General features: G+C 37.5%; 6 protein-coding genes and 1 long non-coding RNA gene across 25 annotated transcripts; 4 read left to right on the top strand and 3 right to left on the bottom strand.

Moving 5' to 3' along the window:
- Positions 1–9192: 9192 nt before the first annotated feature.
- Positions 9193–27343, bottom strand: LOC139979617 (calcium-activated chloride channel regulator 4A-like). Its single transcript, XM_071990594.1, has 10 exons — positions 27231–27343; positions 26523–26746; positions 25554–25740; positions 23991–24094; positions 17645–17774; positions 16761–16879; positions 13676–13955; positions 11722–11922; positions 11059–11307; positions 9193–10294 (listed from the first exon to the last, which is right to left on the bottom strand). Exons 2-10 carry the CDS (start codon positions 26619–26621, stop codon positions 9900–9902), a joined length of 1764 nt encoding a protein of 587 aa, XP_071846695.1. The 5' UTR covers positions 26622–26746; positions 27231–27343; the 3' UTR covers positions 9193–9899.
- A 112-nt stretch (positions 27344–27455) lies between these two features.
- On the bottom strand, positions 27456–32044 carry LOC139980057 (calcium-activated chloride channel regulator family member 3-like). The gene is made up of 5 exons (XM_071991426.1): positions 31683–32044; positions 29045–29357; positions 28475–28607; positions 28021–28201; positions 27456–27686 (listed from the first exon to the last, which is right to left on the bottom strand). The coding sequence occupies exons 1-5, from the start codon at positions 31860–31862 to the stop codon at positions 27456–27458; spliced, it is 1038 nt and encodes a 345-aa protein (XP_071847527.1). The 5' UTR covers positions 31863–32044.
- A 61429-nt stretch (positions 32045–93473) lies between these two features.
- On the top strand, positions 93474–120617 carry LOC139979569 (medium-chain acyl-CoA ligase ACSF2, mitochondrial-like). Of its 18 annotated transcripts, XR_011797229.1 has the most exons (15): positions 93474–93666; positions 96001–96178; positions 97422–97604; positions 98402–98520; positions 102945–103110; positions 105392–105487; positions 108512–108660; positions 109519–109687; positions 111186–111293; positions 111968–112119; positions 115518–115659; positions 116670–116780; positions 117651–117923; positions 117971–118015; positions 118061–120617. XR_011797229.1 is itself a non-coding variant. In XM_071990506.1 (13 exons), the coding sequence occupies exons 1-13, from the start codon at positions 93578–93580 to the stop codon at positions 117774–117776; spliced, it is 1788 nt and encodes a 595-aa protein (XP_071846607.1). In that variant the 5' UTR covers positions 93474–93577; the 3' UTR covers positions 117777–120617. The 18 variants fall into 18 exon arrangements, 1 of the variants encoding a protein (XP_071846607.1); XR_011797232.1 differs by lacking the exon at positions 117971–118015 and having other exon boundaries at positions 118155–120617; XR_011797230.1 differs by lacking the exon at positions 117971–118015 and having other exon boundaries at positions 118108–120617.
- LOC139979572 (uncharacterized) lies at positions 112140–114396 on the top strand. The gene is made up of 2 exons (XR_011797234.1): positions 112140–112566; positions 112629–114396. It is a non-coding gene; the product is annotated as an uncharacterized lncRNA (long non-coding RNA).
- LOC139979571 (sodium/bile acid cotransporter 7-like) lies at positions 120254–144176 on the bottom strand. 2 transcript variants are annotated; one of them, XR_011797233.1, is made up of 12 exons: positions 143908–144175; positions 139938–140020; positions 139024–139160; positions 138283–138358; positions 135895–135933; positions 134866–134901; positions 133998–134081; positions 133264–133429; positions 131961–132086; positions 130579–130729; positions 124009–124088; positions 120254–123024 (listed from the first exon to the last, which is right to left on the bottom strand). XR_011797233.1 is itself a non-coding variant. In XM_071990507.1 (11 exons), exons 1-11 carry the CDS (start codon positions 144020–144022, stop codon positions 122946–122948), a joined length of 1092 nt encoding a protein of 363 aa, XP_071846608.1. In that variant the 5' UTR covers positions 144023–144176; the 3' UTR covers positions 120254–122945. The 2 variants fall into 2 exon arrangements, 1 of the variants encoding a protein (XP_071846608.1); XM_071990507.1 differs by lacking the exon at positions 124009–124088 and having other exon boundaries at positions 143908–144176.
- Positions 144177–144551: 375 nt separating this feature from the next.
- LOC139979858 (ORC ubiquitin ligase 1-like) lies at positions 144552–170551 on the top strand. The gene is made up of 6 exons (XM_071991019.1): positions 144552–145027; positions 145935–146070; positions 156370–156461; positions 157446–157673; positions 159663–159751; positions 168541–170551. Exons 1-6 carry the CDS (start codon positions 144950–144952, stop codon positions 169292–169294), a joined length of 1377 nt encoding a protein of 458 aa, XP_071847120.1. The 5' UTR covers positions 144552–144949; the 3' UTR covers positions 169295–170551.
- A 19053-nt stretch (positions 170552–189604) lies between these two features.
- Positions 189605–209652, top strand: LOC139979884 (POU domain, class 4, transcription factor 3-like). The gene is made up of 3 exons (XM_071991071.1): positions 189605–190732; positions 197319–198271; positions 208921–209652. The coding sequence occupies exons 1-3, from the start codon at positions 190574–190576 to the stop codon at positions 209072–209074; spliced, it is 1266 nt and encodes a 421-aa protein (XP_071847172.1). The 5' UTR covers positions 189605–190573; the 3' UTR covers positions 209075–209652.
- The last annotated feature ends 16961 nt before the right edge of the window (positions 209653–226613 follow it).

Genomic DNA, 226613 nt, shown 5'->3' with positions numbered 1-226613 from the left:
ATCTGAGTTTATAGCTTATTTTTGGCTTTATCTAAATCATCTCCGGGCAGGATTTTAAGCTGATTATTTAATTTTCCTATCTTTAAAAAAAACTAATTTCACTCATCGTCCGCAAACGAAGATCTCTACATCATCCACAATGTCCATCTTTGGCGTTACACGCTTGTGGGGTCGGGGTAGGGGGCTGATAAACGTTCCTTGTGGAGGACCTTCCTCACTGAATTTCATTTGGCAAATTAAAGAAGAGCTGGTATATCAGTTATGCCGATCCCCTCTGGCCACTGATATTGACTAAAATCACTTCTCTCGTAAAATGCTCTCTCCCTTGAACTTCCGTCCGTCCGCCCGTCCCCCCCCCCCCCCATTCTGCACTGGACACCCCACGTTTGTCTGTTATTATGTTTTGACATCGTCATATATGCGCCGTCACAATGTTTATATAACAATATGCTAACCTTTATTGGGAGGCCATTTTTGATAACATCATGCCGGTTTCCTTTTGTTTGAACTGCACCCCTATAACGCAAAAGAAAATGTCAATCATGTTTATGTGACAAGTTCATTAAAATTTGCTGAGAATGTATATTTAACATCGAATGACGATATCCGATTCAAGTTTATTTATTATTTTCTGTCGTGAATTTGAAGTTTTGCTCCGTAGACTTGTTTTCGACATAGATTTCAATCCTTTCTTGTTTTCATTCTCTTTGACTCAGTTTCTAGTGGTCGTAAACATTGACCTATGTTGATGTCTATAGAAATTTCCTTATATGAGCCGAAGAAGACTGCATTATATAAGCTAGCCCATACGTAGCACTGTACTTGACAATCACACACCTTACGGGTATACAAATTCTCGACAAGCTGTATAAAAGTTGTAAACGGCTTCAGATCGGTTTATGTGCAGCTAGATACTCATGAACAATACGTAAATAATGTACATAAGACAGTGCTATATATATATATATATATATATATATATATATATATATATATATGCATATAGTATAGTATGCTCTTTTCGCACCCATTTTGGATATTGAGGTGGAGATGGGATGAGGTGGATTAATTGGGGCGTCCTTCGTGTAGGGTTCGGGGCTGCCATATATATATATATATATATATATATATATATATATATATATATATATATATATATATATATATATATATATATATATATATATATATATATATATATATATATATATATATATATATATATATATATATATATATATATATATATATATATATATATATATATATATATATATATATATATATATATATATATATATATATATATATATATATATATATATATATATATATATATATATACCCTGTAGTATCCTGTTAAAACCAAGAAAAGATCTTAGTTGAGGTTTTGTCTTCGGTTTAGGCGCTTCTTGAATAGCTGCAAGCTTTTCAGGTTTTGGTCTAGTTTTGCCTTGAGAGACTATATATGTCCTAAAACCTCAACAGTGTTATGAGCTATAAAACATTTTGTTGGCTTTGCTGTGAGATTACATAATCTTAGGCGCTTCAAGACGGGATTAAGGGCTTGTATATGTTCCTCAAAAGTCACAGTATAAACCAATATGTCTTTAATAGTTTTCGCATTGCACGACTGAATGTAGCTGCAGAGTTGCATAAACCAAAGGGCATAGTTTTAAACTGAAAAAGTCCGTGATGAGTTATAAACGTTGTTAATGGCTTTACTTCTTCTTTCATCGGAAGTCCAGTTTTGTAAAATAGTTACTATGCACCAACATTTTCCAAAATCTCGGATATGTCAGGTGTTGGCTCAGCATCAAATTGTGTTTCTGCATTTTAAGCCATATAGTCCACACAACGCCGGTTTGTACCATCTAACTTTTTCATGATCACCAAGGGACTCGCATATGGACTATCACTTGGTTCTATGATATCCATATGTATCATATCTTCTAATTCGGATTGAATTTCTTGTCTTAACTTATGGGGGGTCGGGTAAGCCCTTTTTCTATTATATTCAACAACTCAGATGCATCAACAATTTGTTTTTGTCGGTAGGGAGGAGGAGGAGTAACATCACTTCATCACACGCTCAGGGTCCTAGGTTTAGCTCGTTTGTCATAGTAATGCTTGTACTTTGTCTGTGATTTCTCTAATTCATTTTTTTTCTCGCAAGTTTACACGTTCCCTGGAGACGCTCCTTTAAGTCAATTACATATTGATAATTATTTTGGGTTTCGATTTCGTTTATCTCATCTGTCCACAATTCTCGCAATATTTGCATGGGACCCTTGACAGTTCGCCCGTAGAGAAGCTCAAAAGGGGAAAATCTTGTACTACCCTGTGGCGCTTCTCGATATGCGAAGAGAAGTGGCTCAATATACCTATCCCAATCTCTTGGCCTTTCAGCACACAATTTTTTAAGCATTGCTTTGAGGTTTGCATTAAATCGCTCAACATGGCCGTTACATTTAGGGTTGTAAGGAGTAGTAGTTATTTGTTTCATTGATAATAATCTGCTTACTTCTTTCATGACTTGCGCTGTGAATTGGGTTCCTTGATCTGTCAGAATTTTTTTTGGGAAACACTAATCTCGAAAATATGTTGAGTAGTTGTTCCACCACGCTTTCTGACTCTATTGTTTTCATTGGGACTGCTTCTGGTTAACGTGTCGCATAGTCCACGACAACTAGAATGTATCTGTGGCCACGTTCTGAAGCGGGATAAATCGGACCCTACAATATCGGCTGCGATTCTTTGAAAAGGTACTTCAATGATAGAAGTGACACCTAATGGGACTCTAGTAACTCTTCCTTTAGGCATTGTACGCTGACAGATATCGCAAGACTGACAAAATCTTTTCACATCGGATTGTAATCCAGGCCAAAAGAAACTTGACATGATACGCTCTGCAGTTTTTTTGCGACCCTAAATGTCCAGCTAAAATTGACTCGTGAGCAATAAATTTAGTGGGTACAACAACTTGGGAAGTTACATTGCCCGTGGCTCCTGCCTTTCGCAATTCTCTAAAAATTATTTCATTCTTTACTATGGAAGAGCATGGAGCTAGCTCCATGGGAAGAGCTACCATTTTTTATAGTCTAATGTCATACCTAACTTTGTACAGATTTTTGCCAATGTTGGATCGGTCTGCTGTTGTTTTTTTAGAACATCTTGAGTTACGATTCCAGGCAGAGGATCCAGAACTGGTATCAAAATTGTACGTAGAACGTTATTAGGTACACACGATAAGAGCACGTGGCGTCTGTCATAGGGGAAGCAGTAAAAACTTTTAACATTATACCGCAACCTTGGTAATTAACCATATAATATATGTACGTATTTAAAACTTGGATGACGCATCTTTCTAGGAAAGCAGTCCAACGCCTGTGTCCTGGACACCGTTAGCCATCTTGTATGAAAAGATTTCATTAGTGGTGGAGCTAGGGGTAAAGGTCTGGGGGCGAAAATGTTCTGTAGGGGCGCTTTCGACACTATGTAAAGTGTAAAGGGAGCGCCACCATAGGTTGGCGCGGAGCGTGTAGAATTGAGTATATATATATATATATATATATATATATATATATATATATATATATATATATATATATATATATATATATATATATATATATATATATATATATATATATATATATATATATATATATATATATATATATATATATATATATATATATATATATATATATGTATATATATATGTATATATATATGTATATATGGTTACTGGTTGCTATAGCCCTGTTTTCCTTTTTTTATCGGCAAACCAAATTTCATTACGGATGCGGTCCGTCTAGCTAATTCATTTCGAAAATAAGTAAAAACTACTTTCGGTCTGTGACGTTTTTTGGTGATATTTAGTAACAAAATGTGACACGGTTAGACAGGCGTGTAGCGAGGAATTCGCCAAGGGAGGGGCGAAGCGTGTAGGCAAGCTATCTAAGCGTAGAGCCACTATATGAGTTGACGCGAAGCGTAAAGGAAATGTTGGCCGAAAATGCCTCCCACATTTCTGGAAATGGCACTTCCCAAGCCTTGTAAGTTGCATCTAAGCATTCTCTATTTTGAAATAACTAGCGATATCATAAAAAAAATATGCTCTCAATAGGGGGGGGGGGGGCGGTCGCCATAGGCGTAGGAAGCAGGGGCTGCAGCCCAAAAATGTTTGTGAAAATTCGGGCAATATGCTGAGAATTTTCTCAGGTAGACACAGGTAATACACACGACTTCGGTGTTGTTGTTTACAGACGTCAAGAGGACTGCTTGTACTTTTTTCAACATCTTATGGATGTTGCAACCCTTACCATGGCATCGACCTGGCGTTGTAAAAGTTTAGTCTTTCTTCGAACAACCTCGCTTTTCAAACAAACTCTTCGTCCTGTGTCAGGTAGTTGGTAAGTAGGTCTATGTACAGGCCGGGCCTAGCTGGGGAATTGTCCGTAGTCCTAGTATTGTTACTGTAGTATTGTTACTGTACTGTTATTAAGAAAATAAGAAAATTTTGGGATTTACAAACCCTCTAGATGGCCGGAAACGGCACTTCCCGAGGTTTCCAAGCGGCATATACCCAACTTTAAAATAGGGATATCATGTCCGAAATATCTCATAATCAGGATCCAAAATACCTTTTTATTTTTTTATTTCGGGTGTTATTTTGGGAAAATTGTCCCTGTCAATCTTGTTTCAGGCGCTACGTTAGAATGTTCGAGAGCTCTTTTATGTTATTCGATGAAGAAAATGGCCTCATGCAGGCTAATATAGGCCTATACACATGCAATACACAATTACACATAGTAACATTCCTAGGTACCGATTGCTAGGGCATCCAGATGAAACGTGTATTAAGCATTACCCTGGTAACATATGAGATTCTCAGCTGTTCGAGAAAACATGTACGTGTGTAGGCCTACTATAGGGCCTGTATAAATACTATGAGAGTGCATATATGTACTATATCAATACCGTGGGCGCAATAATACATGTTGTTGTTATAGGGCCAATGAAGCCTACATTCAACTATTCTTGCTTTATAAAGACGGTTTATTTGAAAAGATCGCACCGCGTTTATGGTAGGCGAGAAATGAAACTAAAAAAGAGCCGTTCATTCACGATGATGCATAAATGTAGGCATGAAAATATTCTTATCCCTGCCATATGTGGTGTATTACATCCCCTCCACCCATTTTCATGGGGGATATATGCCCCCTTCCCCCCCCCCCCAGGATCGCCGCCCATGAATACATGTGTTTTAATTAATTCAAATTTACTTTCCTGTATGTACACAAAAGTCAACACAGGTGTTGGTAACAAAACTTTAGTTTATTTTTTTTATTTTTTTTATTTTTTTTTTTATCGCCAATTGTGTACAAAGGGAAAGGAAGTCTCCTAAAAAGTCATAAAAGACTTAACAAGGTAGGAGACTCCCTGGGAGAAAAGAAAAGAAAAGTGAACAAATATTTATAATACAGAATATACGTAATGATTAAATATACAGTAATAATATCCTAGTGACGCTGAGATGGATACGTGAAAAGATTAAATATTACTAGTACGAGTTAATGAACTCCTTTTTCAAATGCCTGGTGAATGTGGGTTTTGAAGTAATGAGCTTCAAATTTTTTGATAGATCATTCCAAATTTGTATTGCTCTGTTTCGAAGACCGAATTTCCCTATGTTACTATGGTAAAAATTGCAATGAGCGTTGTCGGCTTGTCTTGTGTGATGGTTATGTAAGACTCTGTTACTACAAATAAAGTCATTAAAAGTGACTGGCAGTAATCCATTCCATGCTTTGTAAGCAAAGGTAGCAACCTTGACTGTTATAATATCACCGAGTTTTAATAAATTTAGGGACTTGAATATTCCACTAGTATGTTCAAGCGGTGGGGCATTAGCAATGTGACGTATAGCCCTCTTTTGAAGAATATTTAGGCGGTCAATGTTAACATTGTATGTACCAGACCAAATAGTTGTACAATAGGATAGGTGTGGCAGAACTAGTGTTTGATAAAGCATTCTAAGGACATGCTGTGGGAGGAAGTTTAAACATGATGAAGGCCTAAAATGTGTAATATCTCGGTCTGATTACCAAGTTCTGACCTTATGTGAAGTATGAAATTGAGCCCTGAGGTATAAATACTCGAAAAAATGTAAACAAGAAGTATTTTGAATACATCACTGGATTCCATTTGGGGGGGGGGGGGTCAAGACTGTAGCACAAAGCAAATTTGGGGGGCATTGCCCCTGGCCCCCCTCTGGCTAGGCCACTGCTCCACAGCCACTTCTTTTGTCATATTCATGAGTAAAATTAATATACACTCATATAGAGTAGTTGATTTCCTCGGAGAAATGAGAGTTTTGTCGTTTCTGCCCTTGCTTCTAAAATCTACTAAAATCGCTGCACTGTCGATGTAATGATGGCCGATCCAACACACCCTGGCAAAGTCTAGCTAGACCTCATTCCCATTTATGCCAGCCTTCAGTAAATGAAAACATAAAATTTTATTTAACCTTAGCAATGGAAAGTCAAGCAGTTTTGTCTAGCATTGTGTCGCAAACGATGATGTAAATTGGCAAAGCCTGTCCAAATCATCACTATCAAAGTAACATCTTATGTGTGAACTTACTCAAATCACTTACTACTATTTGTTTGTGTCAACCAAACAACTGAAAGAAATATCCCCAAATGATTCTTTCTAGAACTTCCTTATTGTACTTGTTAATATATAAACATATTACAAAGGATATTATATGAACTCATACACTTGAATTCCAGAAGCAATCCACTTTTCCTTGTAAACTGTGTCATAATAGGTCCAGGTTGGAGTGCTTTTCTTTGTGTGAAGATATTGCCACGGCAGTTGCCCCAGTTGTCAAAATACAAAAATGTAGTTCCTAGTGCATGTTGGTAACATATAAAAAGTATATTACAAGCAATATGTAGAAATTAGAGTACTTTATTTAACAATGAGTAAGCTTTGCCTGTTCAAAGCCATTAGTGCATTATAATTGGATCTGGCCACCATGCTACAGGAATTACCTTAAAACTAAAGCCACACAACTAGGATTACTATATTTTATATGCTCAGATGGGAGGACTATATTAAGTGACTTCATATGTTCTAAATATGTGACCCCAACACCAACTGTTGATTATTAAAAACCTTGATCAAATTATGTCAACACCTTACAAGATGTCAAGGGTGGGGAGGGGGCTAAGCTGCCCATAATAATGTATTGCTAGGATAGACAGGCCTTATAATATCCTACATTACATTGCCAGGCTAGACTTTATAGTAAATTACAGTTACTTAAGATTGTGTCATTTTGCGATATTTTAGAATTTACTTCAGTTATATTTGATTAAACTTACACAATTTTAATTAGTATTTATTTACGTTTCAATGGTCTTTCCTTACCAAACGGCATTGCTGGCAAAATCCTTGCTTAAATATCCCAATCCTCTTTCATGAGTGAGTGAGCTCTATATATCAGAGGACTTACACATGGAAAGCTACAATGCTGGCAAGAACCTTGCTTAATAAACGCAATCATCTTTCATGAGTGAGCTATAACATCAGAGGCCTTACACACGCAAAGCTCTAATGCCCCTTCATCAACAGATATTTGTCACCAAATTTATCTGGATGAAATTAAAACCCTTGAAGGAAAGATTGTAATAAATGATTGTTTGGACTTTCCTTTGACCTCAAATAACATCATTTTGTGTGAACCCAATGCAATCACAGACATGAGTGCACAAACTTGGACAAATTTTATAAACATTTATCAACTGTTCTTGGAGCAATAACATATATTCCAACTGAATTCAAAAGATGGATCTTACATGCATTGTTATGGAACAAGTACTCTTAGAATAATAACTCTTGAAGATGTATTTCTTTCTTATTTTCTATATTTGCTCTGATGTTTCCGGTCAAATTTATCAAATATATATTTTTTTTGTTTGTTTCTGAATCAGTTCCTTAGAACTCTGAGGATATTGGGACCCTGATAAAGGATATCATGCAATTTTTAAGTGCTCTTAAATCGAAAATTCAGGTCCATAATTAGTTTTCTTTACCCATGAGATAACTGTTTAATACAGTTTTGTTGTTCTGGTTTTGGAATGATTAATTTTTTTCTGTTTTGTGCACTCAGTATACTATGGAGGGAAAAGCTGACACAGAGCTATGTTCATCAGCCATCCACAATGCAGTTTTTAGGGAAAGCATGCACACATACACCGATAGGGTTAACTGGCTCAAAATACAAAATTGACTATACCACACGGCTCAGTGATAGCTAGTTATAGGTCCTAAACTCTGGAATTCTCTTCCCCATCACTTAAGAAATATCACACATATTGACATTTTTAAGAAGCACTTGAAAACGTATCTTTTTAGGCTCGAGTATGGGCATTAATCTTATTCACATTTCTTTGTTTTATCCACTTTACTGTGCCCATTTTTTTTGTATATTTATATTTTTTATTTTCTTTATTGTGGTTTATTACCCTGTCTTATATCAGGTTTTACTTTTACTGCTATTGTTATTACTTTTAGGTTTTCTTAGTTTGGTATTTTTATATACCAGGATTTGGTTCTTTTGTACAGTGCTCTTGAGCATGTTTTATTTCATGATAACAGCACTTTAATATACGGTATTTATTTATTATTTATTATAATATGGATTTCGTATGTTAAATCCTAAGCCTAATGACACGGTAAAAATTGACCTGAATGTTAATGTTTGGAGAGAATATGAGAATTCACTGGTTGAACGTATCACATGTTATTGAAATCTGGGATCAAGTTTCTTAATATCGTGTTGTAAATGTTTTATATATGATTATGCACAACAATTAGCGAACGTTTAAAATCTCCAAGGTAAATTTTGACGTCCGCTTGAACATGGCTTCGAGTTCTCAACTCAATATGATCTTAGAAGTTAGGCTAGTTTATTGATTTGTGTACAGTTAACAATTCTAGGATAATTATATGGTGAGTTTGCACAACGAATTTAATGGGTGAACATTGGATAACTTCATCCGTTCCATCGAGATCTATTCTGATATTTATTACAATATGTTCAAATATTAAATTACAGCTGTATACTTCAGCTTAACAAGACTGTGCCAATACACAACATATCAAAAATGGCACAAATAAAATTGAATGCAAATTTATGATTCGTCCGAAATTAAGCAATATACAGAATGATAACAAAATTAATTAAAGGTCATAATTATTTCACCAAACAAGTTAAAATTGTTTGACAGATAGGGAATGGTCGTATTTTCTTAGTTTTAAACCCCTATCCTTACCTTCAAGAATATAGAACTCCTGGCTCGGAGTGATTTCATAATCCCATGTTGCACCTTACGCAATGTCTGTGGCTCGTTTCAAGTTATATACTGAATATATACTGGTTAATACTGAGAAAAGTACTATAGAAACCATTAACGTGGTAAAATAGCGAAAATTCGACAGCAATTGTTAGAGCCTATATAGCTCGAGTAGCCAACTTACTTTTATTTCTTTTTTTCTAAGCCACGCAGACCGTCATAAATGTAACATTACTAAAGGGACAACAACGTTATAACTGGTGAACGTGTTTCGCTTATTAACAGTACCTGATTTAGAACAGGATACCCCTCCCCCCTCCTTGTTAGTCCCAGTCGCCCACATATTTCGACATTAAAAATCGCCGTCTTACAAAGATACGCTATGAACACACCGTAACATAATAATAGCCTGCTGACACTACATTTATTCCCATAGCAAATACCCCCACCCCACCCACCGCAATTTTAATTGTTCAGCGAGAGTCCGGAATAGATATAAAATGTTCTTTTCAGTTCAGATATTATTTATCAATCTTCGCAGTCACCTGATAAAAAGACCCCAAGGAACGGATGATACAAATATTTACAACTTTGGTCTTCAGTCTCCGTTGTTGGTGTCCGTGTGGTAGTTTGAATTGGTTCTGGGGTTGGTATCACCTTTCTAAAGGTCGCTTTGGCAGTATTTGACATGTCTCCCTCGTTATCCGATTCATCGACAGCATATAGACCTAACACCACCGAATACGTTTCTAAGTGTTGCGGGACAGTTGCTACCTGAATTATCATAATTTCTTCGTCTCCGTAAGGTGCAGGAGAATTAAGATTTCCATGTAAAACATCGGTTTGGTAAATTTCATTGGTGGTCGATGCTTTATTACGTAGTTCCTGTGAAGAGTCTGCCCATCTGATTACGTAATGGTGAGCTGGGGAGGAAATTGGACCAACATGTCTACTAGTACGTGTATGTTTATGGTGATCGTTCTGTTGTGTTAAAGGCCTATGTTGTGTTTGCAGGCCTACAAGAAAAACGCCATTTTGAAAATTTGCCGCCACTGTAAATAGAGCAGTTTAATGTCACTGATTGTTGGTAAACAACCACTTTGACTATTTGCCTCCTTGGTTTATACAGATCTTGGTGACTGGTAGTTTATAATAGATGAAACGAATAGGGTCGGAGTTATGTGGGTCGGTTGGGGTGGGAAAAGGTAGTTGAAACTGAATATGTTCTCACAATAAAGTTTGGAACTTGCTATATTTCTTCTATCTTCATAAGATTTCTGCATTAATATTTTCTTTCTTACCATTTGTGGGGTGTGTTTCATTACGACTCTTAATATTATCACAGGCCACACCTCCGTCTACTTATTTTCTCTCCATCATCATAACCACCATGTACGTATTCTCTATGTAGTCATTTTTATTTTGATATATAACATTTAGTAAATGCTTATAGATGCTTGCAATATGAAATAATGATAATAGTATTTCCAATGGTTCTGATAAAGAGAATGAAAACTGTCAGGGTCTACTATTACGGTCTCTTTTTAATGGTCATTAAGACACTGGAAATCAGATTTCCTCCCATCCACGTTCTGCCCAGCTACCCCCCCCCCCCCCCACACACACACCCGAATCTTATTTTCCAATACACGAACAGCGCAAATGGTACTCCAAGAGCAGCACTCACCATTCCCAAAATCAAAATCGTCCCCTGAAGCAGTGAAAGTGATCGCCACGGTACCCATACTGAATGAGGTATTGAAAACGGCGAGATCTGTGATCTTGTTGGGTGCAAATGTGTCAATGGAAGGGTTCCATTCTGGTGGTAATTCAGAGACACTACTAGCTCCACCTGACACCCCTCTGGTAAAGTTCGGTGCGGGAACCCCGGCAATCTCTGGTATTGGAGCACCTGGTAACTCTATGGATATATTTCCTTCAGATAAAAAGATAAGATAAATTGGCGGTAAAAACATTACAACTACACTGGATTGTTTGTACGTTTTGTCGATAGACTCGCTCATGGTATTACTAACCTTCGAGACAAGAATATCTCTCCCGCCCCCACCCCCTCGCCGCAACCTCACCATTGTTATGACACTTCACACATCCACTGCGCAAGCGTAATCAAAAGGAGGAGAGGATGAACAGGACATAATCCCTCTTTCCCTATACTCACTAATCAGACGCAACAGATCTAATTCGTGTTTTCTGGTCAATGATCCCACATGACAATTAAGATCTTTTAGTAGTTCTTCATAAAATAATACCAAACGGTCCTTCTGTATGTATTTGTCATAAGGTCAATCTCCCAACTTATATGAGAATAAAGTATGTTAAATATACATACCTAAATATTCGGTTATGTTTCCGGATAAGAGAAGCTCTGGTTCCAAATAAATCCCAGTTCCTGAATGCAGTGACGATCTGTATGGCAATATCTTGGCTCCTCCATTGTTTTCAATACGTATTTTAATCCCATATAACCCGACACCGAGAACCTGACTGAAACTTTTTGAGTATATACCGTCGTTCTTTGTTAAATCGGCACCTGTACATTGAAAACAAAATAACAACACATCGGTGGAGCTTGTTACTCTGGCCCGTTTCCCTCCCCTACAAAACAGAACAAACAAACAAACAACCAAAATGCAAATGCATTGAGGTTTCGATGACTTCAATGCACTAGACCTCTGCTTGTTAGTATAACCAGAACTAGCTGTTACAATAACACTATGGCATGCTAACACAGGTCAGTCTACTGTACGTGTTTATACACACCTCCATCAAAAGCAATAGGGTTCTTGTACTCAATGTTATGAATCCACACACCAAGAATTACAAAACCAAACCAAATCTCTAATAACTTCGCACATTAAGGTTGTAGAGGAGTCCACTTATGGACAAGTTAGATTGGCATACGCCCACGAAACTTCAAAGAATCAACTTGAAAGAAGCTAATATAGATCACTGGAGGTCAACCTGCGGTCAAAGGTCACCCAAATGCAGTTCGACTATTGTATTACAATAGCGTAACTCCCAACCCTGTCAGTGGTAGTTTCACAAGTAATTAAAAAAACTTGAAACATTTTGACCCATAAATGACCTCTGGTGACCTTGGATCACATCACGGTTATGTTGGAAAATATGTCCCTACTTCATTCACAACTTGTCCTAATATACCAGCGATGCCAGACTTCGTGACAAGAAGTTGTTGCAAAAAATTAGCATAAGTTGGGAGTTTTTGGCACATAATCAACCTTGAATAACCTTGAATGACCTAATGAATTTTATCAAAAATGTTTCCCTTGCTGATGTGCACTCTGTCTTAAAATCCCAACCTTTTTAGACATTTGGTTCTCAAGTTATTGCAAAAATACTAGTTTTTGACCCCTAATTGACCTTGGATCATATTACCGCTATGTTTTGAAACGATCCCTTACTTCATTCACAACTAGGCCAATAACTTAAACTTAAAACTTAAACATAAATGACCTTAGGTGACCCTGGAGCCCAATACATAAACATACCAGCCCCGTTGTTACACGCACCAGCGATACACGATATTCATGCCAACCCTTTTGTCATATTAACTACACGGCGGTGTGCACACGAGCCTGATTGGCCCACATATCAATATGGTATACACGTATCATTTCAGTTGCCACATCAACCATACGGAAGTGCATACGTGCGCTGTTGTCATGTAGAGGACTTCACTTTTCTTAAATCGGAAGTGCGCCCTCATTTTTATAAGATTAATTACGATCGATAATCACTCCATCAATGTCATGACTAATTCTAGGTCAAGAGACATTGGTTTCGATAGAACAATGGATGGTTTTATTCCGACGAGCGATAAGCGAAATCTTTCACACAACGAAAGATTATATAAAGCTTTTTACGACTAACAACTACGACTTGGATTACAATATTCAACGGATCGACAACGCTTATACTTACGACGAAATTACGCTTAAACGGAAAACTTTTATTGTTTTTCCCTACTTTTATTCCATATCAAATCGGATATGTGTTGCCCCCGCTTCCGGGCGAATTGTTTTTATGGATTAGGATTTTGATAGCGGAATTTGTGTTTGGATTTTTAATTCGAGCCTGTCTGTAGGATTCGTACGAGACGGCGACCTAGCGCAAATAGGACTGTAGTGTTTGAGGTGAGTGACGTACTTTTATATTTCATATAATTTACCGCCTAATAACCCTAGCGTCCAAAGTCATACCATCCACATCGGGTGTGTATTTACGAGCCCTGTTGTCATAAAAACCAAACGGGCTATACATACCAGCTCCGTTGTCGAGAAGTATTAGTCGGACCGGATCGGCATTTGGTCTTTCTACCGTGGCAATAACCTTTACACCTATTACCGGATCAAACCGCTTTTTTACTTCAGCGTAGATAACCAACGGTTTATTGTCAACGACTCCGATTAGTGAACCGCATACAAACGACGATACTGTAATCGGATCAACTCCTTCTTCAGATGGATATGAGGCAACGGAAACAATGACGTCATGTTTTACAGTGGTATCTTGGTTATATATGTGATACGTCCATTCACCTGGCTGTGTAAGGAATGTATGAAAACAATAGATTGTACAAATCTAACAATGGCAGGTTATTGCTTTCAGAACAATCACACTTGTAACTTATATTACAAAGTTTATCGATACAATAAAAACACAACATGTAAGAATAATGACAGATTATTGCATCAAACCAATATTTCCAAGTTGTAAGTACAGTGGTAGGTTATTGTATCAAAACAATATATGTAATTGGTCACAACATTATAGTGTAACGGAAATGTATCCCTTTAAGTAATTTGTTATTGTAATATTCGTTTTAGAATGAGCGTCCCCTCGGTTCTACCCGTCGATGGCCTCTCTCCCAAAACATGTGTAGAGCTTTTGCGAGTTGCAGGTGGGGACAGCCAATGAAAATCGTACCCCTGTTTGTTTATAAACCTTGCTGAATCAGCACCCGAATTGAGATGTGTCCCATGTTAGTGGTAGCGCAGATTGTTTTATTAGTTTGAGCTCACCACGCTCACGAGGATTCCAAGATTAGCCTCTGACGGAGAGAGAACCGAGAGAACGCCTATTTTCTGTAAGTTGCTACCACTTCACTGGTATATTTTTGTTCTATCACACGATTATGTGCTTGGCATGACTCCTAGGTTTAATTGTTTGTCTTAAGAAAGATTAAATCGGGTACCTTTGGGGTGACGGGGGTTATTTTTCGTACACCTAGGGAATTGTAAGAAAACTATCGTTGCGCTAAGTGCATTGAAGTAGCAAGAAACTAGGGTGTATTTTTAGGACGTCATATTTGTTGTCACATTCTATAGGGGGTTCGATAATTGTAATTTCGACTTCACTAGGAGGCTCACAAACGCTATACCGTGTGTTTCATGTGGGCGTTTGTTTTATCTATATCTTTTGTGTTTTCTTAAGCAAAGCAAGTAGTGAGAACGACAAGTGTCAACACACGCTAGTATTATCCTTCATCTGTAAATACATTCACCCACGTACTGGTTCGGTTGTGATCTCGAAAAGAGATATTTTATTTAGTAATATAAACTGGTTAAGTCTTTAAGCCTGTTGTTGAGTAAGTCCCAATAAAATATCTTGTATGCCTCCACGAGTTAGCGTAACTGCGTAAGTGCGTAACTGCGTAAGTGCGTAACTGCGTAAGTGCGTAACTGCGTAAGTGCGCAACTGCGTAACTGCGTAAGTGCGTAACTGCGTAAGTGCGTAAATGCGTAAGTGCGTAGTTGTGTAACTGTGTAACTACCTAACTGCGTAACTTCCTAAGTGCGTAACTGTGTTACTGCTTAAGTGTACAGACAGTTCCTGTACCATTTCTATTAACTGCTTATCTGTAAAGTCTGTCAATGCCATAATCTGCGGTAAATTCATGTGCCAGTGAATCAAAGATCAACGTAATAAATCAATAAATAAGCGATCAACCAGTCATCAACCTCTTCCCCGATTTTTGTCTTGATATGTGTTGAAGATTTTTATTAGTTCAAGCAGCTGGACTTCGGGGACACTGGTCAACGTTACAATATATACGAAGTATAGGTTAGATGTCACTTGTAAGAACAGTTCAATTGACAATGGCAGCTTATTGTATTAACACAAAAGATGTAAGGGTCTTAATGTTACATGGAGGCAGTATAGGCTAGAAGTCACTTGTAAGCATAGTTCTAAGGACAATGACAGTTAATTGTATTAAAACCAAACATGTGATAGGTGTCATTGTTACATGGACGCAGTATAGGCTAGATCTCACTTGTAAGAACTGTTCTAAGGACAATTACAGCATATTGTATTGAAACAATAGATGTATAGTAGGTCTCAACATTATATTAGCGCAATATAGGATAAATTACACTTGTAAGAACAGTTCTAAGGACAATGACAGCTTATTGTATTGAAACAATAAATGTGATAGGTCACAACAATAAAATTATATGGACGCCGTATAGGCTAGATCTCATTTGTAAGAACAGTTTTAAGGATAAATGGCAGCTTATTGTATTAAAACAATATAAACGATATGTATAAAGTATGAAGGCTGCTGCATCAAAACAATTGATATCAGATGTAAGAATAATGATAGTTGGTACCGTCAAAACTGTGTATATCACATGCATGATTCAACATTAGCTATTATGTAAGAGTGCAACGATGATATTAGTTTAAATCAAAAACAAAAAACAAATATATAAACATAAATAAACTAATATAAATCGATGTTATTAGGATATAAAGTTCAATATTTTTTTCACTTTCATAAATTCCGGGACATTATTTAGACTGTTACTCGCAAGTATTTGTAAATATCCTTCATTTTGTAAAACATACTGTAACGCTAAATCGGTCTTATATTCCGGTGAGCTCAATTATTCCCTTCCAAGGACTAAATCAGTCACGGTACAGACAATACTTTGACATAAAGCCCTCAATAATAAATAGATAAACATGCACGTACACCACAATGGTTGCAAGCAATTAAAATCATGGTCTCAATATCGAAGTAAAGTCCTATAACACGAAACGTATAAACATGTATAGAAGACAAGTACAAGACGGATACACATACGGCCACAATGGTGGGTGTCTGGGCTACTACCAGACCAAACGATCCAGAACTGGAGCGAACACTGACTCGCAAGTTCCGGGATTTGATTCAGTTGTGCTGATGAGCAGACGATATGGACCAGTAATACTTACGTGACTGTCAACATGAAAAGCACATGGTTAAAAACAAAGACATGTAGCCAAGAAAAATAGAGGGCGATAGATATGATGACCAACGGTATCACAATACATTCCTTGATCACTAATCTTCAGCGGCCTTACCTCGGCGATGCCGGGTATTCTTATTTTGACTTTCTTGAACGCTAAATCATTCTCGTAAGATGCCTGAAACCGGTCAAAGGTTCGTTCCCCAGGTGACATTATTGTAATAAATACTGCAGCTGCAACAACAAAAACCAGAAGAAAATTACGACCGTAAGTTAATGTTGATCAATGAAAGCAATCTACCGCTAATTACAATATTTGACATTCGAACATTTCCTCAAAACAACAGTTCCATCGAATGATCCAAACCTATGCTCGCAATTATCCAAAGGAAATGTTCTTGATTGCGAAGGATAAATGCAAATCAAACGTATTAGGTTTCTTCTTGGAAGTGGATTTACCTTCCGTTTACCTATTATAATAAGATCACAGCGCCGTTTTAATCACGATTGAGCCTTCAACTGTCAATTTCTGAAGGTTTTCCTCCCCAACTGTTTCAAATTAACTGTTCGTGTCTAGAATGCTAATGAAGTTTCTGGAAAAGTTTTTGGAATCATCATTCAAATTAAACTTTTGGATGGAAAGATATATATATATAGCTATAAGGATGTTTGAATCGTCACTGACCTTATTGACCTCAGCTGACATATTTGACCTCATTTCGTACTTAAATCCGGAAATAAAACATTTACAACTGACATATCGATAGGATCGTTGTGATAAAAAACAACGTCGGATAGACACACAGACAACCAGTCACACAAACACACAAACCACACGAACACATATAGTGATCGATAAATGTATTTATTATCCCAAAGCTATAAAAGCGCCATTCGCCATTAACACTGATCACCAAAGTCGTTCCTTGTATATAAACAATGATAATATTTGAACTATTTTTTTTTTCAAATATTCAATTAATCTTCTATTTTTTTTACCTTCTCCAGATGGATTTGTGTGAAAGTAGGTGAAGTCAAATGTTGTTAATCTCCCAATGGTTTCATCGATGTAAACACTTCCCTCAAAAAAAAGATCATCCTTGTCAAAGACTACAACAGATGATTCAATCTTCAAAAGAACAAACAAAAGATGAGATGCTCCTACTGTCTTGTAGCGTGTGGTGTAGCTAAGAGAGGTGGGAGGGGGATTAAGGGGGTGGGGTGGAGAATGGACTGAAGGGACGAAAGACACTTCCTGTAACTTGTATCTCTAAAAACAAAAGAGTGGGAGTGAAAAAAATCACTACAAAGGAGCTGAAATTCACTCCATTAGACAACATTAATCTTCGTATTGCAAAGCAAAAGTACTAAATATTCACTCTTTACAAAGGAGTGAACAAATGAGCCAATCAAATGCTAAGAATGCTCACTCTTTCATTGGCTAGTTGTTTGGAGGTAAGGCCTATGCCTAATGTTAGGCCTGTGAGTAATGGGTCAGAAGTAAATGGTCCAGGAATTGTTTTTTTTTTTTCTTCATGAACGTTTTTCTTTATGATTTTTTGTTATTTCACGTATCAAGATGTAACATCACAAACTGAAACAGAGACAGCAAAATTACCAGGTTTTGTGAATACATATTTATTCACAGGTGGGAAATTCGGAATAAGGAATTTCCTGAAAACAAGAGCCCAAGGGCACTGTGGTTCCTTGCGTATGGGTATATGACAATACACATAATATTATCAAGCAAGATTGGGTTCAAATAGTCAAGTAATTGTGGTCCTATAGCTACCTGTACCCATAAAGTAACCAACACTATAGCCAACACTTCTGTGATCACAAATTGTGATCGGATTATGATCAAAATGCACTTTTGAGATCTGAACATGGCGTCGAAATGTAAGAGATATAAGGTCACCTACAAGGAGGTCAACAGATATGATAACATTTGTGACCACAGATGACATGACCGTGAAATTTGAAAATGTTCCACCACCCATTCACAACTTGTCCCAAAATATCACCTGTGGCATTGGGATTTAATTGCATTAAATGTCTAAAAATTAACTTTGAACTTGTATACATAACTACACACAAAGGTCACCCGGAGGTCAACCAATTGACCTTTTTGATCGGTGAGAAAATAGAGCATCAAAACTGTAAAAGTTCAAACATTTTTTCTTTGCCCATTCCCCCCCCCCCCAAAAAAAATACTAGTTTTTTAACATTAAATAATTTGAAACATTAATAACTTTGCACACGAAAGTCCCACGGGGGTCAACCCATTGACATTAATGATCAGAAGGTACCTTGACATCTGAAAATAGCATCGAAATTGTAACTAGAGCACCAATGGTGCAGAAGCTCATACCTTTTCGAGCTTAAAAATGTATGGCCCACAAAACCAATTTTGGGCCCATGAGGGATACCCCCCCCCCTCCGTTAGCAGAACCCTGGCCACACCACTGGCTATAATTCCTTTTTTCCCCTTTAAATCCTATTTTACCCACTCTCTCAGACAATACCACTGACCTACCCTATTAAACTTTCTCCCCTCTACCTTAGCAGAAATAACTTCACAAGCACTCACTACAAGACATAACTTCACAAGCTGCCTACATACCTCAGGCTCAAAGACTTCTAAGGATCGGCAAGTGCTGATTGGCTATAGGGCTCTCATGCTTACAGTTCAACAGTTAATAACAACTCCCAGTCCTGCTTTAATTCCACTAACAGCCTCTGCAGAGCTTAACCACAAATGTAAACAAACACTGCAGAGACTGGGAGACAAATTAAAGGAGCTTTGGCAAAAAGTGAAGGCTCAGATTTTTTTTAAGCAATGGGGATTAATTGTAATTAATTAACTTTTGACCAAAAATTTTTAGGCATCACCTTATTCATACACAATCCAACAATCATCAGTTCAACTTTGAATATGATCCATCAAAATCTTGAGGAGATTGAGATATTTGAAAATATTACAAAGAATGACCCCCGATGACCCCCTAAATGACATTTGACCTCAATTTTCCGAACACCCCTCGTAACTCTCATCCCGAGGAACATTGTGACCAAGTTTCATTATAATTGGCCGTACACTGTACGAACAGGAGCAATTTGAAAATATAGGGCCGCGGCCCGGGCCACAAAAGACCCTTAGTTGATCTTTGATCTCAAATTCATGAACACCCTGAAGGTAAGCTACCATAGTACTATCGTGACAAACCCTCAACATTGTACCATGGAATCTGTAGGAGAAGAAGCATTTTGCGTATTTCCACAAAATGGCCCATTACGGCCCACAGGTGACCTTTGACCCCAAATTTTGGACCATCTCTGATGGCCCTATACCCAATGGTCCTTGTGTCCAAGTTTCATGAAATTCCATCAAACACTGTGCGAGTGGCAGCGGTTTCACCAATTGTTGACGGATAGAGTGATAGACGCTGCACTGTAACAATAGCTCACACCAGCATGCTGGTATGAGCTAAAAATCCCCAAAACAAGTAAAAGTCACCAGAGGTCAAATTGAGGTCAAAGGTCACCCAGATGCGGGTTGGCAATTAGATTACATTGAAGCAATTTCCAACCCTAACGGTCAATTCGTTCTCAAGTTATTGCAAAAATACTAGTTTTTTATCATTAATTGACCTTTGGTGACCTCGGATCACATGACCGTTAGTTTGAAAATGTTCCCCTAACCAGTTCACAACTTGTCCTAAAAAAATCAACCTTGTCGCACATTGGCACTGGGAGTTATTGCAGTTTTAGTATTTTCGAATTTTGGACCATAACTGACCTTTGGTGACCTTTGTGGGCACAAAAAACAATAGGGCACACCTTCTTCATATGGCGGATCTATAGTCCAAGTTTGGGCTCAATCCAACATTCCCTTATTGAGATAGAGCGTACCCAAGCAAGTGTCACAGACGCACACACACACGCACGCACGCCAACCTGACTGCATAGGTTCCTTTTGCTAAAGCAAGGAATCAAAAAATACAAAATAATAATAGAAACAGTCAACTTCCGACGACAAACAATTGCAATATTCAATCATAACTCTCATGAATAGCAATAGCAGATATGATATGTATGTCACTTTAAACCAAGTTCAATATATAAATTTAACTTCAATATATGGGAGAACAATACTATACGGCATTAACAATACAGACAGCAATGGATAATACTGTAGAACACCAGTCAGAGCCTTAAAAGAATACCAATAATAAACAACCTTGCCTTTTATCAGTTACTACAACAAAGTTCAAACACTTTTACTATTTTATTCTCAAGGAAATGCAAATATGGACAGAAAATACAATTACACGTTGAACTTTGTTGGAAAATCCGAATGATTGATTACAATTCTGGCATGTTGATGGTCCTACGCAGCAGAGAAAGAAACTTACGCCAAAGATTGCATGACCTTCTAACACCTTAAAAGAGAATATCCTGAGAGAGTTACAAATGCCTACTACACAGTGTATGGACATAGCAAATGAAACACCCTCCTAAGCAAACACAAGATTCATCTAATTTAAGATGGGTACTATCTGTGACGTTGAGAAACTACTTCATTCACAGTACAGACAGCAATGGATAATAATGAAGAAACCAGTCAGGGTCTTAAAGGAATATCAATAATTAACGTTTCCTTTCACCAGTTAATAATACAACAAAGATGTAACCCCTTTCACTATTTAATTCACAAGGTAATACAAAATTAATATGGACAGAAAATAGAATTAATCTATCAACTGTGTTGGAAAATCTGAATGATTGCTTACAACAGGTATGTTAATGGTCCTATGCAGCAGAGAGAGAAACTTGTGCCAAAAGATTGATTGAACTTCTAACCCCTTAAAGGGAATATCATAAGAACGTTACAAATGCCTTCACACAGTGTATGGTCCTGTGCAATACAAAGGTAAGGACCATTTGTTGTGTTTGGTGTTAAGGTTATTACCCTTCCTGCTTCAACTGTTGGATAATGTTTCATAGACAAAACTGATAGTGAGGTCAACTAAAGTGCACCACAGAATTAAAAACCGCAAAAATTTGTCCATTTTATCCATAACCAAACTGGGTAATAATGTTTGGAAATAACTTTGTCGTTTCAGGTAGGCTGTGCGCACCAACGTTGGCCACTTTGTTAAGGAGAAGCCCCTGAAGTGTACCCAACCTTTTCTATTGCTCTTATGTCCAGACAGGAGGCCAACCCAATTCTTTTTCATTTTTTGATTCAACAAGCTCACCAGTTTGGGACTCCATCACAGTTATATTTGGCAGGATTTTTAAGTTTAATTTGTTTTAATCTTCATTTTGCCCTTCCGTTTACAAAATTTTACAATATTTGTGAAGGGCTAATATTTGAGGTGCATGGTAAGATACGGTAGGTCCAAAAGTTAGGTCTCCGAATGTTTCGCTGGCAAATGTGTGAGCATTCATCGATTTCAAAGATTAAAGGTATGTAGACAGGTAGCTATTACTTTAGTTGAAATATCATACCCCCTCCCCCCAAATATATATAAATATATATATATATATATATATATATATATATATATGTATATATATATATATATGTATATATTTATATATATATATATATATATATATATATATATATATATATATATATATATATATATATATATATATATATATATATATATATATATATATACACAGTTATATAGATATATACACACATACACTCTCCGCCTGCATGAATGCATAGGTTACGATTATCCTTGAAACCAAATATTGGACACTCTTAGACTGTTTTCAGACGCCACCATTATTTTGAACTTCGAAACTCTGTTATGGGTACCCTGTAATATGAAATTCTATTAGGAGGGTATTGTTTGCTAAAAACATGAATAGCTGTGATCCAATTTCCATAGTTAAAAATATATATATATATTTTTTTAAATATATTTACTAGTGCCTTAATATGGATTAATAATACGTATGTTACAGAGTTAATTTCCTTTAAATGTTTGCATAAATTGCTATGCTAAACCTAAAAGTTTTGCCAACCCAGGGGGTTGACGGGTTTAGATGTACTTTAGGGTGGAGTTTTTAATTTCTTTCTGTCAGGAATTTACCATTGTGCTGTAACATATCCGTTTCAACAGTCATAGACAGTAGTATCCCAGTGTGATTTTCACAGATTCATAAAGGCGCAAAAACGAGTTCGAAAATGATAAACGTTTGCATATAGCAAATTGAAATTGTAAGATTGCGTTATATGCAAAAACATTTGTTAAGCTATTGCCAGCACACTCTACACTTATTTTTATAAGAAAATCACATTTGCATGAGGGGAACATACAAGTGGGGTGAGTGAATCATTCATTGCATATTTGTGTGCCTTTCTATGTTTGTAACTTTGCTTCAATCTGTGCTTGTATATGAAACTTAGTATCATTTTTACTGTGTAATATATATTTAATACCATATATTGTTGTCTTTGTCCTTTTTCAATTTGTTCTAACAGAGTCCAAATATAGAAAATCGTCTTATCATCAGTGTAGTAGCCCATTCCATTGTCTTGATATTTGGACGCATCTTTGTACAGTAGCCATATTTCAGTGCATAGATCGGGCCTTTCCATTGAGTCACAAACTCATTCTATTAATCCCGTTCCTCAAAATCAGCTGTAAAATATCATTAACTCTTTAAACAGTGAAATTCACTCTTTTAAAAGAGCGATTCTCACTCTTTCTAGAGCAGGAAATTCCCACTCTTTAAGAGTGAACAGCTCACTCTTTGGAAGAGTGAACATTCTCAGTCTTTTAAAAAAAAGTGAATTTCACTCTTCATGGAGTGATCACTCACTACACTCTCAGAAAGAGTGAGTATTCACTCCAAACGAGTGAAAATTCACTCTTTTGGTTTTAGAGTGTAACAATACATATAGGACTGAAGCACTGAACATTTTGGTAACCTCGAAGTGAAGGTTCAATGGTGGTGACGTTACTTCTCTGACCGATCATGAGCGATTATTTACAAATAATTGCAAACCTGTTTGGGGCAAAATTCGGATCCCGGTACCACTCCCCTTCCCTTCCCGATCCAATCCCGTTCTTGCTAACACCATAGATACTATATAAGTTCGACTATCTCGGGGAGATGATTAAGCAGAACATCGGATAGGTACAAATTATCTTATGAACAGATGGAACAAGCAAGAACTGTATATATTTTGATTCCTTGTTCAATGAAATCCTCTCGAATCACACCAATATACTCCACGACAATCTTGAACTATCGGAGAATATGAAAATCCCGTGAAACCGTCTAACTTATCAATTACATCGAAATCCGAACTTACCTCTACGCGTGTTTCGAAAACACTTGGCATTCCTGCGTTGGCATTGGCAGCTTCCCGTGCACCGGTAGAGGTGCTATCATCGGTTTGTAAATACAATTGGCCACCTTAAAGACAATTGATAAACTGATCTCAATAACGCTGACTTTGATTCTTTGCCTTATTGTAGGTTCTCAGCCTTTCACCTCTGGTGACGTATAAATCCACAAAGACAATAAGATTTCTTGCCATCCCTAAAAATGAATCCATTTAACAAGTAAAAAGCTTTATGAAAGCTTTACATTGTAGTTATCATGCTTAACTTGGTATCATAATTTGGCCTCTATGGCCTCATGTGACCTTTGACCTCTCCAATTACCAAGCATCTAAGAATTTACTAAAGGAACCCCATTTGAGATTCATCAAACGTAGCATAATTGAGTTGACTTCATTCTACGAAGTACAAGACATGATTTATTTTTAATTTTTATAGATGTTCCCTTCTAATTATCGATCATATAAAACAATTTTCGATTACTTCACGTTTTGGTGAAGAGAAGGAGGCTTCTTTAATCCACATATAAGGTATTGCCTTGTTTGTTTATATCAGACTGATAGTTTTGCCAGGATTGTTTTTTTTTCGGTCCTGGGGACGGAGTATCAATTCCACGAAAATCACGCTGATTGTCTTCAAGTCGTGTCCAGGTTTTATCTTCGTGTCCAGGATTTATCTTGAACGGCAGTTCTCAAGACGAGAAGAATTTTCATTATCAAGAAAAGAGTCAATATTTTAAATTCAAAACTTTTCACTTTCACCTTTTCACAGGATTGTGAGGAAGAAGCGAATACTGTAAGAAAAGTTAAATATACTGTCTTATTAACTCACCGTTTAGTTCTCAAACGTTAACAAGCTATAACTGGACAGGCAGGTACGAAGTAACTGTCCTTTTAACGTCTCGTCATAATTAAGAAACTAACCTTTCCTTTCCTTAAGGAATCTTTACTTAGACCCCGCCCACATAACATTTTTATATCCCCCAATATATATATATATATATATATACATATATATATATATATATATATATATATATATATATATATATATATATATATATATATATATATATATATATTATTGAAAACGTAATGAGAAGGAAAATATATATATATAACAACATAACTAGTATCATTCGATATAGGCGACAAACGCCATACAGTGGAATTATGACCTTCTTTACCGGTTTCGAACCTATGGACATACAATCAGCGTCCATAGCCTAGTGGTTAGGGTGTCCGCATTTAAAGCGGGAGGCCTGGGTTCGTATCCCGGTGGAGGCTGGAACTTTTTTTACTTGTCTGGATTTTCTAACTCACTAAAACTTCAATTATATATATATATATGTATAATAACAAAAATAATTATTAACTGATTCACTTCCATCATCATAACCATTAAAGGCATGTGTGCTATACAAAACAAATTTCCATTTTCCTTGTTTACTTTTGATTGCATTTGAAACTGACCAATGGTACAAAACATGAAAACTTATTGAAATCAACAAGCTATGTGATATCTTTTCTTACCGGTTTTTGTGGCCAAATTTTCAATGTTTTGAGATATCTCTGCATCAGTGATTGCTACAATATCAATGGTAACCTTTTTCTCGATAACTTTCTTCAGAGCTTTTTGCGTGCTTTCACCGTCTCCGTCCATACAGTCAGTCATAAGTAATATCTTACCACCTTCCGGATCTCCGTGTGCCTTCAGTACCTGAGACAGATCAGAACGAATCATATCACAGGGAAATGCACGAAAACAACGGCGGTTCATCTTGATGTAGGTGGGGTGGAGTTAGAAGGGGGAGGGGGTTGGAAGGGAGTCGGGGTATCTAGTGAAGTGAGAGGATGACAGTATGCTTTACGCGGGTAGTTGTTTGGTTTGGAAATTGGTAGTTGTTTGGTCTGGAGTTGGTTTTGAAGTATGCTAACACATGCAACCCAAGTATAACTATATTAGTGTGGGACATACCATCACACGTTCAAGATTATGAACCGATGGGAGAAGACCGAATACGAACTTCATGTAAATGGTATCAGCTAAATGGTATAAATGTGGTGAGTTTTCATTACGCAGTTTTCACCTACAACAAGCTCTGAACATAGGGCAATCGGATTTAGGACTTCCGTTAGATATGCTACAACTTGAGTAACATTAAGTGTTCCCCAAAAATATTTCAATAACTAATATAACGTCCGTAACGGTATTTATGGACTATTCGAGGGCAATGAACAGGAACCAATCGATAAATACGTATAGGGGAATATTCCCACTATACCGACATGGGTAAGGTGAACTATTGCGTAATTCAATGGTTAACCATTGTACGTCTCTATCGCACGGGACTGAGCAGCCTCCGATCAAGCTGTAGACTTCCACGTAAACAATGACAGATGTATTGTGATTGGGTTTGATCGAACGTAATGAACGATGATCATACAGTGGCGTCTATCATTGTACAGTGGCTGACAAATTCCTCAGGTATTAGTACTTACCTTTATTGCTTTATCCAAACCGCAACCAATACATGTGTTACCGTTAGCATCCTCAGGGACAAGGTTGGCAAGATTGTTTCTGCGACGGTCTGACGTCATTTTCCGTAAGTGGCTGACGATTGTCGCACCGCTATTAAAGTCCACAATGCCGATGAAGGTCCCTGGAGCTTTGTTAAGATATAGGTCCTAGCAGTATCGGCAATTTTCTTGTGCCTTTCACTTGTCTATACATATATAAAATGATACTTTTTGCGATCATTATACTTAAAAATATTTATGTATGGTTGAGGAGAGGTCATCTTGGGCACCCGTAGGCTTCCAGCCTGCCTTGTTCTGGGACAATTTCCCTGCAGTAAGTGCTAATCCCAACCTTTTTTACTTTGCTGTCAACCATCGTTTTTCTTCTTCTCTCTATTTCTGCCAATCGTGTTAAACGTTTTTATTGAACCGTGTTACTGTCCCAAACTATTCCCATACATAAGAAGCTGGGTAGGTCGAAAGAGATTTTACCTTCTATCACAAAATAAGGGTCTTCCGATTCCAGGTGTTGTTACTTAGAGGGTGTGATAAACAGTTGCTTCACAAAGGGTGAGCTTTTCATTATATCTAGGAAAGGGATGGGATGCGAGGGAGGGGAAAGGGACAGAGGGGGAAGTTTAGGGGATCTAGTTGTAGGTCACGTAGTACGCAAGACGTCCTTCCACTTACACTCATACTGCCCGAGGTGTCCATGACCAAAACGATTCGCATAACCTTTGATCTCACCACGAAGAATGTCGGTGTGACGTCACGCACAACTCTCAGACGATTATTCTTTTTACCTTCAAAGGAAACAAGACGGTTTACCGGTGGAATACCTTCTACAATTATGTCATTCATCATTTCACCGAACGCAAGTATGACCGTTAGTTCAAAACTGGGGAACGAGAGCAGTCACAATTGTAGAATGCATAACAATGGCATTTTATAAATTGATCCTACTTCCAAATCGTCAGCACACAAAATTAATTTCTTACAATAAGATGACGCACCATCAAAATCTGGATGCTCTCGCATCACCTCCAAAGAGCTTTTGCCGTCGCACCGTTGATTTTGTTTGGTTGGCGCTTCACTGTTATGGAGATTACCAGGATCACCCTTCTTGTTATCACAGAAATTCACGATCTGCATAAGATGTACAAGATATAAGTCATTTGAAATAAAGTATACTTCATAGCATGTTCACAGTATATTTATTTGTTGGCTTCATGTAAATCACACACAAAATGCAAAAATAAAACGCAATTTGATGAACTTGCTGTTGCCCGATTTACGTGCTGCGAGAAACGATAGCTTAAGTTAAATCTCTCCAAAAACAGTTAGTCCCAAGGTTGGACATCTATATACTGACAGACAATAAACAGAGGAAGAAGTGGGGAAAAGAAACCGTCCATTCACAAACGTAAGAAACATTTTTTAACTTAAACTAATAGATATAACGAACGTAGCGTCAGTTTACCTTCTGGAAGTTCAAGTGAGAATGCATAACAGATCCAGTGACGTGCGGAGGTTGGGATTCTTTTGGTATCATTATACAGCCATTCTCGTAGCCTTCTGTTTGATCTCCTTTACAAGGTCTGTAAGGGTTGGGTGATCGGCCTGTATACTTCAGAGGCGTGAATTTCCAATCACGTGAGCACCTACACGTAATATTATATACTATATTAGGTAACGTATTTTATCAATTATATCACTTTGGTATACATCTATCTCTCTCTATACCACCCCCCCCCTCCCCTCTCTCTATATAAACACCCACATACATACAATGAGGGAATTACAATGATAGTTACTAGCAATAGCGGGAACACATGTCACATTTGATATCACCATAACCATTGTATAAAGGTACACTTCCATCGTAATCATGAAAAATGGACTATTGAACACCATGATTATAATCTAATACTCACGAGACTGGTTCCCATGTTTGTCTTGTCTCTGAATGGTAAAAGTCCTGCGCTTGATCTTCATCCGTTATATGATCCGGGTATTCGTTGAAGAGACCCCAGCGGTAATGGCCCCACTCATGTACCAACACCCTTCCTATCAATTATAGAGAAAGTTATGTTTTTAGTGATTTTTTTGTTTGGTCTTTTTTGTGATGATCAGAATTAAGCTTCTCATTTTTATTAAAGCTGCTGTCTGTTTACAGTGTTTCGGTGGAAGTTAAATTGAAACATTCGATTTTATTAGGTAGTAATTTACCACGGGGTTTTCTTATTGATACTTCTCTATAATTCCGAAAATTTCGCGGCTTTATTTTACTCAGAGAAATGAATAATAAATCATTGATTTAGACGTCATAATTGGTTTAGACGTCATCATTGGTTTAGACGTCATCATTGGTTTAGACGCCATCATTGGTTAAAAACGTCATCATTGGTTTAGCCTAAAGGAGCTTATCATATAGTCTGTGACCGGAATAGACACAGAAATATTTCTTGCCCTCAAACTTCCACAACAAATCTCTACTTTCTCACCGTAATCGCCCACAAAGGGGGACCACTGATCTGCGTTCAACAAGAATGATGACGTGAAATGGATATAGAGTGACTGCTCCCCACAACCAGCAAATTGCTTTGTATACGGAAATGCGTTGCTGGGGCCACCGGGCGAATATCTGGAATTATAATCTGCAACAATAATGTCAGCCCATTCGTAACGTGCATCTCCCGGGGCAGTGTAGTCTGATCTGTCAGGCCAGGACAGCGGAATGAGAATCGTGACCTCTTTGAAATATGCCCTCTTTTTGGTTGCAGTGTAGAGGTATTCCGATCCGCTAGTGAACATTTCCTGGTAAGAAAAGTTTATGTAATGTCTGTTTCATCATCCTTGATGAAAAATCAAACTTAATTTCAATACGACACAAATACTAATGGTAGTAATACTACCAGTTTGCGTTCGGCAGAAAATTTTTGAGTACTTTCACATATGAAAATACCCAAAGTTTCCGCTCAGCGCATTTTAAGGCTATGCAACTCTCTATATAGAGTTGGATAGCCTAAGCGAATTGACCCAAAGCCATCATGTCGATATTTGACCATGATAATGATCAATACAAAGAATAATGGGTTAAAGAAGGTTGGTTAGTTAATGTGATCCATTTTTGCCCGCCGAGTCAATGGTTGTCACGAAATATTCACTTTACTGTGGGACCTTCCGTAAGATGAGTCATCTAAAGGTTCTGTTGCCCATGCATATAAGATATAAGGGATTGGACATATTGAATTTGACTGCTCGTCTAAAAGCGGCAAAGGCAGCTAAACTGGAAACTAAACATTTCCGATGTTATTCTTGATTTTTTTCAATCTAGTTTTCTTTATACAATCATCCTAACACTTTGACAGTGAATACTCCTAGCGACTCTCCTCAATCCCCCCCCCCCCCGCCCGACCGGCCTTAAACAAATCAGTCACAAACCCTATTGCAAATCTTATCATAGCTTATGTTCTGATTAGTTGGGAGAAATGCCAGCTAGAAAATATTGATTTTTTATTCAAATTTTCGAGGTAACAGAGTCATTTCAGGTTTAATGGGAATTTTTTTATTGACATCTACCATAAATAATTATACATTTATCCACTTGGGTTTACTTCCAGAGAGTAATGGTTTTAACATTGATTGAATTAGCAATATTCATGTTCGAGAAGAACTGGATCATCATTAAAATGACTAAACAAAGACCACACGTAAAGAGTCAGTATTTAACGTTTGAGGTATACATTCTTATTCACTCCATGAAAAATGCATTCTCCACTTCATGAAAAAAGCATATCTCAAAGTCATATAGGGTATTTACTAATAACTCAAACTAATCCTGTTTTACCATGAAAATGAACAAGGCTACTATGCAAACTAATGTTGTATACCAGATAAAAGATAAGTGCTGATTTTTACCAAAAAGTGCCTCATGTCTATTGATAAATGGCTTTTGTTATAACATTACAAGGTTAATTCTCTATCAAACATACAACGACAAATTGCAGAATACCTCCATCTCATATGGGAAGCCTTACTGCAATAGGTGCTGCCAAAATGCGAATTTCTCTCAAATCTACAGCAAAACCAATATTCTTTATAAATTATTTTGGCCCCTACCAGATAAAGTAGTAAGGCCCTGACTGTTGACTGACCAAAAAATGCAAAGTCAACTTGTGCTTTCAGGGATCACATGAAAAGAAATAAACCGGCCAACTGGGTAACCACGTTGGGATGATAATAACTGGGAAATACAAACAGACTACAAGCTAACATTAGGTACAAAAAATTATACCAAACTGCTCTCCCACTTCATAAGTTGTTCACGTCTCTTTATAAATACTGTATGTGATGATATACTTTTGGGGGAGGAGAACATATTATTCAGAATTCTTGCCCAAATTTTACACACACACCAAGATGATCAGAACATGAACCATGTATTTTGAAAGTAAGTTTATTGAAATAATATGGAGGAGGGGACAGGGTGGCAGGGCCACCTGCTGGCAGAGTCAAGGCAAGGGGATAAAACATTTAAGCGGCAGTTCTCCAATATTTACCTCAGACATATCCAAATTAATGTGGTGTTCACAAAGACAATAGGCGTTGGTATTTTCAGGATAGAAATTTACAAGTAAGGACTGCATAATTATATGCAGTAATTGTATAGATATAGTAGGTTTGACTAATTTCCTTTCTAATTAAGGCATGTGCACCAGTAATGTATAACATGCCTTGATGGCCTAAATAGATTAATTTGATACACAGTGTCAGCCGAGTATAAATTTAACACTTTTGATTCCAGATAACTTAATTCCTTCAAGAACCTAAACATTTGCCAAAGCTTTCCCAAAATCTTTGAGTCATCGAAACAATTTTTGTTAAGGAGTCCAAATACTGCCATCCTTATATGCCTATGCTTCCCTTGTTTGAGAAGAAGCCTTTATGGGCAAAGCAAATTGTTAAATTGGTTGGAACATATATTTTAGCATGTAATAAATTCTATAAACTATTCTAGTTCTATGGGGCTTTACTCACTGTCAAATATAGCTCGGCTGGGAAACCATGTAATAAAACAACTACATGTATGGAATAGAATGAATAATAAATAGACAAGTAGACCTACAAACTAATATTTACCTTAATAACTTCGATTAGTTCCGGGTTTTCTGGCTCGTCTTCGTGGATTGCGACCACAATTCCCGTGTATCCGTTTTTTTTAAGTTTAACACGAGACGTCTTGCACGACCCTGTTACAGGAGACGTGACTAAAGAAAGGATCACAGAAACCAAACACAGTGATAAAGATAGCAGTGCCATTTTATAATGACTGGTAGCTAAGTGTGCTCATCCAACCAATTTCCAAATAGGAACCGACTAACGCCAAATATGCTTTCTGTCAGTTCAGTAAATTGTGTTTACTGTGACGACATCAAACAACAACAACTTCTTCTTCGGTTCGTGGACTGATTGTCTGTGCAAAGTGATCACAGTCTGTTATGACCCTAGTATATGAACAGTCTAGTGCACCTTTCTTTTTCACATGCTAGCTTATGTTTTCCTTTGATTTTGGCAGATTTGCTTCTGAAAAGCAAAGAAGCCAATCAGGCGGGTTTGCCAATCCCCAAAATGTTTATTCATGTCCTCCCTCCCACAGCGAACAATCACTTTGCCTTAGATTGGTTGGTACACAGCCAGACGGTCGCTTATTGATGTGCAAGAACCATGATCTCACATGACATGCACTTTCGTAATTTAGTTTAAAAAAAGATTAGCCTTGGCCTATCTAAGTACAAAGCCGTCGTAACTTCAAAATACTTCAAAACAATGGCGGGAAAACCCCCTTTACGGCACTAAACTTACGACTGTTGACAATTTTAGAGTTTATATGATCGATTATCTGAACCGTGATTGTCTTTTCTTTTTTTAGGTGAGGACATTTTATGTTACCTCAAAGTTCAAGTTAAGGAATTTTAACGCCCTCGGAAGTAACGGTGGAGAAATACACTAGTTTTAGCTGAATAGTCCGTTCCTTTTCGTCTATAAAATTAACATAGATTGTTTCCTATAACTTCACAAGGAATATATATCAAGCGAGAACCCTTAAAACAAGTAACCTCGATAGTTTAAAACTGAATTTAAGTGCCCACGACCCAAATCTTTAAGCATGTGTCGAGCACGCTGATGATACACACAATGTCAATACGTGTTTGCTGATCAATTTCGGAAAACAAACTTTCGAAGCAGATTCAATGCATCTTATTCTAAATGCACTCTGGCCAGGCGGTTTAAATGCATTGAAGACTCGCCCTAAACAGTGTTCAGCGCTCTGAAAAAGTTAACTTTCCGTTGCTTGCAAATGACGTTTTCTTGTCTTGTCGCTACAAAATGCAGACAGTAATGTAACGTGATACCTTGCTATATTTTATGTAGACCTGAGATGTCCACACTGCTATACACACTGTGTAGTGGGTATTGACCGTAGCTGTATTGACTGGACACTAGTGTCTAAATACCGACGGTACTGTTTGTGTATTTTCTGGGATCGATCTGGTGGAGTCTAACACTTTTGTTACACCTCATTCGAAACTAGGTCAGATTACCGGCATGAGACGTTTCTTTGTGCGTGAGTCTTCACACCCTTTAATGGAGTAAAGCTGTCGCAATCGAAAGAAAGTAATTTATTTTCTGTTGCCCAAATGGTGCAAAAGATTTACCGTAAAATCACTGTGACCGCCGATATCAGCATGTTCATTTCACAAAATTGTAATCTATAAATACTCGTATCGTCCACTCGTAAGTCCTATGCCTAACGGTCGTAAACAAAACAGAGCGATTTGATTGGTGCATGATATGTTGGGCGGGGCTTGCCAATTTTGAGTGAAGTTTTGTAAAATCTACGGACTCTTTAAAAACTGGCCAGTGGCGTAGCTACGGGGGGGGGGGGCACGTGGCATAGCGCATAGGCCGAGAAGTATACAGTAGTCGCACTGTACTGAAAACGCATGTTAACGACCGTCGAATAATATAATTCCTGCTCTACAAGACTACAACACACATAATGTTTACTACTGAATCAGTGTGTTCGACGCAAGCTTTGATGTCAGTTTGACATATAGTTCGGTCATTTCAGTATGTTACTTGGCTGAAAGCCCAGTCAATCTTTCTTTTATTTTCCACGCGCAAAGTTTGCAGATTTGTCAAAAAATGTCAATGCCGGTGTCAAACTCACAAAAGATATGTCATGATATTTCAAAGTAACTTACAAGATTGTTTTTTTTTTCTATTTCACTAAACTATTTGATGACCATATCAAAACATGGGATCTCAAAATAAAGGATGTTGAGAAAACTTTAGAGCAGCCTAGAGCACCTAAATGGATGGCCAAATACAATTGATGCTGACAAATAGAAAGCATATTTCAATAGGCGAACGTAACAGTCAGTAGAACAGGATTGTTTCTTGTGGGGATGAAGAGAAATATATAATTCCAAGTAGTCTACGTCATGGCGTTTTGCCAACATTGCATGAAGAGTATTTAGGAATGTGCAAAATTAAAGAGTTAGATAGAAGTTTGTTTTGGTGGCTAGGACGAGACAAAGACATTGAATTAACTGTAATTATCATGTCAAATTTGTTAATCTGTTAGGAATCAGTTACCAGAAGCACCAATATGAAGTCATGGCCTTCAAGACCATGACAACGTATATTCATATAGAGTTTGCAGAGAAGCCTCAAGGTAAATATTTCCTTGCAATTGTTAATGCACATTCTAAATAGCCAGAAATATACCCAAATGTCAAGAATTACAACATCTAAGTTAATTGAGATTGTTCGTTTTTAAATTGTCACCATATGGTTGACCGGTAAAAGTTGTTTCCGAAAATGGACCACAGCTTATATCAAGTGAGTTTACTGAATTCACGAAGCTAAATGGAGTTAGACATATTAACATTTCTCGATATCAGAGCGGAGATATTTTTTACAGGTTTTGTAGTAAGTTCTTAAGAGAAGCAATCAAACCAAAGGGTAAAATGACACTACATCATCATCTTAATGCCAACTTTCAAATTCCTTATCATTGTCAGTACACAAAACACTGTTAACTATAGTGGTTCACCCGCACAATTATTCATAAAACGTCAAATTCTTAATACCTTTAGTTTCAATTTGTTGAGACCAAATTTAAAATCCAAAGTTCACGCAAAACAGGATTCAAAGGAAGCATGACAAATTACCTTTTCAAACTTCGCATAAACTTGAAAAGAAGATCATAATGATCGCACGATACAATATCTATAGCCTAACTAACGAAACATCCCAAGTACGTGCAAGTAAGGTTTCGAGTTGACATCTGTTTAAACTGTGAGTCTTAGTGATAAAAATAAAACGACTTTAAAAGAACAAGTAAACAAGAAGAAGACAACACAGAGAGCACGAAAAGCATTCACTTTCCTATAACAAGTTAAATACTGTAAACACGTCAAAAGCATAACAAATTATATAAATATTGAACAAATTAATCATTTGTGAAGTTTCGTCACTATAGGCTGTTACAAATAAATTTACGTATTGCGATTCGTGGTACACACTCGCTATATTTCGAATTACTGTAACGAGCTGTAGTATCAATTCCTCGACATAATACTTAAACATAATACACAAGTAAATAAACATGTCAGTTATTTTTTTCTCCGGTCCCACATACAATTTTTGATTGCAATAGAAGTAATAATTTACTAAAGTCTTAATGAAATAAGTAATAAACACGATATTTCTTGTAATGTTCATCTCCTCTTAACTATCGTGAGCGTGGCCCAGCAAGGATCAAACTATCGATCGGGGTGCAGCAATAGATATGGTCCCCCTCTCCTCATCCACCCGGCCAAGGATAGTCCACATTCACCCTAGCCCAACCATAGTTTCAGCTAAGGTGACAGTTCTTTGATGACCGGAATATGGCACTGTTAGGCTTTCTCTGTTGAGGAAAGCTTTTCGTTTGAATTCGCCATATTGGTGGGTTTCGGGAGATAACTTTTAAGAACTGCACTGAACAAAATATCAGACCTAAACAAATGAATAAAATCATATTACCTATAATACTTGTCTTAGGTCGATTGGTGGTGATATTTTTCGGTCCTTAACATCAGGCCCATGGGCCCCGGGAGCCCGCACCGGCTGCTAGTTATGCCACTGTCTCTTAAACCCTTCATGATGAACAACATGAAGTTATACTTTCGAGATTACTACACCATTCACATCCTTTGGAACCACTTTCAAAGAACGATCACGCCTTTCTGTATTTCGGCTATGACCAAAACACGCCAGAAGAATAAGCCCCAAAAGTAGCATTGATATAACTATAAGACTCAATACAACAACCACATTATAAAAAATATTTCCTGTTTTGGCATTTTCATTTTCGTAAGGTGTTGTAGCAACTTTCTGTGTCTTCAATGCTATGGTCGCCGCCATTTTGGATGTTGTCATCTTCTGTTCAGTCTTCGTTGTTGGTGTCAATGCGACGTTCGTTGTGGTATAGGGTACCTTATCAACGGACGTAGTTGTTTCAAGACTAACAGTAGATTGAACCGGTTCTGGGGTTGGTATCTCCTGTCTAGAGGTCATTTTGGCAGTATTTGACATGTCTCCCTTATTATCCGATTCATCGACAACATATAGACCTAACACCACCGAATACGTTTCTAAGTGTTGCGGGACAGTTGCTACCTGAATTATCATAATTTCTTCGTCTCCGTAAGGTGCAGGAGAAGAAAGATTTCCATGTAAAACATCAGTTTGGTAAATTTCATTGGTGATCGATGATTTATTACGTAGTTCCTTTCAAGAGTTTGCCCATCTGATTACGTAATGATGAGCTGAGGAAGGAAATTGGACCAACATGTCTACTAGTACGTGTATGTATATGTGATCGTTCTACAGAAACCAGTGTAGTATAGGCCTATGTTGTGTTTGTATGCCTGTCAGGAAAAACTCCATTTTGAACATTTGACGCCACTGTAAATAGAACAGTCTATTGTCACTGATTGTTGGTAAACAACCACTTTGACTAATTGCCTCCTCGGTTGATACAGATATCGGTGACTGGTAGCTTATAGATGAAACGAAATGGGGTCAAAGTTATGTGGGTGGGTGGGTTGGGGTGGGACAAGGTAGTTGAAACTGAATATGTTCTCACAATCAAGTTTGGAACTTGCTATATTTTCTTTTCTTTCATAAACTTTCTGCATTCCAATTTTCTTTTTACTGTTTTCATTACGACTCCTTAATATTGTTGCACGCCACACTTCCGTCTCCTTTTTATCACTCTATCATGATAACCACTCATGTGGGTCTATCTATGCACTCTCTAGTACAGTATGAAACCGCGTTTTATTTTGATATATCATTTAGTACTACTAAGGCGCGATCCAGGGGGGCGTTGGGGGCGCGCCCCCCCCCCCGGGTAAGAAAAAGAGGAGAGAAAAAAAGAGAAGAAAAGAGGAAAAAAGATGGGGAAAAAAAGAAAAAGAGGAGGATGTGAGGAAGGAAGGGAAAAGAAAAAGAAGGAGAGAAAAAGGAGTAAAGGAGGGAGTAGACGATAAACGCCAAGACACCGGGAAGAGAAAGAGGAACAGTGACATCATTACAGCGCTGAACCATATTATATACACATGGCCGGGTAGCCAGTGACGGATCGAGGATTTCGGAAGGGATGTGCGCCTCACCCAACCCCTTTCACAGACAAATCCATTTTTGACGTTTCCATTTTTCCTCTCTCACTAATGTATCTATATATGTATATATACTATATATGGTCTTTGATAACGCGTGTGCGTGTGTATGGACGCCTTAAACAATTGTGCTATGAAACCAACTGTGGCTGGTCTCGAACTCGACCGAGTCGTCGGGGAACATGACGCATTTCGGGAATGGGGCGACCGCCGCCCCCCCGAGCATATTTTTTTTTAATGATATCGCTAGTAAATTCGAAAAAGAAAATGCTTAGATGCAACTTACAAGGCATGGGAAGTGTCATTTCCAGCGATCTGGGAGGCATTTTCGGCCAAAAGTTTCTTGTACACTTCGCGCCAACTCGTAGTGGCGCTACGCTCAGATAGTTTGCCTACGGGCTTCGGCCCTCCCTTGGCAAATTATTCGCTACGCGCCTGTTCGAATTTGTAAAGCAAAGAGCAGATATCACATCATATCAGTGAGCATGACAATGGCGTTCCAGGATGAACAGCCTCAAAACTGTCTTAGTCAAAGGCGAAGGAGCCCAATTTGATTTGGGGAGCTGTAACGACTTGCCACAAAAATAAAACCAGCATTTTCGCGCGCTCCGCGCGCGTTCAACATGTTTATGTCAATATCATATAAGCAAGCATCGGTTACTACATCATATGCGCCATCATGTACCGTACGGTCACTGAAAGTTGCGCAGTATACCGCGGAATGCTTATATAAACAAGGAATTGTCCTACGTAGATGGAGAAAAAGCATGGAGGTCCAATTATGTCAAAACTCTCTTTTATATTAGTAATGGCGAATTAATCGGTCAAGCTTAGAACTTTATTTTAATTACCAAGGAGATAATTTTTAAACTATTCATTTCCTTAAGCTACATCATTGCAATGTATTTTTCTTCCAGTATAGGTGCCCGAAAAATATTGCCCGAATTTTCAGAAAGAAATATTTTGTTAGCCCGCCCCCCCCCAACCCCACCTCCTTGACCTATGTGTGTAGTGTTCGGTTGCGGAAATATCTGGTATTTTTTTCATTGCCTTCAACGAAGTTTTATAATAGCCGTTATAGGAGGTTTCAATATTTGAACACCAATAAATTAACTGTGTTTGAATTTTCGAAAATTTCCTGACCAACATTTTTCATCATACTTCCCTCTACTCGTACAATTTGACCAGTCTGTTAGGGGTTCAAGGAGGTTTTTCTATATTGGTTGTCCATAGATGAAATTTTTTGCAACATTATGGGTTTGTTTTGAAGTGATTTTAATCACGAGAAATGTGAATTTTGAAATTCTGAACAAAAAATGGGCTTCAAACCTTTAAAAGTGGGGCTGTCGGGTACTGTGGGCCGCGACGTAGAATCACCTACAAAAAGCAATGATCCACAGGAGATGCGATGAGGTCGAACATGATGTGTGACTGGTGATTATCTTCAAAAAGGTTATGGATGGGGAAAAAACTATTTCGAAATACTTGGTTCTCAGGCAAAAGTTTACATCTGGTTGGTCATTTTCAAGCCCGAGAAGGGTCATTTCCGGTGATCTGGGGGGTATCAAAACCAGAAATTTTCTTGTACGCTGCGCGCCAACCGATGGTGGCGCTCCGCTTAGATAGTAATTCGCCCCCCCCCCCCCGGGTTAGAAAATCCTGGATACGCCCCTGTGTAAATGCTCACAGATGCTTGACAATTTTAAATAAATATAATATTATGCCCAATGGTTCTGAAAATTAAAATTAAATCTGTCAGGGTTTACTATTATCTTCTCTTTTTAATGGACATTGAGACACTGGATATCAAATTTCCTTCCCTAACTCGAATCTCTTTTGCCAGAGCAGCACTCACCATTCAAAAAATCAAAATCGTCCCCTGGAGCGGTGAAAGTGATCGTCACGGTACCCCGACTGAATGAGGTATTCAACAAGGCGAGATCTGTGATCTTGCTGGGTGCAAATGTGTCAATGGAAGGGTTCCATTCTGGTGGTAATTCAGAGACACTACTAGCTCCACCTGAAACTCATCTGGTAAAGTTTGGTGCGGGAACCCCGACAATCTCTGGTATTGGAGTACCTGGTAACCCTATGGATATATTTCCTTCAGATCAAACGATAAGATAAATGGCGGTAACAATATTAAAGATACTCTGGATTGTTTACACATTGTCTATAGACCCGTTCATGTCAAAACTAGTTTAGTTCAGTTTAGTCTATTTATTTCTACCATTTCACAACATATCAAAGTTTCATTACTATTTTACATACGTGCATAGATATCAAGCATGGTCTCGATCGTTTGCTCAGACTGACGCTGATGTAGGATTAACTAACCTTCAAGACAAAAATATTTCTCCCGCCCCCACCCCCTCGCCGCAACCTCGCCATGGTTATGACACTTCACACATCCACTGCGCATGCGTAATCAAAAGGAGGAGAGGATGAACAGGACAGAATCCCTCTTTCCCTATATACTCACTAATCAGACAAAACAGATCTAATTCGTGTTTTCCGGTCAATGATTAGGGGCCTACACATGACAATTTAGATCTTTTAGAGGTTTTTCATAAGATAAAACGAAACGGTCCTTCCATGATTTGATTTGTCATTAGGTGTACACCCCAATTCACAATAGAATTAAGTATGTAATACATGTATATATATATATATATATATATATATATATATATATATATATATATATATATATATATATATATAAATATATATATATACCTAAAGATTCGGTTATGTTCCCGGATAAGAGAAGCTCTGGGTCGACATAAATCCCAGTGGCTGAAAACCGTCACGATGTCCTCGGTCCCAATACCGTGGCTTCTCCATTGTTTTCAACACGTATTTTAAACCCATAGAAGCCAACACCGCTTCACTGAGTGAAATACCGTGAGTAAATACCGTCGTTATTTTTTATATCGGCACCTACATTGAAATTGAAAAATATTAAAAATAAAGTTGTAACCCTGCCCAGTTTGCCCTCCCCCACAAAACAGAACAAACAAACAAACACTGGAGACTGAAAGGAATAGTACAAGGTTGACAAAACATCATTGTCGTGATAATGATTGATTAATTTTAAAAGATTGGGGGGGGGGTTGGTTGGGGCCTGGGGTACGTATTAATTATTGGTAACATATATGTAGTGTGTGAAGATAAGAAACAAGAACTCACACGTATTGCGTATACTTTCGGTGGTCGTACATCAGTCAGCATACCACATCAATAAGTTGTAATATATACACATACCAGCCCCGTTGTTACACGAACCAGCGATACATGTTATCCATGCCAACCCCTTTGTCTTATGAACTACACAGGGGGTGAACATATACGAGCCTGATTGGCCCACACACCATACGGCATACACGTATCGTCCCCGTTGACACATCAACCATACGAAAGGGCATACGAGCCCTGTTGAAATGCCAACCACATCAGCTGGCATTTACCAGCCCTGTTGTCATAACAACCAAAGGGCTATACATACCAGCTCCGTTGTCGTAAAGTTGCAGTTCGACCGGCACTCCAGACGGTGTTTCTACCGTGGCAATAACCGTTGCACCTACTACCGGATAAAACCGTTGTCGTACTTCAGCGTAGGCAACCAGCGGTTTACTGTTAACGATCCCACTCAGTGAACCGCTTAAATAAGAAGATACTATAATCGGATCAACTCCTTCTTGAGATGGAAATGAGGCAACATTATTTTTACCTTTACGTTGCGTTACCTTACGTTTCACTGTCATAATGGTCACAAAGCCCTTTTCAATCACGACTGGAGCCTTCAACGGTCAATTTCTTAAAGTTTTCCTCCCCCACCCCTTTCAAATTACATGTTCGTGCCAGAGTGCTAACAAAGTCTCGTCAAAAGTTTTTGGAATGATCATACAAATTAAACTTTGAATGGAAAGGTACAGATAAAAAGCCTGCATCTTTGAATCGTCAGTGACCTTATTGACCTCAGATGACATTTTACCTCATTTCTCACTTACATGTTTATTCAACTCTGACTGATCAACTTCGACCAAGTGATAACTAGAATCTGGAAATTAAACATTTACAACTGACATATTGATAGGACCCCTGTGATCAAAAACACGTCGGATGGACATACAGACGGCCAGTCACACAAACACACAAACCACACAAACACATAGTGATCGATACATATGTATTTAATATCGCATAGCTATAAGAGCGCCTTTCGTCATTCACACTGATCATCAGTCGTTCCTTGTATACAAACAATAATACTTGAACGTCTAAGGGCTCAGTTTTAAATTTGCTAATATTTTTATTTCATATCTTCAATAAATCTCTCAGTTTCACCTGCTCCGGATGGATTTGGGTGAAAGTAGGTAAAGTCAAATGTTGTTAATCTCCCAACGGTTTCTGACTTACCACTAGCAATAAATTCGAACAGAATGACACTCAGGAAAGCCGCTAAATTAGAGGTGATATTTAGGACACGGCTGCAAAAGCTGCAGCGACCGATTATGAAATCGACCCCAAAAAAGATTTAAAATACCGGAACACACGCCAAATTTTCGCAAACAGTTAGATAATTTCAATCCACACACAGAAACAACCGTCAATTATCACAGTATGCTTGAAAACGGTTGATCACAATTCATTTCACATGCCTCCGACCTTCGCGAGTGATGTTGGACTGCCATCTTTGAAATTGAACAAGTAAGCATAACATGTACAGCTCTACATTTAACACCGCGTATGCGCTAGAATGCAACAACTCAGAGGCCAGTGTACATACTTCGATCGCTTTTATCAGAACTGAAAGGTTTATATACGTTTAGATAATTCCATACCAAGAATGAATCCTCTATGAATTCAGTCCACACGGCAACGAAGTTTGCAAGTGATATTAGTCTATATATAACCATCATTGAAATTGTAACGAAGTTAGCATCATATCCAGCTCTACATTCGAGACGTTCCCACGGTTCGTAGGGATACGCGAAAGTACTACGTGCAGCCAATGTACAAACACCTGGTTCGGTTTCAATTGCCGTTTCAATGATGGTGTGTATGTGTTTGTTTTGGTGGGGGGGGTGGGGGAGGGGCGGGTCTCAGACAAGTGATGTGCTTGGTATACTACACTATTATGCAAAATTTAGCATGCAATTCAAGGAGTTGTTACCGTTGCGAATTAATTTCCTTGCATGTGTTCAGCCTTATCATAGTAATCTTGTGCTGCAGATTTCTTAACATCCCAAGAGGTGGAGTCAAAATGCAGTGATAGGAATAACCCTTCCCCCCTGTAAATATTAGTAGTCTTATAGACATGTGGTCTGAGGTACAAGATCCAATTTCTGACACATGTAACAAACAAAGAATTGAAAAGAAAACCATATTCATAGGAATTTCTCTTTTATTGGAAAAAAAATTCTTAAACCTGAAAGACATTGCCATAAAAAAAAATTAAAAGGAACAGTAAAAGACTTATATGTCATGATTAAGATACAGCTATATGATACAAGAGAAATGCCTGTCTTTACAAGAGAAATAGGAAGTGTAACATATGCTAGAAGCTAAGAAGTAGGTGGTTAGTTTGACTTGATAAAACTGTTATATGCACACAGAATAAAGCACATGCTGTGTTTTATTACTGGGTAATACCCACCGTAGTTACTGCACTCTAGATGCCGTCTGAAACATATTGGAACTCTTTACAGAACATACACAAAACACCATATGCGCTTGAATCCTTAGAAATAGTACAAACATTGAAAGATCATATATAGAAAGATAAATTACAGCAAATGAAAGTTGAGAGATGTGACATAATTTGTGCTTAAAGGATGTCAGCTTTGAAGTAAGCTCTGCAAATTATGGTCAAGGCAAAGTTAACATTGCATATCCAAGGACATGAATTAGGCACACAGATATATAATCTCTTTTAACATGAGGATAAGTGAATACAAGGGTACAGTGCGACACCAAATGAACCAGCACTGACTTGGCAAGATGAAAGAAAATGATAAACATATAGTATATAAAGTCATATTAACAAGTGATTTGAAAGTGGCAAGTGAAAGATGAAAACATAACTGAGCAGAAAAAAAAAGACGTAGAAATTTGGTAAAAAATATTCAAGGCAGAGGCTGCATTTTTATATTTTATGACATAAATTAAGCACACTTGAGGCAGATATATAATCTCTTTGGTAAAAAAAATATTCAAGGCAGCGGCTGCATTTGTGTATCTTATGACATAAATTAAGCACATTTTAGGCATATATATAATCTCTTTTAAGATGAGGATAAGTGAATACAGGTGTACAGTACAAAACCTAATGGACCAGCACTGATTTGGCAAGATAAAAGAAATAAAAAAAACTTACAGTTTATAACAGTCATATTTACAAGTGGTTTGAAAGTGGTAAGTGAAAGATGGAAACATAACTGAGCAGAAAAGAAGACGTTAACTTTTGGTACAGAATGTTCAAGGCAGCGGCTGCATTTGTGTATCTTATGACATAAATTTAGCACACTTAAGGCAGATATATTATCTCCTTTAACATGAGGATAAGTGAATACAAGTGGTACAGTACAACACAGAATGTTCAAGGCAGAAACGGCATTTGTATAGTATTCCATAAAATGAATTAAGTAACTCCCCCCCCCCCCTTCCCACCCCAAGGTTGAAATGCACAACCTCTTTTAATGAAAAGCAAAGCAAATACAAATGGAACAAGTAATACTGGCATGGGCATTACTTACTCGGCAACTAAAGGAAGATAAAGATATGATACAAGATGTTTAGAAGCTGGCAATTTGACATGGCAAAATTTAATATTCATGCGATATATGAACACATAGACTTTTTGATAGCTGCTCATTGGAAACCTCAATTTAAAACTTAGATGAAACACACAGTAATCCATGTTACCCTTAAAAATCATTTGAAACACTACAAATCAATACGACAGATACAGTATGAAGACACATTTCCTATAAATGTAAGTTAAAAGTGAAACAAAATTGATAGTATTGGATGATTATGAATTTGAACAACTTTATGGTATGGCCAAAGCAAAGGCAACATTCCATGCTCAATGAACAAACACTCATCAGCCAACAACTGCACTGTCTCAATGCAATTAGACTGGTTGCTTGGACGTACTATATTTTTGAAGCTTTAACTATAAATCATGTGACCTCATAAGTATTGATAATGAATACCAAAAGCAATAGGGTTATTTACTCCCTTTAATATGTACGTATTATCACCAAACAACATCACACCAAGTTCCAGTACACTGGGACTTGTAATTATTTCAAACTGTCATGTTTGACCCTGTGACCAAGCACCACGAACAACAGATTATCAATTATCAAAGGTAGGTGTCACAAATTCACAAACATCAAAAAGAGCCTTATTTAATACTTAGGTTCCTGTACTTTCTGCAAGGAAGAAAAAATGCACAATTTACTCTCCAGTCCACCATAAACATAATTTCAAGCTAGACTAACAAAAAAAAAACACATAGAATTGCATCAATATTTGTCACAGTGAATTGCCACATGATGTATGACAATGAAGATAATATGGTTGGGATTTATTTTACAGTTTGCATTTTTGTTGGTAATGGGAATATTGTATAAACAAACACGTTTAGGACGTAATGGACGGGTAAACTGCTCTCAAATATTGATGCAAATACTATATGTCAAGTGCCTACATAGGAGAATTCATGCCCTGGATGCAGAAAGAAGCAGAGTCCTGAAAATAGAAGAAAAGAAAAATAGATGATAAGAGAATGTTGGATAATAGGAGACAATATGTAAAGTCACATGACTAATGACTTCACATTGTTTTTAAAGCAACTGGCAGAGATTACTTCAACAAGCCCATATTACATAGCACATTATTGTGAAACTTGTTACAGCATTTTCCCATTGAGAATAACAGCAACGTAAAGCAGTACAGGGTGAAGAACTGCATTACAAAGTGAAATGCACTAGCATGGCAGTGTAAATAATTTTTCACTGGAGAAATATTTTTGTGTTCAGCACATGGACTTGGAGTAGCAATACGTACTACAGTGATGCAGATGCACAATCATTCAGAATAATTGACTTAGGGCAGTTTCAATGACTGCTGCTGTGAACTTCTTTAGTAACTACTGCATCAATATCATCGTAAATATCAGCATCGCTATCACATTCAATATCACTTTCACCCTGTTCTTTAAAGTCACTCAAATTGTTGTCACCGTCACTGTCAGTGTCACCCTCACTCTCTTCATCAGAAAGTGATTGCAACTCATCATCTTCCCTCTCTACACTTGTAGTCAAATCTCCTAAAGTTTGGTCTCAGTCAGATCTATTCTGACACTGAACACAAGAGCAGCCTGGCCCACACAGAATTTCTCTTATAACACTCTTGCAACGACGATTTTGACACCCTGTCCTACATTAACAACCCTCTTTCAGAAACTTGATGTTATCTGTAAAATGTGAAGAATTTTCTTTTGTATCCCAGATTACAGACAATTTACTAGTGTCATAAATTTCCCAACCATAGTCTAAAATGACTGGCACAGAAACAGTATGTAATAATGGTTGCTCCCAAACAGAGCAGTCCAGCAACAGCATTGCCAATGTAGACGAAGGGCCTCGGCAGAAAGCATCTACAGGGCCTCACCATTGATTCTGTGGAAATGACCATCCCTTATTGCACCAATAAAAGCAATATGATGATCTAGTTGTGTCATACCCTCTGTGAAAACAGATGCAAAAACTTCTGATGGAGTATCCTGTGTGAGTCCCCCTGCATGGGTAACAAAATAAACTGAACCGATAAGCCTGTAAAATGCAAGAAGTCCACTTTCCCAGTTGGTTGGATAAACCTTATGGAGATATCCTTCACACATCCCACCAGTAATAAACTTACAAAACTGCTGAAAGGCTTTCAAAAATACTCGATTGGTTTGTCCTTTAAAATAAGACACATAGTCGGATCCACTACAAATGAAAATCACCTGCATTAATTTGCCAATATTAGGCAGCTTATCTGCAAGCCACTGGACGGAAAGTTCGGAATGGAAGCAACTGACTAACTTATTCATATCTACAAATAAATTATCATGTACCTTCCATGACAGCTAGACTGTAATAGACTTATTAGTAAGAACTGTGGATATGAAAGGAAGGCCAACGTGAAGAATGTCTCGGTCAGGGCTGTAAATGATAATAGTTGCACAGGAGGTTTTGAAAGCATGGAACCAAACTCTTGAGTCTGCCTCCTCATGATTGGAGTTGAAATCCGGTGCCTCTTCACAGATTCCATGCACAATTTGAAAGGCTTTGTCTTCATCTTCACCTTCAAAACCACCAGCTGCAACTAGCCTAGCAGTACACACACTCCCGGTAGCAGCCAAAGACAAAATCTCATGACAGAGATACTTTACTAGCATCCTTTCATGACCTCTGTTTTGTGAGAATTTTGTCCAGTTAGAAGGTGTTGGCGTGTTAGAGTCAACTTCGGCTGCTGTTTCATAACTGTCCTTCCCTTTGTCTCGTCTTGATCTTTCTACATCTTTCGCCGTTGTACCATGTCTACCAGGATGATCAAACACTAAATGAATTTCTGCAGCCTTCAGAAAAGAAACCGTATCTGCAACCCAATGCCTATACAGAAATTGTGCATAATCCCTGAATGTTTTATGACAGTCCAATGGGCGGGTGTTATTGATGAGGAACATGCTATCAATGATGAAACAGCGAGAAGTTGACTCTAACAAATTACTTGTAAAGGCTGCTGGATAGCATTTCTGAAGGAGGGATGAAGATGATGCCTTGTTACCTTTGTATGGTACTCCATCTGGAAGACAAATTACACTTGGCAGAGGAACAAACTGACTGAGATCAGACAAAGCTTCATCATCACATTTAGAAGAGGCAATTTGTCTGCGGAGGCACGCTATCTGGAGTTTATGATCTTTAAGCTCCTGTTGCTGTTTTCGCTGTCCTTTGACTTTCAGGGTAAAGGTAGCAAGGTTTCATCGTCGTCGTTTCGGAGCCTCTGATGAAGTGCGCAGTAAGAAACACTTAATGTATGCAAAAAGACTTTGTTCACTTTCATCATAGAAGGACAAAAGGTCACTAGAAACAGTGTCAGAAGCTTGTTTATCTGAGAACAACTGCCTCAACAATGGTGACTCACTTTGAACCCTTACTCAAAATCTATATATGGCCCATATATGGCAATTTGTATCTAGCCCATGTCTGTGCCATATATGGAATTTATATCTGGCCGTATCAAGAATTGGGCAGATATAACTTGATATAAGATAAAGGCTATATCTGCCTCAGATGAAACTTTATATGGGTCACTTTTTATCTGGACCAGATATGGTCCATATATGGCAAATCCATATCTGGCCCATATATGGCAAATCAATATCTGGCCCATATATGGCAAATCCATATCTGGCCCATATATAGCAGATCCATATATGCCTTATATATGGCAAATCCATATATGGCCCATATATGGCAATTTGTATCTGGCCCATATCAGTGCCATATATGGAATTTATCAAGAATTGGGCAGAAATAACTTGATATAAGATAAAGGCCATATCTGCCTCAGGTAAAACTTTATATGGGTCACTTTTTATCTGGACCAGATATGGTCCATATATGGCAAATCCATATCTGGCCCATATATGGCAAATCAATGTCTGGCCCATATATGGCAAATCCATATCTGGCCATATATAGCAGATCCATATATGGCTTACATATTGCAAATCCATATATGGCCCATATATGGCAAATCCATATCTGGCCCATATATGGCAAATCCATATCTGGCTCATATATGCCACATACATATATACTGCCCTTGGCAAATCCATTACTGTCCCATATTATGATAAATCCAGATTGAACTAGTTATAAAAAAAATGGCTTCATCTGTGCCAGAACTTCATCTGGCGATTGTAAAGAAATATAATTTGAAACCAAATAAGGGCAATATATGGCGCATATAAAGCAACTCTTTATTTACTGCTTAATTATCTGGCCATTAATTACATTTCCTGTTTGATCCATCAGCAGGTATTTTTCTTTTTCTTGTTTCACTTTACCCACAGTATGTCCAAGCCTTTACAAATAATAAACTAATATTAAAAAAGGGTCTTCTGTTCAGACGATTATTGAGGCAATATGACCTTCAGAACAAAAACACATGGTTAAGAGAATAAAATATCCTGGCATAATAAAATGCTCCACGAATAAATTGGCACTTGAAAGCCTGCTTCATGACAAAATGCCCATCACTCTGCCGTCTCTATGCTGTCTTCAGTCTCTGCAAGGTCTGCGAGTCCTTTTCATCGACACAATTTTAAAAACAATGACGAAGACATAAAGTCGGGATTACTTTACCCCAGCACATTCCAAACCCAATTGTGTACATAACTTTTTTGTGACACATAGTTTTATTTATGACTCACAATGCTTCCAACTAGAAAGAGATTTCAAAATCATTTCATATTGTGTCTGAAAAAAACCCATCTCCAGACATTTAGACCAAAAAAAAGCAGGGCTTAATTGGAGGTAAAGATCAACTTATCTTGGACTTAAGAATCTGCAGTTTTGGCCTCAAACATATCGCTCAAAAAGCTCCTTGCTGTTACCCAATCCGACTGCTATGGTCATAAAATGACCGCTGTCCAATAAAATACTTGAGTTCTTTATTCTTCTGTGGTCCTTCAGAGGTTGATACTAAATTGCAATGTGCTATTCCCGTATTTGATATATTTGCTTTAGTAAATAAGTTCCAGGAGGGTGATATATGTTCCATTTCAGTATTGAAGATCAGTCCAATATGTTGTTTCCATCCGTTCCAAAAATATTCTTCCTTACTTCTGACTGTTCAGTTCACTGTAGAATCCTTTGCCAATGTCCTAACTCAATAGGTTATTTTTTACGAATCTTCATCACCCTTCCAATTCTTTCTATTAAATTTCCTTCTGTTCTCTACCCTTACCATGTGTAAACTGTTTTCCTATCTCACTCGATCCCAGAGTATCAATACACATATGTCCTTTGTTCCAAAGAAGGTTTTCACACCATGGAGGTCTGTTTTTACCGCCATGTTCACGCTTAATTACCCTCTGAGTCATCCTTTTTCCATTATCCTGTGGTTGCCTAGCAACCCAGATAGATCAAGTAGCCAATTTATACCCCCTCTGACTTAGTGTGCACTGTAGGTGCTTTACCATTAATATATGTGCAGTACTAAACATAGGGCATGGTATATCTCTGTGAAAATACACTATGTAAAAGCACACAATCTTAAATGTATATTCAGTTATATCTCGCTATATATGGCTAGATAAAACTTTATCTGCATATCTGGATAGACTCTATATCCAGTTATATCTGGCTTTATATCTTTATTAGGCCAGATAAAATTGTATATGCCTATCTGGATTGTCTCTATATCCAGTTATATCTGGCTTTATATAGCCATATCAAACTTGTTATGGATATCTGGATTACAAATATATCCAGATATATCTGGCTTCATATGGCCATATCAAACTATATATGCATATCTGGCTTACAATTATATCAAGTTATATCTGGCTTTATATGGCCATATCAAACTTGATATGGATATCTAGCTAACAATTATATCAAGATATATCTGGCTTTATTTGGCCAGTTAAACTTAATATGTGTATCTGGATTGACTCTATATCCAGTTATATCTGGCTTTATATAGCCATATCAAACTTTTTATGGATATCTGGATTACAAATATATCCAGATATATCTGGCTTCATATGCATGGCCATATCAAACTATATATGCACATCTGGCGTACAATTATATCAATTTATATCTGGCTTTATATGGCCATATCAAACTTGATATGGATATCTAGCTAAAAATTATATCAAGATATATCTGGCTTTATATGGCCAGATAAACTTAATATGTGTATCTGGATTGACTCTATATCCAGTTATATCTGGCTTTATATGGCCATATCAAACTTGATATGGATATCTGGATTACAATTATACCAAGATATATTTGGCTTTATATGGCCATATCAAACTTTATATGCGTATCTGGATTGACTCTATATCCAGTTATGTCTGGCTTTATATGGCCATATCAAAATGTATATGTTTATCTGGATTACAAGTAATTTAAGATATATCTGGCTTTAAAAGGCCATATCAAACTTGATATTTGGATATCTGAATTACAATTATACCAATATATATCTGGCTTTATATGGCCATATCAAACTTGATATGGATATCTGGATTTAATTTACAATTATATCAAGATATATCTGGCTTTATATGGCCATATCAAACTGTATCTATCCAGATATAGCCAGATATAAAACCAGATATGGAATTTGAGTAAGGGTAGGAATAGCAATGCATACAATAAGTTTAGCCAGGTATGTGCGAATGTTTGTTTCTGTGCTCTTAAATATGGATGTTTGTACAGGGGTTTTGGAAGAGGGGTGATGCTGTTGCTTGATAACATTTTTATGAACTTGAGTTCTATAGAAAAGGTAGTGCACAAGTCGAGAGAGACCTTCTGGTTTTGCTTTTGTCATGGCTATCTTAACATCTTTATTAATGAGCATTTCGTGGGCTTCATCTAGAGCAACATATGACATAGATTGACCTGAAATACTAAAAGCAAAGCACCGGCTTGCAGAACAGACAATATTTCAGGGGGGAACAACTTCAAACCTGCTAGATGTTCAGGTACAATCCGTTAATACATGGGCCTATCCAAAGCATGAAAAACAGGGGCCAGCAGTCTAACAGACGCATTACGTAGGGAAAAGTCTCTGCTCCTGATAGAATAAAAAAGACTTAAATAATGTAGCAAATCACGGCTAACAAAATTGTACCCGAAACGCACCGTTGCATTTCTTTCCACAAGAGCGGACAAATATGTGGAAAATACTGTATTAAAACAATAGATGACATCGGACAGCTCGGATGTCCAAATAGCAGGAAACAAAAGCTCTCAGTTCCTGCAGTACTTAATGAAAATCGCCATCCATATCCATACTTTCCTTAAAGGAAATAAGAAAATAACGATATAGAGCTTCCCAGACCTGAAGTAGAAACTGATGTGGTTTTTTGAAAACCAGATGCTTTGCTGACTGCCTTCAGGGTGGAACCTTTGTGGGACACTGACAGTAAATCATGAAGGCCTGCATCTAGGTAAACCTTAAAGAGGTCATGACACGGTCATTTGTCACTCATTGAAATGAAATATTTGGACAATTTGATAGACAAATATATATAACTTATTTGTTAAATACGTTATTTTCGTGTAGAAAATATCAAATGAAATAACGAACTATGACGCTTTCTGAAACCGGAAGTGAGAAAAACAAATTTGCAGCGATAGGCCTCGTGACGTCATTGCATGAACGACGCTACGCTGATATTATAGAGTAATGTGTGTTTCACTGTGTAGTGTGTGTAAACGCGTTTTCATCAACTTGAAATCAATTACATAATGAAGCACAAAATTGATCAGAAATGTCTCAAAGTGCCGACGATAGTTCAGAGGAAATACACTTGCGCCTGTCTTGCTGTTCGTCGAATTTTTTTATGAAAGCGAAAATAGCGATGATGAAGGAGAAGAAGCATTTGGTTTGTAACCATACCAATTCGAGCCAGTGGCAGTTGCAAGAGGTGGTGCAGAAAGAGATTTGGGAGACGAAGCTCCGGCAGTTCCTGACGTTGATAGGCTCCAAATTGACGTAAATGAATGGTCAGTACATGATTAATGTATTTTGTTTAAATTTTCCACATTTATATGTTTCTTATGAAAAAAGATTACCTCTTATCGAGTCGTTCCGTTCATTTCGCGCAACTACTAGAGGCTACTACTAGTACTAGTACTAGTACTACATCTAGCAATGCAGCTACCGTACAACGTACAAGTTCTGTTTGATGTAGCTTAGGGCATATTCAATGAAATCATCATAGGACAAAGCAGCATCACTTTGATAGGAAATAAACGGATACGAAAATTATTTCAGGTAAAATATAACAAGTAATTTGACAATGCAAAATTATTTAATCTAACAGTAGGCCTAGGCTAGGCTCATACTGGGAATTCCTGCACTCAATATTATATACATCATCTATTTACTGAATTTATTACGTCTTTTTGAAAAAGTGACTTTCAGTTCTTTCCCAATCTAAGGCCTACATTTTGTATGGGATTGTGGTACAAAACAATAAACATATTACTGTCTATGTCTATCCCTAATCAGTCTTTCAAAACTTGTTGATGCAGTTAAAATATGGTCTCATATTTGGTGTCGTGTGAACTACATGAAAGCCATTTTTTCTATGCCATTTAGGTTAACAACTTAAATTTGCAGATGCACCTGTGAGAATTGTACTGCAATGCCAACGGCAATATAATGCAAAGTTTGCAGGGAAATTGAAGAAGTGAAAAACAAAGTAGACAGCCTAGAGGATGATAGTGTGCGGTGCATAATCCAACACCCAGACTTTCAAAGTGTATGTCTGGACATTTATGTTATTGAAACAGCATATTATGACTACCAGCAACAATATGGAAAGCTGCAAGAAAAAGATTTACACATGTAAGTATAAGGTAGTGTAATGGGTGAACTATTTAGTAGACCCCACAAAATTTTGATTGTCGTAATAGAGGGCGCAAGGACAGTTTCTGTTACAACTCGTTGCTGTCCGATCAATCAAACGATCAGCTTTCTTGTTTCTCTTCCCCTCCTTTATAGCTGTGAGTAGATGCATAAATTAGACTTATATTACCTGCTAAACTGATTCAAATGTGTATTATATATTAGTCTAAATGGGTTTCAGTAGTTTGGTAGCAGGATGTCAGATTTCACTGAGTTATCGGGCTAAAATGTGATAAAATAATAACATTAGCCTAAGGTTATCTATGTATGTTAGGATGGCACACAAGGTAGTCGTCAAGGTAGTGCCAAAAGCGACACATTCGTCACCGTAATTCATTCATTTTTAGTATGTCGTGTGCATTGAGATGTCATTTCTAGTGCTTTATGAAGCATCAAGCATTTTTACGGTGCCATTATTAGCCATTTATAACTCGGATGAGTCCACTTAGTGTGAATTTGGTAAATGCATTCCTAAGCTTTTGAGTGTCACGCAACTAGGAAAGGCTGGGCGTGTACACGTTGTTCGTATATATAGACCTGGGCATGGGAATTACTCCAGGGACCGACTCAAAAGCTGGGGAGCTTTGTGTATGTACAGTACACACATTATTCGGGATCAGGGACCATCTCAACAGCTGTTTATAATCAGTTTCATATTCACTCATCAATGATTGTTCAGGGATCAGCTGAACAACTAGTCATATTTTTGTGTGGAGGCAGTGTACACATGGATAATTCAGGGATCATCTTGACAATTATATCATCAGTCATTTATTCATTTTCGTATATAGTTGCATATTATAAATCATAAGTTAAATTCAATTAATTTGAGAGTTACGAGCATGTGGCTTGTAAAGCAGTTTAATACAACTCTTTGCTGTCCGATCAATCAAAACGATCAGCTTTCTTGTTTCTCTTCCCCTACTTTATAGCCGGATGAGCCGCCTGGCCCCCCATTACCCCAGCCCCACCTAACACCTCTGGGCATGTAACAGTAGTGTACCTACATAATTATAAAACCTTTCAGTAAAGTATAGGGTACTAAATGATTTGGTGAAAGAAATAAAAAGAAGACAACATTTTAGCAGGATTTACAGAATCTACAGTTGCCAGATATGTCTGTAAATCAGATTGGAAATAATTTGTTTCATATTTATTTCAAATTTGTAATGTAATCTAAAACCAAACTATTAGGCCCATAAAGCCGGTGCTATTCCCTGGTTTCAATGACGGAACACAGATGACTCAGACAATGAAGTAAACTCAGAGCCTCTTGCTTGCAAGACCGACTCATCAACTGAAAACAGTACCTACCTGTACCTAAAAAAGGGAATAGCATTTGCATACATGTAAGTGCAGAGAAAATGGGTCATTTCCCCACTCTTCAGTGTCTGCACCTTTGTGGGGGAGCGTTTGAAAAACTCTACATGTATCTTATGTATAATAAGTCTTCTAAGGAGATCAAAAGTCCAATCTGGACTACCAATTAAGTCAAAAGAAGAGAGTCAGGAATCATACCAGCTAGGGTAATTGAAATTCAACAAAGCTTTCTTATGTGTGAAACCTCCATGGATTTGATGGATTAAAAACTGTTGCATGCTACAACTGTGGACTTACAGGCATACAACCATTACAATAAGGGTTAAGGCATATAGCCAAATTATGACACAGTACACTGATGGGTGAAATTCAAAGAAATTTATGGTGTACATGCTGATTGAAATTAGGACAAAATCATGCACAGTGTGAGGTAAAACTGTACGTCCTACAATTAGTGTAAAATCATGGTAAACTGAGGTAAAACTAAGGTAAAAGCATGGTAAATCTATGGTAAAACCATGGTAAAATTATGGTAAAAGTATGGTAAATTGATGTTAAACTAAGGAAAAAGCGTGGTAAATATATGGTAAAATTGGGGTAAAACTGTGGTAAATTTAGGGTAAAAGTGTAGTAAAAGCGTGGTAAATCTAGGGTAAATCATTGGGGTAAAAGAACGGTAAACTGTAGTAAAAGCGTGGTAAAATAATGGTAAATTGAGGTAAAACAAAGGAAAAAGCGTGGTAAATATACGGTAAAATTGGGGTAAAACTGTGGTAAATTTGGCGTAAAAGTGTAGTAAAAGCGCGGTAAAAGTATGGTAACACTGTGGTAAATTGCAGTAAAATTGGGATAGAAGCGAGGTAAAACCATGGTAAAGTTGTGGTAATTTACTGCTGTAAACCGCGGTTAACCGCGTCCATAGGGCCAAAACACCGCGGTAATGTACAACAAATTTACCACGTTTTTATCCCGGTTTTACCGTGGTAAAAGTGTGGTATGTTACCGCGGTAAATTTGAGGTAAATTTTGTCCAGTGTAACTAGGCTTTGCTATGGTTACACAGGCAGTATCTTGCTTGTAAAGTATTGTGACCTCAGTTATCAAAACTTGTATGCAACTTAATACTTAAATTTTACTTGGAAGTAGTATCAACAACCCTTCCCTACTGTTGACTGGTTTTCTTGAACCTGAACTTCTGCCTCTCTAGAGCATTTTGCTTGGTTGATTTGCTGATATCAACTTGACTTGCTGTAGGGATGTGCATTACGTTATGTTTAGGCCTAGTAATACCTCTAATAGAATTTTGGAGAAAATAACTGTAGCTTCGTATTTTCTCGTGAAACTGGCTCTTGCCGTAGGTTGTCATGGTGAAATCGTGTATTTCTTATTGGTGTCTGAACTTCGCAGTGTTCCGAACTTCGCAATACTGACTGTAGTACTTGTACTTGTAGTGCTTACGGAGGCTCCCCGAGATCGGTCGTTTGTTTCCGTTTGATTGTGGGGTACTTTCCGGGCAGGAATACCCTTCCCCTCCACCCGTCAAGTCCAAATCGTGACTTTAATTCATCCGTTGACTCGAAACAATCTTACTTGTTAGTGGTTAAAAACGGTCACTACATATATAGCTATAGTCTGAACACGCAAAATCAGACCGAGTGTTGTGCACACACTGAGTCCATATTCTACTGATTTTCGTATCTTTCGGATATCTACGAAGACTGATTCCTGCCCATTTGCAATTGCTGCAACCACCAACAACACACCGAACCCGCAGTTTTGCTCGAAGAATTGGAATAACTTTAACAAAATTCAGTTTCGTAAAGACTAGCACTTGTTTAGCTCGGAACGTACAGTATAGGCTTATGTACAGCGTCCCGAAGGTGTACAGACAGTGCATGTCATACTAAACATCGTTCATGCAATGACATCATTGAGTCTGAAGGTTAAACTGCTTATTTCTCGAGCAACGGTGGGACGTTATTTTTTTTATTTGATATTTTCTACACGAAAATAAACGTTTTTTTGACAAAAAATTTACATTTTTGTCTGTCAAATTGTCCAAATATTTCATTTCAATGAGTGATATATGACCGTGTCATGACCTCTCTTAAAGTAAAGGTGCTTGGCTGTTTTTCAGCAAATGCCAATCTCCGATGAAGGGTAGCATCCACCCCAATTCCTCATCATACATCTTTTTTAATCTCAGAGGAAGCTGGTACGTTTTACCATCACCTGCAACTACAAGATAGTTGATCTTTTCTCCAACTTGGTGCTTACTGTGAAGAAGGTGAAGCAAATCAAGAAGAGTGTGTTGACTGTCTGCGGGAGCATGCTAGACAGAGGTAAAATGGGCGCTAGATTGCTCAGGAGAAGGAATTAAACCAGCAAATGAATTCTTCAAGTCAGGAAGAACTAGCTCAGGAAACTCATCCTGATAGACCGATTTGACAAGCATATACAAAAATACTTTTTCGCCCAACTTAGTCACATCCCTTTTGTCATATCCATCAAGTTCAAAGTCTGAAAGACTTAATGAAATATAGGGGTTTCTAGAAGTTGACGGTCTGGAAGTATCCCTATCTTGAAAAATGTTGCTAGCCTGGTGAAATTGTTCCAGAACAGAAGCTGGTACATTCTGAGGAGCGGAAACGTTTGCTTAATTTGCAGGTTCAGTAGTAGAACCATTAACCTGCATAGCCACTGGGATACTTGTGGAGAGAAGAAGCTCAACTGCCTGAACAGAAGTGCCATGAAAGCCACGATTATACTCTTACTGCATGAAACAGACAAGTATGTGAAATTCCGTCAATGTTGTCAATGCAAAAGCTGTTGTTGAGAACGTTGACTTTTGAATTCATTTCACGCACTGACACCTTTGTCCGGTGTTTGAGAAAATTGCTCTTGGAGACAGACACACCAAATTTTGAAAGAATTGCAAAAAAATTAGAAGAAAACCTAGAATATCTGTCTTACACATCAGCAATAAACATATGAAGATGGGAGTAACACTGTTCATTCGAAGTGAAAGAGGCCATGACACGAAAAATCCAATTAATCGAGAGTAACTTCCTCTGAATCTATAAGAAAATCTATGTTCAAAACTATCCTCATCATCTTGAAAACCTCAAAGGACTAATTATTAAGTAACGTTTTAAAAATAGATATCTGAGAATGCGATTTCACAACAACACAATGATGGCGTCATGTTAGGAAGTGCCAAGCCCAGGCATGTACCGGATGCGCGACGATCATACCGTTCCATATACACGCACATTTACACTGAGAGAACGACCACTGTATTACGCTTTATCATTAGAAATTTCAAGTTTGTTTTACAACTGTTGTAAACTATCCGAGAGAAATGCCGGTCCGTTGTGTTGTTGGGAGCTGCATAAATATCATAACCCATGCTATCCTTCATCCATATGCTGAAGGACGAAAAAAAATACGGCGATTATGACCAAGTTAGTGCACAACACCAGCGCCGATTTCACTAGGCCTAGCCAGTATGAAGCGACCTTCACGGAAGCAAACTACGATCCCTCCTTTTTTATGAAATAAAAACAAATGGACTTTAACGGTTCGACATAAAAGAGTCGTTCTTCTGTCAAGTAATCCACACAAAAAAACTACTCTGAAGACCAGATCGGGGAACAGGAAACCTTCAATAGGGGAAGTGGCGATCCATTGGAGGTAGCGCGGCCGAGTACTAGCAGTACTAGTATTAGCAATGGACGAAGAGATTTTACTGTATCATCTAAATTAAAACCCCCTTCGTTGCTCTATTGTATACTAGAAAGCTATGAGGTTAGCTTCAGAAGTGATGGGTTACATCTTCTTGTGAACAAATCTCAGTGCCCCAATATATTTCTGGAATATGCTGGATCAGTTAGCTATAGCAATAATTTCTTATCCCTATTCCAGGAAAATCATTTTTTTTTTATGTTGGGGAGGGAGTGGGGGTAATGGGGATGGGTCAAAATATGTAGGTAAAAAGATTTTATTCCAATGGGTGTTTAAATCTCAAATCGATTTATTTTAAAGTGTCAGAGCGAAAAATTCACACAATGTAGTTCAAGTCTTATATCATTACACAAAGTTTATTCAATATCAGTTCTAGACAGTCATTCTGGACAATCTGAACAAGCATGTGACTAAACTAACATTAACAACAATCATTGTATTATATGACATAAAAGTAAAACTGTACTTTCCATAAACAGTATCATTCTTACATGACACTAATGTAATTTGTAACATCAAAGGAGGTTTAAAGAAAAACAACCTACAGGATTTTTTTTTGTTTTAAGCCTATAAAGCAGTTGCATGTCCATAACTATCAATTGTTGTTGTGACAAATTAATTAGAATAATCCAGTAGCAAATACAATAAAGGGTCATTTAAACCAAGAAACACTGCACGACGCAACTCACATGCAAAAATGTTACCCCCGCACGACGACACGTACACCACTGACGGGCAACGTGAAACACAGCATCACACACATTAAAGCAATCGAAGACCATTAACAGGGTGTACTGCTGAGTTTCTGAAGACAGATTGTAAATCAAACCAACTGCTGCTGAAGAAACAAAGTCTAAACATTCAAGAGTTCTGCTGCCTCCATTGGTCTTTATCATTACTTTTCTGTCAAATATCATTGGTGATATTGATATTTTGGCTTCCAGATTAAAGTTACGAAGCAAACGTCTGGGAGGTAAATGCTCCTAAAAAGGTCAATGCCATTTCCCTTATGCACATATTATATGACATCTTGTGTCCAAATGCTTCAAAAATGCCTTTTCTTTCATTGTTGATGTTGGGTCTGGAAAATAACCTTTTCATCCTGAATTAAAAGTCTTGAATTTTAATATATCAACACTGAGGGAACCCTGACGGATTGATTATCCAACACAATCGTAGAATAGCAAAGGTGTTCATGGAGGAATTTCTCAACCAAGGCTTCCTATACAATGAGTTTTCTCCTGACAACTTGAATGCAGTGTAATGACCATTGGCTGGAAACTCACTTCTGATCCTTTGGACTGCACATGATGGTAGCACAACCCTGACGTGTCTTGCTAGGAACCCCCAGTACCATTGAACCTGTTGACCGTAGAGTATGTATCTGTACTGCCTGGGGAAAAAAATATGAAAGTTCAAAATGTATTAATGTTGGCCCATGATGTCCACAATAACAAGCAGGCATACAATGTACAGTTATGGTTACATTTGTTGTGATTTTATACCTTTCATGTATCATGAAACATTCTTTTTTTTCAGAAAATTGATTTGCAAAACTCCAGGCTAAAGTTCTAGCCTAGTAATAAAGAGTATGAAATAACACATATGCCTACCTAGCGTGGCTGCATAATGCAACTTACATCCCCGAGCCAAACTTTCAGCATGCAACCATCCCTACTACTATGTACATGTATGAATACATAGCAACATACTGTACATATGGGTTGTAAGGTACCGTAAGACAACGCACAATACGGTTTAGGGAGTTCCGCGAATTCCAACAACACATGCACACAATGGTGGGTTTTGTTTTTAAATGCTTCGTTAATAAATTATTACCACGTTGTATGTTCCTTGCAATCGTTTCGAACGGGTTTCTTCTTCGATATTTTGTGGAGCTTCAATTTCGGCTCGTTTAACAGGCTCGAACTGATACGGTTCTAACACCTCAGGTCCACCCTCAACGTTCGGTTCAATATTGGCATGAACATCGCCTTCACTCTCTGCTTCGAATATGAGAAAGGGCACTCTAATTATAGCCCAATTTCACTGCCTGGTGAAGAACCACTATCACTTTGAACTTCGGTTGCCGCAATTGCTTCTGGATCCGCCATTTCACAGGAAATTTTGATTTGATATCGCACTTGTGATCGGTGTTTTGTTTAGTAAAAACTACTAGTGGTATGTGTACTTGTCTAACGTGTAAGTGAATGGTATGTTCGGAGGATCGTAAACAGCGACAACAAACGTGTTCATAACATGACGTCACATGACGTCATGCGAATCGGAAAATTTTCGAGTAAACAAAGTTTCAAACGCCGAAGAGGGTAAATTCATTCTCAATTTTCGACTTGAAAAAGCAACTTTTAAACTTGCAGATTGGTTGATACATGTTCTAGAGAACATTATTTGATAGATCCCAAAAAGGACTTTGAAATTTTTGTGTCATGGCCCCTTTAAAAATTTGCTATAGCTGACAGCTTCTGAAGTGTGGGTGTTGCATGCATAATGTTGATCCCACTAAAAGGTTGAATTAAACAGCTTCTTGCCCTTCTCATGTGGACCTTGGGTAATAGTTGTTAGAAAGTTGAAAACAACAGGATCAATCCTTAAAGCTTCTTTTCTGAAAATAAAGGTGTCTAATTTGATGCCTTCAGCTCTATCTTTGTTTATGATTTCCTTTGCTAAAGAAATTATCCTTTTGTTTAAATCCTCAGCCACATTTGTGAGCTGATGAAATAATCTTTTACGATTAGTAGGCTTTAAAGATTGATCCTGTTCTTTGGAACAATCATCAACAGACAATATCTCTTGGTCTTGATGTTGTGTAACAACAATATATGGAGCATATTAGCAACACGGCTACCTGTCCTGACCAGGTATCTGGGAAAAAGTTAGGCACTCCCCAAAAGCAACTTTGATAGATGTATAAAAATGTCGTTGGGATTTTGGAGGAGATTGCTCTGGATCGATGGATCTAAAGGGTAGAGAAACGAATGAAAGTTGTGAACTATAAATGACTTTTTACTTGGCATACACGTCAGAAAGAAGAACTGGCCTATCACTCAAAAGTTCATCACCCAAGTAAACAAGAGAATCTGCAAATGCAAAGGATTCGTAGCTGTCACAATTATCAATGGAGCAGTTTCTATAACTGGAAACCAATGATAAAAGAAATCCTTATTGGAGTTCAAAGAATGAAAGCAAGTAGGAGATTTTGAGTATCTCTGAAAACCAAGAAAACAAGCATTGCAAACGTTGCTATTGGAGTCTAAAGTTAAATCTTCTAACTGAAGAAATAACGTTGCAAATTTACTGGCCATCTTCAAATCCCCAGGGTGTCGCAGTTATTTGGTACCATAACAAATGCAGCACTTAACCCTCTTTGTGAAGTTGTACAGTGATGAATAATGGATGCTACAAATTGTTAATTGTGATGTTGTCTCTTCATGTTCGTGAACTTCAAACATATCTAAGATATAGGTGGGGGGGGGGGGGGGTTGTCAATATTTGTTTTAATATTCCTGACGTTGACATGTTTAAAGCCATCTACAGCACTTGCCTCATCTACCTCTCGTTTCTCAGTCGATGAAGGATTTGGATTTTCTTGTTTCCTTTGACAGGCTTGGTATATGCAGTCACAATCCTCAATACCAAGTGACCGTTGATTAATAGACAGTTGAGCATGTTGTGGTCCTGCTTAACCAATATGCCAATACCGACTAGTATTACCCTTGCACAATTTGCAAGGCCCAAATCCATTCCCTGGGTGACGATTACTAGTAGAACTGACTGTCGACATGCCTGCAAAATATGTACCATCTAATACTGAGAGATCTCAATAGTTAGCATCACAAAACTGGTAAGAAAACAAAAGGAATAAAAACCCCAAAAGGGATACTTTCATCTCAGTATTGAACCGTACAGAAAGCATCTGCTATGCAATGAAATGTGAATAGGCACATGCACAAGCAAAACAAAAAGCATCAACTGCAATATGAATTCACACAAAAAAAAAATCCTAGCAAAAATTGTAGCAAACAATGTACGAAAGTTCATTGCAGACTTATCCGTATCCTTGTGTGTAAAACAACAGATAATCATGGTACAAATGCTTTCAAAAAATCTCTTCAGCTCAGAAATAGGGCCCTGCTCTTGCCGCAAAGCAAAGAATCAATGTTGACTTGTCACTGACTTGACCTAGGCCTACTGTACCGTACCTAGCCTATAGACTACATTGACTTGATCTAGAATTAGCAGGTGGGATGTTTCTAGGTACACCGGATGGAATCATACAAGGCTAAAACTATATAGTAGTACTAACTATAGCCTACAGACCAAGACAATACCTTGTATTATAAGCTGTGTTTATCTTAAAGTACTCAATATACTGGAGCCATGGGGAGTAGGGATATTGTCATTGCCAGTTGACAATCATCAGTCAGTAGCAGGCCTAAATGTATAATTTTATCAGCATAGGCATAGACGTTTTGTTGTACTATCATACTTTTAACTAATTGAGTCCTGCAAAATACAAGGAAACGACAGTGTAATTGTATTCGTTAACAATTTCTACATGTGGAAATTATAACTCACGGTATTGTAATCCACTGCATGGTATTATACTTAAAATTATAACCCTAGGCTGCACGCTATGGCAATGGGCATACACAAGTACACATATAATTAACTACGATAGGATACGTTGATGACGTTGACCAAGAGCACCCTCAAAAATACCACTTTAATTCGGCCCAGAATGCCGAAACTAATCCGAATTTTGCCCTAAATCATTGTTCAACTTCTTTTACACCATCGACCGGGCGATGCAGGTAGTACCTTTTTGAAAACGGAAAATGCAATTCGAAAATTTCGGTTGTACTCACGTTTCGTTCAAATTTTTCAGGCCGTGGTAAAGAATTTTCCGAATTTCATTCACATCGTGAGTCCGACATCATCGCAAGCAGATATTAAATTAAATCCTGCTCATTGACAGTGCAGAAACCGTATCTTGTGCACTAGATATGTGGGAGCCAGCTACAAAGGATGAACTGAAGCGGATCATAATGGCCTCCCCGTCTAAGAGCTGTGGCATTGATCTGCTGCCTCCTTAATTAAGCAGTGTGTGACACCTCTCTTGCCATTTATCAGCACTGTTTCGAGTGAAACGGGAAATGTAAACGTTCCAAATTAGGGGGCGCTCGTCAAACAGGCGAGAACAAAATGGCGCTATACAAAGCGCTGCTGGAGAGAACGACGGCAACAAATTAGGCCAAGTTCTGCTATTTCTTCAGAAAGTTACCGTCGTAAATGTTAATGATATGTTGGGTGAGTGTTGTACAATTGTCTTCTTGTATTGGTTTTCCGATATGTTCACTGGGTTTACGATACGAGTTGTAGTTTATTGAGCCGTGTAGATAAGTTTTAATGTAATTATAGTTTATGTATGCCTCGAGCTATTCACGGCAGATAGGCCCATGTGTTTCATGATAAGCTTGCTTGTAATGGCTGTCATTCTGCGCTGTTTATCGGTTTCTGGTTCTCTGTCCAGCCTAAAACTGTGGAATAACTGTTAATTTGACCTCAATATATTACTGATTATATGTGATTGTAAAGGTGTTTTCAGTAATGAGTGTTAAGACCAATCTACGATGATTTGTAGCTTGTGAGGGACTTACAATTTGTTGTTATAGACCTGTAGTCAAGACACGTTACGCACCTCGATGTTGAGGGTCATGAATATTCATGAGTTCGAATCGAAGCTAGCTGAGATTTCGGTAGTAAACTGAATTTAGACTGTTTATGGCGTTGCAGGTTGAATTTAGCCCTGATCGTTGAATTAGCCTATTGATTGCAATGTTAATTTAAGAAACCTGTTCATTAAAAGCTTATTATGTTTACATGAGTTGCTGTTGCATGTAATTATGTTACTGTAGATTTGTATTACACGTTTACCGAAACTATACCTTACTGAACCTTTGTGTGACTGTGAACCACATCGGTATTCTGAAACTGTCGTTATTCGCATCCGGTCACAGTAGTAAGTTAATTGTATACAGGTCTTTAACATGGATTTGCGCTTAATTATGCAAATGTATGAAAGTCAGGTAATTTTGGTAAGCCCAGTAAGGGCGCCATACAGATTACTGGAAGAAGTTGTATGTTTACTGGTTTGATATCACTGTTCAATATTATGAGGGTTCTATGCTAAATTCAGGTGGGTTAAAGCAATATGCTGATTCAATGTTGATTAAAAAAAAATCGACTGAAGTCTTGAAGAGTTTTGTTGGACACAATTCATTTAGATTATTTACTTAAATATGTTCCTTTTTTTCAATTTTCTTTTCAGAATTGAATAAACAGCGATCATTATATGATCCAAACTATATCTACATACGACCGGCTGTGACTACTTCATTTTGTTCTTTTCTTCGACCCTTCCACAAAATTCAATTTACTGTTGTTCGAACCTGAAGGGTGATGGAAGAGAAGAAACTAAAGAGACGGACCAGCAAGACGCGGTTCACAAGGCAGAAACGGGCCTTGGAAATCCTGCTGGAAGAGGGGTCACTGGAAGAACTAATTTCTGAATTCAACAAACTGGAGTTGGCTCTTGGTGAGCTGAAAGAGCGCCATGATGAGTACTGCGAGACGATTGAAGACTCGGCGGCCTACGATAAGGAAGAAGAATACATACAAGGTTGCATTGACGAGTATGCGGCCGTCAAAGCTCGTTTCAAATCTGTTATTAAAGGCTTTTCTCAACTCCAGATGCCAGTACTAGACTTGTTACCAGAGCAGTCGAATCATAAACCACCAGGATCCACTGACAAAGCATCACCATTGCCGTTGACTCCGACGAGTGAACAACGAAAGGAACTGAAAGAAACATGTAACGAGTAACACGTTTCGTCCAAACGGAGACCGAGGGTGGAGAAGCCAAAGCTGCCAGTATTTTCCGGAGACGTCATAGATTATCATACCTTTGAAGACATTTTCCACAAATGGTTGACCCAATGTATGATGCTAGGGATGCTGTCTCCATTCTTCGTGGGAGCTTGTCAGGTAAGCCACTGGAACTGCTGAAAGGAATCGGAACCGACTATCGTGCCTGCTGGGGGTATCTTGATATGTATTATGGAGACCCAAGAGTTGTCTCAGATACTGTGACTCAAGACCTGATCAAGTTCAGAGGAATGCAACATGTAGAAGATGTTCGTTTTTGTGAACTGGCACATCAGACGATGTTATAACATATTGAAGCTAGTTGGAAAAGAGGCAGATATGAACAACAACCATATGCTGGCCATAATAGAGAAAAAGCTGACACACGATGACAGAAAAGTGTTTGCCCGCAGTCTGCAAAGGAATGGACAAGAAGCCTCTGTGGAAGGTCTTCTGAGCTTCTTCAATGAAGAAATGAAAGCTAGAATGAGAGCTACCGCGTCCATCCGAAGTAGCTCAATATGTCAACAGAACAAGGTGAGCCTGACACAGCGCCAAACAGGCAACCTCTCCACCTCGCGACCTCATCAAAGATGGAAAAAGTGTTGGGTTTGCGAGTCCGATGACCACTGGCCTGACCAGTGTGCAGGCTTCAAGGAGCTCGCTGTAACAGAAAGGTACCAAATAGTAAAGGAAAAGCATGCCTGCTTTAGTTGCCTTAAACGTGCTGGCAAATAGCACAATATGCGAACGTGCAGACGAAAGACACGATGCCCTGAAGGCAACTGTGAGTCATTCCACCACGTGCTACTTAATAAGACTACTGGCGGCAACATCGTCGGATTTGCTTCGAATAACAACGAGGTGGCTTTACCTATAATCAGTGCGAGAATGGGCACTTCCGTCAACTATACAACGGGTAGCGTTCTGCTTGACTCTGGAACGAATGTGACCTTAATACGGGTAAAAGTAGCAGAGCAGCTAGGACTTGAAGGCAAGCCAATCAGCGTCGATCTCGACATATTAGGAGGAGATGTACAGACCTACCAGACTAAGGTTTACAGACTCAAGTTGTATTCGGCCAACCAGAGGGAGTACACCATATCAGCTGTTGGTGTACCAGAAATTTCCAATGTCCCCAGAGTTAGTTCGGTAATTCTGAGAAATATGGAGTCTGCTCTAGGTCAAACACTCTGCAGACCTTCTTAATGATCTGTTTCGAGTTTTGTTGCGTTTCAGGCAACACCCAGTTGCCATATCAGGTGATATATCCAAAATGTACAACCAAGTCCGTATGCCAGAAACAGACGTGCATGTTCATCGGTTCTTGTGGGGGAGTTATGAGTCAAGGGAGCCCGGTGTCTATGTGAAGGAAGTGGTGACATTTGGCGATAAGCCGGCCCCAGCTATGGCACTGACTGCCTTGAGGAGAACTGCAGCAGATGGAGCAAGCCAGTATCCAGAGGCTGCAAATATCTTGACCAAATATACTTATATGGATGACATTTGTACGTCAGTTCATACGATAGAAGAAGCCAGAAAAGTCACCAGTGATATGGTTGCTGTCCTAGACACTGGAGGATTTAAAACAAAGGGATGGTTCTCCAATGGCCTATTGAAAGATGACGAGAAAACCCAAGGTGAACAATTTGTCATCGGGGATTCAGAAGAACAAAAGGTATTAGGTGTAGTTTGGGATCCAGAGTTGGACATCCTGAAGTACAAGGTGAAACCTGTGGCCACAAAGGAAAAGGACTTAATGACAAAACGAATGGTGTTAAGTGAATTGGCCAAAGTCTTTGATCCAATTGGGTTCACTGGTGCATTACTGATCAAAGGCAAAATTCTGATGCAAAAAGTGTGGCAGACCGGTACTGGCTTGGACGAACCCTTGTCTACTGACGATAAGACTGAGTGGAGGCGGTTCTTTACTGAACTGGAGCGACTAGATGGCGTATCCTTTGAGAGATGTCTAATGCAAGAACCAATGAAATATCTGTCTATTCCTCGGTTAGAGCTGCAAGCCGCTGTTGTAGCATCTATACTTTATGCAATAATAAAGGAAGAGATGTCAGCTCAATTTGAAAGAGTTATATTCTTGTCGGACAGTATCATTGCCCTGTCCTAGATTAGAGGCCAGTCCAGCCAGTATAAGTCATTTGTTGCCAACAGAGTCGCAGATATACAGAGTCAAACCGAACCATCAGATTGGCGCCACATACCCGGAGAGCACAAAGTTGCAGACAAAGTGTCTCGAGGGGCTAGCGTCAAAGATTTGAAATGTGCCTGGAAGGATGGTCCGGCCTTTCTACGGTTGCCAGAAGAAGAATGGCCAAAATGCATCCCTAAAGCTGATGTTATTGAAATTGACAAGGAAAATAAGGAGAGTACTGTACTGTTGACAAGGGAAGTAGAAGCTGCCATCGACTGTAAGAAGTTCTCCACTTGGAGAAACTTAATCCGTGTGACAGCGTACGTGTTTAGATTCCTAAGAAATCTGAAAGCCAAGTGCCTAGAGAAAGGTGGTCCGCTGTCAGTGGAAGAGCTGTCAATGGCAGAAAACTACTGGATTCGAGAAACATAGAAAAAGTTACGCGATGACATGGAGAAAGGTACATACAAGTCCCTGAGTCCTTTCGTAAAAGATGATATCATTTATGTGGGAGGGAGAGTGGGGAATGGTCTGTTCTCTTATGACATGAGACACCCCGCATTACTGCCAAGAGAGGGCCACATTTCCTACCTGATCACGCAAAATGTACATGAACGAGGTCACTATGGTGTTGCTACGACTGCTGCCAAAATCAGGAACAAATACTGGATAGTTGGAGTGACGAGTCTGGCGAAGAAGGTGAAATTCAGATGTGTAAACTGTAGAGCCTTCAATCACAAGGCCGAGACACAATTGATGGCAAGCCTTCCGGTGGAGAGATTGGCTCCGTTCACACCGCCATTCCATTTCTCAGCGTACGATTACTTTGGCCCAAAAGTTGTTAAGGTTGGACGAATCAAAACGACAAAGCACTATGGTGTCATATTCACAAGTCTTAACACCAGAGCCGTCCATCTGGAAGTAGCTGTTGACTGTTCTACGATGGAGTTTCTACAAGTACTGAGACGGTTCTTTGCCATCAGAGGACACCCACAGCTAATTCAGAGTGATAATGGTACACAGTTTGTCGGTGCTCAGAGGCAGCTAAGAGAAATGGTGAAAGGCTGGGAGAAAGATGAATTGAAAGAGTTCTGTGCAGAGCGACAAGTGATATGGAAATTCATTACACCTTTGGCTCCACATCAAAATGGATGTGCAGAATCACTTGTGAAAAGCTGCAAACATGCTCTAAAGAAAGCAATCGGAGAACAAAGTCTTACTCCATTTGAACTGCATACCTATCTACAAGAGGTGGCAAATCTTGTTAACGAACGACCGATTGGAAGACTAACGAATGATCCAGACGATGGGACGTATATTTGCGCAAACGACATCTTGTTGGATCGAGCATCCAGTAGGATTCCACAATGACCCTTTCGCCCATCCAAGTATCCTAAGGAGAGAGTGGAATTCGTTCAGCGTATAGTCGACGCTTTCTGAAAGTCATGGTTTCGAGATGTATTCCCTCTGTTGGTGCCTAGACGGAAATGGAACGCTGACCGACGAAATGTAAGAGTAGATGATGTCGTTCTGATAGCTGACCCGAACCTGGTTCGCGGACAATGGAAGCTTGGTCGAATTACAGAAGTGTATCCAGGAAAAGATAACCGAGTACGAAACGTTCAAGTCAAGACTGCAAATGGACTGCTCAGTAGACCTGTTACTAAGATAGTTGTCATATGTCCTGTAGAAGGATTTGAAAAATGTACACTGTTATGAATTATATTAATAAGTGTTTAGTTGCGAGTGTTACTTTGGGTGGGGGGAGGATGTTTCGAGTGAAACAGGAAATGTAAACGTTCCAAATTAGGGGGCTCTCGTCAAGCAGGCGAGAACAAAATGGCGCTATACAAAGCGCTGCTGGAGAGAACGACGGCAGCAAATTAGGCTAAGTTCTGCTATTTCTTCAGAAAGTTACCGTCGTAAATGTTAATGATTTGTTGCGTGAGTGTTGTACAATTGTCTTCTTGTATTGGTTTTCCGATATGTACACTGGGTTGTAGTTTATTGAGCCGTGTAGACCCTCTTTAATCTAATTATAGTTTATGTATGCCTCGGGCTATTCACGGCAGATAGGCCCATGTGTTTTATGACTAGCTTGCTTGTAATGGCTGTCATTCTGCGCTGTTTATCGGTTTCTGGTTCTCTGTCCAGCCTAAAACTGGGGAATTACTGTTAATTTGACCTCAATATGTTACTGATTTTTTTTGTGATTGTAAAGGTGTTTCAGAAATGAGTGTTAAGACCAATCTACGATGATTTGTAACTTGTGAGGGACTTACAATTTGTTGTTATAGACCTGTTGTCAAGACACGTTACGCACCTCGATGTTGAGGGTCATGAATATTCATGAGTTCGAATCGAAGCTAGCTGCGATTTCGGTAGCAAACTGAATTTAGACTGTTTATGGCGTTGCAGGTTGAATTTAGCCCTGATCGCTGAATTAGCCTATTGATTGTAGTGTTAATTTAAGAAACCTGTTCATTAAAAGCTTATTATGTTTACATGAGTTGCTGTTGCATGTATTTATGTTACTGCACATTTGTATTACAGGTTTACCGAAACTATACCTTACTGAACCTTTGTGTGACTGTGAACCACATCACATCGGTATTCTGAAACTGTCGTTAACTGTCGAAACTGTCGTCAGAATGATGTGGTGGTAGCTCGTGGAGGTCAGAAAGAGTGCCTGGTGGTTCTGTTAGATCTTTCGGCCGCTTTTGATACTGTCGACCACCTGCAGCTTCTTTGTACACTCAGTGACCTTGGTGTTAAAAGTAGCGCCTTAAAGTTGATGACATCATACCTCAGTGATCGCCAACAGATTGTGTGCCTGGGAAAGGATTCTTCTGACCCTCAGACGTTAGAATGTTGCGTGCCCCAGGGTTCGGTCCAGGGGCCTGTGCTCTTCACAGTATACACGTCTTCACTGGGTCAGCTCCTTCGCTCGCAGGACATGGACTATCACTTCTATGCAGACCTCTTGAATCTCTATCTTATGTTCCACCCCAATGATATTACTATCACAGTGCATCGTCTAGAGAAGTGCATAACCCCAGTTCGGCAATTGATGTCACAGAAATGCCTGAAAATGAATGACTCAAAGACTGAGGTGCTTCTAATATCATCAAAGCATCTGGTCAGAAAGATAGAGTGTCCAAGCATCATTATTGGTGAACATCAGGTGGAGCCTAGTGATGTGGCAAGGAGCATCGGTGTCATAATGGACAAACACGCCTCTATGGAAGACCATATAACATATGTGTGTCGGTCTGCTCAGTACCATCTCTACAACATCGGAAGAACACGAAAATACCTCACCAGAGAAGCCACAGAGCAGTTAATCCATGCTTTCATAACATCTAAACTGGATTACTGCAATGCACTTTTCTGTGGACTACTAGTTAAACAAATAAAACGACTGCAAAGGCTCCAAAACATAGCAGCAATGATTGTTACACTAACAAGAACATCTAGTCATATTACCCCAGTATGGCATGAACTTCATTGGCTGCCAGTATCTCAGCGGATTAGGTTCAAAGTCCTTCTTCTTGTGTTCAAGTGCCAGAAAAACATGGCACCTCCATACCTGCAAGATCTGATCCGTCCTTATCAGCCAACAAGAGCCCTACGTTCTGCTGGTCATAGACGTCTGGAGGTGCCGATCACCAAGACAAACATATATGGGAACAGAGCTTTTTGCGTGGCTGGGCCACGCCTCTGGAATGAGCTGCCAGCTGAACTCAGAACTGTTTCTAATCTTACGGCATTCAAATCTAAGCTGAAAACCTTCCTTTTTAGACAGCATAACTGCTATATTTAAAATGTGTATTAAATGTGCAATACTCAAACGTGCATGCTTTTTACTTTTCATACTCATTTATATTGATTTTTGTCTGCATGTTTACTTAGTCTACATATTTTGTGTCACATTTATATATTTCTTTAGTTGCTGTTACATAGCGTTTTAGAACACTTTCCTGGATTTTACGCTTTACAGAACAAATTATTATTTAATATTAAATGATTATTCAACTTCTTTTCTCCAAGGTTTTGCTAAGAGCAAATCGATTGCTGCTTTATGAATATGTATTATAACGGGTTTTTAGACGGTATCTGCAGTGTACTGAAATGTGGTGATGGGCTCAGCCCCCATGCATTTCACCGCTTTTGCGAAGCGTTTAATGATTACGAAATAACGGTCAAAACTCGCAGTCTGATTTCTGACTGTATCACCAACGCCAAAGACTGCAACAGCTGGTCGAAGTTCAAAAGAAAAAAACGGAGAATGAGAGACTCCTACTATCTTGTAGCGTGTGGTGTAGCCAAGAGAGGTGGGAGTGGGGATTGGGGGATGGGGCAGGAGAATGGACTGAAGGGACGAAAGACACAACCTGTAACTTTTATTGTAATTGGTGATAAAAGTTTAATTCCAGTGACCGGACAGATAAGCGGCTTTTATAGCTATCCCGGTAGCGATTTATTTTCCCCAAACAGGTTTGCAATTACGGAGTTTTCAGCCGATTAGATTGCTCGTGACCTCAGCAAAAATAATGACCAAATGGAAGTTGGAAGACATACACAGAATCAGAAGAATGATAAGGTCCATAGCTCGTAAACATGTCAAACATGAATGAGTTCATTAGTCACTGAAAGCTGATTTAAGCTGAACTGATTAATTTTTCATTGGGTTTCGTGTTTACGCTTTCCTAGATTCATGAGCCGTTCCATTGAAATAGGAATTCGTTTCGTGGAATGGGTACACTTAAAGCAACTTCATGACGCGAGTTTATGAGTCTTGAATGAAAAACACAACAATACATGACAATAGGGTTATGTTAATTCCATAACATTTTGAGTTGTTTAATTGAATACCACCAGACTATTTTGTTGTCTTGTCATCATGTTTTTCACTAATTCGGTTCACAAGTAAAGAAAGATTATCGTTAAACCCATCAATCTCAGATGAATGTTGTTTATAGCCGTTGATTGCTGAGACTTGACGAGGGAGGTAAACGGTGCATATAAACATAATGGTATCATGCTGTATAGTGCTGTGGTTTAATTTGTATGCCATTTTGCTTGCATCATCTAATTCAACAAAAGCAGTCGTCAACAGTATAACAATCCTGAAAGTAGTTACAGTCTTTATTTAACATTCTTTGTTTTATGCCATCTAAATTCCTGCTTTCAAATCTTCCCACCCCATCTACCCCTTTCCAACTCAGTATGAATTTGTATATATTGAAATATTTAATATACAACTCATTTGTTGGCCGGCGTCACATTATCTTGTCTACAAAATATGTTTTCTTGCTTTGGAATCAGATCCATATAATTTTAAGTTTTATGATGGTATAATTATTTGTACTCTCAATTGCTATTTGGGTCTTAATGTGGAACCCCCTATCTTCTACATATCAAATAGATATCAATATTTGTAATTCTGTTATTGGGATGAAGACTGTAGTTGGTATGAAGTATGAAGACTCTGAGCAAGGGGAAATTGCTCCTGAATCCCAGTTAGTCTTATTTTTGTGATGAAGCACCCCACTCAACACTCCACACACTAGCCTCCCTGCATCAACTGCTCCCTCATCACCCCCTCCATAACCCCTCCCCCACCTCCTCCCCTCATCTCATCCCCTTCACAATGTTGAAAATGCATTTTCTAGTTCACCACCCCCTCCTTTTTCTCATCACCACTCACCTCTCCATCCCTTTCCTCATCAATTGTCACCTCACCTTTGACCCCCCCCCCCCTTCTTAACCTCTGCCTGTGGAGATGTATTTCCCTGGAGTCTCAATCATTTTATTAGATGTGTATCATGTTATTACCTTTATCTTGTAATGGACAGAGTAGAATTGAGTGAAAATAACCTCTTCTTTTTTTTTGCTCTTACATGCGACACGATTCTCACCTCTCCATCCCTTTCCTCATCAATTGTCACCTCACCTTTGACCCCCCCCCCCTTCTTAACCTCTGCCTGTGGAGATGTTTTTCCCTGGAGTCTCAATCATTTTATTAGATGTGTATCATGTTATTACCTTTATCTTGTAATGGACAGAGTAGAATTGAGTGAAAATAACCTCTTCTTTTTTTTTGCTCTTACATGCGACACGATTCTCTAAGCCATTAATTGTTTTTTAGTTTTCAAGTAAATATCATTAGAACTTGGTCAATAATGTGGTGTTGGCATCTGCACAATTGTTTTTCTAGTTTCTGATGGTCCAACCAGGTTCATTTATCAATTATCCCATTTTATATTGCCATCTTGAAAATGCAGTGAAAGCATGAAACTTTTGGTTTTCATGATTTTGATGAAATGTTTGTCCTTCTTATCAGAGATTTACACAAAACAGGAGCAGTTGTCTCTGGTCTTACTGTCGGAACCTTTGATGCAAATTCAAGAGTAAGTAGTTTTATTTTACTACAGCCCAGCGTTTCTACCAAGATACTGCTCCCTCGCTTACCAAGTTCTTCTGTCTATTATACGTATTAGTTATATTGAAAGGATTCATAGATGATTGTTTGAAGGATTTGAAGATCCTTCCCTCACCCTTCAGGTTTCACGCTAAAATCTTGATCACATTTGTGGGGTCAGGATCCTTCCAGAGAGAGAGATTACGATTGTGGAGACTAATCCTAGGTACCCAAGCGATAATACTACCTCTGTCTAGGTTTCATTGTAGCTCATCTCAACCTTCTTGAGAGATAGATTACGATTGTGAGGACTGATCCCAAGTACGCAATCGTTTACACTAACTATGTCAAGGTTTCGTTGTAGCTCGTCCATACATTTTGTCAACAGTGTTTTGTTTAATTCCCTTTTGACGTAATGTTATCCTCCGCAGCTTTTACGAACATGTTCGTTACCAGATCTCAGCAAACTCTTTCGTACTACATTGGCTTTTAATCAATTCTTTGAGGAAGAGCAGCAAGCCGCCCAGACTCTAAGTATCGTGAACACTCAGGAGGATGAAGAGACCCTCAGTGATGGCGAATATGAAGCAGGCAGCGGGTGAGTCCCAACTCATGCTTTATAAAAAAATAATAGTTTGAAAATACTGCCATTTAAAAGGTTCCCCCAAGATACTATTTTCACTCGAATTTATTGATTTTGCAATATGAGTCCAAACTCAAAATGAATTGAGAAGTAGCAAAAAAAATTGTGAGAGTATAATCACTTTTCAAATATAGTTTCGCTCAAATGTTCGTTCCTAAGTGAGGGTGGTTTTGTCGTCGTTATTTACTTTGTTGGATTGGGAGGAAGAGGGCTAAATTGGCACTGGAGGGTGATCTATGTTAAAGACAAAACCCGACTGTTATTTTCCAATTTTCTGTACTACAGATGATAGTGAACTTTTTCTTATTAAACAATCCAGAATACATTTGTTCCGTTTCGGAAAAGTTCAAAGGTCGTGTCAGAGGGCTGCTGTCTTGTCCAACGTGTGGTATCTTACTATCTCCATCGTGGGAAGTTTGCCTCCTCGCCACACTTTCAAATTAAATTGTTAAGTTAGTAAGTAAGTAAGGATCTTGTCACCAGCATTATATAATGATAAAATAGTTTGACTTTTTTTAAAAATCTCAAATACCTCCTTATATAGAGAAATGGAGTACTCGTGTCATGATATTAAATATACCCTCTTGAAAGCCTCCCATCTCCTCATTTTGAATTAAAGGCAAAGACTCGATTAACATCAGATCTCTTTTGTTTTCATTCTAGGGAGACGGAGCAAGAAGAGGATTAGGATGAGGATGATGATGATGGTAATGATGGTGATGATGATGACGAGGATGACGAGGAAGAAGCCAATCAGAGTATGGTGGAATCTAGGAAACATCTTCTGGGAGCTGTCGGTAATGATCAGCTCTCTCCTCAGTCAAGCCTATTCCTATTTTAATCTGACACTTTACGAGTAGTTCAGGAAGTTACGGTAGTTTGGCCATCGTGTTACCATATATTTAAGTGAAGGACAAATTTCTTCTGAAGCTGATATAGTTAGCTGCACAGAATTGGAAAGCTCAATTCTTTTTGCATTCGACATCAGAACATTCCTTCTGTGCTCAAGTTAGGGGTAGCTAGATGACAACTCACCAAAGAGAAACATATTTTCAATTATAACAAGATTTCAGGAGTTACCTATTGTAAACAATCTGTGTAGCTTTAAAATGTGTTCATACCTCTCGGAAGCTGACATAAGTTAGAGGTCAACACATGTGGTAAAATATGGTATAAGTCAGCTTTCCGGGTGCGTGGAAACCAAATCAGTTAATGAATTTCCTCCCTAGATGCAGATGGAACTAAAGATGCAGAAGGTCAAGCTAGCCCAAAGGCAGTGGCGAACTGGCCACACGGGCATTTGGGAAGTGCCCGGTGGGCCGGTGCGGCACGGTGGGCCGTTGGGTTTGGGTGCCTGGTAAAAATACAGCCCATTTTCACAGTAGTTAATAGAATACAGACGGGCTGTGTTAAATATATTTTAACTGTGGGAACCAGCTCATTTAATCACCATGTTAGGCTGTTAGTTCGTAATAACGTGCTATTGGCAACCTGTCCGTGCTAATATGTTTACGTCAAGATATTCAACTACGGTGACAAATGTATTCTGACATATACAAAGCATTGGTAGAGAATACAGATTTTATAAATCTGCACCTCGTCCATCAGAAAGCGAAGTAAAAAGAGGTAAAATATTATTAGATTATTTGGATTTCACTCAGTAGCTAAGTCCTGAGAGATTATGTATGAATTAAAAAGGACCCACAATCAGTAGGGTGTTTGTACAATGACACAAAACATACTGAGGCGTTCATGTTGATCTCTTTGGAAAAAGAGATCTTGGCCAAACTTGTAACCTACAAAATTTAAATATATAGCACTATTTTGCATCTACGCATTCTTCAGCTTAACAAAATCTCAACGGGGAGTGGGACGCCACCTCCCCTTACCCCCCCCCCCCCAATCAGGACGGCGATCACTATGTAAGTTACATACCAATGAATAAATGGCCGGTCTATGTGACAAATGCCCGGGTCGGTTTTAAGACCCATTCCGCCCCTGCCCAGAGGATCTACTCCAAGATCCACCGTCGTTGGGGATATATCTCAGGCTGGAGAGGAGAATGAGAGGCGGATGAGGCAGCCGGGAGAGTAAACCAATCAACGAAGACTGGGACTCTGGTAAGGAGAAAGAAATCATGTCAGTTTTCTGTGTGTTTGTCAGTCTGTGTGTCTGTCCTATGGCATCTGTCTTTGTCTACATAGTTACACTGCTAAATCCTTTGCATAACCAAACCTGGTAGAGTTAGAAAAAAATGTCTAGATGTCTGTGTGTTTGTGAACATTAAGTCAGTGTGCATCCGTGTCTAAGTTTATGTTGATTTGCAGGGCATTTATGTTCGGAAATCATCGGGAATTAAATGATTTTGTTCTGCCGGCGACAAAGTTTAATACAGCATTGCTCTTGTTATATCCGAGATGCAGTTTTCCACAAATCTCTCACTCCTCAGAAGAGAGTAGTTACGACGACGACGGAGAGAAGGATGATTTTGATCAGCGGAGGTACTCTGAGGTGGATGACGAGGTTTCCGAAGCGTCTTTTCCGGCTCGGAGAATCAAGGATGAAGTTGGAGCGTCAGTTAGGCTGCCTGAACTTATGACTTATCTTTGAACCTGCCATTGTTTTTTAAGTAATTTATTGTATCTCATCATTAGAAAACCTGTCAGTCAAAGATTGATACCGATGTTGATCTGCATGTGATCACTCGAACATGTGAAAGCTTCTCTTTCCTCTCAGGAAAGGGAATCACATCAAATTCCCTGATAATAGGTTTTAAATCGATCATTTCCGTCTATAGAAAATAGTATATTCCTTTATACTCTATTTTGAGGAAACAATAGACACAGTTGACTTATCTTTGAACCTTTGATGGACTGGACTGCCAGCGGTTTTTAAGTAATTGATTGTGTTTCACCATAAGAAAATAGTATAGTACTTTAAACTCTATTTTAAGGAAACAATAAACACAGTTGACTTATCTTTGAACCTTCGATGGACTGCCAGCGGTTTTTAAGTAATTTGTTTGTTTCATCATTTGAAGACCTATCAGTCAAAGATTGATACCGATGTTGACCTGCATGTGATCACCCGACATATCGACAGTTGACTTAACTTAACTTTCGATTTCCTGCCAGTTTTCTGACCACAGCCTCGTACGAATTATCAGTTGCGGAATATTGGATTTTAATTATCAGCTTTTGTATATCAAAAATGCATAAATTTTTTGATGACATAGTTTATGGAACAATTCTTTAAAGAATAGGGAATGATTTATTAGCTACAACATTGTGATCAGTTTTGAGATTTTGTGAGATTTTATTTAAAAAAAACTTGATTATATTTGTGTAAGAAAACTACTACACACTCATACAGGTATTCAATTATTATCCAGTTTTTCAAATTATGGTTTATCAACAGAATGGCCCAGTTTTTGCATAGCATTTCTCAGTATATAACACCTTAATTTGATTGCCTGGAGATATCAAAATATCTATGGAGCAAACCCTGTCATTGTCCTTGTATATTCAAGTTTTGTGACCCCAGTTAAGATTTCAAATGTCTGAAAAATTTTGACATGTTACACTGATAGTGCTTTAGATATAAAGATTGCTTTAGACTCTGTTTAGAAAGAAACAATTCCCAACTCACTCAGCATATGTATTTACTGCAGCTTGACGTATAAAGCATCCATTCTAGAATTGACCTTTCATGACCTTAATCAGAGAGTAATACGAAATATATAACTATTCTTCCTTGTTTTGTTGTTTTTCCGTCTAATCTGATTACTTCAGGCCATTCACGAGGATGTATGTGAGAATATTAAGGAAGTAACGATGATAGTACGAGACATCCTCGGCCGGAGAAAGCAGCACCTATGTACAAATATTCTACAGATAGTCATTGCCGATGGTGCCTAAACAGAAGGTGGGGAGTTGTGTGTAGTTATGATCCTGATTCCTGAGGTCGTTGCCAGTTGATGCCCTTTCCAGCATTTACTTCCAAGTTTAGCTCTTAAATTAAATAGTAAGTTCAGGGACAGTTTTGGTAACCTCATTTATCATATTCAAAGGTAATGTTATCTGTGACGTAGAATGTCGTCTACTTGTCATCTTTATTCTTTGTTCATCTACTTGGATGTAATTAAGGAAACGAGAGCAAACTAGCCATTATAGTAAGGTCGTATTGTCTATTTAGCTTCTGTTATATTGGAAGAGGATCTCTGGACCGTTAATTTACATAATATCATATTAAAAAATTCAATATACATAAAAACTATCAACATTACTAAGTAATTATTCCTTTTAGAAATATCCACTCCAACTATCATCAGTTAACAATCCAAACTTTTCTGAACGAATCCGCTAAATTTATCAGCATTCAGTTCTGTCTAGCTCAATTCCGGTTTTGTTATGCATGTAACTTCTTTTGTAAACATCCTTTTTTTCAGGAGGTGTAAACTTCACTTGCACATATTTTATAAATTGTATAAAGTTTGTCAAAGTGTCTTTCCCCGTTTCATATTTTCTTTACGGTTACTTCTAACATTTTTGTTGTTTTGTAACCACTATGCATTAATGCTTGCGAGCGTGTATGCATGCGTGTGTTTTTGATGCCAAGCTTGTAAACACGATATCTCAAAAGGGAAGCTTGGACTGATATCTCATTTTGTATGTAGGTGACTCTTATAAAAGAGAAGAATGGGGAAGTCAAAGGTTATTTGGGGTCAGCAGGGGTCAAATTCTGAAAAATTTGTAAACACAATATCTCAAGAAGGGAAGCTTGGACAGATCTCATATTTTGTGTGTAGAAATACCTTATTAAGTACAAGAAGCCGATTGTTTTTGGTGGAGGTCAAATGGGTAATTTGAAGTCAACAAATGCCAAACAGTAACATCACTCCCCTCTTACTTGTCTCTCTACACTAAAGCACCTTCCTAAACATAATATCGCAAGAGAAGCTTGGACAGATCGGTGGTATATAATTGTACCACATTTAGTACAAGAAACCTAATGTTATGGGCAGAGGTCAATGGTCGTTTGAATTCACCAGAGGTCAAATTGTGAAACCATGTTTTACACAATATTTCAAAAAAAGGACAGATGTCATATTTAGTATGTTGATGTAACACATTTAGTACAAGAAGCCTGTTGTTGAGGGCAATGGTTATTCAGGACAGCCTGCGTCATTGTGAATTTTATTGTTTGTCCCACCACACTCCTCCTCGCTGTATTACTAAGATGAAGTATGTTGTAAACCCTCACTATACATTACATCATAGAAAAAACAATGCATTTTTGCATTCTGGTTTTCTCTTCATTTAAGATAATGAGTAGATGAAGAAAAACCAGCCTTTCGACAGCTGATCGTAGAGATTAAAATAAAATAGTTAAATATTAAATTCTGTTTCTAATATCTGCAATTAAACTTTAAACATACATGTATATTCAGTATTTTACATATATGTTAGTTAAAATAACTGTGTTAATTTTATGTAAGTGGAAATAAGTTGTCTATCAAGTTAGGTTCATTCTTATATAAAGTAAACATCAACGTATACTTATGTCTTGCTGAAAATAATAGTCATTTACACTTTATATTAGCATTTTAGCATCAGTTTTTTAGAATCTTAATAGAATTCGATGCAACCATAATCTGGAATCTTTATATATACCAGCTATTTGACTTTGAATTCTTAAATTTGACCAATACTCAGTACGTTGGAAACATTTTGGCAAAGTAGTATTTTAAAAAACCCAACATTCTGCCGTTAGTGACTAGTAACATACAGCTAACCTTTTCAGAAGTAGTTAAAAAAAAACTCTATAATTTCGTCTCCGTTATTTGTTCGCACGATTCCATAAGTTTTATTCTTTAGAATTCAAACAAGTCTGCATGCCCCATCTCGGGATCTGTAATCGAGAGTTATTTCTAAAAGATATTCCTGTGGCCTGAAAATCTGATAAAAGTCAATGAAAAGGAAGACTTAATACCATATAAATTTGGATTTTTATATTAAGATTCACTGGTCTAAGTCATTCAGTCTGTTAACAGAAAATTGCAATACAATGTAATATAATCACCTTTTTGTCACCTTAGTTTGCGTACATATAACATTATGAGTATCAATTTATTATAAACAAGTGCCTGTCATTTCTGTTGTCGCCTAAGACCATTTCGATTTTATAGCATGTAGTTTCGAGCATATTAGTTGGAACTTAAACATCAACTTAGAAAATGAAAGCCTTGTTTTATTTCTTGCTTTATTATGAATGTATGTTTGCATTTGAATTAATATCCAGTGTGTGATAACATGTTCATAGTTTACTGCTAATAGCATGTCTGTAGAATCAGTACCAAATCTTTGTTTTGTTAACATCTAAAGTCTTCTTTTTCCCATTTGGAAATACTTTGACAGTATTCATAGTGATTAAACATCAATTCTTTTCTTTCTATATGTAAATTGGGCAATTTTCCATTATAAATTATGGTTGTTGTTTTCCATAAAACAAATTTGAGTGGTTTGTAATAAGTCAAGTGAACTATTCCTTTTGATAGCCAAACATTGGCATAAGTGAATCTTAGTTAACTTAAAGTTTAAGGTCACTGCTACAAATATTATTATCTGCGATAGTGGGAGTAAAACAGATTGTCTAATCGGAGTGAAAATAGGTAAAAGTCATACAAACCTGGTAAACACTCAGAAAGTTTATCTTGGTTGAAGTTCATATTGCAGCAGTTTATGATATCATCACATAAAGGATTTAATCATAGACTTCATGGAGACTTTGCAAGACCCTTCAACTGACCACTTCCGGAGATGTTCACGCGAGGGAAAGTCCCTCAAAATTCCTTTTCTTGATGGGTTCAACTTGTATTATCTGTATCACGTTAATTGCTTTTGTGGCGGAAACAGTTTTCAAACACTAAGTCTTAAACAGTCTGGTTGGTCGTTAGAATAGTAAAGAACCAGAAAGCCAGTTGACCCTGAAACTGTTCCTTGCTATACAATGTGCTAGTAACTATCTGACTTATGCAGAGCAAGTGATTCATATTTGTCGAAGAAGTAAGCGATAAACAGTAAAGATCAGATATTTCTAGCTGTTATTTGCAGCACTCCCTTGTGGGCATCAGCCATGGCATTAACTGATAAGGATTTTACAATTAGTATAGAATTTTACTCCAGAAAGAACTGTCTTACCTTGTGAAATATATAGACAAATAAATGTTTTAATGAAAATATAATATTTTCTTTTACCAATTTCATGCTAGCATGCTCCTTAATAATTGTCATAAAGGACTAAGAACTCTACGTGACAATGTTTGTACACTGAAATATTTTCACAACCTGCCAGAGCAAAAGTCATCTATATCAATCACACAAAAAATGACCAATTTGGAGTTCATTTGAGCTAACTGTTGACCCATTCAGCCAAGTGTTGCCCCATTTTATTTAAGCTTAAGTGAACTTTTAATATGTGTCATGAGCGGGTTCCTGTTTTTGTTAGCAATAGATTGGATGATAAAGAGAGTACTTGCAGTAGAAAGAAGAGGCATCAGAAGGAGATTTAACACGCAGCTTGAGGATCTGGATTTTGCGGACGATATTGCCTTGGTATCGGCAAAGCATGACCACATCCAGAAAAAGACAGAGAAAGTAGAAGAGATAGCAGGAAGAATCGGTTTGAATATGAATTTGAAGATATGTAAGCACATGAGAATGAATAACAGGGTAGATGCGCCACTGAAAATCAACAACATAGAAGTGGAAGACGTAGAAGAGTTCGTATATGTGGGGGCAAAAGTCAGTAAAGATGGAGGAGGTACAGAAGACATCAAAAACATATTAGGAAAGGCACGTGGTGCTATTAGAAACCTAAGAAGAATATGGACAAATGGTGCAATAGGCAGAAAGACAAAACTAACACTATTCAAAACGCTAGTAAGATCAGTGCTGTTATATGGAAGTGAAGCATGTATGAGAGTGACAAAGAGAGAGGAGCAAAAGTTGAATGCTTTTCAGTTCAAGTGCATACGAAGAATACTGAAGATACCATGGACAGAACTAGTTAACAATAACATAAATATGCAGCAAACAGGCATAAATAGGATAAGTGTAGAGATAATGAGACGCAGATGGATTGGATTGGTCACATTATGAGGAAGGAGACAGGAAATCCTGCAAGAGTAGCAATGGACTGGGCACCAAAAAGAAGGAGGAAGGTCGGCAGACCCAAGACGACTTGGAGAAGGACAGCAACTAAAGAGAGATAGACAAGAATGGCTGCAGAAGCTGGTCCGATGTGAGAAGAGGTGCAGAAGATCGACAGGGGTGGAAAGAGAGCATCTTGACCTTGTGTAACAGACGTTACGGAGAAGATTAAGATTAAGATAAGAACTTTTAATATTCTTAAAAGGAGTGAAAACTCGGGCACAAAGAAACGTAGGATGCCGGTAATCTGACCTTGTTTCGAATGAGGTGTAACTGAAGTGTTAGACACCCCATTGATCCCAATAAATGCACACACAGCTTGCTACCGTCGGTAACTAGACACTAGTGTACAGTCAATACATGCAGCTACGGTCAATACCCACAACACAGTGTACATAGCAGCGCTCGACATCCCAGGTCTAGATAAAGTTAACAAGGTATCACGTTTCCTTACTGTTTGCATTTTGTAGCGGCAAGAAGAAAACTTTACTTGCAAGCAAAGGAAAGTGAACATTTTCAGAGGGCGACACGCGGTTTGGGCGAGTCTTCAATGCCTTGGAGGTGGATGAATGTATCAGAAAATTGCAGTCAAGGTTGATCCGTGCAGGCCTGAAGTTCAACAAATTCAGTTTATAAATCAACCAGAATGCGAAAAATGCATTGAGGTTTCGATGGCTTCATTGCACTAGACCTCTGCTTGTAAACCAGAAATCGCTGTTACAATATAAATGGCCCGAACCACTATGTTGATGTACAACTACACTACGGCATGGTTAACACAAGTCAGTGTATTGTACGCTGTAGTACACACCTCCTCCAAAAACAGCAGGGTCTTGCACTCAATATTCTGCATACCCATACCTAGTATGAGAACAATCCACTGTTCCATCGTAAGATATCATGTAAAAGGTTTTTCATAGTTTGACCTCTGTTGACCTCAAATGAGATTTGATCTCACAAGCAACAGGATTCGTGTACTCAATATGGTAAATACATATACCATCATGTAGCCTATGAAAAGTATCCATGACTTCTACCGTGAGAAATCAAGTTTTAAAGGTTTTCAGGCTTTGAAAAATGTTTTTAAATATACTCGCTATTTGGCGAACGTGACCAAAAGTTTACTTGCCGAAACGCAAATTCACTCACCACCATGACTGCTGTTCAAATCTCCATAGTACATATCTACAACATAATAACACATTGGAAAGTATGTTTCTGTGCAGTATGAAATATGCGAACATATCTACGAAGATAGCTTGGCTTCTGTTTCATTAGGGCTCCACTAGTATACACTAGGCATATATTATACAGTATGCTATAGGCGAGCGCGAGTCCTAATTACAGTAGTTCACTGCTAATTTAAACCGCTACTCGATTAGCGCGATTCGTACGTTTTCCCAATTATTTATTTTGTCCTTTAGCTGCAGATTGGTGTGCGAAAAATATCTCTATTGCTCCATTACACTGCCTAAATAAAGCGATCTTTCACGCAATTCAAATAAAAGGTTGAAAGAGCAAAAGAACCACAGGTTTGATGCAGTAACGTTGGGGTAATGGCAAGGCGCCTGTCGCCTAGTTAGATTTTTATCAATGACCAATCTCGGGAAGTTCTCATGTGCGGAGATTGTTCACAAACTACATGTAGCATTTACAAACAAACAGCAAATGCATCAATTTAAGGAGTTTTGAGAGTTGAGACACGTTTGCTGCTAGGGTTTTGCAAAGATTTTTAGTCAACATCAGTTGCGAGTGGAAGATAGATGCTCTTGTAACCTTAGATTTTCATTGCGTAAAAGGTCGCTTTGTGTTAGGCAGTGTTAAGGAGTAATATCGATATTTGTCGTGAACAATCTGCAGCTAAAAGACAAGGTAAATAATTGGGAAAATGTACCAAGTCACGCTGATCGACCGAGTAGCATAGCGGTTGGCAAAGTAGCAGTGAGTTAATGTATAGGCCTAGGACTCGCGCACACCTAGCTACTGTATAGTACAAGGCTAGTAATAGAGGATCCATAATGTAACAGAAGCTAAGCTACTATCTTCATAGGTAATTTTTGCAGATATTCTATTTATAATTGTTTGAGACACTACAATAGGCTTAGCTGCTTATTTATGATTCTGCGACATGTTTTACTTTGTTTGACACTTGCTTTTTATGGAAAAAGTTTAAATTTCATACTGCAAAGAAACATAATTTTCCAATGTGCAATTACGTAGCACCATGTAGCTGCCCAAGTGCCTAACCTTTGTTCATAGAAAGTATTTATGTTGCAGTGGACTGTTCTATGGATACTTGAACAACAATCATAGTGCCGAGTGTATTTTGCGTTCTGATCACGGTCCCCATATGGCGAATACTTAAACAACTGTTGTCTTCGGTAGTGATCAATCTGTATGCTGAATACAAGAAAAGTGTCCATTTTGGTTATCAGCTGCAAAAGTGCATAACGTTTGTCATGTCTCAACGATTTTCACTGGACTTGAGTGAAGTACGTTTTCATCCTGGCTATACGCTACAGCCTAGTGTGTGACATGTATCGAACAATATATATCAGCGGCGTAACGCCTATGGGCTCGGACGGGGCAAACACAGGGGCCCCGACCAAAGGGGCCCCCGCTGCACTGATGTACAGAACTTAGAAGAGGGGTACCCTTTTTTTTTAAACGGCACGTTTTCGTTGGAAAAGAAACTATAAACGAGACAATGGACATATTTTTTCTGTGCGTGAATACGTTCGTCATAAATCATATGCCCCTGCAACTGCAAATCTCGTATCCGTCTTTCCGCACGACTGACTCAAGAGCCTGAGGTACACATTGGAACTTGATAGGCTACGCTGGTACATATTATAGCGAAAAGGGGCCTCTAACTTCAATGTATTCGCTCCCGGTAAGGGTTGCCACATGACATTGGCCGATTTCTGGCCAAATGACACAAATTTGGCATATTTTGAACCCCTTTGGCTGATGCTTTCCTCAGCAATCGGCCAAATCGCCGATGCCTAAGATTTGTGTGTGGATTTGTATGTTTCCGTATCAGACAGTAAATTGAATTTGGCATATTTTCCACCGTTTTGATGATATTTTGCCATGGGTGGAAATATACATGTTAATATGAATTGGTCATTTGGTCTTATTGTTCTTTCAATCTCTTAATGTATTCTAGCTTTGCAACACATTTTTTCATGTTCCCAGTATGACAGACAAGGCGGACCAAATATGTGTCTATGAACGCAGATTTTCCCCAAAATCTCAGTCAATGAAATCACCACGAAATGTTCCATATACGGTTTAGATTGCACCAGAGAGCTTGTAGAACCCCAGAGCTTCCAGGGCCCTAAGGCGGGCCCTGGACCTACGCCTTGGGACTTCGCGCTCTTTGGACTGCGCGCACAACGGTTGATTCTCTGCAGCAGCCAGGGGGCCCTACCTTCCCTGGACCCAGGGGCCACCAAACTCATCGTTACGCCGCTGATATATATATATATATATATATATATATATATATGTATATATATATATGTATATATATATATATATATAAACTATATATATATAGTGGCGGAGAAACAGGGGGTTGGGGGTTTATACCCCCCACTTTTTGAAAAGGGGGGGTTGGCCAACACAATCAACCCCCCTAGTTATTGCCAGTAATGTTCTGTTATAGCCTATGTTATGTGCTCCAAATGGCATAATAAATCAATTTATTAAATTTGAAATTGTTAAAGTCATTTCAACCTTTTACCTGTTAGGCTACATCAACAATTAATGACCGAAAACCGAGTTAGAATTGACCCACACATTATTTCTAGCCCCTTTCCCCCACCTTGCGCATTGGAACTTGTAGCTCATAGCGCTAACTTCACCCCACAACAGACATACACAAAATAACATTTTGTTGCTGTTGAATAGCTTTGGAACTGTATACACTTGCCAACTTCAACGAGGTGAAGGAATGAAAAGAAAAAGAAGAAAGAGAGAAAAGGAGAAAAGGATGGAGTAGAAAATACGGCAAGAAAACGGGAAGAGAAAGAGGAACAGTGACAAATTATTCCAATTTGTAAAGCAAACAGCAGATATCACATCATATCAGTGAGCATGAAAAGGCGTTCCACGATAAACAGTCTCCAAACCATGGGCGCAGATCCTGGTGAGGACAGCCGGACGCGTCACCACCAACTTTTTCAGTAGTGGGGACATGATATACCGTGTCCCCACCAATTTGTCTTGACCAAAAGCTGCATTTCAAGTTCCCCTGTATTGAACTTCGGCGCAGTTTGATCCAGCATTGTGCAAATGACATGCAGCAGTTCTCATTTTATTGTATTTTATCCACAGTTGTTAAATATAGGACGGAAATCGCATTTGCGGCAGTCTATATTTGTTTTCTGGGAGAGGACCCCAGACCCATCGTATATACAAAAGTCTACTTGGATTATTTGTCCCCTGATTTTCTTTCTGCAGACGCGCATGTATTTCTCTAAACTAAATTTCTAAGCCATGAGATCTAAAACTTAAGGAGGTTTAGGAGCATCATTAGGTCTGGGAAGTGTTATTTCCGGCGACCTGGGAGGTATATTTGCCCAAAAAAAATCGTACGCTACGCGCGAACCCATGGTCGCGCTCCGCTTATAACAGACACGCGTCCGCACCATTATCCAAGACTAATCTGCGCCCATGCTCAAAACTGTCGATGTGTGTAGTGTTCGGTTTCGGAAATATCTGGTAAATTTTTATTTCCTTCAACGAAATTTTTTAGTAGCCGTCTGAATTTTCGAAAATTCCCTAACCAACATTCTTCATCATACTTCATCATGCTCGTGCAATTTTGACCCGTCTGTTAGGGTTTGAAGGAGGTTTTTCTATAACGGTTGTCCAAAGATGATATTTTGTGCAACATTATGGGTATATTTTGAAGTGAATTTATTCACGAGAATTGTGAATTTTCAAATTCTGAACAGTGGGGCTGACGGATGTTGTGGGCCGCGATGAAGAATCACCTACAAAAGCAATGATCCACAGGATCTGTGATGAAGTCGAACATGATGTGTGACTGGTGACAATCTTCAAAAAGGTTATAGATGAGAAAAAAAAAGTATTTGGAAAAAAAACTTGGTTCTCAGGCAAAAGTGTACATATGGTTTGTCAGTTTCAAGCCCGAAGTGCCATTTCCGGTGATCTGGGGGTACCAATACCAAAACCAGAAATTTGTTTGTACGCTGCGCGCCAACCAATGGTGGCGCTCCGCTTAGAGAGTAATACGCGCCCCCAGTGTTAGAAAATCCTGCATACGCCCCTGGTTAAATGCAGCTTTTCAAGGCCTGGGCAGTGCCATTTACTGCAATCTGGGAGGCAATATTTGCCAAAAAATTCTTGTGCACTTCGTGCCAACCTTTGGTAGCGCTCCACTTAGATAGTGAGCCAGCAGTTATGACTTTTTATTTCATCAATGGCCTGCAACCCCCCCCCCCCCCCACTTCTGACAAGAAATCTCCGCCACTGTATATATATAAACTGAAACCACACACGTGGTTACGTTTCATTGACGATATCTTCATGATATGGACCCATGGCGAGCCAAATCTAAAACTCTTCATTGATGACATAAACTCGTTTCATCACACTATCATATTTACTGCTGATTTTTCTGGACATAGCGTTCACTTCCTGGACACCACTGTGACCCTACAAAATGGTTCACTCAAAACAGACTTGTTCAATAAACTCACGAACAAGCACAACTACCTCTCACCAAGCAGTTGCCATCCACGTCACTGTACCAGAAATATTCCGTACAGTCAAGCGTTGCGCATTCGACGCATTTGCTCCTTCGGCACAAAATTAACTGCCTATCCAAAAATGTCATTTACCTCATCTACTGCAAAATTTGTAACTTACAATACGTTGGAGAGTAAAAAAACACTCTTAGAATGAGAATGACACAACATAGATCGGCGATCAAAACAAAAAAGATCAATCAACCTGCTGCAAATCACTTCAATCTCCAAAATCATTCAATTCAGAATTTGCGTGTTATTGCAAATTGACCAGAACGATTCTTGGACAGATAAATCTAGGAAAGGAAAAGAAAATTTCAGGGAACCAAGCCTAAAGACCACGGCACCATTCGGTTTAAACATCAGAAACGATTTGCCGTCCCAGATAAACCAAAACAACTCCTTTGCAATTACGACGGAATCGGATTAAAATAATCCGAAGCGGATTAAAATAATCCGAATTTCTTAAAGTTCTGCTCAATTCAGCAGAAATCAGTAAGTCGCTTTGACTTCACAACCATGCCGACAATCTTCGCTATAAAATAGTTTCATTCCTGCTACTCCTTGTCAGTTTCGGTGATCATGCACTAAAGAGGAGCTAGTTTTGCTCGAAAGCTCTGCAAAAACCAAACATTGGCTGTTTTACTTCCAATCACTCACCTAAATTAATTATTGTATGTCTCACTCGAGATCCAGCCTTTCTCTAAATGCAGCATAGTTGTTTAACAGTTTTTCCGTTATTCCTATATATATATATATGTATATATATATATATATATATATATATATATATATATATATATATATATATATATATATATATATATATATATATATATATATGTATATATATATATATATATATATATGTATATATATATATATATATATATATATATTTATACATATATATATATACATATATATATATATATATGTATGTATATATATATATATATATATATATATATATTAATGAGGTGGAGAGAGAAGAGAATATCACATTGTGGGTATAGCATATTTCTGTAACATATTTTTATACCGGAGCTTTAAGTCATGAAAATGCCTATATTATATATACATGTGTGTATACATGGGTGTTTGGCTGTATTTATGCGTGTAGGTTTTTTCTTTTTGTATGTTGGTATAATTTGTGCCCCCCCCCCAGGGGCGTCGGAAGCTATTTTTGATAGGTACGGCAGATCAGAGTGTGGCCATCTATCATAATTATCGCGGGAACGTACTTTGGTAGGTCAAACTACGCTACGCGCCACCGTGGTTGGCGCGTAGCGTAATGGAGAAAATTTTGAAAAATATGCCTCCCAGATTGCAGAAAACAGGGGCGGATGCAGGATTTGTGACAGGGGGGGGGTCTGACTGGTCCAGCCGCGCCGTAAGACTATCTAAGCGGAGCGCCACCATCGGTTGGCGCGAAGTGTACGATAAAATTTTTGTCTTTACAAACCCTCCAGAGGGCCGGAAACGGCACTTCCCGAGTATTCTAAGCTGCATGTACCTAGCCTGAAAATATGGATCTCATGTCTGCAATTTCTCAATTGATGAGAAAAAAACAATCTATGAAATATGGTAATACATATTAGATGAGTTGAGATGATACAAAAATCATAATGCCTTTAGCCCCCAATCCCCCCCCGGCCCCCCCCCCCCGTTCCGTCACCACTGTTTGATGCAGGGCCGGATCCAGGATTCTGGCAGGGTGGGGGTTTGGCCTCCAGTGATCCTAGGGTCTAAGGGGAGTGGGTTTTCCTCTGTCCATTGTGAAATTCTTGGATATTTAAGTACAACAGGGAACCCCCTTCAATTTAGCCATTCAAAGCACCTACAAAAACTCACTCGAAATGTATCTGCATCAGTACGAGTTAGCTAGCTTTATTGATGATCTATTCATGGTAGATTGGAGTCTTGGAGAGAACAAACGCCGTGGATGTTTCTGAATGAACTTTCGGACCACTTCGTCAGTGTCGATAGGAGTGTTATAATATGTGTTCATGAGAACAAGAGCTGTGAGATGTTCCCCCCCCCCCCCCCCCCCCATTGTTGATCGGAGAACAGTTTTATGCCTTCTCACCGCAGAAAACGATCTCTCAAGAATTCGTTGGCGCATCCTATGCAGCCTACCGCTCTGCCACCTCACCGCCCAAAAAAATTCGAACACCACCTCAATTTTGAAACTTTTCGGTCTGAAAATTGAGACTTTTAGGCATTTTTGGCACGTGTAGCACGCGTGCACACTATAGTTCATTTGACGGAAAAGACCCACCTGGCTGACTTGTAAGGATAACCGCCCTTCTGACGTCCTACATGTTTAAAATTGGCGTTTAATTTAATTATTTTTTCTCTCTCTCTTATTTTCTCTCTCTTTTTTTCTCTCCTTTTTTTTCTCTTTTTTTTTCTCTTTTTTTCTCTTTTTTTTCTCTTTTTTTTGGCCAAGAGCAGGGGGGGTCCGGACCCCCTGGACCCCCTCTGGATCCGCGCCTGGGATATGGCACTTCCCGAGCTTGAAAACAAGACCCCTGCCATGCCAGAGTAGTCACATTTAGCCTACTTGCCGTCATCATTATTGGAAATTATTGAAAAATATACCTCCCAGATTGCATGAAATAGCAGTTCACATGTGTCATATGAAAAAAAAACCAAGATTTCAAGGGTAATGCTGGTCAATGGGGAAACCTGTAGTCGCATCGCGATCTGAGGGAAAAACGGAAAGCCTCATAAGTCGGCCACCCATGGAAGCAGTGACGTAGTCAGGATTTTTTTCAGTGTTGGGCACTGGGGTTAACCATTTCATGGGAGGGCCTCTTGTTACTACCTAAGCGGAGCGTCACCATGAGTTGGCGCGCAGCGTACCAGAATTTTTACCTAAAAAGGCCTCCTAGATCGTCGGAAATGACACTTCCCAAGCCTTGTAAGCATGGGAGTCAATCCGATTTGAAACGTGAGGTAGGGGGGGGGGGCGTAATCGATTCGAGTATTCCGGCCGCAAGTACTATCTAAGCAGAGCGCCACCAACGGTTGGCGCGCAGCGTACCAAGAAAATTTCAGATTTCAATATCTGCCAGATCGCTGGAGATGGCACTTTCCAGGCTGGATAGCAGCCATCTAGTTGCGTGATTTCGGGAGAAAATTACAAATTCGTCACTCAGGAAATCTGCAATAAAGTTCATGCGACCTTCATTTTTGGTGGATTATTTCTGTTATCAGTGATTCCAATTGACATCAACATTAGAACCCAGTGCAAATTGACAAATGATGCGGCGAACTGGAAACCCAAGCCCCATATTTTGCCCTATGTTTCAGGATAGAATACCCCTCATAATTTGTTCAAACCCATGGCAACTAACAACTGTGAATACATTTACTTCGAAATCATGGGCACATTATATTGCACCAAGACTGCATGTGAGTTTCTCGACTTGCCGTCCTGGGTGTCATACCACAAAATTGTGAGTTTGACACCGGCATTGACATTTTTCGACAAATCTGCAAATTGCGCGTGGAAAATAAGGAAAGACTGACTGGGATTAAGTTCAGCCAGGTAACATACTGAATGACCGAACTATATGTCAAACTGACATGATCAAAGATTGCGTCTGAAACATTGTTAGGGTGATAGACTGATTCTCAGAGATAGCATTGTCTCCTTTCTTGATTTTTTTTTTTTTTTTAGCGGTTTCAAGAGCATCAGGGACGTCCGAGACGTGAAAACCCGGCCTATATGCGCTATGTCACTTCTGGTTATTCAGCAACTATAGCCTACTGCCGGTCCGCGGTCAAATAAGGGTCGTTCATGAGTGGTCATCATGGAGATTCGAAATCATTCAGATCAATGATATATTTTTCGCACATATATTTTTTTTCGACACCCAAAATCCCAGTGTTGGGGGGGGGCGACTGGGGGCGACAAGCTTTCATGGGGGCTGTCGCCCCCCACGCCCCCCCCCCCCCCTTGGCTACGCCACTGCATGGAAGGAATGCCTTCGTAATTCTTTTCATGATGGTTAGAATATACAAATCAGTGAAAAACACTAACAACTTTGGTCCTCGTAAACAGATAAAACAGATTCACGAATTGCGCGTAAAAGCACTGCCTTACCGCATATTTACAGTATGCATTGCGAACTGGTGTTATACACTGATCTATATATACTAGATCAAGGACGCGCTATACCGTAATTATCAATAGAGGTGTCCGGTAGATCAATCAGCGAATGCGATGCTGGTGTAGGCTTTTCTTCTGTGCGTTCTCCCTTGTCTGTGTTAATACCCGATTAATTTTCTGAAACACATTTTTGGGGTGTTACTAAAACGAATGACAATTGCGTTACACATAACGAATGACAATATGTTGTACACACTAAAAAATTGCGTTGACTAAAACGAATGACAGTAATGACAGCACAGACATTTGCTTCAACCGGATATCACAGTTCAGATTTCGTGGGTATCTAGATCTAGTAAAGTACGGACAAGATAAAAACGCACCTTATACTAGCGAAATTGTAAGTCTGATTTAAAAAAAATTAACGTCATTTTTCCGATATTAATTGTTAGAAACTAACAATAATATAATCTTGAAACGGCTTCAGATATATTTCTATAAATCTACAGAGGTAAAAAGCACAGCACTCAAGCGCATTATCACACACAGACTTTCCCTGTGGTTTCTATCCGTAAATTACACCAAAACCCTGCAACCACGTAACATGCGATTTTCCTCAAATCATTTTTGCGCAGAAAAACAATAACCGCATTTACTCCACTCCGTTAATCATTCTATCTCTTCTCAACACTGTCCTTCGTTGTCCTTCGTTGTCATTCGTTGTCATTCGCTGTCATTCGCTGTCATTCGCAAATGATAATTAACCCTGTACAAAGTCAATTGTCATTCGGTCATTCGCTGTCATTCGTTTTAGTTTGTCCCCATTTTTGAAGTGTTTCATTTCGGTTCCTTTTTTTTTTGCCGTTTTTTTTTTCTTAGTCCTACTTTTCTTTTCTTTTTGCGAAGTGAATATTGGTCCGACGCCCCTGCCCCCCCTCCCTACCCGTGACTGTGGATTGACACCCCTGGCTGTCAGTAATCTTTGTAGTAACCCGGGGTGGGCGCACTTCTCTGTCACAAGCCCGGAAGTCTACGTGGTCCATAGAGCAGAATGACGTTAGCTTATACTTTATAAGTACCTGGGAAGAGTATTGAGGGCAGTCGGTTCCAACCACTGAAATTTAGTTCATTGGTTCCAACCTTCCGGTAATACACACGACTTCGGTGTTGTTGTTTACAGACGTCAAGAGGACTGCTTGTACTTTTTTCAACACCTTGTGGATGTTGCAACCCTTACCATGGCATCGACCTGGCGTTGTAAAAGTTTGGTCTTTCTTCGAACAACCTCGCTTTTCAAACAAACTCTCCGTCCTGTGTCAGGTAGTTGGTAAGTAGGTCTATGTACAGGCCGGGCTTAGCTGGGGAATTATCCGTAGTCCTATGGTATTGTTACTGTAGTATTGTTACTGTACTGTGTCCATTCCATACGGGGTGCTATCATGTCAAAATGGTTCTAGGCATGTACTGTACGTGCTAGCACACTGATACACTAAATGTGGCTTCGTTAGGCCTCAAGGAGATACATTGAATACATGTGTTTTAATTAATTCAAATTCACTTTCCTGTATGTACACAAAAGTCAACACAGGTGTTGGTAACAAAACTTTAAACTAGTTTAAACATATAATGTACAATAACGTTAGCAAAAAACGAAACAATCCTGTTCATCAAATTAGGATAGTTACCACAAGTAAAGACAAAAAGTCTCTATGCTGCAATATATTTCCAGAATAAGATTTCAGGTTATTTGGAAGCTCAGGCAGAGATTAGCTGAGTGAATACTTTGAAGAGAGATGTGCCAAATATAGTAGCAATTTAGTTGTTTGGTAATTAATTATGCCAATAAGTATGTGTAATTTGGTAGACGGATATATAATTGATGAGACAAAGCTTACACAATTGGAAGGAGAGTATACTGCCATACAGTAGGCCTATGCCTGCCAAGGCATATCTATGAATATCTTTTTACTTTCAAAATATTACAGTCCATGCAAATCATGAGGTATTGAGTTTGCAAGATTGGAAGTGGTTTAAGATTAGAAATGTTGGCTGAACCATGTTAGTTGTGTGCTCCCAAGCAGTAGCGTAGACAGCATTCTATTGTTAGGGGCCTGGGCAAGATTTTTCTTAAGGGGGGCAACCCGGTGATGGTTGATGGTAGGAATTACCAAGAAATATATTTATTAATGGGCACCCCGGCTGCACAAAGTGGCATCATTTGTCGCTGAAAATGCACATGCCAGCACTAGTTTGTAATGGTTATAAAACCAGCCAAATTATTGCCGCTTATTCTGTGGGACGATATTGATCAACGGTCTCCGTATGTGGGTATGATGAAGGCCCAAAATGTGTCATATCTCAGGCTGATTACCAAGTTCTGACCTTATATGAAGTATATGAACATGGTCCCTAAGGTATGAATACTTGTGATTAGGAATCACAGAAATGTAAAAAAAAAGTATTTTGAATACATCACTGGATTTCATGGGGGGGGGGGGGGGTGTTCGAAGACTGTAGCATAAAGCAAATTTTGGGGGGTATTCCCCCTGGCCCCCCTCTGGCTACGCCACTGCTCCCAAGCCACTTGTTTTGTCATATGAGAAACATTACTATACACACATAGAGTAGTTGATTTCCTTGGAGAAATGTGAGTTTTGTCGTTTCTGTCCTTGCTTCTAAAATCTACTAAAATCGCTGCACTGTCGATGTAACAATGGCCGATCCAACACACCCCAGTGGCAAAATCTAGCTAGACCTCATTCCCATTTATGCCAGCCTTCCGTAAATGAAAACTTAATAAATCTGTATACAGTATCAGTAGGAAAGATGTCCTGAATGTCTTAGAAAATGCCAATAAACTTGAGTAAGTAGTTACTGTAAAACATTCACATGCTGTTTCCAATACAAATTCTTTTCAATAGTAAAATTTAGGCCTTTGAAGAGTTTATTTGAATTTCTGTACCCTGAAAACATAGTTTGATGATAGGGGTGATTCCTAGGATTTAGCCTTATTGGCAAAGTTATTATGCTGGCAAGACCCTTGCTTAATAAACGCAATCATCTTTCATGAGTGAGCTATAACATCAGAGGCCACACATGCAAAGTTCTAACGCTCCTTCATCAACAGACATTTGTTACCAAATTTATCTGGAAGAAATTGAAACCCTTGAAGGAAAAATTGTAATAAATTATTGTTTGGACTTTCCTTTGACCTCAAATAACATAATTTTGTGTGAACTCAATGCAATCACAGACATAAGTGCACAAACTTGGACAAATTTTACAAACATGTATCAACTAATCTTGGGGCAATAACATATATTCCAACTGAATTCAAAAGATGGATCTTAGATGCATTATTATGGAACAAGCACCATTAGAATAAAAACTTGTAAGATGTTTTTATTTCTTATATTCTATCTTTGCTCTGATGTTTCTGGTCAAATTTATCAAGTTTATTTTAATTTTTTTGGTTTCTGAATCAGTTCCTTAGAATTTGAGGATATTGGGACCCTGATATAGGATATTATGCAATTTTTAAGTGCTTTGAAATCGAAAATGTCCATAATTAGTTTCATTTACCCATGAGATAAAGTTCGGTTTAATACAGTTTTGATGTTCTGGTTTTGGTATAATTAATTTTTCTGTTTTGTGCACTCAGTATACTATGGAAGGAAAAGCTGACACAGAGCTATGTTCATCAGCCATCCACAATGCAGTTTTTAGGGAAAACAATCGGTCAGGCATTGGAGGATATGTCAGCCAAACAACCGCACAGAGAAGCATTTGTATTCTGCAGTGAGAATATCAGAAAGACATATGAAGAGGTTCTACATGATGTAAGGAAAATGAGGAAATATGTATTTAAATTGTCATTCTAGTGTGGATCAACCATACTATGTGTACATACACAAGTATAAGTATGGACTTGAATACATTAAGTCAGGAAGAAGCTATTCAATCTTAATATCTTAATGAAAATGTCGCTTTTTGATGTGTGCTGGTAAATAAGTGCCTGATGTAGTGTATCGTGAAGGCACAGGACAACTGTACAGTTACTACAGTACAGATTTATTGTTATTGAGCATGTGTGTGTGTCTATCCATAAACAAGAATTTATATGGTCTGACAGGATTCCTGAATACAGTTTTATGGCTGACGTCTGAATGCAGTTTTATGGCTGATGTGAACCATGAATAGTGCAGTACAGTATAATTTATTAACACCTATAATATTGCTTGTATTCCTTTTAACCATGTTGGAAAGTTCCCTTGATGTGTCTTTAATCTACCAATCAGGTTTATTATAAACTAAAACATTCTTTTTTCTTTCAGGGAGTTCATAGATTATTTCTTGTTATGTTGCTATGTGTTTTATTGGTCTTTCTGTTCACATTTTGGACATTTACACACACACATACATGCGCAACCACACCCCCCCCCCCCCCCACACACACACATATAATTAAAAAGATCAAACACACCAGTAAAATTCTACTTCACGCACTGTTTGGTCCTTTTTGAAATCATCAGGCGACGGTAGGAATTGAACCCAGGACCTTTGTGTCAAAGACCAAGGTCCATACCACTCAACCACAGTGATTCTACTGGTGTGAGAATGCGTATAAACTGGCCGTGTATATCTGTCAATGAGGGTGTATTACCCAAGTGTTATGATTATACAGCGTGCACCCCTGGTGCTTTGAATCTGACAATTTACACAGAATTACCACTCTTTATAGCCAAGCCAAGAAATGAATGTGTAGCAGTATGACAGATTTATAATAAATTAATAAAGATCAACACATCAGAAAAATTCCACTTCACAAAGGGTTTCGTCCTTTTGGGACTCATCAGGGGTTCGATGGTTACCTTTACCTTAGTAGACGTTTAATTGGAAAATAAGTCAGTGTTTGAAGGAAACATCACTAATAAAAACAAAACTTGTATAAAAGTGATCGCCTTAAGAAAATAGATCACTAACATAATCAAGTTTATGCTGAAAACAGCCCCTAACCTGCCCCCCCCCCAATTGGTTATGTTATGTTTTGGTATGCTGGTACTGATATGTATCCTTTCTCAGGTACGCAATGCAGCAGCTGGATTTTTGTCTGTAGGAATCGGCAGGGGTGATCGATTGGGTATATGGGGACCAAATTCCTATGATTGGGTTGTGACTCAGTTGGGAGCTTCCATGATTGGTGCAATTCTGGTAAACATTAACCCGGGATACAGATCAGCAGAACTCAACTACTGTCTTAACAAGGTTGGTATGTATGTTTATTTATTTACAGACTTGATATTAAAATCAATTAGATCAGAAATAGAATACTTAAATTTGTCTGCAAACATACAATGTTTGTTGTGGAGATTAAGATTATTTTAGTACATGAGTCAATATGGTAAAGTCTCAAGATCCTAAGTTAGTAGTTTTTACAGATCAAAGACCATTTTCATAAGCTATACAGACCTGTATTAATCAGTATTGGCCCAATATTAATGCTTCTAAGTGTATGAAACATTGCTAAAGGTTTTGGAAGTTCATTCCTGGAGGTCCTGACCCCATATTAAACTTCATTCCTAGACACTCACACAAATGAGGCATTCTATGACTTCATGAAGAATGTTGCTTTGATGATGGAAGCAAAATGCTTCTTGAACTTTGAGCAAAGTTGAACATTTTTTGACTAGTATTTTGGGGAAACACTGTTCGTGTTGATTAAATTAAGGTAACAATGCAATAATTAATGTAAATTCATTGCTGAAAAACAACAGCTCTATGAATGCTATGGAATATTTACTTTTTGATCAATACTTAAAAATGCATACTGCATAGAGCACAGAATTCATTAATTACTCATCATGATGTTGCTTTGTTTTTTATAATGAGTTGACCAAAATCTTTGTATGTAACCTGCTTATATGGGAAGTCCAATAGTTTTGTGGGATGTGTACAGCAGCCCCTTCATTTATACCAAATGGCTTTAGAGTTCCAAGCTTATCCTCAGAGAGACAGTTCTCCCTACTATTACCTTGTTTAATTATGATTATAATTATTATTAGGCTGGTGTTAAAGCAGTGGTCTCAGCTCCCAATTTCCGAACTTCAGACTACTATGCAATGATCAAAGAAAACTGTCCAGAACTAGAGAACAGTCAGCCTGGACAACTCAAGAGCAAGGGGTATGTACTAAAAAATCTCTTACTGGTTCACACAATACGTCAAGAAGTGGAACTTTCTGTAGTGCTTTTCATAAATGTCAAAGGTCATTTGAGGTCAACAGAGGGAAAAAGTGTGAAATCTTGTATATCTCAAAGAAGGTAGCCTGTGCAGTTCTTCTATTTGGCATGTTGCTTTCCTGTAATCAGTTTAGTTAGACAAAGGCTTGGTTCAGCGGTTAGAGTGTCCACCTCACAATCCTTAGGTTCCAGGATCAAAATTCCACCAGGAATGGGGTGCCTTTGCCTACCTCAGTATTTGAGAAAGTGGTCAGATGCTGGGGCATACACTCTCGTCCCTGGGATGGGGATGTTAAATGGTGGTCCTGGGAGCAGGAAAGGGAGCGAATTCATACCCTTGCCTCGTTATCCTCTGAACACTTATCGAAAAGAGAAGGCTTCAAATAAGCAGTGTTCATCCACGATCCAACATGGATAGGGCATCAAATATGCTACTGTAAGGCTTCCTGATCCTTAGGTTTCTAAACTAAACTATACTAAACCCCATTGTTTGTGGTTGAGATGAAAAGTCATTTGGGTTAGCAGAGCCCAAAATGTGAATAAATCAAAAAGTGCTATATATATCTTGAGAACCAAAACATGAAACTAGCTCATATATGCATGTTATGATAGCCTTGTGTAATGTATAGTTTGCACACAATTTGCTGTAGGTCAGAGTTCATTTTAGGTTTAGGTCACCAGGTGTCAAAAGTTGAACACTATGTAAATACGATATTTTCAGGTAGAAAGCTGCTTAGCTGGTATGTATGGCTATGGCTTCTCTATAATAAGTAAAATAACCCTAATATTGTGTTTATAGTGGCAGATAGAGGTAATTTGGGTTGAGCAGAGGTTGCACTCTGGAAAGTTTCATGTCAAATGTATATTTATATAGTACCCTGTCCTAAATTGCATGCCTAGTGAAAATGAGGAGCATAAACCTATAGACTACAGTATACTAAACCTGGATCTAGCTTAGGCCACACTACCCTGAACCTAATGTTTATGTTAGGCCTGGGCAAATGATTAATACAACTAGGCTACAAAGTACAATATTGTGCCTGGTCTAGTCCAGTTATGTGTGAAAACTTTGCTTAATTGACAGGCTTTGGAATTTTGAAAATACAGTAGCTATTTTCAATGCCACACAGGGTTAGATCTCAGCTGAAATTAACAACGCGATGATAGTATGTTTAAAATGAGAATGCGAAAGTCGCAGTTTGGTGATGCAGTTCAATTTTGCGTCCGGGTCTAGGATATTGCTTGTAAACATGTGTGTGATTACACGCGATATATATTCTACTGTATATACTGCATTGTGCCTGGGTGCGTAGCCTAGCTAGGTCTATTCCCTGCATCAAATCACACAAGAGGACAAAGTCGGCCTACTCTATTATTAATTATCGTCACATGGGGTTAGAATTTCACTGATTGACAAGGAGTGGTAATCTTTCTTTTGTTAAAAATTAGTACAAAATGGACAACAAAAGAGAAAAATTTCACAATGATTGTATCACTGTTCAAAGTATGATTCAGGGATCAAAGAAAATTTATATCATTCAGTAACCTCAAAACTATCTAATATTCAATTTTTATGTTAACCACTTTCTGTTGGACTTAGTACGCTCGCTTTGAAAATTGGGCGTATTTTGGGCGTAATAATATAAACTGTCTTTGATCCCTGCCTTCGTTATTCCTTAAACAAAGCTAGAAATTCATTACACTTTTAAACAAGATGGCAATCCACAGAGTTGCATATCTCATCGCCAGCAAACACTGATTTCAAATGAACAAATCTGGTAATATTATTGAACAGGTGAACATGACTACATTCTTTTGTGAACCCCTACACTGAACAAAAGTAGACTGGGACTCCTAATTTCAGAATCATACGTTTAACAGCAATACAATCATCGTGAAATTTTCCTCTTTCTTGAAATTGTCCACTTTCTTGTTGAATTCTTCTTGAAAGAATACTGAAGAATGCTGACGTGATGTCTATTCTTCAGTCGAACAGTGTGACAGTATATCCTCTGTGAGGAAGACCATACCATACTTGCTAGATTTAAGTGATAATGGTCGACCAGACTAAATGCCAAACTATGGGAAATGCCAATGTAAATGTCATAATCTTATCTTCCTGCTGAACGATGTTCAACTGGCCACTCTATACAAATAAGTGCATTGTGTAATATTAAGTTTATATGCTTCACAATGCACGGAATAAGGAACTGCAGACCGCAGAGGCTCGAGACTGAGGCCAAAACCAAGACAAGCAAAACTTGGTCCTCAGGCAGACCAATCTATCTATAGCACTGTTCCTTTAAGCTGTTGCACATGCATAGTACATAGGCTCTTTATAGGTAACAGATATATAAATCCCTTAGTTATGCACTACATTTGGACCTATATTCAGTATACGTACCTAATGCACAGTGAAGGTTGCATGATATAGAAAGTCAACCAGGGGTGCTGTTTGTTTATACAGTGAGTTATTTTGATCTGATTTGTTGATCTTTGATTGTTATCTACTACGTGTGTAAACATTGTTTAGACAACTTGAACAAGTGTATGCTGGAACTGAGTATGCACATGGAGCTATAAACAGTTCTGTTTATAGCTCCATGATATGCAAGGGTACTCTGGGTATGTTGGTTTCTACAGTATCTAGTCTTTAGGTGACAATATTACCATCTTGCAGACCTGTCAACCTGTTTGACCCCAAACTAGGGAGAATAACATTTTTCAGGGCCAAAAAATAGGGAGCACAAGGGGAAAATAGGGAGGTTGGTAATTTTTCAACTGAAATGATATAAATACTCCAAAATAAGTATAGTCTACTTATGCAATACAGTGAGAGAATCATCCAATCAGATGCAGTTTACAGCAGCTCGCTTCGCTTTGTACAGGGTTTCTTTAGTAGGCTTCCATTTGAAACAAGGAACAGTTGACTCTGGGTACTGTGACTTCATGGCTAGTATGCTAGATAGAGTCCAATCAAGCTTGAGACTTGACCGACTGTCTGTCTTGTTCTTGCAAACTACACTGAAATGCCTTTCCTGTTCAGCATTACTGTGGAGAAGCATAGGACTAATTGTTGGCTATTTTCAGAAATGTCGCAAGTGATGAAACATTAAAAAACCGGGAGAATAGAATATGAAACCGGGAGGCCGGGAGATTCGGGTAAAAACCGGGAGTCTCTTGGTAAAACCGGGAGAGTTGACGGGTATGCATCTTTGGGATATATATCAGAGGGGGGTAATTTCAGTCTGAAATTCTTACCTTTCTTCCCAAATTTGAAAATAAAATTCAAGTTGTATATAGTAAGTATTTGCACTGAATACTGCAGATTGGTTTTGCTTCGTGTTCATCTGAGCATATCTCACAATTAACTTCAATGGCTTTAGAATTAAGTCTAGCTACCTAAAATTTAATCAAATTAAGCGAATATTAAATTTGAATTTAAAATAGTGAGCACCATGTTTATATTTGCCATGTGATTAGAATGTAACAAACTTTGGAGTTTATCTCTTGAAGCAGTCGTCTTGTTCTTATTGGAACTGAAGAATAACCAGAGACAAATTGAAGTATAGTAGGCCTTAATGCACCCAAGAAATAACTGTGTTGTCTTACTGTAATATGGACATTTACGAGTGGAAAGAGAGGGATGACAAAGCACTGCAGTCCTGATATTTTATAGACTAGAGTTATCACATATAGAAGCAATATACGATAAAGAAGTTGAATAAGAAAACAACACAAGTGGACATGCATTTTATTGAGTTTTTGGATGATGACATTTGGTAGCATGGTAAAGGTACAAAAGACCTCTGTCAGACTGTGTTAATTTCATCAATTGATGTTGCAACTACATCATAATGAGAAGATTTGCAACATGTTTTGTGCCAAATAGCGTAACATTCGGTCCACAGTCCAGAAAACTGTTTTTCTGAGCTCAGAATCAAACCTAGATGATTGGTCAGGCTATTCTCCCCATGCCAATCAATAAACATAAATACATTTATTTCCATTTTAAATTTTGTATGGTATGTATGTATGCGTGTATGTGTGTATGTAGCTGTGCATTTATATGAGGTAAATATGTTTGTGTGATGGCTAAAGCATGTTAAGTCTAAAAGGTAAACGTTTTCGATCTTCATGCTTGCTATAAGATGAGTCTCAAATCGTTATAGAGATAATGAGGATATTTGCTAATCACTTGAAGTCAACAGTCATCAATAGTTGAAAATGCTATGTCCAAATTTCCCTCAGGGTTTTTGTATTGGCAAGGAATCACTTAGTTATTGGCAGTCTGGTTTGATGGTACATTATAATTGAGTTTTTCTATTCAACGTTGATCTATATATTGTAACCTTTATTTCCTCCAGGATTCCATCGTTAGACACTGTTATAATGCTGGGTGAAGAAAACCTGCAAGGAACGTTTAAGTTCAGTGAAGTCATCGCAAACGGTAAAAGTGATCATTTCCAGAAAGTGAAGGAACTCAGTGAAGTCTTGGACTTTGACAATCCAATTAATATACAGTTTACATCAGTAAGTATAGTATAGTACTGTAAGTATCAGTAAGTATAGAATTCATCGTATTTCCACACTTTGATGAGGTCACATCCATATGCACTACTACATGAGCAACGGAAGTTGTTGACACTCAGTCTGTTTCCTTGTTTGTTGGCCTATGCACTCGTAATTGAGCTTAAGACAACACTCTTCTCTGTGGCATATATAGGAGTAAAATCAAATACAAAAATGTGAAAATTAGTGCACAGTTGCTGGGTTTTACAGTTAAGATTAAATAATTATTAGTTGGCAGAAGTTGATTGTTTCTAAAAAAAATAAATATCTTTGTTGAACAAGTGGCACAGTTAGTGACATGTCGATTGCAATTGAACTGAAAATAAAACACCATTTTTGGGTTCCTCTCTTACCTGTGTTGGCTCTACACTATCGTGATTTACCATTTACTTAGCATATTAGCTGGTTATCACCTCTTCCTTTCAAATCCACCATTCACAAAACTAACAGCCTGTACATTTGGTAACAAGTTTCCATTTTCAGGAATCACATATTTTTTTTTTAACCTGTTGAAGGCTTGTTTTCAACCCAACACGTTTACAGTAACTGCAAACTTGTGAATGTGGATCTGAGTGCAAAAACCCTTATGTTTCTGTTGGCCTAGGACATTCGAGGTCACCAGAGGGCAAAGCCTCAAAAAGTCTAATCTTAATTAATTCAAATTTATACTTGGATGGACTTTATACTTGGCATGTGGATCCACCTCTGTGTATATATACAAGAATCCAATTGCTTTTCATATAGGTCAAAGGCTATTTCAGTGAAATACAAGGCATGTGAATCCACATTAGTGATATAAATTTGTATACTTTATACAAGGTCATTTGAGGTCACCAGAGTTCCAATGTCTGCAAACCGTAAAAACTCAATATGTGAAGAAACACAGCTAGGGTTAACATCATACATAGCTAGCCGACTTAACTGAGTAAGCACAAGATGATTTATGCATTTCATAGAGATCAAATACCAACATAGGTCAACAGAAGTCCATGTCTCAAACCCTGATGAAACTGACAAATTTATGCATGGTTAAAATTTGTACTTAGTTTGAAGATTGACCTTAGTGGGAACCAGAACTAGAGCTATTATTTGCTGTGTAGGTCAAAGATCATATATTTGAGGCCAAAACTTGAAAATGTATGCATTGCCCTTAACAACATACTGTAGGTCAACAGAAGTCCATGTCTCAAACCCTGATGAAACTGACAAATTTAAGCTTGGTTGAAATTTGAAGATTGACCTTAGTGGGAACCAGAACTAGAGCTATTATTTGCTGTGTAGGTCAAAGATCATATATTTGAGGCCAAAACTTGAAAATGTATGCATTGCCCTTAACAACATACTGTAGGTCAACAGAAGTCCATGTCTCAAACCCTGATGAAACTGACAAATTTAAGCTTGGTTGAAATTTGAAGATTGACCTTAGTGGGAACCAGAACTAGAGCTATTATTTGCTGTGTAGGTCAAAGATCATATATTTGAGGCCAAAACTTGAAAATGTATTCATTGCCCTTAACAACACACTGTAGGTCAACAGAAGTCCATGTCTCAAACCCTGATGAAACTGACAAATTTAAGCTTGGTTGAAATTTGAAGATTGACCTTAGTGGGAACCAGAACTAGAGCTATTATTTGCTGTGTAGGTCAAAGATCATATATTTGAGGCCAAAACTTGAAAATGTATGCATTGCCCTTAACAACATACTGTAGGTCAACAGAAGTCCATGTCTCAAACCCTGATGAAACTGACAAATTTAAGCTTGGTTGAAATTTGAAGATTGACCTTAGTGGGAACCAGAACTAGAGCTATTATTTGCTGTGCAGGTCAAAGATCATATATTTGTGGCCAAAACTTGAAAATGTATTCATTGCCCTTAACAACATACTGTAGGTCAACAGAAGTCCATGTCTCAAACCCTGATGAAACTGACAAATTTAAGCATGGTTGAAATTTGTACTTAGTTTGAAGATTGACCTTAGTGGGAACCAGAACTAGAGCTATTATTTGCTGTGTAGGTCAAAGATCATATGTTTGAGGTCAAACCTTTAAAGTTTATGCAATGCTCTTAAATAATACCTTGAAAGGAATCACTTAGCCTGTTTGCTTTCTGGTTGTGGACACTGTGTCATTCTTTTGGATATCGCAAGCATAGCCAGACTCCACCTTTTTCCATATCTATCAAAATAGCATTGACAGTTTAAGATAACTCATTACTTTCCCTTTTCATCTGTTTCTCTGCAGGGTACCACAGGCTTCCCAAAAGGATGTGTTCTTTCTCACCAAACTTTATTGAATAATGCTTATTCTATTGGATTGGTGTGTGGATATTACAAGGAGGTGAGATTTCTATCACTTAAGTTTAGTGTTGAGATAGTGAAACTTATGTGGAGACTCGCAGAATGAACAACCACAAAATGTATCTTTCCTCTCTCTGTTTTAGGTTCCAGAATAACACTGGCTTTAATGGCCAGTGGTGATAGCTTTCAAACAAAACAAATCAAACATAAGGGGTCAATGGAGCAAACAGCAATAATGTGTGAAACGATTTCAAGCCAAATTGGAAAACATAAATATGATGCAACATGAAATATATCAACACATTCAATGATTTTCGTATCAGATTATCACAAAAGTACTGCACGTAACTGAATTTCTAGGAAATATTCTAAAATGGTAAGGATAGTTAATAGCTCAATCCAATGTACTTAAAGTGTACAATTGTGTTCTTTACTTACATAATGATGAGCTATGATGCTGTATTACAAGTACAAACAGATCATCAGCTAAAAATATACTATGATCCACATACTGTGCATTATGATATAATAAAAGTATACAAGGATAATTTAACATCATAACAATTCAAAATTGAACAATTTGCATAACTATTCTTATGAAAGTGAATACATGTTTGAAATTTTATCATACACTAGGCATTGGTCTGTTTCAATTTGTTACATCAATCATATCACTTCAATATGGATCCATCTGTAAGCCTATAGTAGTGGTTACATTTTGCACAAACCGTTAAGCTAAACAAATTTGGTCTATATGGAATACGTGCTAATAATACCATCCTGTTCCAGTGCCTAGACATGTGCAAGCAATAGTAATATGTTTAATACTTTCAATAGCAAGTCTGGGAACAACAGAAAAATCCTCATTTCTTAGATTAACTATGTTTCAGGTTACAGTATACAGCTTGCACAAAGATTCACAATGTTCCAATCATATTGTGTGCTGCATCTCTTGAGGTTCCATTATGCATTCCATTTTGAAGGTACATTAACTAGTACCTATTCTCACAATTGAAATTATTTCTTCCATCATTGACTTCAGATATTCTACAGGTTTTTGTTTGTGTTTATGTTTACCATCAAGCAGAGTGTCGGAGTCAAAAGCATTACTAAACCACATGTATGGTTCTTCTTTTGTGTGAGGGTTTAAAATGTTGGTCTTTTTCTGGTCATTTCTGAGAGTCAAGTTTGTCTTTGGGGGTCTCAAGGTGTAAACAATTACTCTAATATAACATACGTAGCTTTTAGCACAGATAATATTTTGGTTATGTTTCTCAATTGCAGTTATTAATTTGTTAACCTTTAGTTTGGTTTGTCCTATTTTTATCTCAATACATTACATGTATAGAGATATTGTAACAGTAAGTGGGACTCTCTCTTCTCTTAAAAATTTTTCAGCGTCTTCATACAAAGTTCTTTTTCTCTGGAATTTCCAGAGCAAGCATATATCATATAGGCCAACAAAAGTTACTATTTTTTATTCCAGAATTGTATCTCATTCTATGACTTTTTCACCGATTTATGTCCAAATTTGGCCAAATCACTCTGAAAAACAGTTGAAACAAGCCATTTTTGCACACGCTCCAAAACTTGTTTGTTTCCTTGTTTTTGATGATTAAGCCCCGCCTCCAAGTCTGGTTTGTAGCAGATTGGCTATGACTCAAGCCCCGCCTCCAAGTCTGGTTTGTAGCAGATTGGCTATGACTCAAGCCCCGCCTCCAAGTCTGGTTTGTAGCAGATTGGCTATGACTCATGGCAGCTACATGTTAGATATACGAAAATGGCCACCCTCACGACCAATTTTCTGTACTGTTGTGAGATACGCTGCTGGTACTGGTAGTGTATTGCACACTAATTCCATATACACAATGTTGTACTGCATTTAATTTATATTAGGACTTCGTCTGTTTATAGCTCCATGGTTTTAGTAATATATATCAATTTAAGGATTGTTCTGGTGTTCAGGTAGTTTTTCAGAGCAAGAGTCATGATAAGTTTGTTTGATTGCCCATCAGGTATTTTGTATAATTACGTATACACTTTGTTGTGCTGCTGAAGGCTACAAGTTTAGGCTAGGCCTAGTGCATCCTATATTAGGCCTTCATTTAGTAATAGCCACATTAGCATTGTACTGGTGGTGTTCAGGCAGTTTTGGGCCAGGGTACAGTAAGTTTGTTTGATTGCCTTACTGTGTGTTTTAAGTTTAAGTTAAGTTTCCAACTTAAATATTAACTGTGACTCCATAAATTTAACATAATGTTAATGGGATAATACAACAACTATTCATTTGGAATAGAGTGTATATTGTGTATTTCTAGAATGAAGCATCATTATGAATTAACAGCTTGTTTGGTATATTTCTTTAACCCCCCCCCCCCAAAAAAAAAAGAATTAAAAACAAAAATTATAATCTATCACATTTTATTTTCACTGGAGTATGTATAAGAGGAGCCGGCCATAGCATCACAACTTTTATAAGACTATAAAAATTGGATAAGGTTATGTTTTATTTATAAGGATATAATAAGGTTATAAGAAGTATGTTTAGCTTTCTTTTGAACCTTTGATGTTTGACATCAAATATACAAAGAATTAAAAGAAAATACTAAAATGGAGAGGAACTGGGGTGACTATTAGGGGAGGAGGAGGCCACCCATCACTTTCAATTAAAAACTTGTAATCTACTTGTACATTATATTTTCCAAGTCATAAATCCACAAAATCTTCATGTCAAAATTATTGAGATGGAAAAACGTGGGTTGTTTTGATACTTGGAAGTGTACACAGTTTTGATGGTAGTCACCACTACAGTCTACAGTAACGTACAGTAGGTCGATAGGCCTAGCTTTCTCAAGGCGGGCATCAAGAATATGGTTGAGTTGTTCGCCTCTTCTTATTTGACTGTTGTCATTGACGTCAAACTATATGACCAAAAATATTATATATATTGATATTGATAATTGTAGAGACAGCAAAGATATGAAACTAGGAATCAAAATTAGAACTTCCAGTATTGAGATACTGCGTCATTGATGCTCTTGTTCTTTGATGTTTCTCTTTATAGGGAAGTCGAATTTGCCTGCCAATCCCCCTATATCATGCATTTGCGTCAACAGGAGGCCCGATGACCACTCTTGTCCACCCGGTCCCGTCTATTTACCCATCTCCATTCTTTGAGCCTGAGGCGACTTTAAAAGCTATCGAACAGGAGAGGTTTGTGAATTTCCCTAAAGCATAAAAAATTACGTAATTTTCTCAAAATTTTATCTCACATGCTTCCTGTGGAAAGCAGTAAATATACTAACTTCTTATTTTCATCATGCTTTGCATAAGCAATTTAGTTTGACATGAGTAAAATTGTAATTTGTCAGGCATCATAGTAGATTTTGAACACTGTACACAGAAAACTGAATCCCTCTCTATTTGTGTGAGCGTGAACAGTTATGACAATGCTTGCTTCAATAACTCATTTTGGGGATCGATTCTGCCTAATCCTTTCTTAGATTGTGAAATGTTTGCTCTCCATTAACTTGTTGTTACATTATTTTTTCATACAAACTTACCAACATCATTTGTTCGAAAGACGTGCTTCATTCAGGGAGTCCATCATTTTGACTGATGATTGGTACCTGACTCACTGTACTTTGTGTTTATATTCTTAGTGCCTACTGGTAGAAAAATGCAAGTGTCGTTTTCTTCTACTAGCAAACAGCGAAATCCACTAGAATTTAGCAAGTAAAATAGTGCAAATTCTGAGCCCTCAGTATACCTGCATAAGGTTGCAATCAGTCAATTCAAATAGTTGTAGCAAAGTATATAATTAATTTTACCTCTTAACACTGTGATAGCCAAATAAACTCTGGTGACAATGGATTACAATATCTCATGAGTTACAAAAACAGCAGAAAGTTAAGCATACCATCTTGTTGTGGTTGGCGTTATATTATGACCCGGTCAGGTTTTGAACCCGGAACCTCCCGATTGCTAAGACATTCCTTCCAATGCGACCGCCTTTATCCACTCGGCCACAGCACCGGTTTAATGGCCTTTTAACTTTTCCTTTTCTTGTAGAGTGACATCTATCTATGCAACTCCTACCATATTTGTGCAGATGCTGAACCATCCCAACTTCAACAAGTACAACTATGAAACTTTGACATCTGGTCTAATGGGTGGATCCCCATGCCCACCAGAATTGCTGAAGCAGGTTATGAGCAAAATGGGAGCACATGATTTCATGGTAATAAGATTTGCACAACTAGTAGAACCAAATCACTGCATATTATTGCTTTTAAATATTATGCCCTGTTCACAAGTGTGGATCATCATCCAGGGACATATTGATATATCAGCTTGACAGCTGGAAACCAGTATGCCACTAGTCTCAGGTACTGGGCATATTGGTCTATCAGCTTACCAGCTGGAAACCAGTGTGTCACTCGTCCGAGGTACTGGGCATATTGATCTTTCAGCTTACCAGCTGGAAACCAGTATGCCACTAATCCGAGGTACTGCCAGATGAGAAACCCTTGAGATGTAAAGGCATCCATTTTGTCTTGTTCCACCAGATCTTCACAGGAAAAATAGTCTTGGTCTCTAAAGGTGCTAAGTTTAATATGAGCTGCCAAATGCAAAGTTTGTTTATGGCTCAGGTTTCAAGGTAAATTTGACAGTATTGCAGTTGTTGGGAAATTGTATTTAGCCATTCTGGGGTTCCTTTCGTCCCATGTTAGGGCATCCAAAAACTAAAACAGTTAGTGGCTGGTTCGGAAATCAGTGCAAACATGTTTTATTCTTATTAAGTTGCAAAAACGTTTGCTCGTAATTTGTGGTCACAAAATGCCCCGTAGATGTTAGTATTATATATCTCTCATATTTACTCTATTGATAAATAACACTTTATTTTATACACAAGATATGTAGAGAATAATGGAACAAATTTTAAAATAGTACTAATGTGGTTGATAAAGGTCGAGGTCAAAGGGAAATGTAGGTCAAAGGTCAAATTGGCCTAAATTGTGCCAAAACGTGTGTGGCGAACTCAAGCCTGCGTGATTGTTGATGTGATTGGTGATGTCATAGGTCAATCATCAGAGGTTATAGGTCAAATGGGACTAAACTCTTGATGTAATTGCTTTTAGTTTCTTATAAATTAAATTTGTAAAAGAGAATAATGAACAAACTGTCTAAGCTTACAACTCATAACAGTCTTTATCTTATTCCCTCCCCCCTTGGTCAACAACATTAGACATTTCCCTTCACCAGAAGACATCTATCAAGGAGCTATGCTTCCACCATAGTGCAAAAGCTGAACATGACAAGAAGTCAATGTAAAATGGGGAATTTGAAGGCTTCTAGTTTGTCACACATAGCACACTAGAATACAGTTTTATTTGATGAGCCAAAATCACAACAATTTCTCAAGCATCTCCAACAATAAAATGGGATTTCTCATACCTAATCGGTATGGACTCATGTTTTACAGTATTATATAAGATAACGTTCAAATCGGTTGTTCCTAATATAGCCCTAATGCAGCCTTTTATGTAAATTGTTGCTCCCCACCCCCGCCCATCCCAATACAATATATATGGAAAAGACATCTTTGATAGACATATATACTATTGGTAAGTCTCCCGCAAAAGATCGTTGTATTTCAGCATTCCTACATCAACAATTTAGCTTGGTCATGTGTACATGAACATTGTTTTACTCTGTTTCTATGCATCTTTCTTCAGATTGGCTATGGTCTTACAGAAACAGGGCCAGCCATGACTATAACACCCTATGATGTCCCTGCTGAAGAGAGAATTACATTTGTTGGAAACACTATTGACCACCAAGAGGTAAGAAGAAAATGTTAATGTATCTAAAAGAAGAAATGGATACAAATTTGTTTATATTGTACCTCCTCCTTCAAAGCTTCTATGGAAGTATTTGCAAATATGTTGTTTTAGTTAATATTAAGTTCAATATGATTTGAACACAATTCAAACCTTTATTTTAAATTTAAAAATATCCATAGCTTTGTATCTTGTCCATGTAAGCACAACTTCTTTAACATGATGATACAATACATTTAATCCCTTGGCCTTCTTTTTTCCTACATATTAAATTGTAACCACATTTCACAAATAATTTAAGAATTTAGAAATTGAAGGATTGTTGAGTGTTACACTTTCAGAACACATTTCCACTTACATTTTTCCTGTACTCACTTTAACTAGCTAAATTTTTGGACACTAAAGTTGAGTCCCCCAAGTATAAAAGAACTATCTGCTTGAGTGTTTAACAAAACTTTGGAAGTATGGCACAATTAAGGGTCCAACTTTCTTTGTGCTGTAATTCACATCAAGCTACAGTAAGTAAATTGCTGTCATTATGGCCATCGCATGATGCATTCTGTGATTCTCTCCATAATGTACAGGATGTAAAACATTAATAAGAAAAGAGATTGTTTACCTTGTTCTTTTACAGTTACAGGACAGTTACATTAATATGTGAATTGCTTTCTCTAAAGTTAAAAGTAGTAGACACAGAATCCAGGAAGATCCTTCCTGTGAACACCCAGGGAGAAGTTTGTGCGAGAGGTTATAACATTATGCTTGGCTATTGGGAGGATGAAGAGAAGACCAGGGAGGCCATAGATGCTGCCGGCTGGTTCTCTACAGGGTAAAGTTATTTAACTTTACAATAACTTTCCTCGCTCTAAGGTTCCCATATTCAGTGAGAAATTATGGAACCAGAAATAGATGAGTAGTTTAAATTTTGAAATATTGCAGTTAATTACAGATTGGTTTGTGCCATATGGCATCAGCTTATTAAGTTTAATGCTAAAACACACAGTAAACTTAATACCGGAAACTACTGTACATGTAGGACTACAGTCTAAGAGATTCCTTTGTAAGTTTGTAACACTGCATATAATATTTCAATTGCAAATCTCTTTCAAAGATCTACATATCACATAGTAAGTCCAAGCTGGTGTCACATACACACACTCTCACATAGGTTTGGTTTGCCTTGGGCAAGGAACCAAAACAAATTGACACCAAACATCAGACTGGAGATCCGCTGCGTGTTTGATAATTATGTAAGGAGTTGTACTAGTAGTCATAGGTAGCGCAACAGATATTAACATTAATTCTTGTTTCTTGCGTAAGGAGTTTTACTAGTAATAGGTAGTGCAACAGATATTAACATTAATTCTTGTTTTCTTGCGTAAGGGTTGTACTAGTTGTCATAGGTAGTGCAACAGATATTAACATTAATTCTTGTTTCTTGCGTAAGGAGTTTTACTAGTAATAGGTAGTGCAACAGATATTAACATTTATTCTTGTTTTCTTGCGTAGGGGTTGTACTAGTAGTCATAGGTAGTGCAACAGATATTAACATTAATTCTTGTTTCTTGCGTAAGGAGTTGTACTAGTAGTCATAGGTAGTGCAACAGATATTAACATTAATTCTTGTTTCTTGCGTAAGGAGTTGTACTAGTAGTCATAGGTAGTGCAACAGATATTAACATTAATTCTTGTTTCTTGCGTAAGGAGTTGTACTAGTAGTCATAGGTAGTGCAACAGATATTAACATTTATTCTTGTTTCTTGCGTAAGGAGGTTTACTAGTAGTCATAGGTAGTGCAACAGATATTAACATTAATTCTTGTTTCTTGCGTAAGGAGTTGTACTAGTAGTCATAGGTAGTGCAACAGATATTAACATTTATTCTTGTTTTCTTGCGTAGGGGTTGTACTAGTAGTCATAGGTAGCAGTGGCGGAGATTTCTTGTCAGAAGTGGGGGGGTTGCAGGCCATTGATGAAATAAAAAGTCATAACTGCTGGCTCACTATCTAAGTGGAGTGCCACCATAAGTTGGCGCGAAGTGCACAAGAATTTTTAGGCAAATATTGCCTCCCAGATTGCAGTAAATGGCATTGCCCAAGCCTTGAAAAGCTGCATTTAACCAGGGGCGTATGAAGGATTTCTAACCCGGGGGCGCGTATTACTATCTAAGTGGAGCGCCACCATCGGTTGGCGTGCAGCGTAGAAGCAAATTTCTGGTTTTGGTACCCCCAGATCACCGGAAATGGCACTTCTCGGGCTTGAAACTGACCAACCATATGTACACTTTTGCCTGAGAACCAAGTTTTTTCCAAATACTTTTTCTCTCATCTATAACCTTTTTGAAGATTGTCACCAGTCACACATCATGTTCGACTTCATCACATATCCTGTGGATCATTGCTTTTGTAGGTGATTCTTCATCGCGGCCCACAATATCCGTCAGCCCCACTGTTCAGAATTTGAAAATTCACAATTCTCGTGAATAAATTCACTTCAAAACATACCCATAATGTTGCACAAGATATCATCTATGGACAACCGATATAGAAAAACCTCCTTCAAACCCTAACAGACGGGTCAAAATTGCACGAGTATGATGAAGTATGATGAAGAATGTTGGTTAGGGATTTTTCGAAATTCAGACGGCTACTAAAAAATTTTGTTGAAGGAAATAAAAATATACCAGATATTTCCGAAACCGAACACTACACACATCGACAGTTTTGAGCATGGGCGCAGATCAGTCTTGGATAATGGTGGGGACGCGTGTCTGTTCTATGACACTATCTAAGCGGAGCGCGACCATGGGTTCGCGCGTAGCGTACGATTTTTTGGGGCAAATATACCTCCCAGATCGCCAGAAATAACACTTCCCAGACCTAATGATGCTCCTAAACCTCCTTAAGTTTTAGATCTCATGGCTTAGAAATTTAGTTTGGAGAAATACATGGGCGTCTGCAGAAAGAAAATCAGGGGACAAATAATCCAAGTAGACTTTTGTATATACGATGGGTCTGGTGTCCTCTCCCAGAAAACAAATATAGACTGCCGCAAATGCGATTTCCGTCCTATATTTAACAACTGGATAAAATACAATAAAATGAGAACTGCTGCATGTCATTTGCACAATGCTGGATCAAACTGCGCCAAAGTTCAATACAGGGGAACTTGAAATGCAGCTATTGGTCAAGACAAATTGGTGGGGACACGGTATATCATGTCCCCACTACTGAAAAAGTTGGTGGGGACGCGTCCCGCTGTCCTCATCAGGATCTGCGCCCATGGTTTGGAGGCTGTTTATCGTGGAACGCCATTTTCATGCTCACTGATATGATGTGATATCTGCTGTTTGCTTTACAAATTCGAATAATTTTGTCACTGTTCCTCTTTCTCTTCCCGTTTTCTTGCCGTAGTTTCTACTCCATCCTTTTCTCTCTTTCTTCTTTTTCTTTTCCTTCCTTCACCTCGTTGAAGTTGGCAAGTGTATACAGTTCCAAAGCTATTCAACAGCAAAACGTTATTTGTGTATGTCTGTTGTGGGGTGAAGTTAGCGCTATGAGCTACAAGTTCCAATGCGCAAGGTGGGGGAAAGGGGCTAGAAATAATGTGTGGGTCAATTCTAACTCGGTTTTCTGTCGTTAATTGTTGATGTAGCCTACCAGGTAAAAGGTTGAAATGACTTTAACAATTTCAAATTTAATAATTTGATTTATTATGCCATTTGGAGCACATAACAGGCTATAACAGAACATTACTGGCAAAAACTAGGGGGGGTTGATTGTGTGGGCCAACCCCCCCTCTTCAAAAAGTGGGGGGGTTAATACCCCCCAACCCCCCCTGTTTCTCTGCCACTGATAGGTAGTGCAACAGATATTAACATTAATTCTTGTTTCTTACGTAAGGAGTTGTACTAGTAGTCATAGGTAGTGCAACAGATATTAACATTAATTCTTGTTTCTTGCATAAAAAGTTGTACTAGTTAGTAGTCATAGGTAGTGCAACAGATATTAACATTAATTCTTGTTTTCTTGCATAGGGGTTGTACTAGTAGTCATAGGTAGTGCAACAGATATTAACATTAATTCTTGTTTCTTGCGTAAGGAGTTGTACTAGTAGTCATAGGTAGCGCAACAGATATTAATATGAATTCTCGTTTTCTTGCGTAGGGGTTGTACTAGTAGTCATAGGTAGTGCAACAGATATTAACATTAATTCTTGTTTCTTGCAGTGATCTTGGTACCATAGATGAACATGGCAGACTAAGAATTACAGGCCGCATCAAAGACTTGATCATTCGGGGAGGAGAAAATATTTACCCAGCTGAGATTGAAAACTTACTCCTGGGACATCCAAAAGTTGAAAATGCACAGGTTAGGCCTAACATTTTCAAGAATCACTCTAATGTTTGTCATTGTTGCAGTTATCGTTGAGTTGATTTGAGGATATGAGTAAGTTTCTGTTTTTGTGGGGGTAGATCTTACTTTATTCTCGAGTTACTTTCATCCCAATGAAAGGGTGAGGTTGGTCGTTGAAAGGTTGAGCAGTTATTGTCTTCTTACCTTCCTTCTTGCGTGATGTAAATCATAATATAAACATTTGAATTCTTGAGTCCATTGTTAACACTTTCTTGATTCCTTGCTGAATGCAAAGGAATCTTTGGGGTTGTGATGCCGAGTGTATGTGGTGCCTTGGCTTGTAAACACAATAACTCAATATTCGAAAGGTTAATGGACTTCAAACTTTGTATGTAGATGCAACATATTGAGTTCTTGGTTGTTTTTTGCTGGGATCATAAGGTCATACTTGGATACCAGAGGTCAAACTGTGAAAACCTTGTAAACATGATTTAATACTCAACATTACAAAGTTGGATGGACTTCACACTGAGCATATACATGCAACATAGTGAGTTCTCCGCTGCTGTTGTTTTGGCTGGCATCAAAGTTCATACCAGGTCACCAAAGGTCAAACTGTGGAAACATTATAAACACGATATCTCAAGAAGAGAAGCTTTGATGAATCTTATGCTTGGCATTTTGATGTCCCATATTGAGTAGAGGAATCCAATCGAAATCGGTGGAGGTCAAAGTTCATGTGCAGTCAACATTTAAGTAACAGTCTGAAAATCTTGTAAATACGATAACTCACAAAGTTTATCTTTCTTGAACTCTATACTGTAAAATCCTTACCTGTGAATGAAATGGTTGATACCCACAAGGGAGTGTTACATATTAGAGCTGGAAATCTTAGATCTTTTCTGGTTCTCACTTAATTCTTGGACAAAATTAACTCACTTGCTCTACAATAGTCAGATAGATATTTGAAATTATATAGCAAGGAATCACAAAGTCAACTGACTTTTTTCTGTTCTTGGTGATAGGTGGTTGGAATTCCAGATGACCAATGGGGCGAGCAAGTGTGTGCATGTGTGATTTTAAGAGAAGGACATCCTGCCACTTCTGAAGAAATAATTGATTTTTGTAAAGGAAAGGTGAGTCACTTTAAGTATTTTAATACTTAACATTAGAAAATTGTCCAAACTGGCTGGTCAAAAACTCTTCGTTCATTCAGCATTTTGATACTTTAGAATAGTTATACCTCATATTTTTCAATATCCTTAAAATTCTATCGAGAAAATTTTGACAATGGCTTTATCATTATATTCATGTGGGCAGTGTTACGTCTTTCATAAACTTTGGGAGACTTAAAGTATATCCATTGCTTGAGTTTTGTTGAAGTAGATAATTGGCTTAGTCATTGCATTATGCTATGACAAGATTTGTAAACTGTTTATTATTTGCTCATGAAACCCCACAGAGGATAAGATGCTCAAGGGATACTTAACTCTTTGTTGACTCTGCTGTATGTGACCTATTGACATCCTTCCTTTCCCCCCTTCTATTTCTTGCCTGAGTATTCTTGACTTATTGGACTAGATGTATATGTGGAGTTTGGAGACACTGAGATGGCAAAATAAATTGTTTACAAATTCTTCTAGCTTTTTAAAGCTGTTCATACAATTAAAAATAGGTGATGATCTTTGGGAAAATTTTGTAAGAGAAAGTCGGTTTTAAAATCAAAATGTATCTTAAGTTGGCCTGTCATAACATGGACATTCGGGCAGTTTGCATGTGCTCAAGACACTTAAAGGTCCCAGTTTATCAAATGTCACCAATCACCTGGCAAATAAATTTTGCATTTCATCTCAATATGCACTAGTCATTTACAGAAAATTCATTGAGTCTTCCATGTGCCAGGGTTAGCTGTAAGGTCTTCACAACTATCGAGAAGTTCAGTCGTGTTAGGGTCACCACCTTCACTGCAACTTCATGCTGTCCTGAATTTTATTTTTATTTCACAGATAACCCACTTTAAGATTCCCAAGTACGTGGTCTTTGTTGATAGCTTTCCTCTTACAGTCACCTTCAAAGTGAAGAAATTTGAGTTACGAGACCTGATGGTGAAGGAACTAGAAGACAGTAATTAATCGCACTGGTGTAGGCTAGTTGGTATAGCTTCCAATACCTTTCTCTGATATTCAAACATGTTGTAATTCATTATAAAGAGCTAATCATGTAGACTTTAAGGTACTGTAACCTGAAAACTGGACTGAATTCATCATGTAGACTTTAAGGTACTGTAACATGAACACTGGAACAAGGTAATCATGTAGACTTTAAGGTACTGTAACATGAAAGCTGGACTGAATTAATCATGTACTTTAAGGTACTGTAACATGAACACTGGACTGAATTAATCATGTACTTTAAGGTACTGTAATATGAAAACTGGACTGAATTAACCATGTAGACTTTAAGGTACTGTAACATGAAAACTGGACTGAATTAATCATGTAGACTTTAAGGTACTGTAACATGAAAACTGGACTGAATTAATCATGTACTTTAAGGTACTGTAATATGAAAACTGGACTGAATTAACCATGTAGACTTTAAGGTACTGTAACATGAAAACTGGACTGAATTAATCATGTAGACTTTAAGGTACTGTAACATGAAAACTGGACTGAATTAATCATGTAGACTTTAAGGTACTGTAACATGAAAACTGGACTGAATTAATCATGTAGACTTTAAGGTACTGTAACATGAAAACTGGACTGAATTTATCATGTAGACTTTAAGGTACTGTAACCTGAAAACTGGACTGAATTCATCATGTAGACTTTAAGGTACTGTAACATGAACACTGGAACAAGGTAATCATGTAGACTTTAAGGTACTGTAACATGAAAGCTGGACTGAATTAATCATGTACTTTAAGGTACTGTAACATGAACACTGGACTGAATTAATCATGTACTTTAAGGTACTGTAATATGAAAACTGGACTGAATTAACCATGTAGACTTTAAGGTACTGTAACATGAAAACTGGACTGAGTTAATCATGTAGACTTTAAGGTACTGTAACATGAAAACTGGACTGAATTAATCATGTACTTTAAGGTACTGTAATATGAAAACTGGACTGAATTAACCATGTAGACTTTAAGGTACTGTAACATGAAAACTGGACTGAATTAATCATGTAGACTTTAAGGTACTGTAACATGAAAGCTGGACTGAATTAATCATGTACTTTAAGGTACTGTAACATGAACACTGGACTGAATTAATCATGTACTTTAAGGTACTGTAATATGAAAACTGGACTGAATTAACCATGTAGACTTTAAGGTACTGTAACATGAAAACTGGACTGAATTAATCATGTAGACTTTAAGGTACTGTAACATGAAAACTGGACTGAATTAATCATGTACTTTAAGGTACTGTAATATGAAAACTGGACTGAATTAACCATGTAGACTTTAAGGTACTGTAACATGAAAACTGGACTGAATTAATCATGTAGACTTTAAGGTACTGTAACATGAAAACTGGACTGAATTAATCATGTAGACTTTAAGGTACTGTAACATGAAAACTGGACTGAATTAATCATGTAGACTTTAAGGTACTGTAACATGAAAACTGGACTGAATTTATGATGTAGACTTTAAGGTACTGTAACATGAAAACTGGACTGAATTAATCATGTAGACTTTAAGGTACTGTAACATGAAAACTGGACTGAATTAATCATGTAGACTTTAAGGTACTGTAACATGAAAACTGGACTGAATTAATCATGTAGACTGTACTGTAACCTGAAAACTGGACTGAATTAATCATGCAGACTTTAAGGTACTGTAACTTGAAAACTGGACTCAATTAATCATGTAGACTTTAAGGTACTGTAACCTGAAAACTTGACTCAACTAATCATGTAGACTTTAAGGTACTGTAACATGAAAACTGGACTCAATTAATCATGTAGACTTTAAGGTACTGTAACTTGAAAACTGGACTGAAGTAATCATGTAGACTTTAAGGTACTGTAACTTGAAAACTGGAATAGAATAATTTGTAGAATGATGTAAAGAATTGGAACAAAAAAGGAATTGTATAAACATTAAATGTAACTGAGAGTATTCCTCAAAGCTATTTTGATGTGCAAATTAACCCAGCAAATAGGGTGGTTATATTTCATTCCTAATAGTTAAATATATACAATATTTCTCAACTAATTAAGTGCTATAATGATGTGAAATTTGAATTCATCTAGTAATTACAACTCCCATCCTGATTTGATGTGTAGTGAGCCTGGCTTCCACATATGATACTAATGTGTCAAAGCTGAGGTGTTTCACCTTGTTTCTTACTCAAATTTGGAGCATCTATTGTGACCAAAATGCAACAAGCTAGAAAATCTAGTTATTAAAACAGAAATGTTATACTGTTATGTTATTATAACTTTCATAGCAAGTTTAGCTCTATTATGTATCTACTGCAAGTATCAATATCAGAATTGTTCAAATCATGTAATAACATAAATATATTTTGTAAATAGCAGTCTGGGTTAACAATTCATGTTAACATATATTTTATCAGTTTTATCACAGTTATCATACATGAGTAAAAGCACTGTATGTATATGCTGCAATATCATGTCTTTGGCAACTCACTCAGTACTGCTTGTGTGTTCCTTCATTTAAATATGACTTTATAACAGCTCTGCTATTGTTATGTACACTGTAATTGTAAGTGCCAATCCTCAAGTCTTTTGTAATATTTTCTATGACAAAATCATTCATACTAGGAACTTTCCATAAAATGTATTCATACTAACAAAAGTTCTATAATGACTGCTTGAATATGAAGCTTTTGATTTTTTGTGGTAAATGCATTGGATTACACAACAGATATGTGCCTTAAGGGGTCTTTGCATTATTCAAGAAATATATAGATATGAAAATTGTGTAATTTGCGTTTGGTTGCTTCTATTTTCATGAAGACATTTTTAGATGTATCCATCAACACTTTCACTTAATGCAGATATATTCACTTTTGTAGTTGAAGACAATTCAATTACAATTAGGGTATATGTTGGACCTTATGTCAACCATTTGTACAAATCTTTGTAAAGTTCTTTTCTTTAAAAATAAATTGAGTGTCAGTAGGACACTCAATTTCATTATGATATGGTACCTTTATTATCTCATCCCCACCCCCCCCCCCAAACAGGGCCCGGGAGGATGAAATGTAGTTCCGTTGCCAGTTGGGCCATATACAGCTATGTCAGTTGCCATAGCAACAGTTGCTATGGTAACAATGAATTGACATGGAACCTTCACAGGAATAATGGAAATGTCAAGTTTCATCAAAATATGTGGCTGTAATGGGAACCGAGGTCAAATGTCACATGTCAGATGTTTATTTTAAGCAAAATTGTGTCGAACACTCCTGAACGGCTCGGTCGATATTGGTGGGAAAGTACCCAAGGGTGAACCCTTGTGTCTCACAGACCATGGAACCAAAGGTTAGAGGTCAAAGGTCAATTGTTCTTTTGGAGACATTGAATTGACATAGAACCTTCGCAGGTGTGGTACCCACAGAAGCTTAAAAGTGCCATCAAAATAAGAAAACTTTGCCCCAATAAGTCAACATTTTTCAGTAAATTTTTTAACAAGATAATATCTTGTATTATATTGACAAGAATAAAGGAGGTATGATATTAACACCCGACACATTTATCACTGATGAAGCATAATTTATTATTCATGAAAATATAAAGCTGTTATCAATCTCTGACAACTTTAAAATAATAAGTTGAAATTTGGACAATACCTCATGACATTTATAGGAAAATCTACTGTACAGTTGCAACGAAGTAAGATGTACAATCTAGTTATTCACATGAATCAAACATCATCTTGATTGGTTTCAGATGTCTTAATCCTAAGTTTCAAGTCCTACTAGTTCTTTGATTGTCTGAACAGAAGTTAGTAAATGCATAAAAGTTGAACGATAGTGGGTTGAACAAACAACTGCACATTTCATTCAGAACCAACAATTATCTGTCCTCACACATATTGCTCTCAAATGATGAAAATGATGTCCTAATACTGGTATTAAATATCCTTTCCAATATAATCAGCTTATTATCTGTTGAATCAATGCATTTAGTCTTCAAAAGGGTTGACACTTTAACTTTAAGGATAAAGAAATGGGTTAGTAATATAATTGATGAATATGCTAATACAGAAGATTTTATTGAAACAGGCAGCAATCTATGAGGAATGTTGAAGATGTAAAATAATTATATTAAAAAGCATCCAAAAAAGTGACCAGCAGTGCTAGATGCCAAGCAAATGAAAAAATGTCAATGTGACATCAGAAGCTATCAAATTGCAAAGACAAACCAGAAAGCTGATAGGCCTAATTTATTACTCCTTCAGCATAATAACCAACAATGCAACAGCACAGCATACTCTTTCACATTTCAGAAGTATAAGCCATGGTCAAGTATTATTTCCAGAACAACATTACAAGTACACAGAAATGCACTATAATGTGGCAATCTCCACAATTAACAGCACCAAAAACAGAAATATTTAACCTAACAAACAAGTTCAAATATTAAGAAATATTCAAAATGATGGAAACCTGATTTGAAATTATTGTTATCCATGTTGAACTTGGCCTTTGCAATCTGAAATCGAAATAACTTGCGAAAAGAGTGATATGATTGAAAACTGTTTGCTACTTTGCAGTTTCTCTAACTGCATGTTTTCTATCCATAAACATTGTGTCCTCTGACTAAATACTCCTGATTCCTAGCCCTCCACAGAATTTATTAAGTACATTGTGAATCATCCAATACTGATAATTCTTTATGAAAGCATAAATATATATACCTTTGAATGGTAGAAACAGTTTGTCCCCTAGTGAATATTTTATATAATACAAGCTCATTGACACCTTAGCAAAATATGAGAAATGTTTAAATATAAAAGAATAAACATAATATTACGTCGTATCGTGTGAAAGACTTATTGATTCCATTACATACAACCAAAGTTCCCACTGGCTATTGTTGTAAAGGGTTAATGCAAAAGGGTTTATGAAGTTTTTCGTTGAAGAGAATAGATCCGTCTTCTTTAAAACTTATCACGGATAACCCCCCACCCCACCCAAAGAAACCCATAAAAGTAAAAACACTGAACATGTGGGAAGACAGTTTCTTACTGATGTATCACAAGAATCTGAATTCTTCACTGCCTTGCAACAACTCTGCATGTTGGTGATGAGCTACACATCGACGTTCTTCTTTTCGTCGACCACATGTTCTTCTTTTACTTCGAGAGATTTACTTCTTGGTTTGATGGATCTAGAGGAGAAACAAGCAAACACTCAAAAGTATCATAAACTCACTATATCTGAAAGCCATACTTATACATTTCACTATTAAGTGAACTGATGACAAGTAATACATGTAACACAGGAATACTTCACTTTCAATAACTACAAACTTATCTTATCTGCAACACCTGCTCGTGTTGTTCTTCCTTCTTCAAACAGGAGTGTTTCTGATTTGAAAGATGTTAGGAAACACAAATAGTCTGAGAAAAAGTGCTCTGTTGTTGCTTACCAATCTTCAGTGCATACTTTACCAACAGATAATAATTCATGACTGCTGCCACCAACTTAACAGTTTCAATACAATTTGATAGGTAAGCAAAAATTGCAGTACAAGCCGGAGTGAAGTAAGAGCTATTAACAGAGGCAATGATACTTGTACATCACACACATATAGAATACAACCAATTGGAAATTGGTGCCATCATTTTTATTCCTGAGGGAGAGGGGTTGTCACCTCTATTGCAGTCTTTGCCCATGGCATGATATTATCATGTGAGATAATTGACCAATTCTCACATGGTCAATGTGACCCTCCCCTCAACTGTTCCCCTCCCATCTGTGTCAAAGTTCATGTGAGCTCATTTGTTGACTTGTGTTATACTTTGAACATTTCATGTAAATAGAACAAAATGATAATACATAACATTTTCAAAATTGGATGTTTCTATGTATGCTACTTGCTCAATGACACTTTAAACATACCATCTTGGGTACATGCATTTATGATTCTACTTTGCTGTAGGTAGCCTCAAAGTAATGTTAGTTTGTCTCTCCCCAAGACATGTTGAAACCATAATCACAAGGTAAATTGCGAGTGCTCAGAGTTGTCACGGAGACAACCTAAACATTATGTTACATTCAATGAAGCAAGCAGATTTAGTAAAAACAGAAGGAACAAATAAACAAATAAACAAAAACAGCTACCGAAAGAAAAAGTGAAGAGCAGACTCACAGAATGAATGAGATATACTGTGACAGCAGCAGCGGCTTAAGAAGAATGAGGCTGTCTACTAAACAGTAGTTGAGAGGGCTCTTGAGTGAAGGAAAGGAAAAGAACCAAAGCATGTATCAGAAGTATAATGCGTTACTACTGTATTAAGATGTGTGATGTAATTGTTAGTCTGACACCCCTTGCAAAGGATTAGAAAACCAGTTTTGTGATTCCTGAAAACACATCATGAAACACTACACACCTCTGGTGACCTCAAGTGACCATTGACCTGCATGAAACAAGATTTCTTGTTCTCATGAAGTTGATCCAGCTCATTCAAGTTTTATATTCTTATGTTTACAAGGTTTTCATTCAGACTTTTGACCTCTCTTGACCTGGACAGATTCAATTTGACCTCTACATAACATTTACAGGATCTTTGTAATCACATACCAAGAATGAACTTCATCTAAGCTTTATTACAAGGTTTTTGAACTCTGTTGTTTGACCTCAACCGACATCTGACCTTCACAAAAATCATTGGTTTCTTGTACTCACTAAATTGGATCCAAATACTGTAAGAAGTATGAAGTGTTTTCAAGCTGGGCTACTGTAGTTATGTGTTATACAAGAAATTTATAGAATTTTACAAGCCAACATTCCAATTGTATCACATATAAATAATGTTATAGCCCTACTGAGGTGACATCACAATCACCAAATGTGAACAATTTCATACACTTATGAGCAGATTTATTTGCAGAAAAAATGTCACAATCAATCAACTTTATCCAGGCCAAAGACCAAGATACAGTATGCTTATGGGATTTCCACAATGTGGCATAGTTTTGCCTTCCCTGTAAGTTTGGAAATATCTGCGAGGGGACTATTCCTTTAAGTGCTTCAAGAATAGAGATCGTAAGTCCATTCATTGTGCACATCATAAGCTGATGAATAAAATACAGGCGGACAAACCTAGATAGGGAATTTAAGGATTAACCAGTAAGAAAAGATGAGATGTCCATGACTTCTATGATATCCTGTTGCTACTGTATGTGTCATAGATAGAAAGATTCAAGCTATGATCTAAGACAAGAATTGTTTGGTTTATTTACTTCACACAGTCACTAAAGGTAAAGAAAGCTTCAACCTTGCACTGAACCCTAAAGAGCAACCTACTACTTGATTTGCAGATCTAGTCATTGAACTATCTTCTTACATGTCAAGATTACTGTACATGTTTTGTTCTGTATACAGCTACTGTATTGTAACTGCATAGTATCAATAACTTCTGTTCATGGTCTGTTGAAATCTAAAACCATGCACAATCATAGAACACTCATTTACTCTTGTAGCTCTGTTTTCTTCAAACCATTTAATATTTTATATACTTAATCATTATGTCTCATCTAACATTTACCATAACACCAAATGCACACCTTGAAAGCTTTTCACAGTTTACAGGTTGAGAACATTAGACATCAAATCTTTCCAATTATTGATTTATAACTTACTTCAAAGCTACAGCAATTGTGATATTCTCTTCTCAACTTGAGCAAACTGAATTAAACTTACAAAATCAAACCATAAGGCTCAATGACTAAATATTACAGAGCTCAAACAGTAGATATCCCCATCCATGTTATGCACCTTTGGCAATCGGTCTGTTGGTAGACTGATTTTAATACATACAGCATTCGATACTTTTGACAATTGTGTATAAATGGCATCAGTACAACCCCTAAAGTGCAGCAATGCTGTCCAGGCAACTTGGGAAAGTACCACAGCTTAAAGTTTAAACTTGCTTATCCTAAAGGTATGCTTTGTGTTTGATCCATCAAATGCTGAAAGAATAAGGTTTTACAGCTTTGTTGTGAGTGAACCTATGCGTAAAACATGCAAACCTGCAGATTTATTACCAAACAGCTTCACAATGTTACAAGATCAAGGAGCTAAAGAAATCCAGTAAAGAAACAATTGTCCAAATTGTGAATATTTAGCATTTCATTTGCATATAGAGCTTCTTTCAAAAATATACTTGTGACAAGTAATGTACAAGAATGTACTCAGTGCAATGATAAATCATATTTGCATAATAAAACTTCAAACCTATCTCAGTTTAATCAATTTATTTATCAAACATCCCTGTCTTTATTGATAGCTTTTACTAGCACATAATCTTGTCTTTTATGAATATCACATCAAAGTGTATGTTACTGTAGTAACTACTAATTTGTTTTCCACAAGTAAGATAATTCATCTTTGCTAGTATCTTATTAAAGATGTTACATTTAAAGTCAGAGGATTCACTACTTAAAAGAGTGCACTGGTGTAAACATGTTTTTTGTCTTTCGTATTTTGAACTAATAGTCTAAAGGTAAGGTAAAGTACTAGTTATATAACTAAAAATCAATGTCAGTATGAAGTGTAAACAAAGTCCTCTTATATCTGGCTAACAGATCTTCTTATAAAACGGTTCTGTTTTGCAACCGATTGAAACGTAGAATCTGTTTTCTTGGGGTATTTTAATTCACCTAATGCTGCTTTCCTGCTTGATATTTAGTCTTTAGTTTTGTTGAAAGCTTAAATACTCAGGAAGATAACTTCTCTTTCCTTGGTCATAAGAGAGGAGAGATTCTTCCTGTTTAACATTGCTCATCTTGTAATCATTAATAATTCAGAGTGATATCTCTCGTGGAATTATGATTAAGATCCCTCATACTTGGATTACAATCTGTGTATAGCTCACTAAATTACATTTGTTATACAAGAACAAAAACGGTTACCTAAACCCAAAATACAAGGTTATATAAATCAAATTTATGAGCACTAAAAAGGAGGAAACTTATCATCATATGAACAGGAAATACTTTGTTACACAATTGTCAGATGTTTACAAGACTTTTAAAAGGTGGCTGCTTTACTGTGCTAGACATTAAGGAGCATATATGCTATGATGGCCATACATGTTTGTTCAACTATACTTGGTATAATGTACCCATATTTTTGAGATGATTATCACTATGACGATATTTTCATATTCCATGGAAAACAAAACTAGTTGAAGTAAAATATAAACCATGGTTTGTGAAATAGAATCTCAAAATGATAACAGTGTGGTTGAAGGGACATTAACATAACTGTCTATGACACCCAATGGTTATCTGTTACAGTAATAGTCCACAAAAATCGCACCACAAAGACAAAGTTGAACAAAGTTTCAAACATTTAACATTAGAACATGACATTAACATTTCTGTACTCGATTTAACTGAATTGCTGATTAAGCTGAACTGCATTTTCTAATGGTTGAAGCCATTCAAATATGACATGGCTGGATCAGTGTAACACATGTATAACACCCAAGCAATATGCTGCTTTCATAGTTCACAACTGATTATTAAGAAGCAGTGATGTCATCCATATATATGATTCTAACAGTTAAGTTATAAAGAAATTTATTTATGTTTGGCACCCTTCATACACACCAGGGATATCTTAACTCTTTAAATACTGAATTTAATTTCTGTACACTGTATTTCCCTGCTAAATTAATTTGAGAAATTCTGATAGTTCAAATTTATAGATATTTCAAATTCAATTTGCTACATGAAAACTTTTTTTTACCAAACTGGTGAACATATTATCAGAAGGTGTTGCTCTTTCACATAAACTATATTTGGTGTCAATAGGGTTTAGGTTACACTCAAGAGGGGGAGCATCTTCTAATATATTCAAATTTATGCAAATTCATTGCATATATTCATGATTAGCTCTGAGAATTTGACTAGTACAGGGGCGAAGGGGCAGCCGCCCCCCCCCCCTTGAGCATATTTTTTATATTTTTTTTAATGTTTTTATGATATCGCTAGTATTTTCAAAAGAAAATGCTTAGATGCAACTTACAAGGCCTGGGAAGTGCCATTTCCAGCGATCTGGGAGGCATTTTCAGCCAAAATTTTCTTGTACGCTTCGCGCCAACTCATGGTGGCGCTACGCTTAGATAGTTTGCAATGCCTAATCTACAGTTTCGCCCCTCCCTTGGCAAATTCCTGGCTACGCGCCGGGTTCCATAATTGGTTTCTATTATTTCGTCGTGTTGACTTTGGTTGCCCTGGATTATTTCCAAAATATTCATCAGCATTCCAATTGGCTTCTGTCTTTAGAATGGATTTTACTCTTGCTGGAAAGACCGTTGAATATATTTTTTCCATGATTGTTTCAGGTTCATGTAGAAGAGGTCCAAAATAATCGTCAAAAGCCTTTCAACGATGTTTAATCATATGCATCAGCGAAATCAGGTTCACTATTGTCACCATCCTCTCTATCACTATCATCAGGTTCACTATTGTCACCATCCTCTCTATCACTATCATCAGGTTCACTATTGTCACCATCCTCTCTATCACTATCATCAGGTTCACTATTGTCACCATCCTCTCTATCACTATCATCAGGTTCACTATTGTCACCATCCTCTCTATCACTATCATCAGGTTCACTATTGTCACCATCCTCTCTATCACTATCATCAGGTTCACTATTGTCACCATCCTCTCTCTATCACTATCATCAGGTTCACTATTGTCACCATCCTCTCTCTATCACTATCATCAGGTTCACTATTGTCACCATCCTCTCTATCACTATCATCAGGTTCACTATTGTCACCATCCTCTCTCTATCACTATCATCAGGTTCACTATTGTCACCATCCTCTCTATCACTATCATCAGGTTCACTATTGTCACAGTCATCCTCTCTATCACTATCATCAGGTTCACTATTGTCACCATCCTCTGTATCACTATCATCAGGTTCACTATTGTCACAATCATCCTCTCTATAACTATCATCAGGTTCACTATTGTCACCATCCTCTCTATCACTATCACCTCTGTCTATTTCCTTGTCCTCATCAGCATCACTACCATCCAACCCATCAGCATATATGCTTTGCCACCAGCATCCTCATCTACTATGTAGCCACACCTTCACTTCCCCCCCTTCTCCCATTTGAACATTGTTAGGCCTAGGCACAGTAATGTCACATCTACAGGTATTTACACTAGGCCTATAACCATAGTCCTCAATGTTTCCAACTTCAGACTCCACTTTCACTTGATTCTTCAAAGAAATCATCATCACCAAGTTCATGATCAGCCAATATTTTGGAAAGAGCTTCCTCCACAGTATACACTTATTTCACATGTCTGGTAGACATTTTTTTATCCTAAATATCTCAATCGAAACATAGGAACCTTGTTATCAACATAGGCAGAACTTTGTCGTCTATATGATTGTTTTGTTTTGCAAGGTATGATAGTTATACTGTAGGTGTACAGTAATAAACTGATAACCTCCGTGACTGGCGGACTTGTTTGCCCGTAGCGTATATTGCAAGTTTGTGCTCTGATAGTGTTAAGTACCAGAGTACCGGACATACTAATATGTCATACCAATACAGGTAGGTCACATTCCAGAATACCACAGAAACCGATATTCCATACCACTATCTATGTTTCTTTCTATTATTCACTAACAAATATGTTTCTCCAGGTTTTGTAGTGGCTATATGGTTAGGTAATGTCATAAATATCTTGCTTTGAAAGCCTGTTTACTGTGGAACAATATTTCTATCAATATAATAACTTGATGTCACTATTAAAGCTATCTGTATGTCATCTTGTGTTTCATTTACTGTGTATATACTGTACTTCCTACGATAAAATCTTCTTTCTTAACATTGTAATTGGAAAAAAGCTACTATTCGGGAGACAAAGTCTATGTACCAAAGCCTGACCATGAATACGATAGAGCCTGCAAGCCTTTAATATGTGAACTGTTGACAGGCATGTAATGTACACAATGCTATGATACATTATAATGACAACTAAACAATGATTCATGTTTACATTTAGATAACATTATCTACACTTATCAATTCATTTATCCCGACATTTAAAGATCCCATATGTGAGTCAGAATAACTGTATGATTGCAAACAAAAGTGTCTAATTAATTCATGATAACTTATGCTTACATTCTTTCAATAGCTATAATTGTCAGTATGTGATGTCTCAATCACATGGGTTTTCAGAATATTTGCAAAAACATAAAATTCAGCTAATTAATTATAGTATGAAATGAACTCCTCATCAAAAACAAAATAATGGAGCAATGATAACAATCAACGAAGCTATGATCAAAGCAAAAGTTTATTTCCAATGACATAGGTTTATACCCTGTTCCAAATTGGAAAAAAGACCAAAGTAAACATAAAATAATTTTCCTCCAGGCTGTGATAATCTGGCACAATATATAAGTCCTGATGTCAACTTTGGCAGTAAATTGAGATTGAAGATTCAATTTAAATATAAGCAGTAAAAGTTAGTGTTTCCCTCATATGCCTATTGCAACACTACACTTCCAAAGACAAATAATATTAAACCATTACTGCAAATGCAAACAGCATTCTGTGATGGCAGTTACACACAAATATTAGTACACATATCCAAATAATGTCTGAGTACCAGTATGACATGCAACTAATATATCATCTTGAATGAATGTACTGAAAACCACCCTTACCTCGACTTCTGTGTTTTTTCCATCCATTCTTTGATAGAGTTTATCAAGAGACCACCGAGCAGAATCTGGGTTGGATGGTATATCAGCAATGGTATAGATATGAGTGATAATTGTTCATAACCGGCAAAAACTATCTTGAGCATTGGTATACCTATAAGGGAGGTAAAATAACAAGTGTAAAAATCAGAAATTGTAATGAAAATAGACAGCACTTTACGTTATATGTATCACAAAGAGCAAAAGGTTCTTAGTAGTGTTTGCACCAGAAAGAAAGAATTTAGACCAGGCAATGACCATCAAAGTCCATCAGATACCTGACCAGCCATCATAATGGAAAAAACTGATCTGAAAATTGAGACACACAATTGTGTAAGGTAAGATTAGATACTTTATGTTGTGAACTTTCAAATTCAAATTTTGGACAAGAAAATCTCAACAATGTACAACTTCAGAACCCCTATTGAATAAATTTGTCCCGATACATTCTATCCCCCAATAAAGTAATTTACTCCTTGGTGCTGATTCGAGTCAATGACTTGCATACAAGTTACACTTAGGTCACATTTACTTTGACTTGTGACTTGATTTGCAGAGAACTAACTTATGACTTGAATGTATTTTACTTGTTTTAGATCTTGTTTTAGATTTATTTGACCTTTGTACTTGCTTTGCCCAGATATTTGTTTCCTTAGCATCCTAGTTGATTGTTTACAGCATTTTAGATAATTTGTGTTTGTTTGTAACAAGTTAACATTAGGCTAGTAGTACCCTTAATAGTCATGCTCTGTTCAGCCAATACACTGTGTTGCATGATAAATGGTAGCCAATGCACTGTGCTTTGCTATAAATGGTAGCCAATGCACTTTGTTGTGTGGTAAATGATAGCCAATCACTGTGTTGCATGATAAATCGTAGCCAATGCACTGTGCTTTGCTATAAATGGTAGCCAATGCACTGTGTTGTGTGATCAATGGTAGCCAAGCAATGTGATTTGCTATAAATGGTACCCTTACAGTACTTTCCATGGTTAAAGCAGTGTTAGCACATATTCAGCTGTCTGACATGCTACGTTAGCAATTGGTTTTGAATCTGCAGTGACTTGCTAGTAGGATGTGTAATTTGGACAGTTATTTACATTTCATTTGGATCCTAGTAGGTTGACTACTGAATAGTAGGTTGTATTTGGTTGCAGTTGATACAGATACTTAGTCTGGTTTATATTGTTTAATACATAGCCTAGTATGTACTATGTACATTTTAGTTTATAGTATATTTATGTACCTGTTGACAATTATAAACTTGGGGCTCACACAGTACATTGGAGTAAGAATTGCAGATTGGAGTATCAACATTTGTCTAGTCCCAAATATGGTTTTACTTACCTAATGTGAGTGATTTATGTGTCGCACAGTACATTATTGCCACTGTGTCAGCAGGGGAAAAACCTAAAGCTGGTATCTGAGTGACCGTCCAAGTCAAAGATAACAGACACATCTGTAGAATTACGACTGTGAACAAAAATTCAAAGAACTTAGAAATTCAAAAGGTCAAATCATATTAACGAAGACTAGATTGTTTAAATTTAAATTGATAGTAAAATTAAAGTACAGTAGTAAACTCCATCATCAACCCTGGAGTTGGCCAATCAGATCCATGATCTAAAAGTAACTAGAGAGGATAGTCATCACTTACTAATCGAAAAGAAAACACCTCAAAATAAAGCACATTGAAACATTACCAATGCACTTTGATTCAAAATCATTCATGTATTTCTTCATGTACACTATCATAGAGAATACATTTTGCCCTGTTTTTCAAATAGCATTTGGAAAGGAATGTAAATACATTTGTCTGCAGTACATGCATGATCTACTGACTAACATGAGATTCATTTAATTTCTCAGTCCTGTTCTTAATCCCATAAACATATGGAAAGAAATGACACTAAATGATTTATCTTAAGAGACTGTTACTTTAGCAACACAAACTGAGTTAAATTTGTCCAGGCCTCATTGTACTGCTGTAAACCAATCAGTACAGTCTGCAAGGCCAATTGAAGACAGAGTCCTGTGTTCATTGAAAGTTCCTTCCTACTTGAGTAGCACAGCTTTCACCATTCTTATTACAGTGCTATTAACAGAACTTGAGATTGGTCCACATAGGAAGAGAATTGCCCAAACCAAATCCCAGCAAGAAAGGTTCAGCTCATATAACCACTTGACACAACAATCGATGACACTTTAAGATATCTATTACTGAAGGCTCTTTCTCTCATGTGTGGTTTTGTTCATCACATAATATACATACATGTGTTAACAAAATTATAAACCAAATGCATGTAACACAAGTAAAACTTTGCAATAAAAGGATGTTATTATTATTATTATTATTATTATTATGATGGCCTCAATGTCATATATCTACAACTTGAAGATGACAATCAAACAATGTACAAAGTGGCAGAACATAATGGAAGAGCTGGTGGCAACAAATAACTGAATTAAGGACATCAATAGTATTACTAGCTGAATCAAAGTTATATTTATTATCACAGCGATTCAGCAAAATACTTTTTTACCTACTCAGACTGATAATTTCCAGTAATACTTGCAAAAGTACTGGTTCTCATGAGGCAACTGACCTAATACCTACAACAAAAATATATTGGTAAAGCTATACACATACCTACAACTATGATGCCAGCTATACTCTTGTGATTTACTTGGAGGGCTGTACTCGAGAAAGTATCACAAAAAGTTGAGTAGATAATGAGGAGTAAGACACCCTTGCCAACTTCTCCAAATGGAGGCTTTCTCTGCTCCAACCAATCCTTGACATACTGTCGGACAAACTGCAAAATGAATAAAACAATGTTTTATCTTACTAATACATTTAAAAATTCAAGTTTTCTGCAAATGTTAGCAATAATCATAAATAATCATAACAATAAATACCATATATATTAGAGTGCTGTTATCATGAAATAAAACATGCTCAAGAGCACTGTACAAAAGAACCAATAACTGGAATATAAAATTACCAAACTTAAGAGTTAAGAAAACCTAAAAGTAATAACAACAGCAATAAAAGTAAAAAATGATATAAGACAGGGTTATAAACCACAATAAAGAACATAAAAATATAAATATATATAAAAATGGGCACAGTAATGTGAATAAAACAACGAATAAGATTAATTCCCATACTCAAGCCTAAAAGGATAAGTTTTCAAATGCTTCTTAAAAGTGTCAATAGATGTGATATTTCTCAAGTGTTGAGGAAGAGAATTCCAGAGTTTAGGACTTGCTGCACTGAACGAACAATCTCCATAATAATGATTGTCCTTATTCTTATTATAGTATTCGGAACGATACGCATCAAATTATCAAAACTGTCACCTATGACATTCACATGTTTACCTGTCCGAGTATAAGAGGCACTATGACTGTCACAGACAGTTGTGAGAAAATAGTTGAAAATGGAACGGAAGACGATGATCCAAGCTGGAAGAGACAAAAATAAAAAATATCAGTTACTGAGTGACACAGTGTATGTATGATGCCACTAAAAAATTCATTCATGGCCAGGATTTCTAGCACATGGTATGATATAATAAGAACTAGCAACTATATATGCACCGTTAAAGTTTGTTACTTTGCAATATCTGAAACAAATCAAGGTGTTTTCGGACATTACAGTCAAGCGTTTGTCCAAGGTATTGCTACTAAAGCAAGGCACATTTGATACTGAAGGTAGCATTGAGTGCCTAGCAGACTTTGTATGCAGCTTAAAGTTATGAACTCATTTGATTTTAATGTGTGAACTTGTCCCACAGAATCATCTCTCTTTGATATCTTTTGTAAGCCCAGTGTCTCTTAACATGACACTCTAGACATTAATCTAAACAATGTGTCATCTTCCACACACAAGATGCGACTTACAACAATACTGTTACACCACCGGAAACAAGGCTGCTTCTGGTAATTGTTTAGTTGATGCTAACAATAGCTTGCTTAGTTGTTATTCCTGACTATTTCATTCAATTGCTATTCCAGGTCTGTGGTACATTCCTCCCTATTGCTACAGTGTTTATTGATTTGTTTACTTGCAGCAAAAACGTGTTTGTCAGTTTGGTAGCTAGATCAATATTCAGTACTCTCTTTATTACAGCTGATCATAGTTTACCCTGCCATGAGCCTTAACATGAACATTAATTTCTTTGTAGAGCATTGTATATGCATTACATTGACATGCTTAAACTGTTGGAAGGCTCCGATTCATACTTACAAACATAAGAAGGAGCACCGGTGTGACTATAATACCCTGTGAAATAGGAAAGATACAATCTAATGTTATATTACAAGGTACAAAGTAGCATCAACACCTTCTCAAAATGTAATCAATTAATAATATTTAATTGATAATAAAGAACAAGACGTGACTGTGATGTGTACATTAAAAAGAAGACAATGAAACAGCTAAATGGACTGAACACTAAGACTTCTATTGTTCCAACAAAGAATATCTACATGTAAGGTCCATATATCAATGCAGAGGAGCTCTAGTACATTTAATCTCAATGCAAACTGGCGAATATAACTACTTGTGACATCTTTCCGCGATGTAATCTGTCAATTGTTCCTCGCAGCTGTGGGATAGGTCATCTCTGTGACACTTCCATTAATAATTACACAACCATAACATCAAAGCTGCAATTGCCATTGTACCAGAAAGGCAATTGTTTAACATTAGACCACCAAACACAGCCACTTTATGGAGCCGAGTTGACTGATTACAAACTTATCTGAAGTTGTCCAACCACGGTCATCTTATTAACCAAGATGTCATCAAATCAGCTGGTAATTGAAAGGTCACTTGATTAAAGCTGTCCAACAAAAAATTATCAGTCCAGGGAACTTTATGTATTGTATGTTCTTTCTGAAGTAAGAGTTGTCTAAGGCGAGGAAAGCATCTTTGTACGTCACATCAATAGCATATTTCTAATTTATTTTCTATGGTAAGAGTGTACGAAATTCACGACACATGATGGAATGAGAACACTAAAGAAAACAGTATATAAATTACTAGTACTAATGATGTTGAAAACAGGTACAATTAAAAATTTATTTAACTGTACTTTTATCAAAGCTAACTTTCTGTTACTGAAAGAATGAGTTCTATTTGGTGCACCTCTGAGACAAACATCGTTATATGCTTTAAACTCATGCTTTATGCAGTCTGTAACATGTTATAGTCATAATAGATGATATATATACAATTCTAGTAAAACCTCCATCTGCAGCTCCTTATACTTACTAAAAAACTTCCAAATGCAGAGTTGAAAATTGCAGCAGCCTGATGAGACAAAAAATCAAAGGTAGGAAAAGATGGGTTTAAATATCGATGTTAGTAGACTCGTAGAATCACTGTCAGGGAAACAATAAACTCAATTATCTACAGTATAAAGGTTTGCAGGTTTGAGTCCTGGCCAGATCATTGTAATTACTGTATATCCTTGGGCAAGGCACTTGATCTCCATTGCCTCTCTTCACCCATGCCAAGTATGATGTCCATTTACCCAACTTGAAGTTGATTAAAGCTTTGCTTTTGGACTTATTGCATTTACAAGGTATTCTGATTTACTGTACCTCAAATGACCTTTGACCTACACAAACATTACCATACCATGCACTTTTTCAGTCAGTGTTACCATTTTTCATAGTTTGAACCCTGGTAACCTCAAATTACCATTTCTAAGAAAACACACATCTTCATGGATTTCACACAAGTTTCCTAGCATGCAATGGGAACCCATCTAATACAGTAATGCTGCAGCATATCACTCCTTCGCACAGTGAAAGGGATATTCCAGCGACTGAAACAGATATTGCTTATAACAACCAGATAGCCAATCAGCTTAGAGATTCCTTGCCAAGTTTCACATGAGAACATTTAAATGTAACTACAGACAAGGTTCTTGTTGGATTCACGTACCAAGCATGAAGTGCATCCAAGTTGGAGTAATTTTGATATGTTTTTCTGACTATTTTTGCTGTTGTGTTCACAAAGATGACAGATTTTTGACCTACTGTATGTTGGTCACAAATTACCTTTTGACCTCCACAGAAAACCATGGGGTTCTTGTACTTCAAAAAGTGGACATATACCAAATATATAGTTTATCCATTTTACTGAAGTTATTGCTTCACAAGATTTTCAAACACTCATTTGCATATGAAAATGTATGGTGAAAAAAAGACCCAAAAGTAACTTCTCTGGGCAAAGCCCTGTGTTTCACCATGATGAGATATCACATCATGATGAGATATCACATCGAATGAACAATCAAATGAAGAAGAGAAATTATTAAGTCCATACTTTGCACTCAAATATAAAGATACGCCTTGTTGTCATATATAGTACGTACTTTTCGACAACAATCGCTCATGGTACGAAGATGTCCTTGAATTGTTTCTGAGACTATCACATAATATTTGAATCATTCATTGTTTTGATCAGAAGATGTTTTGAGTTGAGACAATCTATGGATTTTGTGGGAAGCTAACATCTGTGCATTCATACCACAGTATAGTTTCTGTTGAAAATTTGTTCGCGGACCCATTGACCACGTGCTTCAGTTATTTTTTGGGGTTCAACTTTCGTGTGTAAACTACTACTTCGTGCATCGTCAAAAGTAGCAATTGAAGTTTGATTTTTTTAATCGACACTGCATAAAAAGCTATTCACATACAGTAGGCCTTCTGTAATTTTCGTAGAGATGATTGTTTGCAAACACTGCAAAGAGCCCAGGGTAAATGTTGGATCAGGTATTGAAGATTTGAGCATGTGTAGTTGAACTGTGAGGAATTTAGCAAGAGATACGGTAGGTACAGGGTTTTTTGAAGAGTTGGTTGTTGGAATCGCTGCAAGGTGAAGGCATGGAGCTACTACGGAGTTGGAGCTTACAAGGAAGTACAAGGGTGGATGGAAGGGAGGAGGGAGCTGGGGTAAAAGTTGGTTGAAAGGGTAGGGTGTGCGAATAGAGGGGCGGGCCTGGCCACCCCTGTCAAACAGGGAAGGTAAGGCACTGGGCCATTTGCCCTATATATTGTGTATAACATTCACATAGTATAGGCAGTGATACGTTGGCATCTTTAAAATAGGTCATACAATAAACGCAATTGGTGTTCAATAGGGACGCAAGCTTCTTTAACGGGACGCAAACTTTTGCTTTAAATAGTAACATAACTGAAGTCACATGCACAATTTGACATTTTTTCTACAGGACGCAAACTTTTGCTTTAAATAGTAACATAACTGAAGTCACATGCACAATTTGACATATTTTCTACGTTGCCTTCTATCATGTAAACAAGCTAGGACATCTCACATACATGTATACACACACATACCAGCTTGACTGGTAAGGTTTACAGTACTTGCCTGCCTACATTACATTATCTAAAAAATGCTCCCATGCTACAGTGGCTTAATAGGGACATAGGGGGAAAAAAGGCTCCCAAACTTTCCTCTTTTGTGTCAAAATTTAGACTTTTTATCTCAATATTAAGACTTTATATCTCAAAATTTAGACTTTTTTATCTCAATTATTATTTTTATTTCTATGTCCCTATTAAGCCACCGTACCATGCAAACGCTTCAACCTGACAAAAACCTGACCATATGTCATTCATAAAATCTTACCTCATTCCCACCAACAGCTTTTGTTAAAATAACTGCTGACGACACAGGTGGTGGCATACAACCAACTACTAGAAGTCTATGCAAGCAAGAAGAAACAAAGCACATTTGAAATTTATAATTGTTATATGCTACCATTGTTGGAATATTTAGAGAGAACTACCATTGCCTAAAATACACTTACTGATGGAGTGTGATATGATTTCACAAACAAAACAGAAATTATGAGAAAAGAAGATTGAACAAAAGATGATATTGCATTGATATTTTAAAGTTCAAATATTCCATATACAGTATCTTTGCCAGGATACTCCTTGATGGTTCCTTGATTAGTTTCTTATGTGCTATATGAAATACTTTGAGCATAGAACTCAATGACTAAATACATTATCCCTTCTTTTTGGTGATATGATGTATACATGCAGAATGTTCACGCTTGGTGCTAATATGAAAAGTGAGTTGTACTGTCAAACTGTATTACAGTATGAGTGGATTGGTATAAAATACTTTGCAGTGTATATTTGTAGGCCAGTTGAACCTCCAGGCATATACTGTATATGCAGTATCAAATTGATACTGTACATACTGTATGTCTGGAGAAATTGAACTAAGTTCTGTACCTGCACACATTGTTTGTGTATGCTTCGGAATCTGCACTATATTTTTTAATTTAGGCAAATACTTCAATGTACAAAAAATAGCAACTTCCTTTGAATCACTGAGACCGTAGTTTAAAGAACTCACCCTTGTAGCAATCCCTCATCAAGGCCTGAAGATGACATCAAATGTGTGAACACCCACATTACACAGGGCACAAATACCAATGTAAAGGTTTGAATAAAAATATGGAGCCGAACATGTAATAATGCACTTTTCAGGTCCTGTTGAAAAATAAAAATGTAAAGTGTCACCTATGTTTAATGATTGATATCTGTATAGACAAGTAACATACTTTCTCCAAATATGAAATAATTATTGTAAAGTTCAATGCAATACACGAACATTATTTTCCTGCACAGTTTTGGTTTATGTATTGTTGTACATGATGTTACAATGAAAACACAACTAGTTGTTCTTCAGACCCAATTTGATTGTTGCTTTTACTGCTTTGTTTTCAACATAAATGCTACTTTTTTGGATAAAAGTCCTGGTGCTTACTGCCAATGCACTTGAATGAACTATTTCATGAAAATAATTGGTTTATCCATGTTTTTCACATTTCTTTTTTAGTTTTAGTTTATTCCTGTCAAAACAATTTCCTTTTATTTTTAAATCAGCATTTTTTATTGTAAAATCAAGTGATTTAATTCAGCTAAGTACTGTAGTGTGATTTACATCGAAAAACCTTGGTAAAAGTTCATCCAGTACAAACTGGTTCTGTGGGCAAAGTTTAAGGTGGCAGAAGATGGCTAATGAAGAGGCTGCACAACTAACAAACAATAAAACCAACAGTGACCAACATAATGATGACACACTATGGTACTCCAGAAAATAAATCCTAATTAATCTGACTTCAAATGCTTGAAAAGTATCAAATTGCAAGCAAGTACTGGTATATTATAAGGAGCAACGTATTGCATTACTCATTTTGTTATTACTGTACATCATAGCTTACAGTACTACTTCTGTGCTAGAACATGAAGCAATGTTGGACTTACCTCTGTTTTCAAAGAAAGTCCACTATTGAAGAAAATAAATGCAACAGCCAAGTATTTTATAGTTATTTCAGGTACAAGAGGTCCTGCCGAAAAAAAGGAAACAAGAATCACTTCAAGATACACTTTAGTAAACCAACCAGCTCACGGCTTCATGCTTCCTTACCAAGTTTAAAAATGTTAAGATTTACTTACCTGTCTCCCCACAACCTTGGCACCCTCGTTCTACCGTGCCTTGAATGTCATGGTAACCTTTTAACAGTGTGCCCTCTATGACCGGCTCCTCTTATCAATGCCCTTCCTTCTCATTCTACCACCCAAAGTGCCTACTGTACATTTCTAGTGTGGATTATTTTTCAGCTTTATTCGATCTGAACGGTTCCTTAGGATCTTTGTTTGCCATTTACTGGAAACAGGAAAACTATTACTATTCGTGTGCAGCCCGATAAGTATCCTCTTTTGTCTCTAGGGAAAGGGTTTTGAGACTGTTTTAGGTGGCGGTTACTGCTTGTTTAAAATCATAGAGTTCTCAGTTCGGGTGGCAGTTCTGTGAATTGTTAACGCTAGTTTTCCCGCCCTTTCTCTACATACATTGCAAGTTGTAGTTTGGTGTTATTGCTTGTCTTTTTTGCTTTCTTTTAGATAAATCAAAGATGCTTGAGCACTGTATTCATCATATTTCTCTTGCTCACTGGCCTTTGTTTCTGTTGTTTTTGGGCCAGATTGTTTACTACTCTTGTTAGCAGCAGGCTTATCGCTAAAGAACGTTGTTAAGTTACTCCTTTGTGTTGCTAGTCTTTGTTAGCTTACATTCCTTCCCCTAAATTCTCTCAGACAGAAGGGCTTTTCGGAAGCAGTTGCCTCCATGACAGCAAATGAAAGGAGGGGATCCACTATGGCCACTTATGATTCCAAACTACGGAAATTCAAGGAGTGGTGCCAGGTCAGACAAATACTGCCGGCAATGATTTCTGTGACAGACGTATGTAACTTGTAAGAAAAACAGGTGGCCACAATTAGGAAAATTATAGATCGGCGATCCCAGCAATACAAGAGGGTTTTGTTTAACATGGTTCAAGCCTGGGTACCAACAGAAACATAGCTCATCTCGTCAGGGGGATGACCCATTGAGGGCCGAGAGTCAGGCAGCTGGCACCGTCATTGGGTATTGCGAGCTCTAACAAAGTCTCCATATGAGCCAATCTCCTCCGATTCTTTAGCAGCACTAACAAAGAAAACGCTATTGCTCATCGCAGTCGCGTCATCAAGGAGAAGGAGCTCACTCCACGCTTTATCCCAAAAAGACAACCACATAAGGTTTGATAATCATGGCATTAGGTGGGTGCCAGACCCAGCCCTCTCATCTTTATCCCTGAGATTGAGACTTTTTCCTTGGTCACCAAAGATTAACTGTGGTGCCCAGTCAGAGCCCTAAAGTGATCCCTGAAGGGAACGGAGAACCTGCGAGGGACGACTACAACCCTGTTTATCTTGCTACGGGCATGTTTTGGGGGCATCTAAGGACACCTTATCCAGGTGGCTCTTGGAGGTAATTAGGCCCATTACCATCGACTCTGCAAGAACCAGAGCCCACGACATAAGAGGGGTGGCAGCCCCAACAGCACTCTTTGCTGGAGTACCAATAAAAGATATGTACTCAAAGCAGCTGCCATGAGAACGGCGACAACATTTGTGGCTTGCTACAGTACCTATAGAACACTTTACAGGCTGAGTCGGCATTTGGCTGCGCGGTGATGCGAAGTCCAGCGAGTACTACTGTAGGTCCCACCTCTCAGGCCTCCCACCATCAGGCTGTGCCACTCGGTGCTAAGGTTGTGGGGAGACATGTAAGCAATGAGCAACGTAAATATTCCAAAACTTTATTCCCGCCTCCCTTTCCCCGAGGTGGGATGGAATGCAGCCGGACGGAGGAGCGGTCTCTTATAATTTGACTTGTTCCTTTGTACTGTACGGAGACTGGTTGATTTGAAAGAGGGGTCAAGTGCTATCAACGATGCCTCAAGCAATCATGTACATTACACTGGTGAGTTCAATGTTTGAACTCAAAGTATATATAAGTTATACTTTTTTAATCGGCTCAACTGGGAACCAGGGTTCCCACCTGGTTTTTGACAGTATAACAGTTGTCCGTTGGATACTGAATGTTAGGGTTACAGTGTATGAACGTGAATAGTATCAAAGAGGGTAGTGTCCCTGAGAAGACGGGGGAGACTACCCCTACTGTACGTACTGTAGTAGAGCTAATACATTCAGTACACAATGTAATTTGCAGAACTGCTCACTAGACTGTTCCAATCTTTGACCTGCTGCAAAGCTCCATATTTGAAATGAAGGGAGACGCCTACGTACGCAAACTTGAATATTGTGGTGTGAACAAACTATGGATAAATTTAAGGTTAAGTCCGCTAAAATATTTCCATGGGAACTTCAACTGAAGGTGAGAGAACAGTATTGATTAGATGGGATGGAAACTTTTGCACAACACCCCATGCTCCTTTGAAAGTTGTTGCACACATCCATTGCGACCTACATAATAGTAAGCTCTACTTTGATAGTTGCATCCCCATAACAAATTTTAAGATTTGATCTTTTAAGATTTGATCTCTGACATTGATGTCAAGTGACACCCTATTACTGTAAATCCAAAACTTACAGTAGATCTAGAGTGCTTTTCTGTAGAACCTCAGTACTACTGATGTGCTTATACTCTGCTGTGCAATGCATCAGCTTAGACAGTTTTTGTGAGGTCTTTTTAGTGGTCTTTTAATTGAAGCCTGGTGGCAACTGGTATTAGGATTTATATACTTCACTTTTCCTTCTTGAAGCATGGCACTATTATTGCACTTGCATTACGCATGCATACTTTTAATCTTTGCAAGTACATTCTTAAGTTTTTGGCTGTGCAGACTGTGTAAATATACCTGTCACTCGATCCCCACAGTGTGTGGTACTGTACTGTTCACATTACTTACAAGCCAGCTCGAAGCTGCACTGTCACATTACTTTGAACTTTGAAGATATCTGAGCGGTACAGTACACAAATGTGACCAAAGTTGATCAACTCAAGTGCTCATCTTTATTAAAAAACACTATGTACAGCTGAGAGACTAATCAAGCCAGATGAAATTATTTAGGTCCATGCATACAAGAAAAAAAAATCAAATCGTGTGAAGTTTTCATCATCAAGATTTTCTTTTTGTGTTATGGAAGTTGTTATAAGCATAGGCCTACATGTGTAATCAGGGCCTTTGCTACGGAAATGCAGCTACAGTCTCCCCACTAGGACTTAGCCTTAGTCTTGATCCCTTCAAGATACATTTAATTCCTCTTTTTTGCATGTTTTTAATGCAAAGTGGCTATTCTTACGACTGTTCGTAAGAATAATTTCGGATAACGCATGCGCAGTTGCTATTTTTATGACAGGAGTACTATTTTTTACGACCAGGAGTAACAATAATTTCCGGTTAGTGTTAGGGTTGGGGTTTAGGGTTAAAGTTAGGGTTACCCCTACTACATGCGCAGTTGCTTTATTTATTTTACTGCGTTTGAATTCGCCTTTGTCGTAAGAATAGTTTATAAATAATTGTTACGACTAGTCGTAAGAATAGCCACGGCCTTTTTAATGCTTTCAAGCCACTACGGGAGAACAATATATCAAAATTAAACAGATGGTTAACCAGTTAACTAACTTTTAAATAAATTCTTTTGTACATGGACTGTTAACCAACAATCTAAAACCTGAAGAATCTCAGCCCCCTTTGGAAATTTTGATGTGTACGCCCATGTCAGTAAATAAAACATAATTAAATCTTTACACGCTGTGACTTTTCTTAAAGCTCAATATCATTTATGTTAAGTTAATATTGATCAAGTTAAAAACTCCATTACAAAGTTACAACGGTACAGGGTACAGATCCAAGCAAAATGTAAATAACGTAGGCTACATACTTACCCCCCTTTGCGCCAATGGACGGTATCAGATTCGCAGCAGTAATTACAACGAAGATACCAAGGAGAAACCAATTGTCTTTCAGTTTGTCCAAAAACCCCATCTTTCTTTTCCTCATTTAACAAAAACGGCCAAACCTAACCAGATGTACTTTACGCAAGGTAGTCTGTACCAACAACGGTGACTTTTCAACTGTCTAATGTTAGGCCTATATCGTAGGCCGACTAACGATTGCCAACTCAACGTTTGACTGCCACATGTTTATCGTCAACCTACGGAGGCATCTAAAAGACATTACATTGACTATGCTTAACTCTGAATCTGAATGGGTTAAGTCGGCAAAATCCTACTAAAAGACATAAACGCCAACCGAGCGCTACAAAGTATGAGTAAGAGTATAAGTTATTCTTGGCCCTCTACTACTGATTGGAAATTTTGGGGTGGGCTCTTCCCACTGGGAGGGGTGAAAGAGATTAGATGAAATATTGTCTTAACATTTCGATTATATTTATTATTTCTATTTCCATTATTATTTTTTCCACTTTTATTTGTACAATTCTTCACTGTGATGTCTTTTCAATGCCTCCGTAATAGCAAGTGCTGCAGTCCCGAAGCGGACTTGAGTAAGTTCATTGTTTTGACCCAACAGTGGTTTGAATTGAACACGCACGCCGCGCCAGCATACGCGAAAATGGTCCTTTCCTAACGCTGGTATAGCTAGCACGTACAATAAGACGTCAGTTTTGCATATATCTAAACAACACAAATATGGTGGATTGTTTTGGACTCGACGAAGTTTTCCCCTACGCGTTGAGACAGTACCCCAGTATGGCAGTATAGTGAACACTCGAGTAGGAAAATCACTGGTTGTGACTTGACTCGTTACAACTTGTCCTTCAACTCGTCCCAAGCCAAACGACTTAGCCTACAGTAGCTTACAGTAACTGACCCTACAGTACTTAGTTGATAGGCATTAGCGAGCACCTGTGAACAAGGTTTCTTTTGTCGGGCGCTTGCAAGGTTACCGATCCCTTTATATATTGGAATGGCAACGACATCGACTTTCAAACGGGCAACTATTAGCTTTACTCTTCCTATTTCGTGCCAGATTTGCCTTGGAAAGGTGCGCTTATTTCTTTAATTTGCCGATCACTTAGCCTAGGTTATATACATTAATCGAACACAAGACACAGGTGTTTTGTGTTTGAAGCCTAAGTTTGACAAATTAGTGGTCATGTGTTTACCTCCCTTTTTCCTTTTCCAGTGGTAGGAACACTGTGTACCTGAGAGGTCTTTGTCTTAACTTCATTACGCAGATCTTGCCTCTAAGAAAGCACCTTTTTCTACAGCAGAAACAACCGTTTTTGTTAGGTTTATGGAGTAGATTGCATGTTTGTTGGAATGGCCATACAAACTCGTAAAAAATAATAAGAAACAAAGGATGACATTTTTATATATTTACTTAAACTTCATTACGAAAGTTATTTTTGCTGTAATTTACCTCTGTGCCCCCCCCCCCAACACCACCCTCTAGCTCTGACCTGTCATAGTTGGAGAGGGTGTATCAAAATACAGGATATACTGCCAAAACAATACATACAAGTTCTCTCTCCACAGATGAATCAAAGAATTATCTTTGAAACATGTTGGTTCATTGTAGTGCTCGGCTATGGTGGAAACACAGTTTTTATGCCCTTTTATTATTCTACCGTTTTAATTAATGTAATGTAAATTACATAAAGATTAAAACAGAGAGTATTATTTTGGTTGTACTATTGTGTGAAGCCTGATTAAGAGAAGTTAGAGTACACTATTAATATGTAGATAGTAGTTTAAATACTGGTTTCAGTGGTATATTGCTTTAAACTCTAAGTGCTAATTTTGCTAGATGTCACATTTTTTTATGTGGACATTAACTATGCAATAATTCCATTTGAATTATAGGGTGACATTAATTTTTGTTAAATGTTGTAGATGTTGTTGAATTAAATGTCTGACATGATTTTGCACTTTCTAACATCCATTTTCAGGTGAAGCAACCAGTTATCTGTCCCAATCAACATGTCTTCTGTACTCCTTGTCTGGATGTTTGGCTTAGACATAATCAGCTTTGTCCGACCTGTAGAGTTCCTATCACCCCAGATAGTCCATGCAAACAGATCAGAGGTCAGTGTGGTATGCAAGGTTATTATGTGTTCAGTCAATGGAAGGATTAAAGGCATTCAAGACTCGCCCCAAACCCCTTGCGGCCATCTGAAAAAGTTAACTTTCTGTTGCTTGCAGGTGACGTTTTGTTTGTGTCGCTACAAAATGCAGACAGTAATGAAACGTGATACCTTAATTGTTATCTTTAGCTGGACCTGAGATGTCCATCGCTGTATTGTTTGTATACTGTGCTGTGGGTATTGACCGCAGCTGTATGTACTGACTGTACACTAGTGTCTAATTACCGACGGTAGCAAGGTGTGTGTGTATTTTCTGGGATCGATGATGGTGTTTAACACTTCTGTTACACCTCATTCGAAACTAGGTCAAATTACCGGCATTAAACGTTTCTTTGTGCGCGAGTCTTCACACCCTTTAAAGACAATTGACTAAGATGTGTGAGAATACCACCTTTAAAGTAAAAATGTAGCTGTCATAAAGTTGGCCTCAGCCTGGAGCACAAGAGACAGTACTGTGTTTTAATCTTCTGTAAATATTCTGTTTCAAGACAAATTACATGTCATGGTACTGATGTTGCAAACATATCTATCTCTAGTTTTGTTAGAAGACCAGCGGGCCATAATTTGTGTGAGAAGTAAGTCCCGACACATTGGTACACAATGTACTTCATGGTTGTACAAGTTGTATGTCTCACTAATTAAAGTTCCCACTGAGTCAAAACTTGAAAATATTAATGTTTCAATTTCTGAAAGTGTCATAAATTTCCAGTGATCTCATTATATATATACAGTAGAGGTTGTTTATGTTTAAACATTAAGTTTTTACATAAGGTGGTAATAATTTGATAAGATGTATGAATTTCTCTCTTATCTGCCTCAACTCAACTCTTGTACTTTTCCGTCTACCTAACATGCCAGAATTGTTCATAGTTAAGCTCTGCATGTGACCCTTTGACCCCTCCCTTGCTTGCTCTTCATTCTAAATAAACACACCTGCATTTGTGACAGATTTTCATTTGCAGAAATTGCCTTAGGAATGTTTGGGAGTTGAACTGTTCTCAGCCTTTGCTGAAACAGGTAATACTTGAAACTCTTTTCAAACTCTGATTAATGCTAAAATGATGGTGTGCGTGTTGGTGTGCGTGTTGGTGCAAGATAGATAGACAAACTGAGAGCAAGGGAGTATGTACAGTAAGTTACATATCAACATAATTATTAAAAAAGCGACTGATGAAGTGTGTTAAGATATAGTAACAAACTGGGGTACATTTCATATTTGGTATGTATGCTCACTTAGGTAGAACTGGTAAACTTGGAATTGTTGTTGGTTTTGGTCAAAGGTCATTTGAGATCAGCTTGGGGCAAAGTCTTTACAGACCTGTAAACATTATTCACACAATACAGTATCTCAAGAAATGGAAGTTGGAGGAAGTTCAAACTTGGTGTGTCGCTTGCCGTTGGCGAGTAGATGATCTGTAGTGTTTCTTATGAATGTCAAAGTTCATATGAGGTCTTGTATTTGGCACGTGGATTTCCCGTAATTAGTGCAGCGAAACCCTATTGGTGTTCAAAGGTCATTTGGGGTCAACAGAAGGCAAAATGTGAATATATCAAAAGTGCTATGTATCTTCAGAACCGGGACATGAAAGGAGCTCATATGCATGGTATGATAGCCTTGTGTAATGTATAGTTTGTACACAGTTTGATAGTAGGTCAGAGTTCATTTGAGATCAACAGGTGTCAAAACTTGAACACTACAGTACAGTATGTGCACACAATTTTTTCCAGATAACAAACTGCAGCAGCTGGTATGTATGGCTATGGCTCTTTTATAATTAGTACAAGAACCCTAAATTGTTTTTGGTGGAAGGTACAGGTCATTTGGGTTCAGCAGAGGTTACACTCTGGGAATTTACACATGACATCATAAGATAGGAAGTTTCATCAGATGTCACATCGGAATATGACTTTTCCGATAATGAGTACAAGAGCCCAGTAATTCTTTGTGAAGGTCATTTGAGGTCAGCTAGGGAGAAAGTGTAAAAACCTGCAAAGTACTGTAGAAGGGATTAGTTGGTTTCCAAGAGAGACTTCTAATTTGCTTCTGAAAGTCAATGGACCGTTGGTTAAGGCTAGTAGAATTCAAACCTGAAAACATTTCTTCTACGTTAGGGATGTGGTCAGTATTAATGAGCTTATGGTTTCAGTTTTCACAGTTTGTGCAAGGACAAAGTGTACAGAAATCACATAATAGGTCAGACCTTAAACGATATTGTTGCAGTGAAGTTGAGAATGATTTGTATTTTTAAGAACCTTATTAGTAATTCCTGAAAGTTAACACCATGTCAGGGTATATTGCATTGCTCTCACTATCTGGTTACATCTGTGCTCGCACCATACTTAATTGATACACCTCTAACATGCCGTTTAAGATGTCATTTGTATCTGAGTTTAATCACTGCACAATATATTAAACAGCTCTTCATTCTCAATATTAAAGACCTCAAGGATTTACTTTGACATAGAACACTTGACCTTAACCCATTACATTTGCCCATGGTAGTGCTTGTTATATCACAAGTACATATAGTGACAGTTATTGTCCTAATGTAATATTTGCCCAAATATGATGCTGATATACTTAATTAGATTACCAGGAGTACAGGTTGTTGTCAGAAGATCTTTCAAAAGTTCTTTTGCAAAAATCAAAATTTTCTTTTCCAGAAATGTATATCACACTTGGTACTGAGCTGCATGAGAGCATGTTCTGCATATATATTTTAACTGTGGTGGCATGTACAGTAATGCGGCATGTTCAAACTTCATTCTTGATGTGTGCATTCTCCTTTGTGAGTATGGCAGCCCTTCTGAAATTGGTGGAAATCATAAAGTCATTGAAGGTCAACAGAGAGCCCAAAGTAAATCTTTTGCCAACATGATAGTTCCAGAACCACACCATATATCTTCAAATTTAACAATTTTTAGCACCATCAAGCACACTACAAATAGCTCATAGTTGTAGAGTGTAACCAATGCAGGGACTTTGAAGCCATCTGAAGATACCAACAAAAAGATGACAATCATGTAACAATAGTAACACTGCTTCCTATCTACTGTACCTGTTGAGAAATAAAACATACACATGAGTCACATTGTCTCCTTCATTTCGGGGGTTCATACCATTATCTATCATGCTAATGTTCATGCATGATTATATCCCTACATTGATGTAACTGCTCATTAGTTATGAATACTGGCAACAGACCAAACATCACTTTAATGATGGCAAGGAATCACTAAGCCATCTGGCTTTCTGGTTGGTCAAAGCCATTAATACCTACCTGTGTTGTTTTGAAGTGCCTGTGCATGTATGCTACCACATGGTATTTGAGTTGAGCTATGTACCATATCATTGTACACTAGTTTACTCAATTTTGAAATTCCAACAATTTTGTGAAGCAATCAACTTCTGCAACAGGAACATTATCAGAGCCTTTAACATTGAAGAGAACTTTCATATAAGCGCACAGATTTGCCAAATTTTCTCAGTTTACTGCCACTGACCATGTGACCTTTGGCATTTTGCTTTAATTAATGCAATAAAATCTCTTAGTATGAGATCCTACTGTACATTCATATCATCAGGTAATGATTCAATAGAATTTATGCTTCTTTGTGATATCAGTGTCTTGTATTCTAGCAAGGAAACTTTGGACTCTCGTTGACTTGTGCACATCCTTGTTTGTGAGGACAAAACCCATGACCTGGAGTTTGACTGAGATACATCAAGGTGACACACCAAATTATTTGTGAATATTGCTCCTCTCTTACATAAGTTCTGTTACCATACTAGTAAACTACTGTATTGTTAATTTGGACAACTTAATATGAAGCCTTTCTATATGTAGACACTACATCACTGGGCCAAAGGCATTGTTCATGAGGCACAGAGTCAAATGAGTTATTTTCTTGAAACATAAGTGGCTTCCTGAAAGGTCTATGCAGTGGCGGAGCGTCCATACAGTCAGGTGGGGGGCGTTTGCCCCCCCCCCCCTGACGGACTCAAATGGACTGCTGGCGCCCTTTTCAGCTTTTTACAACTTTTTTACTTATTAGCGATTATTGACTTTTTTATTGCACTCTCATAGCTACCTATTGACATTTGTCAGATTTTGTTGGTGTAATTTTCTGACAAAATGCTGTAACGGTTATTTGTTCTTCATTTATCTGCAAATTTGCAAGTCCCGGAAAGGGTCATTTCCGGCGATCTAGGGAGTATCTTTACTCAAAAAAATTCTGAACGCTCTGCGCCAACCTGTGGTGGCGCTCCGCTTAGATAGTGTCGAAAGTGCCCCTACAGACCATTCTCGCCCCCTCTGACCAATACCCCTAGCTCCGCCACTGGGTCTATGGATACCTACAGTATGAACAACACTGACCTAATCACAGAAATCATGAAAATAGCTGTTACTACCATCAAAGTCTTTTCTTAATTCCAGTTTGATTTATGACTTAACATTAGCTCATTATGCACATTAATAATGTCAAGGGACTGACTGGCTAATTTTCTGTTATGGTGATTCCTTTGTTTTTACAACCTTTGTTTCAAGGACATTGAACACAGGTTTGTGACATAAGGAGATATTTTGAAATATTTTATCATCTTCCTTGAAAAGAGGAACATCACCTAAATTCAAATGATATATGTGGGCTTATACTTGGGAGTTAACATATTAAGGGCTAAAATATGAAATTTTGATGAGCACCACACACATGTCATACTGTAGTTTTCACATATTTAATGAGTTTCCCAGATTTATCACAACTTATATTGGAAACAAGAAAGAGCTTTTCGAAAAACTTCAACAGATTTTGAAGGAGATCATCACAAATGACAAATGCGCTGAATTTGGGGCAAATTGTCTAGTTGTCAGTAGTACTTCAAATTAGGAGAAGTAAAACCATAAATCTTTTACCAATGGGTAAGCAGTTGCGGTAATGCCAATGTGACTCTTCGGAAAATTGACAGCCCTATCTTTATGACAGTACTTAAAGTTATAAACAAATAACAATAGTGGGAACTTCCCTGAGCTCCAACTGCTACATCAGATCTCATGACATTGCCACTATAGTTACTGTAGGAAAGTGTCTATGTATCAATCTGTAAACTGACTTGACTAATTATAAACAGATTAAAATAGGCTGCATTGTGAATATACAGTAAGCACCAAGAATTAGTGTTCATCATTTACATGGATAAATGAGGAAACATATTTTTTTGTTACTATGAATTAGTTCACTGTTTACTGGATACGTATCAGTGGATTTTGCCATTTGACAGAAAAAAAGGCACTTACATTTTTCTGCCAGTGCAAATTAGTGTTGCTTAAATTATAAATATTAATTCAGAGGAAATAAGCAAATGGGAATTTGATTTTAGTCAGTAGATTCTTCATGCCCTGTCACTATTTTAGATAGTGGATAAGATTGTCACGGTGAAATTCTAGGCTTGGTGACTGTTATATTATTTAATAATTAAATATTTGGCTATAAATGTCAGTTGTACTGTCATATGAGGTTATTATTATAGTACTGTATTCTTGCAGGTCTGTTTGCCTAATTTAAAGTAGAAAGCATAAATCAATAGTTAAAGTAACTCTGCTATCCTTGTGACCAACTCTTCTTCACACCGCATCGGTATAAAAGGCTGTCCCGTTCACGTCCAATATCTGGTAGCCTTACAAATATTTTGACATTGGCACGTCTTCTGTTGGTGCAGTAATGAATTCAAACGCAGTGTCACCTTTTCCTGTTCTTTCATGCCTAGCCACTAACACAGTCTTTTAACTTCACACTTGGGAAGCTGCTGCTGATGACCCTTGGTAATGCACTTTAATACTAGCTTGTTATTAGATGATATTTGGCTTTGTTCCTTCAATTTGCTCATTCCAGATGTATTATTTGTTTTTATTGCTCAGGTTAATCAGTGATTGATCACAGCCAGATGATCATCAGGCATAAACGGAGGTGGTGGGTTAAATGGAGACAAGTCAGGCCATATTGAAATTTGTTTTTAATTAGTCGTATGAGCTATTATGATATGAGTGGAAATGTTTCTAAAAATTGTATACGAAATTGATCACCAGCACATATCCAAGATGGAGGGATATAAAGGAAAATTTTCTTTTCTGTTATTGTTGCCTTCAATGGATAAAGGTACTATTACCACATTCAAAACTTTTTGAAGTATGCGTGCAAGGAAGAGAGATGAAATATTGCAGCATGTCATATTGTCATACTTAGCAGTTAGCAAAGTTACAATAAAGTAGGACAGATAAATGGATGCTATGAGAGCTTGAAATCTATTGAGAAAGAATATCCATAGTTCTTGAACAACAGGTTGAATGTACAGTTGTCAGCTCCAAGCAACATCTATGTACATTGAAAACAAAAACAGAGAAATCTGGAGAACCTATAGATAACTGATGTATACTAAACTTTGTCAATTTTTTTTAGTGTTTGTGTAAACTTAATTTGGCTCGATTAATTGTGATGGGAAATGATAGCACCATGACTCAACAGAGGCTGAACCATGTGATCGTGTTCCATATTCACCGCGCAGGGACGTCGTTAGAGGGGGTGTGAGTGTGTCTCACCCCCAAGCCATGGTAAAACTGACGCTAGTTGGAAAATTGGAGTGCGACAGTCGGAATTTCCGACTGTCGCACTCTAGTTTCTCTAGGCCTTTTCATGTAAATTTTTTTTTAAATTTCGGTCAAAATTGACCTTTAACCTGTCATATTTACCACGTTTTGTTGCCACTTTGGGAAATTGTTTCTCGCGATTCTTATACTCCACCGTACAAAACTTCTTATGATTTTGAATACTACAAAAAAATGCCTAATAGAACTACCGTCATAGGCGTAGGAGCCCAATTTGTTTTGTGGGGGGGGGGGGGTTGTAACGACTTGCCCGAAAAATATAACTAAAATTTTTCGCGCGCTACGTGCGCATCACACATGATCATGATGTGCATATCATACAGGCATGCATCGGTTTTTACATCGCATGCAAATAGCATACAATCATTTTCCGTCTTATTACCCTTCCGTCTTGGTGATAATTGTTGGGTAATAATAATATCAGTATAACCACTGAAAAACACATTGCAAATTATCCAAAAAGCCTTCAGCATATTGCCCGAATTTCACAAAAATATTTGGTTGGGGTGGGGGGAGGGGCAATAAGTTTTTGAAATGAGTGCCAGTGGGTACAAATGTATCGCAACAAGTTCGTAACAGAAGTGCAGTCGCGAAAGATTGGGTTTTCTGACTGACAATGACCGTATCGTTGACGAGTAGCGGGAGGGTGGGGGGTACAAAGCAGCAGTTGGAATTTTCTGGCTTCAAAACCGATTTTCAGCCACTACACCCCCCCCCCCAATCATCAGGCCTTAGCTACGTCCCTGGGTACATGGTGGTTACATAGTACGCTCCGACCAGAATTCACCCGATAACCAGATGCAAATTCACCTAGCAACCAAGGTAACTTGCTTGAGGACTCCAACGAACAACCACTGATTTATTTTCATGCCTTCATCACTTTAGCCACCACTCACATGGGACCTATTCTAAGTCTGACGATACATGCGCATGTGTGAGGTCCTGAAAACATAATAAAAGTTGTTTGTCTTGCTATCCTTGTTTTCAAATTTTATGTAAATGTATTCTCGTAGACCTAGCAACCTGGTTTAACATGCTGGCGCCAAATTTGCGCTAAGCTCGCTATACGAACTCGGATATGGGCTGTGCCTTATTAGTTAGTTATTTAAATAATTAATAATGGCGTATGAGGAAATGCACCATTTTGTGGTATGACTCCCAGGACAGAAAGTCGAGAAACTCATAGTCGCAGCGGATAGCTTCCTTCGCCTATATGTCCGGGGAAATTTTGGGACATCGTTCCTATAGACCAGGGGTGGGCAACCTGCGGGCCACATGCGGCCCGCCAGTGATTTTTTTTGCGGCCAGTGAGATGTCTCAAGAAAAAGAAAAAAATCAATCTATTTTGCATCATCACCAAAAACGAGCTAGCTGCTTAGAATTTATCTGCACTTATGATGCTGTCAGGTTGGTCTATTATCACCATTAATTATCAACAGGACTGTATTGACATTATGGTTTTGTGAATACAGATTAAGTACACACACCTATTGCTTGAACGTCCTCGGAATCAAAGGTTTGAAATCAGCAGCAGGCCGTTGGTTAGGTGCGGCCCTGTCAATCTTTCACTCCTAAAATCTGGCCCATTCATTCAAAAGGTTGCCCACCCCTGCAATGGGCCTATATCTGAGGCCCTGGGGTCAGTGGCGTCGTGCCCATTGGGGCCCGGGGGGCACAGCCCCCCCCAAAAAAAAATCAAAGGTGTCATAAAATTTTGTCATAATTTTAAAAAAAAGTGTTTTTGAAATCGAAAAGTTGACTAAATATTCAATTGCTCTTTGATGGTCGTTGCGGATTTTCCACACACCTCAAAGACGACATATCGGGATTAGTAATGCCATTACCTTTGAATATGTTTGTCCTAAGCTCGCGTTAGATACAGTCTCAATTAACCTGGAAAATAATCACTTCGTTATCGCGCGTTTTACCTTAGGTTTCGCTACTTTCACTTTTTCTGCCCATGTTTTCAATCGGCATGGCTCTTTCTTCACCCAGTCACTACTTCTCACGGGCATGGGCGGCAAGGGCAGCGTAACCGGGGGGCACAGGGGGCACGTGCCCCCATTTTTCCCCAGGTTAAATGTGCCCATTTTCTACATAAAAATTGAGGTGTCTCAAGTTAGCAAGAGGCCAGGGAACCAGAATGAACACTCGGGAAGGGCCTTTTCCCGGCCATCTGAGGGGTTTGTAAAACCAAAATTTTTCTACTATGCTCTGCGCCAACCGATGGTGGCGCTCCGCTCAGATAGTCGTGCATACAACTTTGCAACTCCTGGCTACGCCTCTGACTCTTAGTGAATTTCTGTGGGTCAAACTCAAAGCTATTTCGAATGAAACAAATTTGTTAAGATATTAACAAGAAATAAACTCTAATTCGGAAGATTCTTACATTAGCAATTAGCATGATTTCGCCTCATTTTGTCTCAAAAGAAAACTTGTTCCTTGTTTCCCAATTTGCACATTGGATATTGCAGTGCTAGTATGCATATTTTCCTTGAGTGGGGGGGGGGCGTTGATGGAGTGATGTGTGTACACAAATAAGATAATACAATAAGAGTTGTAAAGGGTACTAAGTATAAGGCTGCATCAGTCCAATCGAATTGCTGCAAAGTGCCCTTTGATGTCGGTGCCCCCCCCCCGATTAAAAGTGCTTCCGCCGCCCTTGATGGGCGGTGATCATGGATCAGCCAACACGAAAATGTTTCGATATCTTAAATGTTGGGCGCTTCTGGGAGACGAGGAATTGGTAAACTTAGGAATAAATGGCGATCACTTCCTTCGAGAATATTTCCCAAAATAAAAAATTGCCGGAAATTTTTATCAATTTTAGGGGTGTTGCTTTCTGCCATAATGCACGGGAAGTGCCATTTCCTGCAATCTGAGGGGTCTGCCAGAAGAAAAATTTTCTTGTACGCTGCGCGCCAACCGATGGTGGCGCTCCGCTTAGATAGTACTTACGGCCGGAATACTCGAATTGATTCCGTCCCCCCCACGTTTCAAATCGGATTGACGCCCCTGCCTGTAAGCTACAGTAGCTCAATAAGTTCAGCTTTGTTGAATCTCAAAATGATTACAGTATGTTGATGCCCTTTTGTGGGTTCTTTGTTGCTAGAGATTTTGCTCAACTTCAGTTTGTGAATGGACTTGAATACATATAAGCATGAACAATATGTGTGAGATGATCTTGAACATCACACACAATAGTATTCAGAAGATGAATGAGCTCTATGTTTTGTAGAGTTGATGCTCTTGTCTTTGGGGAAATTAGAGGACTCTATCACACATTACTTTATCGTGCGCAGTTTGAATGACGAATTCATGGATTGTCTCTGTGATCTCACGTTCTCACAAACATTGGTGAATGTTTTTCTGTTTGATATATACTACACAATTGCAAATGGATTTACTAGTAAGATTTTAAAAGTGTTCACACTGCATTAGAATTCATGGTAGCTTTGATTTGATAGAAGCATTGCAGAGCATTTGTGTGACTATTGACTGTGTACCATGAAGGTCATGAATTTACAGTTTCTGCATTCTTCATGTTTAACATGCTGCTGTAAATTCCCACCAAACAGGCGGACGTGAACTACAAGAAGAGACTGTTGGAGGCGCCCAAGGAGCAGCTTTGAGAAGAGCTAGAGTGGATCTGATCTTTGATGATTATGAGGTATACAGTATAGTAAATGTGTGAATCAGAGACTCTAAGTTTTGCTGTTTGATCCCTTTCCAAATGCAAAAGGTGCATTTAACACCCATGATCGACAGACAGTAGTCACTCCCAAAAAAACCTTTGATGAATTTTGTACTCTGTGTAATGTGTATACATACATCTTAGCACAATTAGTACACCAATGTTGTGTTTGATTCCTTGATGAAGTCAAATGGAACTATAATATGAGATGGTGATGGCGGTGTGTGTATGTCATGCTCGTAGGTTGAATTTCATACTACAGTAGATGTGTACAGTGTTCTTAAAAGTTACAAGAACCCTATTATTTTTCAAAAAGTGGATGGTCATCAGAGGTGAAAATCTGAAACCAAGCAATAACTCCTTAAAAAGTAAAGCTTTGTCCTTTTCATGGAGGTTAAAGGTTGTATGAGGTCAACAGACATAAAAGTCTAAAAACAGAAATGTTACATTTTCATATTCTTTGCCAAGGTTGTTTGGTGTGAAATTTGAAATTAAATTGCTTTTAGGTTTCGCATCGATCTGATTACTCAGAAGAAAACTTTTGTCATCCGAAAACAAATACAGATGTCTTGCATGATTGATATTTGGATGACTGTCATTCCTGTGTTGAGTGTAAGAAGACTTTTTTCATAACAAAACAACAGATGTGAAACAGTGTAAATATGATAGAAATATGTAAAAGAATAAATTGGCACATGGATAAATATAATATTTCAAAACTGAATGACCCATTTTAGTACAAGAGTACAAATTTTAATGGGTGCCAAAACTCATTGGATATCTACAGAAGTCAATTTTTTTTAAGCCTGATAACTCAACAAGGTAATCACTTATTAGTTTGATACATGGTTCCAAAGGATCTACTCTAAAGCAGATCTATGTTCATTAGGTTGAATCAGAAAATCATAATCCCAAAAGTGATCAAATGTTCTCCCCATTAAATGCCATTTTATCTGTCAGAGAGAAATAAGAAGATTGGAGGATCAGATCAAGCAACTGGTGTCTGAGAAGAAGATGCATGATACTACCATTCCCTCTGCTTCCAGTAAAGGTGATGAAGTTGAGGTACTTTCTCCATGTGGATCAGAGATAAATAGTGATGAAGCCATCTCATTATTGACAATGAGGCTTGAAGCTTCCATGATGTCGTCAAAGAGGCTGGAAAGAGACGTAGAAAAAGTAAAAGAGGTAAACATTCAACAGTTGTTATGCTTTATTTCATTATACTGGGCTACAGTAGTAACTCAAAGAATGACCATGCATTGTCCAACTCAAATCTGGTGACATATTAAAAGCTTTACCTTCAAATTGTAATATCTTAGAGTGTTTTGATTAATGTTTCGTACGTACGGAGTCTCAAAGAGGAGGACATCCCCATTGGAGGGGGAGGACATCCCCATGGGAGGAGGAGTATTGCCCCCAGAGCTGACCCCGCGGGCGGGCAGATTGGGTTTTGACGAGACGCCAGAACAACAGAAACCGACAATGGGGACATAGCCCAGCTCATCAGGGGGATGGTGAATATATGCCACTAATCAGATGGCTCCCCCCTCATGGGGCTTTTCAGCAGTTCTGCAGGCACTAACAAAATCACCACGAACCAATGACTTCAGCCTCGCTTGTGGTTCTAACCAAAAAAAACCTGTTCCTGATCGGAGGAGCAGCCTTCACTCTTTATCTACCAAGCATAATCATATCAGGTTCGAGAATGGTTCGCTACCTGTTCTTCATCGCCAAGAATCAGGTTCTATCTTTTCTTCCGGGGACATATTCATCCCAGAGATAAAGACGTTCTCGTCAGTCTTAGGGGACGAACTGTGGTGCCCAGTTAGGGCACTAGAGTGGTATCTCAACTAGACCCAGCACCTCAGAGGAATGACCACGTCCTTGTTTATCCCACCTAACTTGTAAGGTACCTTCCTGGTACTTTGGGCTTTCGTTGCTAGAGTTAAGGGGTACAGACGTAGACAGGGTCATATAGGGTAGTCCCCCTCCCTACTGGGGCGTGGAGTTATATCCCTCCTGTCAGAAACATTACAGATTCGATGTTAGGTTAGGACTTGATTAGGATAGTCCCTCCGACTTGTCCCTCTGAACTCCATGGTAGAGATCACTTTGGACGACAGTGGTCTCAAGAGAAGGAAGGGCGGGGACTGGTGGAGCCAGTCATAGAGGGCGCACAGTGTTAAAACGTTACCAGGACATGGTACAGTAGAATGATGGTGCTAAGGTTGTGGGGAGACAGATAAGCTCGTCACTCATAAATATCCAAACCAGTAAGTCTTGGACTTTCGGTTGGGGTCAAAGGTCAGTTGAGTTCAAATGTAAAATTGTGCAAAAAAGTGTGTCACAAACTCCTCTTTGACCTTGACCAATCAAGTTCAAACTTAGTGGGTTGGTGCCTGACCATGTAAGCCCATGTCTGTGTGATTGATAACATCATATGTCAAAGGTCAGGAAGTCTAAATATGGGTCTTTTGCCATTCTCTGCATGCCAGCATGTTGGAAAAAGGCCTTAAACCACAGGATAGGTAAAGAATGATTAGGCAAAGTTTGAAATAAGACAGATTTAGGGTCAGGGTCAAAGATCAACTGAGTTAAACTGGTCTAAATTAACTGTGAAATTTTTTTTTGCCAACTCCGAGACTGTAAGTCCGATGACATTCAAACTGAGTGGGTACTGTACAGTAGGTACCTGACCATGTGCTGTGTACTAGTGCCTGGGTGATTGGTGACATCGTAGGAAAAAGTTCAAATACCTGAAAACTGTCATAGCCATTTTCTGCTTGTCAGTATGTTGGAAAAAATCATTAACCCACAAGATATGTACAGAATAATGGGAAAATTTTAAAATAGTACTAATGTAGTTGTTAAGGGTCAAGGTCAAAGGTCAATGTAGATCCATTCCATCGAATAGAAGAGTTGAGATCTGCATTTCCGTAGAGAGCCATCGTGTTTTTCTATTGGCCCTCTCCCTCCTCAAGCTATGTTGCTGCCCATGGTTTGAGGTAAATCAGTTAGCAACACGATGAGGTGTAAAGGTTAATATTAAAAAACAAACATGCCACCTAACCATGTGCACCATATACTGGGTATCCACAGGTAATCGTAATCTTTTTCAAAGAACAAAGAATAGTTAAGAACCATCCGATCTTACTTGTCTTTATTTTTTTCTAGGCAAATGGAAAATTACGGGATGAAAATGTGACTTTGTCTATGGAGAATGGACGTCTCAAACAATGTTTGGCAGCACAATCACCCCGAAAGTAAGTACTGTCACGTTTCATTCTTGGACATCTATAGATGAACCTGAGAAAAATCCTTTCATTGTAGGTACATGATGCATCTAATTCATGTCATCTTCTTCATGATGGATTAACTTTGTACTTGGTATGTAGATTCATCTTTATAGTGTGTGTTCACCAGACAAAGTGAAATTAAACTCAAAAGGATATTTGCTTGTTCTCTTTTTATTTTTCGTTGCTCATCTCTCTATCTCTCTCTTTTTCTCATTCTTTTACACGTTGTGTTTTGTCTTATACTTATTTCTCACTCAACCTTTCTCTCTGAAGAACAGTTTACAACTGACCACTGTCTCTAGAAACACACTATTCTGTATCTCAATACAATACATGCTAATTTTGCATAACAAAAACAGAATGGTTGGGCAAACAATAGATGGCATTTTGAAAGCATTTGCCTATTACATGACATACAGTAGCACGTGCAAAATTGTTAGACTGCTTTACTCTCTAGAACAGTGTGTTCAAGGACCCTATTGTTCTTTTCTTGGAGATATTGTTTTGGGAGAGGTCAAGGTCATTTGAGTTCAATGAAGGTTAAAGCCTGGAAACCTTGTAAATAGGGTTTACCTCCAATACTGAAGCTTGTATGAAGTTCATGAGTGTTATAGGGATCAATGTTAGCAAGACCAGAACCCTATTGATTTTGTAGAGGGCAATGGTTATTGAGGTCACCAAGTGTAAAGTATTAAAATATTGTCAGCCTGATAACTCACAAAGTAAAACTTGGATGAACTTCATACTTATCATGTGGATCCATTTACAAGAACCACTTCATTATTTGTAGAGGTCAAAAGTTAAAAAAGTCAATAAAGGTCAACACCTTGTAAAAAGGTAATTCCAAAAGTAATGCATGGATGAACTTTATTGGTGGTATGTGGATGGGGAAGTACAAAATTTCTGTCAATCGAAGTAGAGTTCAGGGATCAAATTAGAGGTCAACAGAAGTTAAAATATGAGAATCTTTTAAGCAGGATGGCAAACAGCATATAAACAATTGTAGTACAGTATTTGGATTGAGGATCAAATTAAATAAGTACAAGAACATTCTATCAATTCTTGCAGTCATCAATGTTAACTGATATCACCAGAGTTCAATGTATAAAAACCTTGTGGAAAGGTTCACTTGAGTTTAAGAACCTTGTTGATCATGCAACTTCATGCTCATATTAAATGTTACAAGGAATTACTAGAGAATTTGGTTTTCTGGTTAGCTATATATGTCATCTTTGTAATATTCAAGTAGCTGTTGATCATAGGATTTTCTTCCATGACAGTTTTAAAGTGAGGCAAAGCACTCTTTACACAACATGTGTGTTTTCAATGTTTGTTAGTATGGACCTTGTACTGCACTCCATGCAGCATTATTAATTCAGATGATATCTCAAAGCAAAATATTCTTTGTGAAAATCAGTCATACCAATTTTAATTTGTCATTCTGCAGTTACTGCACTTAAAAGAATAATGCACTTTAAACATTCTTCTTTCCAAAAGGTTTAATCTGATCTTGCTGCAAACTGTTGGCAGTTTGACTGTTTGAATTGTACACACTTGGGTGTTTGGGTGTGACAAGTCACTGGTGACCAGGGGTTACTTGTAGTAAATGTCATGTTAAAAAGCCTGCCGTGATAAAAGACTCTAATCATTAAAACTTTCATTTTTACGTTCTAGTGGTCAGTTAGTAAGGGAGCTTAAAAACGAAAACAGAAAATTGGTTGCAGTATAACTCATCATTCTTAGCTTGCATGAAATTCACACTCCATACAAAGATGCTTCTTGTTGAGTTCTGGACAACATTCAATTTTGGCAGTGGAGGTCAAAGGTCATCTGAAGTAACCAGTGGCCAAAATGTGAAGTTTTTCAACTAGCTTTTTACTCAACTACTGAACCTCTGTGTGTCTGGGAAATTAGGGATCGTACATGCCACATAATTATAGCTTGTGAGTAGTTTATGAGAAAGGTCAAAGGTCATGTGTGGTCAGCAGTAGTCAAATCATAAAACCTTATAAACTTGCTAACTCAAGAAATCCAGCTTTATTGAATCACTTGGTACATAGGTGCCGCTTAAAGTCTTCCTGGGTGGCATTGAGTTTGGAGGAGGTTATTGGTGCTCAATTCCTGAAAACTTTGTAAACCTGCAAACTCAGTGAGTTCAGCATTGATGAATCTTGTACTTCCTACTTAGATGCTTCTTACAGGCAGGTATGCCATAGCTAAGAATGGTTGACAAAACTGTGAAAATTTGCACCATAAAGTTGTTTCGTTTTGCGTCAAATGTGTCTGCATTTGGTTGTTAAAAATACAATCATAAACAGAAGATGATGACTTTGTTACAAACTAACCATTCATATCTGTACAAGGGATGTACCTCAAAGAACGGTTACTATGATTATGTTAATGTTGTAATAGCATGGAGCTGCCTGCCACAGAGCTCCCAGGTAATAGTATTACTATCATCCTAACAATAATAATACAGTTGACAGTAGGCAATAGCAAACTTTACTGAGTCTACACATTCTTATTTCACATATATTTAATGACTGTGAACAATATCATCAAAGCCACCTGTATGTAGGAACCTTGGAACACTGTGGTATAGTTGTATTTCTACAGTGTTTGTTAGCGTTGTGCGGTAGTCGGATTTCACACAACCGGTAGTGTTGCAACATGAATCCCGGTATCGTAACTACAACTTGGATTTTCCTCAACTTTCATCTACGGTTCAAAGCAGTTACGAGACTGTCAATGTCATACATTCAATATGCATAGCCTAGGCTATGTACGTACTCATACTGTATACGCACGGTAATAAAAAATTAAAATAACATGCTATATTAGGGCCTTTGTTTTTTAACATACACTTCCAAAAAGAAAAGCACAAACCTTGGAAATAAGCAACCCACACCATCCTTCATTCATACTCGACGTACGATATAAGATTAACACTTTCGCACGTGGATTAAACTTGTAATCCGTACACAAACAGAAATTGGGAGTTCCCCACTATTCCATGATATTGGAATAGGGCAACCCCTTCAAGTTCACAATGAAAACTTTTAACTATCAACAAGCCACCACGTGTTTGGAACTTCGGACAATAAGAATGTAACATAGGGGCTAAGTAAATACGGAATTATAAACTACATACATAAGAATAGTACAGATTTATTTATATCGTTAATTAGCTGTTGTTTACCCCAGAAAATATACTTTCAATACGTACAATATCAATCTTTCGTACAAAAGTTCTTAAAAATTAAAAAAGATAACTATAAATGACATTGTGGAACCTCCCGCATTAATAAATGAATCCATTTCATTACAGCATCAAATCTCAAGTACCGTACTGCACTGTGTGTACCAGTACCACACCTAGGCTATAATAATATACAGTCCTGTGCGAAGATGGATTTAAACTGGATATACTCCCTGCGGTTTTGGCTCAAAATTTATTAAATCATTATAATTATTATAACAAAATGAGGTGAAATGCATTTAGGGTAAGATTTTGTACATGGGAACCTTCACAATCATCATTTGAAGGAAGAATAAATAACGAAAATTTCAGAATAATTTGAGGTGCCGTAACATGCTGAGCCCAAGTAAAGTTCGATATTTGGTGTAGCCTAGGTCCAAATTACCACGTGAAAAGTTGATTCGTTAATATATAGGTCTAGGCCAGTACGTAAATTGATCAGATATTATTCAAACTAAGAAACACAGAAACCAGAAATACAAGTGTTTTCTTTTCTTTATTTCAAATAGTAACACGTAGATATTTTTATTATGTCCGGAATTCCCGGGAATGATACCGAAACGAATGTAATAACCGGTTGTTTCCCCAATACCGGTAGTAGTTACACATTGCACTGTGATCGGGACTAGTCAATATCGGGATACCAGGATTCACTTGACTATCGGATCCCGCACAACACTAGTGTTTGTCAAGGTTTGTCAAGTTGTCCATTCGATGGTTCAATCTGGTCTAGCCTAACATGATACTGTCTGCAGTCTACCTAGCCTATCATTGACTCCATATATGATAATTGGCCTAGCAGAAGAAAGATGACTTTGCTACAACATAGTACAGTAACTTATTGGCATCTAATCTAATGTTTGGACTAGTAGTAGTAACTACTGCACACTATACATTCTGTACACAATGTTATTTGCGGAACTGCTAACCAGACTGCCAACCCCTCTGCAACACTACATTTTATAAATAAGTTAAGAAAAAATCATGTAAAATGTAAATTTTGGACCGATATAGAAGATTTCTTGTCAAAATTTCATCACCAAGGGCAGTGTTTCATTGGTGGAAACCTTTGTAGAAAATTTAGTAGTTAGTTGTACAGTTCTTGGCTGAGCACTACTGTCTTGAGCCAAGGTCAAAGGTCATAGGAGGACAGCCACGGTAGAAATCTGAAACATTTTATACTCAGTCCAGCTTTGGTGAATCCAATACTTCATACAAAGATGCTTGTTGATAAGTTTTTGGTTGCAACTATATCTAGGTGAGGTCAAAGGTCATATGAGGACAGCAGTAGTCAAACCTGCAAAGTAAGCAGGTGCTTTCTTAGTCCAACTTTGATGAATCTCACACTTGGCTTACTGTGGGACAACATCAATATCATGTCCCTGGATTTCCTGGAAACAATATGGTGACATTGATATGGTTAAGGTAGCATATGCCCATTAAAAGCCCCATTGACTTACACACTAAATCACAAAAGTACTGTGGTCTCTAAGTCTAGATAGAAGTTCTCACTATCTAAACGCTATCCATCGCTGGATAGCTGACAAGTTGGCCTTTCATGGCGCCATCAATTTTGCATACTATGACCGCCTGCAGTTTTTTTGCTATCAGAGCCTGAAGTTTTCGCCACTTGTAAACAAACCTCTTCAGTCAGTAGTAAACAATTTTTGTACGCTGCACTTGGGAGGCCTAAAGGGGTCGAAAATTGCCACAATTGACCCAATTTTTGCACCACATGTACTTCCAATCGTGCTCTTGAACATGCAGGCCCCCCAAAAAACATATCCTATTTGATAACAGGTCAAAAAAGATGTTCCCTGCTGCTTTTTTGCACTTTTCCTGAAGGAGAACAATAGGGCAGATGGATATAGACTCTAACAGGAGTATGCCACCTTAGATGGTAAAATCTGTTTTTTAGTGCACATGGCTACATATTTATGCGACGTTTTTGTTCCAACACACGATAACTTAGTTGGTGCAAGATAGTATAACTTCATGTGTGGGGTGTAGATCCACCTTTAATACTGAGTACAAGATATGTGTCAAGAACCCCATTGTTGGTCATAGTCATCAAAGGACATCTGAGGTAACCAGAGTTCAAAATCTGAAAACAAACACAATAACAGCAAAGCTTAGATGAATCTACATAGCAGGTAGGTCACCTCAGTGAGTAAAAAAATTATCTTGTTTTTCATGGCATTCAAATTGTTACAAAATTTTTGCAGTTTATTATTGAACTAATGAATATTTCACTGCGGTCAGTGCTGAAACCTTTGTAACAAATAAACATATACATATGAGTCACATTAGGAGAGACCATACTTAAGCAACAGCAAAGTGATATTTTTAAAGTAACGTTAGAAAGTTCTGATAGCCATGCCACTTTTTTGAACAGGGGATGTCAATTTCAACAAGAGGGTGTTGGCTTTGAAACAGCTGTAGGTGATAAATGCAACCACTGAAGTTTTGTACAGTCAATGTAGTTTCAAGAAGCTTTAGATCAGAACTTGTGCTCAGGGCAAGTCAGTATATCAAAATACGATATCATGCAAATATGAATTAAGTCGCAAGGGAGGCTCAAAAAGCTGTCCCAATTTCCTTTTCTCTTATCCCAGAGGATAATTCTTACAGCAGCTACTGTAGGAAAAAGTCTAGTTTTGGTGAAAATAACTTTTTCACATAAAATTTGGAAGTTTGTTTATGCTGGTTGAGATGTCATTGCCCTGAAAATGGAGAATGTTAAGGAAAATGTCTCCAGTTATTTACAAATTTTCACTGATAATAACCTTTCTTACTCAAATTTTCTACAAATTAGCCCCATATATTGATTGCTCAATTAAGGAGATTATTGTATAATTAACTTTGATGAAGCTACTTTCTCTTTTTATAAATGATAGTACAAATAATCAATTATTACAATAATTTGCATATAAACCAATTTGCCTAGATTCCATTTAGATAGATATTGCACGTGTAATATTGTTTATGTACCTTATTCTCTATATGTTTCCCTTTGATGGTAGTTGCAATTTGTCGTGTAAAATTTAAAGGCATTCTTTGCTTTCAATAATATTTGATAATGAAGGCTGCTACAGTCTATAGCTGGACTAGCCAAATTTCATTTCAAATAATTAAGTATCAGTTGCAAGTTTTATCATTTTGAAATTTCCTTTTTCATGTGAGTAGTGTGTTATTATGAAAAACTGTTCTGGGTGAGAAAATATTGAGAATTCAATGAAATGCAGTTTCTTATACTCATTAAACTTCAAATTGTGAAGAATCTAGAAGGTGTTTTAGGTTGATGAAATACAATCTCATTTTGAATAACACTGAGTACTGTAGCTCTATACAACAGGTATCAGAAAACTAAACATATTTTAAAAAAACTACTAAATGCACTTCACAGCATTTCCTGTTGCCTTATAAATATTCCAAAAAACATGATGACATGTATGGTAAAATTTGCCTGGACAAATTACACCAAGATAATACCCTCCCTCGGTCCCCCTCCCCTTCTTCCCCCTCCCCCCCTCCAACATTGTTTTCACCCTAATGTATGCAGAAAGGTTGTATTCATTCCTAAGAACTCTTTACTTTATCAGAAAACCTGCTCCTTTTTAAAGAAATGAGGTGTTCCATTCTCAAATTTGCTAGTACAAGCTTTCCTCTGGCTTGCCTCTGTCTCTGTGTTGGCACGTTTTAACAGCCATTCGTACTTATCCTGAAGGGAAATATTGATCCACTACTCTGTAAGTTAAGCTGATTATAACTTCTGTGAAGGTGTCTCCCATAGTGCTGTACAGAGGTGTGATTGATCTGTTATTGATCCCGGGTATGGGGCTTTGTCAAACTTGTGACAGTTGAAGCTCTGGAGCAGTGAAGGCAGAGTAAACAGTCATGAAATATGGACGAACCACCAAAGGGGAAGACCCAAAATATCGTAAAATATTCAGGAATATTAGTAGAGCTGAAAGGGAGTACTTTAGAAACGGAAGGATGAGGAGGAAACTAGTGCAGAGATTGCAGCTATTGTCAGCATGTATTGAAGGATTAAAGGAAGAGAGATAAGGAGGACTCAGGAACAGCAGCAATGAGAGGCAAATCATTACAATCCTATCACAAATCATGATGATAAAAAGCTAGTTAAGTTAGACACCAACTGCTATAAATAGGATTTTATTAGAGAACAATAGAGAATGATAAATTACTATGACTGCCAAGACAGACAAATTTACTGATTAGATTCAGATAAAAAATGGTACAACTGTCACTTAAAGACAATTAGTTTGAACAGTAACAATATGTTAAAATTTGTTTGCAAGAAAGTTGCCTCACACATTCCATGTCGTGTCAAATGAACAAATAGAGAGACTGCCAGAGTTGGCTTGATGTGGTGTAGGAGATGTCAATTTGAACAGCACATACTATTAACTGCATAACATTGCAGTCCAACTAAGTGAGCATTACTGACAAAATAGTAGGTAAACAGCATCAGTCAATGTGAAATGTAGAAAGTAGTCAGCATTTCATCTTTACACTTGGTTGAGAATTTCTGTTCCATTTGGAATCAAAATTCAGTCCATTAAGTCCAGTTTTTCTACTTTCACACATCCATACAGCTTAATCTTTAATATTCCTATGGTGCAAGCTTCAAAACCAATCACGTCTGCTTCTAGTTTGGTAAGATAATTAGTCAGCTGAAACTTGCCAATGACCTGTGCATTCTTGTTATCTGTGGAAATTCATTAAGAGCTTCATTCCTTTCTTACCATCTCTTTTACATGCTATCTGATCTAGCCTAGCCTATATCTGGTAGCTATTTGGCACTGTGACCTAGATGACCCTCTCTAGGGTCACTGCATAATTCCTTACCAGTCAGTTAACATAATTTCCTAGGCATGAGTTTCATTGGCTTGAATTTGTTTGGGTTTACATTCTAGGAGGAAGCTTGCAAAGTCTGATGCATGTTTTAATCTATTTCAAATTCTGAATAAGTATCCTTAAAATTGTATGTGTTTTATGAACATGTGTTCTCAGATATTGCTCGTGAACATGCTTTAGTAGAGTGATGTTCTGATACAGAGACCTGTTGTAACTGTGTTATCAGCATAAATTCAACTATAAATCTCATGTATCATGGCACAATAATGCATCATGGTTTTGATACAAGTTTTCTTTTAATCTTATTGGATGTCCATGACAGTGGCTCTTCTGTGTGGGGAATGTGTGGCCAGTGTGGGGCTCCATCAATATAAGTAGAAGGCCAAGTTCTGAAAAGTTGCAGAAAACAGAGAGGTTGAGACTGCAAGAGCATGTCAGATATTTCAACTGCTTGTTACCTAGTAATAAATTCATGCAAATTGATTCAACAATTAGTGCACTTTCTCCTTTATCAAAGAAGATGTGCATACCCAAATTAAATATCAGACAATTAACTGCATCGGCATATCGATTGTAGAAATGTACTAACGTTTATGACTTTTCTCCTTTTCAACAGGTTCGAGAAGTATGCCCAAACAGCATTACAGGTGAAAGTGGATCAATGCATGAAGGAGGTAACGCAGTTAAAGAAAGCTCTAAGGAAGGGCGATGCTTACGTTGAGGAGCTTCAACATCAGCTAAGGATTTATCAAGACAGATATGGAGAACTTAACCTGGCTACAATCTCAATAGCTAACCATCCCAAACAAAATAGGTTTCTCACAGAGAAGTCAGTATGTACAGCCCTTCCATCCACCAGATTTTTTGAGGATGAAAAACGTCCACCAGTTAAAGCCTTGGTCTACACGGGGAGCAATACTGCAGAGAAGGAAGTCTTTGATAGGTGGGAGAAGGAGGAGGAGTATGAAGATGACCCACTATCTGACTCTAGCCCATTCAAGAGAAGACAGATAATGGTTGTTAACAGTGGCATTAAGTCTGTTAAAACTGACTACAATCCGAACACTCATAAACTAAATCATAAGTTAGATCAGACACCAAGTATTTCTACTTTGAGAACTGCAGATTCCGTGAGACTTTCACCACTAGGAGATGAATCCAATGATATGGACAAAGATGACTATGGAATGAGTACAAAGTTGCAAAGTTTTCTCAACAAGGATGAAGAAGAAACAGAAGAGATCAACCTCCAGAGAGGAGTATTATCCCAAGTCTGTCAATCTCCAAGCAGGCTTAACTCTAATAGTGATGAAAATGTTGGAATCAGTAAAACAGATAAAAACAATGGATTTAATCAAGGTGACCACTGATAGATTTCCCTTAGTGCCTGCTATAACTGAATTGGGTTGGGCTGTGCAAATGAAATCATTGTCTATGATAAAGTGTTCTCAGTAAAGGGTGGCAAGGAATCACAAAGCCATTTGGCTTTTTTTTTTTATTCTTTGCTGCAGGGGATGTATCTTTGTGGTCTTGATTGTGTGTGCGTGCATATTTAATTGTGTATGTATGATTGCTTGTAAACACGATAAACTCAAAAAGTATGTGCTGACTGAAATTGACACTTGGTAAATTTGACATATTGAGTACAAGAACCCTTAAGAAATTGGCATAGATCAAGGTCACTTTGGGCAGATAGAGGTCAAAGTCTGAGAGCCTTCTAAACATGATAACTCAAGAAGCATAACTTTGTGGATCTTCATATTTGGCATGTAGATGTTCCTTAGTAAGTTCAAGAGCCCTGTCAAAATTGGTGGAGATCAAAGGTCATGTAAGCTCAACATAAGTGAAAGTTTGTAAAAATTTTGTAAGCACCATAACTCAAAAACCAAGCTCGGAAGGACTTAATACTTGTCGTGTGGATTCACCTTAATAAGAACAAGAATCCTGTTGATACTTGTTTTAGGTTGAAGGTACGATGTTAGCAGACATCAACGTCTAAACAACCTTGTAGACATGATAACTTCAAAATTGGTCAAAAGTTCATATACATTATACAGTATGTGAATCTTATCATAATAAGTGCGACAACCCCAGGTTTTTTATTGTGATCAAAGATCAACGGAGGTCAAATTCTGAAGACCTTGCAAAACAATATAACTTCAAAATGGAAGCTTCAATGAAATTCATATTTTCACCTTTGTGAGTACAAATATCATCTTGTGTTTAAAAGAGGTCATGGTCAACAAAGGTCAAAGTCTGAAAAATTTGTCAACACTTAAACTCAACATCTTTGTATTTTTACTCTGTTGAGTTGTCTTGCCACATTCTTGAATGTGAATCATTCAACATGGAATGTGTTTATGGAACCTATGGAGACTGTTGTTATGCATATCTCTGTTCTTTACCTGTAAATTACTTTGAACATTCACTAATGCAATGAAGTACCTCAAGGAGCACATGTATGAGGTGTCAATTATATGACCTTTGTTTTAAATACTGTAACATCAAAAATGATTCTTGTTAGAAATAAAAGAGATTGCAAGGAGGCTTTCATAATTTGTCAAGAATTTATATTTTGTGAAATGTTTTTAGTATTTAATAATAATAATAAAAATTATTAGTATTTAGCAATGTTTTGCACATGCACCATTGCCGATCTCTTAATGTTCCTTTATACTCTATTTATAGCACACATCTCCTTACAATGGAAATGTCTACTCAAGAAGTCACCAACTTAGGCCCATGTATATTTCAAAGTTAAATCTGGACAAAATTTCTACTTTGAAGCCCCAAAGTTATGTCGTCTTCTTTACCACAACCTTTTAGTTGTTCTTTACACTGTATGGTTCCTTCAAATGCTTCATCATTGACAAACGTCTTAAAGTACAAATGAAATGATCGTGTTACCCTTTACACCACAACTCCCTTGCTCCCACGTACCTCTCTACCCCCTTGATAACATGCACGTTAAAGTTTCCATACCTAAGAATTGAAAGTAACTTAAATATAGTCAAGAAAGCCGGGAATTTTACCAGATTTAATCCTTACATGTAGCGTCTCCGGTATGTCCAAGAACCCGTCCATTTTGACAACGGTAAAAGGTCTACACAGTTGCAGTTGTGATTTGAATGGTTTTAATGAAATTTAGGGGAGGAGCAATATCATCATGGCATCTTGACACAACTTGAAAATCGATTTTTTTTTTTTCTCAAGTGGTAAGTATCCGGGCGGGGGGGGGGGGGGGGTATAGAGCGAAACCAGCGGAAAATCAATGTAGTAAAACATGAGGAAGAATTATCACAAATGTTGTCATTGGCTTCAAGAGTCCACAAACACTGCAGCTCACCCAACTCCAGGGCTTTGGGAAATATTCCACAGAACAAAAGAAGAGTGAAGCTTGTTTCTGACATGTATTTATGAGCTTCAAAATAGCAAGCAAAGGCCAAGAGCTGTCTGAAAATACTGCCGCTTCCGGGGGCTTCGGCGCATCCTTGCAACCCCCAGTCGGTAACAGTCGGCACAATTGGATATACTTCCTACACGTAACCACGGTAACCAGCTGTAATTATAAAGCAATTCGTCCCCGTTTAAAGCGTTAATCGTTCAGTCACTGCAATCGGTCTCATAAAAACCTAATCGGTCTCAAAATCGATCTACTGTACACTCCCTCGAGAGGCCAGGTTGCAAGTTCATCAACCGAAGCCGACACAAAAATATAGATATATACATTCTCTCCTGATATCCAACAAAATGGAAATCCTGTCCTCAACATAGAAAACCCTAGAGTGCCATATCCGGTCGTCTAGGTATGCCAACACTGTTTTCACCCATTCGGACTCTCCCATTTATGTGGTTGCACTTCCACTTCCCTTTCCTTGCAACGCTACTTCCCCAGCCCCAGACATCCGATAAGAAACGGCCCTAGACACCCGATAAGATTTTAGTAGAGAACCTTTATAAAGATTCGGGCATAGCAATTGTCCCCTACTGAAATATCATGTTAACAAGAAGAGAAAACCCTTGGAATTCTGTAATCCAGTTTATGGATACAAAGTAGCGTATATAGGTACTATATTCTCACCATATTGTTTAAAAACATACGCGTAGGAACAGCGAAAGGGGTACCCCCTCTCCAACCCCCCACCCACACCCCCTCCCTCCACACACACACGCTTTGAAAACTGGTTGGGCTCTTTCCGCTCACTTTTTAACCAAGGGTGCACTTCACGGCATTGATTATTTAACCAAGGGTTGCACTCCCCAACATTGATTACTTAACCAAGGGGTGCACTCCACGGCATTGGTTATTCAGCTGAAATTATGTAGTAGTAGTAGTAGTAAACAGTGTCAGGCAATAAAATTATAAATTTCTTAGTACATTTTACCTTATTAATCCGTCGAATTTTCCGATTTTTTTTATCGAAATTTCCACAAGAATTGACATGGAAGTACCGTTTGTTTTATCTAAATTTCAAGATTGAAGCATCCCCAAAGATCGAAAGACAACATTAACAGTCGAAATATCCATGGGGATGTGGACATTTTTATTTTAATTTAACATTATTTAGTGCAAACTAGTCGTAGAAGTTTCGACATAAGTAGTGGAAGTTTTGAGATACAGTAGTTGCAATTTTCACAATAATTTTGTTACAAATTTCGACTATTAAAAAGAACAAATAAAAAGTAGAAATTTCGAGGAATAAGTGCTTACGTCGATACACAGTCAACATTTCCAGAAAGTGGTTAATGTTGTTGCTCAGCTATAGACACAGCACGTTGGTCTCGGAGTCGAAGCCTTGAAGAATGGTTTTATGATATTAAAGTTTTGTCGCAATTTTGAATTTCATGTAATAATTAAAATATTCACGAATTCAAACTTGTTTCACAGATGTAGCGTGGAATGTGGTAGGGGGACCCACAAGATTTCACGATCAATGAAGGAGCGTTTTGCACTTCCAAAATCACCCCAGTTGTTTGCTCCCCCCCCCCGGGGGGGCTCCCCCACCACTTGTGTAGTTTGAGAGAGGACGCTTGATTGCATCAATACACAAAACCAATGTACTCAAATATCAGGATCAGTGGCGTAGGAAGTTACTTTTGAGTGGGGGGGCTGAAGACTGATGGCCGGCCTGGGGGAGGGGTCTAAGGGGAGGGGGATCCCCCTCCTCTTTGGATTTTTTTGCATTTCCAGGTGGCCTCAGATGCAATTTGGTGCAATATAGCACACTTCAACACCCACTCCATTTTGTAAACTTAATTTTGTATTTTCACCTGGCCTTAAATGCAATTTGGTGCTCCAAATGAGATTTTTTTTCTCATTTGGAAATGAAAAAGGGGTTTTTTGACTTGCGAAGTGGGGGGGCGGAATGATACTTCCGCCCCTCCACATTTTTCACTGGGGGGCTGGCGCCCCCCCCCAGCCCCCCCCCCCCCCGGTTCCTACGCCCTTGATCAGGATATTGCCTCCAATTGGAGGGTTATAAAAACTACTAAAGCTTTAAAAAATACTTTTGTTAGGGGTCTAACGTTACATATATATAGTGGTTAGGGAGTCCGCATATAAAGCGAGAGGCCCTGGTTCGAATCCCGGTGGGAGGCTGGAAGTTTTGTTACTGTTCCGGATTTTCCAATTCACTACAATTGTGTATTTTATATATATATATATATATATATATTTATTATATAAAGTCTCGCAAAATGAAACGTCTTAGCAAGTGTAGGTAGATGTGCTTAATGTTGAAATCAGATATTGTGGTTCCATGACAATTTCAAGAACTTAATCAAGTTTGACATTCAGAAAGCTTTAATCGTTTGCTGCAAAAAAAAATCGAATCATTTGGACCACATTTACCTGGTATTGTCATTATGAAGAGACTCCATCACCAGGCACATACGCATACGGGCATATGGGTTTGATGCTACTTGGTGAAATATGAAGAACATATAGGGAGAAAGTCATAAATATGATCGATTGTGTAGGTCATATCACCACCATCTATATTACGCGACTGCCGCATGACATATTCTTAGCAGCCCATTAATACGGAAACGATGTGCCCAGAGCTATGGATGACAGACATAGTATGAAAAACGCTCAAAGTTCGGATTATCTGCTATCAAGTTCCCAATCTGTTGGTTTGATGTATGACTGCAATTTCTTAGGCGTCTGAGTGTTTGCAAACGCCCCTACATGCAGCCACCATACGGTAGAGGCGGTCTGCTGAAAGACTACTCTGACGAACGTTTTAAAAGATGAAAGCTTAAAATCACGTCAATAAGGAATTCAAAGGCCGTAGGAGAAAAAAGCTAAACTGATAAACCACTTGAGTGGGTTCATGGAGGGAATTAAAAACAGATTACGAACAATTATTCCCAAGGAAGATGGGATTTCATTTCGGAAGGCCTATTGATCTTAAGGAAAATATTTAATATTTGATCGTTTTCAAATGTATGATTACGTCCTAACCTTAGATGGAACGATTTGTGATTATAAGGATATTTTGAATTAGATATACTGTTTCGAGGAAAACCTTTGTCATGTACTTTATTTATTACCTACATTGGCCTATGCAGAGTATTGGATATGATCCTTTGTAAAGACCATCGTGATTCATATGACTATATGCAGGTAAGGAAGAAATGTCGGAGAAATAAGCGCCAATAATTATAGGATAAAGAAGAAGCGATGTTCACAAGATAAACAGAATAAATACCCGTTCCCCACAAGAGTGTTCTAGGCAAGCCGCCTTTATTAGCATATTTTTTTTCAGTTCGGTTTTAATTATGTTTGGCAGGTACTTATGGTCAAAACAATCCTTCGCCAGCAACAAATGTAGTATGATGTTGAGCAGTCCCGGCTGCTAGTACGGACGCCCTTAAGTGCCCATGGCAGTATCATCCTTTCGTTCCAACTGAATCATATATATTAAAGCCGTTAATACAATATTTCTTACTTCAAGCTTATTGGGTAAAGTGTTTATGCAGTTATATAACAAGGAAAACAGAACGGATTCTATAATTCCCCGTCTGTTGTTCTATTATCACAGATTCAACAGTTAGGTCTCAAGTCGATTATATGAGAAGATGCATTGTTAAGAATTATATATGATTGATATAACTTAAGACCAGTGGCGGAGCTAGGGGTATTGGTCAAGGGGGGCGAGAATGGTCTGTAGGGGCGCTTTCGACACTATCTAAGCGGAGCGCCACCACAGGTTGGCGCGGAGCGTACAGAAATTTTTTGAGTAAAGATACTTCCTAGATCGCCGGAAATGACCCTTTCCTGGCTTATTTGCAGATAAACGAAGAATAAATAGGTGTCAAAAATGTGACAAATGTCAATAGGTAGATGAAAGCGCAATAAAAAATTAAATAATCGCGAATAAGTAAAACGTGGTAAAAAGCCGAAAAGGGAGCCAGCAGTCCATTTGAGTCCGTCAGGGGTGGCATTCGCCCCCCTGACTGTATGCATGGACGCTCCGCCACTGCTTAAGACCTTATCACAGAAACTGACGTGCTCGTCAATGTTAAACTCAACGAATAGCAAAATTCATACAGAAACACCTCTCGTTCTTTTTCTTTCTTGGTTGTATATGTAACTATCACTTAAAAATGTGCCATATTTCTTTAGAATATACTGATTTTCTGTTTAAAGGATAATACTATGATTATATATTTACATTGATGAGACGCTGTTTGTTCGACTTACGTTACACATAATTTCAAGCACTGACTTTAACATGTCGTAGAGGGATCACACTCTTAGAACGAACTTGTCACAAAAGTCTAATTGACGAATTATTCAACGCCATTTTGGATTGTGTGACACAATACCTTAGGCAGTGGACAACTACGTAACCTTGTATACGAGTAGCTGACGTCAAGAAACTATTCGGATTGATATCTCACTACATCATTGGAATTTCAAATCCTATATTCTATAAAGTTTTAAGTTTTAGATGAATTTACATATTAATTCGTTCGCTCTTACCCGTGCGGTAATGAGCTGAAGCGAGACATGTCTCTTCAGCTTCCTATGTGGTTTCATCATAGAGACCCAACTTCAACTTGCCGTTTCACATCTAAGACTTTCTTTGTTTCTTAGCTTGAAACGGAAAATGATTTGTTAAAGCGTTATCTTCCAATGATGTAACTTTCTTACATTCAAAGACTGTGGGCTTTGGAGTTTAAAGAGAAAGACTGATCCATACCATGCATGTAAGTCGACTTCCATATTCAATTTGCACGATTAACCATGTTTATTGCAACCCATAATTATAGTGTTGGTTCGACGGCGTTGATCCTCTCCTGATTAATAGTGACTATTGATATTATAGTCATAATATTGACTATTATAGTCATAATAGTGACTATTGATTTCCTTCAAACGGATTTGAAGAGAAAGAGAAGTCATCTTTCAGGAAATGTTACAATGATTCTAATTGGTTGAAATGTGCTACCGGACTAGATATTTTTTTTTAAAAAGTCGCCCAGGAAAGAACCTGGGCACGAAAACCAAACTACTGAACGACGGATCCGCTTCTGAACCCCAGTCCCCTTGCATTGGGACTGTGACTGTGTGATCATCGTCAGGTGTGCATCACCATTCCCCTCGAAAGGGAACAGATACTACACCGGACTAGACGTTGGCAAATCATGAGTTCTTTAAGATTTTCTTGAAGTATGTATGTATGTATATGTGATCTTCCCGCAAGCAGGAACTCGCGAAAGAAGCCATGGAGGCTTATAGACTCGCAAGCTGACCGAAGCCAATCTCTCGGCACACATTCATTTAACGTCCATGTCAGGAAGTTGTTATTGAACAACACCCTTGCCAGACGACACACATTGCTGTCGGCGGGGAATCGAACCGGGGATCTCATGACTGGGAGACGCCGGCGTTAACCACTAGGCTATACACTCCGCCTTAAATCACTCAAACAACGTCAGTAAATCAGTAATCAGTAAATCACTCAAACAACGTCAGTATAGGGTATTTATAACACCATAACAACGCTGTCTGTGTACGTCGACTCCACAGGTTTTACAAACAGCTGATATGAGTCTTAGATCTAACCGATAACTGATAACATTTTGCGTACATAAATGTACAAACTTGTACATGATAAAGTGATATGCATTTAGCAAATAGAAACCACGAAAGCTCTCCATAGTTTTGTTTGCAGCAGTACAACGTTATAGGGGTGACAAATCGTATTTTTACTATATGTAGGCATAGTTCCTTTAAAAGGGATTGATTCAACCTGTGTTAGTGGATCCTAAAAAAAAAAAAAAATTGTTGGGAGAGAACTCAAAGACTCCCATACTTGATCCTACCAAATCCTATTACACATAATTATAATATGATTAGAGGTAGACTTATTTTTCAATTTCAATTCAATTTGATTTATTGCAATTGAATATTTAGCTATTTACAGGCAAATGAGGTGCAAAAGGTAGTACTTATAATATTGCTACTTTACAAATGTTAAGACAGCTTGGAGGATTTTACATACTGCGGTTGATCGTTATATTTAAGCTTCTTTGATGTCAAATAACTTATTTCTTTATTAATATATAGAACCGTCTGAGTTTGAAGTTGCCATATCTATCGCTGCCGACGATTCGGAATTCACACCCAAGTTTTAGCTGGACCAGTCATGGTTCTCGAAAAGTCAAGTTCTTGAAAATTGTGGCTATATATTTGGCCACGGATTTGACTGTGTATATAGGCCTATACTCTTAAGTTTGATGCGAACAATTAGTTGTTTCTCTGATGAACTCCGCGAGACGATTCACCCGGTCTAATTACAACTAACAAAGATGTCAGAACACAAGCAACAAAGAGGAAATGAATAGCATGGATTGGAACGAAAAGGTGAGTTTATGTCATATCAAAAAAAAAATCAAAGATTCTACTCGGTGACCTTGTACTATTTAGCTTGACCTTGTGTCCATGTGCCTCCGCGTGTGGCATACAATTGAGACCCAAACCGTGGAAAATTGGGCAAAAGTTGAATGTGTGAAACAGACATAACGTTTACCTCAACCTACATTATACACTTTTAACTTGAAAGTTCATTTACCTTATACAAGGACACATATATATCCATGTCAATCTCATATTTGCGTTACACACTGCCATGAAGTAAAGCCTATATTTTCAACTACCGGTATATATATATATATATAAATAAATATATATATATATATATATTTATAGATATAGATATATATGTATATATTTATACATACAAGAACTCACCCCGAGGGGTTGAGACAGTGTAACTTCATACAAAGCAAGAGCTTTAAGTCTCTGTTTGCTTAAGCTGTTTTCCTTTTATCACTTAAGCGGAGACTTCCCGGTATAGACTCTAAACGAGCCATCGAGTAGGCCTACACACATTCCGTCTGATTTTTAAGACAGAAATACGAGGGAATGAAGAAAAGTATGGGTTTATTTTCCTCAAGAGTAGCAGGTTGTTCTCCGACAGGATAAAGGGTGTAAATGCTTGTTCGAGGAAACTTTCATAAAGATCCATTTGGCCCCAATCTTGTTATCGAAAGCATGTGTTCATTTCAGTTTGCTTTTATGGATGTCTTTCAGCATTTTATACTCTTGAATGATAGAGAAATATTCCGTAAACTATAAGCATATATGTTGTCTTTGTTAGGGTTTATGTATGGAGAGCTTCCTCGATATACGTATTGCTCATCTACCTTTAACTCTTGTAAACACGTTTTTTCATTCAAGCACCTGCTCGTATACATGTTGGATGATTGCAACTCTGAACATAAATCGGGAATTCTGTTGATATTCGTCTATATTTTATGTTAGGTGTCGTTCAGAAATATCTGGAAAATGTAACTGTACAATGGTAATTAAGTCTTCGGATATCCACAACAGTGTATACTGCATTTAATATTTGCATTCACATGAGACTTCCGAAACCTGGACAAGCCCAGCGTTTTGCCTGATAGGGGAAATAGTGCTCCATAATGTAAAAAGCAAGTAATCACAGAAACAACGAGAAATCTGTTCATCACCGTGACCCGCCACATTTTCTTTCGCGAACTCGAGTAGACTCGGGAAAGAGTTTTTACAAGTTTATGCAGATGATGGTATGTTTTCTTCGTATAGTGACAGTATTGGACTCATATCCTGCTGATATATATATATATATATATATATATGACACACTTCTGCAACCACAGCATTATGTAACAGTAGTTGACTTATAGGGTTATTGATCTTACAAATGACAAACTACCAAAATCAACGAACATAGAATCAAAAGGCCAAACTGCTCGTAACAAGTCTACCGTGTTATTAGCCGTTAACACAGCGAAACAGAGTAAGGATTTAGGAGATACAAAATATGCCACACGTTACACCTTTTCATTGAAAGTTATTACTTCCATTGAGAATTATGAAAGTAAGCTCTAACTGGGAGTTAAATCGAGCGGAATGGTACCAGCCGTATGTGGGATGGTATAATAGACAATGATTTGAATACCAAATAGTTCCTTTCGACTCGTTCCTGAGGCCGTTACGAAACAGCTGCGCCGCTCGGTGGATTGTAGCGATACTATGCGGGAGAGACGGGACGCCACGTGCAACAAGCGACCATCTCGATGTTGATAGCTCGGTTAATAATAGAAGGTCCAACACTGCCATTTACTTCTAAGTGGCTACGTCTACCAGATTAATATGAGTGGTTGGGTAGTGACAATTCATTGTGGCTACCTTTAACCTGACACCCTGTGTCATTTCAGCAGGTTCAGTATGAAAACGGGAGTGGTTTAGGCAAAACTTCTCCGTAGTTTAGTTTAATACCTGGGTCGTGAGTGCGTCTTGCAAGATTTTCATGACGTATAAGAACTGAAGTCAATCGGATACTTTGTTATCAAAGCAATTATAGGCTATGTTTTCATAAGTAAGTATATCGCCTTTTGGAGAGGCTGTTTACGTGATCACAATGGACGGTGAATGCAGAGTACGGTACATCGATATTGAACCCGTTCTTATTCGCTTGTCACTTAAACAGTAATATTGGCACATAAAAGGACTGTTTCATGATTTGAGGATCAGGACAAAGCAGTTACCATAAAATCGTCGAATGATAACCTTAACCTATATATGGCTTTCCAGGGCTAGCGGCTAGTTGTCGATGTGTTTCGAAGTTCCTATCGATATCGCTGTAGCTATACGAGGTGGAAAAATAAGGTTACAAGTCTCTGGTGAAGGCCGAAAGTTTATTTTTGTTAGAAATACTGCCATAAGATCACCCGCCCCTCCACAGCTCCCATATCATACGTGACACATGAATTATACTTAGACAAGAATCTATGGTACCCCTGTTAACCATTAGGATTCAGAAAGATACCTATTTGATAAGATGTCCTGAATGTAATCAAAACTGTTAATTGTGATTTGGGTCTAAAGGTAATAAGTCATTGGGTGCCAGAAATTTGGAAAACATGTTAGTTAAAACAAAATAAACAATAAACAAGACATGATAACCAAGTGTGATGACGTCATCACAACATAACGTACAGGAAATTGTTTACATTTTCGTTAGCTCACACTAACAAACTCGGGAAACTCAGCCATTAACATAGAAAAGACATCCTAATTAAGTATGACAATGTCTTCAGTTATGTGACTTGAGGAAGAAAGAAAGTTATTCCTTTACTTTTACAAGATACAAGTATCAACTAGAAAACGTTTTAGTAGGGATAAACATCGATAATATATCGACCAATATTAAGAATGTGTAATTATGCCATCATAAACATGATGTAAACTGAAAGAGATTTTATAAAATCCTTTTAGTCAAAATTTGCCTAATTTTGCATTCTTTGCGATACTAACCTATTCTTAATTCACGGGGTTAATTACATTTAGTGCAATATATTACACTTGTGATTTCTATAGAAGGCACACAGATAATCAATTTTCCTAGTGTATCAAATTCCTAAAAAAAAATAACCGTCGGACATAATAAAATCCTAAGTGTAATAACGTTTGGACCTAACTGTACATAATTGCTACTTCCACAAGGGCGTCACTATAGGGGAGGGGGGCAGCACTCCCTTAAAAAACTTTTTCGTCGAGCCATAGCCACGATTGTGCGGGAACTTGTTCGGTTTGTCTGATAAATCATGACATTTTTCGGGGATACAGTTGTCGGTAACTTCTAAATCTTATAAGGGGGTTATCCACAAGGCTTTCAGGTAGAATGGTGGTCGCCCGGTTTTGTCGGAAAGGAATTGATATGTTTGTCTGTGTACATGTTCGATGACGTACGATTACGCAAAACATTTCACCATCTCAGATGGTAACTCTTAGGCCAAATTATATCATTCTGTGGTCTTTGAACATCGTCAGATATACCACCGATAGTTTATGTGCAAGAAGCTTGCTTATTCAGAGGTTGTCTTCTTGCCACTTCCCTGGCAGATTTTCGTAACACTCGAAAATACTGGTGGCGTTGAACAAAATGTATATCAACTTTGACCAAAGTATTATAAATAAATACGTTATTTATATAGCGCTAAATCACAAAAAAAGTATCAAAGCGCTTCACAAAAAAACAAAAACAAAAACGATAAAATGGAAATAAATACAGTGAAAACAAATAATAACCTACTAAAAATAATTCTAAAATACCAACACAAAAAAAGTAAAAAACTGGAAGAGGTTATTAAAAATACAATAGGAGGTTATAAAAGTACAATAAGAGGTTATAACAAAAAAGAGATTATAAAAAGGTAATATTACGTAAAATAACTTTAAAAAAATACGTCTTCAAACGACATTTATAAATTGGCAGCGTTGGACTGGTCCTGTCTTTTGGCAAATCATTCCATAGCTTTGGACCAATGTAACTGAATGCTTGTTCGCCAATTGTCTTCCTTACTGGTGGTACAAGAAGGATTTGTCAGAAGAAGAACGTAGCAAGCGCTAGTATCCTGGTCTCTTGGTATAAACAGGCAAGTTTTTATGTAGCCATAAGTGTTAGATGGTGGCCTATCCTAAACTTTCAAAATATGAGACTCTGCAGCCAGCGGTGTGGCCATTCCACAGTAACAGGCGTGGATCCAGAGAGGTGTACACTTCTTCTCTCCAATTAACCCCGACCATATAAATAAATTAGTTATTAGCACAGCCTTGCGTTTAGACCTAATTTATAGCCTAATTGTGCCACAGAATGCACAATTTCAGGTCCAATTTCTTTCCCATTGGGATGACCCCCAGACCATGCTATACATGAAAGTCAGCTTCAACGACTCAGGGATCACACCCGCCTTTGGTTTTTAACATTTTTCAACGTTTTATTTTAAAAATTCGACGTCATAAATTCGATGTTTTATCGTTTGACATTTTATGTCAGAATTTTGACATTTTTTCTCGTTATTTATCATTTTTTCTGTTAATGTTTTTTGTCAACACTTTGAATTTTGTCTTATAGAAGTTCGACGATTTTCTCGTAATTTTGCAGCTTTATAAAGATGTGACGTTTTTCCAGAATTTTGAGGACTGAAATTTTGACATTGTATGTCAGCATGCTGACGTTATATCTTAACATTTCGTCTTTTTTTCACGTAATTTTTTTGGTCTTTCCGAAAATATGATGTCTCATCGTAAAATTGCGACGTCCTATTGTCAGAATTTTGACCCCTTATATCGCAAAGTTCCTTTTCTTTCTGTCAACATTTTAATGTTTCACTTCATATTCTCGAAGTGGTGATCTTGTATGTCATCATTTCGAAGTTTTATTCCAAGAACTTCAAGAGGTATCTCGTAATGTGACAGTTTCATATCAAAGATGTTCCGTTTTACGATCACATTTTTGAAATGAAAAAGTATAGATAACGTCACCAGCAATTGACATAGAAAAGTTGTTTTTATGTCTTTATTATTTTACAAGATACAAGTGGCGAAGTAGGAATTTTAAAATATGAACAATAAATGGCAATAAAGTGTATTAACGTAATCCTGCCCATACATTCACCATATTTGATGACGTCATCACTTCAGTTGAACAAGTCGTACCTATCTTTTTATCTCAGGTTTGGTACGTGTATCTTTTACACTGACAGACATGCAAACGATTTTCTGTAAGTCATGTGACTCATGGCTCAATCTCATATCATTAAACCGTGGTCAAACAAAACGCTAGTCGACAACAGTTCACACATATGTGGCCAATCGAGACGTAAGTTTGCTGACAAGTCAACCTATTTAGTTATCATGGAAAGCCATATCAATGCTCCCTATTAGACATACTTTGTGACAAGTTGGACCTGAGTTTACTAGTGATGATGACTTGCGCGTAAATTGAAAATTCTCAAATTCGATCAAAGTGACCCCAAGTCGACGGACGTCAAGTCAAGTTGGTGGTCACTACGGGACAAAAGGCCTCACAAGATGCAAGATTTGCGTGAATTAATGTCTAGTTTCGGCAAGGCTTTAAGCATGTCTATATTTTGTAATGTCTTTCGTGTACAACTTTCTTGGTGATTGAATCCTTACTGAAACTGTCATATTATCTGTTTATTCAGCCAATGACATAATTCAAGCCTGTGAAGGAGGGTACGCCCTTTTTGTTTGTTTGTATGTATATATGTATTTAGGTTTGTTTGTATGTATATATGTATTTAGGTTTGTGTGTATGTATATATGTATTTAGGTTTGTTTGTATGTATATATGTATTTAGGTTTGCTCTTTGTTTGTTTGTATGTATATATGTATTTAAGTTTGTTTTTGTTTGTTTGTATGTATATATGTATTTAGGTTTGCTCTTTGTTTGTTTGTATGTATATATGTATTTAGGTTTGTTTTTGTTTGTTTGTATGTATATATGTAGTTAGGTTTGTTCATTGTTTGTTTGTATGTATATATGTATTTAGGTTTGCTCTTTGTTTGTTTGTATGTATATATGTATTTAGGTTTGTTTTTGTTTGTTTGTATGTATATATGTATTTAGGTTTGTTTTTGTTTGTTTGTATGTATATATGTATTTAGGTTTGTTCATTGTTTGTTTGTATGTATATATGTATTTAGGTTTGTTTTTTGTTTGTTTGTATGTATATATGTATTTAGGTTTGTTCTTTGTTTGTTTGTATGTATATATGTAGTTAGGTTTGTTCATTGTTTGTTTGTATGTATATATGTATTTAGGTTTGCTCTTTGTTTGTTTGTATGTATATATGTATTTAGGTTTGTTTTTGTTTGTTTGTATGTATATATGTATTTAGGTTTGTTTTTTGTTTGTTTGTATGTATATATGTATTTAGGTTTGTTTTTTGTTTGTTTGTATGTATATATGTAGTTAGGTTTGTTCTTTGTTTGTTTGTATGTATATATGTATTTAGGTTTGCTCTTTGTTTGTTTGTATGTATATATGTATTTAGGTTTGTTTTTGTTTTTTTGTATGTATATATGTATTTAGGTTTGTTTTTGTTTGTTTGTATGTATGTATATATGTATTTAGGTTTGTTCATTGTTTGTTTGTATGTATATATGTATTTAGGTTTGTTTTGTCTGTTTGTATGTATATATGTAGTTAGGTTTGTTTTTGTTTGTTTGTATGTATATATGTATTTAGGTTTGCTCTTTGTTTGTTTGTGTAAGTGTGTTTTATTTGTTACCTTTTTTTACTTACGGAATGAAAGTTGACAAAAGCTGGAGAACAGTATATGTCTAGCAACCAGCCCCACACTCTTTCTTTAATAGAATTCCCTACATCACAGATGCTTGCGCCACTCCTATCAACTTGGACACCTGGATATTATATATACTTACGGAATTTGTCATTGAATATTTTCAATGGGAAAATCAGCCTCAGCAAAGAGCGTCGTTGTGAATCCCGATATATGAGACTAACAAAGCAACACATAATAGCGACAATGAATGTTATTTTTAAATTGTTTATTAATATTCATGATCAGATACATTTGATATGTAACTTTGTCGTAGAGAAAATTGTACAATATTAATTGTAAAATACCATAACAGCAATCTAACTGCATGGTTTGGTATCCTTCGCATATACCTCACTAGTGAAGCCTGTGGACGAATATTTTCCAATTGTATTTTCTCTATCAACATACATTATGTGGTATCACAATCCAAACTAACATTAACATCAGCAAGTGTGACTTCAAGATTCCAGGAACTATAGTGTGATTTACCCGTTAAGCTGTCTGTATACATAAACGAAGAAAATATCTATTTCCAAAAGGACGATGTAGTCCTATATATGTAGGAGGCCTATAGTACGCTTTGGTAACGCTAACTGAATAAGCACAGGACAATGCTGAGCTTATACTTACCCATGATAAATTAAGACAAGTGTCGAGATCAATTAAATGCCCAATGGTTCTTATATTATAGTCATGTTTGTGTGCAAGTGTTCAATATTCGAACATCTTAGCCCGTTATGTATACATGCTATAATTACGATCGGCTCATGCTATCAGCGTAGTGATGCAATTTGTGACTTAGAATCTCGAATTGGACAATGCCTACTACCTTCTCAACAATAGACTGTGTGTGTATATACATTGTCATCACTAATTTACTAATTTCTAACTTATATTGCCTATACCTAAGGTATTTCCGTGAAAATTTTGTTACATCGGGATACCACACGGATATGCTTTATCATTCATTTTACCTGTGTAGTTGGGTTGTACAAGTTACAGTCCAAATCAAAGTTCTGGAATACTTCAAATCAGCACAAAATATATTAAAACCATTGTCTTTGTCTTAACTGTCATCGAATTCATAATCATATGAGACGGGACAATCGGAATAAAGGGTCCCAAATTCTCCATATTAACTTTAGAATAAACAAGACCTATAAAATCAATATAATATATGTGAAATTCCCTATCAAGGAAACTATGAAGCATAGATATAGGCCCTATATTCATTGGTGAACTTCAGCCGTTTTCTCAGAACACACAGCTATATATGTTTAAGCAGATGGCATTGCGTCAGAGGCTAGCAATGACGCAAATTGGAAATATATATTTGTCTTTATTTTATTTTAATTTATTTTATGACTTCGATTGCTGACTTTGCATTGTATTGTATATCGTTTACTTGTTGCTAACCGTATACATACAACCATGGAGGTCTGTTTTTACCTCCATGATACAACCAAAAGGGTAACTTGAGACACAATCAACGGAAGAAATCATAGGTTTATTGTTTCTTCACAACTTTATTCAACGCTGTGCATACCCAAATGTTGAATTGACAATTGTGTATATAAGTCGAATACTGCTTTCAAAATAGCCCTGTGAACTAACCCTAAGCGCACTTTCGTTACACAATGCTCGTTAATTATTTGTAACCAATGAATATCATACCAGTTGATATATGCATTTAATTGAGCGTTATCTTCCATAAAACACACTAGTCTTGAAATAATCCTCAGCTAAACACAAATTCCTCTTTAACTCGCTCGGTTTCGGCTCAGCTTTCCTTAATAGTCTGTAGACTTGGAGGCATAGTGTGCCACTAAAATATTTATATCAGCGTTGTAACATCCACGTGAAGAGAGTTGACAGTTGAGAGATGTTTCACTAATCGCAGGATTAATTTTCCACAATCCTTGCCTCAAAATATCAAACTAAAGACAAGAAGTCTCTCCCAAAAGAGAACCTTTTAGTCGGGATATTTGTTCCTTCTGTAAGTTGATGCGGAAAGCTTTCGCTAGAAAACTGCCGAGTATGAGCTATGAATATTTCAGCATTTCGTAAGTAGCGACTTTGTTGAAATATTAAGTTAAAAAACATACCTTACAACTTTCATAACGCTTAGTGCTTCTTGAGGTCAGGTAATGTCAACGTTTTGTATACCAAAATATGGCCAAACAACATATCTTGGAATATTGCCGGCCAAAAATGATTGCCATGGACACAGTTTACTTATTTCCGTTCTTCACTAAACGACCCATGACCTTCTTCACTTTCATGTAACACATATAAACCACAAACCATTATTACACGTATCATATATGTATTTACTTTCAGCATTCAAATGAAGAACGTTTTGCAAAAAGAAAGGACATCTTCACCACTGCAACTATAGAGTATCGTATAGCTCACTTCTTCCTTCCATAGAGCATTAACGCTTCTTCACAAACAATGCTGAAGAATTGAACAAGTCTAAATGTGGAATTATTAAGCCACTAAATTTTCATGTTTCTCTATATTTATTACAATGTTATTATCTGAAATGGAGATGGGTTTCGCAATTGCTGGCTTAAAAAATAGCTTAAGACGACCTAGTGATGCCATTACTTCCATTGTCAACACTATCAACTCATTCTACCTTGAAAATAGGAAACGGAAACAAATGTAAATATTTCAGATCCTATTGGCACTATGACGTAACTGATTTAGAAAATGGAAACCCCAGACAAGACTTTCAAACTACGAGATCTCTCAAACGGAGCAAGAACATTCTAAGCTCTTGAAGGGGGGGGGGGGGGGGGAGTTCGGCACATCACGAAGCTATCATACATGTTTTCACACAATACATTGTATATTCATGGAATGAGTTAAAGCTTTTTATTCAACAACAAAGTTAATTACAAAGACTAGTCAATGGAATTATCTTTTATAGTTAGTTAAGCAATACATGTAGCATTTTCTTCCCATTTTCAGGCTTCACACATACAATCCTAGCTCCAGGTAATACATATTCAAGTTTGTTGAGCTATTATTGTAACGTATACATCTTCAAACGGTTAGAGTGGCCTAAATAACGATCCCTTTATCAGAAGTAAATTAATTGCAATGATATGTGAACAGAATTATTCAAACAGAACATGATTCGCTTTTCTATCCATGGTTATAGCGCGTAACCAATCTAACCCAATAACCTGCTTACTTTATTAGTCTTAACGCTGAAGGTACAAAAGGAAAATATCTAGTGACTTTAAAATCTAGTTTTTCATAGTTTATGCAGCGGGGGTAACATTGGCAATGAACATTGATCGTAGTTCCGGGGGGGGGGGGACCCATATATATCCTACAACATCTTAACGTTGCAATGTTCTTATGTGTCTGTAGTTTCTTTACTAAAACTGTGCAGACTCATATATGCAACGCCTTAAAAGACACGTACCGGTATATGAAACAGTTGCATTCCAACCAGCACAAATGTACGTTATGATGGGCCACGCGAAACACTTTCCAGGTTGGGTAAGATATTGTCTCCATTTTGCACACCAATACATTTGTTAACAGGCTCGTCTGTTGGCCTATCATGTTAGATCATTCATAATTCATATCAGCACAGGCTTTATACTGGTCAAGCTGTTTCAACCCTTCTTTAACATAACACTATATACAGAAAGAATCTTGTTCTTCTTAACGCTGCAATCTCTACCACATAGCATTCTGCTCAGCGAGCACTCTCGAGGCATAGGAGCAAACCCCTTAACTTTAACAAGATGTTTACCGGTTTTTGAGGAAAATGTTCTGGGTGTGATATGAACAATCGGAGGCTGACCGATTATTTTGTGTAACAAGAAACATTCTTTTTATCGAAACCTATTTCTAAATGTCAGTGCATATATAGTGGGTTGGGGGTCTAAACAGGCAGTTAAAACACCTGCACAATAAGGAAGAAACATGTTTAGTACAACTGCACCTTGATATTGCAAAAAAACAACAACTTAAATAATGTTATACACGCCTGATGTAATTTAATGTCCCATCCGTAAGATATGGTAACCTTTGAACTTCTGTGTGACGTTATGACTTACATGCGGTCAAAGGTTAGATCAAAAGGAAAGCTTTTCAGCATGTACTGCAACAATCGTATCACTTATGTAAGACATGCATGGCTACGTTTTTCTACATATTGGAACTTGTTCAAAATGCGTGTGTGCGTGTGTGTGAGTGTATGAGTGTATTTGTACCAGAAAACGACGATGAATTATTTTATTATTTCCGTTTCTTTCAGACTTAATGGAAAAATCACAATATTATCTTTCTGTGCTTCTGAAAATTTCAAACTTATTTGCAGTCATTAATTTTTTAAATATGTATTTAGGGCTGAAAAACATGTAGTTTCTTTTATTTTATATATATATATATATATATATATATATATATATATATATATATATATATATATATATATATATGTAGTTTCTTTTATTTTATATATATATATATATATATAAGCTGCATACACTTTCTATTACAAATTTTACCGGTGTGATAAAGTGAGTGTAAAACAAGAAGTCAGATCAAAATTCTTAAATGTGATATCATCAAGACATGACCATTTGTAGGCCTACACATTTGGGCATGCCTTAGCCTAATATGCAGCGTTATTTTAAACCGTCTCCCTGAAAGTCAAAACATGATGAATCTAGCATCCAAACTGGTTTGCTTAACTCGACGTCTTTTGGAAATTTTCGTTGAAATCATATGTCTCCACCGAGTCTTTGGCCAACAGCATTCGCCGCTTGAAGGTGCTAAACCGGCACTTGCCAACAGCAAGCCAATTAAGTTTCCATAAACTGAAAGCAGCTTTTTGATTCACGCATGCGTCGTTCGAGGAATACTTTCCACTCGATTGCACTACGCACGCGCAAAACCATGCCGCCAACCGTGAAAAAAGGAGAAAGTTTAGCAACGTGGTTGAGACGAGTTTGCGAAGCTTTTGAATGGAGTGCCGCAATAGAGTCCGCATGTCGGGGCTTAGTGAGCCGTAGATTACAGAAGCAACTTATCGACGTTTTGCGCGCTATTCATTCAGAAAGGCGTTATCGAGCTATCTGACAGTAGAAAACAAAACTTCAAGTATTGGACAGGACGGAAAAAGTTACCGTTGTATACAGCTAAGAGGATATAACAAAAGGCAGGATCAATTATCATTTGAAAGCAGAATTGTACAGACTTCGTTCTAGTATACAGGGTATACGGGTAGTGCATAGTGCATTCATCATATACTCATGTAGTGATTTACATATGTACTGCCTCCCGTATGGTTTTGACGAGCATTCACATTGAAAGAAAACTTCGGGTGATTGCAAGGTAGATTGATCAAGAATGTTACGTCTTCACATTTATTTATTATTTAATAGCAAAGAAAACGACGACGTACAGAGATTTGTACCTTGAATTTATTCAGAAACCGTTCTATTGTGGAAACTTTTTAATTTATAAAACTCCTCAACAACTCATCATACACAATACGCTGGAACCTAAATCAAACGTTTTACCGAACAATATTCCAGGGAAATATAACTTGCCTGACTTTTGACGAATGAAAAACTTCCAAATTATAATTGACGTATCTTCCAGAGAGGAAGAGGGAGAAAGCGTTGATAAATCGATGGCTTTGAACAGAAAGTTCACTTACAGATGAAGTTCGATTTCACGGCATTTACGAAGACTAATAATAACAAATCCAGGAAATATTTCTGATATGACTTTTTAGTATTTACTTAATTTTTTATGTAACATTTCCTGTAGTTCAACTTTACTCTTGTAAAACATTTGAATAGCATTATTGGACATCAACAATTTAAGGTTTGTTCGACTTCAAGGGATATTTGAAGAAGAAAAAAGTAGTTTTAAAATAACAGATACACAACTCTGCGAGCTGATGAAATTTCAGGCTTATTTTCAACAAGAGATGAACATGAAAAACGACCCCGTCGGAGTTCATCCGATTTATTCGTCGCCGAAGTATTCGCCGTTGCACCCTCGTCACCATGTAGAAAGAACATCGGACGTGATGCGACGATGCCTGCCGAACCCCTCCGTAAGTTGATTCTTTGCTCTTACTGTTATATTTGTAGCTTAGTGAACCGTTATTGAGATGTGAGAGCAAGGAAACACCCATGCCATCCCTTCTATAAAACTAAACTGAAGAAGTTCTATCAGAATCACTTTGCAAATTCAATACCTTACTTGCAAAATCATTATTTCTAATCATTATTTACCTGGTTTATTATTAGTACTACAACGATACAGTCTTTACATATAACCGTGAGACCTCTCACTCCAAAATTGCATGACAATGTTAAAACATGTAGTTAACGAAACCTCTTGGTTATTCATATCACTGATAATATTTTATGGTTATTTCTTCAAATTATCGGTATTAAAAGATACAAGAATAGGCTGCAGGGATCTCGCTTACTGTTTGCAATATAAAATTAAGCAGTCAAAAACGGGTGTTCTCTTGTTATCGATTAAATTGTAAGGTGAAATGAAGATCGTGTACATATATAGACTGTCAACCCGAAGTCTTTCTTGAAAGTATAAAGACATAGAAAAGAAAGAGTAAATGTGTATTTATTGACAATATTGTCAAATGAAGAATGTCACTTAAAAACATGCAACTTTTCATGCAGATTTAGAAATGCGTGTATGATTTCGAATAATTATTACGCTACGTTATGTAATAAGTGAGAAATAAAGTAATTTCTTATAAAGTCATAGTTAATTAAATAAATAGTTGACAGGACACTACTGTTCGAAGGTTCTTACGACCATTTATTATGCAGCCTCTTTAGTATACGCTGGTGATGACATAAAAACTACGTATACATTTAGGAATAAGTAGGAAAATATTTCGGTATTTAGTAAGAGTACCTGTATTATTGCATAGTTTTAGTCGCTGGCACATTACCAATGCGCAAACATTTTTTGTATTAAATATCAAAAATGTTTCTAATTTAAGCAAGATTCCTACTGTATCTGTTGCCGAAGACTTGCCGTAAGGATATGTATTACAGAAGTAAACTGGAGCGTATGTTTCAATATAAGCATAACGTTAGATATCTTAAGACTTCACAACAACAAAAATAAAGACAGTTTTTGCAGTTACTTTTTATTATTCATTTCATGCGTTATATATAGACACTTCTTCAAAATTTCCAGCGACTACTGATACACTCATATATATTATAAAAATATTGGTTAAAGCACAAATAAAAATTATTCATCTCCATTCTAATTCAGAAGTTTATGAAAAAAAGTATGCAACTGGCAAATATAGCCCATTCCATCCATGTATGCATATTTTGTGTACCTATCATTGTTTTTAACGCTTTGTGCCTTAATTTATAGCTCATTGCCTATGGTTTTATGCTTCCTGCAAAGTCTTTGAGAGTAAACCATATCATTTGAGATACCCCTCGTGCAATACGCGTTACAGATTTAGGTGAACTCGGTAAGTTTCTGATGGCCACGGTTTCTAATGGCAAAGGTGCACTTGTGAACATTGTGTCAATATGAAAATCATTTCTTGTTAAAACTATTGTTCAACCTAACCAAGTATAGTATTGATTTATTAAACGTAAATTTGTAAACATCATAATCCCTGATAGTTGTATAGTGGAAGGAATGCATTAAATTTCCAGCACATAAGACAACATATAAAGCTTAAAAGTATATCTCCATATGCGATTTGCGATAGTGCTTTCAGCGTAAGTTTACAACCATGTCAAATCAAAGCTTTAAATATTACCACTTTTTAGTTGCTAGATTATATTCAGGGGTACGTTATTTTAGAGTTGAAACACCTACCTACCTACATTTCGACATTGATTCAGCCATATTTGACAAAAGGTTAGAAATAATCGTGTCATTTGAAACTAAGATATGGCGAATATTTATATATTCTGAACTTCGAAACGAGTATTCGCGTGTTATCATATCACTTCATCGAACACAATACCTGGTTAAGTTTTTATTTTAACCTTTCTACAGCAGACAAACGAATAAAATATTAATTGTGAAATGGTTTTCTCATGATTGAAATCCTCGAGAAATGAAAAAACTACTGAAATGTTTCAATTTGATTATTTAGATTATCAGTTACCATAGCTCCACTCCTTAATGCGGCGTGCTTGGTCAGTTTATGCAAGAACCAGAACAGCTGACATTTTTATGCCGGAGGCGAGGGCTTCGTATATTGTAACTTCACCTAGATGCAATGATTTCATGTTCATACACATGAAAAGCAGGCGTCAATATGTTGTGCAGTTTTTCAAGACAAATACAATTGTTTAATGTAACGTTGCAGTTTATTGATAATTACATGAATATTCTCCCCGGCAATATAAATCAGAGCTGGCTTAAAAATTCAATTTCATATGTTGTACTTATGTAGCCTATACTGGATCATCAATTACACATTAAACTCAATGTAAATATGCCTGTAGTATTTAAAACCACCAAAAATGCTTCATTTTGCTATTAACATTTCAATACCAAAAAAAACACAATTAAATTAGCTTTTAAATGAGGGAAATTGACAGAGTAGTGTTATATAAGAATAACTATAGACAATCGACACATGGCTCATGTGGTCGATTGCTTATACAAATTTGGCAAATTTCTCTTTAAACTATAGGTTCCTGGAGCTATATCTTCAGAGTAGAATACAACACTTTTTTTCATTATAACTAACCATACATGAGGTTTTTCGCGCCATTTTCGTTTTAGGGTTTGTTAATGACGTATATTTACATTCACAGATGGAATTATTGTTTTTTTTTTGAATATTTTAAAAATAGAAATAGTGAAATAAATGGACACCACTAATAAATTTAAACGTTATTCAAGATGAGGATTCACATAAATGCTTCCAACACAAATAACAGGCTAATTAATGTAATTTGACAAGGGTAACGTTATACAATCATGGTATTACAATAAGGTTAGGTAAATACTAAATGAAATTAACGTTTGTAATATGAGACTAGGAGGAGACCTATCGAGTTTGCTTATTTTGTATGATTGGACGCCAGTGAATACTGACTACAGATTTAACGACAATAGTAACGATAGACCAATATGGGGAATTAATATGGAAATGAATAAACAACTTTAAAATAATGTTCATGATAACATGGGATTGAGCGACATGAATTACTGTTACTTTGTGCTGATAAATAAACGCTAGTTTTGGAGTAAAAGAGGTGTTTAACTCAGAATTGATTTGGGTGTGAAAAAAAATGTCTACTATTTTGTTTATGGGTGATACCTGTAGTTTGGAGAATCTTTAAGTTGTAACATGCTGCATTGCAAAATTTCCGTTACTCTTTAACATAAGACTTTTGATGAAAAATGTTTGAGTGGCGTTGGAAGAAGCCGTCGATTTTAGTGTAATTGAAAAGGCTACTTAGGAACACGAGCCCCCAAAAAACGCATGAACATGATGCAAATAACCAATAGGCCTTAGCGTAAAGTTTGATTTTTAGCCCATTTGTTGACGATTAATGTTGGAATGACGTTATCCTGCTTACATATAGGGGCACCAAAACGCTATGAGTACATTTATTTTAACTGTAAACTTACATAGCCGTATATGATACATACAACAACATTGTACGATCTTATACAGTGGGTATACCTTTAGCAGATTCCTAATGAAATGAATATTATATACTTGTTTACTCGTGAAGCCTGGACAAGCTCAACATGTCACCATCTCACCATATGGTGTTGGAAATCTCCTTCATACCCAAGTCCCTTCCCTCTCCGCTGTCATTTGAAAGTCTTCGGAGCATCCATAGTATTCTTCCTAAATTTCAATTTATACAAAGCAATATGTTTCCCTATTTCAGACATAGGTCTATGTGGAAGCTGAATCGCATTTCTACAGGCAATTTGCTAGGGTATTAATAACGTTGCATAAAAAACATCTTTGAAGCGCTAAACGTTTTTCTATGGCAATAGTACATATAATAAGAAGCCATATATAAGCTCTACCTATAATCTCCACAGGAAAGGTATTACGAGATCAGAAGAAAGGTGTCTCCGTAGGTCAATACCTCGTGCATTTTGAATACTTGTCCTAAAGTTATTTCATGACTATATGTTCTCGCAATGGTTTTTGAAAGAAAAATAAAATTCATTCTTGGAAAGTGAAATTCACTTGGCGATGCCCCTACGTACAAACTACGATATAAAAATATAATATTGCGTATTACCTGCAGCTCGAAACTATTTATAATATGGGGCTTATTGCGTGAACTTGGTTGGCATGACTGACACACTATAGGTGTGCACATCCGCATTACGGCAGAACTTGCTTTCAATTATTTCGGCGTGATTCTGCCAACGTCAACTAGCACGGGCAATTAATTATTAGCTACTATTATAAACTGTTAAATGGCATCCGCAATCAGATCTATCTGAAACTCGCGATGCTATACTCTTATTCATTGTCCCAAGTAACTATACTTGCAAAAGAACTGCAATTCTATCGACTGTTGAATATTTATGAATCATTTATGAGCTAAGGTGTTGAATATGTATGAATTATTCAGGAGTCATGGTGTGAAATTACCACTTGTGCGTCATAATACGATGTTTGAGTTGAAATTGCACCCACGGGAACACATATCAACTAAGAACAGTAAAATGGTACACGTGGGTTCATAGGAAATGATAGATATATTATGTTTTCGCTGTAAATCCACAATATGAGCAACATTGATGAGAAATTGAATCGGAATTTACAACGATAGAGGCATAGTCTACTATAATCAAGTATTCTGAGCACTTATCTGAAAAGTTTGAACTTATTTGCATAAACATGATGCAAAATTTCTTATTTGTATTATCATTTCCTAAGTTTGCATTTTTTTAAAATATTTTAATGTAAAGTTCAATTACTATATTCAAGTCTTGCAGTTTTTTATCAAGGTCGACGCTTTCTTACACGCAGGGGGTAGGAAGCTTCCAAAAAGTATGGGGGGGGCACAACATCAGAGGGGCACTTTCTCATTCTACAACCACCACTCGTTGTGCTATAAACCGATTGAGATTGTTTATTGTTTACCGTGCTACAAAAGGAATATGGGATGCCATTTTATAAATAGCATGTACAGACTAAACATAAATTATTAAAATAAAATATTAAAATTATCAAAGGCTTAAGATATCCAAAAGATAGTTCTTCATCAAAGGGGCACATTTTATTTGCCAGTAGGGCACATTTGCTATTTTGGAAAAAAGTGGGGGGGACGTGCCCCCAGTGCCCCCGGCTCCTACCCCTGCTTACACGACTGACTTAGCAACAGTTAACCCCTTGTCATTGGTAACGTGTCACATCCAGGGGGCGTAGCCAGGATTTTCAAAGTTGTAGGCACGACTATCTGAAGCGCCACTATCGGTTGGGGCGAAGCGTACAAGAAAAGTTTGGTTTTACAAACCCCCCAGATGGCCGGAAACGGCCCTTCAAGTTCCCGAGTGTTCATTCTGGTTCCCTGGCCTCTTGCTAACTTGAGACACCTCATTCAATATCACTTTTAAACCCAGATGTTAAAAAACTGACAAGATCGGATCCTTGTCTTTTTCGGCAGGTAGAGTGTTGAATGAAACGGCACGCGATAGAAATGACAGCCTAGATGACAGAAGAATAGGTCACCTAATTTAGACATATTCTTGTCCCGTTCATTTCAATAGCTTTTCCTGTGTAGACTCTTAAACTCGTCCAGCAAGCTTATGGATTTGAATTATGGGTGTCTTAAAAAAAGGATAACTTGGCCAAAAAAAGTGTAGGCCCGGGCCTACAGTGCTACATACTGGCTACGCCCCTGACACCCACACACAAATGTGCACAATTCAACCAGGTCTCGAGCAATGCAGTGCGCCACATGTACGCGTAACCTAGGGTTTTCCAAAGGGTGGACATACAGTCCGGACCATTCAACTCTCCTTATACACAACTGGGTTAAGAGAAGCAATAAAGATTCAGTGCTTTGCCCAAGGACACAACGTAATGATCTGGCAAAAGGAGTCGAACCTACTCACAAGTCTTGTCCATGTCACCGAAAACTAAAACCATATCACAAGGAAGGAATTATTGCGAGCGTTTGTATCTGATTCGCAGAATTTATTCACCATGTACACCCCACCCCACTGCCCAGCTCAACAAAGAGAGGCTTATGAAACTACAGTTTGATCTACCTTGCCATGTTTTCTTAACGGATGGTTCGAGCTTTCTGTACGCTAAGATGTAACTAAGATTAGTAACTGTGCAAATTGGTTTGAAAAACAACAACATTTCGGTATATTTCAATTCCTGTTCTACAATTGTTCACAATCACAGAAAACATAAAAAAAAAACACAATTGTGAAAATTGTGTAACTACACCTTTCGTGTAACAAATATTTTGATTATGTCTTCAACCAAAGTGTAAATTCAATGCATATCAGGGTCCATACACGTGGCATTCGACAAAATCGCGCTTAATTTCGGTCTAATACCGTATGTGATATGTTTATTTGACCTATCTCAATTTCGTTGAGCTACGAAACACCCTATACGTGAATTTATATCATGCCAAAACCCATTAAAATTTCATTATCTTTTCGTTTCCTCCCAGGGCAATTACTTTACCGGTTTCGACGACGGGCTTTTAGCGCGTGCAGAGGCACTAGCCGCAGGGGACGTGTTATGTTCCGTTGTTAAAGGAGGACATCAACCACACATGTCGACGAAGAATGACCCTGGCTACAATACGCACCATTCCGCATCAAGCATCAATGGAAGCATGCACCCATCGCCGTACGCTGCAGGGCCTCCCTCGTCTCGCAGTCTCTCTCATCATGGCATGGATCACAACGAGTTTCTAGACCAAATTTCGGCCGCAGCAGTCTCAATTGCAGGGGGAGGACCCCCTCCTCCAGCTACAAGTCTTGAGGCCCAAACAATGTCTTCGCCGGCCCCGCACCACCTGCAGCCTAGTTTTACTCACATACCTGCTGCTCCTGGGCATTTCAACCCGTCTGCAGCAGCGGCAGCTGCCGCGGCAGCCGCCCATAACATGGTGCCTCATCATAACATGGGTATGTACGACTTGGACACAGATCCTAGAGAGTTAGAGGCTTTCGCTGAAAGATTTAAACAAAGACGAATTAAACTTGGTGTAACGCAGGCCGACGTAGGTAGAGCATTAGCTAACCTGAAACTTCCCGGTGTGGGATCGCTTAGTCAGAGCACTATCTGCCGATTTGAGAGTCTTACGTTAAGTCACAACAACATGATCGCCTTGAAACCAATTTTAGCTGCTTGGTTAGAAGAAGCCGAAGCTGCAGCGAGAGAGAACAGGGACTCCTCTGGAATTCTAAACTCAGGTGACAAAAAGAGAAAACGAACCAGCATAGCAGCTCCCGAAAAACGATCATTAGAGGCTTACTTCGCCGTACAACCACGACCATCGAGTGAAAAAATAGCCGCAATCGCGGAAAAACTGGACTTGAAGAAAAATGTAGTCAGAGTTTGGTTTTGCAATCAGAGACAGAAGCAAAAAAGAATGAAATATTCTGCTCAGTCAAGGTGAGTGGAATAATCACTCATAAACAGAATAACCGTGTTGAGTGCCAAGTCGCTCTGTTTTGAGACGTGCAATGAGGCCAGAACAGGGCTCTGCATGGATGCTATTTCTCACCCTCTCTCACACTTGCACATTGCTATAATCACCAAGATAACCACAACTGTAATCCAAAGGAAGGGAAGAAGATCCGTTTTTGGCGATCCTGTTTGTTGTGATTGACACTCTTCCACTTTCGATGTGACACTTATTTTCCTTTCATAACTTCTTAATGTACTTAATTGCTATTTCAGCTAATTAGGTAAGATCGAATGCTAATCATAATTTTAAATATACAATTGAGACAATGTTCCCAAAAATAAACATATATTTCATGTTGTTTCCCAGCACCTCACCACACACATTTGACTCCAAAGCGTGATTAAATATTGTCTTTAAGCAGAAGGCGTTGAAAAGAGAACCTTGAAACCAGGGAGGTAGGAAGCTTCCAAAAAGTGTGGGCGGGGGGGGGAGGCCGGCACAACATCAGAGAGGCACTTTCTCATTCCAAAACCACCACTCGTTATGCTATAAACCGATACACACCGGCTATATCACTCAAATATATATGATGTGTTAGTATGCTATCAATACTATTTATTGAGATTGTTTATTGTTAACCGTGTTATGAAAAGATATGGGATGCCATTTTAAAATAGCATGAATAGACTAAAAATAACAAAATTAAAATAAAATATTAAAATTAACAAAGGCTTAAGATATCCAAAAGACAGCTCTTCATCAAACGGGCACATTTTATATTTGCTATTTTGAAAAAAGGGTGGGGAGGCACGTGTCCCCAGTGCCCCCGGCTCCTACCCCCTGCTTGAAACCCTGCAACAAGCAGGAAATAGCTTACCACTGTAGACATGCCCGATAGAATGAATAAACCGTGGGAGAGATACTCACCCTTTTGTCTGCGGGGGTGATAAAACTTCACCATGTTCGGAGATAAATTAATGTTACTATTCTTCACATTTCTGTCAGTCGTTTTCAACTTCATATCCGTTTAACAATTTCATCATGTATATATTTCTAATTCTGTTCGTAATCTTCTTCTTAGTAAGTTCTTTTGTTAGTCTTATGATTCATTTTTAGCAGAAAGGGTAACTCAGATAACAAAATGAAATATTGTTTTTTGACTTAAATTTCGTATAGATTGGGTTGTGCAATGTTAAGGCAAATGTGCAATGGCTAAGCATTAGACTGAAATTGGATCACTTACCTTATGATCTTTCATATAAAAGGTTTTAGATGAAATTTGTAAATTACATTGAAAGTAAACCATATGATCTTCGTCTTTTCCCTATCTAAAGTTTATTAATTTCTTATTTCGTTTTTCTTTCTTTCTGTTCTAACCTTATTCATACTGTACTAAAGTTTTAACATTTTCCGCTCTCTTTTTATCGCGCGAAATATATGTATAGAGACAAATTCCTGCTTGGTTACATGTTTATATCTTGGCAAGTTATAAGTCGCTTTCTGTAGATGCACTGACTGCGAAATTTGAAAGCGAATGTTTTTAACATTTTTGTCAAATGCATCGCCGCAAGCAGAGGTGCGTGCTCCGAAGAAGATATCGTTAAAACCCAATCTTGAACTGTATACCATTTCAGTGACATTCCGTCTAATATACACTGTACATTTCAACTAACTTCCATTAATGTTTTTGGTTATAGTATGCAGCCTGCATTGCGTTCTTACTTAGCACAGCAACGTAAGTCCCAGCTGGATCATGCGTCTGGTTCAAGTTGCCTTTCTGTTGAAGACATTATACACGCATATAACTGACAAGTTATGGTCGCATAGCGCTTTAAGCTCCAATGAAACCCTATATAATCAGGATTGTTAAACATCGGTACGTATTAAGAAAATACAACTCAATACCAAACACTTGTAGTGGCGTATTTGCAGTTAGTGTTAGCAAATGTATTTTTCAACATTTAAAAGGTTGTAAATTAAAAAGTAACTAAACCTTATTCATGCCACGTGAAAACAATCTGGAATATATTTATACCCCGCCCCCCCCCAAAAAAAACGTATATTTCCATGGTGAAATAAAACAGTGCTGTCACTAAAACATTTTAATAATAAGTTATATGCCATAACTTATTTTCCAACCAGTTGCAAATCCATGATCTTCACCAAAGAAAATAATGTGATAATAAAGAATAACATTAAAATCAAGAATATGGTGGTGTGATTTCAGAGTTGGTAATGTACACTCCTGTGTACAAACGAACATCTTAAGGTGATGTCGACTGGAACGTTCACTTTTAGATTTATAAGTTTTTCGTTACCAACTGAGTTAAAGGTGGTGTGCGTGGATTTGCTTCTCCTTTAATATTCCGTAATATAATATAGGCTTAGTGTATGATTTATGTTTAAAGTCAACAATAATGCAATATTCTTTGTAACGATATTTGTGATGAACCATTTACAAACTAGACTTAAAAACTTCGAACACATTTGAAGCCTAACGGGATAACGTATAGGGATAGTTTTGTAAGGGGTAAAAATTCTGTAGATTGGACAAGGCATACCTTTGATCGGTAAATTTGGGACGGTTCTATACCGACAGCAAGTTGTCTTAAGATCACTATACTTCAAACCGTTCGGCCTTTTCACTAGTTTGAACGATGACTGTTACTACATATTGAAGGGCATGGTTAAGTTTACTATACGCCCGACCTCGATATATAAGGAATAGTAGATCTGCGCGGCAAACCATCTCGTGACTCTTTATTTAGCTGATCGTCACGCTCTTGTCGTTCTACGTCTCCGTCAACCCGTTGCTGTCACGACATCACACCTTTCATCGTTTCTTGTGAACGCGAAATCGGTGAAAAATTCTCTTCATAGTTTGACAAGAGTTGTACAGAGGGTTTAGTTAGTAAAAGCAAATTACAGGCCTAAGTAACACTGCGAAAAGCACGAACTTGATTTCAATGTGTTTCGCCCATGCTTTTGGCTACAGGACCGCTGGCCTTTTTTGCTGCTGAACGCATGATTTCTCACAAATTTTACCACTATAACTATAAGGACAGGGGGCATTGCTGTTATTTCACACGTGAACTGAAGATGTAAACCTATTTGATTTAAGACTCTACAGCGGAGTATAGAGTTGGTCAAAGTTTGGACAAAGACATTATGGCGCTGTAAGCTTAAATCAGCCAGCCTGACATTATAACAATAGATGCCACCTATTAATTTTATTTACGCATATATTAAGCTGGTGAATCTCAAGTGCGTGCAAGCAGTGTTTGCAAGCAGGTTTGTATAATTAAATGAACAAAGATATGTGAATTATGATGAGCCGTATATGTGTTTGCAAACTTGTAGCTTAATGCAGTAGTCGCGTTGTTCTTGCAAGACTTATTGAGAGTGTTTTCATTCTCTCTTTTTTTCCCATCTCTTTCTCCTCATCTATACTGCTGTTTGCGACTTACGTAACACCGAGGAATTTTTGTGACTGTGAGAATGACATGAAACTAAAATCAAAGCCAAACATTCTGTATTGATACCTGGGTCGATAAGATGCTGGAATATATTTAAGGAACTAGTGATACATTTATTCAACATTTCACTAAAAGTCGAGATAAACGAAGACTAATCATAAAAGAAATCATTTATTTAACATAATATATATAGCAAAAAGTAAATAACGGAAATATACGTCATAAAGGATTACACAATAGTGCAGTCAAGTTTCAATTTACAGACGAGCAAATAGTAATATTTTGGCTGTTTATTTCCAATTGTTATGAGGCATAGGCTTGAAGCTCACAAACATTACATTTTTAACACGAACTATACGGTAACCGAACCCTAACTCTATACAATCGTTTTCGGAATTGCTGTCTGGTGAATAACCACACAAATCATGACGATTTAACTCTGCCCAAAATTTCGGCCCATTTTGCAAAGACCGAGGGAATGAATAATCCCGAACATAAAAAATGATGTCCTTTCTTTGTTATTGTGTTTGGTCGAGATGATAATATTAATCAGGCGCATGCGAGGGCTAATGTATTGACGTCATAACTGCGCATTAGTCATATATGCTGGGCTAAGTATTTCATCATGTCTATAGCACCAATGTTTTTTAATATTACGTTTTGAGCTCAAAATGTTTACCAGCACATGCGTCTGATTAATATTTTCGTACACAGACAGGGATGATTTTGTTTTTAGTTTGACTTTCGCTCGATCTCTGCGAATGAGCCAAATTTTTGGCAAACAAGAACCTTGTCATGGTTATGTCATTATTACACAATAATATCAAATATATTCTTTAGACCGTCAAGATCAAATGCATAACAGGGATTTAAGCCTAGTCATATTAATTTAGTTAATAATAGTTACACACTCACATCCTAGATAACTAAAATAGAAAAGATGCCATGCTCAGACTTCATTCACTTTGTAAAGTGTCTTATTCATTGCGTAGGCAAAGAATATATAGTGTAGTGTAAGGTAAGTGTAGGGTAAGTTTTGGGTAAGTTTTGGATCCTACTGCTAAAGGTTGCTATTAGTTCGTTGTCAGCAAAATGACTTTAAATGGGAATAAGTATATGAGACAATATTCTTATCATCAGATAAAACGTGGTTAAACCTTTGTATGAATTTAACATTTCTTCTCACATCAATATAAATTTTAACATTAAATGTACTAAATACACCAAATAAGTAGCCATTCTAGCACCATTTTGTAATAAGAGTTGTCTGTTTTGTTCGTTTTAAGTTTCCGTGTTCTATCAGCACTGTATTGTCCTTGCTCACTGCAAGATCAGTATAACCCGTTCCAGGAAGTGCACATTACAATGTATTACACAGAGAGCGTCTATCCATTTCGTCTGCTTTCAGTGCAGGTATAGACATTACAATGCATTACACAGAGAGCGTCTATCCACTTCTTCTGCTGTCAGTACAGGTATAGACATTACAATGCATTACACAGAGAGCGTCTATCCAATTCGTCTGCTGTCGAAGCAGGTATAGACTTTACGATGCATTACACAGAGAGCGTCTGTCCATTTCGTCTGCTTTCAGTGCAGGTATAGACATTACAATGTATTACACAGAGAGCGTCTATCCATTTCGTCTGCTGTCGAAGCAGGTATAGACTTTACGATGCATAACACAGAGAGCGTCTGTCCATTTCGTCTGCTTTCAGTGCAGGTATAGACATTACAATGCATTACACAGAGAGCGTCTATCCAATTCGTCTGCTGTCAGTGCAGGTATAGACATTACAATGTATTACACAGAGAGCGTCTATCCATTTCGTCTGCTGTCAGTGCAGGTATAGACATTACAATGCATTACACAGAGAGCGTCTATCCATTTCGTCTGCTGTCGGTGCAGGTATAGACTTTACGATGCATTACACAGAGAGCGTGTCCATTTCTTCTGCTGTCAGTACAGGTATAGACTTTACGATGCATTACACAGAGAGCGTCTATCCATTTCGTCTGCTGTCTGTGCAGGTATAGACTTTACGATGCATTACACAGAGAGCGTCTATCCATTTCGTCTGCTGTCTGTGCAGGTATAGACATTACAATGCATTACACAGAGAGCGTCTATCCACTTCTTCTGCTGTCAGTACAGGTATAGACATTACAATGCATTACACAGAGAGCGTCTATCCACTTCTTCTGCTGTCAGTACAGGTATAGACATTACAATGCATTACACAGAGAGCGTCTATCCACTTCTTCTGCTGTCAGTACAGGTATAGACATTACAATGCATTACACAGAGAGCGTCTATCCATTTCGTCTGCTGTCGAAGCAGGTATAGACTTTACGATGCATTACACAGAGAGCGTCTATCCATTTCGTCTGCTTTCAGTGCAGGTATAGACATTACGATGCATTACACAGAGAGCGTCTGTCCATTTCGTCTGCTGTCAGTGCAGGTATAGACATTACAATGTATTACACAAAGAGCGTCTATCCATTTCGTCTGCTGTCGAAGCAGGTATAGACTTTACGATGCATTACACAGAGAGCGTCTATCCATTTCGTCTGCTTTCAGTGCAGGTATAGACATTACGATGCATTACACAGATAGCGTCTGTCCATTTCGTCTGCTGTAAGTACAGGTATAGACATTACAATGCATTACACAGAGAGCGTCTATCCATTTCGTCTGCTGTCGAAGCAGGTATAGACTTTACGATGCATAACACAGAGAGCGTCTGTCCATTTCGTCTGCTTTCAGTGCAGGTATAGATATTACAATGCATTACACAGAGAGCGTCTATCCATTTCGTCTGCTGTCAGTGCAGGTATAGACATTACAATGCATTACACAGAGAGCGTCTATCCATTTCGTCTGCTGTCGGTGCAGGTATAGACTTTACGATGCATTACACAGAGAGCGTGTCCATTTCTTCTGCTGTCAGTACAGGTATAGACTTTACGATGCATTACACAGAGAGCGTCTATCCATTTCGTCTGCTGTCTGTGCAGGTATAGACTTTACGATGCATTACACAGAGAGCGTCTATCCATTTCGTCTGCTGTCTGTGCAGGTATAGACATTACAATGCATTACACAGAGAGCGTCTATCCACTTCTTCTGCTGTCAGTACAGGTATAGACATTACAATGCATTACACAGAGAGCGTCTATCCACTTCTTCTGCTGTCAGTACAGGTATAGACATTACAATGCATTACACAGAGAGCGTCTATCCATTTCGTCTGCTGTCGAAGCAGGTATAGACTTTACGATGCATTACACAGAGAGCGTCTATCCATTTCGTCTGCTTTCAGTGCAGGTATAGACATTACGATGCATTACACAGATAGCGTCTGTCCATTTCGTCTGCTGTCAGTGCAGGTATAGACATTACAATGTATTACACAAAGAGCGTCTATCCATTTCGTCTGCTGTCGAAGCAGGTATAGACTTTACGATGCATTACACAGAGAGCGTCTATCCATTTCGTCTGCTTTCAGTGCAGGTATAGACATTACGATGCATTACACAGATAGCGTCTGTCCATTTCGTCTGCTGTAAGTACAGGTATAGACATTACAATGCATTACACAGAGAGCGTCTATCCATTTCGTCTGCTGTCGAAGCAGGTATAGACTTTACGATGCATAACACAGAGAGCGTCTGTCCATTTCGTCTGCTTTCAGTGCAGGTATAGATATTACAATGCATTACACAGAGAGCGTCTATCCATTTCGTCTGCTGTCAGTGCAGGTATAGACATTACAATGCATTACACAGAGAGCGTCTATCCATTTCGTCTGCTGTCGGTGCAGGTATAGACTTTACGATGCATTACACAGAGAGCGTGTCCATTTCTTCTGCTGTCAGTACAGGTATAGACTTTACGATGCATTACACAGAGAGCGTCTATCCATTTCGTCTGCTGTCTGTGCAGGTATAGACTTTACGATGCATTACACAGAGAGCGTCTATCCATTTCGTCTGCTGTCTGTGCAGGTATAGACATTACAATGCATTACACAGAGAGCGTCTATCCACTTCTTCTGCTGTCAGTACAGGTATAGACATTACAATGCATTACACAGAGAGCGTCTATCCACTTCTTCTGCTGTCAGTACAGGTATAGACATTACAATGCATTACACAGAGAGCGTCTATCCATTTCGTCTGCTGTCGAAGCAGGTATAGACTTTACGATGCATTACACAGAGAGCGTCTATCCATTTCGTCTGCTTTCAGTGCAGGTATAGACATTACGATGCATTACACAGATAGCGTCTGTCCATTTCGTCTGCTGTCAGTGCAGGTATAGACATTACAATGTATTACACAAAGAGCGTCTATCCATTTCGTCTGCTGTCGAAGCAGGTATAGACTTTACGATGCATTACACAGAGAGCGTCTATCCATTTCGTCTGCTTTCAGTGCAGGTATAGACATTACGATGCATTACACAGATAGCGTCTGTCCATTTCGTCTGCTGTAAGTGCAGGTATAGACATTACAATGCATTACACAGAGAGCGTCTATCCATTTCGTCTGCTGTCAGTGCAGGTATAGACATTACAATGTATTACACAGAGAGCGTCTATCCATTTCTTCTGCTGTCAGTGCAGGTATAGACATTACAATGCATTACACAGAGAGCGTCTATCCATTTCGTCTGCTGTCAGTGCAGGTATAGACATTACAATGTATTACACAGAGAGCGTATAACTATTTCGTCTGCTGTCAGTGCAGGTATAGACATTACAATGCATTACACAGAGAGCGTCTATCCATTTCTTCTGCTGTCAGTGCAGGTATAGACATTACGATGTATTACACAGAGAGCGTCTATCCATTTCGTCTGCTGTCAGTGCAGGTATAGACATTACGATGCATTACACAGAGAGCGTCTATCCATTTCTTCTGCTGTCAGTGCAGGTATAGACATTACGATGTATTACACAGAGAGCGTCTATCCATTTCGTCTGCTGTCAGTGCAGGTATAGAAATTACGATGTATTACACAGAGAGCGTCTATCCATTTCGTCTGCTGTCAGTGCAGGTATAGACATTACCATGTATTACACAGAGAGCGTCTATCCATTTCGTCTGCTGTCAGTGCAGGTATAGACATTACAATGCATTACACAGAGAGCGTATAACTATTTCGTCTGCTGTCAGTGCAGGTATAGACATTACAATGCATTACACAGAGAGCGTCTATCCATTTCGTCTGCTGTCAGTGCAGGTATAGACATTACAATGCATTACACAGAGAGCGTCTATCCAATTCGTCTGCTGTCAGTGCAGGTATAGACATTACAATGCATTACACAGAGAGCGTCTATCCATTTCGTCTGCTGTCGAAGCAGGTATAGACATTACGATGCATTACACAGATAGCGTCTGTCCATTTCGTCTGCTGTCAGTGCAGGTATAGACATTACGATGTATTACACAGAGAGCGTCTATCCATTTCTTCTGCTGTCAGTGCAGGTATAGACATTACAATGCATTACACAGAGAGCGTCTATCCATTTCGTCTGCTGTCAGTGCAGGTATAGACATTACAATGTATTACACAGAGAGCGTATAACTATTTCGTCTGCTGTCAGTGCAGGTATAGACATTACAATGCATTACACAGAGAGCGTCTATCCATTTCTTCTGCTGTCAGTGCAGGTATAGACATTACGATGTATTACACAGAGAGCGTCTATCCATTTCGTCTGCTGTCAGTGCAGGTATAGACATTACGATGCATTACACAGAGAGCGTCTATCCATTTCTTCTGCTGTCAGTGCAGGTATAGACATTACGATGTATTACACAGAGAGCGTCTATCCATTTCGTCTGCTGTCAGTGCAGGTATAGAAATTACGATGTATTACACAGAGAGCGTCTATCCATTTCGTCTGCTGTCAGTGCAGGTATAGACATTACCATGTATTACACAGAGAGCGTCTATCCATTTCGTCTGCTGTCAGTGCAGGTATAGACATTACAATGCATTACACAGAGAGCGTATAACTATTTCGTCTGCTGTCAGTGCAAGTATAGACATTACAATGCATTACACAGAGAGCGTCTATCCATTTCGTCTGCTGTCAGTGCAGGTATAGACATTACAATGCATTACACAGAGAGCGTCTATCCAATTCGTCTGCTGTCAGTGCAGGTATAGACATTACAATGCATTACACAGAGAGCGTCTATCCATTTCGTCTGCTGTCAGTGCAGGTATAGACATTACAATGCATTACACAGAGAGCGTCTATCCATTTCGTCTGCTGTCAGTGCAGGTATAGACATTACAATGTATTACACAGAGAGCGTATAACTATTTCGTCTGCTGTCAGTGCAGGTATAGACATTACAATGCATTACACAGAGAGCGTATATCCATTTCGTCTGCTGTCAGTGCAGGTATAGACATTACAATGCATTACACAGAGAGCGTCTATCCATTTCGTCTGCTGTCAGTGCAGGTATAGACATTACAGTGCATTACACAGAGAGCGTCTATCCATTTCGTCTGCTGTCAGTGCAGGTATAGACATTACAATGCATTACACAGAGAGCGTCTATCCATTTCGTCTGCTGTCAGTGCAGGTATAGACATTACGATGCATTACACAGAGAGCGTCTATCCATTTCGTCTGCTGTCAGTGCAGGTATAGACATTACGATGCATTACACAGAGAGCGTCTATCCATTTCGTCTGCTGTCAGTGCAGGTATAGACATTACGATGCATTACACAGAGAGCGTCTATCCATTTCGTCTGCTGTCAGTGCAGGTATAGACATTACGATGCATTACACAGAGAGCGTCTATCCATTTCGTCTGCTGTCAGTGCAGGTATAGACATTACAATGCATTACACAGAGAGCGTCTATCCATTTCGTCTGCTGTCAGTGCAGGTATAGACATTACAATGCATTACACAGAGAGCGTCTATCCATTTCGTCTGCTGTCTAAGCAGGTATAGACATTACAATGCATTACACAGAGAGCGTCTATCCATTTCGTCTGCTGTCTAAGCAGGTATAGATGCAAAAGAAAGCCAAAGTTGAATTTCTTCGATGTTATTTTATTCATAGATGTTGGTTACTGTAGCTTTTTCTTCTTCTCATTTGTTTCTTTTGCTTGTAGTGACCAACTCATCGGAAGCATGACGGGAAACCACCAACAGGAATCCACTAATCAATTTTTACAAGAAAACGTCTTCAACTACTTGGCAACTTCAACCAAACAAGATGAAATTCATTGTTCGACAACTCTAACCAAGCATGAGCAGTATGTTTAGAAAGGTTTTACATGGTGCTACATTTAACTGACGAGTCGTTTTCAAGACACACGGTGATGTCCGGTATGAACAACTACACGTTTGTTCACTAGTAGATAGATATAGTGCATTCGAATACGTTATTTGACAAGGTCTATATATGCTATATATATATATATATATATATATATATATATATATATATATATATATATATATATATATATATATATACATATACATATATATGCTGTACCTCAAATTAGTTTATTAATTCTTAGTTATTGTGATGATTTCGACGGTACATAAATTTGATCTCACCAACACACATGGTGAACAAATGTCTCAGTAGAACATTAGCAGATTTTGACAAAACTAACATAGGAGTTAGTTTCACATGTACTTTGACATTTGTTCCAAAGAGGAATAAATATGTATTTGATTTTTCCCCTGCAATAATTTAATATGAGAAATAACATTTTTAAGATTCTGCTAACTTCATTGGATATATTTCTTCCGTGAGAATGTTGATGCTGTCATTGTGGCATGATGCTTTAAATCCTTCGATGTTGAGGACAGTCGTCTCAACATCCCCCACCCCCCCCCCACCCCCACCCCAACCCCCACCCACCCATTCCGGGAACAGTCAGCCTAAGGGTCCATACATCGTCAGATGGTCGTTGCCATCCATTTACATGTACCATGGATGGGCCTCACTGTTTTTCTCCGTCGGATATATTGGTTCCCCACATGGGGATGAATGTTGGAGGAGGGCGAGGCGGGCATACATCTACTACTTTTCTATAGAAATAGGAACCATTTCGAGAATTTATTCGGAATTTGAGGTAAAGTATATAGTTGGAATTTTACAAAAACCAAAAGACAAGAGAAATTGTGTAGAGAAAAAGTCGAGATTTGAAGAAGGCGTTATAATTTTTGACATGAAATATCGAAAAGTTGGAGGAAAAAGTCTAAATCTCGAGAAAATTGTCGAAACTAAAAAGTGACAATTATGAATGTAGTCGAAAATTTGGATATCAAACTTTAAAATGTTTGGTATAAACAAGTCGAAGTTTGATAAAAGGTAGAAATATCGACACAAAATGGATCGAATTTCCCAATTTAGTCACCGTAGCTGCCTATCTACAAAACAAAGATTTCACCCAGGGAAGCTCGCCAAACCCACCGATTTTCAGCCCCCCCCCCCGCCCCCCCCCCCCGCCCCTCCCCCACACACAAGTTATAATTTTCTTCGCCACACGATTATAATATCCTTATTCTCCTACTCCTCTACTTTCAGAAGGAAATCGATGCATATGCTTCCACATAGCCATGAGTGCTTTACAAATAGGTATATATAGAAAAAGTAATACAACCTATAAGCAGCTACGTACTATTTATTACATAATGTTATCTACAGAATTAAGTTTGTGTAGCTGTTTGATTTATTTTTCTGGTCTTACCAGTTCCTTTGGAAATTACTGGGATTACACTTAGTGCATAATTCCAGCCAGGCCCGTCTTACATCCGAAACCGATAAGCAACGCAATGCGGGTCTTTAAAGGACAATTTCATTGTTTAATATATAGACCGTTTATAGATATAATAAATTGCTAAATATGTCATTGTAGTCAGGAAATTTAAAGATTCATATTATAGTGCATACATGGTTCAACTATTTCCTGTACGCGAACATAGCTGCGACAGACAGTGAAATAAACAACAACATAAAACTAAACGTCTTGAGTTTTTTTTTTTTTTCATTTATCGGATTTGTGAATTGCACTTTTATCCACTCTACTACCTGTGTATGCCCAACGTTAAATCGACAGAATTCGAGAAATAAGAAACTTTTGAAATTCCAAATCGGTCGGAAATGATTTTTTTTTTTTTTTACTAATTTGGTTATAATCCGATTGGTACAGCTTGCACTCGCATTTTCTTGATATGTATTAGGAGAATAAATAATTTTCAAATTTCAAATCATCTTTACAATTCTGATTGTTATTATCTGGTTAGAGGTTTCATCTCACCGTATTTAGCAGGCCTGTAATACTTGAGTCAATATGGGGTACATTAATTATCAGTCGAATTAGTCGAATTGAATTTGGAAATTGGTTATTAACATGTTCGAGGTGCTGTGGACGGAACCTAACCTCGAGCCCGGGAAGTGTCCAGCCATATTCTGAAATAACCAATACGATGTAATGTGGCTATATTAAACTTTGAATTGCCTACTACTATAATCTACGAGTAGCTAGACACTGAGTGTCTGGATAACAGACATGCTTGTCTGTTCATCTTTGGATATGAAAGTTACAAATTAATCTTCGTCGTCTCTATACCAAACTTGACAAATGATCAATAGATATACTATTCTGCTTTTTTTAAATCGCCGACTTTCCTGCTTTGTTTTCAACAATTCGTTAATGACTTTTCAAGAGTTGTAGAGGGACACGAATGTCATAGAGCGTTATTATTGTACATTGACAACGCGCGCATTAATCTTGTGCAATTATGTGGAACTGCTGGATGCGTTTTAACATAATGACCCAAAACCTCACAATATTGAGACAAATATAATATTATATCTGAAAACCCCAGGCATCCGAGAATCTATAAATTGTTGTTTGCTCCAGGAAGTCTTGCGACATGAATACACATTTATATGATGCAAAGTAAAGGCTTTCATCAACTTCCTAAATTTGATCCGTATTTTGCGATATCTTGAACATACATAAATAGACAACTTGGTAACAAGAGGCGAGTCCCCCTTTTTGTGCAGCTTCGTTGCACTTATTTCATTACAAAGGAGTGAAGTCATATTCAGATGAAGTTTCTCTTAGTCTGTTGCCACGTGGAAAATCAGTTATGATTTGTGAGTAAACGTGAATTTCGATAACTTTTTAGATCTCGTGTGTAGTTCGGTCATAATATGTGCGATGGTGATAGCGCGTGTGCGTGTTCTTAGGGGTGTGCATATTGTGTGTGAAGCTCGACTTGGGTAGACCTATATGTAACTCAATAAGGGAATGATGGATTTTTATTATATATACTGTGTAAGTTGCAAACTATTGAGTTGAAGAACCTTATTTGTTTGTGGGTCTGATATCACGAATATTTATGAGGTCAAAGGTGAAAATCTTCAAATTGTGATAACTCCGCGATTGTTAGTGAGCTTGTATTCAAAATTCAAAACGCGTATACTTACTTGGTAAATGTTCAAGTTGATTTCATACATATTAATAAGGGGTGCATGGATATAACATTATTCGTTGAAAATGATTATGACACAAAATAACTTAACAAGGGAATGATGGATATTTCATCACTTACTCTATTGACGCAGTGATGTGACACTGATTAGAAGAGTCTTGTAGTATTTGGTGCTCGTATGATGAATATTCATGATGTCACATGTTGTAATCGCACCAATCCGTTTGTCGGATTGCGTTCGGTGATTGTACGTCTACATCATGATTTGTGTGAATATTGCTTTATATTGTATATAAAAGGTTGACTTTTGATTTCTGATGCAAATCAGTCACTGAATCAACAGCATGGAGCCACAACATGCAGTGCATTTTTTTTTTAAATGTTGATATTTTTTTAAAGCATCTGGCAACAGTAGAGTGAATGATGTAATCACAGCAACGCAGCTGAAAATTATGTGTTTGCGTTATATTTATTGACTCACTTATTCATGCAGGAAAATAACGTCTGGACTAAAAAAACTTCCATTTTTATGAAATGCTGCATGCGGAAAACATTAAATATTCCAACTGAAAATAAAAACACTGTTTAAAACATTGGACTGCATGCTCTGATAGAGGCTTCTGAGTCTGATGATGCCCCAGTCCAGAACAAAATACCTTTTTTGCGTGCAGATTTGAGTTATTCTTGTTTTTCTTGGGGGCGGGGGGTTGAAGTAATTCAGCCTTATTGGTTTATATATATGTTTATGTTATGAGTTTGTTGAGTTTGTTGCGTTGCCACGAGATTCGTTATTTGTCACGTTTCTAACCTCAGCAAAGTCTAGAGGGACAGGGGATCAGAGCACCCTTTTTCAAGAGCTTGACGAATTAAGCACTTCTTAATGTAATCACCCAGAGTATGGTTGAGTCGGTTGAAAGTAATATTTGGTAAGTAAAAATATACATACAAGTGCTGGATATTCTACATACCAGCAGGCTAGTCTACCTATGTGTATCTCCTATACCCTCTGCGTATTCTACATGTAGTCTGCTTATTAGGCTAGTATATTAACACGTACGTTTATGTTTACGAAGATGAAGAAAACATGCGTAATGTATATTGCTACTAAGGTGAACAATTAGTAGCAGGTTTGTAGTATTAGGCTTCTGTTAGTCTAACAACCCTATGACACATCACTTCATTGCTTGTTTAATATTAAGGGATCCATGTATTCCACTCTGTACAGGAGTAGTCTGTATTAGACGGAAGTGGTTGTTTATCACTGTTTAAAGCATCAATAAAGCATTGTGTTCAGCAGGGGCAGGGGCAGGGGCAGGGGCAATTTTCCAGTAGGATGTCGAACGATTTCGAGACCGACTATAGCTTTTTGGAGAACAACTTCGGTGACTGACCGTGCATCGTTTCGAAAGTAAAGCAACAAATGCGTCAATTGTTGTTCTTATAATTACAACTGCACAATGTTATTGGCTCGGAGTACAGGGGTAGACCAAGTCCCCGGAAGCTGCAGCATTTAATACATGTCAGAAAGAGCACTTATATACTCTATGGACTGTATCTCAGAGCCCTATATAGCCCGGACTTTTGTAACGTGTTAAAACATAGAAAAATACAAGGGAGACAGAGGAATATAATTTTTCTTGAATTTATATGAAAGCCCTTGTATGGGTCCAAGGGAGGGAGCTTTTGCATTTGGTGATATTTCTTGTTCTCTCGTGGAGGCTGTACAGCACAAAGACATATGTCACTACTATCAGTTCTCTGGTATGCATTCCAAACTGTAGGTGGGGATCCTGTAGATATCAGATGGAGTCTTTTTTACACATGTTTCTGAAGCGATTTCAAGGCACAGATATACGTTTCTGAGAGGAATTCCATTTTTGTATTAAAAGCCCCGGAATCCGTGGCAGTTCGTTAGCCTAATAATATTAGTATAGTATCCAAATCTGGGGAATGTACTGACGAAAGGAAGAGACAGAGAGACATAATTTGTTTTGTTTTCTTGCCCCCCCCCCCCAACCCCCTTCTTATTACTAGTACGTTTGTTGGATAAGACCGACTAGGCATTGGTATTAGACCTACTTTTAATTTCCACCGTGTAGTGTCATTACAAAAACGAAGAGTCTAGCCGGACTAGTGAGTAAGGTATGATTGAACATATGAACCAAAAACCAAATGAAATACAATATTGAATTTTAACCAGAAAGCCAAAACGCTGTATGGTCCCGATGCTATTCTAAATACCAATTGAAATTGAAGTAGCCAACCTAATTGGACCATCTGAAACTACACCAAAAAGCCGGCACGCCTAATGATTCCTCGCTGCCCTTCATTTAGTATAAACTGCGCATGTAAGATTCTTGTAAGATTAAGACTAATTTAAGCTCAGTCAAGCTTCAGAGTGTTGACCATCGAAGTAGTAACTTGCCATAAATCATAAAGAATTTTAAACAGTTTATGTTAAAGAGATGTTTTGACCGCAGACAATGTAACACTTGCCACAATAGTTTGTCTTAAAGCCGAGAAATTGTTGATTGAATGTAATCTACTTTGACTTGCTAATTCTTCTGTTATTCCAGGAAATTGACCTAATGTTAAAAAATAACATTTCCATTGTCTTATAAGCTGCACTGATTTCAACCTGTTTGTCAGATTCATCGTTACTATATCTCATAATATATCCATATTTATATATATTTATATTTATTTATTATATATATATATATATAAATATATATATATATATAAATATATATAATATATATATAAATATATATAATATATATATATATATATATATATATATATAAATATATATAATATATATATAAATATATATAATATATATATAAATATATATAATATATATATATAGCCTATATATATATATAGCCTATATATATATATTTGTATAATATAATATATCTATACATAATCCATATGGTTTGCAAAGTTGATTTGTTAACCTCATTTGTGTATATTTAGCAATGATATGATTAAAAAGGAAAAAACTGGCTATTATTTATAAATGTTTCGGTCATTTTTTGTTACCTGCTGGATAACGCTTAGTACCCAATTTCGACTTGAAGTCGAGTAATATTAACGATATCAGGGGTTAAACGCATGCAAAGCAAAACTTGTAGAGTTCAATTTAGCTTCTTCATTTCACACACCTTGCTCCTGACATCTCCCTGAGTACAGTTATTTTTTTTCATTTTCATTCTCCTCTTTCTACAGTTTCCCTTTACACACTTATAGCATCGACCCATGATTTCTTGCTGAAAGATGATATTTTGAGTAAAGTCACAATTCTTCGTTGATGGTACCAATTTGTGTACACATGCACATTCACAGTACATTCTCGTCACAATGTATGGAAGTTGACCAAGTAATAAGTTTTGGAACTGTTAGAATGGTATTGCAAAGTTGGCAACTATGGACGGTATCCAATTAACGTGTTTTCTTTGTCCTACAGTTTTATTTTCTGTAACATTTTCAAAACCTGTTCAGTTGTAGTTCTTTCAATTGTGTTCATTTGCAATTTTTGCAGTTAACATAAAAGTGTATTTTGAAACACTTAAAAAAAACGACCCAGAATTATGACGTCACAATCCTTGTTTACATGCAGTAAAAGAACAATTCATCAACCTTTTAACAATTGAAAAACTATTGCCAAAGGAGTCGTTTGCCAGATGCAACGATATAATCTTAGTAATAAAATAGGATAGCTAAAATAAATTTTAAAACCTTTGAATTCGCATGATAGACTAAGATTTTGTCAGTGATCAAAATATATAAGAAATTTGTCATCCGCTATGAACAGCAGAAGGATTCCATTCGGGACAAACACGTTCGAGTTCTTCCTTTCACGTGAGTATATTAGTTAATTGTCAAATTGCATAAGATATAATCAGTCTTACCAACCTTGTTCCAAACAAAATCAACAGTTTATATCATTTTTTATGGTTCTCTATAGATAAAATAGTGGCAGAGGATATATAATGTGTCCTACACACTGTTAGTTAGTAATCAGGATGACACAAAAATAAATGTATTTTAATAGAAAATAGGAGATGATATCGCAATCACATCTGCGATAGTACAAAAGTTCCTTTTATCTCTAAAGTAATAGTTCGGACTTGAGTTATAGCTAGAAGATTATTCGGACCTGTATACTGGGAAATGAACCTTATTCAATTACAACAAATGTTATATATACAAACTTCTTTGTAACACAAAATTAGCGGAGAGGTGTAACATAATACTTTCATCAACACAACTGGAAAATTGTGTCGTTGAAAAACTTGTTTTGAGAAGAATGCTAGGGGTACAATAGGTACAAAATTTGGTTCTTATAATATTACTAATATTCCTGGTTGAATGAAAACAAACCCGCCAAATCTTGAGGGTAAATGAGATAATTTGCTCTCAACCCAATTAATTTTCTTGGCATGAGGATGTTCAATTTGCATATAGATAAAAAAAAGTATCAGAAAAAACACCCAACTTGAAATAGTAAAGAGAGTAAGCCCGTTGCACATGACTAGTCATTTAGGCCAGCTAAATAACGAATTTGGAATTAATTTAACGTCCTTCTGGTAGAAAAGTGTCAAAATGTATTCTAGTTTGGGAAGTTGTGTCAAAATTGCGGGTTGAGTAATCCATTACATCAGCGAGCTACTTTCGCTGTCTTCGCCCGAAGTGATTGGTTTGTCATTTCTGTTCTTATCTGTTGTAAAAGCGATACTTATAGCCTACTTTTTGTAGCCTCAACGTCACTAAAGATTGTCCAATTGTGTTATAATAGCTGTTTTCGTCCTGGAAAACAGAGTAATTTTTAGAAAGAAAAGAAGTCTGTAAAGGAGTCAAGAGGTATGTAATTGTGTTCATGGAGAAAAGGAAGAACTTTAACATACCGTATTTTTTTTTATCTTATCACTACATGTCCTGTACTGGGTAGGAGGTATTCCACTTCTTTGACAATTTGTGAAATAACAGTACAAGCATTGCCGCCCACCTTTACCTTGAAGTAGCACTTGAAACTTGGTGGGTTAGTGTACACCAATGGGCGATCCCATACGTTAGCACAATAACACGAGGTGGACGTTCATATATTTAGGATGTGTCGAAATATCATCTGTTCGTGGGTATATATGTGTCACGAACTCCTAAACATTAGGTCCGATGGCTATGACACTCGTGCTCCTGGGCACGGAATGTAATGTCTCCGTGATTCACTACGTGTAACATCAATGGTCAGAAGTCAAAGTCAATCATACGCTTGCCACAAAGAATTTATATGACCGAAACCTTAAACCCAAAAAAGACTCCCAAATTTATATCGTATTTATTAAATAATAATAATAATAATAATCATAATCATAATCATAATATATGTATATATAGTTATATATCTATGGTTTTATATATATATATATAGTTATATATATATAGTTATATATTTATATATAGTACATAACGACCTTTAGTTTGAACCAAGCGGGAAAATAACAAAGGGTCTGATCCTCCTCCGATGGGGACCCAATATCATACACTAATGTGAATTTCGATCAGAGCTACTCAAGTCAAGATAATTTATACATCATTTTCAATTTATTGGGTCCTAAGAGAAATGAACTCACCGCCGCTAGTGCTGATTAAGAGGAATCTAGGCGTGAATATCGCCGGCGACCAAAAAACTTAGAAATCCCTTACTTGTCCGTGATATAAGCCTATCGGGAACAATTTGAGTACTTCTGCATTACTGAGGGGATTCGACAGAACTCAAGTAGAACCGGCAGGAAATCAAAGGAATGTGATGAGCTGAATTTATTATGGTAGGCTAGTTGTTGTTTTAGCAAACAACGGAAACAATATCCACTCGCGTAGGATCAAGGGGATGGGGGAGGTTATGGGATAGCTGATGAGGTTCGGTGGGTCGGATAGGCACTGGACTTTCCTCTTTCCCAAGGGGATCCATATTTACCCCCCCCCCACCAAAAAATAATAATTAACAAACACACATACCAGCAAACAAACATATTCAGAATTTCAAGACAAATTGTCGTCAAAGGATTCAGTCGTCAAAGGATCCAGTGCCTTGTTGCACTATTGCATAATACACAGTTAGATACAAGATCAATATATATATATATATATATATATATATATATATATATATATATATATATATATATATATATATATATATATATGTATATGTATATATATATATATATATATATATTATATATATATATATATATATACCTTATAAGTGGAGTTTTGCTGGTGTGTTGATCTTTATTTATTTACCATATATTCATTTACTACATATCTGTCAGACCACTTGCTACACATTCATTTCTTATTTACGGCTGGCATGTCTATATCAAGTGGTAATTCTGTGTAAATTGTCAGATTCAAAGCACCAGGTGCACTCTGTAGAATCATAACTCATTGATAGTCATACAGAGCCAGATTATATTTATTATATATATATATATATATATATATATATATATATATATATATATATATATATATATGTGGTATGTGTCAATATCAGTAAACTTGGAATAACATCAACATGTGCCACCTCAATATCATCATGTCAAGAATAAAAGCATTAATTTATTCAATCTGAAAAACGTTTGACTTTTGGTTTGTTGCAATCGGTGGTTAATTTGTTTCTCTATTTCAAAATTTGTTTCAACATATTACGATTGTAGTCAGAATATTACAATTTCCCATCAGCATATCACGATATTGAATATTAGTATGTCAGAAACAATATCTGCATATTATATCGATAACAGCATGTCATGCGCCAAATGGTACTTTTTTTAATTTGTTTTTTTCCTGTAATACATTCTAATAGAAAGCACTACAAGACTTAGAAATAGCAATATATGTCTTCATTATTGTACTTGATACGTACGTGCAGTTGCATTGCCTTCTATCTCGTTTGGCCAGAGTTTTAGCATTCCTATGTTTTCTCTAAGGAATGAGCACAGGTTTTCCGAGTTTGATTCTTTCATGATGCGAAATGACGAAGGTATAAACTGTCTGACTTAGGATCATCACACTGCATTGGCATATCTTCTGTACATCATGCCCTATTAGAAGGCTTTCTAATTTTGCATTTGTTAAATAAATATAAATCATTATTTAAGTCACTTGACTGATGTCGTCATCATGCATGATTAGCTTATGTTGTTTATGCATCTGGTTAAGTATAAGCTTTCCAAGTTTGGTACTCGTATCATGAACTGACAAAGATGTAAAACATTTCCTGTAAGTCATGTGATTGATGACGTCATACCTGATGAGCTTATGTTGTTTATGCATCTGGTTAAGTAAAAGCTTTCCAAGTTTGGTACTCGTATCATGAACTGACAAAGATGTAAAACATTTCCTGTAAGTCATGTGATTGATGACGTCATCATACCTGATAAGCTTATGTTGTTCATGCATAAGGTTAAGTATAAGTTTTTCAAGTTTGGTACTCGTATCATGAACTGACAAAGATGTAAAGGTTTTCCTGTAAGTCATGTGATTGATGACGTCATCATACCTGATTAGCTTATGTTGTTTATGCATCTGGTTAAGTATAAGTTTTCCAAGTTTGGTACTCGTATCATGAACTGACAAAGATGTAAAACATTTCCTGTAAGTCATGTGATTGATGACATCACACCTGATTAACATGTATTGTTTATGTTTGAGCACAATGTTTCCAACGTTGGTAATTGTATCTCATAACCGTTATGATATTTATATCTCAATAGCTTACGATGTGAGCCATTTCTTGTAGTTATGATGACGTGATCAATTAGCATGTCTTCTTTACGCTGATCAGTTAAAACTGAGAACAAGTAGTACGCCTTTCTGCGATTCACGCCACTGATGACGTCATCACAATTGCTGACTATGTTTGCTGATGTTTTGCCTCCGATAAAACAGCTTCGAGGTTGGTAATCGTATTCTGTAAACTGACGAGGATATTAACGTATTCTATAAATAACGTGACTAATTACGGAACCATTTTCATTAGCATGTCTTGTTTACGTTTCGATAAAGAATATGTTTTCCAAGTGTGGGGACGTCTGAGGACCTCATTAATTTAGACCTACAGTTTACAATTCCCGACGTGCGGACAATTATAACGCTTTGTTGTTGAGGCAGGCGTCAGATATTTTCCTTCCTACAAATTACTTATCTTTTGTGTTACTGTTTATTTCTCTTATAGGTAGATGGTTCATTTGCCTTAATTACGGCAAAATTGATAGTCTTTAGTCTTTCAGGTATTGCCTTCCGATATAATTTTAATGAGGAACAATGCTAGAGGTCACTGCATGGGAAGAAAGACAATAATCAACGATCGACAAATGCATGACCTGCAAGTTACTCTCTGCAGTTACAGCATGAGTACCGCGAGAAACGGCATCCCTCAGCCCGGCAGCCGACAATAATAGGTTGAAATAAGGCAATTGGGAGGTAGCGTACATCAAAAAAGTTATTTCCCCATTCTTCTTCTTCTTTCTTTAACTTTGAGTCATTTTTGCCCATTTATGGCCTCTTTTGAATGTAAACTGCATTTTGACTAGAAAATCGGCTATTTTTGTCTGCCCTCCCCCCCCCTCCCCCCAAAAAGAATACTAAAAATAAGAATAATAATGATGAAATGAAAGGATGTCTGCTTAAGCACCACGACTTGATGTTGTTTCGGTAAGGGGCATTATGCAAATTGGTGCCACATGTGGCTCGATGATGTCACAATTAGACTTGATAAAGTATTCAGCATCATATAACAATCAATCTGTGATATTTTCCAAATGGAATAAGAGTTTTCTTAGCTAGTTGGGGAAGTTGTTGATTACAGTTCATTTATACCTATCTCATGGACCAATGATGATTCTTAGATCTGTGTCTCCTTTTAAGCCTAACACTCTCACATTACTTCATCCAAACTTTGCTTACAATTATCGTGTGTACTATAGGTTTCAGACTTTAACTTTTACAGGTATGTAATGTCCTTTGACCTCTACGAAGGGCAACATGTTATTTGTATTCTCTAAGTTTGAGACACATGCCTAGCATGAAATTTACCCAAACTTTGTCCTTGTTATAAAAAAAAAATCATGTAATCAACGTTTTCAGGCTTTGACCTCCAACTACCTCAATTGACCATTAAACTTAAGGAATTACATTAACGCAATAATATATACATACCAAGTATGGAGTTTAACATTTTTTACATGTTTATAATGTTCACTGTTTTCGATTCTCATCTGCTGTCCTCAAATTAAAATCGATACCTGCAAACCACAATAAGCATTGTCTACTCATTATATTGAATCTACATGCCAAAGGAAGTGTATCCCAAGTTTAACTTTTGAAGTTAACCAGTTTATTCGCTTTTCAGACTTACTCCTCCCTAACATCTTCAAAACTCCCTCTGGTGAATTACCATAAAATACAAGAGGATTCTTCTACTCACTAAGATGAATCCACATTCCAAGTATGAAACTAATCAATGATGTACTTTTTGAGTTAATCATCTTTACAAATGAAGGGTGACAAGTACATATGTACCAAAACACATGTGCACACTCGCTCTATCACCTTCGCATAAATGAGTCAAAACGAAATAAAATGAATATTGGTAATGTTTCTATTGGCTAGCGACTTATGTTTAACCTCTTGTATTCTCCTTTAAAGCTAAATTAATGATGGCATTGGCGCCTCAGTGCAAGCCTAAATATTAATGTTAATCAATTGTTTTATTATTCTAACAACTCAACCAAATCATGTTCTTCTTACTTCAAGTAAACAACAAAACACACTTGGATCATGCGCGGATGGTTCAATATCCATTTACCAAATTCTATTGCACTGCAAAACATGTTACTGAGGACACAAATTTGATGTGTTTATATTGAGTTTTGTGTTGCATCTGAACATCAGGCTACGTATGTATCATTTAAATAGTCGTTTAAACACAATGATATACGTATTATATAGTGTTACATTGCTTGTGTGTTACATAAAATCAAAGGGTCGTTTCTCAGAAAAGGTTAAATAGAAATACAATCTAGATTGATAGCAGTGGTTCTTGTATTCAACCTATCAAAATTGATTTCTGTCTCACGTCAACATAGGCTCTTTATATAGTGGACGGATCATATAAACGTGTGTTTGGTCTGGTATATAGAGAGTTAGCTGTCATCTGTTACTGGATAAAGTTCAGTCCTTCATTTAATTGAGCCACTCCCACTCTGACCTATCATTTAATTAAGCCACTCCTACTTTGACCTATCAGTTAACCACATGTACTTTGCATGCTCCGAGTGTAGCATTCATGTGTATATGTACTGCTATTTGTTATTTAAAGTTGCCTAAGACATAAATTTGCATATTAATCAATATACCAGTGGTGTTGTACCTCGGTGAATTTATCTGGTAATTCTAAGCATTTAAAGTTTCGATTACCAAACTTAAATACAGCCTCTGGGATCCGAGTGTGAAATGCCATACGCTTAGATGAAGCGAAGCTAGCTTTACTGGAGGAAAGGGTCATTTGAGGTAAGCAGGAGTCAAAAAAGTAAGCATGAAATGTCAAGAAAGGAGAAGTGCCAAGGATGATTCTCAATCTTCGTGAGTGGATGCCTCATGAGTGAAATTGCTTTATTACGTGTAGTGAAGACCAGAATTTAATTGTGGTCATCAAAGTAATAAATGCCCCCCCTCGCCATAGAAAATTCGGGGCGAAGAGGGACGGCTACAAAATTGGTAATGGAAAAATAAATAGCCATGATGTATGTGATACTGGACAGGCCACTTGTTTCCATAGCACGGTATGATCTGCTTCTCATTAGGTTTTCCAACAAGTACTGCTTTCACACAGTCTGGCTAATTTCTGGGGTTTAGGTCGAATTGTATGATGGTACATTTTTGTTCTAATTTACATTACAATTCCAGCCGCGTAAAAGAGGGTAGAGCCTAGTGTCATGAAAAACTCTTATCAATTAACTTAAATGTTCTTACTCTGGCTTAAAACGGGGACAAAAATTTGACTTTGGCCCTTCACGTAGGTTGGTTACGCCCCTGGCCATGAAACCAAGCAAACTGAATTCTCGTCGCTTTGAAGCATGGTTGATATCGACTCCAGTGATTTTAAGTCGATTTGTAAATCCAAGATCAGATTCGTCACTAAATTGACGACAATATAAAAATTCTACATATTTTTGCTATTTTGCGCTTTTTATTTACAGATCGTTCAGTTTTCATCTCAAAGTAACGTTGACTATTATCAAGGAAATCTATTCTCATTTCCTTTTGCAGTTTCTATATTTTGGAGAATATATAAATCCGCCTTCCACAGGTATCATCATTCAGTGTGGTTAGATGTTACATTATTCTGTGGAATTAATAAAAATAATAATGTTAGGCATTTAGCTACGCTATTCATGGTAAACCATATCAAAGCGCTTACAAGTTATATTACCCCTGTTCAATGATAACCTGTCCCAGAGACAATCCCTCCAGGCGGCAGCAGTTATATACTGCGCCCAATGACAAGTTACCTCACAGGTACCCATTTAACTCCTGGGTGGAGAGAGGCAAGTGAGATAAAGCATCTTGCCAATTATACAACGTCCATCCTGGAGAATCCGTTGGACCGAGACAAGAAGATAAATGGTACCGGCATGGAGATGCTGGTTTCATCAGCAATATAGATATACTTTCCTAAAAGGTGAGAAACCGCAGTTAGATAAAAGAAACAACATTATATTAACTTCCTACTGCTTTTGCACCAACCTATAAAACTTAGGGTCGTCTGTATTTGTCTGTACGATCATGCGCTTTTGCTTGTAAATCCTTTGGCGCCAAGAAAATATACGTTCCAGACAGTAAAATTGACTTCCTCGGTATTCATTCTAAACACTTATCCTCAGTCGATTTTCTCGGCATCAACATTCTATTACGACCTTCAGCCCTAAATACTCTTGTTTTCTATCTAAATTTTCATTTGCGCGTTAACAGTGATCATCTCAAGTAGGTCGCGCCCAAATATTCGTACTTGCACACGCAGTGAAGCGTAACGGTAGGTTATCCTTTCCATATATACGTGCATACCTTAGGGTAGGCCGTCATAAGCTTGGCACGTTTCTGAAGTAAATTACAAATAACAAAGAAATAAGAACCACTCGTCCGTCGCTTTCGATGCTTACACATTCCGTCAGGGAAAAATTGAGAACGATAGATGTCATCTACCGGCGATATGCAAATCGCTCAATAATAACATGAAAAGATCGGATTATACTGATCATTTACGCATGGACGTTTGTGAGGGGGGAAGAAAATGGTTGTAAAACAAATGCGCGCAGATGAAAGGCCAAATAACTTGTCTGGACCTTATTTGTCGCGTGCGGAACCCATATTTATATATGAATATATGTATATTGTATGATGTGCATTTTTCTTGCGTTACACTCATGTCATAGAAACGCACCAAAAAAAAAAAAAAAAAGATTAAGAAAAGAGCAGAAGTTTTTGTGGAACGAATTATTCGTTGAGGTGTGAGATTGAAAGTGTCATGGAGCAGAACGCGTCTCTTGTCTCTAGGGAGAATAATTCTCAATCTAGCTTTTGATACAATCCAATTTTGAGAGCATCCAAGGTAATTAGGCGATGCTCACGAGATGGGTTTTTGATATACATCAAGGCTGCGGCAGAGGGAGAGAAGCCTCCGGAAGAGAGTCTTGGAACGAAAACCGGCTTACGAAGGTGTGAAAGTCGTTGATGATAGAAGATGAATGGAGTTCCCATGTGTCTCTAGACGCATGACAGTAGAATACATTCATTTAATAGCCTGCTTCAAACTATCAACGATTTCACCAAGTTAGCTGTGAAGGCGGTGAAGAGATCGGTTCGGTTGATAGGCTATGGATACATAAAAGAGACAATGCATTTTAAATAATGTATTTCATTACCCGTTCTTGACTGCTTCAACACTTACACTTGAGCCCTATTACCACTACGTAAGTTGCCTTACAATATTGTGTGTGACTGTGCAATGTTATCGCACTTTCAGCAACAAAACTCACCGTCAGCGCGAAAAGCATAATAAATTCATGGGCGCGATTAGGGACATGAAAGCTTGCATTAAATATTCAGAATTTTAGGGATAATTTGAAGAAAATTTGTCAAGTTCTTATTAATTATCGTCAATAGGGGAACAAGTTGACAAAATTCCTGTTAGGATATGAATTGACTAGTGTACGCGCGGTTGCATGTAATAAATTTTGCAAACAGGTGAAGAGAGATTGCCAATATCTTACAAAGAATGACAAAAAAATGTCTCTAAGTTGAAAGACTGATGGTGTCAAATGTGTGGGAAATTCCTCGTGGGAAGAATAAAATGGGAAATAGATTTGTTCAGTTAGCCGATAGAGATCAATTGACATTCCATCACTTCATTGCAAAGGTGAATTTCACGTATGATCACACACAACTGATATGTATAGGTTTTAGCGGATACCGAAATTAAACAATTAAGAAATATCATAGATGTAACTTAAGTGTATGCTCCGCAAGGATTTAACAGTAACCGTACATTTAACAAGTGATATTTTTACTGTTGCTGTCAACCATTATTTTACTTTGCGGATGCGATCTAATATCAAAGATAAGTTACTTCCGGTTGATTAGAGGCAGTCAGGGGCGTCACTTGGCAAACATACCAAATTGTTGATATATTTCTCCGAGATTTTCGTTAATACATTCTGGAAGGCTGCTGATCTCACGTGTTCCATATTTAGACGTGTTAAAGTCCCCCATAACTACCTTGGAGGACTCCCACTAATTAGAATGGTTAATCCTCCAGCAGTTTAACATTAACCCTTTGAAAGTCTACTGCTAGGATGTCTCCACGCATCACAGTACCATTTGCATGTTATTTGCATAAATTACACAGAACAAAAGGCACACAGCGACATTTTCGACACCTCTTAATAATTTCCCCTAATTACCAACTTGAGTGAAGCCATGAGATGACACTTTGCCAATGGGGGACTCGGGTTTGACAATAACCGATGCCTTTTCTGGGGTAAAAGTATCAATCTTAGCTAAGATTGGATTTAGGCTAGACAATAAAGTTTCTCAAAGAGTATTTGAATCTTTTTCAATCAACAAATAGCTTTGTATAGCAACAACAAAAAGAAATAATTCTATGCAGCCCGAATTGAGTAACGAATTTTTGAACATGTCTTAAACGCACAGTATCATCATATGTTCGGACGCATGCAGTCGAATAATTGAAAGTTAGTTACCAGTACCGAAG

Source organism: Apostichopus japonicus, chromosome 14 (genome assembly GCF_037975245.1).
Source record: "Apostichopus japonicus isolate 1M-3 chromosome 14, ASM3797524v1, whole genome shotgun sequence".
NCBI lineage: Eukaryota > Metazoa > Echinodermata > Holothuroidea > Aspidochirotida > Stichopodidae > Apostichopus > Apostichopus japonicus.
The sequence above is the reverse complement of the archived record's forward strand: the minus strand, read 5'-3'. Positions and strand labels throughout refer to the sequence as shown.

What these genes read in the sequence shown, in the direction of transcription:
- LOC139979617 (XM_071990594.1), bottom strand. Translation starts at nt 26,621, where the DNA reads ATGACGTCAGACCGTCGCAGAAACAATCTTGCCAACCTTGTCCCTGAG. An exon ending in CACAAATCCATCTGGAGAAG is followed by an intron (nt 16,880 to 17,644) that starts GTAAAAAAAATA and finishes TTGTTGTTGCAG; the next exon opens with CTGCAGTATTTATTACAATA. An exon ending in ACTTCTCGACAACGGAGCTG is followed by an intron (nt 11,923 to 13,675) that starts GTATGTATAGCC and finishes TTCAATGTACAG; the next exon opens with GTGCCGATTTAACAAAGAAC.
- LOC139980057 (XM_071991426.1), bottom strand. Translation starts at nt 31,862, where the DNA reads ATGGCACTGCTATCTTTATCACTGTGTTTGGTTTCTGTGATCCTTTCT. An exon ending in CAAACATGGGAACCAGTCTC is followed by an intron (nt 28,202 to 28,474) that starts GTGAGTATTAGA and finishes TATTACGTGTAG; the next exon opens with GTGCTCACGTGATTGGAAAT. An exon ending in CTCACTTGAACTTCCAGAAG is followed by an intron (nt 27,687 to 28,020) that starts GTAAACTGACGC and finishes CATCTTATGCAG; the next exon opens with ATCGTGAATTTCTGTGATAA.
- LOC139979569 (XM_071990506.1), top strand. Translation starts at nt 93,578, where the DNA reads ATGGCATCGACCTGGCGTTGTAAAAGTTTGGTCTTTCTTCGAACAACC. An exon ending in ATGAAGAGGTTCTACATGAT is followed by an intron (nt 96,179 to 97,421) that starts GTAAGGAAAATG and finishes ATCCTTTCTCAG; the next exon opens with GTACGCAATGCAGCAGCTGG. An exon ending in ACACTATTGACCACCAAGAG is followed by an intron (nt 111,294 to 111,967) that starts GTAAGAAGAAAA and finishes CTTTCTCTAAAG; the next exon opens with TTAAAAGTAGTAGACACAGA.
- LOC139979571 (XM_071990507.1), bottom strand. Translation starts at nt 144,022, where the DNA reads ATGAGGAAAAGAAAGATGGGGTTTTTGGACAAACTGAAAGACAATTGG. An exon ending in GATGAGGGATTGCTACAAGG is followed by an intron (nt 138,359 to 139,023) that starts GTGAGTTCTTTA and finishes TTGCTTGCATAG; the next exon opens with ACTTCTAGTAGTTGGTTGTA. An exon ending in ACATAAATCACTCACATTAG is followed by an intron (nt 130,730 to 131,960) that starts GTAAGTAAAACC and finishes CCTCCCTTATAG; the next exon opens with GTATACCAATGCTCAAGATA.
- LOC139979858 (XM_071991019.1), top strand. Translation starts at nt 144,950, where the DNA reads ATGGCAACGACATCGACTTTCAAACGGGCAACTATTAGCTTTACTCTT. An exon ending in TGATCTTTGATGATTATGAG is followed by an intron (nt 156,462 to 157,445) that starts GTATACAGTATA and finishes TTTATCTGTCAG; the next exon opens with AGAGAAATAAGAAGATTGGA. An exon ending in ACGTAGAAAAAGTAAAAGAG is followed by an intron (nt 157,674 to 159,662) that starts GTAAACATTCAA and finishes ATTTTTTTCTAG; the next exon opens with GCAAATGGAAAATTACGGGA.
- LOC139979884 (XM_071991071.1), top strand. Translation starts at nt 190,574, where the DNA reads ATGAAATTTCAGGCTTATTTTCAACAAGAGATGAACATGAAAAACGAC. An exon ending in GATGCCTGCCGAACCCCTCC is followed by an intron (nt 190,733 to 197,318) that starts GTAAGTTGATTC and finishes GTTTCCTCCCAG; the next exon opens with GGCAATTACTTTACCGGTTT. An exon ending in AAATATTCTGCTCAGTCAAG is followed by an intron (nt 198,272 to 208,920) that starts GTGAGTGGAATA and finishes TTTTGCTTGTAG; the next exon opens with TGACCAACTCATCGGAAGCA.